The sequence below is a fragment of the Dendrobates tinctorius genome, unplaced genomic scaffold, assembly GCF_039654945.1.
Source record: "Dendrobates tinctorius isolate UK_male_01 unplaced genomic scaffold, ASM3965494v1 ptg000196l, whole genome shotgun sequence".
NCBI lineage: Eukaryota > Metazoa > Chordata > Amphibia > Anura > Dendrobatidae > Dendrobates > Dendrobates tinctorius.
In genome coordinates this window covers 14,694,404-14,969,295 of record NW_027361863.1, presented here as the reverse complement: position 1 = coordinate 14,969,295, position 274,892 = coordinate 14,694,404, and the positions used below count along the sequence as shown (strand labels likewise).

The following is a 274,892-nucleotide window of genomic DNA, read 5'->3' as shown; positions in this document are numbered from 1 at the left end:
CAGCATTTTGTGGAAGGTTGGTCACACACAAGTACTTCTTTGCTGTTGAACCTTTTTGTGAGTTTGAATGGAAACCGGGGTCGCATTAAGGTAGTACTATGATGTTCTGGTGGAGGGGGTAGCAGAAGTGCTAATTAGGAACCTTACTTAGTAATAAGCCAGTTTGGTATGAGCCCTCACACGGATCAATTAATTGGAGTAATGTAGCAGGCAAAAGTCAACTGTTGGAGTCGAGCACAAAGCAGCAAAACACTTAGGAAAGCATGGATCAGAGAGGAAGAGACACAAAAATGGACCTAATGGAGACTGTAATCTGTCTCAGTTGCAAACCTTTCCAAGAGAATTATCACCAAAGCCAGAAAAAAATAAAATGAGTAAATGAGAGGGAATTTGAGATTCAGATGACTACTTTTAACTAGTGATGAACGAGTAAGCTCATTGCTCGGGTTTTCCAGAGCATGCTCGGGTGGTCTCCAAGTATTTCAGCATGCTCGGAGATTTAGTTTGTGTTGATGCAGCTGCATGATTTGCGGCTGCTAGACAGCCTGAATACATGCAGAGATTGACTGTTTGCTAGGCAATCCCCACATGTATTCAGGCTGTCTAGCAGCCGCAAATCATGCAGCTGTGTTGACAAAAACTAAATCTCCGAGCACGCCGAGATACTTGGAGACCACCCGAGCATGCTCGGGGAAAACCCGAGCAATGAGCATACTCGCTCATCACTAGTTTTAACCCTTTCACCACCCAGCGTGTCTTCACCTTCCTGACCAGGCCAAATTTTACATTTCTGACCATTGTCACTTGTAATAATTCTGGAATGCTTCAACAGATTACAGTGATTCTGAAAAGTTTTTTTCATGGCACATTGTATTTTATGTTAGCGGTAAATTTAGGATGGTATTTTGCATTTATTTGTGAAAATATTGGAAATTTAGCGAAAATGTTGCAATTTTCCAACTTTGAATTTTTATGCTCTTAAAACAGTTATATCACCCAAAATAGCATAATTTTGAAAACATATTTTTGTGTTATGAAGTTAGAAGGGTTAAAAGTTTATCAGCAGTTTCTCATTTTTCCAACAAAATTTGCAAGACCATTTTTAACCTCCCATTTTAAGTGACTTTGAGGGCCCTATGTGACAGAAAATACTCAAGACTGACACCATTTTAAAAACTTGACCCCTCCAAGTGCTCAAAACCACATTCAAGAAGTTTATAAAGCCTTTGTTAGGTGTCAGGATTCTCCCTCTGCACAAGGCAGATCCCAAGCCTTATCTCTCTCTGCGGTCCCCCATTCAGCTTCAACCAAAGTGAGTGCTGCTCAACAAAGATGTCGATCTCGGTGTCTTGTTCAGACTCATGATGTGTGCTTTGTTACTGCTGGCTCTCCAGCTACAGCTATAGTATCTAGCAATAGGCTGTGGCGAACAGACATTCCTGAGGTTAAGTCCGGGAATCACCCTACTGGGCATGCTTGTGAGGTACGACCTCTCATTGGTGGTCGGTCGTCAGCTGCTCCAGTGATGTGGCAGTCCCTGATTAGTCCACGAGCAAGGACCTTTCAGACTGGACTTAAGCTCAGTCTATAAAAGGGTCTTTGGGGTGCCCGTTGGCACGCTAAGATCACTTGACATGTGTGTGTGTGTGTGAAACATTACGGCAGCGTGGACTGGTCAACCTGTGCTCAGGGCTGGCTTAGTGCCATAGGAACTCTGGCTTATCCGGAGAGGAGCTTGCTTGTCTGGATTGAGGGCTGGCTTAGAGCCATAGGAATTCTGGCTTATCCGGAGAGGAGTTTGTTTGTGTGCATACGCTGCGTTAGTGTCCACTGCCTGTTTCCTTGCCCTGAGTGAAGGTTGCAGTCACCTGTGAAATAAACAGGGGATCGCACTTAGCACCATACTCTTCAGCATGGGCTTATAGCTGCACCACTCTGTCTAGGGGCAACTTTATCTTTTAGTATTCATTAACAGAGTTGGGTATTTAGCATCTGATCACACTAGGTGACTTTTAACCTTTTGTGTGTTTTCAAGATCGTTTGCCGCATGCCTCCGCCATTGTTTACTAGCTGTGGTTCCTCCATCACGACAAGGTGGACCCCAGGTCGTGATTGCACCTTCTGATAATTTATATTTGGTGCAATCTGCAGCCCCTAACAGTATCTTAGCGCCAGGGTCTGGTTAGCAATGGCGGACGAGCAGCAGCTTCTGCGGAGTATCCAGCAGCTGGAGAGCAGGTTGTCCGCATTAGAGCGAGCAACTTCAGCTGCAGATCGACCCGCAGCAGCGGCGCAGGCAACCAGTGAAGCCGCTACTAGGGTTTCAGCTGCGACTCCTGTTCCATTTTTCCCACACTTCCCACTCCCTAATAAGTTTTCTGGGGATAGCAAGGCTTGCAGGGGATTTGTGATCCAGTGCTCGATCCAGCTGGAGCTACTGAGTTCACATTTCTCGTCTGAACAGGCCAAAGTGGGATTTGTGGTGTCCCTTTTGATGGACAGGGCATTGAAGTGGGCTACGCCGTTAAGGGAACGCAAGGACCTGGTGGTCCGGAGCGCCTCTCATTTTTGAGCGCCCTGAAACAGGTCTTTCTAGGACCCCAGGTTACCCATGACGCTGCGCTCCAACTCCTGGCCCTGTCTCAGGGCTCGTTTCCGACCAGCCAGTTTGCTATTCGGTTTTGGACGTTAGCTTCCGAGATGGAGTGGCCAGATAAGATCTTGGTCCTGGTGTTTTCGAAGGGCCTTGCAGACCACGTTAAGGGCACTTTGGCCACTAGGGAGATTCCATCTACACTGAAGGATTTAATAACCATATCCACTTGTATTGACCTTTGGTATGCCGAATGAAGGTTGGAATGAGCCCAGTGCAGGCAAAGGATTCGGTTAGCACCCAACTTTACCAATCCTTTGTGGTCTCCGACTTGGACTAATGTATGAGGGGAGCCTCTGGTGGGCCATCGGGCGGAGGCCAAATACCATCCTGTATGTCCTCCGACTTGTCTTGCCTGTGGGCAGGCTGGTCATGTCACCAACAGGTGTTCTAGGCGTCAGGGAGAACGTCCGTCTTTCGTGGCTATTGGAGAGGGAATTCCAGATTTGTCGGACTTGTACTCCAAGCTAATGTTTAAGGTGACACTGTTCTATGGGTCAACCTCACTCCCTTCAGAGGCTTGCGTCGATTCTGGGGCAGAGGGTAACTTTGTGTCCTCCTCCTTTGCCCAACGGCATGCAATACCCCTAGTGATGCTCTCTAAGACCGTTACCATCCGAGTGGTTAATGGTTCTCTGCTACCTTATCAAATCACCCATCACACCATTCCACTTATCCTCAAGTTTTCTCCAAAACACCTGGAGATAATCTCTTTACTGATTATCCACGAAGGTATTGATGAGGTATTGCTAGATATGCCTTTGTTGCATCACCATTCACTCCATATTGATTGGGCTACTGGGAGTATATGGGGATGGAGTAGGTCATGTGAGGGAAAGTGTCTCAAGGCCCAAGTTATGGTTGTGTCATCCAAGGTTTCCGAAGATCTAACCTCACTTCCCAAACACTGCTGGCAGTATGCGGACATGTTCTCTAAGAAGGCCGCGGAGACTCTTCCTCCCCATTGTCTCTATGATTGCCCGATAGACCTCATACCGGGGGCAGAGCCTCCTCATGGGCATCTTTACCCTTAGTCCCTTCTGGAGACTGAGGCGATGTTGGAGTATGTCAAGGAGAATCTGATGAGGGGATTTATTAGGAAGTCTGTGTCTCCTGCTGGAGCCGGTTTCTTCTTTGTCCAAAAGAAGAGCGGGGAACTCCGTCCTTGCATAGATTATAGTTGTTTGAATTCCATCACCGTTAAAAATAAATATCCTCTGCCATTTATCTCTCAGTTGTTTGACAGGCTGCGGGGTGCGAGGATATTTACCAAATTAGATCTGCATGGCACCTATAATCTAATACACATTCGAGAGGGTGACGAATGGAAGACGGCGTTTAACACTCGGGACGGGCATTATGAATACTTGGTAATGCCATTTGGTCTCTGTAACGCCCCACCGCCTTCCAGGACTTTGTCAATGACATCTTTTGGGAGATGTTATCCACTTTGATAGTCGTCTACTTGGATGTCATTTTTATTTTCTCTCCCGATCTGGATGCTCATCATAGAGATGTTGCCAGAGTTTTTGAACTCTTGAGTGCCAACTCTCTCTACGCCAAACTTGAGAAGTGTGTCTTTGAGCAGGAGTCGTTATAATTCCTTGGCTGTATCATCTCAGTCAAGGGTTTGGTTATGGATCCTGCTAAGGTGGAATCAATTCTGAACTGGCAGGAGCCACATTCCCTTAAAGTGGTGCAGCGCTTTATGGGATTTATTAATTACTACCGCCAGTTAATTCCTCACTTCTATACCCTGGAGGCTCCCTTGGTAGCTCTTACCAAGAAGGGAGATAACCCTATGCCATGGTCTGAGGTTTCTGAGGCCATCATCTCCTTAAAGTCCCATTTTGCTAGGGCTCCTGTGTTACATTGGCCATATGTGGATAAGCCCTTCATCCTGGAGGTGGATGCCTCTTCCGTCGGTGCGGGAGCTGTGCAGGAGCGGGGAGAAGAATTTAAGGACTGATGCCTTATCCCGTTCTGTAGTCTCTTCAGAGGAAGGGGATGAGTCACGGCTAATTGTCCCTTTGGAGAGTCTGCAAACAGTGGCTCTCGTATCACCAAACCTGCAGCCGGAGGTCTTCTCTTGGGCTTACAAGTCCAAGCTGGGTGGGCACTTCGGTACCAAGAGGACTACTGAGCTTCTGGTGAGGTCTTATTGGTGGCTGCAGATGGCGTGTGACATTAGGGGCTACGTCCAAGCATGTGTCTCCTGTGCCAAGAATCGGCCTTCCCGGCTGAGACCCGTGGGTTTGCTTCATCCTCTGCCGGAGGCAGATAGGTCCTGGGAAATGGTCAGGATGGACTTCATTGTGAGTTTGACCAAGTCCCGTAACAACACTGTCATTTGGGTAGTCACCGACCATTTCTGTAAGATGGCACATTTGGTCTCCCTTCCGTGCGTACCGTCAGCACTGGCTTTGGCCATGCTTCTTGTGAAGCACATCTTCCATCTTCATGGGATACCTGACAAAATTGTCAGGCCCCCAGTTCGCTTCTCAGTTCTGGGGAGAGCTCTGTCGGTTGCTCAGTATTGAGCTTAATCTCTCTTCGACATATCATCCCGAGACGAACGGGTTGGTGTTGAGTGCCAACAAGACTCTGGTCACGTAGCTATGGCACTTTGTCTCTGCCAGACATGATGACTGGGCATCCTTACTGCCATTGGCAGAGTTTTCTCTTAATGCTGTCGCCGATTCTACAGGGCAGACACAGCAGAATCCTCATCAATTATGGACAGCATCCGCGAGTTCCCATGCCCATGCCCTTTTCATCTTCTGACTCTAGCGTGGTGGATTGGACTGTGAAGGCTCGTGACATCTGGGACTGCACACAGGATGGCATCAAGGCCTCTAAGGAGAGAATGAGGGTCTCCGCTGACGTGCCTCGCCGCCCTGCTCCTGTCTTCATGCCAGGCAATTTAGTGTGGCTCTCAGCTCATAATATCAAGCTGCACATAGAGTCCATTAAATTTGCTTCTCACTATTTAGGTCCTTTTAAAGTCCTTGAGCAGGTAAATCCTGTAGTGTATCACCTGTGCCTTCTGCCGCACCTAAATAGTACCGTCACCTTCCACGTCTCCCTCTTGAAACCCGTTCACATGTCTCAGTTTCCTGAGTCTTCTGTTGGGACTTCGGGTACGTCTTCAGGCAATTTAGAGATGAATGCGATTGCCAGGTCCAAGGTGGTGCGTGGCAAAAAATTTTTTGGGGTCGACTGGAAGGGTCATGGACCAGAGGATATGACCTGGGAGCCTGTTGAGCACATCCGTGCACCCCAGCTTATTGCAGCCTTCAAGCGTAGCATGGCTCGCCAGAGGGGTAATGTTAGGCGCCGGGATTCTCTCTCTCCACAAGGCAGATCCTAAGCCTTACCTCCATCTACAGTCCCCCATTCAGCTTCGACCACAGTGGGTGCTGCTCAGCAAAGACGTCAGTCTCAGAATCTTGCTCAGACTCGTGTTGTGTGCTTTGTTACTGCTGGCTCTCCAGCTACAGCTATAGTCAGGGCTTTTTTTGTAAAAAAATATTTGCCGGTTCACATTTCTGATTAATTTCTCATTATTCAGTACTGTAGCCTGTACTCTAATTTCAATCAAAAACTATGTAATTCATATTGCAAAAGAAAAATAAAAAATGACTAATACTGTCTAAATGTTTTTTTTCACTTGCAAAATATGGTTTTCATATTCGTTAACCAATTTACCTAGGCTGTATTCTATAAGAAATGCCAAATTTCAACCAAATTTTCATCAGCCACAACGTCTCGAGAGTCAATGTACTTTGTTGGATCAAACAGCTTCAAAGGTGGCCCAACAGAAATAGTGCGTTATTTTATCCATCTAAGACAAGTTTCACGAAACAAAACTCAATAAACTCGTACAAAACTTCATAAAACACTAATATAAACGACGAGTTAAACGAATCAAACCAAAACAGACCGGCCCCCCATCAGTGGCATTCAGCCACCCCATCAGTGGTATATAGCACCCCATCACAGGTTACAGCCCCCCATGCTGCCGCACACCTTAAAATAATGAACCATTCATTCTTACCCTCCGCCACCGCTGCCAGTCCCTGCTTCTTCCTGCTTTCGCCGGTGTCATGTGACAGGCGCAGCAGCGATGACGTCATTGCTGCTGCGCCGGTCATAGCCGGATACAAGCAGGAAGAAGAAGGGACTGGAGGATGGCAGCAGTGACAGAGCAATGGAGGGTAAGAATGAATGCTTTATTACTTTAAGGTGTGCGGCAGCACCTTCAGATTTTCCGGTACGCCGTACCGGCGCAAAAAAAGCACTGGCTATAGTAACTAGCAATAGGCAGCTGCGAACAGATGTTCCTGAGGCTAAGTCCAGGAATTACCCTACTCGGCATGCTTGTGAAGTGGCGACCTCTCATTGGTGGTCAGCCGTCAGCTGCTCCGGTGATGAAAAAATGCGGTGGAAAACTACTATTTGGGTAGGGCTCGGAAGGAATGAGCACCATTTGACTTTTGTAGTGCAAAATTGTCTGGAGTTGATAGTGGATGCCATGTCGCATTTCAAAAGCCTTTGATGTGACTACAGTGCAAGTCCTCCACAAATTACCGCAATTTTGAAACTACACCCCTGATGGACCTTATGTAGAGCTGTGGTGAGAGCCTTGAACCAATAGGTGTTTCATACATTATTATAACGTTGAGCCGTGAAAATGATATATATTTCCCTCAAAAATGTTGCTTCAGCCCAAAATTTTTCATTTTCAAAAGGCTAACAGGAGAAAATGAACTGTACAATTTGTTGTGCAATTTCTTCTGAGTGCACTGATACCTCATATGTGGTAAGAAGGAGCACCAATTGACTACTGAAGCTCAATTTTCACTGGAATAGATTGCAGATGCCATGTCACATTTAAAGAGTCCCCTATATGCTAAAACAGCAGAAACCCCCACAAGTGACTCCATTTTGGAAATTCTTGAGGGATTCATCTAAAGGTGTTGTGGGCATTTTTAACCTATTCACAAAATTGTGTAACATTTAATTGAGTCAAAGGAAAATTGCAATTTTTCCACTAAAATGTTGCTTTAGCCCTAAGGAGAAAATGGATCATACAATTTATTACGCAGTTTCTTCTGAGTAAGCCAATACCTCATATGTGGTCAAAAACCACTTTTGAGGCACAGTAAATTAAGCAGGCTGTCATAGCTACAGAAATTCCAAACATGTGGAGGCTAAATGTGGTTTATACACACTCTGGAGCTCAGAAGGGAGGGGGCATTTGATTTTGGGAGGGCAGAATTTGCTGGATTTCTTTTGGGGGGTGAGGAGCCTCCTATATTTCCATTGACAGATGATGGACCTGAGGGTTACTTGCTTTTTTGTGGATTGAGTTGAAGCTTTTGCTATGAACATTTTACATAATATTTACGATTATGTCAATGCTGTGCTCTACACTGAGCACTTACATCACGGGTTCCATCTAAATCTCTGCATGATGTGATTCAGATGAAACCGCTGAGGGATCTATTCGCTATAATGAGGCAGCAGAGTTACTCTGAACTCAATCTGGCCTCTGTTCAGCAATCTCCTTCTTTTCAGAGGTGGGCAAAACTGTGGTCGACCCCACTTTCATACACACTTAAAAAAAGACACCACCGTATCACGTCAGACTACAAAGCCTCTATCTGCCTTACTATAGGGAATCTTCCATCGTGGGTTCATTCTGAATGATATACTTAAGAGATTTACATGAAACCCTGACAGTGTAGAGTGCAGGATAATTATGACCAATCCTTACTGCAATCTTTTGGAGATAGAATAAACAAATCAACAGCAGTTGAAGAATTGGTTTTGTTTATTTTTTACATCATTCCTCGTGCAGCATAAATGATTGTAGAACTTTATTCTTTGGGTCAGTATGATTACAGCGATACCAGATTTATATTAGGTTTTTATGTTTGGCTGCAGTAACACAATAAACAACTCTTTTTATTGCTAAAACAAATTTTTGCTTCACCATACTATAATTTTTCCATATTTCAGCCAACAGAATCATGAGATGGCTTGTTTTTTGTGAGACGAGTTGACATTTTTTATTGGTACCATTTTTGGGCTAAGGCCTGTTTCACACATCAGTTTTTGTGTTCAGTCGAAATCAGCTAAAATGGCGGAAAACGGATCCGCAGGCAGATTGAAAAAAATGAGTGGCACCGGACCGTTGTTTTGACGGATCTGTGTAAGGTAGAATTTTAAAGGAACCGTGTCTGGAATAAAGAGAGAGAGAGAAAGAGAGATGTTTTTGCATTGCTTTATGCTGAAAGCTATAACTTTTTTAATTCTCTGCTGACAAAGCTGTGTGGCAGCTTGCATTTTGCGGGACAAAATGACGTTTTCAGCAATACCATTTTTTATTTCCGTTTGATTTTTTTTATCACATTTTATTCCACTTTTTGTTTGGTATGATGAAAAAGCATGTTTTTTGCCAAGTTTCTTATTTAATTTTTTACCGTGTTTACTGAAGGGGCTAATTAGTGAGACAGTTTTACGGTTCGGGTCGTTCCTGGATATGGCGATACCAAATACAGGTGCTTCTCACAAAATTAGAGTATCATCAAAAAGTTAATTTATTTCAGTTCTACAATACAAAAAGTGAAACTCACATATTATATAGAGTCATTACAAACAAAGTGATTTATTTCAAGTGTTTAATTCTCTTAATGTTGATGATTATGGCTTACAGCCTGATTGTGAAAACTTCACACTATACCTTGGAAATCAAGGTCCCAGAGTCTGGAGGAAAAGTGAAGAGGTACGCAATCCAAGCTGCTTGAGGTCTAGTGTGAAATTTCCACAATCAGTGATGGTTTGGGGAGCCATGCTATCTGCTGGTTAGGGTCCACAGTGTTTTATCAAGACCAAAGTCAGTGCAGTCGTTTTGGAGTTGGAAATGTCCTCCAGCAGGACTTGGCACCTGTCCACACTGCCAAAAGTACCAATATCTGGTATACAAACAACAGTATCACTGTGCTTGATTGGCCAGCAAACTCGCCTGACCTTAACCCCATAGAGAATCTATGGGGTATTGTCAAGAGGAAGATGAGAGACACCAGGCCCAACAATGCAGTCAAACTGAAGGCTCCTATTAAAGCAACCTGGGCTTACATAACCCCTCAGCAGTGCCACAGGTTGATTGCCTCCATGCCACGCTGCATTGATGCAATAATTGACGCAAAAGGAGCTCCGACCAAGTATTGAGTGCATTTACTGAATATACATTTCAGTTGGACAACATTTCGGATTTTAAAATCATTTCTCAAGCTGGTGTTACAAAGTATTCTAATTTACTGAGATAATGACTTTTGGGTTTTCATTGGCTGTATGCGCCAATTGGCCGTCATGACATGGGCGCCGATTGGTTGTCATGACAGCCGTCAGAAGACCCCCATGTAAGTTACTACAAATCTCCTATGAACGCCGGCATTCATAGGAGATCATGATTTATGCTACACGTAGCAGGGCCAGGCGATCAGATGATTACAGCTTCAAGTCTCCCAAAGAGACTATTGAAACCAGTAAACAAAAAAAAAAAAAAAATTTAAAAAAATGTATAAAACATAAAAGTTATAATCAACACCTTTTGTCCCATTCAAAATAATACAATTAAAAAAATATACTATTTGGTATCGTTGCTTTCAGAAATGTCTGATCTATCAAAATACAAAGTATATTAAACAGTGTAATGAGAAAAAAAATCAAAGCTCCAGAATTACCGTATATACTTGTGTATAAGCCAAGTTTTTCAGCAAATTTTTTTGTGCTGAAAATGGGTCACCCTCCCAGGGCTGTGGGGTACTCAGTACCGGGCTGGTCTCTCAGAGGGGATTGTCACAGCAGCGGTGACCCGGTTCGTGGCCCTGGGCGCCCATGTAAAAGGGGTTGAGTTGGGAATAAAGTTTATAAGTGATTCGTGACGCCACCTGTGGTGTTCGGCAAGGGAGGTGTTAAGCCGACGCTGCATGCAGATCATCTGGTACTGATGGTATGGTGCAGCAAAGATGTTATAGCTCCCCACAGGTGAAGCTGTAGTCCCAGGGCAGTGTAGAGAAGCGTTGCAGGAATGGCGCAGTATAGGCACCGCGATGTAGCAGTGCCAGGTGTGTGGCGCAGGAATGAGTGGAGGACACCAAGGCATGTAGTTCCAAAGCTTTACTCACAGTCTGTTGTACAAACAGGTGCCTGCCTCTGTGCCGTGTCTTTCGGGTTAGGGACTCAGTCAACCTCCAGGCAAGATGGAATACTCCTTTCCAACACTCCGCCAACATGTGCCTTTTCTGAACGTCTCCTCTTATAGAGCCCTTAAATGAAGTACTCCCAGTACTGAGTTACACTGGAGTTCCTCCTGTCTGATGTTCTTATGAACTCTACTTGTATGGCAGACAGCTGTAGCCTGCTTCGGGGACTCCTTGCTACTAAGGCCTGGCTCACCATTCAGTTGCTGTTGTGACCCCAAGTCTTGTGTGGGAATAAAGCGATCACTACTTCTATTCCTCCGGTGTCTGCTGCAGGACCATTAGTATCCATACAACCTCGCGGACCGGGCCCCGGCCTTGCGCTTAGAACTTCTAGGAAGGGTTCTCTTCTAACCCACGTCCTCTGTTCTCTTCTACTCCTCACGTTCCGTACTAATCTTTCTTTCTATGGAAAATCAGGCTTTCAGTCTATGTCGCTCTCCCTCTCTTCCTTTCCTGTGCCAGCAGACCCAGGTCACTGGGATCTGCTGCAGCACTTCCATTCATCTATCCCTCTCTCTGGGGATCTTCTTCTCTCTCTCCCTCTGAACAACTGACCACAACTGACTCCTAAACTCTTCCCGCTCTATTTAATGTAAACTAAGCTCCACCCACCACCCAGCACATTTCATGTTCCAAGCAGGGAGCCATCAATGGGTGCTTTGCTATACTCCAAGCACGGAGCCGCCGAAGGTGCTTTGCTACACTACTTTGTGGTGTGGGGTGCAGGTGTTGGAGTGTGGTCAGGAGTCTCCACCTTACCTGTATATTGGGGCACCACACCTCAGGAGGAGGTGCAGTACCTCTGTGGTGACTGAGCCTCAGGGGTGCCACAAAAACACTCCCTTTGGCTTATACACGAGTCAATGGTCCAGAAAGCCGGCGGGGGAGGGGGAGCGGCGAAGCAGCGGGCAACAGAGGCAGGAGCCAGCAGCTGTGGCACAGTGACAGCTTCCAGAAGACATCATACTCACCCTCCTCCAGCGTGCCCTCGCAGAATCTCGATGGTGCCAGCTTCCAGCAGCTCTTCCTGTGCTGAGCGGTCACGTGCCACCGCTCATTCAGGTAATGAATATGCTTGCGTCTCCACTCCCATAGGCGTGGAGGGAATATTCATTACCTTAATGAGCGGTGCCACGTTATCGCTAAGCACAGGAAGAGCTGCTGGAATCTGGAACGAGATGCAGCAAGGGCTCCCTGGAGGAGGGCGAGTAGGATTTTTCTTTTGTAATAGGAAGCACGTATACCAGGACGGGAGGGGGAAAACCACGCATACCAGGACAGCTACAGGGGGATCCACGCATACCAGGACAGGACGAGGAGCCACTCATACCAGGACAACGACGTGGGGAGCCACGCATACCAGGGCGGGGACGGGGGAGCCATGCATACCAGGACAGCGAAGGGGGAGCCACGCATACCAGGACAGCTACGGGGGAGCCACGCACACCAGGACAGGACGGGGAGGCACGCATACCAGGACAGCGATGTGAGGAGCCACGCATACCAGGGCGGGGACAGGGGGAGCCACGCATACCAGGACAGCGACGGGCGAGTCACGCATACCAGGACAGCTACAGGGGTAGCCACGCATACCAGGACAGGACGGGGAGCAACGCATACCAGGACAGCGATGTGGGGAGCCACGCATACCAGGGCGGGGACGGGGGAGCCACGCATACCAGGACAGCAACGGGGGAGTCACGCATACCAGGACAGCGACGGGGGGAGCCACGCATACCAGGACCGGGATGAGGGGACAATACATACCTGGCTTATACTCGAGTCAATAAGTTGAGCCAGATTTTTGTAGCAAAATTAGGTGCCTCAGCTTATACTCGGGTCGGCTTATACTCGAGTATATACATTGATATTTTTTTTTTGGCTGCCACAACATGGCAAGAAAATGCTAAAACAGGCGATTAACACATTGTATCAACCCCAAAATGGTATCAATTAAAACATCAGCTCGGTATGCAAAAAATAAGTCTTCACTCAGCCCCAGATCCTGAAAAATGGAGACACTATGGGTCTCAGAAAATGGTGACATTTCTTTTTACTTACAAATTTTGGATTTTTTTCCACTACTTAAATAAATAAAAAAATACTATACATGTTTGATATATTGAAAATCATATTGCAAAGTCAGTTTTAGCATTTAGTGAATATGGTAAATAAAAAAAACATTTTTGGAATGGCACTTTTTTGCAATTTCACCGCACTTGGGTTTTTTTCCCCATTTTCCAGTACACTATGTGGTTGAATCAATTATGTCATTCAAAAGTACAACTCATCCTGCAAAAAACAAGCCCCCATACGGCTATAATAATGGAAAATAAAAAAAGTTATGGCTCTGGGGGGAGTGTAAAAATAGAAAATCACAAAGTGGTGAAGGGGTTAAGGTGGTACAGATGCACAGCATTACATTTGTACATGTGAATGTTCTAGCACAAAAATACAAAGTGTAACATGAGAATATGTACCACTGACCACACACCACCTACTCCAGAGTTCTGCTAAACATGAAAATAGCAACTGATCCATTTATTCAATGACACCTTCACCAAAAAGAGTTTCATTATGTTCATATTTATGCAGAGGTGACGAAGTTCTGTTAAAAATGTCACAGGAAAAAAAACACATTTTTAGTCGTATTATCTTTAGGTGGCAACTGAGACATTTCTTTATACTTCCTTTCTCTTTAAGTCCTCAGCTATGACCCCTATAACCATTAACTTAATTATAATTATAATTTTATTTCTATAGCGCCAACATATTCTGCAGCACTTTACATTTTAGATTATATATACAGTTGTGGCCAACAGTATTGACACCCTTGCAATTCTGGCAGATAATACTCAGTTTCTTCCTGAAAATTATTGCAAACACAAATTCTTTGTTATTATTATCTTCATTTAATTTGTCTTAAATGAAAAAACACAAAAAGAATTGTCCTAAAGCCAAATTGGATATAATTCCACACCAAACATAAAAAAAGAGGGTGGACAAAAGTATTGGCACTGTTTGAAAAATCATGTGATGCTTCTCTAATTTGTGTGATTAACAGCACCTGTAACTCACCTGTGGCACCTAACAGGTGTTGGCAATAAGTAAATCACACTTGCAGCCAGTTAACATGGATTAAAGTTGACTCAACCTCTGTCCTGTGTCCTTGTGTGTGCCACATTGAGCATGGAGAAAAGAAAGAAGACCAAAGAACTGTCTGAGGACTTGAGAAACCAAATTGTGAGGAAGCATGAGCAAACTCAAGGCTACAAGTCCATCTCCAAAGACCTGAATGTTCCTGTGTCTACCGTGTGCAGTGTCATCAAGAAGTTTAAAGCCCATGGCACTGTGGCTAACCTCCCTAGATGTGGACGGAAAAGAAAAATTGACAAGAGATTTCAATGCAAGATTGTGCGGATATTGGATAAAGAACTTCGACTAACATCCAAACAAGTTCAAGCTTCCCTGCTGTCCGAGGGTACAAGTGTCAACCCGTACTATCTGTCGACGTCTGAATTAAAAGGGGACTGTATGGTAGGAGACCCAGGAAGACCCCACTTTTTACCCCGAGACATAAAAAAGCCAGGCTGGAGTTTGCCAAAACTTACCTGAAAAAGCCTAAAACGTTTTGGAAGAATGTTCTCTGGTCAGATGAGACAAAAGTAGAGCTTTTTGGGCAAAGGCATCAACATAGAGTTTACAGGAGAAAAAAAGAGGCATTCAAAGAAAAAAACACGGTCCCTACAGTCAAACATGGCGGAGGTTCCCAGATGTTTTGGGGTTGCTTTGCTGCCTCTGGACTGCTTGACCGTGTGCATGGCATTATGAAATCTGAAGTGTTGTGAGTTCATTTTCCCTTCTGTCACTGAGGCCTGGTGAACTCCCTATTCTAGTGAAGGAAGGTAGTGAGCCTGATTATCAGACACCTGGGACTAATGAAGACGATTGGCTGAGTGGAGTCACTGACTGGATTTAAGGCAGCCTACGTCCTTTCTGCCCTGCGAGTGATTTCTCTGTGGACTCTTGGACACCAGTCTGATTCCTGCTCTCCTAAAGCTAAGTTTTCTGTTTTGCCTTTTTGCATCTAAGATTTGTTTTTGTTTTTCTTGCTTTTTGGATTCTGCCACTCCCTGCTGGAGTGTGCAGTGTTCCGTGAGCTCTGTCTTCTGAAGGTACCTGAGTGCTGATTTAGTTTTTGAAGCTTAGTTGCTTCAGGGCCATTTTTATATCAGCTTGTTGGCTTTTGTCTCTGATAGGGTTTTGGCAGATTGCAGACAGCAGCCTTCCTATCCGTTCCTATCTAGGTAGTTTTTGGACCCCGTCTTTGCTCAGCCTGTCTTTCTGTCTGTGTAAGTGTTTTCATCTTGCTTCACCATCATTATATGTGGGGGCTGCCTATTGCTTTGGGGTCTCCACTGGGGCAGTTAGTTTTCCCCTTTCCTTCTTTAGGCCTATGTATCTCTCCGACTGTGATCGAGGGGTCTAGGTCATCGTAGGAACCCCCCACGGCTACTGCTAGTTGTGTTGATAGGTTCAGGGGTCTGCAATCTGATAGTTGCCAACTTCTCTGGTTTTCAGGACTTAGCTAGCATTTCTGTTTTTGCCTCCTACGGTGACTCGATCATAACACTGAAGACTACCAACAAATTTTGCAGCATAATGTAGGGCCCAGTGTGAGAAAGCTGGGCCTTCCTCAGAGGTCATGGGTCTTCCAGCAGGACAATGACCCAAAACACACTTCAAAAAGCACTAGAAAATGGTTTGAGAGAAAGCACTGGAGACTTCTAAGATGGCCAGCAATGAGTCCAGACCTGAATCCCATAGAACACCTGTGGAGACATCTAAAAATGGCAGTTTGGAGAAGGCACCCTTCTAATATCAGGGACCTGGAGCAGTTTGCCAAAGAAGAATGGACAAAAATTCCAGCAGAGCATTGTAAGAAACTCATTGATTGTTACCGGAAGCGGTTGGTCGCAGTTATTTTGGCTAAAGGTTGTGCAACCAAGTTGTAGGCTGAGGGTGCAAATACTTTTGTCTGGCCCATTTTTGGAGTTTTGTGTGAAATGATCAATGTTTTGCTTTTTGCTTCATTCTCTTTTGTGTTTTTTCATTTAAGACAAATTAAATGAAGATAATAATTCCAATGAATTTGTGTTTGCAGTCATTTTCAGGAAGAAACTGAGTATTATCTGACAAAATTGCAGGGGTGTCAATACTTTTGGCCACAACTGTATCTTCAAACTTTTGAAGTGAAAATTCAGGACTGACATGTAGAGTTGAGCGAAACGGGTCGAAGAATTTCAAAAGTCGCCGACTTTTGGCAAAGTCGCCGACTTTTGGCAAAGTCGGGTTTCATGAAACGAAACCCGACCCTAGGATGAGGTCGGCCACGAGGTCGGCGACTTACGCGCCAAAGTCGCGTTTCAAAAGTTTGTTTAGCGCTCTTTTTCAGCCAATCAGGATCCACGGACACTGTGGGCAACGTGATGACATAGGCAGGGGTCGCCACCATCTTTCAGAAGGGCATGCAAGTGATTGGCTTGCTTTGGTGGGCGTCACAGGGGTTATAAAAGGGCGTGCACGCCGACCGCCATCTTACTTCTGCCGATCTTAGCATAGGGAGAGGTTGCTGATTCTGTAGGGAGAGCGTTAGGCAGGGAAGAAGACAAAAACACTGCTTCTGCTGCTAGCGATTTTGCCTGTGCAACACACCCATCACTGTGTGTGCAGTGCAAGGGGAGGCTATATTGTGGTGGATCAGCGGTGTTGGTTGTTAGGCTGCCTTCTAAGGCTTCCTGACAGCTGCATTGCTGTTTCCCCACTGCTCTGCAAACTGCTTTTTTAAAAGCAATCCCAATTTTTTTTTTGTCCTGCTAAGGTACTGAGCGTGCATTTATTCACACCATACAGCGGTGTACGCTCCTCACACAGTACCGTGTAACGGCTGTTATCACAGCCACAGTGAAGCTATCTGTGTGTCACTGTGGAAGGATAAGTGGAGGACTTGTTCCGTTCTTACAGACCTACACTCTAGGGAGATTCCTATTCTGCCCAATTCTACAATTCACTTTTTTCACACCTGTGCCATCGAGCCTGTGACATAGCGCTCTGATATTCAGTGGGCCTCACACAATCCAAAAGTGTCCAGTGTCCACAAGTGTCTGCAGAAATCCAAAATCTCCCTTATCCTGTAGTCACTTTTTTCACACCTGCTGCATCGAGCCTGTGACATAGCGCTCTGATATTCATTGGGCCTCACACAATCCAAAAGTGTCCAGTGTCTGCAGAAATTCAAAATCTCCCTTATCCTGTAGTCACTTTTTTCACACCTGCTGCATCGAGCCTGTGACATAGCGCTCTGATATTCATTGGGCCTCACACAATCCAAAAGTGTCCAGTGTCCACAAGTGTCTGCAGAAATTCAAAATCTCCCTTATCCTGTAGTCACTTTTTTCACACCTGTGCCATCGAGCCTGTGACATAGCGCTGTGATATTCAGTGGGCCTCACACAATCCAAGTGTCCAGTGTCCACAAGTGTCTGCAGAAATTTAAAATCTCCCTTATCCTGTAGTCACTTTTTTCACACCTGTGCCATCGAGCCTGTGACATAGCGCTGTGATATTCAGTGGGCCTCACACAATCCAAGTGTCCAGTGTCCACAAGTGTCTGCAGAAATTCAAAATCTCCCAGAAATTCAAAATCTCCCTTATCCTGTAGTCACTTTTTTCACACCTGTGCCATCGAGCCTGTGACATAGCGCTCTGATATTCATTGGGCCTCACACAATCCAAAAGTGTCCAGTGTCCACAAGTGTCTGCAGAAATTCAAAATCTCCCTTATCCTGTAGTCACTTTTTTCACACCTGCTGCATCGAGCCTGTGACATAGCGCTCTGATATTCATTGGGCCTCACACAATCCAAAAGTGTCCAGTGTCCACAAGTGTCTGCAGAAATTCAAAATCTCCCTTATCCTGTAGTCACTTTTTTCACACCTGTGCCATCGAGCCTGTGACATAGCGCTGTGATATTCAGTGGGCCTCACACAATCCAAGTGTCCAGTGTCCACAAGTGTCTGCAGAAATTCAAAATCTCCCAGAAATTCAAAATCTCCCTTATCCTGTAGTCACTTTTTTCACACCTGTGCCATCGAGCCTGTGACATAGCGCTGTGATATTCAGTGGGCCTCACACAATCCAAGTGTCCAGTGTCCACAAGTGTCTGCAGAAATTCAAAATCTCCCAGAAATTCAAAATCTCCCTTATCCTGTAGTCACTTTTTTCACACCTGTGCCATCGAGCCTGTGACATAGCGCTGTGATATTCAGTGGGCCTCACACAATCCAAGTGTCCAGTGTCCACAAGTGTCTGCAGAAATTCAAAATCTCCCAGAAATTCAAAATCTCCCTTATCCTGTAGTCACTTTTTTCACACCTGTGTCATCGAGCCTGTGACATAGCACTGTGATATTCAGTGGGCCTCACACAATCCAAGTGTCCACAAGTGTCTGCAGAAATTCAAAATCTCCCTTATCCTGTAGTCACTTTTTTCACACCTGTGCCATCGAGCCTGTGACATAGCACTGTGATATTCAGTGGGCCTCACACAATCCAAGTGTCCAGTGTCCACAAGTGTCTGCAGAAATTCAAAATCTCCCTTATCCTGTAGTCACTTTTTTCACACCTGTGCCATCGAGCCTGTGACATAGCACTGTGATATTCAGTGGGCCTCACACAATCCAAGTGTCCAGTGTCCACAAGAGTCTGCAGAAAATCTAAATCTCCCCTGTCCTATAGACACCTTGTACCTTGTTTTACATTACTATATAGTTTGTAGGATTTTGTCTACATTTCTACCAAAAATGAGGAAGGCTGGTGGAAGAGGCCGTGGAATTGGGCGGGGGTTGGCAGCTGGTAATGATGGTGTTGGTGGTGGATCTGATGGTAGTGGCAAAAGCAAAATAGGACCGAATGCAGGAGGTGTTGTAAAATAATGCTTATCTTGTAAAATACTCAGGACTAGTTACCAGATAAAAATGTAGTGGTTTATTTGGATTCTTCCATCAAAGTAAAAGATTATTACAGAAAAACATAAAAATAGATGAAAGAGAGATTGTCCATTAGTTCATAGCAAAGCAACATGTATTCTTCTTCTCTCCGGGATCCTGAATAGCAAATGGCTGCTGTCTCTCAGTTCCGCTTCTCACATAGCCGTCAAGTAATATCCCAGCTGTCTGTCCATTCAATGCTATATCCGTGCCGAGATGTCATCCTCGCGTCTGTGTCTCATGATGGGGAGGGAGCAAGAGCGACCTCTACAGTTAGCCATGAATTATATACGTCTCCTAAAGCACATGGTCTCTACATATATGGAGCTGTCTTTCTACCATGAGCCAAGCTTAAAAATAGCCTATGTCATTTCAGCTAGCAATGTACAGAACTGGGTGTAATAAGAAATATTTAACGGATTATTAATATTTAACAGGTGTTGAGTCTGCGTCATCGTCTGGCTCCATAAGGCTTCGAAGGCTTAGTTTTCTAGGAGTTGGCACACCGCTTTTAACGCCAGAGCATCAGGAAAAAGTTTTGTCTTACATTGCTGACTCAGCCTCCAGCTCTATCGCCTCCTCTTCTGAAGTTGTAAAAAGTAAAAGCACTGAGTCGTCATTGGAGGCTCATGTTCATGAACCACACCTTTCCTTGTGTCCTTCACCACAACCAAGATTGAAGGATGACGCAGGCCATACTACTGATTACTCCATGGAGCTGTTTTCACATACCATGCCTGGATTATCAAGTGAAATGGTGAATTACCCAGGCCAAGATGAATCTGACATGGAGTGCACTGATGCACAGCTGCTGATAGATGATTCTGCTGGTACATTCACTCAGAGCACTACATTGTCCTCGTAGTGTACAGAGCCAGATTCTGACCCTGATGAGACTCAGGTGCCCCTTCCCGCACACTATACCACCATACACGGTGACACAGAGGAAGGTGCACATGACATTGAAGAGGAGGTGATGGATGACCCAGTTGTTGACCAAGAATGGCATCCATTGGGGGAAGAGGGTGCTGCTTCCAATAGCTCAGATGAGGAGCATCCACAGCAGACATCAACATCGCAACAGCTGTTATCTGGCAGGCCCGGAGCACTCCAAAGACAGGTTCCAAAAATCAAAAGAGTTGCTGGACAGCTTGTCCAGAGGGTCAAAACATCACAGCGTGCTAGGCCGCCAAATGTCTGCCAAAGTAGGAAGAGTGCAGTGTGGCACTTTTTTGAACAAAATCCTCATGATCAGGCCAAGGTTATCTGTAAGAAGTGCGCAAAGACCTTTAGCCGAGGGAAAAATCTGAAAAATTTGAATACCAGTTGCATGCTTAGACATTTAACCAGCATGCACTTGCAAGCGTGGACACAACACCAAACCTCAAGTGCCACATGTGCAACTGATCACAAAGAAGGTAGTCAACAACGCTACATTGTTTTCCCCACTGTAAGCCCACCGGTTAGCACAGCAGCAAATGTTGAGATGTCGTTGCAAGGCCACAGCAGTCAGGGAATCCCATTGTTATATCAACGAAATACTGAATCTAGGCCATCAGAAAGAACACCAACTCCATCACCATCATCAACCCTCTTTCAGTCCGCCCTGTCCACCACTACTTCCACCATATGCAGCTCTCAAGTCCAGCTCACCCTCCCAGACACTATGAGTAGGTCAAGAAAGTACTCAGTCTCTCATCCGCGTACACTGGGTTTGAACGCCCACATTGCCAAACTAATCTCGTTTGAGATGATGCCCTATCGGTTGGTGGAAAGCGCAGCTTTCCGCGAACTCATGGCCTATGCAGTACCACGCTATGACCTACCCAGTCGCCACTTCTTCTCTCGCAAAGCCATCCCAGCCCTCCACCATCATGTGAAAGACCGCATTGTCCATGCACTCAAGCAGTCAGTGAGTGGAAAGGTGCACCTCACAACTGATGCATGGTCCAGTCGGCATGGCCAGGGCCATTACGTGTCCATCACTGCGCACTGGGTTAATGTGGTGGATGCAGGGTCCACAGGGGACAGCGGTGGTGAGACAGTGCTGCCTAGCCCACGGTATAGGAAACAGTTGGCTGTAGGCGTTCCACCCTCCTCCTCCTCCTCCAGAAGCGAAAGCTCGTCCACAGAGCGCAGTCGTACGAGCACTCCATCCGCAGCTGCCACTGTTGCACACGAGGTGTCCCCCTATCGAGCAGCTAGTGGAAAGCGTCAGCAGGCTGTGTTGCAGATGATGTGTTTGGGCGACAGACACACCGCCGAGGTGCTGGCCGAGTACTTGAAGCGACAAACTGAGTCATGGCTGGGCAGTGTACATCTTGAGGCAGGCAAGGTAGTTAGTGATAACGGCCGTAATTTTGTGGCAGCCATAGCCCTTTCAAAACTCAGCCACATACCTTGCTTGGCTCACACCTTGAACCTGGTGGTGCAGTGCTTCCTCAAAAATTATCCGGAGTTAACAGCCCTGCTCCATAAGGTGCGAAGACTGTGCGCGCACATCCGCCGGTCGCCTGTACACTCCGTTCGTATGCAGAAGCTGCAGCGATTGCTCCACCTTCCCAACCACCGCCTCATTATCGACTTTGCAACAAGGTGGAACTCCACCCTGCACATGGTGGAGCGGCTGTGCGAGCAGAGGCAGGCCATTATGCATTTGTGGGAGGATACACGGCCAGGCACTTTGAGAGCAGACATGGAGTTGACAGGTGTGCAGTGGTCGAAGCTGAAAGACCTCTGTAAAGTCCTTCAGTGTTTTGAGGAATGCACACGGCTGGTAAGCGCAGACGACGCCATCCTAAGCATGAGAATCCCACTTATGCGTCTGCTCATGCAAACTTTGACGCACCTTAAGGAGCAGGCGTCTGCAGCCAATGTTGACGAGGAGGAAGAGGTGGAGGGAATCCTTGATGACATTCAGCCATTGTCTGCTCAGGGACCTCTCCTGGACGAGTTGGAGGAAGAAGAGGAGGATGATGATGGGGATGATTACTTAGGGGAGGAGGATGCATCTCGTGGGGCAAGTGAAAATGTTGGCGTGGCAAGGTCTGGTACAGGGTTTGTGCGTGACTGGAGGGATGTGGATTTGCCAGAAAGTGCTCCTCCAACCAGCACTCGCAGTGCATCACTGACACCGGGAACATTGGCCCACATGTCAGATTATGCCTTGCGGATCCTGAAAAGGTACCCCCGCATTGCCAAAATGATGAACGATGACGACTACTGGTTGGCCAGCATCCTGGATCCACGCTATAAAGGCACATTGCAAAACATCATGCCACAGGAGATCCTTGACCTAATATTGGCTAATAAACAAGCAACTCTGGTAAATCGGTTGCTTGAGGCATTCCCAGCACACAGCAGCGGTGATGGTTCTCACACGAGCCGTACGGGCCGGGGGCAGCTTGGCAGAGGTGTTCATGGTGCACACAGCAGAAGTGGCGTTGGAAACAGGGGTTTCATGACAATGTTGTGGACTGATTTTTCAAGTACCGCTCACACAACTGGTAATACAGCATCGATGGAAAGTAACAGGAGACAGCAGTTGTCAACTATGGTTACAAACTACTTTTCCTCCCATATCGATGTTCTCCCACACAGGTCATTTCCCTTTGACTATTGGGCTGCTAAACTGGACACCTGGCCTGAATTGGCCCAACATGCCTTACAGGAGCTCGCTTGCCCAGCTGCAAGTGTGCTATCGGAAAGAGTCTTCAGTGCAGCTGGATCAATCCTGACAGAAAAAAGGACCCGTCTGTCAACCCAAAATGTGGATGATCTAACCTTCATTAAAATTAACCATGCATGGGTTTCCAAGGATTTTGTCCCACCTTCCCCTGATGACACATAGGGTGACAGAAAAATGGCTTGCTTTGGTCTTCCTGGGACTTGACCTATTTCGCCTTTTGCATCAGCTGAATGTCCAACATCAACATATGCCACTTTCTAAAACTCCCTAACTGTGCTGCCTCCCCCCCCATGGCCGGGGTCACCACCTAGCGCACGACACCGTGCGAGTGCCGTTGCCCTGGACAGGTGGGTAGGCCGACTCTTGGGCGCGGGCACTGGCACAGGGTCCCTCATAGTGCAATCAAGTGTCTCTGACGGTGGTGGTGCACACCCGCCGTCAGACACACCGCCGTACTATGAGGGGCCCAGTGCCAGTACCGACGCCCAAGAGTGGGCAACCCTTGCTTGGGCAGGGCCCCAGCATTTGCAATCTTTACCTCTCCCTGCTCCTCCGCTGTGTAGTCTGGGCCGTCAAATCCATACTGTGCCTGACACCGTCTGAGCCTGCCTCCTGATGTATAGACATATCTTTTGAATGTGTACGCTATCCATACATGTTATCCGGGGATACGGTACTCTTTCTCACCTTTGTGCAATCACTTGCAAGCCATACTGTGCCTGACACCGTCTGAGCCTGCCTCCTGATGTATAGACATATCTTTTGAATGTGTACGCTATCCATACATGTTATCCGGGGATACGGTACCCTTTCTCACCTTTGTGCACTCACTTGCAAGCCATACTGGGCCTTACACCGTCTGAGCCTGCCTCCTGATGTATAGACATATCTTTTGAATGTGTACGCTATCCATACATGTTATCCGGGGATATGGTACCCTTTCTCACCTTTGTGCAATCACTTGCAAGCCATACTGTGCCTGACACCGTCTGAGCCTGCCTCCTGATGTATAGACATATCTTTTGAATGTGTACGCTATCCATACATGTTATCCGGGGATACGGTACCCTTTCTCACCTTTGTGCAATCACTTGCAAGCCATACTGGGCCTTACACCGTCTGAGCCTGCCTCCTGATGTATAGACATATCTTTTGAATGTGTACGCTATCCATACATGTTATCCGGGGATACGGTACCCTTTCTCACCTTTGTGCAATCAAGTGCAAGCCATACTGGGCCTAACACCGTCTGAGCCTGCCTCCTGATGTATAGACATATCTTTTGAATGTGTACGCTATCCATACATGTTATCCGGGGATACGGTACCCTTTCTCACCTTTGTGCAATCACGTGCAAGCCATACTGGGCCTAACACCGTCTGAGCCTGCCTCCTGATGTATAGACATATCTTTTGAATGTGTACGCTATCCATACATGTTATCCGGGGATACGGTACCCTTTCTCACCTTTGTGCAATCACGTGTAACCCATACTGGGCATGAGAACGGCTGGCGAGCTGTTAAGCAAGCTACAGCACCTGTGGTTTGCACACGTAAGTTTTTCATTTTTTTCAGGAATGACGGTTAGGCCTAATTCCGGAACTGCGGTTGACCTGCACTTACTGGGAAATCATCGTTCGCGAGTAATATTTGTAATCAGTGATCCCCATCACTAACGTTGTTCAGCGGGTTATCTGCACCTGTAAGCGACAAACGCTGGCCTTTTCATTGTAGCGCACATGCAGCCACGGACATGTAAGGGCATGATACACCAGTTATTGGCCAATCTCATGTGCCAGAGCCTCACATGTCCCTCTAGTAAGCCGGACTCGGACTGCGGGGCATGACGGAGTCTCGTTCGTTAACGGAATTAAGCTTGCAATGTGTGCATCTGTTCTGTAGCTGGCATGGTTGAGGTTGCCCATGTTGAGTCAAATTACGCCGTAGGCTCCACTCCTGGTGGTGTCCTTCTGGACATTCCTTTAAGGTTCAGCTTTGCAACCATACTGCCCACGTAAAACAAACACTTTGCCTTCATGAACGCTGTTTGGAGGGTCATGACTCGTGGGAATAACGCCGCCCAATCAGTTAACCTGCTAGAGAGATCCTTCGTTGCTCCCAAGCATGACATTACACTCCCTAGGAGGAAGGTAATGCCACTGTGGCGACAGTACTCCTGGGGGAGACACAAGTGCACTGATGCCTAGTCACTGCTCGATGAATCTGCTGGTACATTGACCCAGACCACTACATTGCCCTCGCACGCTACCCGGCCTGAATCTGACCCTGATGAAACTCAGGTTACAATTCCCATATACAGTTCCATCTTACACGGTGACAAAGAGGAAGCTGCAGATAAAAGTGCAGGTTCGGCCCACCCGCCATCAGACACACCACCGTACTATCAGGGGCCCTGTGCCAGTGCCGTCGCCAACGAGTGAGCCCCCCCTGCTTGCTCAGGATCACAGCACTTGCAAGGTTGAAATACTGTGCAGTGAGATGGAAGATGGGGACGACAAGGAGTCCAGACTAGTACAGGGATTCCCTAGCGAGGAGACTTATTTGTTTGTTTTCAATGTTGGGACAGCAATTTTTGGGGAGCACTATACTCTGGAGAATGATAGATGGGGCCCACCATACACTGGAACATTCCAAAGGTGGACATCAGACACTGGAGCAGCATTTACAGGGCCCATTATACACTAGAGCATTAGAAATGGGGCCCATTATGTTTGGAGCATTATTTGGGCCCATAAGACAGTGGAGCTTCATCCATGGGGACCAACATATACTGTAGCATTATGTGGAGCTCATCATATACTGTTTCAAACATTATATGGGACCAATGATTCTGTATGGAGAAATAGATGGGCCTCGTCATGAGATGTAAAAAGTGAAGTATTTTTCATTGTACTATACCGCTATTTCTCTGCCGCATCGGAGCATGATGAGTTGTGGTATTATGTGTTAAAGGGGCGCTCTTTCGCCCAGGGCACATGAAAACCTGGAGCCAGCCCTACCCCCCCACAACTTTAGCCAAATAACCCCCATTTTTCAGTGCGTAACTTGTATTATGAAGTTAATTAAGGTTGACCAGCTTAAGTAAGAAGAATTGATGCTTTTGGCATTCAAATGAGCACTGTAGGTGTGTTTCCTGTTCTCCTCTCACTGCCGACTTTTATTCCCCATTGACTTACATTGGGTTTCGTGTTTCGGGACGACCCCGACTTTTCCCTATAATCGGCCGATCTTGCTCGACCCGACTTTTGGAAAAGTCGGGTTTCACGAAACGAAACTCGACCATAAAAAAACAAAAGTCGCTCAACTCTACTGACATGTATTCCGAAATTGTTTTTTTTACACAAAGTCCACCGAGATGATCGGAAATGTTTAGCTCCCCGAAATTCTGAAAGATGGCAGAACTGGAAGCATGAGGAAGTGACACTGACTGACATAGATAAATTGAAAAAGGGAAAGTTAATATAATAAATGCCCAATACATATCTCACATACATAAAGATTTCTTAAAACATTCTCTCTCTCTCATTATTCCATTTGGCAAATATTAATAATTATGGTAATCCTAACTGACCTAAAACGGGAAAGGTTTATTCTGATTTCATGTCAGATACTGAGAAAAACCTGCAGATGTGTCTTTATATATATAGTGGATGGAAACTTCAGGTTTCAATAGTATATGACATTAAAAGAGAGATGTATTATAGGGATGGGCGAATCTACTCGTTAGGACTCGTTACTCTGCGAGTAGTAGGGGACTCGCAGGAGTCGGTACTCTGCGAGTTTCCAAGCAATTACTCGCACAGTAACGAGTCCAATACAAATCAATGGCAATCCTAGTTTTTGCAGAGTTTCTTAGCGATTTTGTGTCAGCAGCTGGACACAAAATCGCTAAGAAACTAGGATTGCTTGTATTAAACTGTGAAAAAACTAGCTAGGAGTTCGTTCTCTCTCTCTCTCTCTCTCTCTCTCTCTCTCCTCGCATCCCCATTCTCCTCCTCCCCAGCACAGGAATCACTGCAAAACAGAGAGAGAGAACTCCTAGCTAGTTTTTTAACAGTTTAATACAAGCAATCCTAGTTTCTTAGCAATTTTGTGTCCAGCTGCTGACACAAAATCGCTAAGAAACTCTGCAAAAAAAAAATCTGCATCCCCATTCTCCTCCTCCCCAGCACAGGAATCGCTGCAAAACTCGCATCCCCATTCATTAACATTGGACTCGCTAGACTTGCAACGAATAGCGAGTTTCCAAGTCGGACTCGTTACAGCCTAGCGATTCCGAATATTTCAGGATTCGCCCATCCCTAATGTATTACAATACAGGAGATGTCAAATCAATGGGGTTGTATTCAGAATCAACACAATAGAAAGTTGATTGTTTAGTAATAGACCTCATATTCTCTGTTTAGGCCCAATGGAGACAAGGTTTGTAAAACGTATATCCAATAGGACTCACATTCCTTCAATTTCTTCACTCTCCTTCTCGTCCTCATTCCCCTCCTTTTTTTTCCACACCCTTTTTTCCTTTATTCCTTCTTACACACTATTATTATCCTTATGTATATTATCAGCATTATTTATTCCTTTTGCTTTTCCCTCATTTTTTTCCCCTTTTTCCTTTTGTTATATTGCACCAATCACCCAATCCGCTACTAATCCCCCCACTGTGTGCTGTATCTGCACATATACGAGTAGTTTGCCGCATTAGTGCGAGTCATCTCCTGCTTTCCTTATTGTGACATGATTAGTACATGCACACTTTTTCCTTTAGACGCCGATATGATATCTTCGGCCTTTTTTCGCTGATTTTCAGCCGACGCATGCATTTTCAATATTTTGAGATGACTACCATATTGACTCTGGAAATGCCCAGTATCGGTTCATCCCGTAGCAAATGAAGCACCGCACTACGGCACTTTGGAGACCCTATTCTTGCACCCTACTCTTCTCAGGTAAACAATCACAGTTCTCAGTTCTTATTTATTGGTTGGTTTTCTATTAGTGATGAACGAGTGTGCTTGTTACTCGAGTTTTCCGGGTGTTCTACGAGAATCTTGGGCGTGCTCGTAAATGAAGTTTGAGTCCCCGCAGCTGCATGATTTGCGGCTACTAGACAGCCTGAATACATGTGGGGATTTCCAAACAGGTAATCCCCACATGTATTCAGGTTGCCTAGTAGCCGCAAATCATGCAGCTGCGGGGCCTCAAACTTAATTTATGAGCACGCCCAAGATACTCGGGAAACTTGACCAACGATCACACTCGCTCAGCGCTATTTTCTATAGACATTATACATACCGGACTTCTTCTAATTTCTCCCTACATAAATCTTGTCCTTGTCCCCCCCCAATTTGCACCTTAGCAACTACACCTCTGATATACAGGGTGGGCCATTTATATGGATACACCTAAACAAAATGGGAATGGTTGGTGATATCAACTTCCTTTTTGTGGCACATTAGTATATGGAAGGGGGGAAACTTTTCAAGATGGGTGGAGACCAAGGCGGCCATTTTGAAGTTGGCCATTTTGGATCCAACTTTATTTTTTCCAACTGGAAGAGGGTCATGTGACACATCAGACTTATTGATAATCTCACAAGAAAAGCAATGGTGTGCTTGGTTTTAACGTAACTTTATTCTTTCATGAGTTATTTACAATTATATGACCACTTAGAAAATGTGTTCAAAATGCTGCCCATTGTGTTGGATTGTCAATGCAACCCTCTTCTCCCACTCTTGACACACTGATAGCAACACCGCAGAAGAAATGCTAGTCTAAAGGGGTTAGATTCCTTGTAGGAATGCTCGGACCTGACACCCATAATATGGTGGTGCACCATTTTGCAGGAAAAACTCAGGGAATGTGCCATCTTCAGTGCATAAAGAGGGCAACACATCATCACGGAGCAATTTCAGATATCCAGTGGCATTGAGGTTTCCATTGATGAAGAATGGCCCTACTATCTTTGTACCCCATATGCCACACCATACCATCAATTATGGGTGTCAGGTCCGAGCATTCCTACATGAACAATTTCCTGGAAAGTGGATTGGTCTTCGTGGGCCAGTTATCTGATCCCCTTAGACTTTTATCTTTGGGATCATCTGAAGGTAATTGTCTATGCTGTGAGGATACGAAATGTACAGCATCTGAAGCAACGGATACTGGAAGCAGTATAAATATTTTTCCAATAAACACATTTCTTTATGTAAATAATAAAAACAATAAAAGTACACATTTAGTATTGCCGCATCCGTAACGACCCGACCTATAAAACTGTCCCACTAATTAACCGCTTCAGTGAACACCGTAAAAAAAAATAAAAAACGAGGCAAAAAACAATGCTTTATCATCATACTGTCAAACATAAAGTGGAATAACACGCGATCAAAAAGACGGATATAAATAAACATGGTACTGCTGAAAATGTCATCTTGTCCCGCAAAAAACGAGCCACCAAACAGCATCATCAGCAAAAAACTTAAAAAGTTACAGCTCTCAGAATAAAGCAATGCAAAAAGAATTATTTTTTATATAAAATAGTTTTTATTGTATAAAAGTGCCAAAACATAAAAAATGATATAAATGAGGTATCGCTGTAATTGTACTGACCCGAAGAATAAAACTACTTTTTCAATTTTACCACGCACGTAACGGTGTAAATGCACCCCCCAAAAGAAATTCATGAATTGCTGGTTTTTGTTCATTCTGCATCCCAAAAATTGGAATAAAAAGCAATCAAAAAATGTCATATGCCCGAAAATGATACCAATAAAAACATCAACTCGTCCTGCAAAAAAAAAAGACCTCACATGACTCGTGGGTCATAATATGGAAAAATTATAGCTCTCAAAATGTAGTGATGCAAAAACAATTTTTTGCAATAAAAAGCGTATTTGAAGTGTGATAGCTGCCAAACATAAAAACCCGCTATAAATAGTAAATCAAACCCCCCTTTATCATAGATAGGGAAAAATAATAAAATAAAAAAATGTATTACTTTCCATTTTCACAATAGGGTTATTGTTAGGGTTAGGGCTTGGATTAGAGTTAGGGGAGTGTTGGGGTTAGGATTGGAGTTAGAATTGGGGGGTTTCCACTGTTTCCACTGTTTAGGCACATCAGGAGCTCTCCAAACATGACATGGCGTCCAATCTCAATTCCAGCCAATTCTGCGTTGAAAAAGACAAATGGCCCTCCTTCCCTTCCTCTGCCATGCGCCCAAACAGTGGTTTACCCCCACATATGGGGTATCAGCATACTCAGGACAAATTGTACAACTTGCGGGGTCCAATTTCTCCTGTTACCTTTGGTAAAATAAAAAAAACTGGACCTGAAGTAATTTTTTTGTGGAAAAAAAGTAAAATGTTCATTTTTTGAAAAACATTCTAAAAATTCCTGTGAGGCACCTGAAGGGTTAATAAACCTCTTGAATTTGGTTTTGAGCACCTTCAGGGGTGCAGTTTTTAGAATGATGTCACTTTTGGGTATTTTCTATCATATAGATCCCTCAAAGTGACTTCAAATGTGATGTGGTCCCAAAAAAAAATTGGTGTTGCAAAAATGAGAAATCACTGGTCAAATTTTAACCCTTGTAACGTCCTAACAAAAAAATTTGGTTCCAAAATTGTGCTGATGTAAAGTAAACATGTGGAAAATTTTATTTATTAACTATTTTGTGCGATATGACTCACTGATTTAAAGGAACAAAAAAATCAAAGTTGGAAAATTGCGAAATTTTCTAAATTTTCACCAAATTTCCACTTTTTCACAAATAAACGCAAGTGATATCAAAGAAATTTTACCACTATCATGAAGTAAAATATGTCAGAATCACGAGGATCCATGGAAGCATTCCAGAGTTATTACCTCATAAAGAGACAGAGGTCAGAATTGTAAAAATTGTCCCGGTCATTAACGTGCAAACCACCCTTGGGGCTTAAGAGGTTAATGTCACCTTTGTATTGTAAGGTGACATTAAGCCCAGTTAGCAATGGAGATGCATCAATAAGACACCTATCCATTACTAATCCTATAGTAGTGAAAGAGGTAAATAAAGACACAGCCAGAAAAAAGTATTCTAATTTCACCATACTTACAACCACACCTAATTCCTCGAAGCCATTGATCACCTGCAAAAAATTAAAAAATAATAAACCAATAGTATACTCCCTGTTCTGCCGTAGTCCAATTAATAATGAGTGTCCCACGACGATCTCCCCTATAGAACAGTGACATCGGGTGATGTCACTGCTCTACAGGCCTCCCACGATGCACTGACAGGAGATAATGGCTCCTGCATTGCATCACTGAAGAGTTTAACTGAGTTTAGGCTCTCACTTTATGGCAATGCTGCATGGGAATTTTCTCACACAGCGCTGCCGGTGAGACAATGAACTCAGATGACCTCTCTCCCGGCAGCGGCGGAGGGATATATCGTGGAGGATTAACCTCCGTCTGTCAGTTCATCGCGGGATCCCTCGTAGAGCACTGACATCACCCGATGTCAGTGTTTTACATGGGAGATCATCGTGGGATACTCGTTATTAACTGGACTATTGCGGAAAAGTAATGTATAGGTTGGTTTATTATTTTTATTACAGGAGATCGAGGGCTTCAGGGACTAGGTGATTGGTGAGTATGTACTCTATGTTATATGTACTGTCTTTACCATATGTTATATGGATGTACTGTATGTTCTGTTTTTGTTTTGTTTTTTACTACAGAACACATGCATTGTCTGATGAGACTACTTTCCCATCATCAGCAATGCTGTCACTGTGAGCATTCATAGTCGGATGGGAGCAGTAGTCCCATCAGACAATGGCTGCCTACACAGACACACACACAGGGACACATGCACACACATGCACACACACAGGGACACACAGACATGCACACACAGAGAGACACATACAGACCCGCGCACACACATACACGCAGTCCCCCGCACACAGACACACACACAGTCTCCTCCCACACTCTGCCCACACACTCTTCCTCCTCCCGATCTGCAGTGTTTCTCGAACCCATATCCGCAGTAAATCCGCAGATCTTTTCTACTCCTGTGGTTTTGCTGCGGATGTGCCTGACTCATTTGAAGTCAATGGGTGCAGAAACGCTGCAGAGCCGCAAAAAGAATTGACATGCTGCGGAAAAAAAACGCTGCAAATCTGCATGTGCACAGCAATTCTTAAATTCACATTGAATAACATTGGCTGTGCACTACACTGCGGATTTGATGCAATTTCGCACATCCAAAAATGCTGTGGAAACGCATCTAAATCCGCAATGTGTGCACACAGCCTTAGACTGAAAAATTAACCAAGCAAGACGACAATGAAAAGAAAAATAGGTTGAAGTGGACCCCTCGGGGAGTAGAAATATAAGTAGGAGGGGGAAGAGGGATGAAAAGATGGAGTAGGAGGAAAGATGAAAGAGGGAAAGGAAGGAAACAAAGACAAATTAAGATAGTAAGACTAAAAAGGAAGGGCTAAAGCAATATTAATAAATTGCAAATAGAGTAGACTTAAAGGGGTGATCCAAAACTAACATTTATTTTAATACTAAAAGTTTATCTATTTAATGTTATAATTTAATCTTTTTTAATACACTTTAATTAAAAATTGCCTACTGTTCCCTCTCTATGCTATCTAACTGCTTTAGTTTCTTGCCTACTTCATATTTGATGACACTATGTTTGAGAACCCCCTATGCATGCTGGGATACTCAAATGAGTTGTCATCAGGGGCAGAGGCTGTGGTCACTACCGGAAGCAAAGTTAGGAAGTGGGAACAGACAGGAGAATAGACAGTGGGAATAGACAGGAGGTGTCTATCAGCACTCTTCCTAACTCTTGCTGCAGCTATAGCTAAATTGTCTTGCAAAATCAGTCCAGATGTTATGGATGTCCTGAAAGATGTCGTTTATAGCAGGAAATAGGTTTTAGATTGAATACACAAGGGAAGTCGATGCAGTCTGAGTTCAAACACAGTTCCTCATTACACACACAGGGATGTGTCCAAACGGGTCTTAAAAGACCTTGGAAGATGATGTCATGAAGATATGCTTGGCCTCTTCTAAAACTCATTGTGGAGCACAGCAAAGTGCATCAGCCATACGGGAAGGAAGCGGAGCCCGACTCAGTCAAGACTGAAGCGTAACACCTAGTTTGTGATTCAGCTACTCTCAGCATATCCTTAATATTATTATCATTGGAAACATTGGGATCATCAGATTCACATAGAACAATATTTTATATCATGTTTTAATGAAAACAATTGGTTTATTTCAGGGTATTTTAGGGTAAACATAATTTTGTGTTACACTGTAGACAGTTCCACACGCGAAGTAGAAAGCCTGTTATTAATATGGTTGAAGCCATGCATAGTGAGTAGTGATGTGTAGTGTTCTCTGCATAAAGGTAGATGATTTTTCTATAACGCATTATAGAATTGTTTTGTGGTCATGTCTAGTTTCAGGCTTTCATTTCTTCAGAAAAGAGAAGTTGTTGCGGCTGGAAACATTTGTGGTATTCAGGACGTTTACTTTTATGATTCACACTGACCACCACAATTCTGTGGACATGAGTTTCATGTCAGACACTGCAGTAATAGGAAAAACACTACTACAATGTGTGAACTTGAGTTGATATCAACGAGGAAAAAATGCAGTTTAAAAATGTTGTAATTATACATTATAAACAGTAAATCTTAATCACGAAGCGGAAGAACAAAAGTACACCCATGGCTGTGATCCAATTTATATTAAAAAGTCCTCACTGTTCTAATGGAATCTGCCAACAAGCTGCTGTTATCTGAGAACTGGCTTTTATTGACTTTTTTCACCTTTAGGCTCGCTCACATTTGCATATAAAGAAATCCGATTGTACTTGGACTTTAATGAGGCAATGTTCATCTGCAAATTTTTCCTCAGCTGGAATTGGGATGAGGAAATAAAAAATGCAGCATGCTTTGTATGACCATGTACAGTCATGGCCAAAAGTATTGACACCCCTGCAATTCTGTCAGATAATATTCAGTTTCTTCCTGAAAATGATTGCAAACACAAATTCTTTGGTATTATTATCTTCATTTAATTTGTCTTAAATGAAAAAACACAAAAGAGAATGAAGCAAAAAGCAAAACATTGATCATTTCACACAAAACTCCAAAAATGGGCCGGACAAAAGTATTGGCACCCTCAGCCTAATACTTGGTTGCACAACCTTTAGCCAAAATAACTGCGACCAACCGCTTCTGGTAACCATCAATGAGTTTCTTACAATGCTCTGCTGGAATTTTAGACCATTCTTCTTTGGCAAACTACTCCAGGTCCCTGATATTTGAAGGGTGCCTTCTCCAAACTGCCATTTTTAGATCTCTCCACAGGTGTTCTATGGAATTCAGGTCTGGACTCATTGCTGGCCACCTTAGATGTCTCCAGTGCTTTCTCTCAAACCATTTTCTAGTGCTTTTTGAAGTGTGTTTTGGGTCATTGTCCTGCTGGAAGACCCATGACCTCTGAGGGAGACCCAGCTTTCTCACACTGGACCCTACATTATGCTGCAAAATTTGTTGGTAGTCTTCAGACTTCATAATGCCATGCACACGGTCAAGCAGTCCAGTGCCAGAGGAAGCAAAGGAACCCCAAAACATCAGGGAACCTCCGCCATGTTTGACTGTAGGGACCTTGTACTTTTCTTTGAATGCCTCTTTTTTCTCCTGTAAACTCTATGTTGATGCTTTTGCCCTAAAAGCTCTACTTTTGTCTCATCTGACCAGAGAACATTCTTCCAAAATGTTTTAGGCTTTTTCAGGTAAGTTTTGGCAAACTCCAGCCTGGCTTTTTTATGTCTCGGGGTAAGAAGTGGAGTCTTCCTGGGTCTCCTACCATACAGTCCCTTTTCATTCAGACGCCGACGGATTGTACGGGTTGACACTGTTGTACCCTCGGACTGCAGAGCAGCTTGAACTTGTTTGGATGTTAGTGGAGGTTCTTTATCCAACATCCGCACAATCTTGCGTTGAAATCTCTTGTCAATTTTTCTTTTCCGGCCACATCTAGGGAGGTTAGCCACAGTGCCATGGGCTTTAAACTTCTTGATGACACTGTGCACGGTAGACACAGGAACATTCAGGTCTTTGGAGATGGACTTGTAGCCTTGAAATTGCTCATGCTTCCTCACAATTTGGTTTCTCAAGTCCTCAGACAGTTCTTTGGTCTTCTTTCTTTTCTCCATGCTCAATGTGGTACACACAAGGACACAGGACAGAGGTTGAGTCAACTTTAATCCATGTTAACTGGCTGCAAGTGTGATTTAGTTATTTCCAACACCTGTTAGGTGCCACAGGTAAGTTACAGGTGCTGTTAATTACATAAATTAGAGAAGCATCACATGATTTTTCAAACAGTGCCAATACTTTTGTCCACCCTCTTTGTTATGTTCGGTGTGGAATTATATCCAATTTGGCTTTAGGACAATTCTTTTTGTGTTTTTTCATTTAAGACAAATTAAATGAAGATAATAATACCAAAGAATTTGTGTTTGCAATCATTTTCAGGAAGAAACTGAGTATTATCTGACAGAATTGCAGGGGTGTCAATACTTTTGGCCATGACTGTATATGTCACAATGTGCAGGCTTGATGTAATGGAGAGGGGTCTACAACTGTACCTAAAACTGGAACCCTAACTATCTCTGTCCCAGGGGTACTCTTGATGATAGAGAGGCCTGGGTCTCCGACTTTAATATTCTCCTATTAAACCCTAGTCTGTATCCTTCCCCCCATAAATCTTGGTGTTATCATTCATATTCTCTGAAAAAGGCCAAGAAATCAAATATTCTGCTGGGGTATGTAAACTTTTGAGCACAACTGTATATAATTTTACAAGTCTCCCACATGTTATAAACTGAGAGCTGATATTATCAGGATGGGAAGGTCCATGGCTATTGAACCCGTCCCCCTTATAAATACCAGCCAGCAGCCGTCCCAGAATTAAATTAGATGTACCAATTATGGCACTTTGTCTTCACTCTTCCTGATTGCAGTGATGTATTGGCAAAACTATAAAGAATAGTAAATTAAAGTAAAAAGATTTTGACCACATTAAGTAAGAATCTCTATGGGTTGTAATTTAGAAAATGCGTAGGGGAGACGTGTTGCTTTGCTACAAAGTTTGTGTGCTTATCTTAAGTTTAGATTGAGCATATATACCCTCAACATACTCTCTGTTGTAAGGAGGAACTAGACAAGGGTGTATCTTTATCTCTTGCCTTGCACTGTCTTTCTTCCAGGCAGAATCACTGCAGTTTCCTAACTAATAGAGATAAGCTAACTTTTCATGGTTCGGTTTGGTTCAGTTCGGTGAACGTCCCGCTGTTCGCCGAACGGTTTGACAAACATACCCAATCCCCATTGACTTCAGTGGGAGGCAGAACAAAATGCATAGACAACACCTTCGGGGGGGCAAAAACTGCTAAAATTAAGGAGAGATACCAGGAAAAGTGGCATCAAGTGGGAAGAGCTAGGCAATGTGCCCGAATTGGCACATCCAATTGATGCACCATTTCTGGGGTGGCTGTGGGCTGCTATTTTTAGGCTGGGGGGCCAATATCCATATGAATACAGCTTGGGGACTCCTCTATTCATGATAACCAGCCTTGCTGAAGCTGACAGCTGATGGTTGCAGCCCGCAGCTGTCAGTTTCCCTTGGCTGGTTATCAAAAACACAAGGGAAACCCATGTCATTTTTTAATTTATTTATAGCGCAGCCAGTGGCTGATGAATATTCCCATCAGCCACCGACTGCTCTTGCTGTTAACAGTTGAATACAACTCTCAAGAGTGTCCCCTACTTATGCTGATTGCAGTTCTGCTGACCTAGTTCAGAGAAATTATCATGGAACAACATGAAGTGTAATTACAAGTGGAATAGTTCACATTGAATCTCTCAGTCATAAATGTAGTTTTCATCTCGGTTTAAGATTTGCAGTCCAATCAACAGTTTTCTTTCCATCTCAAGCCTGTCTCTGGCCACACCACCACACAGTGTTTAAGGCCACAGTTTCTATCACTGTATCTGTCTACGTCACCACATTTCTTTCTTGGCTTCAGTCTGTGTTGCTGTTCTTGCTAACTCGCCACAGATGGCAGTGTGGGCTGGCTGGTGTGGTCAGTCAATGCGTCACTTTATGGTGTCAATAATTGGAGAAAAGGGTTCCAAAGCTGCTGAGGTTGCCTCACGGATTGTCATCAGTTGACTCACTGTTTCTATAGCCATTAGCACAATTATCACATATCTTACTTTGCAGGTTCTGTGATTTCAGCATCCCTCAGCACATCTTGACAACTTTCATTGCACCTACAGGCATATTCAGTTTAGCTAACACCTCTCTGTCACACACCTTCCTTAAGTAACATCTATACATTCTAACCCCTAATCACAGTCCTTCTCTCATTAAATGCTCTGGATATCCTTTTGGCAACCTGCAATTGTGACCCCATTCCGCCTACGTACCCATCACTCACATGAAGCATCAAAGAACAGTGTCTTCTTCATATACATTTCCCAGTAATAAAACATTTATACCACATATAAACCATAAGGAATGGTTTATCTGGTTTACTATCTGCAGGCATTTCCTACCAGGCACCTGGTTGCTTAAAAATAACCAGTACCTTTATTGTTATATCACGTTGGATGAAAAGACAAAAATTGTCCAAAAATGTTACTGTTTAACATAACATTTTATGTTTGTAAGTCATTAAAAGTTACACTATTTAACAAAAACTATTATAATAATAATAATAAATTTTATTTCTATAGCGCCGACATATTCCGCAGCACTTTCATTATTTATGTTACTGAGAGCAGTAATACAGGGAACCAAACTCCTTTTTTTTCCTTAAAAAATCCACAACTGCTTCAGTGCTGATGCTCTGTTGGTTCCATAGCAATTCTTTTTCATTCCACCAGCTGTGCCTGCTGCAGGCAATGTCGTCTGTGGTTGCGTTCAAAACTTACTGGCACAACAGCTGGAATTAGAGGCATGTGGAGGTACACTGGAACAGTAGATGACTTTAGATGAATCAAACATCTACTTGGAACAACAATCCGATTCCTCTAGCACCTCTTGCAGTTAGGCATCCTTGAGATTGATCGACGAAATTTGATATCATTGTCAGATGATCAATCGAGATGCCCAACTAGATGGTCTTCATTCAAAACCATTTTAATTGAATAAAGCATTATCAATATCTGTTAGTCCATTATACTTCTTCAGGTATCCTCCAGCGTTGGAATTAAGAAAACAAACAAGTAGATCCTCTGGACTACTTTAGAATGGTGGACTTCATGAAGAGCTTGTTTCAGCAGAAGTTTTCCTAGTTATTTCTCTAAAAAAAAATCAGTTTTACAGGAAATCCTATATAGGGCATAACTACGAATCTGTTGCTTGGACATCTGTTAAATCTTATCCAATCTTATCCTATAGCCCACTCAAAAAATATCAAGAATCTAAGACTCTTTGCCTGCAGCTTACCATCAGGACAAGATCAAATGCAGACAACTCGCTTCTGGAAGGCTTTTGACATTAGACGTCATTCCCCTTGTTTCATTAAAGGGTTTCTTCTATCTGGATCTTTGGTAGAGTCATTACTGGAAAAGGAGATTATGGTGGACCTCCTGGGAATTTGAGGAAGAGACTATCCTTTTTTGTCACAAAACCTCTCTATCAATTCATCCAACTATTGGTTGATTTTTAAAACTATGTTGGAGAACCAAGGTATAAGTCGTATGACTTGTCTGCCTGAGGTAGAGCTATACTTTTTTTTACTTTCGGTATAGACTTTTTGACCCTTTTGACCACCAAATCCATAAATAAAGGGGTTGCCCCACAAACAAAAGAACAAATGTAATCAATAGATCATGGAAAACCAAGCAGTCTCGTAATTGGAAGTGTTTAAAAAAATATGTTGCTGAGCAGAGACAAACCTAGAAATGCCTCCTGATGTAACCTATGTAATTAGCTGTATCCTACCATGCAGAGATGTTGCAGCTGATGGTCAGGCATACACAGTTCCTGGCAGGGGGAAGCAAACATAAGCTAATATACTGATGTCACCAGCATAGGCTTATGTAGCTGTTGCTTTACGCAAGTTTTCTCCTTTTTCTGCCCATTTATTTAATCTAAGGAGAAAATATATCTGCTGTTTCACTGCTTCTTTCAGCTCCTCATAAGTCAAACTAGTGAAGTACAAAAAGTAAACAGAACACACAGCTTATAATTACAATAAAAGCTGAGAAGTCACCCAGATACATTTATCATAAGATCACAAACTGTGTACCTTTTCTGTTTTTTTTCCTAAAGTATATCCTTAATATCCTTTATTGAAGACTGATCAAATGGTTTTATCCAAGACATCATCATCATCGATACAGGTGCATGAGCATCACTAGAATCTTTGTACACTCCTTGTACTATGTAATCTGGAAGTGAGATGTCACAGTGTTTCCACACCAAATGTTTCCTCCTCACCAATTCATCCAATTGTTGACAACACAGCACAAGTTGACATTGTTGGAGAACCAAGAAAATTTGCTGGGGGTCATTAAAATCCAGATTGCGAATCTGTAATCTGTACAAGAAAACAAATTAGCCAAGCAACAAGACTGGAAATGAAGAATGACTGTAGGCCCGATCAATTAGCAGTTGCGCCAGTTTTTTTTTTAATTTTGGAGTTTTTGGTGTTTTATGTCTTTTTTTTAGCATCAATTTTTTTTTCCATTTGCACCTTTTTCCAAATCTATTTTATATGAGTTTGCCTTTTTTTTAGGTCGCCACTGTGGGCAAAGTTTAGAGTTTCCAGATGTTTTTGTCTGATTCTTCTTTTGCTACTTTTGAAAAAGACGCAAGTGCATCAGTGAAAGTTGCGACTTTTTACTCAAAAAGTCTCATTAATAGTTAGGAACAGAAATAAGACAAATTTTGACGAACTTCATTGACATTTTGATGAATTTGATACACTGATATCTGAATGAGGCCTTATCAGCACAGAAAGAGAATGTCTTAAAATACTCAGATTGGGCCAGGGTTACTAGTGGGGTACCACAGGGTTCTGTATTGGGCCCCCTACTATTTAACCCCTTCACTACCAAGGGTGGTTTGCACGTTAACTCCCGGGCCAATTTTTACAAATCTGACCACTGTCCTTTTATGAGGTAATAACTCTGGAACGCTTCCATGGATTCCGGTGATTCTGACATTGTTTTCTCGTGACATATTGTACTTCATGTTAGTGGTAAAATTTCATTCATATAACTTGCGTTTATTTGTGAAAAAAATGGAAATTTGGCGAAAATTTTGAAAATTTCGCAATTTTCCACCTTTGAATTTTTATGCCCTTAAATCACAGAGATACGGCACACAAAAAACTTAATAAGTAACATTTCCCACATATTTACTTTACATCAGCACAATTTTGGAACCAAAATTTTTTTTTGTTAAGAAGTTATAAGGGTTAAAAGTTGACCAGCGATTTCTCATTTTTGCAACACCATTTTATTTTAACGGACCGCATCACATTTGAAGCCACTTTGAGGTGTCTATATAATAGAAAATACCCAAAAGTGACACCATTCTAAAAACTGCACCCTTTAAGGTGCACAAAACCACATTCAAGGAGTTTATTAACCCTTCAAGTGCTTCACAGGAATTTTTTGAATATTTAAAAAAAAATTAACATTTAACTTTTTTTCACAAAAAAAATACTTCAGGTTGAATTTTTTTTATTTTACCAAGGGTAACAGGAGAAATTGGACTGCAAGAATTATTGTGCAATTTATCCTGAGTACGCTGATACCTGATATGTGGGGGGAACCACTGTTTCGGCGCATGGCAGAGCTCAGAAGGGAAGGAGCACCGTTTGACTTTTACAATGCAAAATTGGCTGGAATTCAGATCGGACGCCATGTCACGTTTGGAGAGCCCCTGATGTACCTAAACAGTGGAAACTCCCCACAAGTGACCCCATTTTGGAAACTAGACCCCCCAAGGAACTTATCTAGATATGTGGTGAGAACTGTGAACCCACAAGGGCTTCACTGAAGTTTATAGCGTACAGCGATACAATTAAAAAATCAAATTTTTTCCACAAAATGATCTTTTCACCCCCAATTTTTATTTTCCCAAGGGTAACAGGACCCTAAAAGTTATTGTGCAATTTGTCCTGAGTACGCTGATTCCCCATATGTGGGGGTAGACCACTATTTGGGCGCATGGCAGAGCTCGGAAGGGAAGCAGCGCCATTTGACGATTTTGGCTGGAATTGAGATCGGACACCATGTCGCGTTTGGAAAGCCCCTGATGTACCAAAACAGTGGAATCCCCCCACAAATGACCCCATTTTGGAAACTAGACCCCCCAAGGAACTTATCTAGATGTGTGGTGAGCACTTTGAACCCCCAAGGGCTTCACAGAAGTTTATAACGCCCAGGCGTGAAAATAAAAAAATCATTTTTTTTTCCACAAAAATTATATTTTTGCCCCCAATTTTTTATTTTCCTCAGGGCAACAGGAGAAATTGGACCCCAAAAGTTGTTTTGCAAATTGTCCTGAGTAGGCTAATACCCCATATGTGGGGGTAAAGCACTGTTTGGGCGTATGGTAGAGCTTGGAAGGGAAGGACCAACACAGAATTGGCTGGAATTGAGATCAGACGCCATGTTGCGTTTGGAGAGCACCTGATGTGTGCAAATAGTGGAAACCCCCAATTCTAACTCCAACCCTAACCCCAACACACCCCTAACCCTAGCCCTAAACCCTAACCCTAGCCCTAACCCTAACCCTAGCCCTAGCCCTAACCCTAATGGGAAAATGGAAATACATTTTTTAAATTTTATTATTTTTCCCTAACTAAGGGGGGTGATAACGGGGGGGGTTTGATTTACTATTTATGGCGGTATTTATATTTGGCAGCTGTCACACGCTAAAATACGCTTTTTATTGTAAAAATAGTTTTTGCATCACCACATATTGAGAGCTATAATTTTTCCGTATTTTGACCCACCGAGTCATGTAAGGTCTTATTTTTTGCGGGACGAGTTGACGTTTTTATTGGTACCATTTTCGGGCACGTGACATTTTTTGATCAATTTTTATTTTGTTTTTTGGGTCACAGAATTGACAAAAACCAGCGTTTCATGAATTTCTTTTGGGTGGTGTGTTTACGCCGTTCCGCGTGCGATAAAATTGATAAAGCTGTTTTCTTCTTCGGGTCAGTACGGTTACAGCGATACCTCATTTAGGTCTTTTAATATGTTTTGGTGCTTTTATGCAATGAAAACTATTTTACATAAAAAAATAATTATTTTTGCATCGCTTTATTCTGCGAGCTATAACATTTTTATTTTTTTGCTGATGATGCTGTGTGGTAGCTTGTTTTTTGCGGGACAAGATGACGTTTTCAAAAAATGAATTTATTGGGGAATATTTTTTTTTTCTTGAATTTATTTAGCGTTTTTTTAAAATTATTTTTACACTTTTTTTCTTTTTTTTTTTACTTTATTACAATGTCCCAGAGGGGACATAACTGTCCTGTGACAGATCGCTGATCTGTCACATCACAGATCGCTGTGACAGATCAGCAATCTGTCACAGGCAGTGTGCAGGTTTCCTTCTTGCCTGCGCTTTGCAGGCACTGAGGAAGCCAGCTTCCTGCAGGTCCCCGCCGCCATATTGGATCCGGGGACCTGCAGGAAAGGAGACCCCCGCAGCAGCGCTGCACATTGCGCTGCCGTGGGGGGCTCAGGGAAGCACAGAGGGAGCCCCCTCCCTGCTGATGCTTCCCTTTAACCCCTCGGTACACCGCAATCGTGTTTGATCGCGGTGTACAAGGGGTTAACGTGTCGGGGGCGGTCCGTGACCGCCCCTGACACATTGTGCCAGGTGTCAGCTATGATAATTAGCTGACACCCAGCCGCGATAAGCGGCGCTCACCACGTGGGTGCCGCTTATCGCTATGACGTAATATTCCGTCCATGGTAACTAGGGCCCAGGGCACATGGACGGAATATTACGTCCAATGAAGGAAAGGGGTTAATATATTTATTAATGATCTAGTGGATGGCTTACACAGTAAAATATCAGTATTTGCAGATGATATAAAACTATGTAAGGCTGGTTTCACACTTGCGTTTTTTTGCGCTGTATTTTAGCGCTAAAAAACGCATGCGCTTTTTTTCCCTATATTTTGCATGGGATGCGCTTATGTGCGCATACACATGCGTTTTTACACGCATGCGTTTTTTTGTGCGCTCGGGCGCACAAAATGCATCCTGTTGCATTTTTTGGGCGTCCGACTTGCCTCAAAAAAACGTATGCGCGCAATGCGTTTTTTTACAGCAAGACACCCATTATAAGTCTATGGGTGCACATATGTGCGCATTGGCATGCTCATGTATGCGTTTGTTTGTGCATGCGTTTTTTGTTGACCATTGGTTAGACAATGGAAATTAGGGGTTTGGGTTAGAGATAGGGTTAGTTAAGGGGGTTTAGGGTTAGGGTTAGTATGGTTTGGTTAAGGGTTAGGGTTTAGGGTTAGTTAGGGTTTAGGGTTAGGGTTTGGGTTAGGGTTAGTAGGGTTTGGTTAAGGGTTAGGGTTAGGGTTTGGGTTAGTATGGTTTGGTTAAGGGTTAGGGTTTAGAGTTAGTTAGGGTTTGGGTTAGGGTTAGTAGGGTTTGGTTAAAGGTTAGGGTTAGTATGGTTTGGTTAAGGGTTAGGGTTAGGGTCAGGGTTAGGGATAGGGTATGGTTTGGTTACGGGTTAGGGTTAGGGTTAGTAAAGTCATGGTTTGGGTTAGTGTGAGGGGCCAACTAATGTTGGAAAAAACCGCAAAGCGGTAAAAACGCACTAAAAATGCATACAAACGCATAAAAACGCTGCGTTTTTTTCATGAATGCTCATAAAAATGCTTGAAAAAAACGCAGCATTTGTATGCATTTGTATGCGTTTTTTCCATGCTTTTTTTGCGGGAAAAACGCGCTGCAAAACAAAGCAAGTCTGAAAGTAGCCTAAGGTAGTTAACACAAAGGAGGACAGTTTGCAACTACAGACAGATTTGAGTAAATTGGGGAAATGGGCTGAAAATGGCAAATGAGGTTTAACACAGATAAGTGTAAGGTTATGCACATGGGAAGGAGAAACAGATGCTGCAATTACTTACTAAATGGGAAACTGCTGGGGAAATCAGACATGGAAAAAGACTTAGGCATCTTAGTCAATAAGAAGCTAAATTGGAGTGCCCAGTGTCAGGCAGCTGCCACCAAAGCAAATAGGGTCATGGGATGCATTAGAAAAGGTCTGGGGACACGAGATGAAAACATAATTCTCCCTCTGTACAAATTACTCGTCAGACCACACTTGGAGTATTGTGTGCAATTTTGGACGCCGGTGCTCAAGAAAGACATTACTGAACTTGAAAGGGTTCAAAGGCGGGCTACTAAAATGATAAATGGAGTTGGTTCACTACAATACCCAGAAAGGTTATCAAAATTATGTCTATTTACTCTAGAAAAGAGAAGACTTAGGGGAGACTTAATATATATGTACAAGTATATCAGAGGGCAATACTGAGATCTCTCCAATGAACTGTTTGTACCAAGGACTGTGACAAGAACAAGGGGGCATTCTCTTCGATTGGAGGAAAGACAATTTCTGCACCGGCATAGAAGAGGGTTCTTCACGGTAAGAGCAGTGAGGCTCTGGAATTCTCTTCCTGAGGAAGTGGTGATGGCCAACTCACTGAATGAATTTAAGAAAGGAATGGATGCTTTTCTTGTGAGTAACAGTATAGAAGGTTACGAATAACAGAATATTATAGGTAGATGGGTGACGCAGCTTAGGGGAAGGAATTATTTTCCCTATGGAGAAAATTGGCTTTACTCTGTGGGTTTTTTGCCTTCCCCAGGATCAACAATGCAGAACAACTGCACTAAAAATAGGCTGAACTAGATGGACATAAGGTCTTCCTTCAGCCTTCAAAACTATGTAAAATCATTAGATACTTTCAAACTTTATTTAGTGCCACACCAAAAAGAAGAAAGGATGGTGTGATTTGTATTTTCAGCCTCTGCTTCATAAAGTACTCAGGAGGATGAGTGCCACCCCAACATCAGAGCTCTCAGCTCCTATTAATTAAAGAGTCCTTGGCTTGCAAAACAAACTGAGGGAGCTTCCTGGAGGTGGGCCTATTGCACTCGGCGAGGATACTATGACGATAAAATACACACCTCATAAGGAGAGAAAAAAACTGCAATATAGCCAACTGTCACCTGCCACATGGGCATAACATTCAGTCATCCATTCAGTCAGCCCAACATAGGCTACAAAACACAAGGGAGTATAGGGGGTTCAAATATAGAAAAAATGTATCAAGTGCTAACTATTTCAGTGGGTGCGTCTTAGGCCCAATTAAATATGTTGATTCCAGATGTAAAGGGAAAACAGAACCACATCGAATTCACATGTAATTTTAGGAAGTTTTCTGGGCTATGCTTGTTTTCGATTCATGGAAATCACCAAAAAATATTGGTACACAATAATTTACACCAAGTAGAAGATTGTATCCCCCATAGAAGGCTCATATGACCTCACATGCAAACCACCCAACCTTTGCCATAATACACTGCAGCAATCACATCGCATGGTATAGCAGAGCCAATAAAAAGGGACTATCATTGCCTGTATAAAAGTAGAGGCAGGGAATGCAGCAGACGCTTTGTGGTGAATCTGAAAATTAAGAGGAGGTGACAGCTCAGGGCTTAGCAAAAGACATAGGGAGAGAAAGCCATAAAATACAGAACAAAAATTACAGTTTGTGAGTGGCAGCACAGCAATGAAGAACAGTTACCATCGATTTACCCATAGCCATAGATGTGAGGTCACTTTGACATTACTTAGCCTGTGTTTGGGTTGAAGGGCTCGAAAATGGTTCAATAAAGTCCTACGAAAATGTAAGATCCGGGCAGACCAGGGGGAATGTTGTAGTCGGGCCCGAATATTTAAAGCGACAATACTCCACTAGAGTTCACTGGGTGACGTTCAATGAGTCCTCTCCTTGGGTCTCCCGGCTTACAGACAAAAATGGGTATAGCAAAATCCTGTAATTCTAGATTACCCTCTATCCATGCCACAGTGATTCAGAAGCAGGATCCAGGAGGCAGCTACATTCCAACAGGAACAAAACAAACTTTTAATTTACAAGTCATGAATACCGTACTGATATTCATGGCTGTCACTAGCGCATACTCCGGCCGCACCCACAGCGAATGAAGCAGGTAAGTCCAGGTGAATCCCACACACCGGGCGGAGCCCTACAGAAGTGGGGGCCCTTCGAAGATCCTGGGGCCTGTACTGTAATTCCTGACCTACTTGCAGCCACAGTCCTTCTTTTCTATAGAGCAGCAGCGCCTTCCACTTAAGGAGGCCTTCTTACAGGGCAACAGCACCTTCCACTCAAGGAGGCCCTGGCAGTGCTCTGTCCAACATACATCTGCCTTCTTCCCAGCTCCAGTCAGAACTCCCTCCAAAACCACAGTTTCCTGTAGCCTTACTGTAGCTGGCCCTGCCCCCTATTATTTATCGCTGTCCCTGAGCTAGTAACAGTAACATTTAAAGGGAAACATCACATCTGTACAAAGGTTCATTACAGATATCAGGAGACCATCACATACATTATGGCTTCACCACATAACCAAACATAGACATTGTACATCAATACCCATGTTACCAGATACAGTAAGACAAACATAAACAGTGTCATAACATATTTATTCTAAGTGCATGGGAGGTCACAAAGAAGGAGGAGAGGGTGCAACCGAAGGAGCCTGCCACTCCCTTACAAGACAATTGGATGCTTTGAAGTACTTACGATATGCTGGAAATCAATTTGTTGTAAATAAAATTTCTGGGAAAAATTAGACAAACCTGGATAATTAAAATTTCAAAATATTTGCACATCCATCAAAATCACTTCTACAACAGAATGTAGAAGTTCATAAAATACAATCGGCTTTGATAAGACCCTGCATAATATATAAAACATTGGCCTAAACATAATGCATCTCTGGTCTTGATCCAAAGTCTACTCTCTTCTTACGATAGCCATTTTTCTTCCCTGCTTTGTGTGGATGATGCGTCCTATGTTATCCACACAGTGTCTCCAATCACGCTCCTGCCCAGGCGCACTTCTCTCAGCTCTGCTGCGAGAAGCGCAAAGCACTGTGGTGTACATGCATTGGCTTTACCTACAGGTCATTGGTGCTCTTTGGCCTTTCCTGCTGCATGTGCACTACGGTACTTTGCCTCTCCCGCAGCAGGAATGAGAGCAATGGAGGACACTGTATGGGTGATGTAAGACAAATCATCCACACAAAGCAGAGTAGGAGAGTGATCACAAGAAGAGAGGAGACCAGAAGAAGAGATCAAGACCAGAGACGCCAATCGAACCGGACCATGTTGTCTGTGAGTATATTAAATGGTCTTTTTTTGTTCCTTGCCTAGGGCAGACTAGTATGCAGTAAAATAGGGCTTAAAGATGCTGGCCGCACTTTATGGGGGAAAACCTAGTGACAGGGTCCCTTCAACAAAGCAAAAGCCATTAAATTTGTATAGTTAGCTGGGAAGTTATCTTTGACATTTTAAGAAAGGCTCCACTTGTGTTAGTATTTTTTGGGCTCCATGTCACAAAACATCTACCAAACTAGTCTTTGGAATGAAGGGGGCTCCTTTAGGATCTATAAGCCTTATTACTAATACCTGCTGCGAGATGTAACTCCACAACAGCTCGAGAGACATGGGCTGCAGATCGTTGTCCACATTCAACAAACATCTGAAGAGAAAGATTAAGCTTACCTTAGTGTAATAAAATATTGGCCTAAGTAATTTTGGCACTGTGGTTGTTGGAAAACAAAAGTTTATAACTACAAGGAAATGGATATAAGAAGTGCAGAAGTTAAAGAACACGCCAATTACAGTAGATAAAGATTTATTTATTTACAGTAAGGCTCTTTGTTGAAAATCATCATTTCTGTGGTCAAGAGTCTGTTGTGATCTTCGGTACCTTAAGTAAGCTTAGCTAAGAGCTTAAAAGAGTTACAGGAGTTAATTAATATTTAACCAGTAAACAATAATAAATGAAGATAGATTCACCCATGGGCACTTACTGGGATACAGTGCAGGTTGCTCCATCGCCTTCATTTACACTGGAAAAAAATCCTCATCATTCAAAGTGACCCCTGGGACCTTGTTTGGCCACCATGGTCATCTCTCTTCAGCATCATGGTCTCGCTGATGTCACCGTTGATGTGCTAATGAAGTCACTTCACCACGACTGGAACTTTAAATGGTATCGACTTCCTTCCAGTGCAAACATAGATCATGAGTGCTGGATCCCAATAGGTGCCGGTGGGTGAATGTAGCTTCGTTTATTTTTTTTATATACACTAAGCCATTTTTTCTTCGACAAACCCTTTGATATTTGTACATCATTAACAATTGTAAATGTGGACAAATAAACATCAAGATACTATACAGATCTGAAGTTTTGTTATAGAATTACTTGTCCACTCATCTTGTCAGGAAACATGATGAAACATGATGAAACCACACAATTGGGGTTTAGTTAAATGCATCTCCAATGCCATAATATTATGTGTTATGTGCTAGCTTGATGCTAGTAACGGCGAGATTCAAGACAAATCCTATGGACGTGTCATAAATGTTGAACATGATAACAACCTTTTACGGCTTCATTCACACCGGTTTCTGAAGGGGTACTTTGAGTGGTTGAGGCCACTTTGCACTAGCTTAGATCAATCCTTGCAGCCTTCTTTAGACATAGTGTTCCGTATTTTCTATTGCAATCATCCTGATAATAACCGGATTTAGTCATTAATGTGCAACGTTCTGGTGACTGCACCTTGAACTTGAACCTGAATAGAAAGAAAATACACAAATAAAAATTAAAGTTGTCCATCGCCTCATGTCCCCATGAAGAGAATGTGCTGCCAGCACTGCATCTATGGCTACTGGCCAGGTCACATGGATGGATGGCTGGTATTGTACCTGTGTCTTAATTAAATTAATAGATCAGGTGAACAAAACCTGCTGATACCTTGCAGGAGACTGTCAGTGCCATGTCAGCAGCGCCTCTCACCTCCTGATACAAAATGCATATTTTTTATGCACACTTAATGCTATTTCACAAAACATGTCTCTTATTTTTAAATGTCCTTTTAAACAATTGTATTCCGAAGTGCACGAGTTTATTACCTGGACTCTTTTGGAAGTGCTGATCATTAAGACCAAAGATACACTGCCATATGCATCATGTAAATGGAAGAGAACGGTCACATTGTAACATTACGCCTAATGATTGCCTATGAAGTCGCATTGTGACCCAGGGCTGCAATTCAAAATGCGTAAAACATCCAAGGATAATAGAAAAAATTGGAGTCTGGTTCAATAGGACTGGATTTTCCTTTTCTTTATATTTTTCAAAATAAATTATAGTGCATACAAAAGAAAATTTTCATGGTCGACATGACCCAGTCGACGCGTTTCGACGGCACTAAGCAGTCTTGCTCATGACTCGTCAGCCATGAAAATTTTCTTTTGTATGTACTATAATTTCTCTTGAAAAATATAAAGAGAAGGAAAATCCAGTCCTACTGAGCTGGACTCCAATTTTTTTCTATTATCCTTGATGTGAGGCCAAGGTGAGGCCGGTGTCTGAGCCCCAGGTGGATGAGCATAGAGCAACTGGGTGAGCTGGAATTAAGTTGTTGTAAAAGATCCAAGCTGGATTTTTGGGCCGAGGTCAGACATGGTTTTGTCATCATGGTGGACTCAAATATATCTCGCATGTGGCTACAACCTGTCTAAAATTTGACAATCTGTTTTATTTAGTTGCCAAATTGCAGAATTGCAAATATAAGAATAGACTTTCACATAAGTCGATGTGAAAGACAGAACAAACAAATGCCAGTTTGTAAAGGAAACTGCTAAAGGGGCAGAAAGCAAAAAATAGTTTGAGTGGTTATTTTGTTTAAACCCTTTGAAGACCAATCTATATTGTACGTTCAGGACCAAGCAATATATTTTTCTTTAACTTCATTCTATGGCTGGTTTATTCTATCGACATAACCAACTATGTATTTTTTTATGGTTAACTTTATTTTAAAAAATATTTTTTTTATTAATTAATTTAATAGGTACCGTATATTTTGAGGTTAGTTTGTACTTTTATAAAGTAAGCTTTTACTTTCTTACTTCCCAACGGACCTTGGAGCAATGATCCCTTGGTTGTTCACATTATGCTTTAAGATACACAGTAGAGTTGAGCGACTTTTGGTTTTTTAGGGTCGCGTTTCGTTTCGTGAAACCCGACTTTTCCAAAAGTCGGGTCGAGCAAGATCGTCCGATTATAGGGAAAAGTCGGGGTCGTCCCGAAACACGAAACTCAATGTAAGTCAATGGGGAATAAAAGTCGGCAGTGAGAGGAGGACAGGAAACACACCTACAGTGCCCATTTGAATGCCAAAAGCATCAATTCTTCTTACTTAAGCTTGTCAACCTTAATTAACTTCATAATACAAGTTACGCACTGAAAAATGGGGGTTATTTGGCTAAAGTTGTGGGGGGGAGGGCTGGCTCCAGGTTTTCATGTGCCCTGGGCGAAAGAGCGCCCCTTTAACACATACCACAACTCATCATGCTCCGATACGGCAGAGAAATAGCGGTATAGTACAATGAAAAATACCTCACTTTTTACATCTCATGACGAGGCCCATCTATTTCTCCATACAGAATCATTGGTCCCATATAATGTTTGAAACAGTATATGATGAGCTCCAAATAATGCTACAGTATATGTTGGTCCCCATGGATGAAGCTCCACTGTCTTATGGGCCCAAATAATGCTCCAAACATAATGGGCCCCATTTCTAATGCTCTAGTGTATAATGGGCCCTGTAAATGCTGCTCCAGTGTCTGATGTCCACCTTTGGAATGTTCCAGTGTATGGTGGGCCCCATCTATCATTCTCCAGAGTATAGTGCTCCCCAAAAATTGCTGTCCCAACATTGAAAACAATCAAATAAGTCTCCTCGCTAGGGAATCCCTGTACTTGTCTGGATTCCTCGTCGTCCCCATCTTCCATCTCACTGCACAGTATTTCAACTTTGCAAGTGCTGTGATCCTGGGCAAGCAAGGGGGCCCACTCGTTGGCGATGGCACTGGCACAGGGCCCCTGATAGTACGGTGGTGTGTCTGATGGCGGGTGGGCCGAACCTGCACTTTCATCTGCAGCTTCCTCTTTGTCACTGTGTAAGATGGAACTGTATATGGGAAGGGTAACCTGAGTTTCATCAGGGTCAGATTCAGGTCGTGCAGCGTGCGAGGGGAATGTAGTGGTCTGGGTCAATGTACCAGCAGATTCATCGAGCAGTGGCTGGGCATCAGTGCACTTGTGTCGCCCCCAGGAGTACGGTCACCACAGTGGCATTACCTTCTTCCTAGGGAGTGTGATGTCATGCTTGGGAGCAACGAAGGATCTCTCTAGCAGGTTAACTGATTGGGCAGCGTTATTCCCACGAGTCATGACCCTCCAAACAGCGTTCATGAAGGCAAAGTGTTTGTTTTACGTGGGCAGTATGGTTGCAAAGCTGAACCTTAAAGGAATGTACGAACGAGACTCCGTCATGCCCCGCGGTCCGAGTCCGGCTTACTAGAGGGACACGTGAGGCTCTGACACATGAGATTGGCCAATAACTGGTGTGTCATGCCCTTACATGTCCGTGGCTGCATGTGCGCTACACTGAAAAGGCCAGCGTTTGTCGCTTACAGGTGCAGATAACCCGCTGAACAATGTTAGTGATGGGGATCACTGATTACAATTATTACCCGCGAACAATGATTTCCCAGTAAGTGCAGGTCAACCACAGTTCCGGAATTAGGCCTAACCGTCATTCCTGAAAAAATGAAAAACTTACGTGTGCAAACCACAGGTGCTGTAGCTTGCTTAACAGCTCGCCAGCCGTTCTCACGCCCAGTATGGATTACACGTGATTGCACAAAGGTGAGAAAGGGTACCGTATCCCCAGATAACATGTATGGATAGCGAACACGTTCAAAATATATGTCTCAGGAGGCAGGCTCAGACGGTGTTAGGCCCAGTATGGATTGCACGTGATTGCACAAAGGTTAGAAAGGGTACCGTTTCCCCGGATAACATGTATGGATAGCGTACACATTTAAAATATATGTCTATACATCAGGAGGCAGGCTCAGACGGTGTCAGGCACAGTATGGATTTGACGGCCCAGACTACACAGCGGAGGAGCAGGGAGAGGTAAAGATTGCAAATGCTGGGGCCCTGCCCAAGCAAGGGGGGCCCACTCGTGGGCGTCGGTACTGGCACTGGGCCCCTCATAGTACGGCGGTGTGTCTGACGGCGGGTGTGCACCACCACCGTCAGAGACACTTGATTGCACTATGAAGGACCCTGTACCAGTGCCCGTGCCCAAGAGTCGGCCTACCCACCTGTCCAGGGCAACGGCACTCGCACGGTGTCGTGCGCTAGGTGGTGACCCCGGCCATGCGGGGGGGAGGCAGCACAGTTAGGTAGTTTTAGAAAGTGGCATATGTTGATGTTGGACATTCAGCTGATGCAAAAGGTTAAATAGGTCAATTCCCAGGAAGAGGTGTACCAAAGCAAGCCATTTTTCTGTCACCCTATGTGTCATCAGAGGAAGGTGGGACAAAATCCTTGGAAACCCATGCGTGGTTCATTTTAATGAAGGTTAGATCATCCACATTTTGGGTTGACAGACGGGTCCTTTTTTCTGTCAGGATTGATCCAGCTGCACTGAAGACTCTTTCCGATAGCACACTTGCAGCTGGGCAAGCGAGCTCCTGTAAGGCATATTGTGGCAATTCAGGCCAGGTGTCCAGTTTAGCGGCCCAATAGTCAAAGGGGAATGACCTGTGTGGGAGAACATCGATATGGGAGGAAAAGTAGTTTGTAACCATAGTTGACAACTGCTGTCTCCTGTCACTTTCCATCGATGCAGTATTACCAGTTGTGTGAGCGGTACTTGAAAAATCAGTCCACAACATTGTCATGAAACCCCTGTCTCCAACGCCACTTCTGCTGTGTGCACCACGAACACCTCTGCCAAGCTGCCCCCGGCCCGTACGGCTCGTGTGAGAACCATCACCGCTGCTGTGTGCTGGGAATGCCTCAAGCAACCGATTTACCAGAGTTGCTTGTTTATTAGCCAATATTAGGTCAAGGTTCTCCTGTGGCATGATGTTTTGTAATTTGCCTTTATAGCGTGGATCCAGGATGCTGGCCAACCAGTAGTTGTCATCGTTCATCATTTTGGCAATGCGTGGGTCCCTTTTTAGGATCTGCAAGGCATAATCTGACATGTGGGCCAATATTCCCGGTGTCAATGATGCACTGCGAGTGCTGGTTGGAGGAGCACTTTCTGGCAAATCCACATCTCTCCAGTCACGCACAAACCCTGTACCAGACCTTGCCACGCCAACATTTTCACTTGCCCCACGAGATGCATCCTCCTCCCCTAAGTAATCATCCCCATCATCCTCCTCCTCCTCCTCTTCTTCCTCCACCTCGTCCAGGAGAGGTCCCTGAGCAGACAATGGCTGAATGTCATCAAGGATTCCCTCCTCCTCTTCCTCCTCATCAACATTGGCTGCAGACGCCTGCTCCTTAAGGTGCGTCAAAATTTGCATGAGCAGACGCATAAGTGGGATGCTCATGCTTAGGATGGCGTCGTCTGCGCTTACCAGCCGTGTGCATTCCTCAAAACACTGAAGGACTTTACAGAGGTCTTTCAGCTTCGACCACTGCACACCTGTCAACTCCATGTCTGCTCTCAAAGTGCCTGGCCGTGTATCCTCCCACAAATGCATTATGGCCTGCCTCTGCTCGCACAGCCGCTCCACCATGTGCAGGGTGGAGTTCCACCTTGTTGCAATGTCGATAATGAGGCGGTGGTTGGGAAGGTGGAGCAATCGCTGCAGCTTCTGCATACGAACGGAGTGTACAGGCGGCCGGCGGATGTGCGCGCACAGTCTTCGCACCTTCTGGAGCAGGGCTGTTAACTCTGGATAATTTTTGAGGAAGCACTGCACCACCGGGTTCAAGGTGTGAGCCAAGCAAGGTATATGGCTGAGTTTTGAAAGGGCTATGGCTGCCACAAAATTACGGCCGTTATCACTAACTACCTTGCCTGCCTCAAGATGTACACTGCCCAGCCATGACTCAGTTTGTCGCTTCAAGTACTCGGCCAGCACCTCGGCGGTGTGTCTGTTGCCCAAACACATCATCTGCAACACAGCCTGCTGACGCTTTCCACTAGCTGCTCGATAGGGGGACACATCGTGTGCAACAGTGGCAGCTGCAGATGGAGTGCTCGTACGACTGCGCTCTGTGGACGAGCTTTCGCTTCTGGAGGAGGAGGAGGAGGGTCGAACGCCTACAGCCAACTGTTTCCTATACCGTGGGCTAGGCAGCACTGTCCCACCACCGCTGTCCCCTGTGGACCCTGCATCCACCACATTAACCCAGTGCGCAGTGATGGACACGTAACGGCCCTGGCCATGCCGACTGGACCATGCATCAGTTGTGAGGTGCACCTTTCCGCTCACTGACTGCTTGAGTGCATGGACAATGCGGTCTTTCACATGATGGTGGAGGGCTGGGATGGCTTTGCAAGAGAAGAAGTGGCGACTGGGTAGGTCATAGCGTGGTACTGCATAGGCCATGAGTTCGCGGAAAGCTGTGCTTTCCACCAACCGAAAGAGCATCATCTCAAACGAGATTAGTTTGGCAATGTGGGCGTTCAAACCCAGTGTACGCGGATGAGAGACTGAGTACTTTCTTGACCTACTCATAGCGTCTGGGAGGGTGAGCTGGACTTGAGAGCTGCATATGGTGGAAGTAGCGGTGTATAGGGCGGACTGAGAGAGGGTTGATGATGGTGATGGAGTTGGTGTTCTTTCTGATGGCCTAGAATCAGTCTTTCGTTGATATAACAGTGGGATTCCCTGACTGCTGTGGCCTTGCAATGACACCTCAACATTTGCTGCTGTGCTAACCGGTGGGCTTACAGTGGGGGAAACAATGTAGCGTTGCTGACTACCTTCGTTGTGATCAGTTGCACATGTGGCACTTGAGGTTTGGTGTTGTGTCCACGCTTGCAAGTGCATGCTGGTTAAATGTCTAAGCATGCAACTGGTATTCAAATTTTTCAGATTTTTCCCTCGGCTAAAGGTCTTTGCGCACTTCTTACAGATAACCTTGGCCTGATCATGAGGATTTTGTTCAAAAAAGTGCCACACTGCACTCTTCCTACTTTGGCAGACATTTTGCGGCCTAGCACGCTGTGATGTTTTGACCCTCTGGACAAGCTGTCCAGCAACTCTTTTGATGTTTGGAACCTGTCTTTGGAGTGCTCCGGGCCTGCCAGATAACAGCTGTTGCGATGTCGATGTCTGCTGTGGATGCTCCTCATCTGAGCTATTGGAAGCAGCACCCTCTTCCCCCAATGGATGCCAATCTGGGTCAACAACTGGGTCATCCATCACCTCCTCTTCTATGTCATGTGCACCTTCCTCTGTGTCACCGCACCGTGTATGGTGGTATAGTGTGCGGGAAGGGGCACCTGAGTCTCATCAGGGTCAGAATCTGGCTCTGTACACTGCGAGGACAATGTAGTGCTCTGAGTGAATGTACCAGCAGAATCATCCATCAGCGGCTGTGCATCAGTGCACTCCATGTCAGATTCATCATGGCCTGGGTAATTCACCATTTCACTTGATAATCCAGGCATGGTATGTGAAAACAGCTCCATGGAGTAATCAGTAGTATGGCCTGCGTCATCCTTCAATCTTGGTTGGGGTGAAGGACACAAGGAAAGGTGTGGTTCATGAACATGAGCCTCCAATGACGACTCAGTGCTTTTACTTTTTACAACTGAAGAAGAGGAGGCGATAGAGCTGGAGGCTGAGTCAGCAATGTAAGACAAAACTTTTTCCTGATGCTCTGGCTTTAAAAGCGGTTTGCCAACTCCTAGAAAACTAAGCGTTCGAGGCCTTATGTAGCCAGACGATGACGCAGGCTCAACACCTCCTGCATTCGGTCCTATTTTGCTCTTGCCACTACCATCAGATCCACCACCAACACCATCATTACCAGCTGCCAACCCCCGCCCAATTCCACGGCCTCTTCCACCAGCCTTCCTCATTTTTGGTAGAAATGTAGACAAAATCCAAAAAACTAAATAGTAATGTAAAACAAGGTACAAGGTGTCTATAGGACAGGGGAGATTTTGAATTTCTGCAGACACTTGTGGACACTGGACACTTTTGGATTGTGTGAGGCCCACTGATATCTGAGCGCTATGTGACAGGCTCGATGGCACAGCTGTGACCAAAGTGACTAGAGGATAAGGGAGATTTTGAATCTCTGCACACACTTTTGGACACTGGACACTTTTGGATTGTGTGAGGCCCAATGAATATCTGAGCGCTATGTGACAGGCTCGATGGCACAGCTGTGACCAAAGTGACTAGAGGATAAGGGAGATTTTGAATCTCTGCACACACTTTTGGACACTGGACACTTTTGGATTGTGTGAGGCCCAATGAATATCTGAGCGCTATGTAACAGGCTCGATGGCACAGCTGTGACCAAAGTGACTAGAGGATAAGGGAGATTTTGAATCTCTGCACACACTTTTGGACACTGGACACTTTTGGATTGTGTGAGGCCCAATGAATATCTGAGCGCTATGTGACAGGCTCGATGGCACAGCTGTGACCAAAGTGACTAGAGGATAAGGGAGATTTTGAATCTCTGCACACACTTTTGGACACTGGACACTTTTGGATTGTGTGAGGCCCAATGAATATCTGAGCGCTATGTGACAGGCTCGATGGCACAGCTGTGACCAAAGTGACTAGAGGATAAGGGAGATTTTGAATCTCTGCACACACTTTTGGACACTGGACACTTTTGGATTGTGTGAGGCCCAATGAATATCTGAGCGCTATGTGACAGGCTCGATGGCACAGCTGTGACCAAAGTGACTAGAGGATAAGGGAGATTGGATTGCTTTTAAAAAAGCAGTTTGCAGAGCAGTGGGTAAACAGCAATGCCAGCCTGTCAGGAAGCCTTAAAAGGCAGCCCAACAACCAACACCACTGATACACCACAATATAGCCTCCCCTTGCACTGCACACACAGTGACTGGTGTGTTGTGCAGGCCAAATTGCTAGCAGCAGAAGCAGTTTTTTTTTCTTCTCAGCAGGACAAAAAAAAAAAATTGGGATTGCTTTTAAAAAAGCAGTTTGCGGAGCAGTGGGTAAACAGCAATGCAGGAATGTCAGGAAGCCTTAGAAGGCAGCCCAACAACCAACACCACTGATACACCACTATATAGCTTCCCCTTGCACTGCACACACAGTGACTGGTGTGTTGTGCAGGCCAAATCGCTAGCAGCAGAAGCAGTTTTTTTGTCTTCTTCCCTGCCTAACGCTCTCCCTACAGAATCAGCAGCATCCTCTCCCTATACTGAGATCGGCAGAAGTAAGATGGCGGTCGGCGTGCACGCCCTTTTATACCCCCTGTGACGCCCACCAAAGCAAGCCAATCACTTGCATGCCCTTCTGAAAGATGGTGGTGACCCCTGCCTATGTCATCACGTTGCCCACTGTGTCCGTGGATCCTGATTGGCTGAAAAAGAGCGCAAAACAAAGTTTTGAAACGCGACTTTGGCGCGTAAGTCGCCGACCTCGTGGCCGATCTCATCCTAGGGTCGGGTTTCGTTTCATGAAACCCGACTTTGCCAAAAGTAGGCGACTTTTGAAATTTTTCGACCCGTTTCGCTCAACTCTAATACATAGTATTGCGATCCAATTGGCTTTCATAGAATTTTCAAGTTTTATTTAATTAAACCCCTGACTGAAATGTCAAAGAGGATCTTTCACCAGTTTTAGCATGTCAAACTAGCCATAACATGGAATAGTGGCTGCAGAGCTGAATAACACTTAAAAAAATTCCTCATCTCTGTTGCAAAGATATCCTCTTGTAAAATGGGTTATAATTTATAATCTCTTGGGCCGTGTACTGTGACCAATCATAAGCAGCTGTCATGCAGGGGAAAGTGGAGCATGCTCCCACTAGCTCAGAAGAACATGTCTCTTCCTGAGAGATGTGACTCACAACCCTGATCACAGCCCTGATTTGTGTATTTACTTTGCAATATAGAGCAGAGTTGAGTGTCATTACAGCTTCATCTCGCAGCAGTTAGTGTGGGTGGTGTGGGATACAGCTGAGCTGACAGAGCTGTGAGAGGAGAGCTGAAGCTGCAGAGGTGATTATAATCACATTCAGCTCAGCTGTTCTCAATCTCCCCCCACACTGACTGCCATGTGATGAATCACATTCAGTTCTGTTGAGCACCTCCCCCCGCACTGACTGCAATGACAAAAACTGAAAGTGTTTGTAATCAAACTGAGCTATGCACTATACTACAGAGTAACTGTAGAGATAAGGGCTATATGTCATTACGTTTCATTGGAGAAGGCATGTTCTTTTGATCTTCTGGGAGTGCGTTCTTCTTTCTAAAGGCCCCGTCACACACAGCGAACTTGCTAGCAAGATCGCTGATTTTGTGACGCCACAGCGAGATCGCTGTGTGTGATGGGGATCAGCGACCGCCCCCCCCGCCGGGTATCGCTGATCATGCAGCATCGTCCTGGGCCATTTTTCCATCATTGCTCTCCCGCTGGCCAGCGTGCATCGCTGCGTGTGGCAGCGGGAGCCAACAATCAGCGAGGCTCCCAGCACTCTAAGCAGGCACTGGGAGCTGGTATCTAAGGTAAATATCGGGTTACTAAGAGGCGCGCGTCACTTAGTTACCCGATGTGTACCTTAGAAACCTGCGTGCTGGCAGCTCCTGGCGCGAGCACGCAGGTTTCTAACGTACACATCGGGTAACTAAGTGACGCGCGCCACTTAGTAACCCAATATTAACCTTAGAGACCAGCGTCCTCGCTGGTGCTGATCGCTGGTGAAGCTGAGCTGCCTGTTTGGCAGCTCACCAGCGATCATGTAGTGATGCACCAGCAATCCTGACAAGGTCGTATCGTTGTCGGGATCGCTGGTGCATCTTTATGTGTGACGGGGCCTTTAGGCATGATGCCTCCTGCTTATAATTGGTAAATATCATGCAGGGGAAAATAGGGAAAATGCATATGCTCCCAGATAGATATCTGGTAATGCCCCATTGGGCTTATCATAAATTATAACCTGAACTTTCCAAGCCTATATCTCCACAATTAAAAGCATAAATTAGATAATAAAAACTGTTTTATTCAGCCTGCAGTCACTATTTCATAATGTGGCCAGACTGGTGAAAGATCCTCTTTAGTCCACTGACACTCAATGACCACTTTGTCAAGTATCTAAGTGTTGGCAGGGAGAGACCCCCCACCCCGTCAAGCAATGTAGGTGTTGCAATTGGTATTGGTACTGGCATCTAAGGGTTGGTTTAAGAGGTTTCTTTGGCTGCGTCGGGGCACATGAAGTTTGTAAAAGTGTGTATTGTGAATTTTGTGTGTTATTGTGAGAGAGACACTTACAAGCTGCTGTTATAATATTCTTCATCCACCCATCTCCATACATCTCCATCACGGTGAAGTCCTATCCAATATGTGTCATTTACTCGCTGTTGCAACGTTCTCTCTATGAAACCCTGTAACAAATAAAGAACATCTTTTATAGTGTACACATGCATTACACAGTACACACATATATATTTAAATATATATACTGTACACCACACACACACACAGACATACAGACACATCAGTATATGACAGACACAAACACACACACCACACACAACATCAGTATACTACATACACATACCAGTATCTAGCATACACAAGACACACACATACTATATAATACAGCAAAGTGATGCTGGTTTTCTAGCTTTACAGTACCTTTATATATAGACATAATACCTTTTCTTCCTGGTTCTTTATGACAAGTAGATCAGCTCCCATCATCTTACAATCATCCCGACTCTGGTTCCATGTTCTGTTTGTTTCAATTGAATAGTAATAGCAGTGATCTCCATGCGGCAGCCAATTATAAGGACATAGCTGACATCCTGCAAGTTTTTAATTATAGACATTTTTTAACTATCGTTCTTTAAATTTTTCAATATTCTTAAAAAAAATGTCATTGTGAGACTGCTAAAATAATGAAGAGTTAGGATGCTACAAAAACGATGGAAATATAAATAATACTAAAAAGTTACAAAAAGGTTGAAAGCCTAAATTTAGAAATAAAAAAGGTATTTGTGGACTGCACTTTTTAGCCATCTAGGCAACATACCTTCAGACTTGACACATGTATCCTATTAGATGTTTCCTATTTTTTGAAGATTTTGCAACTGTAAAACTCTCCTTAATCTGAAGTATAGCATAATAATTCAAATATAAATGCACTCCTTTATTCATAGACCCCATATCCCACTATAAATAGCAAGATCTTGTGAGGATCATGGGGGAGTTGTGGAAATCTGATGCTGTCAATCCTGGTCATGAGTGACCCAGACTGAGAAATGCCCATGCAGACTCCAGATTTGCGTAATAGGTCTACTATGCCAAATACACTTTTTTTTTTTACAATTTATCATTAGTTATATTTAGATTATAATCTTTTTTATTGGGGCTCTTTATCAATTAAAAAGTGGCCTTCTCTTGCTGGCAGATCCTGTTTAACCTCATTCCGACCCTTCCAAGTGTCATAACTTTTTTATTTTTCAGTTGGCAAAGCTGTATGAGGTCTTGTAATTTGTGAGATAAGTTGTAAATTTAAAAGACACCATTTACTTTACCATTTAGTGTATTTAAAAATAAAAAAATTCCAAATGAGTTGAAATAGTAAAAAAAAAATCATAATTCTGCCGTTGTCTTTTTGCGTTTCACATTTTTATGGAGTTCATTTCAATAACAGTAAACACAAGAGAACTACCAACAACCAGAAGGAGCACAGTGGCGGACCAAGAATAAGGATGTGTTATAATACTATCTTCCCTTTAGCCCATTTGTATTCCTTCTTTAAAAATTAATATTTACTAAATGGTAGAAGCATTGGTGTCCTCAATTTCCAAGGAACACTCATCATAAAACCATCATTTCTTTTTGTTTTTTTACGTGGACCAGCACTCCTCCCATATTGCACAGGTGTTTTTAATTAGCACGAGACTACAAGAGGGGCTCTGCCTATTTTTGCTCTCAGTTCACAGTCTGAGAGCTTGTGGAAGGAGAGTTTTATGCTCTTTTCACTTGGGTTTCTTGCTGTGTTTCGACCATTGTTGCTGTGATTTTGTGCTTTTGTGGCCTAGAGTAATAGAGACTCAGTTTTGCAATATGGGTGCTGTGAGGCACCAGGCCGTCCGCCCTGCTGGTGCACAGCGCTGCTCTTTCAATGCTATAAAAAATTAGAAATCCACTTGAGGCTGTGTGCCCACGTAGCGATTTTTAAGCATTTTTTTGCCGCGATTTTCGGTGCGAAAACGCTGCAAAAACGTTTTAAAATCGTGTACAGAACGCTCCCCATGCATTCCTATGGCATTCCGCACATGCTGTGCTAATGCTGTGCTTTTTTCCGCGGCGGAATCGCATCGCGGAAAAAATCGCAGCATGCTCATTCTTTTTGCGGAATCGCAAAGAATTGCCGCGATTCCGCACCCATAGGAATGCATGAGAATCGCTTACTTCCCGCATGTGGCTATGCCCACCATGCGCGAAGTTAAGCGTCTCATGTGCGGTTGGTACCCACGGTGTGGAGGACAGGAGACTGTCCTCCAGGCCCTGGGTACCATACCCCTGTAAAAAAAAGCAGGTTTTGTTCACCAGCCAATAACAAATTTGGCTGGGGATTCAGTAAAAGATTAACTTCTAAAGTTAAGACTGAGGAGGGGGTGAGCTGATAGACCTCTTTGTAAAGTAGAAAACAAGGTCTGTTGCCTCTGCAGTTTCTCTATGTAAGAGATCAGTTGTACAATGATGGAGGAAGTGTGGTAGGTAGGACTTCACCATTAATCAATGCAATGAACAGTGGTTTCCATTGTTGCATACATTTTATTAAGATTTATTAAGAACTCGTATAGGACAAGTTTACTGGAAAGCACACTTCATGAGCCGCAAAGATGATGAGCATAATGAATCTTGGAAAAAAACATTTCTACCTAAAGTTGCCTTTCCTACTTTTCCCAGGAACTACAGTTTCTTGGCTTCATACTACAATCCCTGTGGTACAGGAACTTATATCCATTTTAAAGACACATGATACTGTATTACATCAGCGCCATTGGTACTTTTCTTCAGCTGTATAGATTTGACAAGGGTTGGAGACTGAATGGAAGGTGCCAATACGATCAATCTCTCGTTGCCTTTTTAAAAACATGATTTCTTATCTGGTTGGCTCAAGAAACCAGATGAGTTAGCGACTGTCACAGGTTAACCACAATAGAGAGGGGCCAGAAGATCGCGTTGTCTGATTTTTCCTACTCCTGCACTGACTAGAAGCACTTTACCTTCATATTAAATGGTGCAGGTTTCTTATAGCAGTGCAGAGGTAAATGTGTTCAGTTGAGAGCTCTTGGAAGCTTACCTGCATTAAGGCTCTCAGCTGTTCACTGTTGACCACTCCCTTCTCCTATATATACTGGACTCTGGCAAGCAGGTGTAGTACGTGGGCCGACAGAGGGGTGGGCCCTTTCGACTATGAGACGGACTGACGACAGACACAGAAACTCATTCAACCAGGTCCAACTTTATTGGGTGTCCTCCTGACATCCACAGCAAACACGACAGCTTCTGCTTCCAGACCCGGGTACTCGTCACCTCCTCCTACTTCTGTTGGCGATAACCCTCCTGATTCTCTCACCATGGCCGCCGTTAGGCCCACAGCCACAGCGCTTCCCCCTGATTGAGTCTGTCTGCTGTGACACTTACTGCTCCTTCAGTGTCCAGCCATCTGGTACCCCAGGCCTCCTTTAGTCAGAGTCCTTCTGACCTGCAGCTGTCCTCTCAGGGCCACCCCTCTCCGAGTATCCGTCTCTCTTCTCTGTCTCTCCTGAGCTCATCCTGCCTCCGTCCTCTCCTGAGCTCTTCTCCCTTCTGTCTCCTCCTGGGTGTCTGCCCTGCCCCTGGGACTCTCCTTCCTTTTATTTTCTCATTCTGGAAATCCCCTTCCCAGTCCCTTAACTCCGCCCACCATGACTCTGCGGTTTCCCTAGCCTAAAGCTGCTGTTGAGTCCTTTTCTCACTACTCTATGTCTCCATCTTGTGGCAAAAACCCGGTACTACACTGTCTTTTCCCAATTCTAGCTGTTGTCCTACACATATAAATTTAAGTCCGAATAAAGCATTGTACACATCAACTTTTACATTTTCCTTCTTTGTCAGACAGGTCCATAGGTCAGTCCACCCCCCTACACAGGCATTGCCAGAGTTAGCTTTATTGCTGCATGATTCAGGAGTTGGTGGAGTTTTGTTATTTGAGAAGGTGTTTTGGTTGTGTGCAAATTCTCCTTCCCCTACTTTGTTTTTTTTCCTCATCCTTCACTCTCCAGTGTTTTCCTCAGTTGTTTGTGAGTGCATATTTGTATGATTGTTATTTTTTTATCCCTGTTCATATTACCTTGTTAGTCTGGTTAGTGTATTGCCATACACTACTACTTCCCTCTTCACTGGGTGGGGGGATGGAATAGAATGAGGGCGAATTCAGGAGCTCAGCAAAGTATGTGGCCCGGCGTCTTCACCATTAGAAGTAATCCAAGGAACAGGGATAGCTAGGGCGCCCCAAGCATTAGGGACAGATTTGTGACAGTGATGCTGGCAGATCATATCCATCTAACTCATCCTTAATAAACTCGACCAGTCCTCTTCACAAGGTAGCCACTAACACTTTATTATTGCACTTCAATTCAGGAGCTAAGGTAAAAAATTGGATGGTATTGGAGGTTCTCCAATGTAATCAAAGTAGAGATAGCAGGAAGCTTCATAAGCGAGAAGAGCAGGTTCATAAAATAGTTTCTTGAAGGATGGCAGGAAATTTTTCATACTAAATCAACACATGAGCTAATAAAATAATTTATCTTTTACTATATGTCATTTTATTGCAGCAGTACCATCTTACTATATCAAACTCCTAAGATGCTACAGATACTACAGTCTGCAACATCTTAGAGGTGAAATGTCAGAAAGATGCCAGAATGCGTACGTCACTGACTTGACTCATGAGTTCACGGGACTGGAGACAATGCAGAGACACTTGCTCCTTTGATAAAACAGGTTAAGAAATGTGTTACCTCACTCAAAAAAGCAGCTGAAAATCCCTGTCATGTTATCAGTATATGCACTTATGCTTCCTCCTACGTCCAAAAGCTGTAGTGACAGCATGTGTTTCTATGCAGCCTTCATGCTCGTGGAGAGCCGCCGGCCAGTCTGAGCATTCCAGAGCAACAAGTTATATGACAAGGGAGAGAATTTTTTCCCCGGAATTCGTATTAGGTAACAAGGAAACAATCCATCTTGACAATGGAATGGTATAAATGCAGTAAATGCAGAAGGCACTGGAGATTGAATCCTCATGTACTCCAGTAAATACTGACAGAATTTAGCCATACTAGTAAAAGACATATTAGCCATGGATGAGGCACAACCTGACAAAACATTGTCATGGCGCCCTGTAATTTATTTAACTTTTATTCCATCATGGTTAAAATAAGGTGTGTTTTACAGGAACATCTCCGCATTGTTTGACTTTGTTATGTTTGGAAGTAAAAGATGTGTGGTATGCTCCCAGTTTAGATAGAGGTCTGTTATTTCTAAACAAATGACAGATAACAGCTATAGGACTCACTGTAAAATTCCATGGCAAAGAGTGTGCTATTCTGGATAAAAGCTTATCATAGCCTATCAACCCAGTACAGTAATGGAACAGATGAGAATCTGATCAAATGGACAGCATTCAGCTCTCTTGACACGCTACTGGTAATGTGTGGCACGCTGTCAGAGCATATTTAAACCATGACATTTACATAAAGCAGTGGCTTATACACCATTAATTACTTGAATCACACATGTGGGTTTTTCATTAAATCTGTTGCCCATCGCTACCGGTGCACAGAAGATAAAACATATCACATCCCATCACATATAGTATCACATATTTGCAATAATATAACATTTGCAGAATAATACAACAACTTTAAAGGAACCTGTCACCAGTTTTGACGGATATAAGTTATGGCCATCACCTTTCAGGGCTGATATACAACATTTTATAATGTTGTATATCTGCCCCCAACCCAACCTGTAAGAGAAAAAATTAACTTGTCCTTTCCTGTTGAGGGCAGAGCAAAGTCCTGCAGTGCGCAGGTATCGGGAAAGGTCAGAGAGGCCCAGCGCCTGCGCACTGCAGGTCCTTGCTCTGGAGACTGCGTGGATGATGGAGGGACGTGTCATCCACACAAAGCAAGCAGGAGGGCGGCATCGCATGAACATGGGAAGGACCAGGACCACCGACCCCCTATGTACTAGACTTCCCCACAGATGAGTATAATAAAAGTTGTTTTTCTTGGGGGCAGATATACAGTATTATAGAATGCTGTATATCAGCCCTGAAAGGTAATGGCCGTATCTCTTAGGCTGGATTCACACTAGCGTTTTTTAGCGCAGCGCATCGTGCGCATACATGCGCATGCGCAATGTGCCCCTAAGTTTAACATGGGTGCGCATGGTCTAGCGTTTGTAAGCGTTTGTGCACATGCGTTTTTTTGCAGTGTGCGCCCAGGCGCGCCGGAAGCACCCTGTTGCATGTTCTGTGCGCTCAACCTGCCTCAAAAAACGCATGCACACAAAAACGCACGGAATGTGCAAAAAAAAAATCACATTACAGTCTATGGGAATGCTGGCGTGCGCATGTCCATGCGCACGTCAGCGTTTAAAATCGCATGCGTTTTAACAGTTTACATGGCTACAAAATGGTTAAAATGCTTGCGCATAAAATAAGCAAAGACATGCAAAACGCTTAATGCGTTTTTTGTATGTGTTTGCACTGCGCATGCAGTGCAGCACAAAAAAGCGCAAGTGTGAAAGTAGCCTTATTGGCCAAACCCGGTGACAGGTTCCTTTTAAGTAACCAGATCGTACAATATTATGGATGTGGATTTTTGAGTTTCGCAGGTTTATATTGACACCTTGTGGCCTTTCTTGTTAGATCATTAGAGGCAGCTTATTGTTCTCCTTTCAGTTTTGAATCTTTCTACGCTTGTTTTCTTCTACATTGGATATACATAATTAACCATGTCTGTACACCCTGTAAATACTCGTACAGTATACTGAGAACAGGACGTGTGAATTTGATGGCGAAGAAAGTAAAACTTGCTGACATCTTTCTTCCCCTCTCTATGAGTAAGGATATAGTTATTACACTGATGAAATATTTAGGCTTTCTGTGTAAATCATGGCCATGCTGTAACAGCTGCTCTTTGTGGTGGTTTTTAATTTCCTTATTTACATGAGTTAACCCTCCTGCCCATTAATTGATATAACTCATTGTATTAATTTCTATAACTTTTTATTGGTCCTCTTACCTGCAGGGCTGCTGTTGGAATTCAGACAGAACTGTTTCATGCTGTCACACCACAAGATCTTGTCACAATTGGAAAGTTCCCTGAGATAAACTAGAGGAGACAGAACCATATTAAGACTCCAAAATGAAAAGAAAAAAAAGATCACTCGGCCGCTTACTTGCGGCTGATGCATTGTGGGGTGTGTGGATGCATCACAATGTCAGGTGTCTATGCAGATGTCATTTCTTCCTGAACACTGTCACTGAGCTTGTGTCATACTGCCTCTTCCAGAAAACAAAATTTCTTGAGGTATTGTTTATCCATTATCCTTGACAGGAAATGAGGCAATGTTAGCAAGAAAAATATGGCACGATTATTAGTCAATACTGCTTATTTTGGCTTGCATTGAATACAATAACTAAAAATAGGTATCCACTAGAGATGAGCGAATGTATTCTATATTCATGTGCAATTGAGTTCTATTTGAGTATTTCAAAAATTCCTTTTCGCCAAAATGAGGATTATTAATAAATTGCTTCTACAGGAATTCAGCAAAATGGTGACTACTGACCACAAAGATACTAATCTGCAAATTTACTAATGCTCAAAGGGCCATCAAAAGGAAATGAGAAAAAAGTTATTTATACTCACCTCTCTGGCCTCTCCGCTCCTCACAGCAACTCGTCTCATCCTCATTGCATCTTCTTTTTACCACCAACACCATAATCTTATGCGCGAATAATGTCATGGCTTTCTGATCAGAAAGTCATGACGTCATGATGAAGTCAGGATCTTACGTACGTTTGTGCCAAACCATCCTGAACATCATTAGAGCTAGAGGTCCCAGCCCAGTGCAAAAAAACCTAGTGAATCAGTGCAAGTGGCGATGATAAGGAGATGCGATGACCAGGCGGGTGATGGTGAGGAGCAGAGGGGCTGGTGAGGGTAAGTATAAGTATTTTTTTTATTTTTTATATCTTATGTTTGTCATGCCCTGGGGTCTGTAGGGCATAATTAAGGACATTCAATTCACAAAGAATAACGTCTCTGCAAATTACATTTCCAAGAATTTGAATTTTATCTGGCACAACTCTTTTAACCATTTTCGTTAATCTATGAGCTGTTTTCGGCACATTGTCAATTGTGATCTGCAGGTGATGCAATGTACATCCAGAAAACTGCTTTCTACAAGCAGGAGGTGTGATAAGAATATATAAACCAAGAATAGGAATACCAATGAAGGCTCCATGCTGAAACACTGGATGACATACTTGGTATTACACTTACTTTTATTAGTTTAGAAAAGCAACAGCTGGATAAAAGAAATCATAAACTGAGATACAACTTTCATTATGAGGACCTATTACACCAGGGATTGGCAGAAAGTAACTGCTACCACCAACAAGCAGGGAAACATGGAGGGAGACAGGTACAATCATTCATATGCAGTTATAGGAGTTATATACAGCATAGTACCATAATAGACTCTGCTGTTGGGTCCAGACCGTACAACATATTTCCAGCTCTTGGCCAATTTATTTATTTGCTTTTAAATCCAGGAAAATCTCTTTAAATCCACTTTTTTAAGCAGAATAACTTTAAAGTTCATCAACTTTCTGGGTACTTTAGTCCCCCCTTATGCTGATTGCCTTTTAACCTTCTCAAGATCTAGTCTGTCTTTCCTATATAATAATAATAATAATATTTTTTATTTCTATAGTGACAACATATTACACAGCACTTTACATTTAAGAGGGGACTTGTACATACAATGAAGACATTGCAGCATAACACAAAACTCAACAGAAACCAAAAGAAGGGAGGGCCCAGTTCGCAAGCTTAACCCCTTAATGTCCAATGACAGGCATAGCATCAAAGCCTGGACATGTCAGCTGTTTTGAATAGCTGACATGTGCCCTTAATAGGCACAGGTGGAATTGCGATCCACCCATGCCTATTAACTAGTGTTGAGCGATACCACCCGATACTGAAAAATATCGTATCGGAATGGATCGGCCGATCTAAAAAAAGTATCGGGTATCGCCGATTCCGATCCCGGAAGTCCCATTCAAGTCAATGGGACAGAAATATTGGAATTAAAAAAAACCCTTTCTTGCCTTGTACAGCCTGTTCGGGAGGGGGGAAGAGTGTGGGCGGTGTGTGGGAAGACACTGTGCGTGTCTGTGTGTCCGGGCGGGGTCTCTACGGGCCTCTCGGTGGTCTGTATGGGCCTCTCGGGGGCCTGTGCCGACTGTCGGTGGTCTTTACTGGCCTCTCGGGGGTCTGTACAGGCCTGTCGGGGGCCTGTGCGGCTGTCGGTGGTCTGTATGGGCCATTCGGGGGCCTGTGCCGGCCTGCCGGGGGCCTGTGCCGGCTGCCGGTGGTCTGTATGGGCCAGCCGGGTGCCTGTGCCGGCTGTCGGTGGTCTGTGCCAGCTGCCGGAGGCCTGTGCCGGCTGTCGGTGGTCTGTGCGGGCCTGCCGGGGGTCTTGTGTGTGTGCAGGCATCGTCCGATGGGACTACAAGTCCCATCGGACGATGCCTGCTACACTGACAGTGATTGACACATTAGCCAATGATGGGACAGTAGTAGTCCCATCATCCGGCTAATGTGTTGAATGTAAAAAAAAAAAAAAAAAACACACTACATACATACTACATACATACTACATATATACATACAACATACATGCTACATATATACTACATACATGCTACATACATACTACATTCATACAACATACATACATGCTACATACACTCACTGGCCACTTTATTAGGTACACCTGTCCAACTGTGTGTTAAGACTTAATTTCTAATCAGCCAATCACATGGCGGCAACTCAGTGCATTTAGGCATGTAGACATGGTCAAGACAATCTCCTGCAGTTCAAACCGAGCATCAGTATGGGGAAGAAAGGTGATTTGAGTGCCTTTGAACGTGGCATGATTGTTGGTGCCAGAAGGGCTGGTCTGAGTATTTCAGAAACTGCTGATCTCCTTGGATTTTCACGCACAACCATCTCTAGGGTTTACAGAGAATGGTCCGAAAAAGAAAAAAAAACCAGTGAGCGGCAGTTCTGTGGCCGGAAATGCCTTGTTGATGCCAGAGGTCAGAGGAGAATGGGCAGACTGGTTCGAGCTGATAGAAAGGCAACAGTGACTCAAATTGCCACCCGTTACAACCAAGGTAGGCAGAAGAGCATCTCTGAACGCACAGTGCGTCGAACTTTGAGGCAGATGGGCTACAGCAGCAGAAGACCACACTGGGTACCACTCCTCTCAGCTATGAACAGGAAACTGAGGCTACAATTTGCACAAGCTCATCGAAATTGGACAGTAGAAGATTGGAAAAACGTTGCCTGGTCTGATGAGTCTCGATTTCTGCTGCGACATTCGGATGGTAGGGTCAGAATTTGGCGTAAACAACATGAAAGCATGGATCCATCCTGCCTTGTATCAACGGTTCAGGCTGGTGGTGGTGGTGTCATGGTGTGGGGAATTTTTTCTTGGCACTCTTTGGGCCCCTTGGTACCAATTGAGCATCGTTGCAACGCCACAGCCTACCTGAGTATTGTTGCTGACCATGTCCATCCCTTTATGACCACAATGTACCCAACATCTGATGGCTACTTTCAGCAGGATAATGCGCCATGTCATAAAGCTCGAATCATCTCAGATTGGTTTCTTGAACATGACAATGAGTTCACTGTACTCAAATGGCCTCCTCAGTCACCAGATCTCAATCCAATAGAGCATCTTTGGGATGTGGTGGAACGGGAGATTCGCATCAGGGATGTGCAGCCGACAAATCTGCGCCAACTGTGTGATGCCATCATGTCAATATGGTCCAAAATCTCTGAGGAATGCTTCCAGCACCTTGTTGAATCTCTGCCACGAAGAATTGAGGCAGTTCTGAAGGCAAAAGGGGGTCCAACCCGTTACTAGCATGGTGTACCTAATAAAGTGGCCAGTGAGTGTATATACTACATTCATACAACATACATATATACTACATACTACATATATACTACATACATACATACTACATACATGCTTCATATATACTACATTCATACAACATACATATATACTACATACATGCTACATATATACAACATACATATATACTACATTCATACAACATACATACATACTACATACATGCTACATATATACTACATTCACACAACATACATATATACTACATACATACATGTATACTACATTCATACAACATACATACATACTACATACATGCTACATATATACTACATTCATACAACATACATACATACTACATACATGCTACATATATACTACATTCATACAGCATACATATATACTACATACATGCTACATATATACAACATACATATATACTACATTCATACAACATACATACATACTACATACATGCTACATATATACTACATTCATACAACATACATATATACTACATACATACATGTATACTACATTCATACAACATACATACATACTACATACTACATACATGCTACATATATACTACATTCATACAACATACATACATACTACATACATGCTACATATATACTACATTCATACAGCATACATATATACTACATACATACATGTATACTACATTCATACAACATACATACATGCTACATATATACTACATTCATACAACATACATATATACTACATACATACATGTATACTACATTCATACTACATACATACTACATATATACTACATTCATGCAACATACATAGATACTACATACATACATACAGCATGCTACAGACATGCAACATACATACTACATACAATACATTCATACAATACATACATACTACATACATACTACATACAATACATTCATACAATACATACATAGACATACAGTACATATAACATAGAGTACATACTCACCAATACTTGTCACTTTGATCCCTGAAGCCAGTGTCATCTAAGGAAAAATATGAAAATAACAAACAAGCCATATACTCCCTGATCCGCAGAAATCCACGCGTGTCCCACGCCGATATCCCGTAGAGAGCAGCAGCATCAGCTGATGCGACCGCTCTCTATGGGGCTCAAGGAATCCAGTGACGGGAGGTAGGTATCCTTCCGCACTGTATTCCTCCGCCACTGTAAAAAAATAGTCCCTGGTCTCACTTTATGGCAAATGCTGCGTGGGAACTTTTTCACACAGCATTGCCAAAAGTCGGCACAGACCGCTCATCATGATGCGCACAGACCGCGCATCATGATGACGTCATTTCAGCAGCCAATCACAACCATGCCAGTAGTTAACATGCCTAACAGGATGTGCCCACACTTCTGAGGATTCCCATTGGCTGAATCAAATCGAGCGGGCTCATAGCATTATGGGAACTTCCGATTCCGGTATTCGATATGAAAAAAGTATCGGAAGTAAGTATCAGAATTCCGGTACAGCTAATATCGGCCGATACCCGATACTTGCGGTATCGGAATGCTCAACACTACTATTAACCCGTTAAACGCCGCTGTCAAACGCTGACAGGGGCATTTAACCGGCGCTTCTGGCCGCGCGGCCGGAAGTGCGCGCATCGCTGACCCCGTCACGTGATCGGTGGTCAGCGACGCATTGGCATAACAATCAGAGGTCGGCGCTCCTAGCAATGCACCAATTCTGATTCATATAGGCAATCTGGTCATCGCCCATATGTAGCAGAGCCATGTTCTGTTATGTATTTCCGGTCAAGGATCACACTCCTTGGAAATCTCCAGGCTTGTTTATTACATGAGACTTGTGATACATTCCTCCATTACAAGATGTCTGCTATCAACAACTAACCAACAAGTTCTTACACTCTATAGTACACACATCAAAGTAGTGAGACCCCTAGAGGCCACATCAACATATAACATATTGCAACATCCTTTCTCTTTTAACTGAAAGAACAATAAAATTAATAAACAATGTATACCATGACCAAGTTAGAGCTATAACATAATAAGTCCAGTGTCACTGCCTACATTTGGTAGTTCTTCTGATTCTGGTAATATGCCTTCTGATATTGTCTGTCTTTGGCCAGAATCCTCACCCTGATGGTCAGCTGTCACTGTTGGTACTTGTCTTGTACTTGCTACCTCGTTGTCAGGATACTGCTCAAAAGGCCATGAAAATGAATTATGTCTTTCTTGTGATTTCCTCAGATATCTCCGATTTCTCCTTAGTCTTCTTCCTTCCTCTGTTAGATTTTCGTAGGACCGAGGTCCTAGTTTCTGGACAACTTTTGCCTTTTGCCAGTGTTTGTCAAACGTGCTGCTTGGCTGCAGTCGAATGTTGTCATTTCTCTGGAGCTCAGTCAGATCCTTTGCAGATTTATTGTAATAGAAAGCTTGCCTATCTTGATTCTTCTGTAATTTAGCTTTGATGTTTCCCAGCAACTTTGGCTTTAACAGATGACTAGCAGTTGGTAAGAGTGTCTTTGTACGCCTAATCATGAGCCTCTGTGCCGGACTGCTGTCTAGGCCTTGAGTGGGTGTGTTTCTATGATCCAGTATAGACAGATATACATCAGTACCTGCTTGTTTTGCTTTCTGCATGAGTCTGTTTATCACTGCAGGATGCACATATTTCACATTGTGCTATTTAATTTTTAATGTGGTCATTCATACCTGGCCAATAAACATATTCTCGTGCTCGATGTAGATAACCTTCCATGCCTAAGTGGGAAGAGTGCAATGTTTTCAGTATGTCTCTTCTGAGAACTTCTGGTATAACCGCCCTGTCTCCTTTAAAGATGATTCCTTGCTGCACTGACAATTCATCTCTTATGTGGAAGAATGGTGAAACTTCCCTTGGAGCATGTTGCTTGTATTTTCGCCAGCTCTGCAAGATGACAGTCTGTAAACTCTGGAGAATTTTATCCTTCTCTGTTAAAGTCTGAATTTTCTTCAACTTTTCTTTTGACACTGCAAGATAGTTACACATATTGATGGTTTCAATGTCTTTCTCCTCATCATTTGTGATAGGAAGGTAAGCTCTGCTTAGCGTATCTGCAATCAGTAAGTCTCTTCCTGGACAGTACCCGATGTCAAAATCATATTTCTGAAGTCGTAACAGCATGCGCTGTAGTCTCTTTGGGGCATTCAGTAGTGGTTTCTTTGTAATGCTCTCGAAAGGTTTGTGATCTGACTGTACTCTTACCCGTCGACCATAGGTGTATTGGTGCAACTTCTCCAACCCAAATACCACAGCCAGTGGTTCCTTCTCAATCTGAGCATATCCCTGCTCTGTTGTTGTAAGGGCGCTGCTTGCAAATGTGAGTGGCTGTTTGTTCTGCATTAATGTAGCTCCAAGGCCTTTTTCTGAAGCATCATATTGTACAACTACTTCTTGATCTGGATCGAAATACTTTAGGATTGCTGCCTCTGCAATAGCTTTCTTTACTGATTGGAAAGCAGTCTCCTGGCTTTCCGTCCATTCCCAGAGCACATCTTTGTGGGTTAGCTGTCTCAGTGTCTCACACATGTCTGACAGATGACTGCAAAATTTGGAGAGATAATTTACCATGCCCAAAAATTGTAGTACTCCACAAACATCAGTAGGGGTAGGCAAATCTTGTATTGCTCTCACCTTTTCAGGATCCACTTTTACACCGTTTGAAGTCAGACGATGTCCAATATAGGCCACTTCTGTCATTTTCCGTTTGAATTTGTCCAAGTTCAGCTTTATGTGTTTTGCTCTGCATCTGTCCAAAAATTGTATCATCTTCATATCGTGATCCTTGATTGCAGATTCCATATCTTCACCTTCTCCCACTATTAGTATATGTAAAATAATGCGTAACCTTGTAAAATACTCAGGACTAGATACCAGATAAAAATGTAGTGGTTTATTTGGATTCTTCCATCAAAGAAAAAATTATTACAGAAAAACATAAAAATAGGAGAAAGAGAGATTGTCCATTAGTTCATAGCAAAAGCTTGTCACCTTCTTTCTCTGGGATTCCACATGGCAAATGGCCTCTGTCTCTCTTAGGCTTCTTCGTAGTAAAGTTACATATCAGCTGTTCAGTTATGTCCGTGCAGAGATGACATCTTGCGTCTGTGTCTCATGATGGTGAGGGAAGGAGTGAGCGACCTCTACAGTTAGCCATGAATTATATACGTCTCTTGAAGCACGTGATCCCGGTATATATGGAGTTGTCCTGTACCATGAGCCAAGCTTACAAAAATAGCCTATGTCGTGTCAGCTAAAGCAATGTACAGAACTGAGTCTTAATAAGAAATTAAACTCCATAACTAATAAATCCATAACTAATAATATTTAACAATTCCCCCTTTTGAGGGAGACAGACATTAATTGGAACCCTCAAAATATAATGAGATCTTTTTTCTTCTTTTCTTCTTCTTTGACAAAATAATTTAATATCAATAATAATAATAATAATAATAATAATATCAGATTACCGTTATACGTACTCAATGACATAATTGATGTGAATTCATGTTATGGTAAGCCGTGAACAATATTCATATGCAATATGTATAATTATACTTCCCTAAATCTAAATTGAAGCATCTCTGGTCCAGTCATCATCATCTGATGTCATCTGGTAGTCATTTTGATGTCTTCTGTCTATAGCATATAGATGTTGTAGAAATTGTGTTCTGTATAAAATCAAAGTCCATAAATTCAAATGTTGATAGGAAAACAAAGTCTATAGATGAAATGCAGCTTTAATATCTGTGCAGTGTCACCTTTAAAAACCTGGGCTTACATTGGCTCGCCTTGGATATTCTGGAATCCTCCATCGGCACTGGTCTTTGAACAGGTGTCACGTCTTTGGTCAGCAAAGCAAGGGTTAAAATGACTTTTCCTTGCTAAACATAGCACCATAACCAGTCCTTGTCCTAATGTACAGGACATATGTCAGGGTTGTAGCTTCCTGACAATTACCTTCATTGTTCACCAGCTTTACATTGAAGCTTTTCAGGTGATTGGAAACCTCTGGAACTTGATAAGAGCGTGATAACACAGTTCATCTCAGCATCATAGGATCATCGTCCTCTGGTTGTCAGGTTAGACACTTTAATTGTGACTGTGAGTGGTGGATACTGCACTTGTGACTGTCAGTGGTGGATACTGCACTTGTAATTGACTCAGTCTATTACTCAGAAGTCATAGCTTTGTTACCTTCTGGGACTTCTGGATAGCGGCATTCTTCTTCTTGCAACTGATAAGAATCAATAAAGTTTAGAAATATGAAAAGTCATTATTAACGTAATTTCAGTATCTTGCTTGAAGTCTTCATTCCCTATTCTATACCAAATCTGGTAATTTTCCTATCCTATAATATCACAGCGTACCATAGCAATCAGTAATATCCATATAATTATTATCAGAATTTGTACCGTATATGGATTTCAATGATTGAAATAATAAACCAATAATAAGTGATAATACATTATTATCCATATTCTTCATGTGATAGAACATTTTTTATGTCATAGGTGTAATTACCTTTTTCAACCCATAGGTGTCAGTGTGTTTTATGTAACCAGTGTTTTCATCTTTATTAATAAGGAATATATTTATTATACTAATAATATGTAGGAGTGTATAGCCATGAACCAAAATAAGAATATTTGAGTGAGCGAATGAATGAATAAAATAATCGTTGCATATAACTCAGAAGTGAAACATTTTCCTTTGTAATAGAACCATATCATCGATATATTTAATGAAGCAATATTCTATAGTTATAGTAGATATTACTTTACTAAATATTGATGAAACAAAAAAATAAAAAATTTAAGAATTAAAATAAAAATAGATTAAAAAATTGAAAATTAAAAATAAGAATAAGAATAAAAATAAAAATAAGGCCTTTATGTTGATGCAGAGTAGTTATGTCTTCAGTAACATATACCCTTAATATTTCCATGATCTGGATTATTTCATAATTGTCATAAACTTGTGTTACCAAAATATTCAAATTATGCAACTTTGCATGTAATACTCTTCTTAGTGTAAAGAAATGACTCTTTATAATACTTAATGTTACTATACCCAATACTTATATCATTGTACCTTATTAATATTTGTTTTTTATTAAAATGTGTGAAGAAGAGGTATTAATCAAATGTGATGATGTAGTCAGGATCAAAAACATATTTTTTCCCCCTTAATGCCAAAAAATATTGTTTTATGAAATAATTCATTTATCAAAACCAAAATTAAAAATAATTAATTTATAAATTGTGTGAATTTATACTTGCTTTACCATTATTTGTCTGAAGATGTGTGACCATTAAAATTAATTTGAATATCATAAAATTGTCCTTTGGAAAATTAATTTAAATGTAGATTTTCTTCATAAACCATTTTGATGTGCGATTGCACTTATCCACAATTAACTAAATCAAGAAATAATAATTACATATATATATGTTGTGTAGATAACATTTCATTATATATCCTAATATTCTAATAATTTAACTGATCTGCATATTTCTTCTAAAGATAAAGGTTTTTTGTTTTTTTTTTCCTCTCATTGCATTCAGAATCCTGAGGCCTCACACACATCAAATGTATCACATTACTCGCTCAGCAGCTGCTCCTACACTCAGTCACTGTCACTCAGACTGTGTCACATATTATCCCACATACAGAGGTGTGATGAATACACATATTTTAACCCAAATTATCCTAATTATCAATGCATTGTAAACTATTTAAATTTAGTCTTAATATTTCTTTGAATATTCCCCAAATACACATGACATAAATATATATTGTATATGTATAGCTATACTTGACATTCAGGCCTGGAAAAAATTCCATTGGTTTGCAAAAGTTGAGACCCCCTTAAAAATTATTTTCCTAAAGAACAGGGACATAGCATACTGGTATACTTATTATTAGAACAAAGTTCAAATTTCACATGCTGTGGTTGTCATTCATGCCATGCAGTAAAGGCACACACAGAACACATTTAAAATGCAGTTAGTTATTTCCTTTTAAGGGTTAGATATATAAAATCATGCAATTATTGCAACTTCCTATGTAAATAAAGGCATAAATCCTTGTAAGAGAATTTTTCCCGATAAAGTCCTGCTTTGAAATGAAAATACTAAGGAAACATAAAAGATAACGCTAATATCATATTCATAATTCTAAATATTATTACTGAAGTAGATTTTAATTTTCACTAAAAAATACAGTTCTACAATCTCTACTTCTACAAACACTCTATATATACTGTATGAATATGTATATACAAAACTATAGAACTACAGGATTATACTCTATATCATAATTACATATAACTAACTAATACATTGTATAACACTTTTACTCATATATATATATATAATTACTTTTTCTAGCCAATTCCTACACCCACTCTTTCCCTGTAAAAGATGTCTTTAAATATTCTTGCTACTTTGAAGTTAACAGATTTTCTGAGCTGCTCAGATGGACCCTTCAGCTCAAAGTCAATGATGTCACTCACCACCTGCTTCTGTCTGTCAAATTCGGCCATCTTTTTTACAGAAAGAAGATCAAAACTCATCATTTTTCTTAATTCAATCTGTGTCTTTTCGGTGATCCTTTGCATCATTCCATATGGCTTATAACAAACATGTGATTTTCTTCGTTCTTCATAGATTTGATTTTGGGGAAAACTCATTTTAGAAGGCTTTGCTAATACAGGCTTCTGATAAGATTTTACTCTGCCTGTCTTCACAAAATTGGCACAATTTCCTTTCCTTTCACGATTCTTGTGTTTTCTGGCAAAATCAAGAGATTGTGCACATTCAAATAAAGAATCTTTTTGTGACGCAATAACACGAGATGCAGGATTTAAAAACCAAAATTTGCTTACAAAACTCCTTATGAGGGACTGTGTTTTGACATTCTCACTCAGCATTTTGTACAGACGTTCATATATGGACATAAACGTAAAAGTACATTCCTTCCGACCAATCCTTAATTTTTGAACAAAAAATAAGAATTTGTAATCTGTCTTTATCACTTAAATTCTCATGTGTTTCACCAGATAACTTTAAAGTCAATCTCCTAGCAAAGTTTACAGGGATCCACATTTTGAACAACTGATTCTTCTCCTCGTTAGATAAATCAAATTTGTCAACACAGCTTTCAAAAACCTCAGAGTTTCTACAAACATGGATTTTGTTATCATATGCAGGAATGATTTTGCATATTTTTAGCAATCTTTTCCTTACTTTACTTCGGAGTTGGGCCTGTGAGTCGTCTATTTTTAGTGGTCCTTCTTTCCCTTGTACGTCCTCTACGTCAGTTCTGAAATCCCCTCCTACTTCTCCATCTTGTTCCACATCTGCAAGGTCACCTTGAATGGCTGCTGCTACTATTTGCCTTTCATCTTGTAACTGCTTTTCTACATTACAATGTATCTCGGGAACATCACTATTTTCCTTTGCACAGTCATTTTTGAATTTCTCTGTTACAAGTTTATGGAATACATCTACCATTTGAAAAATATTTTTACATTTCTCTCTTTCTCTAGTAAAGGATAACAACTTAGAATCTAACTTTAGATTTTCTTTTTCACACTCTGCATATAAGCTAAGCCATAATACTTCTGAATTAGTCTTGTCTACAGACTTAAATTTCAATTTACTCTGCTTAGCATAAGAATTAATGAAATCCATTTCTTACCTTGAAATGTCTCAGCTTGTTCCTTTGATGGACAATGCTGGGCTCCGGTCTTCACACGTCTGGCTTCAGCACATCTTGCACTTTTAGTACTTCTCAATCCATCTGGCAATTCCTAGTCCTCAATTCTAGGTTCTGTCTGATTCTTGTGAGCAGTGGAGTTCCTGATAACTTGCACATATGACTGACGTTAGCAAAGTTCAATCCCCTTTTGGGCAAGTTGAGGGAAATCCGCAAAAAAAATACAAAAATTCAGATCTAGCTGGCTCTCCAATGTAAAATAATGCGTAACCTTGTAAAATACTCAGGACTAGATACCAGATAAAAATGTAGTGGTTTATTTGGATTCTTCCATCAAAGAAAAAATTATTACAGAAAAACATAAAAATAGGAGAAAGAGAGATTGTCCATTAGTTCATAGCAAAAGCTTGTCACCTTCTTTCTCTGGGATTCCACATGGCAAATGGCCTCTGTCTCTCTTAGGCTTCTTCGTAGTAAAGTTACATATCAGCTGTTCAGTTATGTCCGTGCAGAGATGACATCTTGCGTCTGTGTCTCATGATGGTGAGGGAAGGAGCGAGCGACCTCTACAGTTAGCCATGAATTATATACGTCTCTTGAAGCACGTGATCCAGGTATATATGGAGTTGTCCTGTACCATGAGCCAAGCTTACAAAAATAGCCTATGTCATGTCAGCTAAAGCAATGTACAGAACTGAGTCTTAATAAGAAATTAAACTCCATAACTAATAAATCCATAACTAATAATATTTAACAGTATATCATCTGCTATTGTCTTCACTCCAGGAAGTCCTTCCAAAGCCTGCATTAACATCTGCTGGAACACCTCTGGAGCAGGTTTTAGTCCCATGGGCATTCTCAGCCATTTAAAACGTCCAAATGGTGAAGAAAATGTTGTCAATAAACTTGATTCTTCAGTCAGTGCCACATGCCAAAATCCATTTTTCACATCACATATAGAAAATATTTTAGCTTTTGATAGATCTGGTAGAACATGATCTAATGTCAGCATGGGGTAATGATTTCTTTTCATCGCCTTGTTGAGTGGCTTAGGATCAATGCATATTCTTAACTTGCCAGATGGTTTCTGCACTATGACCAAACTGCTGATCCAATCTGTGCTCTTATGAACTGGTGCTATCATGCCTCTTCTCTGTAAATCTTGCAGTTCTACTTTCAGCGGTTGCTTTAAAGCTACAGGCACTCTCCTTGTAGGTAATCTGGCAGGCTGCACAGTGTTGTCAATTTCTAGCCTATATTTAACTTCAAAGCTCCCATCACCTTCAAATAAATCAGCGTACTTCATTTTTATTTTCTGAATATCCAAGTTGTGCTCTGCATTTAGTTTGGGATTTGGTATATCCTGGGAAACTTCAACAGACATAATATTCTGTGACTGTACTTTTATTAAGTCCATTGCCTGAACAGCTTTTACTCCCAATAATGGTACATGGTTACCACCACGCAGCACGGTAAATTCAACTCTATAACTATTTCTGTTACATGGGTTCCGTATTTTGAGCTTACATGTCCCCACCGGTTTCAGAACACTTTTGTTGTACATCACCAGTACCTTGTCAGTTGACTCAATAGAAACCTATTTGTTCAGCAGAGCAGATGGAATTACATTGCAGCTTGCTCCACAATCCACCTGAAATCTAATGGGCTTCTCATCCAACAAGAATGTTGCATAAAGCTGCTTGGCATCCTTGCCTACTGACTGCCTGACTACATTGACTTTCTCTGCTGCAGGCTGCAGTTGTAGCTGTGTAATGTCCTCTGCACTGTCAGTGCCTGGTGTCACAGTGTGGAGCTGTCTGTACTGTTTGCCTGTTCCTTGCCTGCAGACAGCTGAGAAATGATTCTTCTTTCCACACAATCTGCAGGTGTCACCATATGCTGAACACTTGGTTTTGTCTCTCTCATGTCTTTTCCCACAATACTTGCAGTGGACAGTGCTTATAGGGGAGCTTGGTCTTGTCTTTCCTTTCATAGATACTGCATGTACCTTAGCATCATCATTATCACTGGTGCCTGCCATCATCTTCAGGTTGTGTTTTGTCAGTTCAGCAGCCCTGCAGATTTGCATGCATTTCTCTAAAATCATGTCTTCCTCTCTCAGTAATCTTTCTTTGAGATGACTGTCTCTTATGCCACACACCATTCTGTCTTTGATTAAACTGTCCCTGATCTCTCCAAAACCACGTTGTTGCCAGCCTCCTCAGCTCTGTCAGATATCTGTCCACATTTTCACCATCCTCCTTATGTCTTGTGAAAAAGTTATATCTTTCCACTGTCTCATTCTTCTTTGGGTCACAGTGTTTATCAAATGCATGCACAATATCTGCTAGAAGGACGTTGTCTGTGTGTGGGAGTAAGGTGTGGGCTAATTATCTGCCATTTTCCCCAATAAGGTGATAAGCTTCACTTTTCGATTGTCATCAGTGGGGGGCCACTGTGAGATCCACATACAGTGTAAACTCTTCCTTCCAATGTCTCCAAGTCTGGGACAGATTACATGAAGTCACATCCAGTCCCTGAGGGGGCTTCAGACCAGTCTCCATTTTGCAGTATTGTCAGGGAGTCTGTACTTACAGGTGCTGTGATTCTCTGTGATCCTCTGTACAGTCCCAGCTTCACACAAGCTCTGAGGATTTGCAGGTTCTGTGCCCAGCTGCCACCATGTTCTGTTATGTATTTCCAGTCAAGGATCACACTCCTTGGATAGCTCCAGGCTTGTTTATTACATGAGAATTGTGATACATTCCTCCATTACAAGATGTCTGCTAACAACAACTAACCAACATGTTCTTACACTCTATAGTACACACATCAAAGTAGTGAGACCCCTAGAGGCCACATCAACATATAACATATTGCTACAAGCCAATCAAGTTGTGGATGCTTCTAGCCTCCCACTGAGGCTACTGAAGCATGCCAAAATGTAAAAAAAAGTTTAAAAAATATGAAAAAAATAAAAAAATATAAAAGTTTAAATCATCCCCCTTTCACCCCATTCAAAATAAAACAATTAAAAAATATCCCATATATACATATTAGGTATAGCCACATTCAGAGTTGCCAGATCTATCAATAAAAAAAAGGTTTAACCTGATCGCTAAACGGCGTAGCGAGAAAAAAAAATCAAAACGCCAGAATTACGTTTTTTGGTTGCTGTGACATTGCATTAAAATGCAATAATGGGCGATCAAAAGATCACATCTGCACAAATGTGATATCATTAAAAACGTCAGCTCGGTGCGCAAAAAATAAGCCCTAACCCAACCCCAGATCACGAAAAATGGAGACGCTACGGGTCTCGGAAGATGGCGCAATGTTTTTTTTTTTTTAACAAACTTTTGAATTTTTTTTCACCACTTAGATAAAAAGAACCTAGACATGTTTGGTGTCTATGAACTCGTAATGACCTGGAGAATTATAATGGCAGGTCAGTTTTAGCATTTAATTCAGAGAAAATCACTGCACACGTACAAGAAAAATAATGTTTCAGGTGAGTATTTATTTGATGCTGATAGGTGAAGCGACAATTTAAGCAACGTTTCGGCCAATCATTGGTCTTTATCATATAGTCGCCTTTTCAAAAAAGCATCATGGGAAAACCAGGTAAGTAGTGTCACCACAATGAAATATGACACAGAGCCTATTGGGTCCCGTTTAAAGTCAATGCCCAGTGTAAGCAATGAGTTCAGGAGGAGCCAGTCTCCAGGGAGTATGGGTTTGATTCAATGGTGGCGCAGTGGAGGATGCAGACACTTCTGTGTCCCTGCAGTCATATTTCATTGCGGTGACACTACTTACCTGGTTTTCCCATGATGCTTTTTTGAAAGGGCGACTATATGATAAAGGCCAATGATTGGCCGAAACGTCGTTTAAATTGTCGCTTCACCTATCAGCATCAAATAATTACTCACCTGAAGCACTATTTTTCTTGTACGTGTGCAGTGATTTTCTCTGAACTTATGGGACCTCAGGTTCCTTTCACTAGCACCGTTTCGCAAAAAGTCCAGTGCTATCCATTTTTTTTCTTCCTACTTTTAGCATTTAGTGAACCTAGCAAAAAAGCCAAGCAAAAGACAAGTGTGGGATTGCACTATTTTTGCAATTTCACCGCACTTGGAATTTTTTTCCCGTTTTGTAGTACACGATATGGTAAAACCAATGGTGTTTTTGAAAAGTACAACTCGTCCCACAAAAAACAAATCCTCACAAGGTTATATTGACGGAAAAATAAAAAAGTCATGGCTCTTGAAAGAAGGGGAGGGAAAAATGAAAATGCAAAACCAAAATACCCCTGGTCGTTAAAGGGTTAAAATCTATGAGGAAATGGAAGGGCAAGAAAGGTAAATGGTAAAAAATATTTGTATTGTACGGTCCAGGCATCAACATAATAAATAGGGTGTTCACATAATGCTACATGAACCGGTCACCAATCAGTATGTGTATAGTACACGTACAGAGGGCTATTAAATGCATGGACGGTGTGTACAGATGCTACAAGGGTCCTGATTTTGAAGTAAATTTTGTATATGCAAAATGGGGATAGTTATGTAAGCGAGGTAAGGCAGAAGGCCAGTCTAAAGAAGTGCATTTATAGGCCACACTTACAACTGTGGGTATTGGGAATTAATCAAATTGTCCTGGGTAATGCATTCCTAAGAATTGGCGCAGCTCGGAAGAAGTCCTGGGAGATCGGAATGTAAGGTTAGTATTATTGAGGATGTTAGTCTTAGATTAGTTGCAGAATGAAGGGTAGGGTTAGGGTGATAGACAGAGATGAGGAGGAGATGTAGGGTGGTGCTGAAGCGTGGAAAGGTTTGTGGGTGAGATTTAACTCTGTATCGGATGGGCAACCAGTGCAATGACTGGCACAGGGTAGAGGCATTGGTGTAGCGGATGAAAAGGAATATAATACTGGCTGCTGCTTGCAGGACAGATTGGAGAGGGGAGAGTTTAATAGAGGGAGACCAATTAGTAGAGAGTTGCAATTGTCTAGATGAGAATGAATAAGATCAACAGTAAGTTTGTCGAGTCAAAGGTAAGAAAAGGTCAAATTCTAGAGATGTTTTTGAGGTGTAGATGACATGAGCGAGTGATCAGATGTGGGGCGGGAAGGAAAGCTCTAACTCAAATATGACCCCAAGACAGCGGGAATGTTGCTGTGGAGTATTGGTGGAACCACACATGGAAATGGCAATACTGGGCATAAGTAGGATAGTGGAAGGAGGTTTCTTGTACACTGATGCTCAAAGCTATATTTTATGTGCGGCTTAACTAGTGAATTGGAAATTGGAGTGTTGTTCTCATCATGTGCATTATTTGGTCTTGTTTGCCTTGGCACCAGCTCCACTACCTGTTGTAAAAATCATCTCCCAATCAGTTCCATATTTAAGACAATCCCAATTATCTTAACAATTAGTTATTCATAATCCACAGTCCTCAGGTACAATAACTGGTTAGAATGCAATTTAGACATTGTAAAATCAAAAGAGTATTTGATAAGTAGCTACCCATATATCCAAGAAGACAGCAAAGCAGCACAATGATGACGATGAGGACTCTGTTGACTATTTTGCCACTGAACAGCCTTACATTTGTTTTCTGAACTTCTGCACAAAAATAAAAAAAGTTGTTAAAATACCACTGCAGGCAGCTCTCTAAACCATAGGGCAGTAGTGTTTTTTCCACTAAAGAGTAAGAAAATCTGTTAAAATGGATAATAAAAAATAAATTATTCTAAACCCTTGCCCAAAAATAACAGGACCAATGCCTGTTCCACTAAGTCGCTAGGTCACACTTAAGGGCACCAAATCTCCAAATTAGCATATGTGAATAAACCTCACATTCTGCAGAACAGAGGCAGGGATTTGAATAGAAAATATGCCACTTTTATGGGTCATATATGCCATACTATGCTAAGTTTTACATCCCTCCCAATAATCAGGCTCTTCAGAGAGATACAGAGTGGGGGACCCATCTGTTACATCTATTATCCCCAAATGGGCAAATGCATAGAAGTAAGAAAGCAGAGTTTATTATTAATATAACATTCATTTAGAACAAATTACACTTGGGAATTCTATTATTAATAACTTATGATGCCAGGAAATGAACCATCAGTGCTGATGTGCCATAATTAGTAAAAAGATGAACATTATCCAGTCTAAGTAATAAATGGCATTTCTTTTTATTTTCATGCAATAGAAAAGGAAAAATTATATTTATATAATAAGTAAGTTACAATATGTACCAGAGGAGTTCACCAATTATCTAGTGTTACTCAACAATTCCTTACATGATGTGTACTCCTGTACATAGACCTTCCTGTTTGAACATAGACATTGACATTTCTGAAAAGACTCCATGCTGAGTCATGTTGCCAGGCTCATTAGGGTATGTGCACACTTTGCGGTTTCTGCTGCGTTTCCGCAGCGTTTTTGGCTCTGCAGAAACGCAGCAGATTTTGCTGCGTTGTACAGTACCTTTATTTCCTATGGAAATCAAAAAAAGCTGTGCACATGCTGCGCTTTTTTCCGCGCGGTTTGGCTGCGGTTTACAATCCGCAGCATGTCAATTGTTTGGTGCAGAAACGCTGCGGTTTTACACCTCATCCATTATGAGGTGTAAAACCGCAGGGCAAAACCGCAGAAAAAACGCAGATAATCCGCAGATAAACCGCAGAAAAACCGCAGCACTTTGTCCTGCGGATTTCCTGCGGTTTTCTCTACAAAATCCGCAGAGACAAAAAACTATGTGTGCACATACCCTTAAACAGTTGGACATTGCCATCTTCCTCCACTAGATGGCAGTAGCAAGATAATTTTCTTTCCTTCCAGCTGAGAGCTAATTTACATGTTTCCCTATAGAGCATTGCCAGTAAAGCTCCATACTCATCTTGTCTCCTTAGGGAAATAAAGGCTTCTGCCCAAAGCTATAGAATACATAAAAATATATAAATTTACCCTGTACTGGATCTTCTCTTGGCAAATGGCTCTGTGATTCATCTGTCCTTACGACAGCATAAACAACAGCGTGTGCATCTGTGAAATAAAATAATAGATAATAATTGTTACATCATTATTTTATCAAGTGTGGGTTACATAGGATCATGTGAGGTACTGTAAGACAAAATACCTTCTTTCCATTAAAGGGATTCTCAAAAAATGTAATAAAATGGACCCTGTCACATAATTAAAACGGCAGCACATCTCATAATAATCTTTAATTTTATATAGCGCTAACATATTCCGCAGTGCTTTACAGTTTGCACACATTATCATTACTGTCCCCGATGGGGCTCACAATCTAAATTCCCTATCAGTATGTCTTTGGAATGTGGGAGGAAACCAGAGAACCCGGAGGAAACCCACGCCAACACAGGGAGAACATACAAACTCCTTGCAGATGTTGTCCTTGGTGGGATTCAAACCCAGGACTCCAGCGCTGCAAGGCTGCAGCACTATCCACTGAGCCACCATGCAGCCCAGAGTCAGGTCACTGGGTCACATCTAAGTCATGTGTTAGGAGGGCTGTAATCTGAAACAAAACACATCCCATGAGACATGTGTCTCAATGACAGAAGACCAGTATCGAAGGCACACTACCAGAGCAGCTATAGGAGGGCTGTGACATTAGAAGAAATAAGTCTCTTCGGCTGACTGCGCACAAAGTATTTTTTAACCAGCCTTAGTCCTTTGAGATGAGGAGAATATTTATTCCTTTTAATATAATAGCCCTTCTACAGCAGCTCTGGTATGTATGCTTATGATACAGATCTTCTGTCAGTTGAGACACAGGTCTCGGGAACTGTGTTTCTTCAGACCGCAGCTCATCCTGACTTGTTTTTTTATAAGCCTGACATGTGACAGACAGGCTACCATTTGAAATACGTGACATGGGCCATTTTATTAAAATCTTGAACAACCCTTTTAAGAAAATGTCCTTATTCTTTACAGAGAGATTTGGCCTTAAATACTGTTATCATACTGTTTGAGATTTGTGAAATATTTTATATTTTGGTGTCCTCATTGGCTTTGGAAATTTGGGGTTAGCTGCTGTCAGCTGTGTCAGTAATCTTTTTTTCTTTTCTTACATCTCACCAGAATGCATCTTGGGTGAATGTCTTGGACTTTTCTGGAAGTATAGTTGGGAATAAGTAACCTGCTCCATATTTTTCACAAGTGAAAATATGATCTCCTAAAAAGCAAAACAAATAGTATTAATTATAATAGGATTACAAGCAAATGCGTGAAGTTAGAGAACAGAAATATATCTAATGATTGATAAACCTTTCCATTCCAATCTTTTCTTCTATTGGTTATCAAGGTTCTGCAGCTTTTCATATATTATAGGGCATATCTATCTGGGACAGACTTCTGGCATACTGAAATATGAACTGGAGTAAAATATATTGCAAATTTATTAAGAGGTACAGGCTTATTCAATTTATTGCATCCTTGCTTGCCCAAATTTACATCCCTAATGGGTCCTCATGCGAGTAAATCTGTCTGGCAACGGAATCCAGAGGTAGCACCTTCAGGTACATAAAAGTGTAAGCAGGTTGCGGGATGCAGTGACACGCAGGAAGCAGAGCAAGGGTTAACAAAATGTAACAATTTAATAGAACAGGGTTTTCACTCCTCGCAGGGAGATAAATGGTTAAAGAGGGAATGGTAGGAATAATAAAAGTAAAAGAAGGGTTGTCCAATGAAAGAACTTAACGTGTCCTGTATGATTCTCTGTAGACGATGATCCCGCAGGGGTTGCAGCTCCGGCAGAGTCCGGAAGTGATGTCCTCAGATGGGGTCCTTTAAAAGGGGGTCCATCTTCTGGCGGCAGCAATGGGTCTCCGGAACCTTCTACTGAGCCCCTAGTCCATAAACATGTGCGGCTGGAACAGACAAAGCTGCAGTTCTTTTAGAGTCCAATGGGAACGGGCATGGAGCAAGTGACAGGGAAAGCCGCAGGAGTCCGCCCAGTACTCGGCTCTCCCTCCTCCGCACATGCGCAGTACTCCCAGTCACGGAGCGCATGGCACCTCTCAGCGCTGCGGTCCCACTGCAGACGGCAGAGCCCAACCAATGCGGCCTGTCGCGGTGCCTGTACTCGACTGCGCGCTGCTACGAGTTGGCACCAAACTGCCTGCTGCTGTGTACGCTTACCTTTTTATTTTACCCCACCTCCCCAGGTCATGTGGTTGGTCTGGCTCCTTATTTCTTCCCCCAGGCAACAGGGGAGGCAGCCTCAACAGTTCTGGACCCGGCTCGGCACAGGTTCCCGCAGCCCGGTCCTCCTCCTTACATAACTCAATTCTGCAAAATCTGGCATTGTTTTTTGGGGATTCTTACACCATTTACCAAAGTATATATTACTGTCAAAAAGTATATTTTTTACTTTACTGGTAAATTATAAGTAGATTTTTAAAAAGGTTTTATGCTACCAGTACCAGCTGAATCTCCGTCACAGCTTTGGCTTATATCAAATCAAGAAAAAAAATATTGATACTTTTAAATGCCCTCACACTACCCCATGGTCTTTTAAGACCTTATGGGTGGCACAGTGTATAAAATAAATGAAAATAAATAAATAGATGAAAGTGGCAAAAATAAAATAGAAAATAAAGCATAAATTAAAGAAAATATACTAAAAATAACATTACCAGTCTAAATTACTGCTTCTATCACCACCCCTGAAAAAAATATGCCCATTGTATAAAAATAATTTTTATAGAAAAAAGTAACACCATTTATAATGTTAACAGTCCTTTGCGGTTGTAAAAAAATAAATAAAAGTTAAAAATAACGGCATGTTTCCTGTTTTCTCTACATTTTGACCTACTAACATAATCACCTACTAACCGCCAAGAGCAAGCGACACTACTCTGTACTCCTTCTTCTGGACATGTCTTCTGCCTTTGACACTGTGGACCATTCCCTCTTGTTACAGATTCTCTCATCTCTTGGCATCACAGATTTGGCCTTATCTTGGATCTTGTCATATCTAACAGACCGGACATTCAGTATCTCCCTCTCCCACACCACCTCGTCACCTCACCCACTATCTGTCGGTGTTCCCAAAGGCTCATTTCTAGGACCCCTACTCTTCTCCATCTACACCTTTGACCTGGGACAGCTCATAGAATCCCACGGTTTGCAGTATCATCTCTACGCCGATGACACGCAGATCTACCTATCTGGTCCTGACATTACCTCCTTACTGACCAAAATCCCACAATGTCTGTCCGCTATTTCATCTTTCTTTTCTGCTCGCTTTCTAAAACTGAACATGGACAAAACAGAATTCATCATCTTTCCACCATCTCACTCTACCCCTCCACCAGACCTATCCATCAATGTCAGTGGCTGCTCACTTTCCCCAGTCCCGCATGCTTGGTGCCTCGGGGTGATCCTCGACTCTGCCCTCTTTTTCAAGCTACATATCCAAGCCCTTTCCTCCTCACGCTGACTCCAACTCAAAAACATTTCCCTGATCTGTACATTCCTTGACCAAGAAAATGCAAAAACGCTTGTGCACACCCTCATCATCTCCCACCTTGACTATTGCAACCTCCTACTCTCTGGCCTCCCCTCTAGCACTCTTGCACCACTCCAATCTATTGCAAACTCTGCTGCCCTACTAATCTCCATGTTATTCCCCAATGTCTCCTCTCTACCAAGCCCTTCACTGGCTTCCTATCGTCTAGAGGCTCCAGTTCAAAACCCTAACTATGACATACAGAGCCATCCACAACCTGTCTCCTCCATACATCTCTGACATGGTCTCCCGGTATTTACCTACACACTACCTTCGATCCTCTCAAGATCTTCTTCTCTACTCCCCTCTTATCTCTTCTTCCCACAACCGCATACGAGACTTCTCCCGCGCTTCCCCCATACTCTGGAACTCTCTACCCCAACACATCAGACTTTCGCCTACCATGGAAACCTTCAAAAAGAACATGAAGACCCACCTCTTCTGACAAGCCTACAACCTGCAGTGATCATCAGTCTACTGAACTGCCACACAACCAGCTCTACCCTCTCCTAGTGTATCCTCACCCATGCCCTGTACAATGTAAGCCCTCGCGGGCAGGGTCCTCTCTCCTTCTGTACTTGTGTGTGCCTTGTATTGCTCATGTTTATTGTACTTGTCTATGTATGCCCTTTTTTTCACAAGTAAAGCACCATGGAATAAATGGCGCTATAAAAATGAATAACAATAATATTTTCACCCAATATCAGCAAAAAAGACATAAAAATAGCATACAAATTCAGCCCCATGAAAAAAGTGGCAAAAATTATTTGAATATCCACATCAGAAAAAAGTATAGCGACATTAATAGTGCATGTACGATAAAACCAAAAAATGTACCTGGTTTGGAAGGGAAGTAAATGGCCTGGTCATAAATTTGTTAAAAATTCTTTTAGAAAATTTTTGGTGGCACCGTTCAGGACTCACTTCTTAATAGCTAAAGCAGAGACCAGCTAGAAATGACAGCTTTAGAAAGCCCAACGGTTATCTATCATTTTTACCAAAAAGTTAGCAAACTTTAATATGTGAATGTAACTCATATAATTCACATATAATGTATTTTAATAATCAGATTTCCTTCTAATACATCATATTGCAAAAAAACACACATTTGTTCACATATAAAATGTAGGGCAGACGGGATGACTTTCTGCTTACATACATTGTACAGTATTTGGTGTGTTTTTCCTGTCTTAGGGTATGTTCCTACGGTCAGTAAACGCTGCGGGTTTGACGCTGCATACATCCGCAGTGTCAAACCCACAGCGGACAGATGTTACAGCATAGTGGATATGGGATTTCATGAAATCCCATCTCCACTATGCATGCACAGCCGCATCCGGCAGCCCTGTGTATACGCAAATGCGGCGCGTCTTTCTAGACCGCAGCATGTCAATTTATCTTGCGGAGATGCTCCGTCTCTGCAAGATAAATGTCCCCTACAATGTATTGGATGTGGCGATTCCGCATGGTTCAATGAACACATGCGGAATCACCGGCATTCAAAAGCCGCCAGCACTTTGGACGGAGCGAGCATGTGCTGCGTCCAAAGCACTGCCGATTCCTGACCATTTCTTTTTCATTAATGTACACTAGGGTGACCGCAAAAAATCGATGTCGGAATTTTGTCCATCTGGACCCCACAAAACGATTCCCCTTTCCAGATATTGAGATAGCCAAAATTTGAGCTCGATCAAACGACGTTAACCCGTGCCGCTCGTCGCTCAAAGTTTGAAAAAATCCAAATTGAGGTATTTTAAGATTTAGGTATTTTGCATAGTCTGTTAGACTATAAAGAATGTGACAACAACATTGCAGAAATAGCCCTGACCAAATTTTCGAACCATTTGTGGTATTTGAATGCAGAGTTGGTGGGATTATCGTTTTTTGATCCCACCATTACAGACAATGAAAAGTTGTTAATGTCTAATAAATTGCTCAGTAGCACAGATGAACCATCAGAGCACGCTGGGGTTGTAAATCCAAAAGTTAGGAAAGAAAAATTAAAAGAGGTAGGAAGTAACCGACTTTAACGACCTTCTGACAAAAGATGAAGAACAAAAGCAATATGTCCTGCAAGTTGCAAGCAAATGCCGAGCATGACATTGGAGTTGGCGATGTGCGGTTGTATTACCTCTTCCAACCCCTAACCCCCTGGGAAACTCCCCCACCCACTTAAACTCCCAATAATAACAAGACACCCAAATGGAATATAATGGCCACAGCAGCCTTTTATTTAAATAACATACAGTAATTTGTAAATATATCGCAACCTTGGGGAGGGTCCTTGAAGCTCCAAATCTGGTGACCAAAACGTAAATAATACTTTCTGTGGACAAAAACATACCATAAATTACTCCCAGCCGTTACCTCACTGGCTCGGGAGCACCAAAACCCCCATCGGGGTTACCCTGTCCACTTAATCCCTGGGGATCCGACCAACCACTGCCGGAAGTCCCCCCAACTCACCAGACCCAAACCACGGATAAACATTGAGGAATCCATATAACCACAGATCCCCCAAAACCAATTTAGCACCAACTTCAAGGACCCCCTCCCCCCACACGCCACAACGAAGGCAATTGAAGACCTCGATTGCCTGAGACCCCCCCATTCCGAAAAGCCATGGCCCTCTCAATCCCATCCTGCAGCCCCAAAGCCCAAAGATCCATTCCCACATCATTTAAATGAACGCCGTCAGCCCGCCAAAACTCCCCCCTCCCTCCTTCCAAATCAAAATGCCAAACCACCACCCCCCCGTTCCTAACCACGAACGCAGACACTGCCCGATTGACCTTTATCCGTGCCTTATTTAACTTGATCACCAACCTCGCATGCCGCCAAGTCTTCCTCAGCACCATCTCCGACCACACCACAGTTAGCCCTTTAAACGATAACCACAACCGCAGAAGATCGTGCTTAATGTCCTTGACCAATTCACGGAAAGGACGGACCCCCAAATCATTTCCCCCGGCATGCAGAACTAGAATACCAGGATCCCTGTCAAGCCTAGCGCTATTATGGACTTCCTGCAAAACCCTGTTCCAACCCATCCCCCTGAAACCCAACCATCTTACCACCGCCAAACTGCGCCCAAAACCCAATTGCCGCCCCTCCCGCCGAACATCCGCATGCCGAGCTCCCCAATACACAAAGGAATGGCCTAGGATCCACACCAGCAAAGGAGTGCAACCTGTAATGACAAAAAACCACTATTAGCCACCGTGCAAACAACTCACACCACGCCCTCCCCCTCACGCAATTCCGCATTCAAAGCCCCAACTCGAACGTACGACCTGTAACGACTCGATTCCCACCGACCAATCCGCTGTATCACCTTCGAACCCAAACCACCAGCAGCTGCCTCTGTGGCCGCCCCGATCCGAAAGAGTGAGAAGCGAACCGAGACCCATCAATATCCAACCTGTCCAGGCCTTTATGCAAAACCGCCACGAACTGGAACCTTGACAAGAAGGAACCATCAACATGCCGCAGCAATGGCCCATCGCCCCTCTGCTGCTCTGACCTGTAAACCCGCAAGCATCGCACCGGGCACATCAGGGATCCAGGCACAGCGCCCAACACCACCCTTTTTCCCTACCCTCCTGATCCGTTTTCGATCTCCGAATCCAAAACTCCAAGCCCTCGTCACCCACTAACACGTCCCTGTCCAACAAACCCCCACCCGAATACCGCCCTGGAGAGACCAACTCCCCCACCCTCAATGCCCCGAAAAAGGCAAGCGAAAAAGCTGCCCGAAAAAGAGAACACTCAAACCGTGACACACAAACCTCGTCCAACACAGTCCCCAACCGTTCAAGTATGCCAAATGACAGCGGACGCCGGCAATCCCCCCTACCGCCCCGACATCGGAAACCCTTCATAGCCTGGCTGACCAAGAAACACTTAGTCAAATCAACCTGCCCCCGCAATTTAAATCCAAAGGCTAAACCAGCCCTAATCTGCCCCACCCTGGAGACCGACCACCCCTCTTCCGCCCCAAACCCCAACCATGCTAGCAATGCCCCCAAATGATCCTCCCTCGAGTTGCCACACAAACGTGCCCCCAACCAATTTTCCCAAGCGTTCCAAACCGCCTCGTAGGTCGACCAAGTACCAGCAGACAAAGAAGCCCGAATCAAAGGTTCTGCAGCCCTGAGACCACCTTCCAAAGCCCGGCAGGACACTCGAGACCCTTTTCCTCCGCCTCTGGGGCCAAAGTCCGAAAGCGCTCCCACTGCAAACGAGACAAAGAATCAGCAATGGAATTCCTAACACCAGGCACATGAGAAGCCGTTACATGAGCATTGAGCGATAAACAAGTCAACACCAGTTGCCGCAGAACTCGAATCACCGGAGGAGAAGACGCCGTCAGGCTGTTAATGGAGCACACCACTCCCATGTTATCACAATGAAAACAAACTTTTTTATTCCGAAACTCCTCCCTCCACAAGTTCACCGCCACCAATATGGGAAAAATCTCCAACAAAGCAATGTTCTTAACGAGGCCCAACTGGACCCACTCATCAGGCCATGCAGCTGCGCACCATTGGCCCTTAAAATACGCCCCAAAACCCACTCCACCTGACGCATCCGTAAACAGGTCCAACTCCCCGTTTGAAACTCCTTCATCCATGAGCAATGATCTTCCGTTATATTGCTCCAAAAACTTGTCCCACACCTCCAAATCTGCCTTATGATCACTGGTCAGTCGAACAAAATGATGTGGAGCCTTCACTCCCGCTGTCGCACTTGCCAGACGCTGCGAAGAGACCCTTCCCATCGGAATGAGGCGACAAGCAAAATTCAATTTACCAAGTAGCGACTGCACCTCTCTCAACGCCAATTTCTTCACCCGCCTAGCTCGAGCCACCTCCACCCGCAACGCCTCAACCTTCTCATCCGGCAATCGGAACTCCCAAGCCACTGAATCACTCACAATTCCCAAAAAGGACAGGCACGTACAAGGCCCCTCCGTTTTCCCCGGCGCAAGCGGCACGCCAAAACGCTCAGACACCCAGACCACGGCACTAAGCAACCTCTCACAACAACCCGAGTCCCCCGGGCCAATACATAAAAAATCATCAAAGTAATGAATCACCGACTCAAGACCCGAAACGTCACGGATGACCCATTCAAGAAAAGAGCTGAACGCCTCAAAAAACGCACAAGAGACCGAGCAACCCATTGGCAAACATCTATCAACAAAAAATTTCCCCTCCCAAAAACAGCCCAACAACCTAACACTGTCAGGATGAACCGGAAGCAATCAAAACGCCGACTCGATATCCGTTTTCGCCAACAGTGCCCCCCTACCACACCTCCGTACCAAATTTGCCGCCTCATCAAACGACGTATACACAACCGAGCACAGCTCCGGATCAATCCCATCATTCACCGACCTACCACGAGGGAAAGATAGGTGATGAATAAGCGGAAACTTATTCGGCTCTTTCCTCGGCACCACCCCCAAGGGTGAAACAACCAGATCCTCAAACGGAGGATCTTTAAACGGCCCCGCCATCCGTCCCAAACGCACTTCCTTGGCCAACTTTTCCGACACCACCGCCCCATAAAGGTCGGCAGACCTGAGATTCTTCCGCCCCCGAGGTATTTCAAAAGGAGGGTCAGGAATTCTAAAACCATCCGTAAAACCGGACACCAACAATGCCGCCTTTTCACCATCTGGGAACCTATTTAGATAAGGGGCCATCGCGGCCATTCTCACTGGCGTCTCCCCCTTTGGAATTACCACTCTCCCCCTTTCCTTTTTGCTTTATAAAGCATTTTGAAGCCCCGTGCGAGGATCCGCTGCAATGGGAACACAGGTGCTTGAATCTACAGTTTGAACCGAACCTGCATTGCCCATCGTTAAACTGCCAGCAGAGACCCTGCCTCTGGACGGCCGCCTGACCACCTGCCCCCTGACCCCCACTTTGCCCATTGGATGAGCTAACCCCTCCGACCCCCCCTCCTCCAAGAAAGGAATGGCCAAATTTAGACTGCGTCATAACCCGTAACCACAAACTTATGTCCTTCTGATCCCACCGAATCGCCGGACGAATCGCCTTCCTTTGTCTAAATTGCTCGTCATAGCGAAGCCAAGCCTGACCCCCATAAACCCTATATGCCTCCCCAATTGAATCCAGATAACAAAAAAGAGGAGAACAATTTTCCGGTGCCTTTTCCCCGATCACGCTGGCCAGGATTGCAAACGCCTGGAGCCAATTAGCAAACGTCTGCGGGATCAAACGCCATCTCCGTTTTTCCTCATCCTCTTTTTTGCTGTCGTCCTTCCTGCCCTTATCCAAATTGAACTTCGCCAGCGGCAACAGGGAAGAGATCTCTACATATTCATCCTTCCAGATCTTTTCCCGCACATCTTTTTTCAAATGAGCCCCCAAAGGGCCCTCAAAACACACGTACACCTCCCCGTGGGCCCTATCGTCTAAATGGACCCGACATTCCTTCTCCTTTTCCGTCTGAACCGACACAGATACAGGGACCTCCCGACCCCCCGAAACCCCGACAGCCGCCCCCGACGAGCCCGGCCCCCGCTCAGCTGGCCCTACCCATGCTGCCAGATGCGCCGATGGCTCTCTAACTCCCTCCATCCTTGCCAGCAAATCCTGTACGGATGACAACATGTCCCCAATCCCCCGATCAGCGACGGGCCCCCTCCTCCCATAACGTGCCCCACCGCCCCGGTCCGGCCCTCCCCTTCGTACCCTACCGCAGGGGACCTCACTAAGGGTGATGACAGACAGGACATAGACGCATACTCACCGGGCTGCGAGGACGCTGTGTCTCCTCCAGCCGCCAATCCTGAATCCCGCTGTTCATCATGTCTGGAGCTGCGCAGAAGACCCTCCGACCCCAGAGGTCTGAAACTGGCTGAGACCGGCACTCTTGATCCCGACGCACTCCCAGGCCGTTCTCTTCCTGCATCCTCCCTGCCGAGGCCAGCAGGTTGCACCGGCCCAGGGGATGCAGCCTGTTGCCGCCCACTGCCCGCTGCGCTCCGGAGGCCTGACCCGCCTCCTCGTCCGGGGTGAATCCACCGGAGCCGATGGACCGCTGCTCTCACCAACAATGCTGGCCACCTGCCGCTCCAGCCACCCGACCGGCTGCGCCTCTGCTGCCGCCCGCAGCCTCTCCAGGACCGCATCCACAGACGCCATGGCACTGGATGGTCTTCTTCCGGACAATTCCTCGTGGCTCCAGGGTGGGAAGTAAGGTAACCGCCCCTGAAGCCCCTTAATATACCCCCCCACCCCCCTCCTTCACCCTCTTGAAAACATTAACCCCTTCCCTCCAACCCACCGTCATGCAGGGCCTCCACTTAGCCGCTGTGGGGTGGGGGTTCCGCGGCTTGCTCCAGCCCTTGTCTTTATATTCTGATGTTTCAAAAACTACTTTAACAAAAGCTCTAGAATAGATTAGATAACTATGTAAAATTATCAACTCATGTAGGTTAGCGTGCTCTGATGGTTCATCTGTGCTACTGAGCAATTTATTAGCCATTAACAACTTTTCATTGTCTGTAATGGTGGGATCAAAAAACGATAATCCCACCAACTCTGCATTCAAATACCACAAATGGTTCGAAAATTTGGTCAGGGCTATTTCTGCAATGTTGTTGTCACATTCTTTATAGTCTAACAGACTATGCAAAATACCTAAATCTTAAAATACCTCAATTTGGATTTTTTTAAACTTTGAACGACGAGCGGCACGGGTTAACCTCGTTTGATCGAGCTCAAATTTTGGCTCTCTCAATATCTGGAAAGGGGAATCGTTTTGTGGGGTCCAGACGAACAAGATTCTGACATTTTTTTCCCCCCATATGAGATCCGGTCACCCTAATGTACACTCTGCACCCCATCTGATAATAAAAATAACCAGAAATGTAGACATTTTTGCAAATTTATTAAAAAGAGAAAATAAAGTCATCTTCATGTGATTCAACTAAATGTGTTTGATTTTCATAGAATCGTAGAGTTGGAAAGGACCTCCTGGGCCATCTGGTCCAACCCCCTGCTCAAAGCAAGATTCGCTAAATCATCCCAGTCAGATGTCTGTCCAGCCTCTGTTTGAAGACTTCCACTGAAGGAGAACTCACCACTTCTTGTGGCAGCTTGTTCCACTCATTGATCACTCTAACTGTCAAAAGTTTTTTCTAATATCTAATCTGTGTCTCCTCCCATTCAGTTTCATCCCATTGCTTCTAGTCTTTCCTTGTGCAAATGAGAATAAAGTTGATCCTTCTACAATGTGACAGCCCTTTAGATATTTGTAGACAGCTATTAAGTCTCCTCTCAGTCTTCTCTTTTTCAAACTAAACATTCCCAAATCCTGCAACCTTTCCTCATAAGACAGGGTTTGCAGACCGGTCACCATTCTGGTCGCTCTTTTCTGAACTTGCTCCAGTTTGTTGATGTCTTTTTTAAAATGTGGTGCCCAAAACTGGACACAATATTCCAGATGAGGTCTGACCAAAGAGGAGTAGAGGGCAATAATGACTTCACGTGATCTAGACTGTATGCTTCTGTTAATACATCCTAGAATTGCATTTGCCTTTTTTGCTGCTGCATCACACTGTTGACTCATATTCAGTCTGTGATCTATTAGTATACCCAAGTCTTTTTCACATGTGCTGTTGCTTAGCCCTATTCCTCCCATTCTGTATATGCTTTTTTCATTTTTATTGCCCAGATGTAGTACTTTGCATTTTTTCGTTAAAAACCTGTTATGATTCCACCACACGGCGGGGAAGGTAGGTGCCACTGAGCTCCACCCCCCCGCTGACCCTACCTACTTGCCGGTCCCACCCTAGCCGGTGGGCGACAACTGGGCGGCGGTCCCTTCCTCGGCGTAAGTGCAGGGAGCTACAGTGAGGGTAAACCGAGGGTGGAATTAATGCTGGACAACCTAAGGGAGACAAGCAGCAGCAAGGAGGACTACAAGAGTGATACTAAAGAGAGAACGAACCTGAAGGGTTAATCCACGAAACCCAAAACTAACACACAAAACAGTACTAAACTTTCAGCAAAGACAAGCGGAAAGCTAGAGACCAGAGGTACTCAGACGAGAGAGAGACCGGGAGGCTGTCAGAGGTTGTACCGGGCAGCGCAGTGGAGAAGGCAGGAATCCGTACCACAAAAGAATCACCGGCAAGGAGTGAAAGCCCTGAGGAGTGCTAAATAGGAAGAGGGCGGGACATACGAACAGGAAACAGTGAAGCAGCCAATCACCAGAACGGGGAAGAATGATGAACGAAAAAGAACTAGTTGATCAGAAACTGAATATTCCGACTGGCTGTGTGGCACAGCCAGTAAGGCAGCGAAACTTGCTGTGGAACCCAGACTGGACCCTGGTACGAATCCTGACATTACCCCCTCCTTTATGAGGGGCCTCCGGACCCTCACCCGGGGAAGGCTTCTCAGGAAAATCGACATGGAACCTCCTACACAACCTGGGGGCATGAACCTCGGAATGAGACACCCACGACCTCCCCTCAGGGCCATACCCCTTCCAGGTACTGCAGGACCCCACAAACTTTCCTGGAGTCCAAGATCTTTCTTACCTCAAACTCAGGGTGACCAAGTACAACAACAGGAGCAGGAGGTGTGTCAGCAGGACAAACTGGAGGTACATAAGGTTTTAGGAGAGAAACATGGAATACCCTATGCACTCTCATCGCCTGGGGGAGGTCCAATTTGACAGAAACAGAGTTGATTATCTGAGATATTTTAAAGGGCCCAATGTACCGGGGAGCCAGTTTACCAGAGGGGACTCTCAGTTTCAGATTTCTAGTAGAAAGCCACACTTTCTGCCCAACTTCAAAGGAAGGACTTCTCCTCCGCTTCCTATTAGCAAAGCGGCACTGTGACTCATGAGCCTTTTTGATGTTGCTTTGGACCTGCTCCCAAACTGACCGCAGATCAGAGGAAACAATCTCTACCTCCGGACTGTCCGAGGGGTCCTCAGAGAAAGAGCTGGATTTAGGGTGAAATCCCATGTTGCAGAAGAAGGGAGACATCCCTGTGGAAGAGTTCACCCTATTATTTATGGCAAACTCTGCCAAGGCAATAAAAGATGCCCAGGTCTCTTGCTTATCAGCCACATAGCAACGTAAGAATTGTTCAAGGGCTTGATTGGCCCGTTCTGTCTGCCCATTGGTCTCCGGGTGAAAGGCCGATGAGAAAGCAAGGGAAACGCCAATTTTACTACAGAAAGCTCTCCAGAATTTGGAGACAAATTGGGTACCCCTATCTGAGACAATATTAGAAGGAATTCCATGCAGCCGCACCACATGATTTAGAAACAAGGGGACCAATTGCTTGGCGGATGGTAATTTGGGTAAAGGAATAAAGTGCGCCATCTTACTAAAGCGATCTACCACAACCCACAAGGTAGTCATTCCCAGGGAGGGAGGTAAATCAGTAACAAAGTCCATGGACAGATGGGTCCATGGCTTGGAGGGAACAGGTAGAGGACATAGTTCTCCCAAAGGCCGTGAGCGGTTAACCTTAGACCGGGCACAAATGTCACACGCCTTGACATAGGCAGTGGCATCCCGGCGTAAAGTCGGCCACCAAAAATTTCTGGAGATTGACTCCATAGTACCCGAAATACCAGGGTGACCTGAAAGAGGAGAGTTGTGGTATTCATTCAGCAGTCTCAAACGCAAATGACAGGGAACGAACCATTTATTATCAGGAGAGCCGGACGGAGACAAATGTTGAAACTGTTTAACTTCAGCAAACAAATCAGATGTATTAGCAGCCAAAAACACTTTCTCAGGTAAAATGGGAACAGGTGGGATGTTTGACGGTTGTTCAGGCAAGAAGCTTCTAGATAGCGCGTCTGCTCTGGCGTTTTTGCAGCCGGGTCTGAAAGAAATCACAAAATTAAAGCGTGAAAAGAACAACGCCCACCTTGCCTGTCTTGGATTTAGCCGTTTGGCCGTCTTGAGATATTCAAGATTCTTATGGTCGGTGAGGACAGTAACAGGATGTTTGGCCCCCTCCAGGAAATGCCGCCATTCCTCAAAGGCCAACTTTATAGCGAGCAGTTCCCTGTTCCCAATATCATAGTTTTTTTCCGCTGGGGAAAACTTCTTTGAGAAGAATGCACAGGGTTTCAAATGAGTCAAAGACGAAGTCCCCTGTGAAAGTACTGCCCCCACCCCCGCTTCCGAGGCGTCAACCTCAACAACAAAGGGTCTCTCCTGATCGGGCTGGGTAAGAACAGGAGCAGTGGCAAAGCTCTCCTTAAGAAACGTGAAGGCGTCCACTGCATCCTTACTCCAGTTTACCAAGTCGGAACCTTTCACAGTAAGATCTGTGAGAGGTTTCACCACAATAGAGAAGTTTTTTATAAACTTGCGGTAAAAGTTGGCAAACCCCAGAAATCTTTGAAGAGCTTTCAAAGATGCAGGACGAGCCCAATTAAGAACCGCTTTTACTTTCTCCGGCTCCATTGTGATGGCCTGGGGTGTTAAAATATGACCCAAAAAAGATAGACTTTGGACCCCGAAAATACACTTTTCTTGCTTGGCGAAAAGTTGGTTATTGCGGAGTACATCCCTTACATGATTCAAATGTGAGTCCCAGTCAGGAGAGAACACCAAAATATCATCCAGATAGACAATTACATAGCGGCAAATAGCATGTTGGAAAATATCATTGGTGAAATTTTGAAAAATCGCCGGAGCATTGCACAGCCCAAAGGGCATAACCAGACACTCGAAGTGGCCCTCGGGGGTATTGAAGGCGGTCTTCCACTCGTCGCCAGCCTTTACACGAATGAGATTATACGCCCCTCTCAGGTCCAACTTCGAGAACCATCGAGCCCCCTGAACCTGGTTAAACAGGTCCGGAATCAACGGTAGTGGATATTGGTTACGGACAGTTATCTCATTAAGACCTTGGTAATCTACACACGGCCTGAGTCCTCCATCCTTTTTACTGACAAAAAAGAAACCTGCGGCCAGGGGTGAGGTGGACGGACGAATATGCCCCTTTCTTAGAGCCTATTGTACATACTCACGTAAAGCTTCTCTTTCAGGAGGGGATAAATTGTATAAGCGTCCCTTAGGGAATTTACAATTGGGAACCAAATTGATAGTACAGTCATAAGAGCGATGAGGTGGCAACCGCTCAGACTCCTTCATAGAAAAGACATCTGCGAATTGGCCCAAAAGACTCTGAAGAGAAGCTTGTACGGAGATGATACCACAAACGTGTGTTAACAGGCATTTCTGTGAACAATCTGCACCCCACTTCTCTAATTCACCAGAAACCCAGTTAATGCTGGGATTATGGAGCTGGAGCCATGGGAGCCCCAGTATGACACTAGTTGGGAGGTCATGCATAACCAAAAATGACAGTTGTTCCACATGCAGTACACCAACCTGAAATGATAGTAATGGAGTACAGAGACTAATCTCCCCATTAGCTAGTGGGGTGTTATCAATACCAACTAATTTAGTGGGGTGAGCGAGTGGAATTAAAGAAATACCCAAAGAGACAGCAAACTCATAACACATAAAATTAGCAGTAGCCCCTGAATCAATCATGGCCACTCCTTCTCCCTTAGAGGAGGAGAAAGCGATAGAAATTGGCACCAAGAGTCTCTTAGAACTTAAAGGAATTACCTGTCCACCCACAGGCCTAGGTGGTGTATTCCGAGAAGATTCTTGTGGAGTGCAAGGGCGCCGCGGGCAATCCTTTATCCAGTGCCGAGGATCCCCGCAGTAAAAACAGGTTCCAAGTGCGTGGCGTGGACGGCAAGGGCTAGGTTCTGTGGTAGTTTGCATGGCTCCCACTTCCATGGGTTCGGCAGCTGGCAGACTCGGAACAGCCGGAGTGACCCTAGAGAAAACGGAAACCTGCGCTGCTGCCTGCTCCGATCTCCTCGCCCTTAACCTGCGATCAATTCTGACCATTAAGGCCATCAGCTCCTCTAGAGACTGGGGCAGGGTGTAATGTACCAGTTCATCCTTTAGGGCTGGAGAAAGGCCCCGCTGAAATTGATTCCGTAGGGCGGGATCATTCCAACGGGTAGCTAAGCTCCATCTACGAAACTGGGTGCAATAAATCTCTACCTCCTGATCACCCTGGAACAGGGAGGTGAGATTTGCCTCGGCCAGAGCTACTTGGTCAGGCTCATCATAAATATTTCCTAAGGCTTGAAAGAAGTCGTCTACTGAAACACAGAGATTTGAATCTGGCGGCAGAGAGAAGGCCCACTCTTGGGGCCCCTCCCGTAAGCGAGAGATTATGATACGGACTCTTTGAGCTGGAGGACCAGAAGAAAGAGGTCGTAATTGAAAATATAATTTACAATTTTCTCTAAAAGAAACGAATTGGCTTCTATCTCCGAAAAATGGCTCGGGTAAGTTAACTCTAGGCTCAGAATTAGTTGTCCCTGCCACGGCAGCTGCTTGAACTTGCTCCTGACGCTGGACCTGCGCAGCAAGATCTTGCACCAGCTGAGTAAGACCCTGCATCTGATTGACTAAGGAGGTCATAGCGTCCATTTGGGAGGCCGGTGATTATGTTATGATTCCACCACACGGCGGGGAAGGTAGGTGCCACTGAGCTCCACCCCCCCGCTGACCCTACCTACTTGCCGGTCCCACCCTAGCCGGTGGGCAACAACTGGGCGGCGGTCCCTTCCTCGGCGTAAGTGCAGGGAGCTACAGTGAGGGTAAACCGAGGGTGGAATTAATGCTGGACAACCTAAGGGAGACAAGCAGCAGCAAGGAGGACTACAAGAGTGATACAAAAGAGAGAACGAACCTGAAGGGTTAATCCACGAAACCCAAAACTAACACACAAAACAGTACTAAACTTTCAGCAAAGACAAGCGGAAAGCTAGAGACCAGAGGTACTCAGACGAGAGAGAGACCGGGAGGCTGTCAGAGGTTGTACCGGGCAGCGCAGTGGAGAAGGCAGGAATCCGTACCACAAAAGAATCACCGGCAAGGAGTGAAAGCCCTGAGGAGTGCTAAATAGGAAGAGGGCGGGACATACGAACAGGAAACAGTGAAGCAGCCAATCACCAGAACGGGGAAGAATGATGAACGAAAAAGAACTAGTTGATCAGAAACTGAATATTCCGACTGGCTGTGTGGCACAGCCAGTAAGGCAGCCAAACTTGCTGTGGAACCCAGACTAGACCCCGGTACGAATCCTGACAAAACCATTCTGTTAGTTGCTGCCCACTTCTCCAGTTTATTTATATCTTTTTGAATCCTCTCTCTCTCTTCTGTAGTATTAGCTATCCCTCCTAGCTTTGTGTCATCAGCAAATTTAATCAGTTTACCCTTAATTCCTTCATCTAAATCATTGATAAAGATGTTGAACAATACAGGGCCCAGGACAGAGCCCTGTGGTACCCCACTTGAGACATTCTTTCAACTGGATGTGCAGCCATTTACGACCACTCTTTGGGTCCGATCACTATGCCAGTTATGAATCCACCTAACAGTTGCCTTGTCCATTCCATACTTAGTCATTTTTTCAATAAGGATTGTATGATATACTTTGTCAAATGCTTTGGTGAAGTCAAGATATACTATATCTACGGCATTTCCTTGATCCACCCAATCAGTGATTCCGTCATAGAAGGAAATTAAGTTAGTCTGACATGACTTATTAGTTACAAACCCATGCTGACTGTTTAATCACTTCATTCTTATCCAGGTACTGACATACATGTTGTTTAATAATCTGTTCAAAGATCTTTCCTGGTATAGAAGTCAGACTCACCGGCCTATAGTTGCCTGGGTCCACCTTCTTCCCCTTTTTGAAGATAGGAGCAACATTTGCTCTTCTCCAGTCTTCTGGGACTTCTCCTGTTCTCCAAGAATTTTCAAAGATTATGGAGAGGGGTTCAAAAATTTCTTCTGCTATCTCCTTCAGTACTCTGGCGTGTAATTCATCTGGACCTGGAGACTTGAATTCATTTAGGTTAGCTAAGTGTTTCCTCACTATCTTTCTGTTTATAGATATCCTGGATTCTTCTATTCCCTTAATAGGACAGTGAAGAACAGTTGATGTTACATTTCCTTTCTGAGAGAAAACAGATGCAAAATAGGAATTTAAAAGTTCGGCCTTCTCAACATCCTGTCTTAATTTCATCATTTTCATCCTGTAAAAATCCTATAGCATCTTTGACTTTTCTTTTACTTTTGACATATCCCCAAAATCCTTTATTATTGCTTTTGACATCTCTTGCAAGCCTCAATTCATTGTCAGCTTTAGATAATCTGATTTGTGCCCTGCAGGTTCTGCAGACAGCATTATATTCTTCTTTAGATATGCCTCCCTCTTTCCATTTTATAAACATTTTTTTCTTCCTTTTTAGCATGTGCTTAAGTTCTGTGTTCATCCATCCTGGTTTCCTTAAATGCTTCCTATTCTTCCCTCTTTTCGGAATTGTTAACAATTGTGCTTTGAGAATTTCACTTTTCAAGATTTCCCATCCTTCCTGGACATTTTTGTCTTTAAGGATATCCAGCCATTGGATCCCTCCAATTCTCTTTCTGAATCCCTTAAAATCTGCCTTTCTGAAATCTAACCTTGACGTCTGAGTCTTCACAGGTCTTCCTCCTCTAGTTATCCAAAATTCTAAAATAGCATGGTCGCTACCTCCTAGGGTCCCAGCCACTTTTACCTCCTCAACCATTTCCTCCCTGTTTATAAGGATTAGATCCAAGGTAGCAGTTCCCCTTGTTTTCTCCCCTACCTTTTGGAAGATAAAGTTGTCAGCAAGAGAGGATAAGAATTTCCATGACCTGTTAGTTTTGCCTGAGAGAGATTCCCAACAAATGTCTGGATAGTTGAAATCTCCCATGACAACTATGTCATATTTTTTGGAGAACTTGGCCATGTGATGCATAAAGAGTTCATCCATATCTTCAGCTTGCACAGGCGGCCTGTAGTAAATGCCTACAATGGTGTCCTTTCCATTGTTCTGTCCTTGTATTCTTACCCAAACAGTTTCCACAGAACTCCCAGTCTCTGAAGCTTCAATCTCTGTGCAGATATACGCGTTTCTAACATACAATGCAACACTTCCTCCTCGTTTATCAAGTCTGTTTCTTGCAAATAAGTTGTATCCTTCTAGTCTTGTATTCCAATCATGTGTATCGTCCCACCAAGTTTCAGTGATTCCAATGACATCATATTTCTTTTCCTGTGTTAGTAGTTCCAATTCTCCTTGTTTGTTGCCCATGCTTTGTGCATTAGTATAGAAACATTTTAGTTTGTGATAGGTTTCTCTTTCTCCAATTTTTTTTATTAATTAGATTCTTTTGTCTTTGTTCTTCCTTTCCACTTCTAATAGCAGAGTTCTCAATAGCATTTGTCAGGTGTATGGCATTTTCTGGTCTTTTGCTTCCCTTCCCATGTTGTTCTAGTTTAAAGCTCTCCTTACAAGTGTAGCAAGGCGACTTCCAAATACATGTTTTCCAGTCTTCGTAAGGTGCACCCCATCTCTAGCAAGTAGTCCATCGTAAAGGTAATTCATTCCGTGATCCATAAATCCAAATCGTTGCTGACGGCACCATCGACGTAGCCAGTTGTTCACCTGCAGAATCTTATTCCACCTCCTTGTTCCATGGCCATCCACTGGGAGGATGGAAGAGAAGACCACCTGCGCTCCCAGTTCTTTCACTTTCTTGCCTAAGTCTTCAAAGTCTCTGCAGATGGTTTCCAGGTCATTTCTTGCGGTGTCATTTGTCCCCACATGTAGTAGCAGGAATGGGTAGTCATCTGTAGGTCTGAAGAGTCCTGATATCCTGTCAGACACATCTTTAATTTTTGCACCTGGAAGACAGCACATTGATGCAACTTGCACAAATAAAAACGTTGTACAACAAAAATTAATAAATATGTACCGATAACTGATAATATTACTAACACTAATACAATATTTTATCTTGTACTGTTAAATACCAGGTAATGAGATGTAATTTTACAATACCAGTGGTATTCTACATTGAAAATTAATGAGAGTCTTTTTCAAATAAAAAACTTGTAAAGCTTGTATACAATAAAATTAGAGAAAAAAGTCTAGCTTGTTGCAGCTGTATGGGAGTAAAATGGACATGTCCTCAAATCTCACTATATTGGTTTGGGAAGAAGAAGAAAGGGCATATAAAAGTCAGACACTATTTTATCCAGCCATCAATCTTAGAAAATATTACTATGATACACAACTGGAAAAATCTTCTAATACATGTATTAAAATATAAAAGATTGGTTTACAAACTGATAAAAGAAAATCAAGAATTTATTAAATATATTTATTAGCTTTAATGACATGTCCTATTTTGGACTTCAAATCACAGAATTTTTATATATATATTTTTTCATCCCAAATTTTTGAAAGACAAAACATTTTTATTCATCAAGTTTTCAACCCTTTAACAACCAGGGTTGTTAGGCGCCGGGATTGTTCTGCTGCGCGGGAGAGATCCCAGGTATTGTCTGACCCTGCGGTCTCCCATTTGGATCCAGCCACTGAGACTACTGCATTTGGTTACTGCTGGCTTTCCAGCCAAGTCTATGGTAACCAGTGATACACAGGTGCAGCCTTGCGCTCTGGAGTCTAAGTCCAGAGATCACCATACTGAGCATAGATAAATAGATAGTTAGATAATACCAAGCCCGATGTTTAGCAATGAACATAATAAAATGGTACATAAAGAGTTAAACAAAAACACACACGCACAATCTACGTTAAACGCAATATCCGTTTAATTTATTTAAAAAAAAATGGCATGGGCTCCCGTGCAATTTTCAAAACCAGAACAGGGAAAGCCAGAGACTGGGGGCAGATATTTATAGCCTAGGAAGGGGGTAATACCCATGGATCTTCCCAGGCTATTAATATCAGCTCACAGCTTTATATTTAGCCTTTACTGGCTATTAAAATAGGGGGACCCCCAAAAAATGACGTGCTTCAGCAAAGCATTTGACAAAGTATCTCATACAATCCTTATTGAAAAAATGACTAAGTATGGAATGGACAAGGCAACTGTTAGGTGGATTCATAACTGGCTTAGTGATCGGACCCAAAGAGTGGTCGTAAATGGCTGCACATCCAGTTGGAAGAATGTCTCAAGTGGGGTACCACAGGGCTCTGTCCTGGGCCCTGTATTGTTCAACATCTTTATCAACGATTTAGATGAAGGAATTGAGGGTAAACTGATTAAATTTGCTGATGACACAAAGCTAGGAGGGATAGGTAATACTAGAGAAGAGAGAGAGGATTCAAAAAGATTTAAATAAACTGGAGCAGTGGGCAGCAACTAACAGAATGGTTTTTAACAGGGAGAAATGCAAAGTACTACATCTGGGCAATAAAAATGAAAAAAGCATATATAGAATGGGAGGAATAGGGCTAAGTGACAGCACATGTGAAAAAGACTTGGGTATACTAATAGATCACAGACTGAATATGAGTCAACAGTGTGATGCAGCAGCAAAAAAGGCAAATGCAATTCTAGGATGTATTAACAGAAGCATACAGTCTAGATCACGTGAAGTCATTATTTCCCTCTACTCCTCTTTGGTCAGACCTCATCTGGAATATTGTGTCCAGTTTTGGGCACCACATTTTAAAAAAGACATCAACAAACTGGAGCAAGTTCAGAAAAGAGCGACCAGAATGGTGACCGGTCTGCAAACCCTGTCTTATGAGGAAAGGTTGCAGGATTTGGGAATGGTTAGTTTGCAAAAGAGAAGACTGAGAGGAGACTTAATAGCTGTCTACAAATATCTAAAGGGCTGTCACATTGTAGAAGGATCAACTTTATTCTCATTTGCACAAGGAAAGACTAGAAGCAATGGGATGAAACTGAATGGGAGGAGACACAGATTAGATATTAGAAAAAACTTTTTGACAGTTAGAGTGATCAATGAGTGGAACAGGCTGCCACGAGAAGTGGTGAGTTCCCCTTCAATGGAAGTCTTCAAACAGAGGCTGGACAGACATCTGACTGGGATGATTTAGCGAATCCTGCTTTGAGCAGGGGGTTGGACCAGATGGCCCAGGAGGTCCCTTCCAACTCTACGATTCTATGATTCTATGATTCTATGAATTAATAGCCAGAAAAGGCTGATATTAATAGCCTAGGAAGGGACCATGGATATTGGCCCCTTCCTGGCTAAAAACACCAGCTCCAGAAATGGTGCATCTCTAAGATGTGGATCTCTATACACATTTTTAAATATTTGAGGGAAAACTCTTAGTCTTAACCTGAAAATGTATAGATAAATAATCTTTTAGGTTTAGCATTCCATGCGGGCATGACACTGGCAGGGAGGAAGTGACTGGGGAAAAAGGGGAAAAAAGAAGAAAGGGGGAAGTGACATAGGCAGAGGAGGGGTCAGGGCAACCAAAAAGGATACAGGAGGGCCTGCAGCCCTCTTTGACCGAGGACGTCCGGACAACAAGACTCAACAAGTAGGTGGGGTGAAAGTCACGGGAACTCGACCTTTCCAGAGTCATGATTGCACAGGTCTAGAAAAAAAATTCTGGTGCCAAGATTTTTGAAATGCATTTAGAGTATTTTGAAGGTGCTGAATACAAACATCCCATTACTTTTCTGAATTGGTCTAGTTTTTGAGATAATTCATCCTTGAAAATAATGCATTCCCCCAATGCGACTTGTGTGTGATAACAAATGCAATAGCTTTTTTCTTTTGACTCTTTCACAGAGTCTTAGATAATGAATTATACCATACAATTATTTTGTATTTCAATTTGTAGTGCTACTATTCTATAAAGCGACTTTTTGAAGTCAGAATTCTACTGTAATTAATTAACTATTAAATATTACAGAAACTAGACCCAATCTGGCAAAACCAAAGCCATATTTTTAATCAGCACCGCAAACTGTATAAAACTGTTCAGACATTGTTGTCACCAAAGTCACAGTATACCAGTGTTACATATTCAAATTGAATTATTTATTCTCAGATCTAGTCCCATTAATAAGGGTAATAAAATATAGATTAATAAATCCCAAATAACTAAAATTAGTTTTGCAGCTCAGTTTTTAAATATTGGAATCATAAGTGCCTCCCTGTTTTTCTAACAACATGATTACTAACTATTTCCAATTTTTAACTTCATAAAATGATCCAAAGTCTAGAAAAAAGATCCAATTAATAGCAAGATTTTTTTTAGAAAGTTCACGATGCTGTTGCACAGATGAAGGATTAACCCCTTTACCCCGAGGGTTGTTTGCATGTAAATGACCAGGCCAATTTTTACAATTCTGACCACTGTCCATTTATGAGGTTATAACTCTGGAACGCTTCAACGGATCTTGGCGATTCTGACCTTGTTTTCTCGTGACTAGAGATGAGCGACTTTGCCTTTTTTAGGGTTGAGTCGGGTTTCATGAAACCAGACTTTCTCAAAAGTCGAATCTAACGAAATTGGCCGATTATAGGGAAAAGCCGGGGGTCCGACTGAAACACAAAACCCAATGCAAGTCAACGGGGAAGCAAAGTCGACAGGGAGTGGAGGACAATAAACACACCTACAGTGCCCATTTTCATGCCAACAACAACAATTCTTATTACTTAAGCTTTTCAACCTTAATTTACTTTATAATAATAGTTCCGCATTGAAACTGGGGGTTATTTAGCTAAAGTTGTGGGGGGGTAGGGCTGGCTCCAGGTTTTCGTGTGCCCCGGGCCAAAGAGTGTCAGTGGGCTCCTTTAACACATAACTAGTGTTGAGCGATACCATCCGATACCCTAAAATATCGGATCGGATGGTATCGGCCCGATACGAAAAAAGTATCGGGTATCGCCGATTCCGATACCGGAAGTCCCATTCAAGTCTATGGGACTTCCGGTATCGGAATAAGAAAAACCCTTTTCTCTCCTTGTACAGCCTCTCGGGGGGGTGTACGGACCTTCCGGAGGTCTGTGCCGACTACCCGGGGGTCAGTGCGGACTGGCAGGGCTCTGTACCGACTGCCCGGGTGTCTGTGCGGACTGCCGGGGGGCTGTGCCGGCCTGACGGTGGTCTGTACCGACTGTCCGGGGGTCTGAGCAGACTGCGGGGGTCTGTGCAGGATCGTCCGATGGAACTACAAGTCCCATCGGGCGATGCCTGCTACCATGACGGTGATTGACACATTAGCCAATGATGGGACAGTAGTAGTCCCATCATCCGGCTAATGTGTTGAATGTACAAAAAAAATAAAATAAATACATACTACATACATGCTACATACATACTACATACATACTACATGCTACATACATACTACATACATACTACATGCTACATACATACTACATACATACTACATGCTACATACATACATGCAACATATATACCACATGCATGCAACATGCATACTACATATATACCACATATACTACATGCATGCAACATGCATACTACATATATACCACATATACCGGGGGTCTGTGCCGGCCTGCCGGGGGGCTGTGCCGGCCTGCCGGGGGGCTGTGCCGGCCTGCGGGTGGTCTGTACCGACTGTCCGGGGGTCTGAGCAGACTGCGGGGGTCTGTGCAGGATCGTCCGATGGGACTACAAGTCCCATTGGGCGATGCCTGCTACCATGACGGTGATTGACACATTAGCTAATGATGGGACAGTAGTAGTCCCATCATCCGGCTAATGTGTTGAATGTACAAAAAAAAAAAAAAAATACATACTACATACATACTACATACATACTACATGCTACATACATACTACATGCTACATACATACTACATACATACTACATACATACATGCAACATACATACTACATGCTACATACATACTACATACATACTACAAGCTACATACATACATGCAACATATATACCACATGCATGCAACATGCATACTACATATATACCACATATATACTACATGCATGCAACATGCATACTACATATATACCACATATACCGGGGGGCTGTGCCGACTGTCTGGGGGTCTGTGCCGGCCTGCCGGGGGGCTGTGCCGGCCTGCCGGTGGTCTGAGCGGACTGCCGGGGGTCTGTGCCGGCCTGCCGGGGGTCTGTGCGGACTGCCAGGGGTCTGTACCGGCCTGCCGGGGGTCTGTGCCGGCCTGCCAGTGGTCTGTACCGACTGTCCGGGGGTCTGTGCGGACTGCCGGTGGTCTGTACCGACTGTGCGGGGGTCTGTGCAGGCTGCGGGGGTCTGTACGGGCCTGCCGGGGGGGCTGTGCCGGCCTGCCGGTGGTCTGTACCGACTGTCCGGGGCTCTGAGCGGACTGCCGGGGTCTGTACCGGCCTGCCGGGGGCCTGTGCCGACTGTCCAGGGGTCTGTGCCGACTGCCCGGGGGGCGATGCCTGCTACCATGACGGTGATTGACACATTAGCCAATGATGGCACAGTAGTAGTCCCATCATCCGGCCTATGTGTTGAATGTAAGAAAAAAAAAAAAAAACATACTACATGCTACATACATACTACATACATGCAACATATATACTACATGCATTCAACATGCATACTACATATATACCACATATATACTACATGCATGCATACTACATATATACCACATATACCGGGGGTCTGTGCCGACTGCCCGGGGGTCTGTTCCGGCCTGCCGGGGGGCTGTGCCGGCCTGCCGGTGGTCTGTACCGACTGTCCGGGGGTCCGTGCAGGCTGCGGGGGTCTGTACCGGCCTGCCGGTAGTCTGTACCGACTGCCCGGGGGTCTGTGCGGACTGCCGGGAGGCTGTGCCGGCCTGCCGGTGGTCTGTACCGACTGCCCGGGTGTCTGTGCAGGCTGCGGGGGGATGTGCCGGCCTGCCGGGGGGCTGTGCCGGCCTGCCGGTGGTCTGTACCGACTGTCAGGGGGTCTGAGCGGACTGCCGGTGGTCTGTACCGACTGTCCGGGGGTCTGTGCAAGCTGCGGGGGGCTGTGCCGGCCTGCCAGTAGTCTGTACCGACTGCCTGGGTGTCTGTGTGGACTGCCGGGGGGCTGTGCCGGCCTGCGGGTGGTCTGTACCGACTGCCCGGGTGTCTGTGCAGACTGCGGGGGGCTGTGCCGGCCTGCCGGTGGTCTGTACCGACTGTCCGGGGGTCTGAGCAGACTGCGGGGGTCTGTGCAGGATCGTCCGATGGGACTACAAGTCCCATCGGGCGATGCCTGCTACCATGACGGTGATTGACACATTAGCCAATGATGGGACAGTAGTAGTCCCATTATCCGGCTAATGTGTTGAATGTACAAAAAAAAAATACATACTACATACATGCTACATACATACTACATACATACTACATGCTACATACATACTACATACATACTACATGCTACATACATACATGCAACATATATACCACATGCATGCAACATGCATACTACATATATACCACATATATACTACATGCATGCAACATGCATGCTACATATATACCACATATACCGGGGGGCTGTCCCGACTGTCCGGGGGTCTGTGCCGGCCTGCCGGGGGGCTGTGCCGGCCTGCCGGTGGTCTGAGCGGACTGCCGGGGGTCTGTACCGGCCTGCCGGGGGTCTGTGCCGGCCTGCCGGGGGTCTGTGCGGACTGCCCGGGGGTCTGTGCGGACTGCCGGGGGTCTGTACCGGCCTGCAGGGGGTCTGTGCCGGCCTGCTGGTGGTCTGTACCGACTGTCCGGGGGTCTGAGCGGACTGCCGGGGGTCTGTGCAGGATCGTCCGATGGGACTACAAGTCCCATCAGGCGATGCCTGCTACCATGATGGTGATTGACACATTAGCCAATGATGGGACAGTAGTAGTCCCATCATCCGGCCTATGTGTTGAATGTAAAAGAAAAAAAAAAACATACTACATACATACTACATGCTACATACATACATGCTACATACATACTACATGCATGCAACATACATACATGCAAAATGCATACTACATGCATGCAACATACATATATACTACATATATTCTACATGCATGCAACATGCATTCTACATATATACCACATATATACTACATGCATGCAACATACATACATACATACAACATATATACTACATGCATGCAACAAGCATACTACATATATACCACATATATACTACATGCATGCAACATACATATACACTACATGCAAAATGCATACTACATATATACTACATGCATGCAACATACATAGTACATATATACCACATGCATGCAACATGCATACTACATATATACCACATATATACTACATGCATGCAACATACATATGTACTACATGCAACATGCATACTACATATATACTACATGCATGCAACATACATACTACATATATACCACATATATACTACATGCATGCAACATACATACAACATATATACTACATGCATGCAACATACATATATACTACATGCAACATGCTTACTACATATATACTACAGGCATGCAACATACATACTACATATATACAACATGCATGCAACATGCATACTATATATATATACCACATATATACTACATGCATGCAACATACATATATACTACATATATACTACATGCATGCAACATACATATATACTATATGCATGCAACATACATATATACTACATGCAACATGCTTACTACATATATACTACATGCATGCAACATACATACTACATATATACCACATGCATGCAACATGCATACTATAAATATACCACATATATACTACATGCATGCAACATACATATATACCACATATATACTACATGCATGCAACATATATATAATACATATATACTACATGCAACATACATACTACATACAAACTACATATATACCACATGCATGCAACATGCATACTACATATATACTACATGCGTGCAACATATATATAATACATATATACTACATGCAACATACATACATACTACATATATACCACATGCATGCAACATGCATACTATATATATACCACATATATACTACATGCATGCAACATACATATATACTACATATATACCACATGCATACAACATGCATACTATATATATACCACATATATACTACATGCATGCAACATACATATATACTACATATATACCACATATACACTACATGCATGCAACATATATATATATATAATACATATATACTACATGCAACAAACATACTACATACATACTACATATATACCACATGCATGCAACATGCATACTACATATATACTACATATATACTACATGCATGCAACATACATAATACTACATATATACCACATGCATGCAACATGCATACTACATATATACTACATATATACTACATGCATGCAACATACATATATACTACATACAATACATTCATACAATACATACATATAGACATACAGTACATATAACATAGAGTACATACTCACCATCACTTGTCACTTTGATCCCCGAAGCCATTGTCGTCTATGGAATAAAGATTAAAGTAACAAAGCACAAATATACTCACCCCTGATCCGCAGAAATCCACGAGAGTCCCACGACGATCTTGCGTGGAGAACTGCAGCATCAGCTGATGCTACCGTTCTCTACGGGGCCCAGGAAACCAGTGTCGGGAGGTAGGTATCCTTCCGCCCTGTATTCCTCTGCCAGTGTAAAAAAAAAAAAAAAAAGTCCCTAGTCTCACTTTATGGCAAAAGCTACATGGGAAATTTTTCACACAGCAATGCCATGAAATGAGACTAGGGACTTTTTTTTTCTTTACAGTGGCGGAGGAATACAGGGAGGAAGGATACCTACCTCCCGACACTGGTTTCCTGGAGCCCGTAGAGAATGGTAGCATCAGCTGATGCTGCTGTTCTCCACGCAAGATCGTTGTGGGACACCCGTGGACTTCTGCGGATCAGGGGTGAGTATATTTGTGCTTTGTTATTTTAATCTTTATTCCATAGACGACAATGGCTTCGGGGATCAAAGTGACAAGTGATGGTGAGTATGTACTCTATGTTATATGTACTGTATGTCTATATGTATGTATTGTATGAATGTATTGTATGTAGTATATATGTATGCTGCATGCATGTAGTATATATGTAGTATTTATGTAGTATGCATGTTGCATGCATGTGGTATATATGTAGTATGTATGTATGTTGCATGCATGTAGTATATATGTAGTATATATGTAGTATGCATGTTGCATGCATGTGGTATATATGTAGTATGTATGTTGCATGTAGTATATATGTATTATATATATGTTGCATGCATGTAGTGTATATGTGGTATATATGCAGTATATATGTATGTTGCATGCATGTAGTATATATGTGGTATATATATAGTATGCATGTTGTATGCATGTGGTATATATGTAGTATATATGTATGTTGCATGCATGTAGTATATATGTGGTATATACACTCACTGGCCACTTTATTAGGTACACCTGTCCAACTGTGTGTTAAGACTTAATTTCTAATCAGCCAATCACATGGCGGCAACTCAGTGCATTTAGGCATGTAGACATGGTCAAGACAATCTCCTGCAGTTCAAACCGAGCATCAGTATGGGGAAGAAAGGTGATTTGAGTGCCTTTGAACGTGGCATGATTGTTGGTGCCAGAAGGGCTGGTCTGAGAATTTCAGAAACTGCTGATCTACTGGGATTTTCACGCACAACCATCTCTAGGGTTTACAGAGAATGGTCCGAAAAAGAAAAAAAATCCAGTGAGCGGCAGTTCTGTGGCCGGAAATGCCATGTTGATGCCAGAGGTCAGAGGAGAATGGGCAGACTGGTTCGAGCTGATAGAAAGGCAACAGTGACTCAAATTGCCACCCGTTACAACCAAGGTAGGCAGAAGAGCATCTCTGAACGCACAGTGCGTCGAACTTTGAGGCAGATGGGCTACAGCAGCAGAAGACCACACTGGGTACCACTCCTCTCAGCTAAGAACAGGAAACTGAGGCTACAATTTGCACAAGCTCATCGAAATTGGACAGTAGAAGATTGGAAAAACGTTGCCTGGTCTGATGAGTCTCGATTTCTGCTGCGACATTCGGATGGTAGGGTCAGAATTTGGCGTAAACAACATGAAAGCATGGATCCATCCTGCCTTGTATCAACGGTTCAGGCTGGTGGTGGTGGTGTCATGGTGTGGGGAATTTTTTCTGGGCACTCTTTGGGCCCCTTGGTACCAATTGAGCATCGTTGCAACGCCACAGCCTACCTGAGTATTGTTGCTGACCATGTCCATCCCTTTATGACCACAATGTACCCAACATCTGATGGCTACTTTCAGCAGGATAATGCGCCATGTCATAAAGCTCGAATCATCTCAGATTGGTTTCTTGAACATGACAATGAGTTTACTGTACTCAAATGGCCTCCTCAGTCACCAGATCTCAATCCAATAGAGCATCTTTGGGATGTGGTGGAACGGGAGATTCGCATCAGGGATGTGCAGCCGACAAATCTGCGCCAACTGTGTGATGCCATCATGTCAATATGGTCCAAAATCTCTGAGGAATGCTTCCAGCACCTTGTTGAATCTCTGCCACGAAGAATTGAGGCAGTTCTGAAGGCAAAAGGGGGTCCAACTCCTTACTAGCATGGTGTACCTAATAAAGTGGCCAGTGAGTGTATATAGTATGCATGTTGCATGCATGTGGTATATATGTAGTATGTATGTTGCATGCATGTAGTATGCATGTTGCATGTAGTATTTATGTATGTTGCATGCATGAAGTATATATGTGGTATATATGTAGTATGAATGTTGCATGCATGTAGTATATATGTATGTTGCATGCATGTAGTATATACTGTATGTAGTATGCATGTTGCATGTAGTATATATGTATGTTGCATGCATGTAGTATATATGTGGTATATATGTAGCATGCATGTTGCATGCATGTGGTAAATATGTAGTATGTATGTATGTTGCATGCATGTAGTATATATGTAGTATATATGTAGTATGCATGTTGCATACATGTGGTATATATGTAGTATGTATGTTGCATGTAGTATATATGTATTATATATATGTTGCATGCATGTAGTATATATGTAGTATATATGTATGTTGCATGCATGTAGTATATATGTGGTATATATATATAGTATGCATGTTGCATGCATGTGGTATATATGTAGTATGTATGTTGCATGCATGTAGTATGAATGTTGCATGTAGTATATATGTATGTTGCATGCATGTAGTATATATGTGGTATATATGTAGTATGCATGTTGCATGCATGTAGTATATATGTTGTATGTATGTATGTTGCATGCATGTAGTATATATGTGGTATATATGTAGTATGCATGTTGCATGCATGTAGTATATATGTATGTTGCATGCATGTAGTATGCATGTTGCATGTAGTATGTATGTTGCATGCATGTAGTATGTATGTAGCATGTATGTAGTATGTATGTAGCATGTAGTATGTATGTAGTATGTATTTTTATTTTTTTTTACATTCAACACATAGGCCGGATGATGGGACTACTACTGTCCCATCATTGGCTAATGTGTCAATCACCGTCATGGTAGCAGGCATCGCCCGATGAGACTTGTAGTCCCATCGGACGATCCTGCACAGACCCCCGCAGCCTGCTCAGACCCCCGGACAGTCGGTATAGACCACCGGCAGGCCAGCACAGCCCCCCGGCAGGCCGGTACAGAACCCCGGCAGGCCAGTACAGACCCCCAGCAGGCCGCTCAGACCCCTGGACAGTCGGTACAGACCACCGGCAGGCCAGCACAGCCCCCCGGCAGGCCAGTACAGACCCACGGCAGTCGGCACAGACCACCGGCAGGCCGGCACAGCCCCCCGGAAGGCCGGTACAGACCCCCGGGCAGTCGGCACAGCCCCCCGGCAGGCCAGCACAGCCCCCTGGCAGGCCAGTACAGCCCCCCGGCAGGCCGGTACAGACCCACGGCAGTCCGCACAGACCCCCGGGCGGTCGGTACAAACCCCCGGCAGGCCGGTACAGACCCCCGCAGCCTGCACAGACCCCCGGACAGTCGGTACAGACCACCGGCAGGCTGGCACAGCCCCCCGGCAGGCCGGTACAGACACCCGGCAGTCGGCTCAGACCCCCGGACAGTCGGTACAGACCACCGGCAGGCCGGCACAGCCCCCCGGCAGGCCGGCACAAACCCCCGCAGCCTGCACAGACCCCCGGACAGTCGGTACAGACCACCGGCAGGCCAGCACAGCCCCCCGGCAGGCCGGTACAGACCCCCGGGCAGTCGGCACAGACCCCCGGACAGTCGGCACAGCCCCCCGGTATATGTGGTATATATGTAGTATGCATGTTGCATGCATGTAGTATATATGTAATATGCATGTTGCATGCATGTGGTATATATGCAGTATGTATGTATGTTGCATGCATGTAGTATATATGTTGCATGTATGTAGTATGTATGTAGTATGTATGTAGTATGTATTTTTTTTTTCTTATATTCAACACATAGGCCGGATGATGGGACTACTACTGTCCCATCATTGCCTAATGTGTCAATCACCGTCATGGTAGCAGGCATCGCCCGATGGGACTTGTAGTCCCATCGGACGATCCAGCACAGACCCCCGGACAGTCGGCACAGCCCCCCTGGCAGGCCGGTACAGACCACCGGCAGGCCGGTACAGACCCACGGCAGTCCGCACAGACCCCCAGGCTGTCAGCACAGACCACCGGCAGGCCGGCACAGCCCCCTGGAAGGCCGGTACAGACCCCCGGGCAGTCGGCACAGACCACCGGGAGGCCGGTACAGACCCCCGGCAGTCCGCTCAGACCCCCGGGCAGTCGGCGCAGACTGCGCATCATGATGACGTCATTTCGGCAGCCAATCAGAGCCACAGCAGTGGCTCTTTGCATTATGGGAACTTCCGATTCCGATATCCGATATTGTAAAAATCAGAATTCCAATACAGCGAATATCGGCCGATACCCGATATTTGCAGTATCGGAATGCTCAACACTACACATAACACAATTCATGCTGCTCCGATACGGCACAGAAATGTAGGTATAGTACAAAATACTTCACTTCTTACATGACATGACTGATATCTATTTTAAATTCTACAATAGCTCAAAAACCGGACAGTATATTACTCCATACAGTATTATGGCCACCACATAGTGCGCCATACAGAATAATGAGGCTCATATATTTCTCCATACAGAATAATTGGTCACATATAATGTTCCATACAGTATATGATGAGCTCCACATAATGCTACAGTATATGATGGTCCCCATGGATGATGCTCCAGTGTTTTATGGGCCCAAATAATGCTCCATATATAATCTGCCCCATTTAGTATGCTCCAGTTTATGATGGGCCCCATGGATGATGCTCCAGTGTCTTATGGGCCCAAATAATGCTCCATATATAATGGGCCCCATTTCTAATGCTCAAGTGTATAATGGACCACATAGATGCTGCTCCAGTGTCTGATCTGCCCCATTTAGAATGCTCCAGTATATGATGGGCCCCATGCATGATGCTCCAGTGTTTTATGGGCCCAAATAATGCTCAATATATAATGGGCCCCATTTCTAATGCTCCAGTGTATAATGGGCCCCATAGATGCTTCTCCAGTGTCTGATCAGCCCCATTTAGAATTCTCCAGTAGAGTTGAGCGACTTTTGTTTTTTTAGGGTCGAGTTTTGTTTCGTGAAACCCGACTTTTCCAAAAGTCGGGTAGAGCAAGATCGGCCGATTATAGGGAAAAGTCGGGGTCGTCCCGAAATACGAAACCCAATGTAAGTCAATGGGGAATAAAAGTCGGCAGTGAGAGGAGGACAGGAAACACACCTATAGTGCGCATTTGAATGCCAAAAGCATCAATTCTTCTTACTTAAGCTTGTCAACCTTAATTAACTTCATAATACAAATTACGCACTGAAAAATGGGGGTTATTTTGCTAAAGTAGTGGGGGGGTAGGGCTGGCTCCAGGTTTTCATGTGCCCTGGGCGAAAGAGCGCCCCTTTAACACATACCACAACTCATCATGCTCCGATACGGCAGAGAAATAGCGGTATAGTACAATGAAAAATACTTCACTTTTTACATCTCATGACGAGGCCCATCTATTTCTCCATACAGAATCACTGGTCCCATATAATGTTTGAAACAGTATATGATGAGCTCCACATAATGCTACAGTATATGTTGGTCCCCATGGATGAAGCTCCACTGTCTTATGGGCCCAAATAATGCTCCAAACATAATGGGCCCCATTTCTAATGCTCTAGTGTATAATGGGCCCTGTAAATGCTGCTCCAGTGTCTGATGTCCACCTTTGGAATGTTCCAGTGTATGGTGGGCCCCATCTATCATTCTCCAGAGTATAGTGCTCCCCAAAAATTGCTGTCCCAACATTGAAAACAATCAAATAAGTCTCCTCGCTTGGGAATCCCTGTACTAGTCTGGACTCCTCGTCGTCCCCATCTTCCATTTCACTGCACAGTATTTCAACCTTGCAAGTGCTGTGATCCTGAGCAAGCAGGGGGGGCCCACTCGTTGGCGACGGCACTGGCACAGGGCCCCTGATAGTACGGTGGTGTGTCTGATGGCGGGTGGGCCGAACCTGCACTTTCATCTGCAGCTTCCTCTTTGTCACCATGTAAGATGGAACTGTATATGGGAAGGGTAACCTGAGTTTCATCAGGGTCAGATTCAGGCCGTGTAGCGTGCGAGGGGAATGTAGTGGTCTGGGTCAATGTACCAGCAGATTCATCGAGCAGTGGCTGGACATCAGTGCACTTGTGTCGCCCCCAGGAGTACGGTCGCCACAGTGGCATTACCTTCCTCCTAGGGAGTGTGATGTCATTCTTGGGAGCAACGAAGGATCTCTCTAGCAGGTTAACTCATTGGGCGGCGTTATTCCCACGAGTCATGACTAGAGTTGAGCGAAACAGGTCGAACAATTTCAAAAGTCGCCGACTTTTGGCAAAGTCGGGTTTCATGAAACGAAACCCGACCCTAGGATGAGGTCGGCCACGAGGTCGGCGACTTACGCGCCAAAGTCGCGTTTCAAAAGTTTGTTTAGCGCTCTTTTTCAGCCAATCAGGATCCACGGACACTGTGGGCAACGTGATGACATAGGCAGGGGTCACCACCATCTTTCAGAAGGGCATGCAAGTGATTGGCTTGCTTTGGTGGGCGTCACAGGGGTTATAAAAGGGCGTGCACGCCGACCGCCATCTTACTTCTGCCGATCTTAGCATAGGGAGAGGTTGCTGATTCTGTAGGGAGAGCGTTAGGCAGGGAAGAAGACAAAAAACTGCTTCTGCTGCTAGCGATTTTGCCTGTGCAACACACCAGTCACTGTGTGTGCAGTGCAAGGGGAGGCTATATTGTGGTGGATCAGCGGTGTTGGTTGTTAGGCTGCCTTCTAAGGCTTCCTGACAGCTGCATTGCTGTTTCCCCACTGCTCTGCAAACTGCTTTTTTAAAAGCAATGCCAATTTTTTTTTGTCCTGCTGAGGTACTGATCGTACATTTATTCACACCATACAGCGGTGTACGCTCCTCACACAGTACCGTGTAACGGCTGTTATCACAGCCACAGTGAAGCTATCTGTGTGTCACTGTGGAAGGATAAGTGGAGGACTTGTTCCATTCTTACAGACCTACACTCTAGGGAGATTCCTATTCTGCCCAATTCTACAATTCACTTTTTTCACACCTGTGCCATCGAGCCTGTGACATAGTGCTCTGATATTCAGTGGGCCTCACACAATCCAAAAGTGTCCAGTGTCCACAAGTGTCTGCAGAAATTCAAAATCTCCCTTATCCTGTAGTCACTTTTTTCACACCTGCTGCATCGAGCCTGTGACATAGCGCTCTGATATTCATTGGGCCTCACACAATCCAAAAGTGTCCAGTGTCTGCAGAAATTCAAAATCTCCCTTATCCTGTAGTCACTTTTTTCACACCTGCTGCATCGAGCCTGTGACATAGCGCTCTGATATTCATTGGGCCTCACACAATCCAAAAGTGTCCAGTGTCCACAAGTGTCTGCAGAAATTCAAAATCTCCCTTATCCTGTAGTCACTTTTTTCACACCTGTGCCATCGAGCCTGTGACATAGCGCTGTGATATTCAGTGGGCCTCACACAATCCAAGTGTCCACTGTCCACAAGTGTCTGCAGAAATTCAAAATCTCCCAGAAATTCAAAATCTCCCTTATCCTGTAGTCACTTTTTTCACACCTGTGCCATCGAGCCTGTGACATAGCGCTGTGATATACAGTGGGCCTCACACAATCCAAGTGTCCAGTGTCCACAAGTGTCTGCAGAAATTCAAAATCTCCCAGAAATTCAAAATCTCCCTTATCCTGTAGTCACTTTTTTCACACCTGTGCCATCGAGCCTGTGACATAGCACTGTGATATTCAGTGGGCCTCACACAATCCAAGTGTCCAGTGTCCACAAGTGTCTGCAGAAATTAAAAAATCTCCCTTATCCTGTAGTCACTTTTTTCACACCTGTGCCATCGAGCCTGTGACATAGCACTGTGATATTCAGTGGGCCTCACACAATCCAAGTGTCCAGTGTCCACAAGTGTCTGCAGAAATTCAAAATCTCCCTTATCCTGTAGTCACTTTTTTCACACCTGTGCCATCGAGCCTGTGACATAGCACTGTGATATTCAGTGGGCCTCACACAATCCAAGTGTCCAGTGTCCACAAGTGTCTGCAGAAAATCTAAATCTCCCCTGTCCTATAGACACCTTGTACCTTGTTTTACATTACTATATAGTTTGTAGGATTTTGTCTACATTTCTACCAAAAATGAGAAAGGCTGGTGGAAGAGGCCGTGGAATTGGGCGGGGGTTGGCAGCTGGTAATGATGGTGTTGGTGGTGGATCTGATGGTAGTGGCAAAAGCAAAATAGGATCGAATGCAGGAGGTGTTGAGCCTGTGTCATCGTCTGGCTCCATAAGGCTTCGAAGGCTTAGTTTTCTAGGAGTTGGCAAACCGCTTTTAACGCCAGAGCATCAGGAAAAAGTTTTGTCTTACATTGCTGACTCAGCCTCCAGCTCTATCGCCTCCTCTTCTGAAGTTGTAAAAAGTAAAAGCACTGAGTCGTCATTGGAGGCTCATGTTCATGAACCACACCTTTCCTTGTGTCCTTCACCACAACCAAGATTGAAGGATGACGCAGGCCATACTACTGATTACTCCATGGTGCTGTTTTCACATACCATGCCTGGATTATCAAGTGAAATGGTGAATTACCCAGGCCAAGATGAATCTGACATGGAGTGCACTGATGCACAGCCGCTGATAGATGATTCTGCTGGTACATTCACTCAGAGCACTACATTGTCCTCGCAGTGTACAGAGCCAGATTCTGACCCTGATGAGACTCAGGTGCCCCTTCCCGCACACTATACCACCATACACGGTGACACAGAGGAAGGTGCACATGACATTGAAGAGGAGGTGATGGATGACCCAGTTGTTGACCCAGATTGGCATCCATTGGGGGAAGAGGGTGCTGCTTCCAATAGCTCAGATGAGGAGCATCCACAGCAGACATCGACATCGCAACAGCTGTTATCTGGCAGGCCCGGAGCACTCCAAAGACAGGTTCCAAAAATCAAAAGAGTTGCTGGACAGCTTGTCCAGAGGGTCAAAACATCACAGCGTGCTAGGCCGCAAAATGTCTGCCAAAGTAGGAAGAGTGCAGTGTGGCACTTTTTTGAACAAAATCCTCATGATCAGGCCAAGGTTATCTGTAAGAAGTGCGCAAAGACCTTTAGCCGAGGGAAAAATCTGAAAAATTTGAATACCAGTTGCATGCTTAGACATTTACCCAGCATGCACTTGCAAGCATGGACACAACACCAAACCTCAAGTGCCACATGTGCAACTGATCACAAAGAAGGTAGTCAGCAACGCTACATTGTTTCCCCCACTGTAAGCCCACCGGTTAGCACAGCAGCAAATGTTGAGGTGTCGTGGCAAGGCCACAGCAGTCAGGGAATCCCACTGTTATATCAACGAAATACTGAATCTAGGCCATCAGAAACAACACCAACTCCATCACCATCATCAACCCTCTCTCAGTCCGCCCTGTCCACCGCTACTTCCACCATATGCAGCTCTCAAGTCCAGCTCACCCTCCCAGACACTATGAGTAGGTCAAGAAAGTACTCAGTCTCTCATCCGCGTACACTGGGTTTGAACGCCCACATTGCCAAACTAATCTCGTTTGAGATGATGCCCTATCGGTTGGTGGAAAGCGCAGCTTTCCGCGAACTCATGGCCTATGTAGTACCACGCTATGACCTACCCAGTCGCCACTTCTTCTCTCGCAAAGCCATCCCAGCAGGCAAGGTAGTTACGGCCGTAATCTTGTGGCAGCCATAGCCCTTTCAAAACTCAGCCACATACCTTGCTTGGCTCACACCTTGAACCTGGTGGTGCAGTGCTTCCTCAAAAATTATCCGGAGTTAACAGCCCTGCTCCATAAGGTGCGAAGACTGTGCGCGCACATCCGCCGGTCGCCTGTACACTCCGTTCGTATGCAGAAGCTGCAGCGATTGCTCCACCTTCCCAACCACCGCCTCATTATCGACATTGCAACAAGGTGGAACTCCACCTTGCACATGGTGGAGCGGCTGTGCGAGCAGAGGCAGGCCATAATGCATTTGTGGGAGGATACACGGCCAGGCACTTTGAGAGCAGACATGGAGTTGACAGGTGTGCAGTGGTCGAAGCTGAAAGACCTCTGTAAAGTCCTTCAGTGTTTTGAGGAATGCACATGGCTGGTAAGCGCAGACGACGCCATCCTAAGCATGAGCATCCCACTTATGCGTCTGCTCATGCAAACTTTGACGCACCTTAAGGAGCAGGCGTCTGCAGCCAATGTTGACGAGGAGGAAGAGGTGGAGGGAATCCTTGATGACATTCAGCCATTGTCTGCTCAGGGACCTCTCCTGGATGAGTTGGAGGAAGAAGAGGAGGAGGAGGATGATGATGGGGATGATTACTTAGGGGAGGAGGATGCATCTCGTGGGGCAAGTGAAAATGTGAAAATGTTGGCGTGGCAAGGTCTGTTACAGGGTTTGTGCGTGACTGGAGGGATGTGGATTTGCCAGAAAGTGCTCCTCCAACCAGCACTCGCAGTGCATCATTGACACCGGGAACATTGGCCCACATGTCAGATTATGCCTTGCGGATCCTAAAAAGGGACCCCCGCATTGCCAAAATGATGAACGATGACGACTACTGGTTGGCCAGCATCCTGGATCCACGCTATAAAGGCAAATTACAAAACATCATGCCACAGGAGAACCTTGACCTAATATTGGCTAATAAACAAGCAACTCTGGTAAATCGGTTGCTTGAGGCATTCCCAGCACACAGCAGCGGTGATGGTTCTCACACGAGCCGTACGGGCCGGGGGCAGCTTGGCAGAGGTGTTCATGGTGCACACAGCAGAAGTGGCGTTGGAGACAGGGGTTTCATGACAATGTTGTGGACTGATTTTTCAAATACCGCTCACACAACTGGTAATACAGCATCGATGGAAAGTGACAGGAGACAGCAGTTGTCAACTATGGTTACAAACTACTTTTCCTCCCATATCGATGTTCTCCCACACAGGTCATTCCCCTTTGACTATTGGGCTGCTAAACTGGACACCTGGCCTGAATTGGCACAATATGCCTTACAGGAGCTCGCTTGCCCAGCTGCAAGTGTGCTATCGGAAAGAGTCTTCAGTGCAGCTGGATCAATCCTGACAGAAAAAAGGACCCGTCTGTCAACCCAAAATGTGGATGATCTAACCTTCATTAAAATGAACCATGCATGGGTTTCCAAGGATTTTGTCCCACCTTCCCCTGATGACACATAGGGTGACAGAAAAATGGCTTGCTTTGGTCCACCTCTTCCTGGGACTTGACCTATTTCGCCTTTTGCATCAGCTGAATGTCCAACCTCAACATTTGCCACTTTCTAAAACTCCCTAATTGTGCTGCCTCATCCCCCCATGGCTGGGGTCACCACCTAGCACACGACACCGTGCGAGTGCCGTTGCCCTGGACAGGTGGGTAGGCCGACTCTTGGGCGCGGGCACTGGCACAGGGTCCCTCATAGTGCAATCAAGTGTCTCTGACGGTGGTGGTGCACACCCGCCGTCAGACACACCGCCGTACTATGAGGGGCCCAGTGCCAGTACCGACGCCCACGAGTGGGCCCCCCTTGCTTGGGCAGGGCCCCAGCATTTGCAATCTTTACCTCTCCCTGCTCCTCCGCTGTGTAGTCTGGGCCGTCAAATCCATACTGTGCCTGACACCGTCTGAGCCTGCCTCCTGATGTATAGACATATCTTTTGAATGTGTACGCTATCCATACATGTTATCCGGGGATACGGTACCCTTTCTCACCTTTGTGCAATCACTTGCAAGCCATACTGGGCCTAACACCGTCTGAGCCTGCCTCCTGATGTATAGACATCTTTTGAATGTGTACGCTATCCATACTTGTTATCCGGGGATACTGTACCCTTTCTCACCTTTGTGCAATCACTTGCAAGCCATACTGGGCCTTACACCATCTGAGCCTGCCTCCTGATGTATAGACATATCTTTTGAATGTGTACGCTATCCATACATGTTATCCGGGGATACGGTACCCTTTCTCACCTTTGTGCAATCACTTGCAAGCCATACTGGGCCTTACACCGTCTGAGCCTGCCTCCTGATGTATAGACATATCTTTTGAATGTGTACGCTATCCATACATGTTATCCGGGGATACGGTACCCTTTCTCACCTTTGTGCAATCACTTGCAAGCCATACTGGGCCTAACACCGTCTGAGCCTACCTCCTGATGTATAGACATATATTTTGAATGTGTACGCTATCCATACATGTTATCCGGGGATACGGTACCCTTTCTCACCTTTGTGCAATCACGTGTAACCCATACTGGGCGTGAGAACGGCTGGCGAGCTGTTAAGCAAGCTACAGCACCTGTGGTTTGCACACGTAAGTTTTTCATTTTTTCAGGAATGACAGATAGGCCTAATTCCGGAACTGCGGTTGACCTGCACTTACTGGGAAATCATCGTTCGCGAGTAATAATTGTAATCAGTGATCCCCATCACTAACGTTGTTCAGCGGGTTATCTGCACCTGTAAGCGACAAACGCTGGCCTTTTCAGTGTAGCGCACATGCAGCCACGGACATGTAAGGGCATGACACACCAGTTATTGGCCAATCTCATGTGCCAGAGCCTCACGTGTCCCTCTAGTAAGCCGGACTCGGACCGCGGGGCATGACGGAGTCTCGTTCGTTAACGGAATTAAGCTTGCAATGTGTGCATCTGTTCTGTAGCTGGCATGGTTGAGGTTGCCCGTGTTGAGTCAAATTACGCCGTAGGCTCCACTCCTGGTGGTGCCCTTCTGGACATTCCTTTAAGGTTCAGCTTTGCAACCATACTGCCCACGTAAAACAAACACTTTGCCTTCATGAACGCTGTTTGGAGGGTCATGACTCGTGGGAATAACGCCGCCCAATCAGTTAACCTGCTAGAGAGATCCTTCGTTGCTCCAAAGCATGACATCACACTCCCTAGGAGGAAGGTAATGCCACTGTGGCGACCGTACTCCTGGGGGCGACACAAGTGCACTGATGCCCAGCCACTGCTCGATGAATCTGCTGGTACATTGACCCAGACCACTACATTCCCCTCGCACGCTACCCGGCCTGAATCTGACCCTGATGAAACTCAGGTTACCCTTCCCATATACAGTTCCATCTTACACGGTGACAAAGAGGAAGCTGCAGATGAAAGTGCAGGTTCGGCCCACCCGCCATCAGACACACCACCGTACTATCAGGGGCCCTGTGCCAGTGCCGTCGCCAACGAGTGGGCCCCCCCTGCTTGCTCAGGATCACAGCACTTGCAAGGTTGAAATACTGTGCAGTGAGATGGAAGATGGGGACGACGAGGAGTCCAGACTAGTACAGGGATTCCCTAGCGAGGAGACTTATTTGATTGTTTTCAATGTTGGGACAGCAATTTTTGGGGAGCACTATACTCTGGAGAATGATAGATGGGGCCCACCATACACTGGAACATTCCAAAGGTGGACATCAGACACTGGAACAGCATTTACAGGGCCCATTATACACTAGAGCATTAGAAATGGGGCCCACTATGTTTGGAGCATTATTTGGGCCCATAAGACAGTGGAGCTTCATCCATGGGGACCAACATATACTGTAGCATTATGTGGAGCTCATCATATACTGTTTCAAACATTATATGGGACCAATGATTCTGTATGGAGAAATAGATGGGCCTCGTCATGAGATGTAAAAAGTGAAGTATTTTTCATTGTACTATACCGCTATTTCTCTGCCGTATCGGAGCATGATGAGTTGTGGTATTATGTGTTAAAGGGGCGCTCTTTCGCCCAGGGCACATGAAAACCTGGAGCCAGCCCTACCCCCCCACAACTTTAGCCAAATAACCCCCATTTTTCAGTGCGTAACTTGTATTATGAAGTTAATTAAGGTTGACCAGCTTAAGTAAGAAGAATTGATGCTTTTGGCATTCAAATGAGCACTGTAGGTGTGTTTCCTGTCCTCCTCTCACTGCCGACTTTTATTTCCCATTGACTTACATTGGGTTTCATGTTTCGGGACGACCCCGACTTTTCCCTATAATCGGCCGATCTTGCTCGACCCGACTTTTGGAAAAGTCGGGTTTCACGAAACGAAACTCGACCATAAAAAAACAAAAGTCGCTCAACTCTAGTCATGACCTTCCAAACAGCGTTCATGAAGGCAAAGTGTTTGTTTTACGTGGGCAGTATGGTTGCAAAGCTGAACCTTAAAGGAATGTCCAGAAGGGCACCACCAGGAGTGGAGCCTACGGTTAAATTCGACTCCACCTGGGAAACCTCAACCATGCCAGCTACAGAACAGATGCACACATTGCAAGCTTAATTCCGTTAACGAACGAGACTCCGTCATGCCCCGCGGTCCGAGTCCGGCCAATAACTGGTGTGTCATGCCCTTACATGTCCGTGGCTGCATGTGCGCTACACTGAAAAGGCCAGCGTTTGTCGCTTACAGGTGCAGATAACCCGCTGAACAACGTTAGTGATGGGGATCACTGATTATTACAATTATTACCCGCGAACGATGATTTCCCAGTAAGTGCAGGTCAACTGCAGTTCCGGAATTAGGCCTAACCGTCATTCCTGAAAAAATGAAAAACTTACGTGTGCAAACCACAGGTGCTGTAGCTTGCTTAACAGCTCGCCAGCTGTTCTCACGCCCAGTATGGATTACACGTGATTGCACAAAGGTGAGAAAGGGTACCGTATCCCCGGATAACATGTATGGATAGCGTACACATTCAAAATATATGTCTATGCATCAGGAGGCAGGCTCAGACGGTGTTAGGCCCAGTATGGCTTGCACGTGATTGCACAAAGGTGAGAAAGGGTACCGTATCCCCGGATAACATGTATGGATAGCGTACACATTCAAAAGATATGTCTATATACATCAGGAGGCAGGCTCAGACGGTGTTAGGCCCAGTATGGCTTGCCCGTGATTGCACAAAGGTGAGAAAGGGTACCGTATCCCCGGATAACATGTATGGATAGCGTACACATTCAAAATATATGTCTATACATCAGGAGGCAGGCTCAGACGGTGTTAGGCCCAGTATGGCTTGCACGTGATTGCACAAAGGTGAGAAAGGGTACCGTATCCCCGGATAACATGTATGGATAGCGTACACATTCAAAATATATGTCTATATACATCAGGAGGCAGGCTCAGATGGTGTTAGGCCCAGTATGGCTTGCACGTGATTGCACAAAGGTGAGAAAGGGTACCGTATCCCCGGATAACATGTATGCATAGTGTAAACATTCAAAATATATGTCTATACATCAGGAGGCAGGCTCAGACGGTGTCAGGCCCAGTATGGATTTGACGGCCCAGACTACACAGCGGAGGAGCAGGGAGAGGTAAAGATTGCAAATGCTGGGGCCCTGCCCAAGCAAGGGGGGCCCACTCGTGGGCGTCGGTACTGGCACTGGGCCCCTCATAGTACGGCGGTGTGTCTGACGGCGGGTGTGCACCACCACCGTCAGAGACACTTGATTGCACTATGAGGGACCCTGTGCCAATGCCCACGCCCAAGAGTCGGCCTACCCACTTTTCCAGGGCAACGGCACTCGCACGGTGTCGTGCGCTAGGTGGTGACCCCGGCCATGGGAGGGGGAGGCAGCACAGTTAGGGAGTTTTAGAAAGTGGCATATGTTGATGTTGGACATTCAGCTGATGCAAAAGGCGAAATAGGTCAAGTCCCAGGAAGAGGTGGACCAAAGCAAGCCATATTTCTGTCACCCTATGTGTCATCAGGGGAAGGTGGGACAAAATCCTTGGAAACCCATGCATGGTTCATTTTAATGAAGGTTAGATCATCCACATTTTGGGTTGACAGACGGGTCCTTTTTTCTGTCAGGATTGATCCAGCTGCACTGAAGACTCTTTCCTGTTATGATTGAGTCACCGCAGGAGGCAAAAACAGAAATGCTAGCTAAGTCCAGAAAACCGGAGAAGTTGGCAACTATCAGATTGCAGACCCCTGAACCTAACAACACAACTAGCAGTAGCCGTGGGGGTTCCTACGATGACCTAGACCCCTCGATCACAGCCGGAGAGATAAATAGGCCTAAAGAAGGAAAGGGGAAATCTGACTGCCCCAGAGCAGACCCCAAAGCAATAGGCAGCCCCCCACATATAATGACGGTGAAGCAAGATGGAAACACTTACACAGACAGAAGGACAGAGTGAGCAAAGATGGGGCCCAAAAACTACCTGGATAGGAACGGATAGGAAAGCTGCTGTCTGCAATCTGCAAAAACCCTATCAAAGACAAAGCCAACCAGCTGATATAAAAATGGCCCTGAAGCAACTAAGCTTCAAAACTAAATCAGCACTCAGGTATTTTCAGAGGACAGAGCTACAGGACTACTGCACACTCCAGCAGGGAGTGGCAGAATCCAAAAAGCAAGAAAAACAAAAACAAATCTTAAATGCAAATGGCAAAGCACAAAACTTAGCTTTAGGAGAGCAGGAATCAGACTGGAGTCCAAGAGTCCACAGAGAAATCACCCGCAGGGCAGAAAGGGCGTAGGCAGCCTTATATCCAGTCAGAGACTCCACTCAGCCAATCGTCTTCATCAGTCCCAGGTGCCTGATAATCAGGCTCACTACCTTCCTTCACTAGGATAGGGAGTTCACCAGGCCTCAGAGACGGAGGGGAAAATGAACTCACAACAGTACCCCCCCCTTGAGGAGGGGTCACCGAACCCTCAGCAACGCTACCAGGGCGATCAGGGTGAGCCCGATGAAAGGCATGCACCAATCTTTTGGCATGAATATCAGAGGCAGAGACCCAGGAATTATCCTCCTGACCATAACCCTTCCACTTAACCAAATACTGGAGTCTCCGTCTAGCCAGACGGGAATCCAGAATTTTCTCTACCTCATATTCCAAGTTACCTTCAACTAATACAGGGTCCGGAGGTGCCACCTCAGGCACAACTGGCTCAACAAACCTCTTCATCAAGGACTTATGGAACACATTATGGATCTTAAATGTGACAGGAAGGGCCAAACGAAAAGAGACCGGATTAATAATCTCCAAAATCTTGTAAGGTCCAATAAATCTAGGCTTAAACTTAGGAGAAGCCACCTTCATAGCAATTTTTTTTGATGATAACCACACCATATCACCAATCTTAAACTGGGGACCAATGGTCCTATGTCGATTGGAAAACCGCTGGGCCTTTTCCTGGGAGAGAGATAACTTATCCACCACTTGGTCCCAGATCTGGTGCATTCTCTCCACCACAGTGTCAACCCCTGGGCAGGCAGAAGGCTCCATCTGCCCTGAAGAAAATCGGGGATGAAACCCAAAGTTACAAAAAAAAGGTGACATCAAAGTGGCAGAGCTAGCTCTATTATTTAAAGCAAATTCGGCCAAGGGCAAAAATGAAACCCAATCATCCTGATCAGCGGAAATAAAACATCTCAAATACGACTCCAAGGTCTGGTTTGTTCTCTCTGTCTGCCCATTGGTCTGAGGGTGAAAAGCAGAGGAGAAGGACAACTGAATTCCCAACTTGGAACAGAACGTCCTCCAAAATTTAGACACAAACTGAACTCCTCTGTCAGATACAATGTTCTCAGGAATCCCGTGCAAGCGAACCACCTGTTGCAAAAACAGGGGTACCAACTCAGGGGAAGATGGCAACTTAGGGAGTGGTACAAGATGAACCATCTTAGAGAACCTATCACAAATCACCCAAATAACAGTCATTCTTTGAGAGACCGGCATATCAGAGATTAAATCCATTGAAATATGGGTCCATGGCCTCCTGGGGACCGGCAAAGGCATCAACAACCCACTAGAGCGAGAACAAGATTTAGACCGGGAGCAAGTCCCACAGGACTGCACAAAATTCCTGACATCATGAGACAAGGTGGGCCACCAAAAAGAGCGACTCACCAGATCTCTAGTACCAAAAATACCAGGATGACCAGCCAATGCAGAGCAATGAACCTCAGACATCACTCTCTTCTTCCACTGGTCAGGAACATACAACTTTCCACTGGGACAACGCTCAGGTTTGTCCTCCTGGAACTCTTGCAGAGCAAGTCTCAAATCGGGCGAGATGGCAGAAAGAACTACCCCTTCGCCTAAGATGGTAGCAGGCTTGGTCACCACAGGAGAGTCAGCAAAGAAACTCCTAGAGAGGGTGTCAGCCTTGACATTCTTAGTTCCAGGAAGAAAAGAGACCACAAAATCAAAACGTGTAAAAAACAAGGCCCACCTAGCCTGTCTAGGGTTCAAGCGTTTAGCCGACTCTAGGTAAATCAAATTTTTGTGGTCAGTGAGGACCACAACTTGATGTTTGGCTCCCTCCAACCAATGTCTCCACTCCTCAAATGCCCATTTCATGGCCAACAGTTCCCGATTCCCCACATCATAGTTACGTTCAGATGGAGAGAACTTTCGGGAAAAGAACGCACAGGGGTTCATTTTAGATGTTACCGGATCCTTTTGGGACAAAACCGCTCCTGCACCAATCTCAGAAGCATCCACCTCTACCTGGAATGGGAGTGAGACATCAGGCTGCCGCAAAACCGGGGCGGAGGTAAATCTACGCTTCAGCTCCTGAAAGGAGGCAACAGCCTCCGGAGACCAATTCAACACATCCGCACCCTTCCTGGTCAGGTCAGTCAATGGTTTGGCAATACTAGAGAATTTTGCTATAAATTTCCGATAAAAATTAGCAAAACCCAAAAACTTCTGGAGGGCCTTCAAAGAAGTGGGCTGAACCCAATCATAAATGGCCTGTACCTTGGCCGGGTCCATTTCAATAGTTGACGGAGACAAAATAAATCCCAAAAAAGAAATCCTCTGTACTCCAAAAAGGCATTTCGATCCTTTGACATACAGGGAATTCTCTCTCAAGATCCGGAACACAGTCCGAATATGTTCCACATGAGAATCCCAATCCTTGGAGAAGATCAAAATATCATCCAGATAAATAATCAAAAATTTATCGACAAAGTCTCGGAAAATATCGTTCATGAAGCACTGGAAGACAGAAGGGGCATTAGTGAGCCCAAAAGGCATCACCAGGTACTCAAAATGTCCCTCCGGAGTATTAAACGCCGTCTTCCATTCATCCCCCTGTTTAATGCGGATAAGATTATACACCCCTCTGAGGTCAAGCTTGGTAAACCAGCAAGCACCTCTAACTCTAGAGAATAGATCCGAGATCAGGGGTAACGGATACTGATATTTAATAGTAATTTTATTGAGGGCACGATAATCAATACAAGGCCTTAAAGAACCATCCTTCTTGGCCACAAAAAAAAAAACGGCACCTAAGGGTGAAGAGGATGGTCTAATATGACCTTTCTCCAACGCCTCCTTAATATAGGACCGCATAGCCTCGTGCTCGGGTACAGATAAATTGAAGAGCCGACCTTTAGGAAATTTACACCCCGGACTTAGTTCAATCGCACAGTCATAACTCCTATGAGGAGGCAAGGACGCAGACTCATTCTCACTAAATACATCAAAAAAGTCCGCCAAATAGTCAGGAACCTCATGCGACTAAGGAGAGGTGGAAAAAACCGGAGCCTCACTAAAGGCACACCGGCAACCCCAACTCACCACAGACACAGACTTCCAATCCAAAACTGGATTATGAATTTGCAACCAGGGAAACCCCAGAACAACGGCATCATGCAGACCATGCAACACCAAGAATCTGCAATTTTCTTGGTGATCTGGGGCGACCCGCATGACCACTTGGGTCCAAACCTGAGGTTTATTTTTAGCAAAAGGGGTAGCATCAATCCCCCTCAAAGGGATAGGCGTCTGCAGAGGTGTCAACGGAAATCCACAACGTTTAGCAAAATCCAAGTCCATTAGGTTTAGCACTGCTCCCGAATCCACAAAAGCCTTGGCGGAAAATGTGGACAGGGAACAGATCAGAGTAATCGCCAAAAGAAACTTGGGCTGAACCACACCAACAGAAAACGTGTGTGCAAAGCGTTTCTCACGTTTAGGACAAACAGAAATAATATGTGAGGCATCTCCACAGAAAAAACACAGCTTATTACGCCTTCTGAATTCCTGACGTTGCGTCTTAGACAAAACTCTATCACATTGCATAGGTTCAGACGTCTGTTCAACCGGCGGCAACACCTCTCGTGTAATCCTGCGTTCACGTAAACGCCGATCAACCTGAATGGCTAAAGACATAGAATCGTCCAGACCAGAGGGAACAGGAAATCCCACCATAGTATCTTTTACGGCTTCTGACAAACCCTTCCGAAAGAGAGCAGCCAAGGCACTATCATTCCAGGTAGTAAGGACTGCCCACTTTCGGAACTTTTGACAGTACAACTCTGCAGATTCTCGACCCTGGTTCAATGCTAACAGGGTCTTTTCAGCCTGATCAATAGCATTGGGTTCGTCGTACAGCAACCCCAAGGCTTGAAAAAATGCGTTCACATTAGTCAGAATAGGGTCATCTGGTTTCAAAGAAAACGCCCAATCCTGGGGATCGCCACGCAGCAAAAAGATGACAATTTTAACCTGCTGCGCGGAGCTCCCTGACGAGTTAGGCTTCAAAGCAAAAAATAATTTACAATTATTTTTGAAACTCAAAAATTTAGATCGATCCCCAAAAAATACATCAGGTGCGGGGATCTTTGGTTCAAAAGCATGTGAACGAGCAAGATAGGCGGAAATTCCTCGCACCTCAGCAGCGAGCTGCTCCACACGATCAGACACTTGTTTTATCTCCATGGAGAGAAAAAAAAAATTCCCCCTACGGCCTCAGAGATATAGAGGAAAGAATACACAATTTATTTTTTTTTTTAAACAAAATTCTTTCCTGCTATAGAGTACCCTAGAATCTGCGGTATTGCGGGTGATTCTGTTATGATTGAGTCACCGCAGGAGGCAAAAACAGAAATGCTAGCTAAGTCCAGAAAACCGGAGAAGTTGGCAACTATCAGATTGCAGACCCCTGAACCTAACAACACAACTAGCAGTAGCCGTGGGGGGTTCCTACGATGACCTAGACCCCTCGATCACAGTCGGAGAGATAAATAGGCCTAAAGAAGGAAAGGGGAAATCTGACTGCCCCAGAGCAGACCCCAAAGCAATAGGCAGCCCCCCACATATAATGACGGTGAAGCAAGATGGAAACACTTACACAGACAGAAGGACAGAGTGAGCAAAGATGGGGCCCAAAAACTACCTGGATAGGAACGGATAGGAAAGCTGCTGTCTGCAATCTGCAAAAACCCTATCAAAGACAAAGCCAACCAGCTGATATAAAAATGGCCCTGAAGCAACTAAGCTTCAAAACTAAATCAGCACTCAGGTATTTTCAGAGGACAGAGCTACAGGAATACTGCACACTCCAGCAGGGAGTGGCAGAATCCAAAAAGCAAGAAAAACAAAAACAAATCTTAAATGCAAATGGCAAAGCACAAAACTTAGCTTTAGGAGAGCAGGAATCAGACTGGAGTCCAAGAGTCCACAGAGAAATCACCCGCAGGGCGTAGGCAGCCTTATATCCAGTCAGACACTCCACTCAGCCAATCGTCTTCATCAGTCCCAGGTGCCTGATAATCAGGCTCACTACCTTCCTTCACTAGGATAGGAAGTTCACCAGGCCTCAGAGACGGAGGGGAAAATGAACTCACAACACTTTCCGATAGCACACTTGCAGCTGGGCAAGCGAGCTCCTGTAAGGCATATTGTGCCAATTCAGGCCAGGTGTCCAGTTTTGCGGCCCAATAGTCAAAGGGGAATGACCTGTGTGGGAGAACATCGATATGGGAAGAAAAGTAGTTTGTAACCATAGTTGACAACTGCTGTCTCCTGTCACTTTCCATCGATGCAGTATTACCAGTTGTGTGAGCGGTACTTGAAAAATCAGTCCACAACATTGTCATGAAACCCCTGTCTCCAACGCCACTTCTGCTGTGTGCACCATGAACACCTCTGCCAAGCTGCCCCCGGCCCGTACGGCTCGTGTGAGAACCATCACCGCTGCTGTGTGCTGGGAATGCCTCAAGCAACCGATTTACCAGAGTTGCTTGTTTATTAGCCAATATTAGGTCAAGGTTCTCCTGTGGCATGATGTTTTGTAATTTGCCTTTATAGCGTGGATCCAGGATGCTGGCCAACCAGTAGTCTTCATCGTTCATCATTTTGGCAATGCGGGGGTCCCTTTTTAGGATCTGCAAGGCATAATCTGACATGTGGGCCAATGTTCCCGGTGTCAATGATGCACTGCGTATGCTGGGTGGAGGAGCACTTTCTGGCAAATCCACATCCCTCCAGTCATGCACAAACCCTGTACCAGACCTTGCCACGCCAACATTTTCACTTGCCCCACGAGATGCATCCTCCTCCCCTAAGTAATCATCCCCATCATCATCCTCCTCCTCCTCTTCTTCCTCCAACTCGTCCAGGAGAGGTCCCTGAGCAGACAATGGCTGAATGTCATCAAGGATTCCCTCCTCCTCTTCCTCCTCGTCAACATTGGCTGCAGACGCCTGCTCCTTAAGGTGCGTCAAAGTTTGCATGAGCAGACGCATAAGTGGGATGCTCATGCTTAGGATGGCGTCGTCTGCACTTACCAGCCGTGTGCATTCCTCAAAACACTGAAGGACTTTACAGAGGTCTTTCAGCATCGACCACTGCACACCTGTCAACTCCATGTCTGCTCTCAAAGTGCCTGGCCGTGTATCCTCCCACAAATGCATTATGGCCTGCCTCTGCTCGCACAGCCGCTCCACCATGTGCAGGGTGGAGTTCCACCTTGTTGCAATGTCGATAATGAGGCGGTGGTTGGGAAGGTGGAGCAATCGCTGCAGCTTCTGCATACGAACAGAGTGTACAGGCGACCGGCGGATGTGCGCGCACAGTCTTCGCACCTTATGGAGCAGGGCTGTTAACTCCGGATAATTTTTGAGGAAGCACTGCACCACCAGATTCAAGGTGTGAGCCAAGCAAGGTATGTGGCTGAGTTTTGAAAGGGCTATGGCTGCCACAAAATTATGGCCGTTATCACAAACTACCTTGCCTGCCTCAAGATGTACACTGCCCAGCCATGACTCAGTTTGTCGCTTCAAGTACTCGGCCAGCACCTCAGCGGTGTGTCTGTCGCCCAAACACATCATCTGCAACACAGCCTGCTGACGCTTTCCACTAGCTGCTCGATAGGAAGACACCTCGTGTGCAACAGTGGCAGCTGCAGATGGAGTGCTCTTATGACTGTGCTCTGTGGACGAGCTTTCGCTTCTGGAGGTGGAGGAGGAGGAGGAGGGTCGAACGTCTACAGCCAACTGTTTCCTATACCGTGGGCTAGGCAGCACTGTCCCACCACCGCTGTCCCCTGTGGACCCTGCATCCACCACATTAACCCAGTGCGCAGTGATGGACACGTAACGGCCCTGGCAATGCCGACTGGACCATGCATCAGTTGTGAGGTGCACCTTTCCACTCACTGACTGCTTGAGTGCATGGACAATGCGGTCTTTTACATGATGGTGGAGGGCTGGGATGGCTTTGCGAGAGAAGAAGTGGCGACTGGGTAGGTCATAGCGTGGTACTGCATAGGCCATGAGTTCGCGGAAAGCTGCGCTTTCCACCAACCGATAGGGCATCATCTCAAACGAGATTAGTTTGGCAATGTGGGCGTTCAAACCCAGTGTACGCGGATGAGAGACTGAGTACTTTCTTGACCTACTCATAGTGTCTGGGAGGGTGAGCTGGACTTGAGAGCTGCATATGGTGGAAGTAGCGGTGGACAGGGCGGACTGAGAGAGGGTTGATGATGGTGATGGAGTTGGTGTTCTTTCTGATGGCCTAGATTCAGTATTTCGTTGATATAACAATGGGATTCCCTGACTGCTGTGGCCTTGCAACGACATCTCAACATTTGCTGCTGTGCTAACCGGTGGGCTTACAGTGGGGAAAACAATGTAGCGTTGTTGACTACCTTCTTTGTGATCAGTTGCACATGTGGCACTTGAGGTTTGGTGTTGTGTCCACGCTTGCAAGTGCATGCTGGTTAAATGTCTAAGCATGCAACTGGTATTCAAATTTTTCAGATTTTTCCCTCGGCTAAAGGTCTTTGCACACTTCTTACAGATAACCTTGGCCTGATCATGAGGATTTTGTTCAAAAAAGTGCCACACTGCACTCTTCCTACTTTGGCAGACATTTTGCGGCCTAGCACGCTGTGATCTTTTGACCGTCTGGACAAGCTGTCCAGCAACTCTTTTGATTTTCGGAACCTGTCTTTGGAGTGCTCCGGGCCTGCCAGATAACAGCTGTTGCGATGTCGATGTCTGCTGTGGATGCTCCTCCTCATCTGAGCTATTGGATGCAGCACCCTCTTCCCCCAATGGATGCCAATCTGGGTCAACAACTGGGTCATCCATCACCTCCTCTTCAATGTCATGTGCACCTTCCTCTGTGTCACCGTGTATGGTGGTATAGTGTGCGGGAAGGGGCACCTGAGTCTCATCAAGGTCAGAATCTGGCTCTGTACACTGCAAGGACAATGTAGTGCTCTGAGTGAATGTACCAGCAGAATCATCTATCAGCGGCTGTGCATCAGTGCACTCCATGTCAGATTCATCTTGGCCTGGGTAATTCACCATTTCACTTGATAATCCAGGCATGGTATGTGAAAACAGCTCCATGGAGTAATCAGTAGTATGGCCTGCGTCATCCTTCAATCTTGGTTGGGGTGAAGGACACAAGGAAAGGTGTGGTTCATGAACATGAGCCTCCAATGACGACTCAGTGCTTTTACTTTTTACAACTTCAGAAGAGGAGGCGATAGAGCTGGAGGCTGAGTCAGCAATGTAAGACAAAACTTTTTCCTGATGCTCTGGCTTTAAAAGCGGTTTGCCAACTCCTAGAAAACTAAGCCTTCGAAGCCTTATGGAGCCAGACGATGATGCAGGCTCAACACCTCCTGCATTTGGTCCTATTTTGCTCTTGCCACTACCATCAGATCCACCACCAACACCATCATTACCAGCTGCCAACCCCCGCCCAATTCCACGGCCTCTTCCACCAGCCTTCCTCATTTTTTGTAGAAATGTAGACAAAATCCAACAAACTATATAGTAATGTAAAACAAGGTACAAGGTGTCTATAGCACAGGGGAGATTTTGAATTTCTGCAGACACTAGTGGACACTGGACACTTTTGGATTGTGTGAGGCCCACTGAATATCAGAGCGCTATGTCACAGGCTCGATGGCACAGGTGTGAAAACAGTGACTACAGGATAAGGGAGATTTTGAATTTCTGCAGACACTAGTGGACACTGGACACTTTTGGATTGTGTGAGGCCCACTGAATATCAGAGCGCTATGTCACAGGCTCGATGGCATAGGTGTGAAAAAAGGACTACAGGATAAGGGAGATTTTGAATTTCTGCAGACACTAGTGGACACTGGACACTTTTGGATTGTGTGAGGCCCACTGAATATCAGAGCGCTATGTCACAGGCTCGATGGCACAGGTGTGAAAACAGTGACTACAGGATAAGGGAGATTTTGAATTTCTGCAGACACTAGTGGACACTGGACACTTTTGGATTGTGTGAGGCCCACTGAATATCAGAGCGCTATGTCACAGGCTCGATGGCATAGGTGTGAAAAAAGGACTACAGGATAAGGGAGATTTTGAATTTCTGCAGACACTAGTGGACACTGGACACTTTTGGATTGTGTGAGGCCCACTGAATATCAGAGCGCTATGTCACAGGCTCGATGGCACAGGTGTGAAAAAAGGGACTACAGGATAAGGGAGATTTTGAATTTCTACAGACACTAGTAGACACTGGACACTTTTGGATTGTGTGAGGCCCACTGAATATCAGAGCGCTATGTCACAGGCCCGATGGCACAGGTGTGAAAACAGTGACTACAGGATAAGGGAGATTTTGAATTTCTGCAGACACTAGTGGACACTGGACACTTTTGGATTGTGTGAGGCCCACTGAATATCAGAGCTCTATGTCACAGGCTCGATGGCACAGGTGTGAAAACAGTGACTACAGGATAAGGGAGAATTTGAATTTCTGCAGACACTAGTGGACACTGGACACTTTTGGATTGTGTGAGGCCCACTGAATATCAGAGCGCTAAGGCTGGTTTCACACTTGCGTTTTTTTTTCGCGGTATTTTAGCGCTAAAAAACGCATGCGCTTTTTTTTCCTATACTTTGCATGGGATGCGCTTATGTGCGCATACACATGCGTTTGTATGCGTTTTTCCGCGCATGCGTTTTTTGCGGTATGCGCTCGGGCGCACAAAATGCATCCTGTTGCATTTTTTGGGCGTCCGAGTTGCCTAAAAAAAACGCATGCGTACGCAATTCTTTTTTTTTACAGCAAGACACCCATTATAAGTCTATGGGTGCGCATATGTGCGCATTGGCATGCTTATGTATGCGTTTTTTTGCGCATGCGTTTTTTTTTTACCATTAGTTGGACAATGGAATTTAGGGGTTTGTGTTAGAGTTAGGGTTAGTTAAGGGGGTTTAGGGCTAGGGTTAGGGTTAGCTAGGGTTTAGGGTTAGGGTTAGGGTGGTTTGGTTAAGGGTTAGGGTCAGGGTCATGGTTAGGGTTAGTATGGTTTGGTTAAGGGTTAGGGTTAGGGTCAGGGTTAGGGTTAGGGTCAGGGTTAGGGTCAGGGTTAGGGTCAGGGTCAGGGTCAGGGTCAGGGTTAGGGTCAGGGTCAGGTTTAGGGTTAGGGTCAGGGTTAGGGTTAGGGTTAGTAAAGTCATGGTTTGGGTTAGTGTGAGGGGCCACCTAATGTTGGAAAAAAACGCAAACGCGGTAAAAACGCACTAAAAACGCATACAAACGCATAAAAACGCTGCATTTTTTTCATGCATGCTCATAAAAATGCTTGAAAAAAACGCAGCATTTGTATGCGTTTGTATGCGTTTTTTCAATGCGTTTTTTTGCGGGAAAAATGCGCTGCAAAAAAAAGCAAGTGTGAAATTAGCCTATGTCACAGGCTCGATGGCACAGGTGTGAAAACAGTGACTACAGGATAAGGGAGATTTTGAATTTCTGCAGACACTAGTGGACACTGGACACTTTTGGATTGTGTGAGGCCCACTGAATATCAGAGCGCTATGTCACAGGCTCGATGGCACAGGTGTGAAAAAAGGGACTACAGGATAAGGGAGATTTTGAATTTCTACAGACACTAGTGGACACTGGACACTTTTGGATTGTGTGAGGCCCACTGAATATCAGAGCGCTATGTCACAGGCCCGATGGCACAGGTGTGAAAACAGTGACTACAGGATAAGGGAGATTTTGAATTTCTGCAGACACTAGTGGACACTGGACACTTTTGGATTGTGTGAGGCCCACTGAATATCAGAGCTCTATGTCACAGGCTCGATGGCACAGGTGTGAAAACAGTGACTACAGGATAAGGGAGAATTTGAATTTCTGCAGACACTAGTGGACACTGGACACTTTTGGATTGTGTGAGGCCCACTGAATATCAGAGCGCTAAGGCTGGTTTCACACTTGCGTTTTTTTTCGCGGTATTTTAGCGCTAAAAAACGCATGCGCTTTTTTTCCCTATACTTTGCATGGGATGCGCTTATGTGCGCATACACATGCGTTTGTATGCGTTTTTCCGCGCATGCGTTTTTTGCGGTATGCGCTCGGGCGCACAAAATGCATCCTGTTGCATTTTTTGGGCGTCCGAGTTGCCTAAAAAAAACGCATGCGTACGCAATTCTTTTTTTTTACAGCAAGACACCCATTATAAGTCTATGGGTGCGCATATGTGCACATTGGCATGCTTATGTATGCGTTTTTTTGCGCATGCGTTTTTTTTTTACCATTAGTTGGACAATGGAATTTAGGGGTTTGTGTTAGAGTTAGGGTTAGTTAAGGGGGTTTAGGGCTAGGGTTAGGGTTAGCTAGGGTTTAGGGTTAGGGTTAGGGTGGTTTGGTTAAGGGTTAGGGTCAGGGTCATGGTTAGGGTTAGTATGGTTTGGTTAAGGGTTAGGGTTAGGGTGAGGGTTAGGGTCAGGGTTAGGGTTAGGGTCAGGGTTAGGGTCAGGGTTAGGGTCAGGGTTAGAGTCAGGGTCAGGGTCAGGGTCAGGGTTAGGGTCAGGGTCAGGTTTAGGGTTAGGGTCAGGGTTAGGGTTAGGGTTAGTAAAGTCATGGTTTGGGTTAGTGTGAGGGGCCACCTAATGTTGGAAAAAAACGCAAACGCGGTAAAAACGCACTAAAAACGCATACAAACGCATAAAAACGCTGCATTTTTTTCATGCATGCTCATAAAAATGCTTGAAAAAAACGCAGCATTTGTATGCGTTTGTATGCGTTTTTTCAATGCGTTTTTTTGCGGGAAAAATGCGCTGCAAAAAAAAAGCAAGTGTGAAATTAGCCTATGTCACAGGCTCGATGGCACAGGTGTGAAAACAGTGACTACAGGATAAGGGAGATTTTGAATTTCTGCAGACACTAGTGGACACTGGACACTTTTGGATTGTGTGAGGGCCACTGACGCTGTATGGTGTGAAAAAATGCACGCTCAGTACCTCAGCAGGACAAAAAAAAAAATTGGTATTGCTTTTAAAAAAGCAGTTTGCAGAGCAGTGGGTAAACAGCAATGCAGCTGTCAGGAAGCCTTAGAAGGCAGCCTAACAACCAACACCGCTGATCCACCACAATATAGCCTCCCCTTGCACTGCACACACAGTGACTGGTGTGTTGTACAGGCAAAATCGCTAGCAGCAGAAGCAATTTTTTTTTCTTCTTCCCTGCCTAACGCTCTCCCTACAGAATCAGCAACCTCTCCCTATGCTAAGATCGGCAGAAGTAAGATGGCGGTCGGCGTGCACGCCCTTTTATAACCCCTGTGACGCCCACCAAAGCAAGCCAATCACTTGCATGCCCTTCTGAAAGATGGTGGTGACCCCTGCCTATGTCATCACGTTGCCCACAGTGTCCGTGGATCCTGATTGGCTGAAAAAGAGCGCAAAACAAACTTTTGAAACGCGACTTTGGCGCATAAGTCGCCGACCTCGTGGCCGACCTCATCCTAGGGTCGGGTTTCGTTTCATGAAACCCGACTTTGCCAAAAGTCGGCGACTTTTGAAATTTTTCGACCCGTTTCGCTCAACTCTATTCTCCAGTATATAATGGACCCCATGGATGATGCTCCAGTGTCTTATGGGCCCAAATAATGCTCCATATATAATGGGCCCCATTTATAATGCTCTAGTGTATAATGGGCCCCATAGATGCTGCTCCAGTGTCTGATCTGCCCCATTTAGAATGCTCCAGTATATGATGTGCCCCATGGATGATGCTGCAGTGTTTTATGGGCCCAAATAATGCTCCATATATAATCTGCTCCATTTAGAATGTTCCAGTTTATGATGGGCCCCATGGATGATGCTCCAGTGTCTTATGGGCCCAAATAATGCTCCATATATAATGGGCCCCATTTCTAATGCTCAAGTGTATAATGGGCCCCATAGATGCTGCTCCAGTGTCTGATCTGCCCCATTTATAATGCTCCTGTATATGATGGGCCCCATGGATGATGCTCCAGTGTTTTATGGGCCCAAATAATGCTCCATATATAATGGGCCCCATTTCTAATGCTCCAGTGTATAATGGGTCCCATAGATGCTGCTCCAGTGTCTGATCTGCCCCATTTAGAATTCTCCAGTATATGATGGACCCCATGGATGATGCTCCAGTGTCTTATAGGCCCAAATAATGCTCCATAATTATAATGGGCCCCATTTCTAATGCTCCAGTGTATAATGGGCCCCATAAATGCTGCTCCAGTGTCTGATGTCCCCCATTTGGAATGCTCCAGTGTATGATGGGCCTAAATAATGCTCCATATATAATCTGCCCCATTTAGAATTCTCCAGGATATGATGGGCCCCATGGATGATGCTCCAGTGTTTTATGGGCCCAAATAATCCTCCAAATATAATGGGCCCCATTTATAATGCTCCAGTGTATAATGGGCCCCGTAAATGCTGCTCCAGTGTCTGATGTCCCCCATTTGGAATGCTCCAGTATAAGATGGGCCTTATGGATGATGCTCCAGTGTATGATGGGCCCCATATATCATTCTCCAGTGTACAGTGCTCCCCAAAAATTGCTCCCAACCTTTAGAAAAATTAAATACCTCTCCTTGCTGGGCACTGCTCTACTCTGGACTCCTCAGCGTCACCATCTTCCAGCTCTCTGCACTTGGACTGTTTAGGCAGAGGACGTACAGATGTGATGTCATCGCGCTCTCTGACCTGAATGTCACTGTCAGGAAACGCGGAAGACGTCACGGCGGTGGAGCAGGGAGAGGTAAGTATTGCAAGTGCTGTGGCCCTGAGCAAGCAGGGGGGCCCACTCGGCAACGGCACTGGCACAGGGCCCCTGATAGTACGCTGGTGTGTCTGATGGCGAGTGTGCCCTCCCACTAACAGAGACACTTTTGCGTACTATGAGGGGACCTGTGCCAGTGCTGTCGCCCACGAGTCTGCCCCCCCACCTGCTCAGGGAACCGGCACTTTCATCTGCACCTTCCTCTGTGTCACCATGTAAGGTGGTATAGTACGCGGGAAGGGGCACCTGAGTTTAATCAGGGTCATATTCTGGCTCAGTAAACTGCGAGGGGAATGTAGTGCTGTGGGTGAATGTATCAGCAGAATCATCTAGCAGTGGCTGTGCATCAGTGCACTCCATGTCTGATTCATGTTGGACTGGGGAATTCAGGATTTAACTTGATAACCCTGGCAGTGCTTGCATTTTTTGAAACTTCAGAAGAGGTGGCGATAGAGCTGGAGGCTGTTTTGGCAATGTAAGCCAAAACCTGTTCCTGATGCTCCGGCTTTAAAAGCGGTTTACCTACTCCCAGAAAAGGGAGCCTTACAGGCCTTCCGGAGCCAGACCATGACGCATGCTCAACATCTCGTGCCTTAGGTGCTATCATGCTTTTGGCACTACCAGCAGATGCACCACCACCACCTTCAGTACCAGCTGGCCCCCCATGCCCACGTCTGCGGCCTCTTCCACCATACTTCCAAATTTTTGTGAAAATGGACCCAAAATACCAGCAGATATATGGTACTGTATCAGAAGCCTACAGCTGTATACAGTCTAGGGATAATTGTAAATCTCCGTATATATTTCATGAGTCACAGACGCTCACAGGCTCAGTATGGATTAGACAATATAAAAAGTTGAAAAAGGGTATAGTATCACCAGATACCAGGTATATATAGTATAGGTTAAACATTCTAAATCTCCGTGTATATTTCAGGAGGCAGACACAGACGCTCTCAGGCCAAGTATGGATTTGACAAGAATATAGAAAGTTGAAAAGGGTACAGTATTACCAGATACCAGGTATATATAGTATAGTTTAAACATTCTAAATCTCCGAATATATTAATGGAGGCAGACACACACTCTCAGGCCCAATATGGATTAGACAAGAATATTAAAAGTTGAAAAAGGGTACAGTATCACCAGATACCAGGCATATATAGTGTAGTTTAAACATTCTTAATCTCTGTATATATTTTAGGAGGCAGACACAGACACTCACAGGCTCAGTTTCGATTAGACAAGAATATACAAAGTTGAAAAAGGGTACTGTATCATCCAGATAGCAGGTAGATATAGTATAGTGAAAATATTGTAAATCTCCGTATATATTTCAGGAGTCAGACACAGATGCCCTCAGTATGGATTAGACCACAATATAAAAAGCAGTAAAAGGGTAATGGATCAGAAGCGCACAGCTGTATACAGTGTAGGGGTAATTGCAAATCTCCATATATATTTCCAGAGTCAGAAACAGACTCTCACTGGCTCAGTATGGATTAGACCAGAATATAAAAAGCATTAAATGGGTAATGTAACAGAAGCGTACAGCTGTATACAGTGTTGGGATCATTTTAAATCTCGGTATATATTTCCGGAGTCACCCTCAGACGCTCACTCAGTATGGATTTAACTGTAATACAAAATGTCGAACAAAGGTACTGTATCACAAGATAGAAGGTGTATATAGTATATGGTAAAATTTTTATCTCTGTATATATTGAAGGAGTAAACCACACACGCTCAATCAGTATGGATTATACCATAATAAAAAATTTAGAACAAAGGTACTGTATCAGCAGATACCAGGTGTATATAGTATAAGTGAAAATGTAAATCTCCCTATATATTTCCAGAGTCACATACAGAGAGTCAGCATGTATTTGTCCGTGAAACCAGCAGGTACATGGTAGTGTGTGAGGAGCGTACAGCTCTATACGGTGTGAGAAATAATGAACGTTCGTTCACTGTGCAGAAAAAAAGAACAAAAGTATTAGTGCTGTGTAAAAAGCAGTCTGCACAGCAGTGTACACACAGCAATACTGCTATAAGGCAGGCTAATAATCAGCACTGCTGCACACAAGAAAATCCTCCCTGTCACTGGCAGGCAGCCTAATAACTAGCGCTGCTGCACATAAGAAAATCCTCCCCTGTCACTGCACACTAACTGTACACAACAACTGCACTCAGCACAAGCACATAAGAACTTGTGTTTACAGGCCTAACTGTCTCCCTAATGATAAACAGCGTCAGCAACCTCTCCCTACTGTAAAGATGGGCAGAAGTAAAATGGCGGTTGGCAGTGAGGGATTTTATACACACTCCGTATATATTTCAGGTGTCACCCTCAGACGCTCACTCAGTATGGGAAAATGTTGAAAAAAGGTACTGTATCAGCAGATACCAGGTGTACACAGTCTAGGGGTAATTGTAAATCTCAGTCTATATTTCCGGAGTCACACAAAGACACTCAAAGCCTCAGTATGGATTAGACAAGAAAATAAAAAGTCAAAAAAAGGTAATGTATTAGAAGTGTACAGCTGCATACAGTGTTGGGGTCATTTTAAATCTCTGTATTTTAACAGAGTCAGACACAAGCTCTCACAGGCTCAGTATGGATTACACCAGAATATAAAAAGTAGAAAAAGGGAAACGTATTTGAAGTGTACACCAGTAATACAGTGTTGGGGTACTTTTAAATTTTCGTATATATTTCAGTCTCAGTAAGCCAGTCCAGACTCTCCGCTACAGGAAACTAGATGGATACAAGTACAGACGGAAAGTCGAGTGATTGCAGAAATTTGGGAATTACTAATCACGGGAAAACCTCCCGGGATAATTCGCAGAGGTGATGCTAACCCTCTATTACTTTGTCTGTGGAGACATTGAAAACGGTTCTTTGCGATGAAAGGGTTGCTGTATCGCAGTAGCGTGGTTCCCATCACCGTTACTCGTCTCCATCAAATTGTGATCCCAGGGAGAGATGTTGATATGGTCCTCACTGCCTATCATGATCAGCCTGGTCACTTTGGAGTGCAAAAGACAGAAGCCACAGGCCATAGGTGATTCTATTAGATTGGCATGAGAGGAGACATTGAAAAATGGTGGCAGGAATGTCACACGTCTGTGACTAGGAAAACTGTGTTTGCTGATCATAAAGCACCACTGCATCCGATTGTTAGTCGCTATCCATTACAAATGGTAGCCATTGATCATCTGAAGGTAGAGCCCAGCAGGGTAGGCCATAGCTACGTCGTAACCATCATCGATCAGTTTACCAAATTTGTAGTGGTCATCTCTGTGAAGGATTTAACTTCCCAGACTACACAGCGGTGGAGCAGGGAGAGGTAAGTATTGCAAGTGCTGGGGCCCAGAGCAAGCAGGGGGCACTGGTACTGGCACAGGGCACCTCATAGTACGCCGGTGTGTCTGATGGCGAGTGGGCCCCCTACCATCAGAGACACTTTATTGTACTACGAGGGGCCCTGTGCCAGGGCCGTCGCCCAAGAGTGGCCCATCCACCTGTTCACGGCAATGGCACTTACCATGGTGCGCCAGGTGGTGACCCCGGCCCTGGGGGGGGGGACAGCCCAATTAGGGAGGTTGAAAAAATGGCATATGTTGATGTGTAGGCTGGACATTCAGCAGCTGCAAATGGAGGAATTGGAGAAGTCTGAGGAAGAGGAGGACAAAAGCGAGCCATATTTCTGGCAACCTATGTGTCATCAGAGGAAGGTGGGACAAAATCCTTTGAAACCCATGCATGGTTCATTTTAATGAAGGTTATATCATCAACATTTTGGGTCGACAGACAGGTCCTTTTTTCTGTCAGGATTGATCCAGCAAAACTGAAGACTCTTTCAGATAGCACACAACCAGCAGGGCAAGCGAGTTCCTGTAAGGCATATTGTGCCAATTCAGGCCTGGTGTCCAGTTTACAGGCCCAATAGTCAAAGGGGATTGACCTGTGAGGGAGAACATCGATATGGGAGGAGTAGTTTGTAACCATAGTTGAAAACTGCTGTCTCCTGTCACTTGCAATCGATTCAGTATTACCAGTCGTGTGAGCGGTACTTGAGAAATCAGTCCACAACATGGTCATGAAAACCCTGTCTCCAACGCAACTTTGGCTGTGTGCACCACGAACACCTCTTCCATTTTGCCCACTACGGCTCGTGGGAGAACCAGCACCATTGCTGTGTGCTGGGAATGCCTCAAACAAACGGTTTACCAGAGTTGCTTGTTTGTTAGCCAATATTAGCTCTAGGTTCTCCTGTGGCATGATGTTCTGTAATTTGCCTTTATAGCATGGATCAAGGATGCTGGTCAACCAGTAGTCGTCATCCTTCATCATTTTGGCAATGCGGGGGTCCCTTTTTAGGATCCGCAATACATAATCACACATGTGGGCCAATGTTCCAGGTGTCAATGATGCACTGACAGTGGTGGGTGGAGGAGCACTTTCGGCCAAAACCACTGGCAAGCCATTTTTTTCTCTTGCCCCCCCGAGAAGCATCCTCATTCCCAAAATAATCATCCCCCTCATCCTCCTCCTCTTCCTCTTCTTCCTCCACCTCATCTAGGACAGTTCCCTGAGCAGACAATTGCTCACTGTCATCAAGGCTTCACTCCTTCTCTTCCTCCTCTGCTGCAGACGCCTGATCCTTAATGTGCATCAAAATTTGCATGAGCAGATGCATAAGTGGGACGCTCATGCTTATGATGGCATCGTCTGCGCTTACCAGCCATGTGCATTCCTCAAAACACTGAAGGACTTTACAGTGGTCTTTCAGCTTTGACCACTGCACACCCGACAACTCCATGTCTGCCCTCAAACTGCCTGCCCATGTATCCTCCCACAGATGCATTACAGCCTGCCTCTGTTCGCACAGCCTCTCAACCATGTGTATGGTGGAGTTCAACATTGTTGCTACGTCTATGACGAAGGACGAGCTTCCGAAACGCGCGTCGGGGTACACGCATGGTCTCCCCTGAGACTCCTCTCTCACCATCATTTATTTTGGTAATAATTACCGATTTTTTTGCTGCCTCCATTTTGAGTATGGTAGCAATCGTCACCACACAATGGTTATAGAGGGTGAGGGTTTGAGAGATTTTCTCTCAAACGTTTTTTGTATTTCCCTGCTAAGGCTTTTATACAATATATATAATGGTTATAATGAGGATGTTACACCACCATTTGGTGTTATATGTTGATAGTGATATCCTTTAGCCGTTATTATAGCGGCCTTTTTGACAACATGTTCATGTTACACCATTGCCTTATTCAGCGTTTATGTATATACACATACATGTTTTGCTTATATCTATTTATTGACTTTATATAGATATGTGTATATATTATATTATTAGGACTGGTTGACCAATGAATCAGTTAGAGGGAATAGAGTGCCCCTATGGTATATTTATTTTGGTGAGGAGAGTTTTATGTCCTTATTGGGCTATATCATCTGTATGCTCTAGGGAGGCCTGCGGTATTTTCCATGGTGCGTGGATTTAATCTGTGCACTTAGCACTGTTTTGTCTAGGATCTGTTTGTATGTCCCAATAAAGATATATATTTTTCTATATCGGATCTGTGGTCGTTTCTGAGTGGTTTCCACTCCCCCCCTTTTTCATAGTTGCTGGTAGCGACTGATCTATATTTAGGTCCAACACTTCAGTGGAGGCATCTAGGTGTAATTTATTATGCCAGGAATATGTTCTCCCGTCTGAGTGTGTTTATGAGTATTTTATTTTACGTCTATGATTAGGCAGTGCTTGGGGAGGTGGAGTGATCGCTGGAGCATCTGAATACGACTGGAGTGTATGGGCGAGTGACGGATGTGCGAGCACTGTCTTCGCACCTTATGGAGCAGGGCTGTTAACTCCGAAAAATTATTCAGGAAGCACTACACCACCAGGTTCAAGGTGTGAGCCAGGCAAGGTATGTGTCTGAGTTTTGCAAGGGCTATGGCCGCCACAAAATTCTGGCTGTTATCACTGACTACCTTGCCTGGCTCAAGATGTAGACTGCCCAGCCATGACTCAGTTTGTTACTGCAAGTAGACAGCCAGTACCTCCGCGGTGTGTCTGTTGTCGCCCAAAAACATCATCTTTAAAACAGCCTGCTGACGCTTACCACTAGCTGTTCGATAGTGGGACACCTCGTGTGCAACACTGGCAGCTGCAGATGGAGTGCTAGTGCGACTGCGCTGTCAACGAGCTTTCGCTTCTTGAGGAGGAGGAGGGTCGAACACCTACAGAAAACTGTTTCCTATACCGTGGGCTAGGCAGCACTGTCCCACCGTCGCTGTCCCCTGTGGAGCCTGTATCCACCACATTAACCCAGTGTGCAGTGATGGACACGTAACGGCCCTGGCCATGCCTACTGGCCCATGCATCTATTGTGAGGTGCACCTTTCCACTCACTGATTGTTTCAGTGCATGGACAATACGGTCTTTCACATGCAGGTGGAGGGCAGGGATGGCTTTTCTCGAAAAGAAGTGCGGCCTGGGTAGGTCATAGCGTGGGACAGCGTAGGCCATGAGCTCTTGGAACGCTTCGCTTTCAATCAAACGGAAGGGCATCATCTCTAATGAGATCAGTTTGGCAAGGTAGGCGTTCAATGCCAGTGTACGCGGATGAGAGGATGAGTACTTTCTTGTCCTACTCAGAGTGTCTGGTAGGGTGAGCTGGACTTGAGAGCTGCATATGGAGGAACTACCGTTGGACCTGATGGACTGACAGGGGGTTGGTGATGGTGGTGATGGTCTACATTCAGTCTTTCTTTGCAAAAACATTGTGATTCCCTGACTGCTTTGGCCTTGCGACGACACCTCACCATATCTTGCTGCTGGTGTGCTTACCGGTGGGCTTACAGTGGGGGAAGCAATGGAGCGTTGCTGGCTACCTTCAGTCGGAGCAGGGGCACATGTGCTACCTGACGTTTTATAGTCCATCCTCGCTTGAAAGTGCATGGTAGTTAAATGTCTAAGCATGCAACTGGTATTCAAATTTCGGAGATGTTTCCCTCGGCTAAAGGTCCTTCCGCACTTCTTACAGATAACCTTTGCCTCATCAATAGGATTTTGGTCAAAAAACTGCCACACTGCACTCTTCCCACTATGGTATAAATTTTCAGGGCTAGCACGCTGTTCTAATTTGACCGTCTGGCCAAGCTGTCCTTCAACTCTTTTTGTTTTTTTACCATGTTTTTGGACAGCTACGGGCCTGCCAGATAACCGCTGCTGCGATGACGATGCCTGCTGTGGCTCCTTCTCCTCTTCTGACCTGTTGCCAGGGGCACCCTCTTCTCCAAGTCGATGCCAATCCGGGTCAACAACTGGGTCATCCATCACCTCCTCTTCAATTTCATCTGCACCTTCCTCTGTGTCACCGTGTAAGGTGGTATAGTATGCGGGAAGGGGCACCTGAGTTTCATCAAGGTCAGATTCTGGCTCAGTAGACTGCAAGGCCAATGTAGTGCTCGGGGTCAATGTACCAGCAGAATCATCTAGCAGTGGCTGTGCATCAGTGTACTCCATATCAGATTCATCTTGGACTGGGGTATTCAGGATTTGACTTGATAACCCAAGCATAGTATGTGAAAAGAGCTCCATGGAGTAATCTGAAGTGTGGCCTGCCGCATCCTTCACTTTTGGTGGGGGTGAAGGACACAAGGAAAGGTGTTGTTCCTGACCAGATGCCTGCACTGAAGACTCAGTGCTTGCAGCTTTTGAAACTTCTGAAGAGGAGGCGATAGAGCTGGAGGATGTTTTGGCAGTGTAAGCCAAAACCTGTTCCTGATGCTTTGGCTTTAAAAGCGGTTTACCTACTCCCAGAAAAAAAGGGAACCTTACAGGCCTTATTGAGCCAGACGATGACGCTGGCTCAACATCTCCTTCCTTAGCTGCTATTTTGCTTTTGACATAACCAGCAGATGCACCACACCACCATCAGTACCAGCTGCCCCCCCGCCCACGTCTTCTTCCACCATACTTCCTTATGTTTGGGAAAATGTACCAAAAATACCAGCAGATATATGGTACTATATGAGGAGCGTACAGCTGTATAAGGTGTAGTGAAAATTTTAAATGTCCGTATATATTTCCTTATTCACAGACGCTCTCCCAGTATGTATTTGAGCGTAATCCAACCAGCAGATATACAGTACTGTATCAGAAGCGGACAACTCTATATGGTGTATCGAAAAATGTAACTCTCCGTCTATTTTTTTCCGGAGTCACACACACACGCTGTCTCAGTATGGATTTGACCGTAATCCAAACAGCAGACATACATACGGTACTGTATCAGAAGAGGACAGCTCTATACGGTGTATGGAAAAATGTAAATGTATGCATATTTTTTTCCGGAGTCACACACACACGCTGTCTCAGTATGGATTTGACCATTATCAAAACAGCAGATATACGGTACTGTATCAGAAGCGAACATCTCTATACGGTGTATGTATGGAAAAATATAACTCTCAGTCTTTTTTTTCCGGAGTCACACACACACGTTGTCTCAGTATGGACCGACCCGTTTCGCTCAACTCTTCTTGTGACATATTCTACTTCATGATAGTGGTAAAAAAATTTCAATATAACTTGCGTTTATTTATGAAAAAAATGGAAATATGGTGAAAATTTTGAAAATTTTTATGCCCTTAAATCAGACAGTTATATTACACAAAATAGTTAATAAATAACATTTCCCACAAGTCTACTTTACATCAGCACAATTTTGATACCAAAATTTTTTTTGTTAGGAAGTTATAAGGGTTAAAAGTTGACCAGTGATTTCTCATTTTTACAAAAATAGGACCACAAATGTTGTTGTGCAGTTTGTCCTGGGTACGCTGATAACCCATATGTGGGGAGAACTACTGTTTGGGCGCACGGCAGAGCTCGAAGGGAAGGAGCGCCGTTTGACTTTTTCAGCGCAAAATTGGCTGGAATTGAGATCGGACGCCATGTCGCATTTGGAGAGCCCCTGATGCGCCTAAACAGTGGAAACCCCCCACAAGTGACACCCTTTTTTGAAAGTAGACCCCCTAAGGAACTTATCTAGATGTGTGGTGAGCACTTTGAACCCCCAAGTGCTTTATAGAAGTTTATAACGTTGAGTCGTAAAAATAAAAATCATACTTTTTACACAAAAATGATCTTCTCGCCCTCAATTTTTTATTTTCCCAAGGGTAACATAAGAAATTGGACCTAAAAGTTGTTGTTCAATTTGTCCTGAGTACGCTGATGCCCCATATGTGGGGGTAAACCACTGTTTGGGCACACGGCAGATGCTTTTTGCTGCAAAAAAGTTTTTGCATCACCAAATTTTGAGAGCTATTATTTTTGTATATTATGGCCCACAGAGTCATGTGAGATCTTATTTTTTGTGGGACCATTTGACGTTTTTATTGGTACCATTTTTGGGCACATCACATTTTTTGATAACTTTTTATTCCGGTTTTTGGGAGGCAGAATGAACAAAAAAACAGCAATTCGTGAATTTCTTTTTTTTGGGGGGCGGCGTTTATAACGTTCCGCGTGTGGTAAAATTGATAAGGCAGTTTTATTCGTTGGGTTAGTACGATTGCAGCAATGCCTTTTTTTTAAATATTTTTTAATGCTTTGGCGCTTTTATACAATAAAAACTATTTTATATAAAAAATAATTATTTTTGCATCGATTTATTCTGAGAGCTATAACTTTTTGTTTTTTCGCTGATGATGCTGTATGGTGGCTAGTTTTTTGCGGGACCATGTTTATTTATATTGCGTGTTAATACACTTTTTATTCAGCGGTATGATGATAAAGCATTGTTTTATTGTTTTTTTATGGGGTTCACTAAAGGGGTTAACTAGTGGGACAGTTTTATAGGGCGGGTCGTTATGGACACGTTGATACTAAGTATGTGTAGTTTTATTGTTTTCCTTTTAATTTACATAATAATAATTTATTTATTCGGGAAATATTTTTTTATTTATTTATTTAGGGATTTTTTAAAAATATTTTTACACAATATTATTTTTTTTTGCTTTGTCACAGGGTGGGACATCACTATTTTGTGTCAGAGCAGTGCAGAGCACTGTGTCAGATCGGCTATTGGACAGGCAGTGCCGGAGGCTTTCCGGTGCCTGCTCTCAGCAGGCACTGACAAGCCACCTCCCTGCTGGACCCAGAAGGACCCAGCGGCCATCTTGGATCGGGGGCCTGCAGGGAGAAGACCCTCGGAACAACGTGATCACATCGCGTTGTTCTGAGGGTCTCAGGGAAGCACGCAGTGAGCTCCCTCCCTGCGAGATGCTTTCCTATGCCACCGGAACGCTGAGATCATGTTTGATCGCAGTGTACTGGGGGTTAAAGTGCCGTGAGAATCAGCTGACACCCGGCCGCAATCGGCCATGCTCCCCCCGTGAGAGCGGCCGATCGCATGTGACATATTATTCCGTCCCTAGGAATTAAATACCAGGTCACATGGACGGAAAAGTACTTCAGATGGAAGATGACACGTGTGTCTGGACGCAGCGAGTACCGCAAGGCAAACCCATATGACACACGTGACCGTGGATACACCGCCTCCAGTGGGGTGAATTTAAATAATAAGATGTGCAGCTGGATACGCCGCCTCCAACAGGCAAATTTAGGTATTACACGTAAATCTGGAAACCTCGCCTCCAGTAAGGCGAATATAAATAATAAAGGGGGAACCTGGGTAACATTAACAATGCTGGGCCCTGCGATAGGGAATAGGGAAGTGGAGACCTCCTGGACTCCCCTGAGCCAGTGTCCCTGCACTCCTAACGTTCCCTATGCCGGTTCCGCACCGGGCGACGCACAGGAACCTAAAAACCCTAGCTCGCCCTGACCCTAAACCCTCACTAGGGAATTGGTTGGTGCGGAAACTAATCACACCACTGCACTAAACACACATGAGGGAAAATGACAATACAGGGGAAACACCACTTAGCTTTGCTCTGTTGCGTACGCTCCTAGCAACAGAGCCCACCACCTGTGTGCATCTTCTCCTCCACCCGGATCCATCACCATAACTGGATCCTTCACCATAGTGCAGCCTTGGAGCAGAGTCCACCACCAGTTGCAGCTGCCCAGTAAACAGAGTCCCAAAGATGAGTCTAGCTTCTGCCAAAAAGTCCAGCATGCTTGAGTCCAGTTTTCAGCAACCAAGTCCAGCATACTGAGTGCAACTCTCAACATCGTTGCCACTCCACCAAGCCATGCAAGCACCTCCTGCTGACACTAATCTGCGACTCCACCACGCCATGCCAGCCCTTCCTGCAGACCACATAGCTGCCACTTGTCCCCTCTGGCTGGGCTGCGCAGGACTAATGTTCAGCTCCTTCTTTCACCCAGGCTTCCTTGTGAATGACTAACACACAATATCACCAACAGTCATCAAACCCACATGAACTCTTTTAAAGAGCCTCACACCTGATTTATAATTACGTGCACTAAACCAAAGAAACTAAAGTGCACTACCACTCACCACAACCGAGGAAACTTAGAATGAACGACACCACGTGTAATAATTCTAATGACCACCGGGGGCAATCACGCCACTTTGGCACCAAGCTAAAGGGAAAAAGTTCACTTTGTGCATTTAAACTGTCAGATCCACCTTGGATCATGACAGAAGAAAGGGGTTAATAGCACTCTTCTACAACCAAATTGTTTCAGATACAAAAACAGTTGAACTCAACTAATTTTGTAGAGCTGAAAACGAATATGATGTTTAAATTTGCTGATTGGCTCTAATTTTCAATATCCAGAAGAGGTTACAATTACTTATGACACCCTTAATGCAGGTTTATAGAAAAATGCTGTATTTATTATTTCCTCATTATTGCAATATTAGTAACTCGTCTATTACATCATCTATTTAGTCTATTGAGCCTTCAGTATTCTATCATTTCGGGGTGACCAATGAGATAGCGTCAACTCAGCTCCGATGATGTAATCCTAATTACAGTTGCATCACCTACTTTTATAAATAAATCACATATGTCCACAAAAGAAAAAATAAGGTGCTAGACACTTTAAATTCAATGAAAAAATATACTTTCCTTGACAGCTGGTCTTCCTGAAGATCCTGACTTTAGTGATCTCCTCGGGTGATGTACACCTCCCTGGTCCTCGTGACTTTATAATTTTGATGGCATTTTAGCTATGTAGCATTGTGTCTTTAAATATAGGACAGTTTTCTGTGTTGGTAGCACTTTGAGCGATCACATGCTGCCTGTGTACCTCCAGAACTATATACCAGCAGTGTCTGTTCCAATTGATTTCTTTATCACTGAGCAGTTTATATTGAAAGCATAACAGCCAGATCCCCTTATAACATTAACGATCATACATGTTCATATATATCCATTTCGTTTTTATGCGCAATCTGTTTTCAATATATGACAGTCCCTTTTGTGACCTTTAGCTGACCCAGCCTTGTATTCTTGCACATCCCCACACACACATGATACACCATTTAAAAGATAAACTTGTTCCCTTCAGCAAGAAAAGAGCCAAACAAACCACACATCCACAATTGTATCACTAAATACAGTTTAAACATTCATATTCATAAACCTGAAGAAAGACACAATGACCTGCAGGTTGCACCTCAACCAGAAGACATTTTTTGGCCTCTACTTATCAAACCAATTTATTGTATTACCAATCTACATATATAAATACCTGTCTGTGTTTATCAGCTCATGAAATACATTTACATTTGACCAGCTTGCTTTTTTTTTAAATTGCCTGCGACCCCGTCGACCAATGTGCGTAAATGTCACATGGGCCAACCAAATCATGGTTTTTACTATTACTGCTGGAATCACTTTGTGTCTTTTGGCAGCAATTTCCAGTTTTCAAGGATATTGTATTTTTTTCTACTTTTATAAATGCTCTCTGTGTAAGGTGTACAGATTTCTTAGCTCAGTTACTTAGCATATTGACATATTTCTATGTATTTTTCAGACATGCCTTGTTCTTGCATTAAAAAGACGGATTATTTTTGCTACATATGCGTTGAAGTCACTTTTTGTGTCACAAAGTCAAAATTTGACTACCATGATTAAGCAAGCCTGCAATCTGTATTTTGACTGCAGAATAGGAGATCAGGAAAGAGTTGGGCTTCACACCTATGCTGCAATAGATGTGCATCACATTTTACCCAGTGGTTGAATGGGAATGCTTTTTACAGTACCAATGATCTGGAGAGAGCCAACCTATCACACTACCGATTGCTATTTTTTCATGGTGTCTCCCATTAGAAAAGGAGTTTCAAGAACGAAGAAGTGAACTTTGCAGTATCCAAACATTCCACCTGCAATACGTCCAGTACCATATACAGAACAACTACAGGTTCCAAAAGCACCAGAAACATTTTCAGTCAAGTCTAGCAAGGAAGAAAAGGGAGCTTGGTATCATGAAGCATCTTCTTCTCATGGCCAATACCTTCTGTCAGCAACCTCAACTGAACCACACCTTATAACACAAAGGGAACTGAATTATTTTGTTAGAGATTCACTTTAGCCAGGGATTGAAAATGTCCTACATCCAGCACTTGTTGACCTACATAAGATTTTGTTTCCATCATTGCATATCAGGTTGGGTCTAATGAAGAACTTTGTAAAGGCAATGGATAAAAATGCAACATTATTCAAGTATCTCATTGATACATTCACAAGGTTGAGTGAAGCAAAGATAAAGAACGGAGTCTTTATTGGACCTCACATTCGTAAGATTCTTCAAGATGAAGAGTTTCTCTGTTTGTTACAGGGCAAGGAAAAGGCTGCATGGGTAGCATTCGCATTAGTGGGAACTAAATTTTTGGGAAACTATGAAGAGTTGGTAGAAAATCTCAAAACATATAAGAAACTTAGTTGCAACAAGTCCTTAAAGATTAATTTTTTACAGTTGCAGCTAGACTTTTTTCCACCAAACTGTGGAACAGTGAGCGATGAGCACGGTGATATATTTCACCAAGATATTGCGGCTATGGAGAAAAGGTATCAAGGAAAATAGAATCCATCAATGCTTGCAGATTACTGTTAGACAATTGTAGTAGATGATCCGATGCAGGAGTATAAAGCACAAAAAGTTGTTAATGAATGAGGATCATTTTTTGCAATTTCTGTAACTGTTTATAATTCGCAATAGTGTTTAGACATGTTTTAGTTATTTGAATTGTTGCTAAGTTTCCTCTAAATAATTAACAGAAAAACTAGCATAACAAAATGTTCAGCATCTTTATATTTGTAAAAATAATAATTAGGGATGAGCGAATACCTTCAGATAACAAACAACAAATAGGCTCTCCGTGCATGTTCTGTGACTGTCACACAGCCGCAGCACAAGCAGCTGCGGTGCCGAACAGCTGATTATCGGGAGCGCTCCAGGTATCCTGGTTCCCGATGCAGCTATTCGGTAACTGCTATAGCTATTCCGATAAGTAGTTATCCAAAGCTATTCGCTCATCCCTAATAATAATGTTTCAAAGTACTGAAACATTTATGCATTAATTATATGTAGCAGTAAAAGGAATACTATTTCAAATCACAGAAACAAGAAAAAACTGCAAATATTAATTCTCAGATTTTAATTCATGAGGTCAAACTCTTTGAGAAATGCTCATTTCATAACTGAACCTGACAACTTAGGAAAATATGTAGAACACTGAAATTAGTGGAAAAAAAAGGTCGTAAAAAATACAGGCAATGAAAATCAATCATTATTTTATTGTGCAGTTGGATTTGTATAGTTTTGTACAACTGTGTAAGTATATATAATTGCATTCACTTAATAATTTGGGTACTGAATACAAGTTTTTCTCAAGTCGTCCACAGCAACTTTCACTCAACTCATTCAGAAGCTTTAGAAGCCTCTAAATGCTGATCTCTGGGGATAACAAACCACATCACTTAAAATATTTGAGTTTAGGGTTTTTAATGCCCTTTAAAGTTTTTTTTTAGCTATAACCTTAGAGAAGATATTACTATATAACATTTAGAATTGAAATTAGCCAAAAAAAAATCATTACGGTAAGTCATTTTAACTTCTAAAATCTAAATTTTTGCCAGGGAAACTAAAGAAAAATTCTATCGATTTTAAATTCCTTCATTTAAAACTAAATTGTTGACATAAATTTTTCAATTTTTTGTTTTCCCTATAGGTAATTGTACATAATTAAGTAACCAGCAAGATTTCTGTTTTTAAAACTGCCTACCCAGAAAAATATAAAGCTTACACAATAAGGCTTTGGAATCAGATATTTCAAAAACATTTAAAGATTTTGCCATTTGTATACTTCTTATAGTTCCAAGTAATATTTCCTTACGTTAAGTACTTAAATTTTTCTATTTTTCCATTTTTTTATGTTTTCTATGTTTTATGCCAATGTACAATAAAAAATGTTAAATACTATATACAAGTAACATAGAATACCTTGATGTGATGGTGGATGCTGAAATGCTTCTTATGACAGAGTATTTATGTCACCAGGTAAAATGTGATTGCTGCCCAAGAGTGTCTGCAGATTAGAAAAAAATAGGTCTATAAGATTACAACTGTGACATATATACCTGCTTGTGCGCAATTTGTTTTGTCATGATATCACTAGACTACTTCCTATGTGGTTTTTAACATTAGAAATAGGGGTGGACTCATTGTTACTCTACTGTTGCAAACAGTCATTAATGATGTTTCTTTAAAAAAAAATTGAAATAATTGTAGTGGAACTATTTAAAGCTTTACATGTTGAAGTAGGAAAATAAACCTAAGAAAGTAACCGTCACTTTAATTTTATAAATTAAACATACGCCTGAAAATAAGGAATTTTATAATATATCTTATCAGAGAAATCCATTTTTTCTCCTCCAGGGCTTTACCCATAAATTTTTAAATCTGTCATTTCAGAGGTAAAATCTGTATTCAGGGAAGACAGATTTTTATATTACTGTGGAATGAGATGATGGTTGCGACTGATAAGATTCTATGTAGCCGTGAGAGGGCAAAAGGTGAGATAGGAGATGATAGTTGGTACTGATGAGACTACATAGCAGAACCTAACACAGTAATGTAACAATCTATCGTCACTGAATACGAATTTTAGCTATGAATTGAACATTTCAAAAGCAAAGGCTCAGTCCACAAAGATATAGAAGCTTTCTCTCATAAAATATATTAGACATGTTCCTATTTTCACATGTAGTTTTGATTTTCAAACTAAAAATTAAAATGACGGTTACTCTTTAACCCCTTCCCGACCTTGGACGTACTCAGTACTTCCTGTTCAGGAAGTACTTTCCCACCTTGGACGTACAGAGTACGTCCAAGCGAGTTTGTGTGCACAGAGGCTAATTCTGACAGCTGACACCCGGCACTCTGCCAGGAGTATTGCCCACACCGCTCCCGGCACTTTAAACCCCTAAATGCTGTGATTGCTAGCGATCTCAGGATTTCTAAGGAAGTCAGAGGGAGGGAGGCCTCTCTGCCTTCTGATCAGCCCCTGTGATGTCATCGCGGGGGCCTGATAGTTGCCATAGTGGCCTGATGTCATCACTAGGCTCTAGGCTTTGTGTAGGCTTTGTGTGAGAGCAGACTGTCAGTTCTAATACACTGCAATTCTGGTGCAGTGCAATGCATTAGAACTGTGATCAGACTGTTGAAGTCCCATAGTGGTACTAATTAAAAAAAAAGTTTTTAAAAAAAAAAAGTAAAAAAAAAAAAAAGAAAATTGTAAAAATATTTTTTTAAAGTAAAAACCAAAAAAGTGTACATATTTGATATTATCAAGTCCAGAACAACCCACCTATAAAAACTGTCCTACCAGTTATCCCTTCAGTGAACACCTTAAGCAAATATGACACTGGGGCTAAAACAACATTTTGGTGGTAGAAATGTAATTATTTTTTTCTTCACTGCCCAATGGTATAAAATTCTGTGACACACCTGTTGTGTCAATATTATCACTGCACCCCTTGATGAATTCATTGGGGGTGTACTTTGTAAAATGAGGTCACTTGCGGGTTTTTTTTTTGCTGTTCTAGCACCACAAGGGGCTCTGTCAATGTGAAAAGATACCCTCAAACCAGTCCAGCAAAATATGAACTCCAGCATGGAGCTTCTTCCCTTTTCAGCTTTGTTCTGTGCCTTAAAAGTAGCTTTTGACCACATATGGGGTATATGCATACTCATGAGAAATTACACAACAAATTTTGGGGTTCATTTTCTCATGCTATTCTTGTGAAAATGAAAAAAAAATTGGGTTAAAATAAAAATTTTTGGGGAAAAATATTTTCACAGATCAACATTGTACAATTCTGTGAAGCGCCTGTGGGTTTAAGGTGCTCACCACACATATAAATTCCTTTAGGGGTCTAGTTTACAAAATGGAGTCACGTGTGGGGGTTTTCCACTGGAAGAGACAACAAGGGTTCTCCAAACGCAACATACCACCCGCAGGTCATTCCATCAAAGTCTGAGTTCCAAAACGTCACTCTTTCTTTTCTGAGCCTTGCCCGATGCCCAAACAGTAGTTTACCCCAACATTTGGGGTTTGAGTGCACTTAAGAGAAATTGCACAACAAATTTTGGGTTCCATGTTTTCCTGTTACCCTTGTGAAAATAAAAGGTTTGGGACTAAAACAATATTTTGCGCAAAAAATTTGATATTTTTTATTTTCACTGCTTTACGTTAAAAACTTCTGTGAAGCACCTGGGGGTTCAAGGTGCTCACCATACATCTAGAAAAGTTCCATGAGGGGTCTAGTTTTAAAAATGATGCTACTTGTGGGGGGTTTCCACTGTTTAAGTACATCAGGGGCTCTCCAAATGCAACATGGCATCCGCTAATTATTCCAGCAAATTTTGCATTCAAAAAGTCAAATGGCACTCTTTCCCTTCCAAACCCTGGTGTGCGCCCAAACAGTAGTTTTTCTCCAAATATTAGACAACAGCATACTGAGGAGAAATTATCACAACATGTTTTATGGTGCAATTTCTCCTGTTACCCTTATGAAAATGCAAAATTTGTTTCTAAAAACATTTTTGTGGTAAAAATGTGATTGTTTTCACAGTTCAATGTTGCAAACTTCTGTGAAGCACATGGAGATTCAAGGTATTCATCATACATGTAGATAAGTTCTCTGAGGGGTCTAGTGTCTAAAATGGTATAACTTTTGGGGCATTTCCACTGTGTAGGCACATCAGAAACACTCCAAAAGTGACATGGCATCCGATAATTATACCAACAAGCATTCAAAAAGTGAAATGGCGGTCGTTCCCTTCTAAGCCCTGCTGCCAAACAGTAATTTTCCTCTACATATTGGGTATCGGCGTACACAGGCAAAATTGCACAATAAATTGTATGGTGCAATTTCCCTGCTACCCTTATCAATATGCAAAATGTGGGTCAAAAAATATTTTTTGTGGGAAAAATGGGATTTTTTTTATTTTAGCGGCTCAATGTTATAAACTCCTGTGGAGCACCTGGGGGTTCAAAGTGTTCACCAGACATGTAGATAAGTTTCTTGAGTCTAGTTTCCAAAATTGTGTCACTTGTGGGGGGGTATCCACTGTTAGGCACATGAAGGGCTCTCCAAACGCAACATGACATTTGCTAATTATTCGCTCACAAACAGTAGTTTTCCTTCACATATTGGGTATTGGCGTACTCAGGAGAAATTGCATAACCAATTGTCTGGTGCAATTTCTCCTGTTACCCTTGTGAAAATGCAAACTTTAGGGCTAAAACTACATTTTTGTGGGAAAAATGTGCTTTTTTATTGTTACTGTTCAACATTAGAAACTTCTGTGGAGCAAATGGGGTTCAAGGTCCTCACAAAACATCTAGTTAAGTTTCCTGATGGGTCTAGATTCCAAAATGTTGTCACTTGTGGACGATTGCCACAGTTTAGGCACATCAGGGGCTCTCCAAACGTGAAGCACTTGAAGGGTTAACAAACTTCTTGAATGTTTTTTTGAGCATCTTGAGGGATAGCTTCTTGGTATTTTCTGTCATATAGACCCCTCAAAATCACTTCAAATGTCATGTGGTCACTAAACAAAATTATTTTCTAAATTTTGTTGGGAAAATGAGTAATCGCTGGTCAGCGTTTAACCCTTCCAACTTACTAACAAAAAAATTATGTTTCAAAAATTATGCAGATGTAAAATAGATATGTGGGAAATGTTATATATTAACTATTTTGTGTGACATTTCACTCTGAGATAAGGGCATAAAAGTTAAAAGCTTAAAAATTGCAAAATTCTCAAAATTTTAGTTTTTTTCACAATTAAACGCAATTTATATCAAAGAAATTTTACCACTCATATTATGAAGTACACCATGTCACAAAGTTTATTGGGTGCAGCTGTTCTGACTCAACCAGAGTTTTTAGATTTAGCAACACAGCCAAGCTGAGAAAAGCCGCCTCCACCCACACTAGGCTCTTAATATATAATTTCCATAGACATTGAGGTGCTCATCACAGGAGGAGGCATTGCTCAACCAGGAGGCATTTGCTGCTGTGTTTAGCAATAGTAAGCTCCTGGTGCTATACTAATCATTGCAAGCAAAGAGAGGCATTGCTGAAATCTGTGTTTTAACCCAGAAGTAACTACTCAATGCAGGTCTATGAGAGCCATAACGAGCATCTCCAAGACTGAGGCTATGTGCCCACGTAGCGTTTTTGTTGCATAATATTCCTAAGTGGAAACGCACATCCTCTTCCCTGGAAAACGTATGCGTTTTGTGAAGTGCTTTTGTAAGCGTTTTTGACGTTTTTGTTAAGCGTTTTCGAATGCGTTTTTGCAACACAATTGAATGTATGCGGAAACACGTGCGTTTCCGCAAAATTAATGAACATGCTGCGTTTTTTCCACTTAGCATTTCCGCAGTGGAAAAAAACGCACCATTAGCAAAATATGCCCATTTTCCATTAAATTACATTGGATGCTTTTCTTAAGCGTTTCCTCAGCAGAAACGCTTGTCTAATGTAAAAGGGCTGCGGAAAAGCTTAAAAAACGCAACGTGGGCGCACAGCCTTACAGTGAGAGTATGTGACTGTTACCCCTGATTTCCAGTCAGTAGTTTCAGTAACAAGGTATTATTATTATTAGAAAATATTTACATTATGATTTATTGTATTTACATATTATATGAATTTTTGCTGTGTTTTCCCCATTTTATAATGTACTAACTGAAAAGCCCGGTGTGCCCGGGCATAGTAACTAATTGTGGTTAGTTTTAACAAATTATAATGATTATATCTATATATACAAAGCTGAGTGTATAGCCCCGCCCACACCGCATAGCCACATTAACTATAATATCTCACATCATCCCGTCAGCCAGAGCTACCGGACTACTACCCCTAATATCTCACATCATCCCGTCAGCCAGAGCCACCGGACTACTACCCCTAATATCCCACATCATCCCGTCAGCCAGAGCCACCAAACTACTACCCCTAATATCCCACAGCATCCCATCAGAGCCACATGTCATGGTCACGGCATCAGCCAGAGCCACCAGACAACTACCACTAATATCCCACATCATCCCATCAGAGCCACCTGTCATGGTCACGTGTGTCTGGACGCAGCGAGTACCGCAAGGCGAACCCATGACACGTGTGACCCTGGATACACCGCCTCCAGTAGGGTGAATTTAAATAATAAAACGTGCAGCTGGATACACCGCCTCCAACTGGCGAATTTAGGTAATACACGTTATATATACAGTAGTCTGGAAACCCCGCCTCCAGTAAGGCAAATTTAAATAATAAAGGGGAAACCTGGGTAACAATAACAATGGTGGGCCCTGCGATAGGGAATAGGGACATGGAGACCTCCTGTACTCCCCTGAGCCAGTGTCCCTGCACTCCTAACGTTCCCTATGCCGTTTCCGCACCGGGCGACGCACACGTACCTCAAACCCTGACTCGCCCTGCACCTAAACCCTCAATAGGGAATTGGTCGGTGCGGAAACTAATACCACCACTGCACTAAACACACATAAGGGAAAATGACAATACAGGGGGAACACCACTTAGCTTTGCTCTGTTGCGTACGCTCCTAGCAACAGAGCCCAACACCTGTGTGCATCTTCTCCTCCAACCGGATCCATCACCATAGCCGGATCCATCACCCTAGTGCAGCCTTGGAGCAGAGTCCACCACCAGTTGCAGCTGCCCAGTAAACAGAGTCCCAAAGATGAGTCCAGCTTCTGCCAAAAAGTCCAGCATGCTTGAGTCCAACTTTTCTGCCAATAAGTCCAGCATGTTTGAGTCCAGTTTTCAGCAACCATGTTCAGCATGCTGAGTGCAACTCTCACCATAGTCACCACTCCACCAAGCCATGCAAGCACCTCCTGCTGACACCATAAGATGCTACTCCACCACGCCATGCCAGCCCTTCTTGCAGACCACAACGTTGGACTCCACCAATCCATGCCAGCACTCCTTACAGACTCCAAAGCTGCCACTCGTCCCCTCTGGCTGGGCTGCCCAGGACTCTAGCTCAGCTCCATCTTTCACACAGGCTTTCTTGTAAATGATTAACTATCAATATCACCAAACGATCATCAAACACACCTGAAACTCTTTTATAGAGCCTCACACCTGCTTTGTAATACGTGCACATTAAAACTAAAGTGTAATACCACTCACCATCACCGGGGCAACTTAGAACAAATGACACCACGTGTAATAATTCTAATGGCCACCAGGGGCAATCAACCCACTTTGGCCCCAAGCCAAAGGGAAAAAAGTTCACTTTGTCCATTTACCTGTCAGATCCACCTTGGATCATGACAGTACCCCCTCCTTAATGAGGGGCCTCTGGACCCCCAAGACCACTCCTCATAAGGGAAACACCTACAGCGGGGACGCCCAGATCCTGGGTTCACCCCACCACCACCTGAAACTTCAGGTTTATGATAAACGCACTGCTGGTATTGGCAATACATGTTCTGGAGGGACCACTCATCTCCACAGCGCCGACCTGGGGAATGAGTTTATGTATGTGTATGTTTGCTATGAGCTGATCAGACTCCACAACACACTTCCACAAGATGCTTTTTGGTGGCCACCCATATATGCTCATTCACACACAGATCCGGACCTGAACGTTTATTGCCACACATTCGTGTCATATTTTGGTGAACTCATTCTGGAATCGACAACAGAGGCGTCCCCCTGTGTCACCACACTCACACCCCCGCTATTCACCAAGGGACACCACCCTCCAACCCTTTCACCATGAGGTCTGCACCTCCCAGGGTCCCTACTCCCCTGCAGCACACCTGCCGCTCACACCTGGAGGTGGAGGGCACAGGAATATGGAGGAAATATACACTCTCTGGTCGCCTTCCTCCAAACGACCAGGAGGGGGCAGCCTCTACGGTGGTATAGAAGATTTGGCGTCAGCCCCGCGGACTATAACACCAGTCTGCTCACTACAGGGACGTACCCCTTCACCTCGGGGGACCCCAGACAGCACCAAGGGGATCACCAACTCCACCCACCTGTCTGGGTGCGTCCGCCTGTATGAACAAGTCCCGCTCCCCAGCAGCGACTCTAGGGGGCTTTTTGCCAGAGCCGCAGGGATATGGAGGAGAAATACACTCGATGGTCGCCTACCTTCATGTGACCAGGAGGGGGCGGCTTCTTCGGTGGTATTGAAGATTTGGCGTAAGCCCCGCGGACTATACACCAGTCTGCTCACTACAGGGACGTACCCCTTCACCTTGCGGAACCCCAGACAGCACCATGGGGATCACCAACTCCACCCACCTGTCTGGTTACGTCCGCCTGTATGAACAAGTCCCGCTCCCCAGCAGCGACTCTAGGGGCTTTTTGCCAGACCGCAGTCGCTATTTGATTTTCTGGTTGAGCCCAAGGAAAGGCCCCATACCCTGAATACTGCTGCTGGAACTGCTTCACACCATGCAGCTTCTCACACACCTCAGTGAGGTCCAGCAGCAATTACTCACAGGTCTCCACATGGCCAAGGCTGACCAGAAAAAAAAAGTAAGGTTGGTGATAATGTCACGGTCACGTGTGTCTGGACGCAGCGAGTACCACAAGGCGAACCCATATGTCACACATGACCCTGGATACACCGCCTCCAGTTGGGTGAATTTAAATAATAAAACGTGCAGCTGGATACCACCGCCTCCAACTGGCGAATTTAGGTAATACATGTGATATATACAGTAGTCTGGAAACCCCGCCTCCAGTAAGGTGAATTTAAATAATAAAGGGGAAACCTGGATGACAATAACAATGGTGGGCCCTGTGATAGGGAATAGGGACATGGAGACCTCCTGTACTCCTCTGAGCCAGTGTCCCTGCACTCCTAACATTCTCTATGCCGGTTCCACACCGGGCGATGCACGTGTACCTCAAACCCTGACTCGCCCTGCACCTAAACCCTCAATAGGGAATTGGTCGGTGCGGATACTAATCCCACCACTGCACTAAACACACATAAGGGAAAATGACAATACAGGGGGAACACTACTTAGCGTTGCTCTGTTACGTACGCTCCTAGCAACAGAGCCCTCCACCTGCGTGCATCTTCTCCAACTGGATCCATCACCATAACCGGATCCATCACCCTAGTGTAGCCTTGGAGTAGAGTCCACCACCAGCTGGAGCTGCCCAGCAAACAGAGTCCCAAAGATGAGTCCAGCTTCTGCCAAAAAGTCCAGCATGCTTGAGTACTGTCACGTCCCCTACCGGCGCCGTCACCTACCCACGCAGGCCTGGGCGCACCTCTCACCGCGCTCCCACTCCACGGCGCGCCCCCACTCCCGATATGCGGCCTCCTAGACGTCGGTCCTGCGTGCATGCGCCCGATGTTTCACCCGGCGCTCAGACTGATGGGACCTCTGACACGCTGGCTCCTCCCCCAACATGGCGGCGCCCACCGGCCATATCTTCCCGGCGTCTTCCCAGGTAAGACGCCTGTTAACCCTGCGGTGTCGCTGTCCGTTCGGCCAGCGTTCGCCCACTCTTCAGGCCCTATATTCCCTTTGTGTGTGCCCTGTCGGTCCTGTGTTTAGCAGCCACTGTGTCCTTCTCTTGTACTCCTCCTGTGCCCCTGTCTCCCTGGCTCCTGTGTCTCACTTCCCCTGCTCCTATCCCCGCTAGGTTCTCTGGGCTTCCCTAGCCTATGTGTGCTTTGCTTCCATGAGCTCTGTGTCCTTTTATTACCTTATACCTCCCTCTCTTGCAGCCCCCGTACCTCATCAGAACTGGCTACTCCCTGCCTCTGGATCTGCAGCCATTGTTAGCTCCTCCGTTGTAGCCCTCGGATTCTCTACTTCAGATTCCCTACTTCCTACCCAGTCGTCCCTTTGGCTCCGGCTGTCACGGTTTCATCCCTTGTGGGCCTGCCCCTAACACTCCCTGTATAGGGGGTGGCTCCACCTGGCCAGCTCGCCCGCAGGGGCTCTGGAGCCGTGACCCAGAGGGTCCACTCCGGGTTGTACCTCTCCATAGCACAACCGTAACAGATTAACAGGCCATGGACCCCGCTGGAGTCTCGGCTACGCAAAAAGAGTTAGTTTTCTTACGGGAAAACCAAACGCGTATTATGTCCTTCATGAAGTCTATGGACGCACGCCTTTCCGCCCTCCAATCGTCGGACCCTAGTAATGCGGCCCAGGTGGCCAGCTTACAACAGGAGCTAGCGCAGCAGCGCGATACTCAGACCCGCATTCTCAGCTACATGGCTTCGGTCGATAGTCGGTTACTTTCGCTGCAAGCAGCGGCGGCTGCTCCCCCCCAGTCACTAGCACCTACCCCCAACCGCGGTTGGCCAAACCGCCCCGGTATAACGGGGACGCAAAACTATGCCGGGGCTTCCTGAACCAATGCCGTCTCCATTTCGAATTACTACCCCAGCAATACCCCACGGACCGGTCCAAGGTGGCCTTCATAATCTCCCATCTGGAGGGGGACGCTCTGGCATGGGTGAATCCCCTCTGGGAATGGGACGACCCCCTGGTTACTCATTTGTCGTTTTTTTGGATACTTTTCGGCGGGTATTTGACGAGCCAGGCCATCTTGCCTCTACTACTGAGTCTTTATTCAGTCTGTGCCAGGGTTCTCAAACTGTGGGTCAATACGCCACACAGTTTCGAACACTCTCGTCCGATCTAGGCTGGAATAATGAGGCACTGGTGGGAGCCTTTTGGCGAGGTCTGTCTGGTCGAATAAAGGACGAACTCGCGGGCCGCGATACTCCCACTGCCCTTGAGGATCTAATTTCCCTGGCCACTAGAATCGATCTTCGGTTCCAGGAGCGAGCCCGTGAGAGAAGACTTACGCGCCCAGTGCCACCTGCTCGCAGACCGCCCAGTCCTCGACCCAGAGCTCTAACTTCTGTTTCTATACCCGAACCGATGCAAGTAGACCGCTTGAAGCTCTCCGACCAGCGACGTAAGGAGAGAAGCACCCACGGTCTCTGTTTCTATTGTGGCAGTGGGTCTCATTTGCTCCGAACCTGTCCGGAACGTCCGGAAAACTTCTCCGCCTAGGTCAGGTAAGAGAGGCCTCCCTAGGTGTACATGATTCCTCTCAACCCCTTTCCTTGTCTGTCCTCTTGCATGTTGGTGAAAAGCGGGTTTCTTTGGCGGCCTATGTGGACTCTGGCGCTGCTGGTAATTTTATTAGGTATGATGTAGTCACCAAATTTTCGGTCCCTGTGAGGACTCTAGACAATCCCCAAGTACTTGCTTCAGTGGATGGTAACCCTTTGCAAGAGACCGTTACCCTAATTACTCATGTGATCGAGCTGCAGATTGGGGCCCTGCACAAAGAGAGAATTACGTTCTACGTTTTAGCTAATATCTCGCATCCCATCCTCCTCGGTCTTCCCTGGTTGCGGCTTCATGAGCCCACTTTAGATTGGCATAGCGGTAATGTTTTGCGCTGGGGGGGTCCTGTCAGGTTCGGTGTCTGCTGCCGGTGCGACCTGTAGGTGCCCTCCATCCTTGCCCTGCCCTCTCCGGATTGCCGCCAGCGTATAGTGCCTACTCGGATGTCTTTGACAAGAGAGAAGCTGAGATGCTACCGCCACACCGACCCTATGACTGCTCCATTGAGCTCATTCCAGGTAACACTCCTCCTCGCGGGAGGATTTACCCTCTCTCCCTAGCTGAGACGCAAGCCATGTCTGAGTACATCCAAGACAACCTGGCCAGAGGTTTTATTCGGAAGTCGTCTTCACCTGTGGGAGCGGGGTTCTTTTTTGTGAAAAAGAAGGATGGGTCCCTTCGGCCGTGTATTGATTATCGAGGTCTCAACCGCATCATGGTGAAGAATAAGTACCCGCTTCCGCTCATCTCTGAGCTCTTTGATCGCCTAAGGGGAGCACGAGTGTTCACCAAGCTTGACCTACGTGGAGCTTACAACCTTGTTCGCATACGGTCCGGGGATGAGTGGAAGACCGCGTTCAACACACGAGACGGTCATTATGAGTATTTAGTCATGCCATTCGGACTCTGCAATGCTCCTGCAGTGTTCCAAGAACTCGTCAATGACATCTTTTGTGATCTCCTCTATGTCTGTGTGGTGGTCTACTTAGATGACATCTTGATCTTCTCTCCCGACTTGTCTACCCACCGTCGCGACGTCCGTCAAGTCCTCCACCGCCTCAGAGAGAATCACCTTTTCGCGAAGTTGGAGAAATGCCTCTTTGAGCAGACTTCGCTACCATTCCTTGGTTACATCGTTTCGAGCGCTGGCTTAGAGATGGATCCTGAAAAGGTCTCGGCCGTCCTCAAGTGGCCGCGCCCCCTGGGTGTGAAAGCCATCCAGCGCTTTTTAGGCTTCGCCAACTATTACCGGCAATTTATTCCCCATTTTTCCTCGTTGGCCAAGCCCATTTCATCTCTCGTACGCAAAGGGATCAAACCCAACACTTGGTCTGCTGACGCTGAAATTGCCTTTGAGGCTCTGAAACAAGAATTCACCAAAGCTCCAGTACTACACCGCCCTGATGCCAATAGGCCCTTCATCCTGGAAGTTGATGCTTCGTCCGTGGGTGCAGGAGCAGTCCTTCTACAAATATCCGCCTCTGGACGCATGGTCACCTGCGGGTTCTTCTCAAAAGCTTTCTCCGCCCCGGAGCTAAACTACTCTATTGGAGACCGGGAACTTTTAGCCATCAAGTTGGCCCTCGAGGAGTGGCGCCATCTACTTGAAGGGGCTATCCATCCTATAATCATATTCACCGATCACAAGAATCTGGCCTACGTTCAGTCCGCCCAAAGGCTCAATCCACGTCAAGCTAGATGGTCGCTGTTTTTGGGCGCTTTGATTTTGAACTACACTTTCGACCAGGAGATAAGAACGTCAAGGCTGACGCCCTCTCTCGTTCTTTCTTGTCGGTGGACAATGACGAGGGTCCTACGCACATCATTAATCCGGCCAAAATCCTTACCGTGGCCCCGCTAAGCGTACTGACCCCACCTCCGGGTAAAGCCTTCGTTCAGAGTGGAGACAGGTCATAGGTCTTGCGTTGGGGACATTCCTCTAAATTTTCCGGACATGCTGGAGTCAAGAAGACTCTCTCTCTCGTCTCCCGCCACTATTGGTGGGCGTCCCTCCGCCAAGATGTCGTGGACTTCATCGCTTCTTGTCCTTCGTGTGCCAGGAACAAAGTCCCCCGACATCGTCCTCCAGGGCTTCTACATCCGTTGCCCGTGCCCACGACCCCGTGGACCCACATCGCTATTGACTTTGTCACCGATCTACCGCCATCCTCCAGATGTACCGTTATCTTAGTGATCGTAGATCGATTTTCCAAGATGGCTCACTTTGTTCCATTGTCCAATCTGCCTTCTGCCCCTGAACTGGCGAATATTTTTTTGCTCCATGACTTCCGACTCCATGGCTTCCCTCAGCACATCGTCTCGGACCGAGGCGTTCAGTTTACCTCCCGATTTTGGCGAGCTCTCTGCGGACTGATGAAGATAACCCTGGATTTTTCTTCAGCTTATCATCCACAGTCAAACGGACAAGTGGAACGGGTCAACCAAGTCCTAACTTCCTACCTCCGGCATTTTTCCAATGCCCACCAGGATGACTGGGTCTCCCTCCTTCCGTGGGCCGAATTCGCATACAATAACCATCCAGGTGAAGCTTCTTCCAAATCTCCCTTTTTTATAGTTTTTGGGCAACATCCCGGCATCCCCCTTCCCGTTTTCCCCACCTCGGGTGTACCAGCGGCAGACTCCGTGTCTGTGGACTTCTCTCAGACTTGGAGGGACACCAAAGAGGCTCTTGAGAGAGCCAGTCTCAGAATGAAGCGTTATGCCGACAAAAAATGTTTGGACGCTCCTCCGTATATCCCAGGGGAAAGAGTCTGGCTATCCTCGTGGTACATCCGGCTAAAGATCCCCTCCTATAAATTAGGCCCACGTTACATTGGTCCCTTTGAAGTCTTAAAATGCATCAATGACGTGGCCTACAAGTTGAAATTACCCGCCTCGCTAAGAATTCCCAGTGTTTTCCATGTATCACTCCTCAAACCTGCGATCTTTAACCGCTTCCACGCGGCCTCTTCTCGAGATCCCCAACCTTGCAGTTCAGATAATACCTTTGAGGTCAAAGATATACTCACCAGGAAAACGGTCAGGGGAAAAACTTTACTTTTGGTTGACTGGAGGGGTTTCGGACCTGAGGAGAGGTCCTGGGAGCCGCGAGAAAATATTGATGCCCCTCTTATCATGAAACGATTTCTCAACAGCATTAAAAAGGGAGGGGTAGAGGAGGGGGTACTGTCACGTCCCCTACCGGCGCCGTCACCTACCCACGCAGGCCCGGGTGCACCTCTCGCTGCGCTCCCACTCCACGGCGCGCCCCCGCTCCCGATATGCGGCCTCCTAGACGTCGCTCCTGCGTGCATGCGCCCGACGTTTCACCCGGCACGCAGACTGATGGGACCTCTGACGCGCTGGCTCTGCCCCCAACATGGCGGCGCCCACCGGCCATATCTTCCCGGCGTCTTCCCAGGTAAGACGCCTGTTAACCCTGCGGTGTCGCTGTCCGTTCGGCCAGCGTTCGCCCACTCTTCAGGCCCTATATTCCCTTTGTGTGTGCACTGTCGGTCCTGTGTTTAGCAGCCACTGTGTCCTTCTCTTGTACTCCTCCTGTGCCCCTGTCTCCCTGGCTCCTGTGTCTCGCTTCCCCTGCTCCTATCTCCGCTAGGTTCTCTGGGCTTCCCTAGCCTATGTGTGCTTTGCTTTGCTTCCCTGAGCTCTGTGTCCTTTTATTACCTTATACCTCCCTCTCTTGCAGCCCCCGTACCTCGTCAGAACCGGCTACTCCCTGCCTCTGGATCTGCAGCCACTGTTAGCTCCTCCGTTGTAGCCCTCGGATTCTCTACTTCAGATTCCCTACTTCCTACCCAGTCGTCCCTTTGGCTCCGGCTGTCACGGTTTCATCCCTTGTGGGCCTGCCCCTAACACTCCCTGTATAGGGGGTGGCTCCACCTGGCCAGCTCGCCCACAGGGGCTCTGGAGCCGTGACCCAGAGGGTCCACTCCGGGTTGTACCTCTCCATAGCACAACCGTAACAGATTAACAGGCTCTGGAGCCATGACCCAGAGGGTCCACTCCGGGTTGTACCTCTCCATAGCACAACCGTAACAAGTACAACTTTTCTGCCAATAAGTCCAGCATGCTTGAGTCCAGTTTTCAGCAACCAAGTTCAGCATGCTAAGTGCAACTCTCACCATAGTCGCCACTCCACCAAACCATGCAAGCACCTCCTGCTGACACCATAAACTGCGACTCCACCATGCCATGTCAGCCCTTCTTGCAGACCACATCATTGGACTCCACCAATCCATGCCAGCACTACTTGCAGACTCCAAAGCTGCCACTCGTCCCTCTGGCTGGGCTGCCCAGGACTCTAGCTCAGCTCAATCTTTCACCCAGGCTTCCTTGTAAATGACTAACTATCAATATCACCAAACGATCATCAAACACACCTGAAACTCTTTTATAGAGCCTCACACCTGATTTGTAATACGTGCACATTAAAACTAAAGTGTAATACCACTCACCACCACCGGGGCAACTTAGAACAAACGACACCACGTGTAATAATTCTAATGGCCACCAGGGGCAATCAACCCACTTTGGCCCCAAGCCAAAGGAAAAAAAGTTCACTTTGTCCATTTACCTGTCAGATCCACCTTGGATCACGACACCACCGCACTACTACCTGTAATATCCTACATCATCCCATCAGAGCCACCTGACTACTACCCATAATATCCCACATCATCCCATCAGCCAGGGCCACCCGACTACTACTTCTAATATCCCACATCATCCCATCAGCCAGAGCTACCGGACTACTACCCCTAATATCCCACATCATCCCATCAGCCTGACCCACCGGACTACTACCACTAATATCCCACATCATCCCATCAGAGCCACCGGACTACTACCCCTAATATCTTACATCATCCCGTCAGAGCCATCCGACTACTACTCCTAATATCACACATCATCCCATCAGCCTGACCCACCGGACTACTACCACTAATATCCCACATCATCCCATCAGAGCCACTGGACTACTAGCCCTAATATCTTATATCATCCCGTCAGAGCCATCCGACTACTACTCCTAATATCCCACATCATCCCATCAGCCAGAGTCACAGGACTACCACCCCTAATATCCCACATCATCCCGTCAGAGTCACCGGACTACTACCCCTAATATCTTACATCATCCCGTCAGAGCCATCTGACTACTACTCCTAATATCCCACATCATCCCGTCAGCCAGAGTCACTGGACTACCACCCCTAATATCCCACATCATCCCTTCCGAGCCACCAGACTACTGCCACTAATATCCCACATCATCCTGTCAGCCAGAGCTACCAGACTACTGCCACTAATATCCCACATCATCCCGTCAGAGCCACCGGACTACTACCCCTAATATGCCACATCATCCCGTCAGCCTGGAGCGGTCCTAACTTCCATACCAGGGATCCCTTTAAGAGGGGCCTGGGGTCAAAATTAGAGCACTGAGGGATTTGCCCTGACTTCCATACTGGAGATCCCTTTAAAAGGGAAGATGTGCCTATCAGACTATGGGATGAAGGATGTGTGATGGGTATATGGATACGAGAAGGGGTGATTCAATTCTGTCATGTGCTCTCTGCTCCTTCTGGGGGGCAGACAATGGCTGGGAGCTTATGTTCCCAGGAATTCTAGATTTCTCCCACTGGGTCAGTGTCTGCTGAGGTGTTGTGGAGTGGGAAAACTGTTGCTCATAGCAACCAATCACAGCTCAGCTTCTTTTAAACAGCTCTGGTGAAATGAAAGATGCTTAGTGATTGGGTGGGGCTTTGTGGAGTGGTCGTGGCCGATACACACATACATACACACATACATTCATTTTTATATACAGTATATATAGATTTTAATTGGGCTTGTATGTGGTCGTACAATATTGGTTCCCAATTGAACTGTGGGTGGGTACTATTAAATGGAATGACATGTTCTTAACTATTTAAAGTGAACCTGTCATCAGTTTTGGCCAATATAAGTTACAACCATCACCTTTAATGGCTGATATACAGCATACTATAATGCTGTATATCTGCCCCCAACATGACCTGTAAGAGTAGAAAAATAACTTTTATTTTACTCACCTGCAGGTTGGTCCAGTCCAAGTGGTGTCGCTCTTCTTGGTCCGGCGCCTCCCATCTTCATGCGATTCTGTCCTCCTGCTTGCTTCGTGTCGCGCTCCTGTGCAGGCATACTTCTCTGCCCTATTGAGGGCAGAGCAAAGTACTGCAGTGCACAGGTGCCTGGAAAGGAGAGTGGCGATCGTAAGAAGATGGGAGGTGCCAGACCAGGTCCAGCGACACCCATCGGACTGGACCGCCCCGCAGGTGAGTATAATAAAACTTATTTTTCTTCTCTTCCAGGTCAGGTTGTGGGCATATACTGTATACAGCACAGTAGAATGCTGTATATCAGCCCTGAAAGGTGATGGGAATAATTAATATTGGCCAAAACTGATGACAGGTTCCCTTTAAACCATTCATTCCTATATTTTTGTGCTATGACTAAGATCGTGGAAATGCTTGAAATGCGTCGCCTAGTGTTAAAATGATTTCTGTTTTTAGAGCATCTCAATAAATTATGTTGTAATATTTGTTACATAGAATACTATTTTTGATTTTGGCCATAGCTGGTAGTCCTTTGTTTTCATGTTATACACACCTGAAACTGGAGTCAGGATCTCTCCATGCACCTCAACCTGCGTGGATAATTGCCCGCACCGGTGAGCTGATTTTTCTTTTCCTTTAGCTATTTTAAATCAGATCAAGCTTTTGGGACATTATATTATGAAAAAAGGCAAGCAACGCATTTAACTAGAAGGTTTATGTAGTTTGGAAATATAAGTGTCATAGGAAATGCTCATTTCAGGTCAAGTGGAATCTTTAGTTGACCACAGACACGTTTCTTAAGTCTTACAATTTTGCTGTTCAAAAAGGCATCTCTATTTCCATTCCCTATCTGTATCAACTGAAAGAGTCACACATGCTGTAAAATTTTCTCTTAGAAAGAGTACCTTTCACTAAACTTTTCATATTGAGCTGCATTCACAATTAGTTTTTGGTGCGTTTTTGAATCTGCATGCAAAAAACGTCAAAAACGCAGCGTTGTAGGGTATGTTTCCACATGGCGCATTTCATCTGGATTTGCTGCGGATTGAACGCTGTGTACTGCCGCAGCGTCCAATCCGCAGTGGCCAGAGGTTACAGCATAGTGGAGGGGATTTTATGAAATCCTGTCTCCACTATGCGTGCCGGGACGCGAGTGACACACCCGAAATTACGGACATGCGGTGCATCTTATTAGACCGCAGCATGTCTATTTATCTTGCGGAGACGCTCAGTCTATGTATATGATGCGGTGATACCGCATGTGTTCAATGCTTTGGAAGGAGCAGGGAATCCGCTGCGTCCAAAGCGCAGTCTTTCCTGAACGTGGAAACGTACCCTTACAGTTCTAGCAAAGTGGACAGGATTCATAGAAATCTCATGCCCACTGTACCTCTTTTTAATGCTGCATAAACTGACCTGAGGTGCATTTTTTAATTCCACAGCATGTCAATTTCTTTTGTAGAGATGGGGAGTTTTCTGTGTGGTTATTCCCATAGACTTACAATAAATGCAAAAAATCGGCAGCAAAAAAACTGTACATGTGTATTTAGAGCACTTCTGGGAAAAGAATAGCATTAAAGTTTTGTCAAAGCAAAAAAACTGAAAGTATCAAAAATAAAATAGCTTTACTTAAAGGATAACTCACCAGACAAAAAATTCGATAAAAACGCATGTTAAAAAACGCACACAAAATTGCAATGAAAAAATGCAAGTAACCTAATTTTAATATGTGCAGAAATGGTAAAGAAATTCTGCAACATAAATAACGATCAATTGCTCATCGTGGAAATGTAGCCTAAAAGCCATAATGTAATGGCTTTGGCAGCACAGGACACACGAAATGGCCAGGTGAAGACTGCATCGGTTACTAGACCGAAAAAGATGACTGGGCTGGAACACAGCTGTGTGGCGGGCCTGGTGGGTATAATTTTCTTTTTAGTTTAACCCTTTAGTAGTCTTTAATTATCCAGTAAAATGGCAGCTGATCATTGATGAATTTGCACAAAGCAAATCCCCCAAAATTTGGAATCCGGATTTTTTTTGAAAAATTCAAGATCAATTTGATATGCCTTGAATTCATTTGCACATCTTTACATTGTAGCAATGTCCAGTGCTCATTTCAGAATTCTCAAATAAATCGCTTTGAAAAGTCGCAAAATTTGTGTGCAATGCAATGTCGCATAAAAATGTGACTTCTGCCGTTTTCACAACAGCTTTTGCCTAACTTCATCAAACTGGATGGAGTTGGGGTGGGACGGGGGTAAGCTAATTCATGACAAATTGTGATGTATCTTACGCGAGAAATCTTACTTCTAGTACACAACTAAATCGCGCCGTAGTGTTCTATGTGCGCACGATATAATAGCTTAGTATTTTGACCATGTTTTGTGGTCAGTTCATATTCGGTAGAGTAGTGTTCAATGTACAGAATAAAACAGAATTGTATTGTTGTCATGTTTAGTAGTCAGTTCATGTTGTTTATTGTGGTCTTCTATTTTATGTATTGAGTATAATAGAGTAGTACTACAATTAAATCCAGTAGTTCATATTGGGGATTGTAATCTTTTATACGGAGAGTAACTTTATACAACTGTATTTAGGGTCAAGTCCAATGGTCGGTATATTATGGACCTTTTAGTGTCCTGTTTACCTAGTATAATAGAATTGCATCATAGTCATGTCCAGTGGTTGGTTTATGTTGGAAGGTAGAGTGTTTGGTAATCGGGTTTCAAGTATTGTTTAAATCTTATGAGAACAAAAGAAAAAATATCCAGCTCAAGGCGAAGCGGCTAAAATATAACAATATTTCATTGGACAATTACAAAAATAGAGGAAACATTCCTTTTAAAAATCTTGATACAGCAGATACCTATGTACACCAGAATAGCTGATCAACGCGTTTCAACTTCAGAAAGTCTTAAACATGATCATAATAAAGACTTTGTGAAGTTGAAACGCGTTGATCAGCTCCTCTGGTGTGCAGGTATCTGCTGTATCAAGATTTTTAAATGGATTGTTTCCTCTATTTTTGTAATTGTCCAATAAAATATTGTTATATTTTAGCCGCTTCGCCTTGAGCTGGATATTTTCTCTTTTGTTCTCATAAGTTCAGTGGCGACTCATCATTATCCGTGCTGGGTGTTAGCTGGCTTGGGGAATTCAAGCAGACGGGTAAGCTGACTTTGTTTTTTCTTTCATCTATATGATTGTTTAAATTTTTGTTTTTAGTTTTACTTTCTCTAGAGTAACTGCTATGGTTGGAAAGCCTTGTGGTATACAGGACATATACAAGTGTATATTATTCTGACCACATAATACTAAGGAGATAAGCTTCATTTCAGAAAACATAGAGGTAAGAAAACCACTTCTAAAATGTGTGACCTGAAGCAGAGGTAAAAATAGAACACAGGCAAGCTAAAATATATTCAAGATAGGTAGGTTTTCCGGAGATGGCAAAAACATTGTTACCTTCTGTGAAGACTTTGTCCATACTCTTTAGGGTTTCATCTACAGTGTAAGGTTATAATAAACTAGGCACTCAACTTTGAGATGAGTTTTGATGATTTTTTAATGCAGCCAAAATAAAACGTTTTGGCCACACACGGCCTTCCTCCATTGCTACATAAAAGGAATAACAAAAATATAAGTACCATTATTTGGACCATTAAAAGAGAACATAAAAATAAAAATAACAAAATAAAGTATATACATTAAAATAGTACTAATTTTGGTCAATGAATATGCAGTAACAAAGATGACTGGAGGGTCAATATACATTGCTCATAAAGGATCTGATAAGGATTACAGACCAAGATTGGGCTAGTTATTAGAATAGAATGCTAGATTCTAATGCATATTAGAGATAACTTAAAGGAAAAACTTACCAGGCTGAAAAGAAAGGAGTAGATTCATGGTTATTGTTTGTGCGTTAATTGGACACGTATCTATTGCAGAATAGATAGTAAATGCCGTTTATATATACAGTGAATGTCGTGGGGGTAAATTAGAAATTGATGCCTACCGGGAATATGCAGACTTGAGTCAAAGCTACAGACCGGTATAACCGATACTGTAAGAGGACCTGGAACGGTTAAATAATATATCATAAGGAATATACAGGGCAATATGGGTGATCCTGAGAAGGTGGTTAACTAAGGAACTTACCCAGAGGTGAGGAGTGTCATGCAGTGACGCGGTATCCACCGCTTGTCAGCTGTCTAGTTTCGCAGTATGCAGAGTTTAAATGCCCGGTGGGTGGGGACAAAATTATGTGCATGCAGCCTATCGGTGCGATGAGCAGGAGAGGGCGGAAGTGACGTGACAGGAAGCGCCCGTCTGTGCTTTGCATGCCTCTCTCCTATGCATTCCAGCGGCCGGGATTAGCGGACATGACGTGAACTGGAAGTGTACATCTCTCTTATGCGTTACAGTGGCCATTCTTAGCGTTCCATAGTGAGGACTATCAATTGGATTGGGTATATAAATGGCGTGACAAGCCCACTACCAGACAGCCTCCAGTAAGATCTGTCTTCAGATCCTCGACAGATCTCTCCACTTCGGGCTCAGAAGCAGAGAGGAGAGATCCACTACCCCCAGTAGTTTTTTAGGACAACAAAAGAAACAACCAAGAAGAAAAGGACTAGATGAGGGCACGGACACTTTTGATTTAGAGATGGATCTCCAACGTTTTTTCCGCCGTTTGAGACTTAAGGTATATTTTTCTCAGTCTTCCCCAACTGATGCTACCAAGACAGAACCAATGAGGGCAGCACGGTGGCTCAGTGGTTAGCGCTGCAGCCTTGCAGCGCTGGGGTCCTGGGTTCGAATCCCACCAAGGACAACATCTGCAAGGAGTTTGTATGTTCTCCCCGTGTTTGCGTGGGTTTCCTCCGGGTACTCCGGTTTCCTCCCACACTCTAAAGACATACTGATAGGGAATTTAGATTGTGAGCCTCATCGGGGACAGTGATGATAATGTGTGCAAACTGTAAAGCGCTGCGGAATATGTTAGCGCTATATAAAAATAAAGATTATTATTAATGAGTAACTCTAAATTACTTTCTGCTGCCAGTTTTGGTCTTAGGACCAAAAGCCTTTTCAGACCTTCACATGGTTCTCATGCCTTGGAAGCATTTATTGGTTTTGTCAATAAGTCATTCTCTATTTTAGGTTCTGATATTGACCGGGGCCGTTTACACTACCCTACTAATTTATCTGCCTCAGACCTACAGGCTCTCAGGTCATTACAACAAGATCAGGATTTAATCATCAAACCTGCGGATAAGGGTGGAGCATTGGTGGTGATGGATAAGGTTTTCTATATTACTGAAATACAAAGACAACTAAGTGATATCTCCATTTACACTGAATTATCCAGGGACCCCACAAGTAATATCCATGAGTTTATTCAGAATACTCTACTCAAAGTTACCCATTTAGGTGTCCTAGGCACCAAAATATGTGAATTCCTGACGACAAACCATCCCATCACCCTGTTTTTTTATATCCTCCCCAAGATACATAAAAACTTGGCGCATCCTTCTGGGAAGCCCATAGTAATGTCCACTGAGTCAGTTCTTTCTCCTCTCTCTATTTTCCTGTAGAAAATATTAACACCTTTGATTCAATGTACACCTTCCTTCCTACTGGACACAGGAGGTTCGTTGAACACTATCAAACAATTAGGCACGATACCGAGAGAAGCCTACATGATAATGTGGCGCCCCTGAGGGTTAAGTCGCCACAGAAGTACTGCAACTCTTCCTGAGGTGTGGTAACCCACCATTCAGGTAAGGTGGACATACCCGACCACACTCCAACACCTGCATCCCACACAACATAGTAGTGTAGCAAAGCACCCTTTGGTGGCTCCCTGCTTGGAACACGAAGCGTGCTGGGAGGCGGGTGGAATTAGTTGGCACCAAAAGAGCGGGAAGAGTTTAGGATTTAGTCACTCCGACAGAGTCAGTGGAAGAGTGAAGATCCCCGTAGTGGGATGGATGGATGAAGGAAGTGCTGCAGCCGACCTCAGTGACCTGGGTCCGCTGGCACAGGAAAGAGACATTGATGGAAAGCCTGACTCTCTCCATAAGAAGGAAGGATTAGTACGGAACGTAAAGAGAGGAGGACTAAGGATTAGGGTTAGAGCAGAACCCTTCTCAAGTTCACAGCGCAAGACCGGGGTCCGGTCCCCGAGTGTTATGATTGAGTCACCGCAGGAGGCAAAAACAGAAATGCTAGCTAAGTTCAGAAAACCGGAGAAGTTGGCAACTATCAGATTTCAGACCCCTGAACCTAACAACACAACTAGCAGTAGCCGTGGGGAGTTCCTACGATGACCTAGACCCCTCGATCACAGCCGGAGAGATAAATAGGCCTAAAGAAGGAAAGGGGAAATCTGACTGCCCCAGAGCAGACCCCAAAGCAATAGGCAGCCCCCCACATATAATGACAGTGAAGCAAGATGGAAACACTTACACAGACAGAAAGACAGAGTGAGCAAAGATGGGGCCCAAAAACTACCTGGATAGGAACGGATAGGAAAGCTGCTGTCTGCAATCTGCAAAAACCCTATCAAAGACAAAGCCAACCAGCTGATATAAAAATGGCCCTGAAGCAACAAAGCTTCAAAACTAAATCAGCACTCAGGTATTTTCAGAGGACAGAGCTACAGGAATACTGCACACTCCAGCAGGGAGTGGCAGAATCCAAAAAGCAAGAAAAACAAAAACAAATCTTAAATGCAAATGGCAAAGCAAAAAACTTAGCTTTAGGAGAGCAGGAATCAGACTGGAGTCCAAGACTCCACAGAGAAATCACCCGCAGGGCAGAAAGGGCGTAGGCAGCCTTATATCCAGTCAGAGACTCCACTCAGCCAATCGTCTTCATTAGTCCCAGGTGCCTGATAATCAGGCTCACTTCCTTCCTTCACTAGGATAGGGAGTTCACCAGGCCTCAGAGACGGAGGGGAAAATGAACTCACAACACCGAGGTTGTATGAATACTAATGGTCCTGCAGCAGACACCGGAGGAATAGAAGTTGTCACCACTTTATTCCCACACAAGACTTGGGGGCACAACAGCAACGATAGTGAGCCGGGACTTGGTAGCAAGGAGTCCCCGAAGCAGGCTAAAGCTGTCTGCCGTACAAGTAGAGTTCATAGGAACATCTGACAGGAGGAACTCCAGTGTAACTCAGTACTGAGAGTACTTCACTATAGGCACAAAAGGGAGACGTTCAGAAAAGGCACATATGTTGGCAGAGTGTTGGAAGGGAGTACTTCATCTTGCCTGGAAGTTGGCTGAGCCCCTGACCTGGAGGCACCGAGGCGGGCACCTGTATGCTCAGCAGACTGTGAGTAAAGCTTGGAACTACATGCCCTGGTGTCCTCCGCTTATTACTGCGCCAACCCACTCAGCACTGCTACATCTCGGTGCCGGACACTACACTCTTTCCCTTAACACCTATCTTCTTCATCTACTCTGCCCTGGGACTACAGCCCTACCTGTGGAAGGCTACACCATCATTGCTGCACCACACCATCTGTCCCAGAGGATCTGTCTGCAGCGTTGGCTTAACATCTTCACTGCCGAACAACACAGGTGGAGTCAAAAATCATTCACTCATAAACTTTAATCATCATACACACACTCAACATTCCCTTTTACAATGGACGCCCAGGGCCACGGACCGGGTCACAGCTACCGTGACATCTCCCATTGAAATCCACCGGGCCCGGCTCCGAGTACCCCGCTGCCCTGGGTGAGGGCGATCCAGTAACATTTGACGTTAAAGATCTCTATACCTCCATACCACACACGCAGGGTATAGAATCGGTGAGCAAGCTATTGTCAAACTCAGGAATGGACCCTGACCAGGTTAACCTTTGTTTAGAACTCTTGTCCATAGTTCTCACAAAAAACTTCTTCCTGTTCCAAGATAAATATTATTTACAGAACCATGGCACTGCTATGGGCTCAAATGTAGCTCCACTCTACACAAACTGCTATATGGCAGATTATGAGGGTACAGTCATCTACACTAGCTCCTTATACCAGAGCAACATTTTGTTATGGAAACGCTTCATTGATGATATCTTTTGCGTATGGGGAGGCACTTTGGAATCACTCAATTTCTTCTTTGATCTACTTAACTCATCTAGGCCTGGCCTATCCTTTACTATGTCCTTTGATGCCCATAAACTAAATTTCTTGGATACCTTGGTAATTAAAGATCTAAAAGGCACACCATCTACGGATCTCTACACGAAAATTACAGATCGCAATAGTTTGTTACACTTCCAGAGTTTTCACCCAAAATCAATGATAAAGTCCATCCCCAGATCACAGACGCCGAGAATTAATCAGATAGTATCCAACAACACATTACGTGAACAACATTTAAATGAATTGCATACAAAATTTCATAACAGAGGATATCCTGAATCAATTTTAAAAGATTCATGTACAATTCGCCAGGACACACGAACTAACACCAGAGACAGAATTCCTTTCGTTCATTCCTACCATCAGTTTGCTTACATATTACATAAGACTATGGCATTTACTATACGAAGCACATGCGGACATCCCTGAGTTCAGGCAACCCTTTCTCCCTTGTTTCAAACGGGCACCAAACATTAGGGATAAACTGGTTAGAGCAGACATAGGTAAAGCAACCACAAGATCCCGTCAGCTTTCCCTACACAGTCCTAGGTGCGGTACGTTTCCATTTCTGCATTGCAACCAATGTGGCAATGTACTCAGATGATAATATTCATCATCCTCATTCAGGAAAGAAATTTAAAATTAAAGACTACTTCACATGTGATACACCTTATGTGGTCTATCTCATCAAATGCCCTTGCGGCCTAGCTTACGTGGGTGAAACAACCCAGCCAGTCAAGGATCGTATTTCAAAGCACAAATCAACAATTAGGTGCAAAAATTTACTATTACCAGTTCCATATCATTTTATCACATACAATCACAAGATCTCTCTGCTCAGATTTCAAGTAATAGAACAAATATCACTCCCTAGATGCAGTGGGGATCACATCAAACTATTAAAACAGCGAGAAGCTTACTGGATTCCTAAGCTAGGCACCCTGCAACCTAGTGGTCTCAATAGGGATTATGATCTGGGGTCATTTATTTAAGTATTCATTTAAGTATTGTTCTGCACTTTATGATAATACCTGCCTCTGTAATGAAATTGATTTCAAACTCTGGGTTATTTACTTATTTCTTGCTTTTATAATACATGAGTGACTAAAGCAAATTTGCATTTACTTATTATAAGAGTTAAGAGTTGTACTATTGTGATACTTTCAACTATTTGCTACTAATACTCTTATCCTCCTCTTTCAGAGCCGACTATATTGAGTCTTCCTGTATCCAACTCTCTATCTGGATCCTCACAGAACCTCCAAACCACCCTATTCACTACCACTGTTCTCCTTTAAGTTGCTCTATAGATCTACACCAGTGAATAAGTCATATCCAGTTCCTGGAACGCACATCCCCACTGTGGAATGCTAAGAATGGCCGCTGGAATGCAAAAGAGAGTGAAAAAATGAGGATGAATGAACTCATGGAGATCAACATCCAACACTGTGGAGACACCATCACATGTTTCTCAACGCAGTGATGCTAGAGCATTGCCCCCATCCCTTATGGGAAATATGCAAAAACATGTAAATCAAGAGCTGCGGAGACACCATCACATGTTTCTCAACGCAAGCAATGACTAGCCAGGTCTTTCACCTGGAAGGAACAACCACAGGAAGGGCAGTCTCCAATGAAGGAAACCACCTATGCCAAAACATGGTATCCATCCACAGACAGCTGTTTTGGGGTATTGCCCCTCATCAGTGTGGAGTAGGAAACTGGCTAGTAGGAGCAATGCCTAGTAAAAGACTGTGAAAAAATGAGGATGAATGAACTCATGGACATCAACATCCAACACTGTGGAGACACCATCACATGTTTCTCAATGCAGTGATGCTAGAGCATTGCCCCCATCCCTTATGGGAAATATGCAAAAACATGTAAATCAAGAACCGCGGAGACACCATTACAAGTTTCTCAACGCAAGCAATGACTAGCCAGGTCTTTCACCGGGAAGGAACAACCACGGGAAGGGCAGTCTCTAGTGTTGAGCATTCCGATACCACAAGTATCGGGTATCGGCCGATATTCGCTGTATCGGAATTCCGATACTTAGTTCCGATACTTTTTTCATATCGAATACCGGAATCGGAAGTTCCCATAATGCTAGGAGCCCGCTCGATTTGATTCAGCCAATGGGGATCCTCAGAAGTGTGGGCACATCCTGTTAGGCATGTAGGCATGTTAACTACTGGCATGGCTGTGATTGGCTGCTGAAATGATGTCATGATGCACTATAAAAACCGCTGCAGCCGCCATTTCTGGTCACTCTGCTGTGAATTTAGTTAGGGACAGGCTGCTGTTGAAGACTGTGAGGGACAGTTAGAAATAGCGATCATTAAAAATATCTATTGCTCTACCCAGGCTACATAATCCATCACTGTAGCATTTTTGTAGCCCAGCAGCGCTGTTTTAATAGCTGTCTGCAAGGGCTGTGTGAGTGCAGACCCACGCTGTGTAGTGTGTCCTGCAGGCACGTCTGCTTGTAGGCCGCCTAGCGTGTGTCTCTGCCTCATACACATTTTTCTTTTATTGCTGCTTTTTTTTTCTCCTCTATAGTGTGCTTCCATACGTATCCATATACGTTGGTTGCAAACACTAAAGGAGTGGACAGCGGAGCCTTTCAGCAGCCTTTCAGTGCTATAGCCCATTTCTCTGCACTGTTTTTGGCTGTCTGATAGGTCTCTCTGTGTTTGAGTGCAGCTCACGTTGCAGTGTGTTCTACAGCCACCGCTAGCTGTAGTCCGCTCAGCGTGCGTCACTACCTCATACATAGTCCTTTTTTTGCAGCTAATTTAGCCAGATTTTTGCTCCTATAATAGTGTGCTTCCAACCGCATCCATTGTCATTGGTTGGTTGCAAACACTATATAGGATTAGATAGAGGAGCCTTTTTGCTGGCTTGTGCCCTTCAGGGCCAGCCAGACTAGTATCACCCTATTTTTTGAAGCCTCATCAATTGCATTGTAGGTTAGCTTCCTGCATTGTAATCGCTCCAAAAAGTTTGTGATACTATAGCTTTCAAACTTTGGTCACATCCTTTTCTTCCCCCCCCCCAAAAAAAAGGAAATAAAGTTCACCAAACACTCCACTTTACAGTTGTGTAGGCCACATTAGATCATATTAAAGTGTAGTACACACACTCTTAGCCAAATTAGTGTTTCTTATACTGGTTAGCAGGTGTTCAGGAATAAGAACACTAAGCCACCCCTTTTTTACTTTTCTGCCTATCTTTATCAGTCTACCAAGATGAAGAAGGCAGGGAGTAAGGCACGTGGTCGTGGCCGTGGAGTTTCAGCAGGGAGAGGACGGGGGGATTCAGCAGGGAGATGACGTGGGGATTCGGTGTCTGCTGCGGCCACCAGTGACCCGGCATCCAACACTTTTACCAGGCAACAGTCCTTCATGCGCAGCTTTGTAGGACCTCGCCGTACCCCACTGCTGCGTGACGACCAAATTGAAGCCGTTGTCGGATGGATGGCAGCTAACGCATCCACTTCAATGACTTCCGCATCCTCCCAAGGCCAGAGCACTGAAGAGCAACCATCTGTCTCTTCACCACCTGCCAAATTGCCCAGGCAGTCTGAGAGCCCTGGACAGGAGCCATCTCAATCTTTACTTCTGTTCTCAGAATCTGTTGGCTTGGAAAGAGGTGGCCAGCCAAGCAGCATTCTAGAGCGTGAAGAAGAGGGAGTTTGCAGTGATGCGCAACTGCTTTGTCCCTCTGAATCTGAAGAGGTGGGTGGGCCAGTGCCTATTGTCAGCACACCTCAGTGCTCATCTGATGATGATGAGACTCAGTTGCCAATTTCTGGTGCGTACGGTGCTGGCGAGACCACCCATTACCAGCCGGTGCTTGAAGAGGGGAGTGGAGATGATGAGGTCCTTGACCCATCATGGCGTCAGCCACAGGAAGGTGGTGGGAGCAGCTCTGAGGAAGAGATTCCCCGAACGGCCAAAAGAGGAGGGAGAGGGCGGGGGCAGACTTGGTTGCCTGTAGCCTCCACTTTGGCACCCGTGAGGAGCAATCCTCTTCCAAAACACAAAACGGGCGCTCCCAGGACTTGCAGTGCGTGGTCTTTTTTTGACACAGTTGCAGATGACATTTGCTTTGTCAAATGCAAGCTGTGTCATCAGAAAGTGAAACGAGGGAAAAATGTGAGCAACCTCAATACCACAAATATGTGGAAACATGTGCATACCAAGCACGAGGTGGAGTTACACAGACACACTGAAGATGTAGGCCAACCTTCAGCAGCACCTACCACCTCTTCAGCTCGTGTTGGGGCCTCTTCCTCCAGCTCACGCACAGCTGGTTCGGCTTCCTCACTGGAACGCCATGGAAGAACCACTGCCACTGTTGTCCAGAGACCCAGTGAAATTCCACCCACTGAACCACATTCGCAGTCATCAGCACACTCCCAGGCCACTCACCAGCAATCGGTAGCACAGGCATGGGAGAAAAAGCGGCCATACTCGGCAAACCATCCCCGAGCACAGGCTCTGAATGCCGGCATTGCCAAACTACTGGCCCTTGAGGTGCTGTCATTCAGGCTGGTGGAGACTGACACCTTCTGGAACTTTATGTCATTGGCAGTTCCACAATACAATGTGCCCAGCCGCTTTTATTTCAGCAGGCAAGCCGTCCCTGCCCTGCAAAAGCATGTGGAGGGAAAAATTAAAAATGCGCTACTAAACGCCGTCAGTAGCAAGGTCCACCTGACCACCGATGCGTGGACCAGTAGCCATGAACAGGGACGATACCTTTCCCTCACTGCCCATTGGGTCAATGTTGTGGAGCCGGGTACAGATCTGGAGAGTGGCTCTGTACGTATTCTGCCAACTCCAAGGATTGCAGGAATGCAGTCTGTACATATTGAGTCCTCCTCCTACTCTAGTTCCTCGGAATCAGCACTGCGTGAGCCTGTTAGGCCAGATATGAGCACAGGTGTGGCCAAACGTCAACAGGTCGTCCTTAAATTGGAGCCACACAGCACAGGAGCTCTGGAATGCCATCAAGCAGGAGAGCGATGTGTGGTTTGTGCCAGCGAATCTCCAGCCAGGTTTGGTAGTGAGTGACAATGGCCGAAATCTAGTGGCAGCTCTGGGCCTAGGCAACCTCACTCACATACCATGTCTGGCACACGTGCTCAATTTGGTCGTGCAGAGCTTTCTGAGGTACTATCCGGTACTATCCGGATCTTGATGCACTGCTGCACAAGGTTCACCTAGAGTGTGCTCACTTGTGGCGTTCCAGCATGGCAAGATCGCGCATTGCATCTCTGCAACGCCGATTCCGCCTGCCAGAACATCGCATCATATGTGACCTCCCCACCAAGGTGGAATTCAACGTTACATACTGTATGTTGGAGCGGTTGTGTGAGCAGCAGGCAGCAGTAATGCAGTGCCAGCTGCATCAGGCGCAAACAAGTCGCACTGTGTGCCAGACACACTTCACCACCACTGAGTGGGCCACTATGAGGGACATCTGCCAAGTTTTGCGTGCCTTCGATGACTCCACGCGGATGGCCAGTGCAGATGATGCACTAATCAGCATGACTGTCCCCCTCATCTGTCTGCTTCAAAAAACCTTACAAGCACTAAGTGAGGAGGTTTTTGAAGAGGTCGAGGATGAGCAGTCAGAAATGCCATCTGCTTCTGGCAAGTCTGCGCAACGTGCTTCCACACAAAGGCCCAGGCAGGGGACACTTAGTGAGGAGGATGACGAGGAGTCAATGGAGGAGGAGGAATACATCTCTCCAGAGGAGGGAGGTACACAAGGCTCTAGTAGTCAGTGTGTACAGTGAGGGTGGGGTGATGCTGAGCAGGCAGAGATGCTGCCTCAAGCTGGGGACAGCGTTTCCAGTCCAGTTGGCAGTCTGCAGCACATGGTTGATTTCATGCTGCAGTGCTTGTTAAATGACCACCGCATCGCCAACATTCTCCACACGGCTGATTATTGGGTGTACACCCTCCTAGATCCTCGCTACCGGGACAACTTACAAAGCCTCATACCACAGTTGAACCGGGAGCGAAAAATGCGGGTTGGAAGCCAGAAGAAATACTCGAAGACAGAGGCCTAATTGGAGTACGTTGACAGTTAGTAGTAGTGTAGAAACAATCGCAAACTGCCACCAAGTAGGCCTCGGCCTACTACCTGATTTTCCCTGGGCTCCGACACCGCCAGTTGTTGCTCAGAAGTGCTGTCCGCACAGACAAAACACTCGCTCATGTGTAAGTGGGGTTCGGTAACGTCAGCTGATCCCCTGCTGTGTGGAGGGCAAAGTGTCCTGCTCCCTCCACAGTCAAACAACCTCAGATTTACACCTGGCTCCAAGTAGGCCTCGACCTACTACCTTATTTTCCCTGGGCTCCGACACCGCCAGTTGGTGCTCGGAAGTGCTGTCCACACAGAAAAACACACTTGTTCATGTGAAAGTGGGGGTCAGTAACGTCAGCTGATCCCCTGCTGTGTGGAAGGCAAAGTGCTGCTTCCTCCAAATTCAAACAACGTCTTATCTTAAACAGCCTCCAAGTAGGCCTCAGCCTACAAAATGACTATCCCTGGGCTCCAACATCGTCAGTTGTTGCTCGGAAGTGCTGTCCACACAGAAAAAAACACTCGTTCATGTGAAAGTGGGGGTCAGTAACGTCAGCTGATCCCCTGCTGTGTGAGGGCAAAGTGCTGCTGCCTCCAAATTGTAACTACTTCAGATTTAAACATTCTCTGATTTGGCCTCTGTCTCCACTCTGTCTCTAGTATTTCCCTGACCTCCAGCACCGCCAGTTCCTGCTCACAGTTGCCGTCCGCGCATTCCACACATGTTCCTGTGTTACTGCGGTTCTGTAATGTCAGCAGATCCCCCAATGTGTGTCCGCCACTGTCTCCTGCGCTGTCCACCTTCCCACTGCAAGCGGTGGAAATGTGGACAGAGCAGGAGACAGTGGCAGACACACATCAGGGGCTCTGCTGACATTACAGAACCCCAGTAACCCAGGAACACGTGTGGATTGGGCAGACGGCTGCTGTACGCACAAACTGGCGGTGTTGGTGGTCACGTGAAATCCTGGAAACAGAGTGGAGACAGATGCCTAATTGGAGCACGTTGACAGTCTGTTGTAGCCTACAAACAATCTAAAACTGCCACCAATTAGGCCTCGGCCTGCACCCTGATTGTCCCTGGGTTCCAACAACTCTAGTTGGTGCTCGGAAGTGCTGTCCACACAGAAAAACACACTTGTTCATGTGAAAGTGGGGGTCAGTAACGTCAGCTGATCCCCTGCTGTGTGGAGGGCAAAGTGTCCTGCTCCCTCCAAAGTCAAAATACCTCAGCTTTACACCTGGCTCCTAGTAGGCCTCGGCCTGCACCCTGATTGTCCCTGGGCTCCAACAATGCTAGTTGGTGCTCGGAAGTGCTGTCCACACAGAAAAACACACTTTTTCATGTGAAAGTGGGGTTCGGTAACGTCAGCTGATCCCCTGCTGTGTGGAGGGCAAACTGCTGCTGCCTCCAAATTCAAAATACCTCAGCTTTACACCTGGCTCCTAGTAGGCCTCGGCCTGCACCCTGATTGTCCCTGGGCTCCAACAACGCTAGTTGGTGCTCGGAAGTGCTGTCCACACAGAAAAACACACTTGTTCATGTGAAAGTGGGGGTCAGTAACGTCAGCTGATCCCCTGCTGTGTGGAGGGCAAAGTGTCCTGCTCCCTCCAAAGTCAAAATACCTCAGCTTTACGCCTGGCTCCTAGTAGGCCTCGGCCTGCACCCTGATTGTCCCTGGGCTCCAACAACGCTAGTTGGTGCTCGTAAGTGCTGTCCACACAGGAAAAAACACTCGTTCATGTGAAAGTGGGGGTCAGTAACGTCAGCTGATCCTCTGCTGTGTGGAGGGCAAACTGCTGCTGATTCCAAATTGTAACTATTTCAGATTTAAACATTCTCTGTCTCCACTCTGTCTCTAGTCTTTCCCCTGACCTCCAACACCGCCAGTTCCTGCACACAGTTGCCGTCCACGCATTCCACACGTGTTCCTGTGTTACTGGGGTTCTGTAACGTCAGCAGATCCCCCAATGTGTGTTCGCCACTGTCTCCTGCGCTGTCCACCTTCCCACTGCAAGCGGTGGGAATGTGGACAGAGCAGGAGACAGTGGCAGACACAAATCAGGGGATCTTCTGACATTACAGAACCCCAGGAACACGTGTGTATTGGGCAGACGGCTGCTGTACACATAAACTGGCGGTGTTGGTGGTCACGTGAAATCCTGGAAACAGAGTGGAGACAGATGCCTAATTGGAGCACGTTGACAGTCTGTTGTAGCCTACAAACAATCTAAAACTGCCACCAAGTAGGCCTCGGCCTGCACCATGATTGTCCCTGGGCTCCAACAACGCCAGTTGGTGCTCGGCAGTGTCTTTGGCATGGGTACTCCCTGTTGCCCAGCCTGGTTCCAGCACGCCAGCTGTTTCCAGGTAGTGTCAAGGTCACTATGCCACCAATCCGTTGTCCTGTCGTCTTGCGGCTGGGTTAGCCGACTCTACGGTGCCTGCAGTTTAGGTGACTCCTATGTGGGCTGCGGGAACTGGCACTGAAGGCTGGATCCGTAGTGCCAATGGGACATGGACCCCCTGTAGAACTGTGGGTTTCGGTAACTGCGGCCGGCTTGCGGCCTGGCTACTTTGCTTTGAATGGGTACCTTCTGCTACCCACCCGGGTTCCATCACTGTCTGCTGGTTCTCGCCAGAGCCTTTGGCCTAGGTGCCTCCATCTCGGTATATGAGGTCCAGCACCGTCAGCTGGTCCTTGGTAGTGCTTTTTAGCACAGGTACCTTCTGCTTAGTAACCGTGGTCCAGCACCATCAGTTGGTCCTCGGTAGTGCCATTGGCTCTTGTTCCTTCTGCTACCCATCTGGGTGTCAGCACTGTCTGCTGGTTCTCGCCACAGCCTTTGGCCTAGGTGCCTCCATCTCGGTATCCGAGGTCCAGCACCGTCAGCTGGTCCTTGGTAGTGCTTTTTAGCACAGGTACCTTCTTCTTAGTAATCGTGGTCCAGCACCGTCAGTTGGTCCTCGGTAGTGCCATTGGCTCTTGTTCCTTCTGCTACCCATCCGGGTGCCAGCACTGTCTGCTGGTTCTCGCCACAGCCTTTGGCCTAGGTGCCTCCACCTCGGTATCTGAGGTCCAGCACCATCAGCTGGTCCTTGGTAGTGCTTTTTAGCACAGGTACCTTCTGCTTAGTAACCGTGGTCCAGCACCGTCAGTTGGTCCTCGGTAGTGCCATTGGCTCTTGTTCCTTCTGCTACCCATCCGGGTGCCAGCACTGTCTGCTGGTTCTCGCCAATTTCTCAGCCTTCTTGTATCTTCTGCTACATTTCCAAGATCAAGCTTTTTGAAATTGTCTTTGGTAATCCTTATTGATCTCCATGACGACGACCCTGATGACGACGACCCTGAAGACCACACCAAAGAAGACCAGAAATATGACCCTAAATAATAAGACCAAGAGGACAAAGAACATGAAGACAACCACCAAGATACAGAACAAAAGACAGAAGAACAAGAAGCAGAAGAAGCAAAAGCAGAAGAACAGAAATCAGAAGAACATTAAGCTTAAGACTAAAAATCAGCATAGAAGAAATCAAAATTATAAGCAGAAGAAGACTAAGCAGTAAATGGGGGTGAGTCCGTTCCTCCTTGTGGTGCCCCTGGAAAATGCCTGCTGCTGCAGGCCAAACTGAACGCGGACAAATCCTGTTGTAAATCTTTAGTGACAGGCAGGACGTAAGGTGTAATCTTATAACTTTTATAGATAAGTACTACAGGAATGCCTGTCACCATAAGAAAATGAAGACAAAGAAGAATAGGAAGAAGATGAAGAAATAGCATATTAAAATTAATAATAGCTGAATAAGAAGAATATGAAGAATGGAAAAAAAAAATTAATGGGAAGAAGATGAAGAAGAAGAAGATGAATAAGGTGAAGAAAAAGTTGATGAAAAAAATGCTACTGCTGCGGATCATGAAGGAGAAAGTGTGGGAGAAGTAAAAAAGAAGGTGAAGAGCATGGAAGTTGTGAAACATACATATCTGACATATCTGACAAAATATAAAAAAGGTTAACATAGTCAATATCTTTTTAACTCCGAACGTCTTGAAAAAAAAATTGGAATTAATGCTATGCCATGTGATTTGAATAAACCGCTATGCCTTTAATGTCTCCTCCACCTCCCACAATACATTCTACATGATTCTTATTTGTTTTCAATTATGTAGAATTAGCCAACAAGGAAATAAAGGGCTTTTTTAAATTCCGATACTGGAAGTCCCATTGACTTGAATGGGACTTCCGGTATCGGAATCGCGATACCCGATATTTTTTTCGTATCGGGCGATACCATCTCTAATATGCATTAGAATCTAGCATTCTATTCTAATAACTAGCCCAATCTTGGTCTGTAATCCTTATCAGATCCTTAATGAGCAATGTATATTGACCCTCCAGTCATCTTTGTTACTGCATATTCATTGACCAAAATTAGTACTATTTTAATGTATACACTTTATTTTTTTTTGTAGTTATTTATTTTTTTATGTTCTCTTTTAGTGGTCCAAATAATGGTACTCCTTTTATGTATCAATTGAGGAAGGCCATGTGTGGCTGCATTAAAAAATCATCAAAACCCAGCTCAAAGTTGAGTGCCAAGTTAATTAGAACTTAGTGAGAACCTACTAATGCACCTACTCTAGTAGTGCACACGGTATTCTTTCACACTCATCTACAGTGTAGTCCTCATTATTTCCCTGCTCTAAGGTAACCTGCAGGCTTGATCTTTCTCCTTGACCTTATTGTCCTGTATTATCCTCGTCACATTCTTTATTTGCTGCGAAAGGTTTGTTGTATGATAGTCCTCACTAAACTGCTGTGTTGGAGAGTAAAATGTTGTCTTTGCATCTAGGCAGCATAATTACAAATCCCAAATACAGCGAGAAGCTACAAATTCCCAGTGGGGTGACCCTGCTTATTGCTGTCAGTTTTGTTTAGGTGTTTCTGGTACCATAAAATAAATGATGGTTCATCATCCACTACCTATTTCTCAGGAAAGGTGCCATGTCACTGACCATCAGTTTTCTCATCTGCGTCAACATAAACAGGAAGGTTTGTCATTTGTAGTTTCCTTTCCAAGAATGAAGCATCAACGTTTTCACTTTTGAACCCATGTAAATCGTTGAGCCACATGCACACGTTGAGTATTTGGTAAGCCAAAACCAGGAGTGGAACAATCAGAGGAAAAGAATGGTTTTGACTTACAAATACTGATGTAAAAATCTCACCAAATACTGAATATGGGCAAGTGACCTTGTAGCCCATTCCCCTCTACATCAAAAAAGTCAAAGACTATGAGGCTACGTTTCTACGATGAGCTTTTGATGAGTATATAATGTTGCAGATTTTCTTCACCATTTCTGCACCAATTAAGTAAAATAGGTAACTTACATTTTTTCAAAAATATGCCGCTTTAAAAACTCACCATAAACTCACATTGAGAACTCAGCTGTAAGGTTGTAAGGAGGTGGGGGAGACACTCAATTACCTCCTCACTCCTTTATGGTGACATGTGTCCCCCATGTGGTACCCTGACGGTTCAGCTATAAATAACATTGTGTATCACTGTTTCATTAATGTGTTTGTATGTCTGATGTTGTCTTAATGTTTTACTACTGTGAGTGTACTGTGATATATGCCATGTTGTACTGTGATAAATGACATGTATATGATTAGTTCAGGGATAGGAAGAGTTAAGAAAAGGGGCCGGTCCAGCAGACTGAAAAGGCAGGGATTCCCTGCTTCTAGGGCAGAGAACAGGCAGGACCCCTCATCTGGGGAATAAAGGAGCTGCCGCAGACTGCTGCCAGGGACTACTGAGCAGTGGAGCAGGACACTAGGACAGTGGCAGCGGCCTCTGTAGGACTTTTGTGGCTTTTAACCCCGTATGGGAGCTGGAAGTGCTGGACTGGCTCAAGAAGAGATAGGGACAGAGCAGGAAGTATTGTTTTGTTGTCAAGTAAAGTTTCCCTGTTGGACCAGAACGTTGCCTGTGTTGCTTTCCTGGATCATAATCACCAGTGGCTGCAGTGAGCGTGAAGAGAAGGCAACTGACTGGGACCGCATCTGTCTGTTTCATGTGCAAGGGCCGGGGTGCTTGTGAACTGTTGCTTTAAATGGATTTGGTCATAACTACCACCCCGTGCCACCTTGTTACAAGGTCATGTGCACATGTTAAGTATTTGGTGAGTTTTTACCTCAGTATTTAGAATTGAGAGTCCTCAGTGGTTGATACCTTTTAATGGCTAACTGAAAAGATAGTAACAAATTGCAAGGTTTCAAGACTGCTCAGGTCTCTTCATCATCATGCCTGATGAAGAGACTTGAGTAGTCTCGAAAGCTTGCAATTTGTTACCATCGTTTCAGTTAGCCATTAAGGGTATGTGCACACGTTGTAGAATTTTATGCGGTTCCGCAGCGTTTTTGGACGTGCGCAATTGCAACAAATACGCAGTGTAGTGCACAACCAATGTTAGTTAATGGGAAATTGAGATTTGGTGTGCACATGCTGCTGAAAAATACGTGCGGATTTGCAGCGTTTTATTTTCTGCAGCATGTCAATTCTTTTTGCAGATCTGCAGTGTTTCTACACCCATTGACTTCCATTGATTCAGTCAAATCCGCAGCAAAACCGCAGGTTTAAAAAGATCTGCGGTTTTGCTGCGGAGTTGCGTGCGAGAAACGCTGCAGATCGGGAGGAGGAAGAGTGTGTGGGCGGAGTGTGGATGGAGACTATGTGCGTCTGTCTGCAGGGGTCTGCGTGTATGTGTGTGTCTGCCGGTCTGTGTGTGTGCGAGTGTCTGTGTGTTTCTTTGTGTGTCTCTGTGTGTGTGTGTCCCTGTGTGTGTGCTGGTGTGTGCGGGTCTGTGTAGCCAGGCATCGTCTGATGGGACTACTGCTCCCATCCGGCTATGAATGCTGTCACATATAAGTCACTAGTGCGACCACACTTAGAATACTGTGTACAGTTCTGGTCTCCGGTGTATAAGAAAGACATAGCTGAACTGGAGCGGGTGCAGGGAAGAGCGACCAAGGTTATTAGGGAACTAGGGGGTCTGCAATACCAAGACAGGTTATTACACCTGGGGCTATTTAGTTTGGAGAATCGAAGGCTTAGGGGTGATCTTATTACAATGTATAAATATATGTGGGGACAGTACAAAGACCTTTCTAATGATCTTTTCACTCTTAGACCTGTGACGGGGACAAGGGGGCATCCTCTACGTCTGGAGGAAAGAAGGTTTAAGCATACTCACAGACGCGGATTCTTTACTGTAAGAGCAGTGAGACTTTGGAACTCTGTGCCATATGATGTTGTAATGAGTGATTCCCTACTAAAATTTAAGAAGGGACTGGATGCCTTTCTTGAAAAGTATAATATTACAGGGTATATACACTAGTTTCCTTAATATTGCATTGATCCAGGGAGCTAGTCTGATTGCCGTATGTGGAGTCGGGAAGGAATTTTTTTCCCCAATGTGAAGCTTACTGTTTGCTACATGGGTTTTTTTTGCCTTCCTCTGGATCAACATGTTAGGGCAAGTTAGGATAGGATATGGGTTGAACTAGATGGACTTAAAGTCTCCCTTCAACCTTAATAACTATGTTACTATGTTACATATGATAGTGACAGCATTGCCGATGATGGGACACTAGTCCCATCAGACGATGCATGTGTTCAATAGTAAAAAAAAAACAAACCATAGAGTACATACTCACCAATCACCTAGACCCCGACACCCTCGTTCTCCTGTAACAAAAATAAAATAATATACCAACCTATACTTACCTTTCTGCCGTAGTCCATTTAATAACGAGTGTCCCATGACAATCTCTCTCTTCTACAAGGCCCTCTGGCATGCACTGAGTGGAGGTAATCCTCCGTGGTGTATCCCTCTGCAGCCAGCAGAGAGGTCACCTGAGTTCATGCTGTCACTGGCGTGAGAAAATTCTCACGCAGCGTTGCCATAAAGTGAGAGTCTGAACTCCGGTAACCTCTTCAGTGATGCACTGCAGGAGCCATTATCTCCTGTCAGTGCATTGTAGGAGGCCTATAGAGCGGTCACATCTCCCGATGTGACAGCTTTATCGGGGAGATCGTTGTGGGACACTCATTATTAAATGGGTTACTGTTATGAATGAGTCACGGTAGGAGGCAAAAACAGAAATACAAGCTAAGTCCCGAAAACCAGAGAAGTTGGCAACTATCAGATTGCAGACCCCTGAACCTATCAACACAACTAGCAGTAGCCATGGGGAGTTCCTACGTTGCCCTATACCCCTCGATCACAGCCGGAGAACTAAATAGGCCTAAAGAAAGAAAGGGGAAATCTAAACTGCCCCAGAGCAGACCCCAAAGCAATAGGCAGCCCCCAACATATAATGACGGTGAAGCAAGATGAAAACACTAAGACAGACAGAAAGATAGACTGAGCAAAGAGGGGCCCAAACTACCTAGATAGGAAAGGACAGGAAGGCTGCTGTCTGCAATCTGCCAAATCCCTATCAAAAACATAAGCCAACAAGCTGATATGAAAAAAGGCCCTGAAGCAGCTAGGCTTCAAAAACTAAATCAGCACTCAGGTATTTTCAGAAGACAGAGCTAAAGGAATTCAGCACACCCCAGCAGGGGATGGCAGAAATCCAGAAAAACAAAGCAAAACAAGTAAAGAACGAAAGCAAAAAGCCGAGCAGCAAACTTAGCTTGAGAGGAGCAGGAATTCAGACTGGACTCCAAGGATCCCACAGAGAAATCACCCGCAGGGCAGAAGGGCGTCGGCAGCCTTATATCCAGTCAGTAACTCCACTCAGCCAGTCATCATCATCAGCCTCAGGTGTTTGATAATCAGGCTCACTACCTTTCTTTACCAGAAGAGGGAGTTCCTCGGGCCTCAGTAATGAACTCACAACTGGTTACATCGGAACAGGGAGTATACTGTTGGTTTATTATTTAATTTTTTTTTTGCAGGTGATCAATGGCTTTGCATGGATTAGCAGTATAATAAATATGGTAAAACTGTGTTTAGTGTTTTATTTCATTAAAAGACTTTATTCTGGCAGTGTCTTTATTTAACCCTTTAACAACTATAGGATTAATAATGGACAGGTGTCTTATTGACGCCTCTCCATTACTATGCCGGGCTTTTTGTCACCTTGCAATACAAAGGTGACATCAACCCCACAAATATTACCACATATGCCATGCTACAGGGCAGTGGGAAGAGAGAGGCTAAGTGCTGGAATTGGCGCATCTTAGAGATACATCGTTTCTGGGGTGGTTGTGAGCTGGTATTTGTAGCTGGGGGGCAATTTACATGGCCCCTTCCTAGGCTATTAATATCAGCCCACAGCTGTATGTATAGCCTTTTCTGGCTATTAATTATAAGGGGACCCCACGTCGCTTTTTTTTGGGTGGTCCCCCTATTTTAATAGCAACTAAAGGCTAAATATACAGCTAATATTCATAGCCTGTGAAGATCCATGGGTATTATCCCCTTCCTAGGCTATACACATCAGCCCCCAGTCGCTGGCTTTCCCTCTCTGGCGCAGAAATTGAGCGGGAGCCCACGCCATTTTTTTTCATTATTTTTTTTAAATTAAACAGATATTGCATTTAAATTCACAAACGTGGCTGTCACGCTAATAGTGTGTGAGTGTCAGGAATCAAAAATATGCAACAAGAGTGACAAGATGGAATAATCGACACCCACTATACTGACATGTAAATAGTGGCATTTACTAATATGTGCCTGAAGATGGCAAATGTCTGTTGCTCCTGTGGAGATTCGGTTCTTGGATGCAATACAAGTTGGTAAAGGGAGCGGCCTCCCATGCTTGTGTGGTGTTTGCAGGTACGCAGGATGCAGTGACGAGTCGCGAGACAATTAGGTGCTTTCTATAATAACGTTTATAAGACTAGAGGGAACTTTCCTCAGTCCCGGCCTGATCACCAAAAGGGGTAACACGGGTTGCCCTCGCAGGGGTTCAATACAAGCACACACAAACGGGTAGAACACAACTACTTCTGGCAACAGCCGGTCACTATAGGGCCGCGGTATGGCTGACTACGGGTCCTTAATTATAAAGTCAACTTAGCCATCCAGATGTCCCTCGCCGTTCGGGTTGGTGGTCTTTCGGCGTAGTAGTTGCTGGGCCCAGTTGCTGAGATGATGATGATGAAGTCTTCACGCGGATGACACTGGAGCCCCAAAGGCTCCAACGGCGGAGTCCTTGGATGGTTGGGCCTCAGCCCCTGGCCTGGGGCAAGTGGCAGCAATGTGTGGTGGCGAATGACAGGCCACCTGCGCAGCTAACGGCTGCAACGGGGAGTCCGCGGTAAGCAGAGGCCCGGCCCCTGCTGCGGACCGGAACGGGACAGTGGTGGCTGCTGGCAGTACTGTACTTGCCGCGGCCACTGGTGAGTACAGGGCGGCTGCAGGTGGCGGGGAACAGACCGCTGCCACGGGCTGGGATGGGACAGCAGTGGCCGTGGGTGACCGCAGGTAGGTCGCAGCCGCGTACTGAGGGGAGGCAGCCGCGGCCGCGGGTCGAACTGGGGCCACAGTGGCCGTGGGCTTGAGCAGGGCAGCAAGTCCTGGATAATCGCCTCAGTACCGTCCTTCTGGAGTCCTCGGTGAGCGTCCTCTCTGGCACTGGTGAGTCGCTCTTGCTTTCAGCGGCTCCCACGGTTGCCTGCTGTCTGTGTCGGTCTGCTGACTCATCATCCCGGGAATTCCACACCTCCTTTATATTGGTTCCTCCCCCAGATGACGGCTCCCTTGGTTCCGGCCCGGACACTCAACGGGGGCAGTTCCTCCCACACTCCCCCGCCCTGTATGCTTGCCAGTCCTCGGGCGAGGGTTTTTGTAGATTCGGGTTAGTTTTTTGGGATGATAGTCCTTGTCGCCATATGAACTGGTCCTGTTTGTAACGTTCAGGGGGTTTGCCAGCTGTTGACCACTCGGAGCGTCGAAGCTCGGGTGTAGTGGAGTCTTCTGGGGTGGTGGAGGGTGGTCGAATAGTTGGTTCTGGTGGGATGCCCGGGTCTACTGTAGGGCCATTACTAGGGCGACCCGCAGATGCGACGGGGAAGTCCTCTTCGTCATCCAGGTCCCAGACCGGGGGCAGGGGTTCGGGGACCTGGAGGGTCGGTTCGAGCGGCGGGGGATCGGTAGATGTACAAGGTCGTAACATGTTACAGTGCACAACCCGAGTGAGAGGCACGTTGTTTCCTTCAGATTGTATTTCGTGCATAGGCCCGTCGGGGATTATTCAGCACAACACTCGGTACGGGTTCACTTCCCACCGTGGCTCTAACTTGTTTTGGGGGTGTTGATCAAGTACAAGTACCTGATCCACAGTCTGAAAGTCAATGGGTGGTGGCAGTGCTCCCCCTGGCGTTCTAGATCCTGGAGCTTTGTATGGACGATACAGTGGAGGGTCTGCAGCCGGTGCCAGTGGTTTCAGACCCACGAGGATACCCTGGTCCAGGGTTGGGGTTCTTCCAGGTTCAATTCCACCTCCGTAATTCCTTTGCCTTCCCATCCGAACAGCAATGAGTAGGGGGTATAACCAGTCACTCGATGCACCCAATTGTTATATACCCACATCAGCTCAGGGACATATTCAGGCCAGCGGGCCTTGTGGTCGCTCTCCAGGGTGCTCAGCATTTGGATTAGCATACGATTGAATCGTTCGCAGGCTCCGTTTCCCTGTGGGTGGTATGGCGTAGTCCGCGATTTATCGATACCGTAAAGATGGTGTAGCTCTTCCAAGACTTTTCCTAGGAAGCACGCCCTTGGTGTGAATGTATTCATTGTGGACAGCCGTATACTTGAATAAAGTTCTTACAAATCGCATAGGCGGCCGACTCCGCTGTTTGGTCTCGGGTGGGGGTGACCACGGCAAACTTGGTGAAATGGTCCACCATAATGAGACAATGTTCATACCCCTGATAGGCAGGATCTATGGTTAGATAGTCCACCGTAAGAAGCTCCAGAGGGGCTGATGTTACAATAGTTTGCAACGGGGCTCGTTGCGTGGGGGGTTTAGCGAGCTCACACGGGCGGCAGGTTCGACAAACTTCTCCTACAGCAGCGTGCAAGCGTGGGTGGTATACTATCTGATGGAGCCATTGTAAATTTTATGAGCACCAAAATGAGCCCCTTTTTCATGGGCTTCCCGGGCCAGTTGGTTGAGATGGGCTCCGGGCAAGATCACCTGCCATATCGTAGCTGACGTGGTTCGTGACATGGCTTTTTGATATAAAAGTCCCTTTTTGATGGCTAGCTTTTCCCACTGGCGCAACATCAGCAACATATCTTGGGTCAAAGTCTGTCTTTGTGAGCCCGTGGGCAATTTACTGGTGGCCACCCATCGGCGCAGAAGTCCAATTTCTGTATCTTCTTGTTGCTGCTGGATCTAGTTGTCGCGGGGCTGTTCCAGCATCCCTCCTAGGAGTCCCGGATGAGGCGCTTCTTGCGTATGGACTGTAAGACCGGCGGTGGTGAGGGCAAACGGCGTCTCGTCTGCCTCTAATTCGTCATCTCGACATCTCCCTGGGGTGGTGTGTCGGATTCTGGAGAGCGCGTCGGCGTGCACGTTTTCAGCTCCCCGTTTGTAGATGATCTTATAATTGAATTTGGCTATCTGAGCCACCCATCGCTGCTCGAGGGCCCCCAGTTTGGCATTCTCCAAATGGGCTAATGGGTTGTTATCGGTCCGCACTACTACCTCGGAGCCCGCCAGGTACTCTGCGAACCGCTTTGTCATTGCCCACACTACCGCAAGGAGCTCGAGCTTAAGGGAGCTGTAATTGTCCGGGTTGCATTCTGAGTCGTGCAGCGACCGGCTACCATAGGCAATCACTTTCTCCTGGCCATCCTGCACTTGTGACAACACAGCTCCTAGTCCCTGGAGGCTCCCGTCGGTATGCAGGATGAACGGTTGCGAGAAATCCGAATATGCCAATACCGGGGCGTCCGAGAGAGCAGCCTTGAGATCTTGAAATGCATCCTCTTGCGATTGCTGCCACTGGATCTTCCGTCCATTCGCCCAGGCAGGAGCCCCCTTCAGCAGGTCTTGCAGGGCTCGAGCTCGGCGTGCAAAATTCTTCACGAACCGACGGTAATAGCCGGCCAGCCCCAAGAAGGCCCGCACGTCCTTCACCGTCTCAGGGGTAGGCCACCCCTGGATGGCAGTGACCTTTTCCAGGGATGGTCGGACGTCCTCTGCTGAGACGGTATGCCCCAGGTACTCGATTTGGGTGCGAAACAGGTGGCATTTCTGGGGCTTTACCTTTAACCCATACTTCTGCAGCCGGCCGAGCACCTGCCCCAACCGCTTTAGGTGGTCCTCAAACGTGGCGGAGTAGATTATAATATCGTCCAGGTATATCAACGTGGCATCAAAGTTGAGGTCTCCTAGACACCGCTCTATCAACCGCTGGAAAGTTCCTGTGGCGTTGGCCAGCACAAACGGCATCCAATTGAACTCGAACAGTCCCATGGGAAGGATGAATGCCGTCTTGGCCCTGTCTTCCTCCGACATCGGCACCTGCAAGTACCGACTGGCCAGGTCAAGGGTTGAAAAGTACGTCGCGTTCCCCAGGGCGGACAGAGACTCTTCTATGCGGGGCAGTGGATACGAATACTTGATGGTGCAAGCGTTCAACTTCCGATAATCCACGCAAAAACACAAAGTGCCATCTTTTTTTCCGAACCAGGACAATAGGGGCCGCCCAAGGGCTATGGCTTTCTCGTATGAGCCCCTTCCGGAGCATTTGGGCTAACAGAGTTTTCACTTCCTGGTATAGCTGCGGTGGTATTTGCCGATATCGCTCCCGGATGGGGGCCACTCCTGCCATGGGGATCCCATGCATGATGGCCGTGGTACATCCGAAGTCATCCTCGTGGCTGGCGAAGACACTGTAAAATTGTCCAAGAAGTGTCTCTACTTGGAGAAGCTGGGCTGGTGCTAGGCCGGAAAGTTCGGCCCGCATTCTCTCCAGGATGACTCGACCTTTTTCTTGGGCCGAGGATGCGGCAGCCTGTTGGGTTCGCACCGTCACTGCCCAGGGATCTCCGGGTTGCACCCTCAACTGGACCGCGGGTCCGGCAGCATCTCCTCCAATGGCCTTACTAGTTTGGCCATTTCAGCCCGGGGCTTTAGGGCGATATCCTGATCTTCCAAGTTGACACAACATACCAAGACGGTCCCTTCCTGCACTCTGGCCAGGGAGCATGCCCCCAGAATGCCAGGGTGCAGGTTCTCCGAGTAGCATGGTTCCACCTGCACCTCCACGCCCTCCAATGGTATCGGGGTGCAGATCGACAAAGCCACCACCATCTTCCCCGGAGGAGGAAGCACAAGCGGAGGGGCCGCCGGTGCGATGACCTTGCCCAGTGCCTCACCCTCCTGACACGCCTGGAGCACTCGCGCCTCCCGCACAAACCGCTGGAAGACCTGCCCCTGGGCCGTGCGAGAACCCCACTGACTTAGGGTCTCCTGCGTGGTATCGTTGAGGAGTAGATTGCCGAACTCTCGCAGTATGTTCATGCCCAAGATGATCAGATGACGGTCGTTAGTCTCTCCTTGGGTTAGGACCACTCCCCAGCGGCCGAGGGATTTTCCACATAATGTCATGTGAAGCCACACCACTCCAGCGACAGGTACCGGCAGTTGGTTTGCGGCCAATAGCCGTATCATGGGTTCCCTTTCGGGCCTTGCCGCTTCCGGAAAATGCTGCCCGAAGTACTTGCCGGCATGGTCGTTACCTGCGACCCTGTATCCACTAGGCACCGTATAGCACGACCCTCGACTTCGGCCCATACTATTGGGCACTTAGTGACCAGTTCTTCGGGACTTCCACCACCCCTCGTTGTGGCTTCCGGCTCCGAGCGGTGTCCCCCATGCCCGGAACCCTCTAGTTTAATGTCCGCCGGGGTGGGTATTTCCCACGGCGCGGGCACTCCCGTGCGAAGTGGCCCAGTTCTCCACACTCATAACACCGGGGCGGTAAAGCTCGGCCACCCCGGGTATTGCGAGGCTCCCAGGGCCCGGAATTGTAGCCAGTTCGGCCGGGCGCGGGCTCCGTTCTTTTCTCCACTTCAGCCAGCTCGCCCCGGATACTCTTCAGTTCTTGTCTCATTTCCTCGATCCATCGAAGTTCTTCGACAACGCTTACGGAAGACTCCAGGCTCCGGGCCTTCCCCACAGGAGCCGTCATCCCCTGCTCTTGCTCTCGAACCCGGGCCTGACTCCCCACTATGGAGAAGGCTAAACCTGGGTTCACTCGGACCTGTTCCCACAATACCTGCTTGATTAGCGGGTCCTGATCAGGCTCACCGCCGTCTGTGCTCGGAGACTGCATCCTGCCGACTACCCTAAATGTGGTGTTTGCAAGTACGCAGATGCAGTGAAGAGTCGCGAGACAATTAGGTGCTTTCTATAATAACGTTTATAAGACTAGAGGGAACTTTCCTCAGTCCCGGCCTGATCACCAAAAGGGTAACACGGGTTGCCCTCGCAGGGATTCTATACAAGCACACACAAACGGGTAGAGCACGACTACTTCCGGCAACAGCCGGTCACTATAGGGCCGCGATATGGCTGACTACGGGTCCTTAATTATAAAGTCAACTTAGCCATCCAGACGTCCCTCGCCATTCGGGTTGGTGGTCTTTCAGCGTAGTAGTTGCTGGGCCCAGTTGCTGAGACGATGACGAAGTCTTCACGCACTCCGACGCGCGGATGACACTGGAGCCCCACAGGCTCCGGCGGAGTCCTTGGACGGTTGGGCCGCAGCCCCTGGCCTGGGGCAAGCGGCAGCGATGTGTGGTGGCAAATGACAGGCCACCTGCGCAGCTAACAGCTGCGACAGGGAGTCCGTGGTCAGCAGAGGCCTGGCCCCTGCTGCGGACCGGAATGGGACAGTGGTGGCCGCCGGCGGTACTGTACTTGCCGCGGCCACTGGTGAGGACAGGGCGGCTGCAGGTGGCAGGGAACAGACTGGAGAGGGACGGCAGCGGCCACGGGTGACCGCGGGTAGGCCGCAGCCGCCGCCTGAGGGGAGGCGGCAGCGGCCGCGGGTTGAACTGTGTCCGCAGTGGCCGTGGGCTGGAGCGGGGCTGCAAGTCCTGGATAATCGCCTCGTTACCGTCCTTCTGGAGTCCTCGGTGAGCATCCTCCCTGGCACTGGTGAGTCGCTCTCGCTTGCAGCCGCTCCCACGGTCGCCTGCTGTCTCTGTGTCGGTCTGCTGACTCATCGTCCTGGGAATTCCCCGTCTCTAATATATTGGTCCCTCCCCCAGCCCATCTGTCTGTAACAATCGTCCGTCCCCGAATTCTGCCCCCCGGGGACAGTTTCCCCCGGAACCCAGATGACGGCTCCCTTGGTTCCGGCCCGGACACTCGACGGGGGCCGTTCCTCCCACACTTGTAAGATCCTTACGGTCTAACAGTGTCCTCCTCGTGCTCGCAGCTTTAGACTAAAGCAATCCACTGTGAATGGCACCACCGTGAAATAGCGTAGTTAGCGGGGGGCATGGTTAGCGTGGGTAGCGGTGACGTCACCAGCTCGTAGTAACAGGCACAAACAAGGGCCAATTCCCGACGTGTTTTGAGGGACCCGTCTCTCTTTCTCAAGGTATGGCTCCTCAATTGTTGCTGTCCTAAAATAACCACCTATGTTGCTTCAGGCCATAAGATATTTGTAAGATATTGCACTTAAGGCCGGGGTCACACTTGCGAGAAACTCGCATGAGTCTCGCACCTCAATACCCGGCACTGACACCGACACTCGGGATCGGAGTGTGCGGCTGCATGTATTTCTATGCAGCTGAACGCTCCGGTCCGAGTGTCGGCGGCAGTGCTGGGTATTGAGGTGCGAGACTCGTACGAGTTTCTCGCAAGTGTGACCCCGGCCTAACGCAGATTTTTTCTATCTATAGATAGATCGATATATTCATCTATCTCTATAGATCTATCTATCTATCTATCTATCTATCTATCTATCTATCTATCTATAGATCTATTTACCTAACTATAGATCTATCTATCTATCTATAGATATATACACTCACTGGCCACTTTATTAGGTACACCATGCTAGTAACGGGTTGGACCCCCTTTTGCCTTCAGAACTGCCTCAATTCTTCGTGGCAGAGATTCAACAAGGTGCTGGAAGCATTCCTCAGAGATTTTGGACCATATTGACATGATGGCATCACACAGTTGGCGCAGATTTGTCGGCTGCACATCCCTGATGCGAATCTCCCGTTCCACCACATCCCAAAGATGCTCTATTGGATTGAGATCTGGTGACTGAGGAGGCCATTTGAGTACAGTGAACTCATTGTCATGTTCAAGAAACCAATCTGAGATGATTCGAGCTTTATGACATGGCGCATTATCCTGCTGAAAGTAGCCATCAGATGTTGGGTACATTGTGGTCATAAAGGGATGGACATGGTCAGCAACAATACTCAGGTAGGCTGTGGCGTTGCAACGATGCTCAATTGGTACCAAGGGGCCCAAAGAGTGCCAAGAAAAAATTCCCCACACCATGACACCACCACCACCAGCCTGAACCGTTGATACAAGGCAGGATGGATCCATGCTTTCATGTTGTTTACGCCAAATTCTGACCCTACCATCCGAATGTCGCAGCAGAAATCGAGACTCATCAGACCAGGCAACGTTTTTCCAATCTTCTACTGTCCAATTTCGATGAGCTTGTGCAAATTGTAGCCTCAGTTTCCTGTTCTTAGCTGAGAGGAGTGGTACCCAGTGTGGTCTTCTGCTGCTGTAGCCCATCTGCCTCAAAGTTCGACGCACTGTGCGTTCAGAGATGCTCTTCTGCCTACCTTGGTTGTAACGGGTGGCAATTTGAGTCACTGTTGCCTTTCTATCAGCTCGAACCAGTATGCCCATTCTCCTCTGACCTCTGGCATCAACAAGGCATTTCCGGCCACAGAACTGCCGCTCACTGGATTTTTTTTCTTTTTCGGACCATTCTCTGTAAACCCTAGAGATGGTTGTGCGTGAAAATCCCAGTAGATCAGCAGTTTCTGAAATACTCAGACCAGCCCTTCTGGCACCAACAATCATGCCACGTTCAAAGGCACTCAAATCACCTTTCTTCCCCATACTGATGCTCGGTTTGAACTGCAGGAGATTGTCTTGACCATGTCTACATGCCTAAATGCACTGAGTTGCCGCCATGTGATTGGCTGATTAGAAATTAAGTCTTAACACACAGTTGGACAGGTGTACCTAATAAAGTGGCCAGTGAGTGTATATATATCAATATATATCTATAGATCTATCTATATTTAGCTTACAAAAGCGAATACAAATCCGCATGAAGAAAATGCATGAAAATCTGCACCAAAAACGCATGAAAAGGCACGAAAAATGCATCAAAAGCGCACGGATTTTTACCTGCATTTTCTGCCAAGAGAGGAAGAATCTGTGCAGAAAATTACACAGGCAAATCTGCGACATGTGCACATACCCTTAGTCCTTCAAAGCAGTCACTGCCAGAAAACTCCAGTTCCATGTTCTAACATAGATGCACAATCAATTCCCTTTGATTCTTCTAATGCAATTTTCTTTCCATTGTTGTTGAATTTTAGACTGTTTAGTACAAGTTTGAAACATCTAAAAATTAGACATTATTGGTATATATGTCCGACTGAATAAATTATAAAAAAATATAGTTACATTGAAAAATGTGCTACAGATCTGAGACACCAGTATCCAGAAGCAAACTGGCCAACTGTATGTAAAAGGACAAATAGTAACTTACTAAGAGAATAAAAGTCTATGTACCCGTTAGATGGAAGCCCAGGGATATTTTCTTGGCTTATATGCTGAACAGAAGGTGTGAATAAAGGGTTATATTTTTAATCATAAGTTATGTATTAAAATCAGGAAATCAGAAAATTTTTGCCACACATTTAATGAAATGTGATTCACATACCTTTCTTATTGGGTAGTCATCCCGACTCTGACTAATGCAATGGTGTGGACCCCTCACATTCAGTTAGTATCAGGGTTAGATGACATAGTACAATAGTCTGTAGGACTAATGATAAAATTATTACTATTAATACAATTGTGATTACAGTAACAAGTACTTTACCATATGTTTCCTCTATTTTCTTGCAAAACCTAGCCAATTGTGTCGATGCGATGGCTGCCTCCCTCTAGGTGATAGTTACAAAATGGCTTCCTGTGATATGTAAAATGGCTGGTAGTCTTCAGGTAATATGACCTAGATAAATATCTATAAAATAGCTGACCTGCTCTGCATAACATATAAAATTAAGCACAAATATTTCCCAAAATAGGCATCAAAAAAGTTTTTTTGCGGAAAACTCTAAAGTAGTCAAATAACACAAAACCTTGCTAGTGTAAAAACACAAGAAGAGGTCAGAGAGTATATTTAAACAAAATTATCCAGTTTATTAATTCAAACACATATAAAATTGTATCAATTCAGAGTAGCACTAAATAAGCAGGAGCGGGACTGATAAAGCAGATATAGCTAGGAATCACAAGTCAAGGCAAACTTGCCCGTAGAAATCTATTCAATGATTATCATGTTATAACGAATTATGCATAAGGCACCATTAAAAATCCATAGAAAAATCACAATTACATTTGCGTTCCAATTATCCCATGTAAGGTCATGCTAAAGTGAGGGGGAGCCTTACAATGCAATGGCAGTGCTTTAAAAGATGCTGTGGTGCATGTTGTGCAAATGAGCAGCAAAGAAGTAATAAAGTGCTTGGGCATAAGCTATAACTCACATAGTATTATAAAGATGGATCCTGGCCTGCCGCCTCTACGCGCGTTATGCCGGACTTCATCAGGATGAATGGCCATTAGTGATGAGTAGTGTTGAGCGATACCATCGGATATTCAGAAATATCGGATCGGATTGGATCGGCCCGATACCCAAAAAAGTATCGGGTATCGCCGATTCCGATACCGGAAGTCCCATTCAAGTCAATGGGACAGAAATATCGGAATTAAAAAAAACCCTTTCTTTCCTTGTACATCCAGTTCGGGAGGGGGGAAGAGTGTGGGCGGTAAGTGGGCGGACACTGTGTGTGTCTGTGTGTGCGGGTGGGGTCTATGCCGGCTGTCGGGGGCCTGTGCCGGCTGTCGTTGGTCTGTACGGGCCTGCCGGGGGCCTGTGCCGGCTGTCGGTGGTCTGTACGGGCATGCCGGGGGCCTGTGCCGGATGTCGGTGGTCTGTACGGGCCTGCCGGGGGGTCTGTGCCGGCTGTCGGTGGTCTGTACGGGCCTGCCGGGGGCCTGTGCCGGCTGCCGGTGGTCTGTGCCGGCTGTCGGTGGTCTGTACGGGCCTGCCGGGGGCCTGTGCCAGCTGCCGGTGGTCTGTGCGGGCATGCCGGGGGTCTTGTGTGTGTGCAGGCATCGTCCGATGGGACTACAAGTCCCATCGGGCGATGCCTGCTACAATCACAGTGATTGACACATTAGCCAATGATGGGACAGTAGTAGTCCCATCATCCGGCTAATGTGTTGAATGTATAAAAAAAAAAAAACATACATACTACATATATACAACATCCATACTACATACATATATACTACATTCATACAACATACATATATGCTGCATACATACTACATATATACTACATTCATACATATTACATACATACTACATATATACTGCATTCATGCAACATACATACAGGCTACATACTACATACATGCTGCATATATACTACATTCATACAACATACATATATACTACATACATACTACATATATACTACATTCATACAACATACATACATACTACATACATGCTACATATATACTACATTCATATAACATACATATATACTACATACATACTACATATATACTACATTCATACAACATACATACAAGCAAAATTATGCTTGGTTTAAAAAAGTAACCATTACTGACTGCCACATTTTTTGTTCTTGATTTCTTTTAGTGTTTCTTAAAGCCAGAAAGTTGCCATTTGAATTAACTTTAGTTTTGTGCCATGTCTGTGATCTGCTTTTCTTCTACAAAATTAAACAACCGAATGAACATCCTCCAAGGCCGGTGATTCCATAATTTTTGCCAAGGGTTGTAGAACACATAGACAAAATCATTTTGTAAACATCATGGAGGGTAAATTCTCTCTAGGCATTTTTTTTGTTTCTGCAGCAAAACCTGGTCTCTTGGCAAGAAAGAAGCTGCAGGACAAAACAGGTTTTGCTTGTTTTTTCCTGCTTTTCTTGTGCTTTTTTTTTTTATTTTTTTGACATGCTTGGTTTGTCTCTTATAATTTTGCCAGGGGTTGTATATATATAAATGGCTGGCTGATTACCAAGGTTCCATGTAATCTACTGCTTATAATCTCACCCAACATGCCATGTATACTGCACTACAGCTCCCGCCATTCCTCAAAAACCTCTCAGGCCTCCACATAAGGACCCTGTAGATATCAGGCAAGGAGCAGCTGGAATGTTAGGCTATGTTCTTTTTTTATGCAAATTTTCAGCTGCATTTTACAGTACCAGCGAAGTCTATGAGATTTCAGAAAGGTCATGCACACAGCTTGGTTTTTTGTCCTCAGTACTTTGTGCCAAACTTTGGCTTTAGACAAATACATCATGTCACTTCTTTCATGTTTTTCTCAGCATTTTTCACCCATTAAAAGCAATGGATGGTGCAAAAAAACTGAAAAGATGCTGCAAAAATGGGAAAACTAACATGGAGGGCAGTCTGTGAGGGACAGAATAACATGGTGGACAGTCTGTGAGGGACAGAATAACATGGTGGACAGTCTGTGAGGGAGATAATAACATGGAGGACAGTCTGTGAGGGACAGAATAACATGGAGGACAGTCTGTGAGGGAGAGAATAACATGGAGGACAGTCTGTGAGGGAGATAATAACATGGAGGACAGTCTGTGAGGGACAGAATAACATGGTGGACAGTCTGTGAGGGAGATAATAACATGGCGGATAGTCTGTGAGGGACAGAATAACATGGTGGACAGTCTGTGAGGGGGAGAATAACATGGAGGACAGTCTGTGAGGGGGAGAATAACATGGAGGACAGTCTGTGAGGGAGAGAATAACATGGAGGACAGTCTGTGAGGGACAGAATAACATGGTGGACAGTCTGTGAGGGACAGAATAACATGGTGGACAGTCTGTGAGGGAGATAATAACATGGAGGACAGTCTGTGAGGGACAGAATAACATGGTGGACAGTCTGTGAGGGACAGAATAACATGGTGGACAGTCTGTGAGGGAGATAATAACATGGAGGACAGTCTGTGAGGGACAGAATAACATGGAGGACAGTCTGTGAGGGAGAGAATAACATGGAGGACAGTCTGTGAGGGAGATAATAACATGGAGGACAGTCTGTGAGGGACAGAATAACATGGTGGACAGTCTGTGAGGGAGATAATAACATGGCGGATAGTCTGTGAGGGACAGAATAACATGGTGGACAGTCTGTGAGGGGGAGAATAACATGGAGGACAGTCTGTGAGGGGGAGAATAACATGGAGGACAGTCTGTGAGGGGGAGAATAACATGGAGGACAGTCTGTGAGGGACAGAATAACATGGAGGACAGTCTGTGAGGGACAGAATAACATGGTGGACAGTCTGTGAGGGAGATAATAACATGGAGGACAGTCTGTGAGGGACAGAATAACATGGAGGACAGTCTGTGAGGGAGAGAATAACATGGAGGACAGTCTGTGAGGGAGATAATAACATGGAGGACAGTCTGTGAGGGACAGAATAACATGGAGGACAGTCTGTGAGGGACAGAATAACATGGAGGACAGTCTGTGAGGGACAGAATAACATGGTGGACAGTCTGTGAGGGAGATAATAACATGGAGGACAGTCTGTGAGGGAGAGAATAACATGGAGGACAGTCTGTGAGGGAGAGAATAACATGGAGGACAGTCTGTGAGGGAGATAATAACATGGAGGACAGTCTGTGAGGGACAGAATAACATGGAGGACAGTCTGTGAAGGAGAGAATAACATGGAGGACAGTCTGTGAGGGAGATAATAACATGGAGGACAGTCTGTGAGGGACAGAATAACATGGTGGACAGTCTGTGAGGGAGATAATAACATGGCGGATAGTCTGTGAGGGACAGAATAACATGGTGGACAGTCTGTGAGGGGAGAATAACATGGAGGACAGTCTGTGAGGGGGAGAATAACATGGAGGACAGTCTGTGAGGGGGAGAATAACATGGAGGACAGTCTGTGAGGGACAGAATAACATGGAGGACAGACTGTGAGGGAGAGAATAACATGGTGGACAGTCTGTGAGGGAGATAATAACATGGAGGACAGTCTGTGAGGGACAGAATAACATGGAGGACAGACTGTGAGGGAGATAATAACATGGAGGACAGTCTGTGAGGGAGATAATAACATGGAGGACAGTCTGTGAGGGGGAGAATAACATGGAGGACAGTCTGTGAGGGAGATAATAACATGGAGGACAGTCTGTGAGGGAGATAATAACATGGAGGACAGTCTGTGAGGGAGATAATAACATGGAGGACAGTCTGTGAGGGGGAGAATAACATGGTGGACAGTCTGTGAGGGAGATAATAACATGGCGGATAGTCTGTGAGGGACAGAATAACATGGTGGACAGTCTGTGAGGGGGAGAATAACATGGAGGACAGTCTGTGAGGGGGAGAATAACATGGAGGACAGTCTGTGAGGGAGAGAATAACATGGAGGACAGTCTGTGAGGGACAGAATAACATGGTGGACAGTCTGTGAGGGACAGAATAACATGGTGGACAGTCTGTGAGGGAGATAATAACATGGAGGACAGTCTGTGAGGGACAGAATAACATGGTGGACAGTCTGTGAGGGACAGAATAACATGGTGGACAGTCTGTGAGGGAGATAATAACATGGAGGACAGTCTGTGAGGGACAGAATAACATGGAGGACAGTCTGTGAGGGAGAGAATAACATGGAGGACAGTCTGTGAGGGAGATAATAACATGGAGGACAGTCTGTGAGGGACAGAATAACATGGTGGACAGTCTGTGAGGGAGATAATAACATGGCGGATAGTCTGTGAGGGACAGAATAACATGGTGGACAGTCTGTGAGGGGGAGAATAACATGGAGGACAGTCTGTGAGGGGGAGAATAACATGGAGGACAGTCTGTGAGGGGGAGAATAACATGGAGGACAGTCTGTGAGGGACAGAATAACATGGAGGACAGTCTGTGAGGGACAGAATAACATGGTGGACAGTCTGTGAGGGAGATAATAACATGGAGGACAGTCTGTGAGGGACAGAATAACATGGAGGACAGTCTGTGAGGGAGAGAATAACATGGAGGACAGTCTGTGAGGGAGATAATAACATGGAGGACAGTCTGTGAGGGACAGAATAACATGGAGGACAGTCTGTGAGGGACAGAATAACATGGAGGACAGTCTGTGAGGGACAGAATAACATGGTGGACAGTCTGTGAGGGAGATAATAACATGGAGGACAGTCTGTGAGGGAGAGAATAACATGGAGGACAGTCTGTGAGGGAGAGAATAACATGGAGGACAGTCTGTGAGGGAGATAATAACATGGAGGACAGTCTGTGAGGGACAGAATAACATGGAGGACAGTCTGTGAAGGAGAGAATAACATGGAGGACAGTCTGTGAGGGAGATAATAACATGGAGGACAGTCTGTGAGGGACAGAATAACATGGTGGACAGTCTGTGAGGGAGATAATAACATGGCGGATAGTCTGTGAGGGACAGAATAACATGGTGGACAGTCTGTGAGGGGAGAATAACATGGAGGACAGTCTGTGAGGGGGAGAATAACATGGAGGACAGTCTGTGAGGGGGAGAATAACATGGAGGACAGTCTGTGAGGGACAGAATAACATGGAGGACAGACTGTGAGGGAGAGAATAACATGGTGGACAGTCTGTGAGGGAGATAATAACATGGAGGACAGTCTGTGAGGGACAGAATAACATGGAGGACAGACTGTGAGGGAGATAATAACATGGAGGACAGTCTGTGAGGGAGATAATAACATGGAGGACAGTCTGTGAGGGGGAGAATAACATGGAGGACAGTCTGTGAGGGAGATAATAACATGGAGGACAGTCTGTGAGGGAGATAATAACATGGAGGACAGTCTGTGAGGGAGATAATAACATGGAGGACAGTCTGTGAGGGGGAGAATAACATGGAGGACAGTCTGTGAGGGGGAGAATAACATGGAGGACAGTCTGTGAGGGACAGAATAACATGGAGGACAGACTGTGAGGGAGAGAATAACATGGTGGACAGTCTGTGAGGGAGATAATAACATGGAGGACAGTCTGTGAGGGACAGAATAACATGGAGGACAGACTGTGAGGGAGATAATAACATGGAGGACAGTCTGTGAGGGAGATAATAACATGGAGGACAGTCTGTGAGGGAGATAATAACATGGAGGACAGTCTGTGAGGGACAGAATAACATGGAGGACAGACTGTGAGGGAGATAATAACATGGAGGACAGTCTGTGAGGGACAGAATAACATGGTGGACAGTCTGTGAGGGACAGAATAACATGGAGGACAGTCTGTGAGGGAGATAATAACATGGAGGACAGTCTGTGAGGGACAGAATAACATGGTGGACAGTCTGTGAGGGACAGAATAACATGGAGGACAGTCTGTGAGGGAGATAATAACATGGAGGACAGTCTGTGAGGGACAGAATAACATGGAGGACAGTCTGTGAGGGAGATAATAACATGGAGGACAGTCTGTGAGGGACAGAATAACATGGTGGACAGTCTGTGAGGGACAGAATAACATGGAGGACAGTCTGTGAGGGACAGAATAACATGGTGGACAGTCTGTGAGGGACAGAATAACATGTTAATTCCTTCCATACCATCCCTGTTTATTAAAGTTATTCCCCGTTGGACAACAGTTGCCTCTGTGGACTCTGTATCACCTGTACCCGTGATTTTCCTGGATTGCTGAGACACAAGGAGAAGAAGGTAACTTGTGGGAAAGAACTGTCGGTCCCATCTGTTTATGTGTAAGGGACCAGAGGATTGCTCACTGACAGGTGTCTTAGTGGACTCGATGCGTGTACTATGCCTTTAAGAACCCGACTCTGACCACAACTACCCTCCCCTGGTCGCCCTTGTTACACATGCGCAATAGACAAACCTAGCATGTCAAAAACACAACAAAAACAGCACAAAAAAAACGCTAGAAAAGAACAAAACTTCTTGCCAATAGACCAGGTTTTGCTGCAGAAAAAAATGCCTAGAGTGAACTTACCCTCAGTGATGTTTACAAAATGATTGTGTCTTTGTCTTCTATGTATATAAATGGCTGCCTGATTACCAAGGTTCCATGTAATCTACTGCTTATAATCTCACCCAACATGCCATGTATACTGCACTACAGCTCCCGCCATTCCTCAAAAACCTCTCAGGCCTCCACATAAGGCCCCTGTAGATATCAGGCAAGGAGCAGCTGGAATGTTAGGCTATGTTCTTTTTTAATGCAAATTTTCAGCTGCATTTTACAGGGCCAGCGAAGTCTATGAGATTTCAGAAATGTCATGCACACAGCTTGGTTTTTTGTCCTCAGTACTTTGTGCCATACTTTGGCTTTACACAAATGCATCATGTCACTTCTTTCATGTTTTTTCAGCATTTTTCACCCATTAAAACCAACGGATGGTGCAAAAAAAAAGTTAAAAAGACGCTGCAAAAATGCAGGTAATCATTTTTTTCTACTTTTTTGGTGCCAAAACCTGATGAAGTAGAATCAGATTTTTTTATACACTTTGTCATCATACAGAAGAGACAAATGTACCCTGACAACAACACAGGAAAATAAAAGAATAAAAACGCAGCAAAAAACGCAACGAAAGCTAAGCAAAACCTGTTTTTTTTGCAGAAAGTTCCTTACTGCCCAGAGATCAGATTTTGCCTGCAGAAACAAATGCATAAAAACTGCAACGTGTTAACATAGCCTTACATGATCCATTCCAACAAGTCCATCCCTGGGAGATGCTTGAGTGTATTGGAAATGACAAGACTGAGCTGACTGGGAATGTGTACACCATGACTGGAGCTCTACTGAGAGGAAAGAAGCCACAGGAAGAGGATGGTGAACAACCAAATAAGTGATGGAAGGCGAGAGGAGACAGAGAAACAGAAGAGGGTCTAGGGGCAATGTGTGAGGGAGGAGGGGGCATGGAGGAAAATCTGTGGGGAAAAAGCTAATCTGTGAGGTAGAGAAGTACATGGAAGGCAGTCTGTGAGGTAGAGAAGGACATATAGGACATTCTGTGTGGAAATGGAGGGCAATCTGTGAGAGAGAGGAAAACATAGACAGTCTGTGAAGGAAACAATAACATGGAGAACCGACTGTGAGGGAGAGAATAACATGGTGGACAGTCTGTGAGGGAGAGAATAACATGGTGGACAGTCTGTGAGGGAGAGAATAACATGGTGGACAATCTGTGAGGGACAGAATAACGGAAGACAGTCTGTGGGAGAGAATAACATGGAGGACAGTGTCGAGATCCCTCAGATACCTCTTTCATCCAAAGGACCGATGTTCTTGGGTGTAGGCACCATATGTCTATAATTAATTATCCCGTCGAGAAGAATAACACAGACACAAGCTGTATGATACAACTCGGGATGCCTGCCAAGACGCCTCTGGCTTATCAGTTAGGCTTCCATCTTTTATAGCAAAGAATTTAGACATTTACAGTCATGCGCAGTATAAAATGATTTCACAACTTGTTTTCTACAAAAAAAATCATATAGGCTAAAAAGCAGGAGTATTTGACCTTGGTTCACAAGGGAACAGAAAAGATAAGTTTTCAACAAGAAAATGCAACATAGACAGAACTCAATTTAACTCCTTCAGTTCCTATCATTCCCCCCTTTGACATCTTTATTCTTCACAATCTGGAACACTGGATCCTGCAACGACAGCTGATAGTGCCCTATTCACCAGGTACTATCCCAGGCCGACGGGTTGCCCGAGGGAGACAGGTATCTTCTTTTACCCTCTCCATCCCCCAGTTACTAAGGCCACGTCTGTCATTACAAGAGTACGCTCCTTCATGTCAGAAATGAGATGTCAACCTAAAACTTAAAGAAAACAATTATTAACTTTAGTATACGTTTTGTCATTAACTTATCTTTCTCATCTGTTTCTGTATTTTTTCTTACATATAGAAAAACACCAAAAAACAAGTTTCAAAAATACATATATTACAAGGAGACAAACTACAATACGTAATAGACTTAGTATAATCCCAGCTATCCAGCCTCCTATACCCTTAAACCAATTAGCTGGATTAAGAAAAGAAAAGGTGTCTGACCACCAACTGTCCTTAGTACAATCATTGTCTTTATCGTACTGATCTCTAAGTCTTTGAACATTTTCTATTTTTAATCTTAACTTTAAAGTACTGTTGGGATCTATATAATGACAGCAAGCGGGTCCGATGACTTGACACATACCTCCTTGCGCTGCAGTTAAATAATCTAGTACTATGGTATGCTGATTAGTGACTATGATAAGCTGATTTTGGACAGCAACAGTGGTGTTCAGTATATCCAGTATATCCCATATTTGGTCATCTAAGTAATCTGTAGCCCTGACCAATTTATCCCACATTTGAGTAATCATAGGATAAATAAAAATAGAACTGACAATTTTATTAGCCACACTCATCTGCACTATATGTGGTCTCCCAGAAGGACGAGGCGTATTATCTGCTGCTCTTTTGTACAATGTATGTTTGGGTATAGCCTGTGTATCCAATTGTTGGTTTAGAATGATAAAGGTAGCCAGAGTTAAACGTCCCAGAGTACAAGTACCTCTTACCCCTACTGGCAACCATTTATATGCATTGTCTCCACATACCCAGAACATATCACTAGGTAAATCCCATAAGGCTGAATGTTGTAATACCAGTCTATGGACTAAATCTATGAACGCAGATACATTCTGAAGCATACACCAATTTGGAAGTTGTCCTAAAGGGCTACAATACCCTACATCGGGATTTCCACAGGTGGGAGTTCCTTTCTCATATCCAGATGACTCGTTGCAAGGTATATTACCTGAAATATTAAAACAAGTTTCATTATTGCCCTGGGGAAATAAATTGGAATACTCCCAGGACGTATTATGCAACCTTCTTTCTAGCAGTATTGGCTTAAAGGCGTCAGTAGAGTGAGAAGTTACACTAAAACTAATTTGTAGGCCATACATTGGAATTTGCCCTAGGTAGATTAGTCGAGTTCTATTCCTGGGTACCCAAATTCCTCCTTTATATGCCAAATATTGAAGGTGTGTACTACTTCCTGAAAGGTTACCCTGCCACCAAGGGTATCCTACCCACCCCACAATGGGTATACCAACAGTCATATTCCATAACTTCACATTTTTTGTGGCATTATTAGCAAGTGTATCGGAGCAATTGGTCCAGGCAAATAATTCCTCGGGTGGCACAGGAATAGCAAGGAACGGAATACTAGTGGCTGATACTGGTGAATGTGTGCAGATCCAGCAATCTGCTGGAGATTGAGTGTCTTTTGACCAATCATTCAGTAATTTTTCATGATGTTGTATAAACTTATTATTCAAGGGCATTGGAGAATTTAAACTGTCCCACGCAGCTACTATTATTAATATAGAAGATGTAAAACCAAACCAAAGCATTATGCTCTTTTATGTGTTATTAACCCCTGTGGCTAGCTTGCAATGTGATGCGTGGATCCAGGTTGGTCGTCCTTCTAACTTGACAGAAGTAGGTGTTGTCAAGAGTACTTGATAAGGACCTTGGTATCGGGGTTCAAGCGTCTTTCTGGAGTGTTTCTTGACATATACGTAATCACCTGGTTGCAGGCAGTGTGTTCCTTCCACACTATCCGGATCTGGAATGGAAGAAAAAACTAGAGAATGCATTTGAGTTAAATGCTTTTGTAACTGGATTACGTAACTAGTCAAACCATCCACATTAAGTGTTAAAACCTGTGGGTAATACAACCCTGTGTTTGGTGGTCTTCCAAACAATATCTCGAAGGGTGACAGTTTAGTTTTCCCCGTGGGTGTGTACCTTACTGAGAATAATGCTAATGGGAGACACTCTGGCCATGGTCTATGGGTCTGTTCCATGGTTTTCTGTATTTTTAATTTTAGTGTCCCGTTCATTCTCTCTACCTTCCCTGAACTCTGTGGGTGGTAGGGTGTATGAAATGCTTGTTCTACACCTATCATTTGCATTACATTTTGCATTACCTCAGCAGTAAAGTGTGTGCCTCTGTCTGATTCAATTGTTTCAGGTACACCGAATCGTGGTACTAGTTCCATCACTAGTTTCTTTGCAGTGGTTCGAGCTGTAGCCGTTTTCACCGGGTAGGCTTCTGGCCATCCAGAGAACATGTCAACACACACCAGAACATATTCATATGGTCCACTCCTGAGAAGTTGAATGTAGTCGATTTGTAGTCTCTGGAAAGGATATAACGGCCTAGGACTGTGTTTCCGTGGAGTCTTCACTACTTGTCCGGGATTGTGTGCTAGGCATATGGGGGAGGTGGTACAGTGTAGCTGCGCCATCTTCCCAAACCCAGGAGCAATCCAAAAGTTCGTGACTAGGCGTGTCATTCCATTGGCGGACACGTGAGTTGGAAGATGAACTGCTTCTGCCATCCTTGGATATAAAACCCTAGGCAAACAGTACTTCTGATCTTTCTTCCACATTCCGTCCGTTTTTTCGGCACCCATCTTTTCCCAAGTTTCCTTGTCTGTCTGGGTGGAGTCTTCTTGGAACTTTTGTAAGTCTGTAAACAATCCTGATGCATCCTGTTGCACTATGTTTACCTTTTCTGGAGTTTCCAAAGCAGCTTGCTTTGCCGCCTGGTCTGCTTTCTCGTTGCCTTTCGCTTCCATGTTGTCTTTTCTGGTGTGTGCTGGCACCCTCATAATGGCCACCTCCTGTGTCTGGGCCACATTCTCGAGGATTTCTCTGATCAGTGTGGCATGTTTTATGGGTGTTCCTGCTGCTGTCATGAAACCCCTTGTGCGCCACAAAACCCCAAAGTCATGTGCTATCCCAAAGGCATATCTTGAGTCAGTATAGATATTTGCTGTTTTTCCTTTGGAAAGTTTTAATGCTTCATTCAGAGCTGTTAGCTCAGCTTCCTGAGCAGACATATGGGGTGGAAGTGCCTTTGCTACAATAATCTCATGTGGTGACACCACAGCATATCCTGTGTGGATTTTTCCAGTGTCATCGGCATATCTGCTGCCATCCACAAAAAGTACAAAATCTGGATTTAGTAATGGTGTGTCAGTGACATTGGGCAAGCCAACAACTTCTTGCTGCATCAGTTCTATGCAGTCATGTTCATGTTCAACTTCGTGTGGGGGTTCAAAAGAAAGTGACAATTGTTCCTCATTTACCTCATCTATCCCCCCTGCAGAATCCACAATTGGCAACAGTGTAGCCAGATTCAGATTCTGAGTTTTGGTAAATGTAACATTAGGTGGCATAAGCAAGGCACATTGTAGTCTGAGTTGTCTGGCCATAAAAATATGTTTAGCAGAAACCTGATTCAAGATACCGTATATGTCATGTGTGGTGCATACAGTTAGTGGGTTGTCCAATACAATATCAGAAACCTTGTCAAGTAATAATGCAATTGCAGAAACTACTCTGACACAGGATGGTGTTCCTTGTGCTACAGAGTCTAACTTAGCAGAATAGTATGCAAGGGGTCTATTCTTCTTGTCATGTTTCTGTGTCAAAATGCCAGTAGCATGCCCTCTGATTTCAGCGGCCATTAGTTGAAAGGATATATCATAATTGGGTATGCCTAATGCTGGAGCTGACACTATGGCCTTCTTTAAGTACTGAAATGAGGTCCGTGCAATATCAGTCAATTGGAAAGGTGTTGTGTTGATGCAATCATACAGCGGCTGCATGTGTTCACTAGCATGTATGACCCATTGGCGACAGGAAGAAACTAAGCCCAAAAATGCTCTCAACTGCTTATGAGTTTTTGGTTCTTTCATCTGTTGGACAATTATGATTCTGTCACTAGTTAGGTGTCGGGTACCATGAGATAGGCAATGTCCCAAAAATATGACTTTCAGTTGACAAAACTGTAATTTCTCTCTGTTGACCTTACATCCGTTCTCTGATAAGAACATCAATAGTGACAATGTATGGATTTTACAGTTAGTCTCATCAGGTGCACAAAGCAACAGGTCATCCACATATTGTAAGAGCACAATATCAGGTGGGTGTGGCCAGCCGGCCAACACAGACTGCAATGCTTGCGTGTACAATGTGGGTGAATGCTGCATGCCCTGTGGCAGTCTGGTTCAGGCATATTGTTTGCCCTTAAACGTGAAAGCAAATAAGTGCCAACAGTTTTTGTGAAGAGGTACTGAGAAGAATGCGTTTGACAAATCAATTACTGAAAAACATTTTGATTGACTAGGGATTTTTGCCAATAGCGTGTGTGGGTTAGGTACTACTGGTGTCAAAGGAACAAGAATTTTATTTATTTCTCTCAGATCATTAACCATGCGATATTTTGGAGCGTCACCTGATCCTCCTTTCTTTTTGACAGGAAACAATGGCGTATTAGCTTGTGATTTAATTACTACCAATGCTCCATTGTTTACAAGATCAGTGACCTGTGCTTCAATGGCAGCCTCTTGTTGGGCACTAATGGGATACTGCCGCAGCTGAGGCAATCTTGTGTCCACGGGTACCTCCACCACAACTGGGGATGCGGGAAGTAAACCAATATCCGCATTCCCTTTTGCCCATAGGGTGTCAGGCAATTTATCTAGGGCTGGATCCCACGGTTGTGATGCGGTGTCATCAGGACTTTGTGACTCGAGAGCTTGAATTATCATGCAAGCCTCAAGAGCATCCTCATCCCCATCTGGGATGGTAAGATGCACTGTACCATCTTCCGCAAATTTGATATCTGCCTGTAATTTTTTTAATACATCTACTCCTAGCAGACAAATAGGTGCTCTTTTGACAAATAAAAACTTATTCAAAAACATTTTAGGCCCTATTTTGACTGATAGGGGCTTAGAAAAAGGAATTAAAGTGGACTGTCCACTATACCCTGATACAATGGTCGCATGTTTCGAAAGAAGATCTGGGGTAAGTACCTTGCTATTAACCACTGAGGAAGTTGCTCCTGTGTCTATTAAAAAAGGTACTTTTTGTCCATTTACCTGAATTTTTACCACTGGCTCCCTAGAATCGAGTATCATTTTAGTCATGTTTAGTCAGTCCCTGGGTTCTTCCTTTTTAATTTGAGATTCCCTGTCTGCCTTTCTCTTACGGCAATCTCTCTGAAAATGACCTGGTTTCTTACAATAATGGCAAGTAAAAGTTCTTTTCCTTGATCTCCCTTCTGGTTCTTCTAAATCTAGTGTGAGACACACTTTCCCTTTTTCTCTTTTGCTTTCTCGCAAATCCATTTCAATTCCCATTGCTCTCTGCTTTAGACCATGGGCGTTGTCTGCTGACCTCCAATCGGGAGTACAATTTTTCAACTTCAATTTTATTTCTGGGGATAACCCATCTATGAAGGACTTAGCAAGCAGTCTCTGCACCCCCGGGTTGGTGAGGTCTAGTCCCTCATCGCTAAATCCCATTTCTAATGTCTGATAAAAATCAGCTACTGTTTGTCCAGGTTGTTGTGAGACAGCCGTCTGTGAACCTCGCTGTTTTTGTTTGTCTCCCATGAAGATGTCGAGAACTTCTAGGAATATTTCTGCCGATGCCTGTGTGCGAGGGTTATCTGCTGCCTCGTCTGCTGGCTTTCTAACTATCAAAGCCTGCCAGAGCTCGTGTTGGAGTGGCAAAGGTAGCTTTAGTCTAAGCATATCTTCCCCATCATTCCAAGTGCCCCTGTGTACCATCAACACCTGTCTTAGATAAGCAGCAAATCGGGCTGGATTGATAATCGGGTCAGGGGCGTTGGACAACAAAGCCATACATTCAGTTGCAGTCCAAGGCTGGTAATGATGGTACACTATCTGTCTTGTGATGTAGTCCCCATTTGGTGTAACCTCCCTGAAAGGTCTGCTTTGTGTTCTAACAGGGGCTAACATGCTGGGCGCATGATATCGGGGTGCACCACAGGCAAGGCAATTCTCCCTCCAACTAGGATTTTGTTGGCCACAATTACTACAAACCCATCCAGGTTCATTACTGCTACTAGGTGGCTCAACAGTTGTTGGTGACTCTGGGTACAGTTTAGCCGGTGGTGGAGGAGCCATAGGTACTGGTGGTGGCACTGACAACGGGGCTGGATAGGGTGGAGGCTCATGCATTTTCTCCACTGGGTCATCTGTCACTCTGACCTTCTTTGGACGTATCCATTTCCCTGTCTTCTCGTTATATGCCCACTTTTCCCTCTGAGCAACTTGTGAACGCTTTAAACATGCTTCAACCTGTTCTCCCCATCCCGCATCTGCAATTTTTCCTGATTTCGTGTCTTTTATCTCCTTCCATTTATCCTCATTCAAAGCCTCTTTCCCTTCTACCTTGAATTTCTTTATACCTTTTCTAGGTCCCTTGCTGCACTTCTTCCATATCTATCCTCAATTATGTCACATAACCAATTTCCCTCCTCAGGTGTCTTTCCCTGACTGTTCCCCATTTCTTTATCCTGTTTCTCTTGTTTCTTCCTGTTAATCCACCCTTCCTTAGGTGGTGTATTGGGTAAGTTCAAGACTAGGCTCTACTATACCTCGTTACCTTCTTCCTAAGGTGCTAACAGGCTAAATGGGGTGTCTGTTCCTCGTTGTACTACGTGTTTCGTGTACTTATATGCTATATAACATCCGAACAGAAACACTCCCACAACACACAGGATTGTGAACAAAGTATCCATCTATCGGGGTTCTTCAGTCATATCTTGTCACAGGCTCATTTCGTGGTCCTGTGCTCATTCGGTCACACTCTTATCTGTCACAAGGTTTATTCATAAAGGGTGTTGATTTAAGCTTAGGCGGTGACCTCCCTGAAAGGACGCTGTCACATAACCCAGTTAGGCAATATCACCACTCTTTGAACGAATACCTACTGTGCAGCTTATTTTCTACTTCACACAACCTTTCAAATCAAAGTAGTCACTCAACAACCTCCTCGATTCCTAACACGGAACCGTCTATTGTGAAAAACTTGTCCGTCTGGACTTTGTAGTATGAATTGTTCACCTAATCTTAAATTTTGTAACGTTTGACCTCTCAACGTGTCACTCAATGGGATATGTGTATTTAATGCTAACAATATAAACCACTGTTCTCCTCTCTTCGCATACTGAAACTTCTTTATATTTAATCCTGGAACTGTCCCTCCAAATGTCCAATCACCATATCCATTATGATTTGCATCAGTTCTTCTCCTAAAAATGGCAGTACACAGACAGAATCTGCAATAACCTCTCATTCGAGTAAAAGGTACATATGCGTGTCACACCCGATTTCCTCAGAGTTCTTATACAGACCTGATTTTACGGCCCCCTCCTCTACTAGATTCCCCTTGATACGGACCTTAGTTAAAATGATATATTATGAAGAGCAGAGAAGAGAAAAATGATCTCTTACCTGGCCAGGTGTTTAGGTCTGCTGTTCACAACTTCATCAATAACCAAAGTGGTCCGTAAGCCGGGTGGTCTTGGAGAGGTGCCTATTTCAGGTCCCTGTTCGGGCGCCAAGAAACTGTCGAGATCCCTCAGATACCTCTTTCATCCAAAGGACCGATGTTCTTGGGTGTAGGCACCATATGTCTATAATTAATTATCCCGTCGAGAAGAATAACACAGACACAAGCTGTATGATACAACTCGGGATGCCTGCCAAGACGCCTCTGGCTTATCAGTTAGGCTTCCATCTTTTATAGCAAAGAATTTAGACATTTACAGTCATGCGCAGTATAAAATGATTTCACAACTTGTTTTCTACAAAGAAAATCATATAGGCTAAAAAGCAGGAGTATTTGACCTTGGTTCACAAGGGAACAGAAAAGATAAGTTTTCAACAAGAAAATGCAACATAGACAGAACTCAATTTAACTCCTTCAGTTCCTATCAACAGTCTGTGAGGGAGAAAATAACATGGAGGACAGTCTGTGAGGGGGAGAATAACATGGATAGTCAGTGAGGGAAAGAAAAATATGGTGGATAGTCTGTGAGGGAGAGAATAACATGGAGGACAGTCTGTGAAGGAGAAAATAACAAGGAGGACAGTCTGTGAGAGAGAGAATAACATGGAGGACAGTCTGTGAGGGAGAGAATAACATGGCGGACTGTCTGTGAGGGGGAAAATAACATGGAGGACAGTTTGTGAAGGAGAGAAAAACATGGTTGATAATCTGTGAGGGAGAGAATAATATGGAAGACAGTCTGTGAGCGAGAGAATAACATGGTGGACAGTTTGTGAGGGACAGAATAACGGAAGACAGTCTGTGAGGGAGAGAATAACATGGAGGACAGTCTGTGAGGGAGAAAATAACATGGAGGACAGTCTGTGAGGGGGAGAATACAGTAACATGCCGGACAGTCAGTGAGGGAGAGAATAACATGGAGGACAGTTTGTGAGGGAGATAATAACATGGTGGATAGTCTGTGAGGGAGATAATAACATGGTAGATAGTCTGTGAGGGAGAGAATAACATGGAGGACAGTCTGTCAGGGAGAGAATAGCATGGTGGACAGTCTGTGAGGGACAGAATAACATGGAGGACAGTCTGTGAGGGAGAGAAGAACATGGAGGACAGTCTGTGAGGTAGTGAATAACATGGAGGGCAGTCTATGAGGGAGGGAATAACATGGTGAAGTCTGTGAGTGAGGGAATAACATGAAGGACAGTGTGTGAGGGAGAAAACATGGTAGATAGTCTGTGAGGGAGAAAATAACATGGTGGATAGCCTGTGAAGGAGAGAATAACATGGAGGAAAGTCTGTGAGGGAGAGAAGAACATGGAGGACAGTCTGTGAGGTAGTGAATAACATGGAGGGCAGTCTATGAGGGAGGGAATAACATGGTGAAGTCTGTGAGTGAGGGAATAACATGGAGGACAGTGTGAGGGAGAAAATAACATGGTAGATAGTCTGTGAGGGAGAAAATAACATGGTGGATAGTCTGAGAGAGAGAGAAAAACATGGTGGAGAGTCTGTGAAGGAGCGAATAACATGGAGGAACAGTCTGTGAGTGAGAGAATAACATAGAGAGTCTGTGAGAGAGAGAAAAATATGGCGGATAGTCTGTGAAGGAGAGAATAACATGGAGGACAGTCTGTGAGGGAGAGAATAACATGGAGGACAGTCAGTAAGGGAGAGAATAACATGGAGGACAGTCTGTGAGGGAGAGAATAACATGGAGGACAGTCTGTGAGGGAGAGAATAACACAGAGGACAGTCTGTGAGGGAGAGAATAACATGGAGAACAGTTTGTGAGAGAGAGAATAACATGGAGGACAGTCAGTAAGGGAGAGAATAACATGGAGGACAGTCTGTGAGGGAGAGAATAACATGGAGGACAGTCTGTGAGGGAGAGAATAGCATGGAGGACAGTGTGTGAGTGAGGGAATAACATGAAGGACAGTGTGTGTGAGAGAGAAAATAACATGGAGGACAGTCTGTGAGGGAGAAAATAACATGGAGGACAGTCTGTGAGGGAGAGAATAACATGGAGGACAGTCTCTTAGGGAGAAAATAACATGGTAGATAGTCTGTGAGGGAGAAAATAACATGGAGGATAGTCTGAGAGAGAGAGAAAAACAAAAAACATGGTGTATAGACTGTGAAGGAGCGAATAACATGAAGGAACAGTCTGTGAGGGAGAGAATAACATGGAGAGTCTGTGAGAGAGAGAAAAATATGGTGGATAGTCTGAAGGAGAGAATAAAGTGGAGGACAGTCTGTGAGGGAGAGAATAACATGGGAGACAGTCTGAAGGAGAGAATACCATAGAGGACAGTTTGTGAGGGAGAGAATAACATGGTGGATAGTCCGAGAGAGAGAAAAGCATGGTGGACAGTCTGTGAAGTAGAGAATAACATGGAGGACAGTCTGTGAGGGGGAAAATAACATGGAGGAAAGTTTGTGAAGGAGAGAATAACATTGTAGATAGTCTGTGATGAGATAATAATGTGGCGCCCCCAGGAGTATGGTCGCCACAGTGGCATTGCCTTCCTCGAGGGAGGGTGATGTCAGGCTTGGAGGCAATTAAGGGTCTCTCTACCAATTAACCATGTCATGCAACACAGTTCCCACTCCAGCTAAGCAGAGGGAACTCTGAACCAGGATAGGGGGAGGAGTGCTCTCTGAGGGCCAGGAAGGGAAATGAGGGGTTAGTGTGAGGAGGGCAACGAGTGTAGACGTGTGGAGAGAAGCTGGAGGTTGAGCTGAGGATAGAGAGCTCCCTCACAGTGAAAGCGCATGATCTGGAGTCTGGTCTCCACGGTTGTAAGGATACTGAAGGTCCTGCAACAGAAACCAGAGGAATAGGAAGCTGTAAATGCTCTATTCCCACCTAAGACTCAGAGGCACAATAGTGACAGGTGAGCCAAGAGAGATAGACGGCTACAGCTGTCTGCCATATGAGGTAGTTCTAAGAGAAGATAAGAAGGAGGAACTTCAGTGTAACACATACTGCATGTACCTCAAGCCAGCACTAGGAAGGAGACTACACAACCCATCTGATAGATTGCTGAGTTGCTTCCAGGCTAGCCTGCTCCTGTGCCATCTGTAACCAGGACCCTGGACTGCGTTTGCCAAGTAAAGGTTAAGAAACTGCACCCTGTTGTGTCCTTGCCTCCTTCCTGCAACATCCTCAGCACTGCTACATCTCTGTGCCGAACACTGCACCCTCTTCCTAAACCTTTATCTACACTGCCCTGGGACTACAGCCCTGCCTGTGGAGGGCTACTCCATCATTGCTGCACCCCACCATCTGTCCACCACAGGTGGCATCACGAATCACTTATAAGCTTTATTCCCAACTCAACCCCTTTTACATGGGCGCCCAGGGCCACGGACCGGGTCACCGCTGCTGTGACATTCCCCTGTGAGAGACGGGCTCGGTACCGAGTACCCCACAGCCTTGGGAGGGCGACCCATTTTTGGCGTCACGAACAGGATTACGGAGCCCGGTATCCCCAGGTCCTGTGTGCCAGAGACTGTTTTGTGTACTGTGGACTGTTGGCGCCATTGCAGCCATTGTCCCATTGCTTGGCGCGCGTGGGAAACCAGAGAGGCAGGCCATCGTGGGCGAAGCCTGCCAAAGAGCCCAAGGAAGTGAAGTGCCGCGCGGGAAGAGAGGACAGCGCGCGAGAAGGGAGGAGCTGAGGCCTACAGCCGATAAGCTGCTCAACCCCGAGGCCTGGCAACCGTTAACTAGGGGGAAGGAGAGTGTCCGAGGCACGCGCCGATGAAGCAGCGGACTCTCCCGCCAGCCCCTCAGCGCCGCAAGATGCAGTGCCCAACGCTGCTGTGGCTCCAATAACACCCACCGCAGCGGTCCCCATAATGCTGCTGTCTATGCCTTATATACCGGGAGCAGCATGGCTACCGCAGTACTCGGGTGAGTCTCATACCCTGAGTGAATTTAACGAGAGACTGTGCAGTTTGTTTGAGGTGTATCCTCTATCTGAAAGCCAGAAAGTGAACATCTTGATTGGACAGCTAACAGGTGCAGCACAGAGAGAAGTAAAAGCCTGGCAGGACACTGACAAAGAAACTGTTTAAAAGATTTTGGCAAAGCTAAGAAGCACCTTTGACACCAGCCCTGCAGCTGAAATCAAGATGAGGTTCTTTGGATGTAAGCAGAGAGCGCAGGACAGTAGGGACTATGCTCTTAACCTGCAGGAGGTGCTGCGAGCCGTCAAGCAGATTGACCCTGACAGTGTGAAAGATGGAGACGGACTGCTAAAGGAGCAATTTATTGAAGGACTCTTATCCAGCACCCACAGAGCACAGCTGCGCATCATAGCCCTACAGAACCCTGATCTGGACTTTGCTGATTTCAAGGACAGGGCAATTCGGGTACTGCAGGAACCAAGTGTCAGCCGTCCAGCGACCCTAGGCGCCCAGCGGTCACCTACCACCAGGAAGCAGCATCTTTCCCTTCAATCCCTGTGGAGGCTGATGCACAGACTCTGGATAAAGAACCGACAGAAGAGCTGCGTCTTCAGGTCCAGGAGTTGACCAAAGGGATGGCTGCACTTACTAAAACTGTGCAGTCCCTGCAGGTGTCCACCAAGGAAAAGATCCAGCTTGCTTCCAGTCCAGAGGATGTCTCGTGGCTCTGGAAGAGGAGAACTCCGCCACTCCGAGGGAGGAACAACGATCGCTATGACCAGAACAGACGACCCATCTGTCATCACTGCCACAAAGCAGGCCACCTCGCAAGATTCTGTCCTTTAAACGAGTAACCCCTGGGGCAGAGGGCCAACCCCCAGGAGTAGGACCACAAGGCCCAAGGAACTGGCGAGCCAAGTATGTTGGAGGGAGACCGATCCTTCCAGTGGTGATTGACGGCATCCCCATGAACGCTTTGCTGGACACTGGCTCCCAGGTGACCACTATGCCCTATATCCTCTACAAGCGGTATTGGGCTGACTCTGAACACACCCGTGGCCCAAGTGATGAACTAACAGTAGTTGCCAGTAATGGTCAGTCTTTACCACAAGTGGGATGTAAAGAAATTACTGTTAAAGTGGGGAGGGTGGAGTTAAAATCTCAAGGTCTGATAGTTGTGAATATTGATCGACAAGAATGTAATCCCATGATGACCCTTGGTACAAATGTAATTGAAAATTGCCTTTCCGAGGTTATTGTCTTATTGCAACAGGTGAACAATGAGTCCTGCAGAAGGAGATCAAGGACCTGATGCAAAGACAGCAGGTAGAGCTCTCTGGCGGAGAAATCGGCAGCGTCAGAGTGAGTGATGCTTTCCCCATTGCAATACCCCCCAGATGTGAAATGTTGATTTGGTGTCGGGCAGCCATAGGTCTCAGAGGAAAAGATTACCAGGCAATGGTAGAACCAGTATACTCTGATAGCATGCCCACTGTCCTGACAGCCAGAGGGGTAGTTGATGTACAAAAAGAGAGAGTACCTGTACGCCTTTTGAATTGTGGGGAGGAGGAGGTCACAATACCTCAGTATTCCACGGTTGCTAAGCTGCTCACTGTCAGTAACAATGCAATGCAAGCAGCAGAGCCCTTGGTCTCATCCGACCAGGTGGAGGACAATGGCTCTGTAAAGCAGCGGGAGGAGTGGTGTCAGCAACTGCAGATGGGAACTGACTCCACCCCTTCATACCAAAAGAATGGGGTTTACCGAGTGACTCAGGAGTATGAGCAGGTATTCAGTAAACACCCTCTATATTTTGGGAAGGCAAAAGGGGTTCAACATCATATCCCCACTGGAGATCATCCACCAATAAAAAAAAGGTACCGGCCTATACCCCCAACACAATACCAATGTGCCAAAGGTATGTTGAGAGAGATGAAGGAAGCAGGGGTTATCAGAGACAGTTGTAGCCCCTGGGCAGCTCCAATAGTTTTTTTAAAGAAAAAGGATGGTACCATGAGAATGTGTGTTGATTACAGAAAAATTAACAACATTACACATAAGGATGCCTACCCATTACCCAGAATTGAGGAGTCATTAGCTGCACTTAAAACTGCTAACTACTTTTCCACCTTAGATCTCACTAGTGGGTATTGGCAGGTTCCCGTGGCAGAGGCAGACAAAGAGAAAACAGCATTTACCACCCAATGGGTCTCTGTGAGTTCAACTATATGCCATTCGGGCTCTGCACCACCCCAGGAACATTTCAACGGCTGATGGAGTGCTGTCTGGGACACAAGAACTTTGAGACAGTCCTGATGTACCTTGATGATGTCATTGTTTTCTCCAAGACTTATGAGGACCATCTAAAGCACCTGGCTGAGGTGTTTGAAGCCCTGTCCAACTTTGGCCTGAAGGTGAAGCCTTCCAAATGCCACCTCCTGAAGCACAAGGTACAGTACCTCGGTCATGTAGTGAGTGCAGAAGGTGTGGCACCAGATCCGGACAAAGTCACAGTCATCCGGGACTGGCCGAAGCCCAGCAACCTCCATGAAGTACGCCAATTCCTTGGGCTGGTAGGCTACTACCGAAGGCTCATCAAGGGCTTCACTGAAATAGCCACTCCTATGCAAAATCTTCTGGTGGGGCAGTCCAAGAAAGCCAAACAGAAAAGTTCCACATTTGAATGGACTGAGGAGTTGGAGAGGTCCTTCACCCGATTGAAGATGGCTCTCACAGGGGATGAAGTTCTGGCCTACCCAGATTATGACAAACCATTTGTGTTGTATACTGATGCCAGCAACGTGGGACTTGGAGCAGTACTGTCACAGGTACAGAAAGGCAAAGAAAGGGTTATCTCCTACGCCAGCAAGAAGCGTCGTCCCACTGAAAGGAACCCTGACAACTGCAGTTCCTTCAAGCTGGAGTTCCTCGCCATAGTCTGGGCTGTGACTGAAAGATTCAAGCATTACCTAGCTTCAGCCAAGTTTACCATCTTCACGGACAACAACCCGTTGACTCACTTGGAAACTGCAAAACTAGGTGCACTGGAGCAGCGATGGATGGCTCGGCTGTCTAACTATGAGTTTACCATCAAGTACCGAGCAGGGCATAAGAATGCCAATGCTGATGCGCTGTCCAGAATGCCTAATCTGCCAGATGCAGGAGAAGACCCTGAGGCTCTTGAAGAAATAGAGTTACCTCTCTTCCACCGGCCAATTGCGGCCCAACGTGCTCAAGGAGTGAGAAACAGATGGTCTGGCTTGAAAGAGGTCACCCTAAATCCATTGACCCATGATGACTGGGCAGAAATGCAGGATAGCGATCCCGCAGTCCACCTGGTGAAGGAGCTACTGTCACAAGCTGACTCACGCCCAGAGTCGGATGCTCCGGAAGAAACCCAGCAGTTGTGGAAGGAAAAAGGCCGGCTGTTCATTTATGATGGAAAGCTGTGTCGGAGGAGTATCAATGCCTGCACTCATGAGCTGGTCTGGCAGGTGATAGTCCCAAAGAGAGAGGCATCAATGGTCTTGGAAGCATACCACAATGGAGCTGGACACTTCGGATGGAAGAAGCTGGAAGCCTTGCTCCGGGAGAGATTCTACTGGGCTGGTATGAGGAAAGCCATTGAAAAGTGGTGCCGGGAGTGTGGACAATGTAACCTGCGCAGAAAGGATCGAAACAGCCAGAGAGCTCCTCTACAGCCAATAATAACCAAACAGCCACTTGAGATGGTTGCCCTGGACCATGTGAAGCTGGTCCCAAGCCGTTCAGGCTACATCTATGCTCTTACCATCATGGACCACTACTCAAGATTCCTGGTAGTTGTGCCTGTCAAGGATCAAACGGCCAGGACAGCAGCCAGAGCGTTCCAACAGCACTTCTGTAGACCACATGGATACCCAGAGCGAGTGCTTACAGATCAAGGTCCAGCTTTTGAGGCAGAAGTGTTCCAGGAATTCTGTAACTTGTACGGTTGTAAGAAGATCAGGACAATACCGTACCATCCCAGACCAATGGCATGTGTGAAAAGATGAACCAGGTAGTGATTGACCTACTGAAGACCTTGCCTTTGGAGGAGAGGAATCTGTGGACAGAAAAGTTGCCAGATCTGGTAGACCTCTACAACCACATTCCTGTGAATTCCCCCAATTGCACTCCAGCCTACCTAATGAGAGCGAGGCCTGGTAAACTGCCTATTGATTTGGATATGGGAGTCCTGACACCTGAAGTGACATCACCAGATGCTGACTGGGATACAGAGAGGCAGCAACAGTACAGAAGAGTACAAGAGTGTGTGAAGAAGAGTCTAGCTCAGGCAAGACAAAAACAAGAAAGGCACTACAACCAACATGCACCTGCAGTTCCCTTGTCATCAGGAGAGCAAGTTCTCAAGAAAAAAAGAAGACTGCATAAATTGGATGACCAATGGGAAGCTGAACCTTACACCATTCTACCCTCAAACTTTGACAATACCAAGGTGTGCCTTATTAGTAAAGATGGAGGAGAAACCTCAGCAGCAGTATCAAGGGATCATTTGAAATTATGCCCTGACCAGCTAAGTGAAAGAATGGAAGAACAAAATAACATCCAACCCATGGAAGAATAATAATAATAATAATAAATTTTATTTCTATAGTGTCGACATATTCCGCAGCACTTTTTACATTTCAGAGGGGACTTGCACAGAAGAAGAAGAAAAGGTCAGCACTATACTTGGGGAATTCCCCGCAAATTGGACTAAAGTAAATGATGCCATAGTGGTGCCAGTGTTGACATTTCCCCAACTGGTAGTACAAGAAGAAGTGACTCATGAGAACTCTGAAAATCAGGAAGTTCAGGTAGCAGATGTTATGCCAGCAGTGGAGCCAGAGAACCCTCGCCCTGCCAGTGGTGAATCTGTCATGCCCATGGTGAGACTAAGAGTCGGTAGGAGAATACTACCTAGTTTACCTACACCAGAGTTATGCAGGTCTACCCGCAATACACAAGGAATATCGCCTATCAGATATCGTGTATAGATAAGTTTATGTGAATGTTATGTATATATGTAACTGTTCTCAAGTTTTGTGCCTACAGATAATCTGTAAGAAGCCTTTTTGAAGTTCTTGTTTCATGTTTGATGGACATTGGACCACAGGACTTGTGTGGTCACTACCCTTGTACATAGTTCACCATTTGTCCAGGAATGGACCATGGACATTGGCACATGGATTTATCATCATAGGACTCTTTTTGAGCATGTGGTTTTTGTAAATTTTTCATTTTTCTTAAATCTTGTAACCTTCCTATTGTTTACATGTTTTATGTTTTTCATGTTTTTCTTTTATCAGCCCAGGAGTACTGACTTTCACTAGGGGGGAATGTGGCGCCCCCAGGAGTATGGTCGCCACAGTGGCATTGCCTTCCTCCAGGGAGGGTGATTGCAGGCTTGGAGGCAATGAAGGGTCTCTCTAACAGTTAACCATGTCATGCTACACAGTTCCCACTCCAGGCCAGCAGAGGGAGCTCTGAACCAGGATTGGGGGAGGAGTGCTCTCTGAGGGCCAGGAAGGGAAATGATGGGTTAGTGTGAGGAGGGCAACGTGTGTAGACGTGTGGAGAGAAGCTGGATGTTGAGCTGAGGATAGAGAGCTCCCTCACAGTGAAAGAGCATGATTGTATGGATACTGAAGATCCTGCAACAGAAACCAGAGGAATAGGAAGCTGTAAATGCTCTATTCCCACCTAAGACTCGGAGGCACAACAGCGACGGGTGAAACAAGACAGATAGAGGGCTACAGCTGTCTGCCATACGAGGTAGTTCTAAGAAAAGATGAGAAGGAGGAACTTCAGTGTAACACATACTGCATGTACCTCAAGCCAGCGCTAGGAAGGAGACTACACAACCCATCTGATAGAGATTCCTGAGTTGCTTCCTGGCTAGCCTGCTCCTGTGCCATCTGTAACCAGGACCCTGGACTGCGTTTGCCAAGTAAAGGTAAAGAAACTGCACCCTGTTGTGTCCTTGCCTCCTTCCTGCAACATCCTCAGCACTGCTACATCTCTGTGCCAAACACTGCACCCTCTTCCTAAACCTTTATCTACACTGCCCTGGGACTACAGCCCTGCCTGTGGAGGGCTACACCATCATTGCTGCATTCCACCATCTGTCCCAGAGGATCTGTCTGCAGCGTCGGCTTAACACCTCCATTGCCGAACACCACAGGTGGCATCACGAATCACTTATAAACTTTATTCCAAACTCAACCCCTTTACATGGGCGCCCAGGGCCACGGACCGGGTCACCACTGCTGTGGCATTCCCCTCTGAGAGACTGGCCTGGTACCGAGTACCCCACAGCCCTGGGAGGGTGACCCAATAACATGGTAGATAGTCTGTGAGGGAGAGAATAACATGGAGGACAGTCTGTCAGGGAGAGAATAACATGGTGGACAGTCTATGAGGGACAAAATAACATGGAGGACAGTCTGTGAGGGAGAGAATAACATGGAGGACAGTCTGTAAGGCAGAGAATAACATGGAGGACAGTCTATGAGGGAAGGAATAACATGGTGAACAGTCTGTGAGGAAGAGTATAACATGGATGACAGTCAGTAAGGGAGAGAATAACATGGAGGACAGTCTGTAAGGGAGAAAATAACATGGTGGATAGTCTGAGAGAGAGAAAAACATGGTGGATAGTCTGTGAAGGAGCGAATAACATGGAGGACAGTCTGTGAGGGGGAAAATAACATGGAGGACAGTCTGTGAGGGAGAGAATAGCATGGATGACAGTGTGTGAGGGAGGGAATAACATGGAGGACAGTTTGTGAAGGAGAGAATAACATGGCGGATAGTCTGTGAGGGAGAGAATAACATGGTAGATAATACACGTCTCCCTGGAAGAAGCGACAAGTGAAACGCCCGCCGGGGCCCTCTCCTTGCCTGGTCTACATGGTAATTATGCCTCTCTGTGATGGTCAGTTATAACTAGTGTTGAGCATTCCGATACTGCAAATAGAATCATAGAATCGTAGAGTTGGAAGGGACCTCCTGGGTCATCTGGTCCAACCCCCTGCTCAAAGCAGAATTTGTTAAATCATCCCAGTCAGATGTCTGTCCAGCCTCTGTTTGAAGACTTCCATTGAAGGAGAGTTGAGCGAAACGGGTCGAAAAATTTCAAAAGTCGCCGACTTTTGGCAAAGTCGGGTTTCATGAAACGAAACCCGACCCTAGGATGAGGTCGGCCACGAGGTCGGCGACTTACGCGCCAAAGTCGCATATCAAAAGTTTGTTTTGCGCTCTTTTTCAGCCAATCAGGATCCACGGACACTGTGGGCAACGTGATGACATAGGCAGGGGTCACCAACATCTTTCAGAAGGGCATGCAAGTGATTGGCTTGCTTTGGTGGGCGTCACAGGGGGTATAAAAGGGCGTGCACGCCGACCGCCATCTTACTTCTGCCGATCTCAGTATAGGGAGAGGTTGCTGCTGATTCTGTAGGGAGAGCGTTAGGCAGGGAAGAAGACAAAAAAACTGCTTCTGCTGCTAGCGATTTGGCCTGCACAACACACCAGTCACTGTGTGTGCAGTGCAAGGGGAGGCTATATAGTGGTGTATCAGTGGTGTTGGTTGTTGGGCTGCCTTCTAAGGCTTCCTGACATTCCTGCATTGCTGTTTACCCACTGCTCTGCAAACTACTTTTTTAAAAGCAATCCCAATTTTTTTTTTTGTCCTGCTGAGAAGAAAAAAAAACTGCTTCTGCTGCTAGAAATTTGGCCTGCAAAACACACCAGTCACTGTGTGTGCAGTGCAAGGGGAGGCTATATTGTGGTGTATCAGTGGTGTTGGTTGTTGGGTTGCCTTTTAAGGCTTCCTGACAGGCTGGCATTGCTGTTTACCCACTGCTCTGCAAACTGCTTTTTAAAAAGCAATCCAATCTCCCTTATCATCTAGTCACTTTTGTCACAGCTGTGCCATCGAGCCTGTGACATAGCGCTCAGATATTCATTGGGCCTCACACAATCCAAAAGTGTCCAGTGTCCACAAGTGTCTGCAGAAATTCAAAATCTCCCTTATCCTCTAGTCACTTTGGTCACAGCTGTGCCATCGAGCCTGTCACATAGCGCTCAGAAATTCATTGGGCCTCACACAATCCAAAAGTGTCGAGTGTCCAAAAGTGTGTGCAGAGATTCAAAATCTCCCTTATCCTCTAGTCACTTTGGTCACAGTTGTGCCATCGAGCCTGTCACATAGCGCTCAGATATTCATTGGGCCTCACACAATCCAAAAGTGTCCAGTGTCCAAAAGTGTGTGCAGAGATTCAAAATCTCCCTTATCCTCTAGTCACTTTGGTCACAGCTGTGCCATCGAGCCTGTCACATAGCGCTCAGATATTCATTGGGCCTCACACAATCCAAAAGTGTCCAGTGTCCAAAAGTGTGTGCAGAGATTCAAAATCTCCCTTATCCTCTAGTCACTTTGGTCACAGCTGTGCCATCGAGCCTGTCACATAGCGCTCAGATATTCATTGGGCCTCACACAATCCAAAAGTGTCCAGTGTCCAAAAGTGTGTGCAGAGATTCAAAAACTCCCTTATCCTCTAGTCACTTTGGTCACAGCTGTGCCATCGAGCCTGTCACATAGCGCTCAGATATTCATTGGGCCTCACACAATCCAAAAGTGTCCAGTGTCCAAAAGTGTGTGCAGAGATTCAAAATCTCCCTTATCCTCTAGTCACTTTGGTCACAGCTGTGCCATCGAGCCTGTCACATAGCGCTCAGATATTCATTGGGCCTCACACAATCCAAAAGTGTCCAGTGTCCAAAAGTGTGTGCATAGATTCAAAATCTCCCTTATCCTCTAGTCACTTTGGTCACAGCTGTGCCATCGAGCCTGTCACATAGCGCTCAGATATTCATTGGGCCTCACACAATCCAAAAGTGTCCAGTGTCCAAAAGTGTGTGCAGAGATTCAAAATCTCCCTTATCCTCTAGTCACTTTGGTCACAGCTGTGCCATCGAGCCTGTCACATAGCGCTCAGATATTCATTGGGCCTCACACAATCCAAAAGTGTCCAGTGTCCAAAAGTGTGTGCAGAGATTCAAAATCTCCCTTATCCTCTAGTCACTTTGGTCACAGCTGTGCCATCGAGCCTGTCACATAGCGCTCAGATATTCATTGGGCCTCACACAATCCAAAAGTGTCCAGTGTCCAAAAGTGTGTGCAGAGATTCAAAATCTCCCTTATCCTCTAGTCACTTTGGTCACAGCTGTGCCATCGAGCCTGTCACATAGCGCTCAGATATTCATTGGGCCTCACACAATCCAAAAGTGTCCAGTGTCCAAAAGTGTGTGCAGAGATTCAAAAACTCCCTTATCCTCTAGTCACTTTGGTCACAGCTGTGCCATCGAGCCTGTCACATAGCGCTCAGATATTCATTGGGCCTCACACAATCCAAAAGTGTCCAGTGTCCAAAAGTGTGTGCAGAGATTCAAAATCTCCCTTATCCTCTAGTCACTTTGGTCACAGCTGTGCCATCGAGCCTGTCACATAGCGCTCAGATATTCATTGGGCCTCACACAATCCAAAAGTGTCCAGTGTCCAAAAGTGTGTGCATAGATTCAAAATCTCCCTTATCCTCTAGTCACTTTGGTCACAGCTGTGCCATCGAGCCTGTCACATAGCGCTCAGATATTCATTGGGCCTCACACAATCCAAAAGTGTCCAGTGTCCAAAAGTGTGTGCAGAGATTCAAAATCTCCCTTATCCTCTAGTCACTTTGGTCACAGCTGTGCCATCGAGCCTGTCACATAGCGCTCAGATATTCATTGGGCCTCACACAATCCAAAAGTGTCCAGTGTCCAAAAGTGTGTGCAGAGATTCAAAATCTCCCTTATCCTCTAGTCACTTTGGTCACAGCTGTGCCATCGAGCCTGTCACATAGCGCTCAGATATTCATTGGGCCTCACACAATCCAAAAGTGTCCAGTGTCCAAAAGTGTGTGCAGAGATTCAAAATCTCCCTTATCCTCTAGTCACTTTGGTCACAGCTGTGCCATCGAGCCTGTCACATAGCGCTCAGATATTCATTGGGCCTCACACAATCCAAAAGTGTCCAATGTCCAAAAGAGTGTGCAGAGATTCAAAATCTCCCTTATCCTCTAGTCACTTTGGTCACAGCTGTGCCATCGAGCCTGTCACATAGCGCTCAGATATTCATTGGGCCTCACACAATCCAAAAGTGTCCAGTGTCCAAAAGTGTGTGCAGAGATTCAAAATCTCCCTTATCCTCTAGTCACTTTGGTCACAGCTGTGCCATCGAGCCTGTCACATAGCGCTCAGATATTCATTGGGCCTCACACAATCCAAAAGTGTCCAGTGTCCAAAAGTGTGTGCAGAGATTCAAAATCTCCCTTATCCTCTAGTCACTTTGGTCACAGCTGTGCCATCGAGCCTGTCACATAGCGCTCAGATATTCATTGGGCCTCACACAATCCAAAAGTGTCCAGTGTCCAAAAGTGTGTGCAGAGATTCAAAATCTCCCTTATCCTCTAGTCACTTTGGTCACAGCTGTGCCATCGAGCCTGTCACATAGCGCTCAGATATTCATTGGGCCTCACACAATCCAAAAGTGTCCAATGTCCAAAAGAGTGTGCAGAGATTCAAAATCTCCCTTATCCTCTAGTCACTTTGGTCACAGCTGTGCCATCGAGCCTGTCACATAGCGCTCAGATATTCATTGGGCCTCACACAAAATCCAAAAGTGTCCAGTGTCCAAAAGTGTGTCCAGAGATTCAAAATCTCCCTTATCCTCTAGTCACTTTGGTCACAGCTGTGCCATCGAGCCTGTCACATAGCGCTCAGATATTCATTGGGCCTCACACAATCCAAAAGTGTCTAGTGTCCAAAAGTGTGTGCAGAGATTCAAAATCTCCCTTATCCTCTAGTCACTTTGGTCACAGCTGTGCCATCGAGCCTGTCACATAGCGCTCAGATATTCATTGGGCCTCACACAATCCAAAAGTGTCCAGTGTCCAAAAGTGTGTGCAGAGATTCAAAATCTCCCTTATCCTCTAGTCACTTTGGTCACAGCTGTGCCATCGAGCCTGTCACATAGCGCTCAGATATTCATTGGGCCTCACACAATCCAAAAGTGTCCAGTGTCCAAAAGTGTGTGCAGAGATTCAAAATCTCCCTTATCCTCTAGTCACTTTGGTCACAGCTGTGCCATCGAGCCTGTCACATAGCGCTCAGATATTCATTGGGCCTCACACAAAATCCAAAAGTGTCCAGTGTCCAAAAGTGTGTGCAGAGATTCAAAATCTCCCTTATCCTCTAGTCACTTTGGTCACAGCTGTGCCATCGAGCCTGTCACATAGCGCTCAGATATTCATTGGGCCTCACACAATCCAAAAGTGTCCAGTGTCCAAAAGTGTGTGCAGAGATTCAAAATCTCCCTTATCCTCTAGTCACTTTGGTCACAGCTGTGCCATCGAGCCTGTCACATAGCGCTCAGATATTCATTGGGCCTCACACAATCCAAAAGTGTCCAGTGTCCAAAAGTGTGTGCAGAGGTTCAAAATCTCCCTTATCCTCTTGTCACTTTGGTCACAGCTGTGCCATCGAGCCTGTCACATAGCGCTCAGATATTCATTGGGCTTCACACAATCCAAAAGTGTCCAGTGTCCAAAAGTGTGTGCAGAGATTCAAAATCTCCCTTATCCTCTAGTCACTTTGGTCACAGCTGTGCCATCGAGCCTGTCACATAGTGCTCAGATATTCATTGGGCCTCACACAATCCAAAAGTGTCCAGTGTCCAAAAGTGTGTGCAGAGATTCAAAATCTCCCTTATCCTCTAGTCACTTTGGTCACAGCTGTGCCATCGAGCCTGTCACATAGCGCTCAGATATTCATTGGGCCTCACACAATCCAAAAGTGTCCAGTGTCCAAAAGTGTGTGCAGAGATTCAAAATCTCCCTTATCCTCTAGTCACTTTGGTCACAGCTGTGCTATCGAGCCTGTGACATAGCGCTCAGATATTCATTGGGCCTCACACAATCCAAAAGTGTCCAGTGTCCAAAAGTGTGTGCAGAGATTCAAAATCTCCGTTATCCTCTAGTCACTTTGGTCACAGCTGTGCCATCGAGCCTGTCACATAGCGCTCAGATATTCATAGGGCCTCACACAATCCAAAAGTGTCCAGTGTCCAAAAGTGTGTGCAGAGATTCAAATTCTCCCTTATCCTCTAGTCACTTTGGTCACAGCTGTGCCATCGAGCCTGTCACATAGCGCTCAGATATTCATTGGGCCTCACACAATCCAAAAGTGTCCAGTGTCCAAAAGTGTGTGCAGAGATTCAAAATCTCCCTTATCCTCTAGTCACTTTGGTCACAGCTGTGCCATCGAGCCTGTCACATAGCGCTCAGATATTCATTGGGCCTCACACAATCCAAAAATGTCCAGTGAAAAGTGTCCAAAAGTGTCCAATGAGTGGAACAGGCTGCCACGAGAAGTGGTGAGTTCTCCTTCAATGGAAGTCTTCAAACAGAGGCTGGACAGACATCTGACTGGGATGATTTAGCGAATCCTGCTTTGAGCAGGGGGTTGGACCAGATGGCCCAGGAGGTCCCTTCCAACTCTACGATTCTATGATTCTATGATTCTATGAGTGTCCAAAAGTGTGTGCAGAGATTCAAAATCTCCCTTATCCTCTAGTCACTTTGGTCACAGCTGTGCCATCGAGCCTGTCACATAGCGCTCAGATATTCATTGGGCCTCACACAATCCAAAAGTGTCCAGTGTCCAAAAGTGTGTGCAGAGATTCAAAATCTCCCTTATCCTCTAGTCACTTTGGTCACAGCTGTGCCATCGAGCCTGTCACATAGCGCTCAGATATTCATTGGGCCTCACACAATCCAAAAGTGTCCAGTGTCCAAAAGTGTGTGCAGAGATTCAAAATCTCCCTTATCCTCTAGTCACTTTGGTCACAGCTGTGCCATCGAGCCTGTCACATAGCGCTCAGATATTCATTGGGCCTCACACAATCCAAAAGTGTCCAGTGTCCAAAAGTGTGTGCAGAGATTCAAAATCTCCCTTATCCTCTAGTCACTTTGGTCACAGCTGTGCCATCGAGCCTGTCACATAGCGCTCAGATATTCATTGGGCCTCACACAATCCAAAAGTGTCCAGTGTCCAAAAGTGTGTGCAGAGATTCAAAATCTCCCTTATCCTCTAGTCACTTTGGTCACAGCTGTGCCACCGAGCCTGTCACATAGCGCTCAGATATTCATTGGGCCTCACACAATCCAAAAGTGTCCAGTGTCCAAAAGTGTGTGCAGAGATTCAAAATCTCCCTTATCCTCTAGTCACTTTGGTCACAGCTGTGCCATCGAGCCTGTCACATAGCGCTCAGATATTCATTGGGCCTCACACAATCCAAAAGTGTCCAGTGTCCAAAAGTGTGTGCAGAGATTTAAAATCTCCCTTATCCTCTAGTCGCTTTGGTCACAGCTGTGCCATCGAGCCTGTCACATAGCGCTCAGATATTCATTGGGCCTCACACAATCCAAAAGTGTCCAGTGTCCAAAAGTGTGTGCAGAGATTCAAAATCTCCCTTATCCTCTAGTCACTTTGGTCACAGCTGTGCCATCGAGCCTGTCACATAGCGCTCAGATATTCATTGGGCCTCACACAATCCAAAAGTGTCCAGTGTCCAAAAGTGTGTGCAGAGATTCAAAATCTCCCTTATCCTCTAGTCACTTTGGTCACAGCTGTGCCATCGAGCCTGTCACATAGCGCTCAGATATTCATTGGGCCTCACACAATCCAAAAGTGTCCAGTGTCCAAAAGTGTGTGCAGAGATTCAAAATCTCCCTTATCCTCTAGTCACTTTGGTCACAGCTGTGCTATCGAGCCTGTGACATAGCGCTCAGATATTCATTGGGCCTCACACAATCCAAAAGTGTCCAGTGTCCAAAAGTGTGTGCAGAGATTCAAAATCTCCCTTATCCTCTAGTCACTTTGGTCACAGCTGTGCCATCGAGCCTGTCACATAGCGCTCAGATATTCATAGGGCCTCACACAATCCAAAAGTGTCCAGTGTCCAAAAGTGTGTGCAGAGATTCAAATTCTCCCTTATCCTCTAGTCACTTTGGTCACAGCTGTGCCATCGAGCCTGTCACATAGCGCTCAGATATTCATTGGGCCTCACACAATCCAAAAGTGTCCAGTGTCCAAAAGTGTGTGCAGAGATTCAAAATCTCCCTTATCCTCTAGTCACTTTGGTCACAGCTGTGCCATCGAGCCTGTCACATAGCGCTCAGATATTCATTGGGCCTCACACAATCCAAAAGTGTCCAGTGAAAAGTGTCCAAAAGTGTCCAATGAGTGGAACAGGCTGCCACGAGAAGTGGTGAGTTCTCCTTCAATGGAAGTCTTCAAACAGAGGCTGGACAGACATCTGACTGGGATGATTTAGCGAATCCTGCTTTGAGCAGGGGGTTGGACCAGATGGCCCAGGAGATCCCTTCCAACTCTACGATTCTATGATTCTATGATTCTATGAGTGTCCAAAAGTGTGTGCAGAGATTCAAAATCTCCCTTATCCTCTAGTCACTTTGGTCACAGCTGTGCCATCGAGCCTGTCACATAGCGCTCAGATATTCATTGGGCCTCACACAATCCAAAAGTGTCCAGTGTCCAAAAGTGTGTGCAGAGATTCAAAATCTCCCTTATCCTCTAGTCACTTTGGTCACAGCTGTGCCATCGAGCCTGTCACATAGCGCTCAGATATTCATTGGGCCTCACACAATCCAAAAGTGTCCAGTGTCCAAAAGTGTGTGCAGAGATTCAAAATCTCCCTTATCCTCTAGTCACTTTGGTCACAGCTGTGCCATCGAGCCTGTCACATAGCGCTCAGATATTCATTGGGCCTCACACAATCCAAAAGTGTCCAGTGTCCAAAAGTGTGTGCAGAGATTCAAAATCTCCCTTATCCTCTAGTCACTTTGGTCACAGCTGTGCCATCGAGCCTGTCACATAGCGCTCAGATATTCATTGGGCCTCACACAATCCAAAAGTGTCCAGTGTCCAAAAGTGTGTGCAGAGATTTAAAATCTCCCTCATCCTCTAGTCGCTTTGGTCACAGCTGTGCCATCGAGCCTGTCACATAGCGCTCAGATATTCATTGGGCCTCACACAATCCAAAAGTGTCCAGTGTCCAAAAGTGTGTGCAGAGATTCAAAATCTCCCTTATCCTCTAGTCACTTTGGTCACAGCTGTGCCATCGAGCCTGTCACATAGCGCTCAGATATTCATTGGGCCTCACACAATCCAAAAGTGTCCAGTGTCCAAAAGTGTGTGCAGAGATTCAAAATCTCCCTTATCCTCTAGTCACTTTGGTCACAGCTGTGCCATCGAGCCTGTCACATAGCGCTCAGATATTCATTGGGCCTCACACAATCCAAAAGTGTCCAGTGTCCAAAAGTGTGTGCAGAGATTCAAAATCTCCCTTATCCTCTAGTCACTTTGGTCACAGCTGTGCCATCTAGCCTGTCACATAGCGCTCAGATATTCATTGGGCCTCACACAATCCAAAAGTGTCCAGTGTCCACAAGTGTCTGCAGAAATTCAAAATCTCCCCTGTCCTATAGACACCTTGTACCTTGTTTTACATTACTATATAGTTTGTTGGATTTTGTCTACATTTCTACCAAAAATGAGGAAGGCTGGTGGAAGAGGCCGTGAAATTGGGCGGGGGTTGGCAGCTTGTAATGATGGTGTTGGTGGTGGATCTGATGGTAGTGGCAAGAGCAAAATAGGACCGAATGCAGGATGTGTTGAGCCTGCGTCATCGTCTGGCTACATAAGGCCTCGAACGCTTAGTTTTCTAGGAGTTGGCAAACCGCTTTTAAAGCCAGAGCATCAGGAAAAAGTTTTGTCTTACATTGCTGACTCAGCCTCCAGCTCTATCGCCTCCTCTTCTTCAGTTGTAAAAAGTAAAAGCACTGAGTCGTCATTGGAGGCTCATGTTCATGAACCACACCTTTCCTTGTGTCCTTCACCCCAACCAAGATTGAAGGATGACGCAGGCCATACTACTGATTACTCCATGGAGCTGTTTTCACATACCATGCCTGGATTATCAAGTGAAATGGTGAATTACCCAGGCCAAGATAAATCTGACATGGAGTGCACTGATGCACAGCCGCTGATGGATGATTCTGCTGGTACATTCACTCAGAGCACTACATTGTCCTCGCAGTGTACAGAGCCAGATTCTGACCCTGATGAGACTCAGGTGCCCCTTCCCGCACACTATACCACCATACACGGTGACACAGAGGAAGGTGCACATGACATAGAAGAGGAGGTGATGGATGACCCAGTTGTTGACCCAGATTGGCATCCATTGGGGGAAGAGGGTGCTGATTCCAATAGCTCAGATAAGGAGCATCCACAGCAGACATCGACATCGCAACAGCTGTTATCTGGCAGGCCCGAAGCACTCCAAAGACAGGTTCCAAACATCAAAAGAGTTGCTGGACAGCTTGTCCAGAGGGTCAAAAGATCACAGCGTGCTAGGCTGCAAAATGTCTGCCAAAGTAGGAAGAGTGCAGTGTGGCACTTTTTTGAACAAAATCCTCATGATCAGGCCAAGGTTATCTGTAAGAAGTGCGCAAAGACCTTTAGCCGAGGGAAAAATCTGAAAAATTTGAATACCAGTTGCATGCTTAGACATTTAACCAGCATGCACTTGCAAGCGTGGACACAACACCAAACCTCAAGTGCCACATGTGCAACTGATCACAACGAAGGTAGTCAGCAACGCTACATTGTTTCCCCCACTGTAAGCCCACCGGTTAGCACAGCAGCAAATGTTGAGGTGTCGTTGCAAGGCCACAGCAGTCAGGGAATCCCACTGTTATATCAACGAAAGACTGATTCTAGGCCATCAGAAAGAACACCAACTCCATCACCATCATCAACCCTCTCTCAGTCCGCCCTGTCCACCGCTACTTCCACCATATGCAGCTCTCAAGTCCAGCTCACCCTCCCAGACACTATGAGTAGGTCAAGAAAGTACTCAGTCTCTCATCCGCGTACACTGGGTTTGAACGCCCACATTGCCGAACTAATCTCGTTTGAGATGATGCCCTTTCGGTTGGTGGAAAGCACAGCTTTCCGCGAACTCATGGCCTATGCAGTACCACGCTATGACCTACCCAGTCGCCACTTCTTCTCTCGCAAAGCCATCCCAGCCCTCCACCATCATGTGAAAGACCGCATTGTCCATGCACTCAAGCAGTCAGTGAGCGGAAAGGTGCACCTCACAACTGATGCATGGTCCAGTCGGCATGGCCAGGGCCGTTACGTGTCCATCACTGCGCACTGGGTTAATGTGGTGGATGCAGGGTCCACAGGGGACAGCGGTGGTGGGACAGTGCTGCCTAGCCCACGGTATAGGAAACAGTTGGCTGTAGGCGTTCGACCCTCCTCCTCCTCCTCCAGAAGCAAAAGCTCGTCCACAGAGCGCAGTCGTACGAGCACTCCATCTGCAGCTGCCACTGTTGCACATGATGTGTCCCCCTATCGAGCAGCTAGTGGAAAGCGTCAGCAGGCTGTGTTGCAGATGATGTGTTTGGGCAACAGACACACCGCCGAGGTGCTGGCCGAGTACTTGAAGCGACAAACTGAGTCATGGCTGGGCAGTGTACATCTTGAGGCAGGCAAGGTAGTTAGTGATAACGGCCGTAATTTTGTGGCAGCCATAGCCCTTTCAAAACTCAGCCATATACCTTGCTTGGCTCACACCTTGAACCTGGTGGTGCAGTGCTTCCTCCAAAATTATCCGGAGTTAACAGCCCTGCTCCAGAAGGTGCGAAGACTGTGCGCGCACATCCGCCGGTCGCCTGTACACTCCGTTCGTATGCAGAAGCTGCAGCGATTGCTCCACCTTCCCAACCACCGCCTCATTATCGACATTGCAACAAGGTGGAACTCCACCCTGCACATGGTGGAGCGGCTGTGCGAGCAGAGGCAGGCCATAATGCATTTGTGGGAGGATACACGGCCAGGCACTTTGAGAGCAGACATGGAGTTGACAGGTGTGCAGTGGTCGAAGCTGAAAGACCTCTGTAAAGTCCTTCAGTGTTTTGAGGAATGCACACGGCTGGTAAGCGCAGACGACGCCATCCTAAGCATGAGCATCCCACTTATGCGTCTGCTCATGCAAACTTTGACGCACCTTAAGGAGCAGGCGTCTGCAGCCAATGTTGATGAGGAGGAAGAGGAGGAGGGAATCCTTGATGACATTCAGCCATTGTCTGCTCAGGGACCTCTCCTGGACGAGGTGGAGGAAGAAGAGGAGGAGGAGGAGGATGATGGGGATGATTACTTAGGGGAGGAGGATGCATCTCGTGGGGCAAGTGAAAATGTTGGCGTGGCAAGGTCTGGTACAGGGTTTGTGCGTGACTGGAGGGATGTGGATTTGCCAGAAAGTGCTCCTCCAACCAGCACTCGCAGTGCATCATTGACACCGGGAACATTGGCCCACATGTCAGATTATGCCTTGCAGATCCTAAAAAGGGACCCACGCATTGCCAAAATGATGAACGATGACGACTACTGGTTGGCCAGCATCCTGGATCCATGCTATAAAGGCAAATTACAAAACATCATGCCACAGGAGAACCTTGACCTAATATTGGCTAATAAACAAGCAACTCTGGTAAATCGGTTGCTTGAGGCATTCCCAGCACACAGCAGTGGTGATGGTTCTCACACGAGCCGTACGGGCCGGGGGCAGCTTGGCAGAGGTGTTCGTGGTGCACACAGCAGAAGTGGCGTTGGAGACAGGGGTTTCATGACAATGTTGTGGACTGATTTTTCAAGTACCGCTCACACAACTGGTAATACTGCATCGATGGAAAGTGACAGGAGACAGCAGTTGTCAACTATGGTTACAAACTACTTTTCCTCCCATATCGATGTTCTCCCACACAGGTCATTCCCCTTTGACTATTGGGCCGCTAAACTGGACATCTGGCCTGAATTGGCACAATATGCCTTACAGGAGCTCGCTTGCCCAGCTGCAAGTGTGCTATCGGAAAGAGTCTTCAGTGCAGCTGGATCAATCCTGACAGAAAAAAGGACCCGTCTGTCAACCCAAAATGTGGATGATCTAACCTTCATTAAAATGAACCACGCATGGGTTTCCAAGGATTTTGTCCCACCTTCCTCTGATGACACATAGGGTGACAGAAAAATGGCTTGCTTTGGTCCACCTCTTCCTGGGACTTGACCTATTTCACCTTTTGCATCAGCTGAATGTCCAACATCAACATATGCCACTTTCTAAAACTCCCTAACTGTGCTGCCTCCCCCCCCATGGCCGGGGTCACCACCTAGCGCACGACACCGTGCGAGTGCCGTTGCCCTGGACAGGTGGGTAGGCCGACTCTTGGGCGCGGGCACTGGTACAGGGTCCTTCATAGTGCAATCAAGTGTCTCTGACGGTGGTGGTGCACACCCGCCGTCAGACACACCGCCGTACTATGAGGGGCCCAGTGCCAGTACCGACGCCCACGAGCGGGCCCCCCTTGCTTGGGCAGGGCCCCAGCATTTGCAATCTTTACCTCTCCCTGCTCCTCCGCTGTGTAGTCTGGGCCGTCAAATCCATACTGTGCCTGACACTGTCTGAGCCTGCCTCCTGATGTATAGACATATATTTTGAATGTGTACGCTATCCATACATGTTATCCGGGGAAACGGTACCCTTTCTAACCTTTGTGCAATCACGTGCAATCCATACTGGGCCTAACACCGTCTGAGCCTGCCTCCTGAGACATATATTTTGAATGTGTACGCTATCCATACATGTTATCCGGAGATACGGTACCCTTTCTAACCTTTGTGCAATCACGTGCAATCCATACTGGGCCTAACACCGTCTGAGCCTGCCTCCTGAGACATATATTTTGAATGTGTACGCTATCCATACATGTTATCCGGGGAAACGGTACCCTTTCTAACCTTTGTGCAATCACGTGCAATCCATACTGGGCCTAACACCGTCTGAGCCTGCCTCCTGAGACATATATTTTGAATGTGTACGCTATCCATACATGTTATCCGGGGATACGGTACCCTTTCTAACCTTTGTGCAATCACGTGCAATCCATACTGGGCCTAACACCGTCTGAGCCTGCCTCCTGAGACATATATTTTGAATGTGTACGCTATCCATACATGTTATCCGGGTAAACGGTACCCTTTCTAACCTTTGTGCAATCACGTGCAATCCATACTGGGCCTAACACCGTCTGAGCCTGCCTCCTGATGTATAGACATATATTTTGAATGTGTACGCTATCCATACATGTTATCTGGGGATACGGTACCCTTTCTCACCTTTGTGCAATCACGTGCAATCCATACTGGGCCTAACACCGTCTGAGCCTGCCTCCTGATGTATAGACATATATTTTGAATGTGTACGCTATCTATACATGTTATCTGGGGATACGGTACCCTTTCTCACCTTTGTGCAATCACGTGTAATCCATACTGGGCGTGAGAACGGCTGGCGAGCTGTTAAGCAAGCTACAGCACCTGTGGTTTGCACACGTAAGTTTTTCATTTTTTCAGGAATGACGGTTAGGCCTAATTCCAGAACTGCGTTTGACCTGCACTTACTGGGAAATCATTGTTCGCGGGTAATAATTGTAATCAGTGATCCCCATCACTAACGTTGTTCAGCGGGTTATCTGCACCTGTAAGCAACAAACGCTGGCCTTTTCAGTGTAGCGCACATGCAGCCACGGACATGTAAGGGCATGACACACCAGTTATTGGCCAATCTCATGTGCCAGAGCCTCACGTGTCCCTCTAGTAAGCCGGACTCGGACCGCGGGGCATGACGGAGTCTCGTTCGTTAACGGAATTAAGCTTGCAATGTGGGCATCTGTTCTGTAGCTGGCATGGTTGAGGTTTCCCAGGTGGAGTCGAATTTAACTGTAGGCTCCACTCCTGGTGGTGCCCTTCTGGACATTCCTTTAAGGTTCAGCTTTGCAACCATACTGCCCACGTAAAACAAACACTTTGCCTTCATGAACGCTGTTTGGAGGGTCATGACTCGTGGGAATAACGCCGCCCAATCAGTTAACCTGCTAGAGAGATCCTTCGTTGCTTCCAAGCATGACATCACACTCCCTAGGAAGAAGGTAATGCCACTGTGGCGACCGTACTCCTGGGGGCGACACAAGTGCACTGATGCCCAGCCACTGCTCGATGAATCTGCTGGTACATTGACCCAGACCACTACATTCCCCTCGCACGCTACACGACCTGAATCTGACCCTGATGAAACTCAGGTTACCCTTCCCATATACAGTTCCATCTTACACGGTGACAAAGAGGAAGCTGCAGATGAAAGTGCAGGTACGGCCCACCCGCCATCAGACACACCACCGTACTATCAGGGGCCCTGTGCCAGTGCCGTCGCCAACGAGTGGGCCCCCCCTGCTTGCCCAGGATCACAGCACTTGCAAAGTTGAAATACTGTGCAGTGAGATGGAAGATGGGGACGACGAGGAATCCAGACAAGTACAGGGATTCCCTAGCGAGGAGACTTATTTGATTGTTTTCAATGTTGGGACAGCAATTTTTGGGGAGCACTATACTCTGGAGAATGATAGATGGGGCCCACCATACACTGGAACATTCCAAAGGTGGACATCAGACACTGGAGCAGCATTTACAGGGCCCATTATACACTAGAGCATTAGAAATGGGGCCCATTATGTTTGGAGCATTATTTGGGCCCATAAGACAGTGGAGCTTCATCCATGGGGACCAACATATACTGTAGCATTATGTGGAGCTCATCATATACTGTTTCAAACATTATATGGGACCAATGATTCTGTATGGAGAAATAGATGGGCCTCGTCATGAGATGTAAAAAGTGAGGTATTTTTCATTGTACTATACCGCTATTTCTCTGCAGTATCGGAGCATGATGAGTTGTGGTATGTGTTAAAGGGGCGCTCTTTCGCCCAGGGCACATGAAAACCTGGAGCCAGCCCTACCCCCCCACAACTTTAGCCAAATAACCCCCATTTTTCAGTGCGTAACTTGTATTATGAAGTTAATTAAGGTTGACAAGCTTAAGTAAGAAGAATTGATGCTTTTGGCATTCAAATGGGCACTGTAGGTGTGTTTCCTGTCCTCCTCTCACTGCCGACTTTTATTCCCCATTGACTTACATTGGGTTTCGTGTTTCGGGACGACCCCGACTTTTCCCTATAATCGGACGATCTTGCTCGACCCGACTTTTGGAAAAGTCGGGTTTCACGAAACGAAACGCGACCCTAAAAAAACAAAAGTCGCTCAACTCTACTCACCACTTCTCGTGGCAGCCTGTTCCACTCATTGATCACTCTAACTGTCAAAAAGTTTTTTCTAATATCTAATCTGTGTCTTCTCCCATTCAGTTTCATCCCATTGCTTCTAGTCTTTCCTTGTGCAAATGAAAATAAAGATGATCCTTCTACAGTGTGACAGCCCTTTAGATATTTGTAAACAGCTATTAAGTCTCCTCTCAGTCTTCTCTTTTGCAAACTAAACATTCCCATATCCTGCAACCTTTCCTCATAAGACAGGGTTTGCAAACCGGTCACCATTCTGGTCGCTCTTTTCTGAACTTGCTCCAGTTTGTTGATGTCTTTTTTAAAATGTGGTGCCCAAAACTATCGGGTATCGGCCGATATTCGCGGTATCGGAATTCCGATACTGAGTTCCGATACATTTGCATATCGAATACCGGAATCGGAAGTTCCCATAATGCTATGAGACAGTTTGATTTGTTTCAGCCAATGAGGAATCCTAAGAAGTGTGGGCACATCCTGTTAGGCATGTTAACTAATGGCATGGCTGTGATTGGCTGCTGAAATGATGTCATGATGCACTATAAAAGCCGCCACCGCCATTTTGGGTTCACTCTGCTGTGAATTCAGTTAGGGACAGGACGCTGCTGTTCAAGACTCTGAGGGACAGTTAGAGACATCGATTAGCTATATTGTGCTTTACCCAGGATAATTGAGCAACCACTGTCTGAAGCTTTCTTTTGCCTTGCAGCGCTGTTCACAGCTGTCTGCAAGGTCTGTGTGTGTGAGGGCAGCTCACGCTGTAGTGTTCTGCAGCCACCTCTGGTTGTAGTCCGCTCAGTGTGCGTCACTGCCTCATACATAGTCCTTTTTTGTTTTATTGCTGCTCATTTTTCCAGATTTTTCCTATTAGTGTGCTTCCACTCGTATTCAGCTAGATTAGTAGATAGAGGAGCCTTTCTGCAGCCTTTCAGTGCTAGTGCCCAGTTCTCTGCACTGTTCACGGCTGTCTGTGAGGTCTCTGTGTGTGAGTGCAGCTCACGCTGTAGTGTGTTCTGCAGCCACCTCTGGTTGTAGTCCGCTCAGCGTGCGTCATTGCCTCATACATTGTCCTTTTTTTGCTGTAGTGCTGCTTATTTTTCCTGAATTTCTCCTATTAGTGTGCTTCCATCCATATCCAGCTAGATTGGTTGCAAACACTATATAGGAGTAGATAGAGGAGCCTTTCTGCTGGCTTGTGCCCTGCAGCTCCAGCCAGATTAGTATTAGCCTATTTTTTGTAGCCTCATCTATTGCATTGTAGGTTACCTTAATGTATTGTAATAGCTACAAAAAGTTTGTGATTCTATCGCTTTCACAACTTTGGTCGCATCCTTTTTTTTTTTGTGAAAAAAAACACGTAAAAAAAGTTCACCAAACACTCCACTTTACAGTTGTGTAGGCCACATTAGCTCATATTAAAGTGTAGTTGGGTTGCCCTCCCAGGGCAGTGGGGTACTCGGTACCAGGCCGGTGTCAGAGGGATGTGTCACAGCAGCGGTGACCCGGTCCGTGGCCCTGGGTGCCCAAATCAATGGTGGTTTGTGATGTAGTTTATATGGATAGTTCGTGACGCCACCTGTGGTGTTTGGCAAGTAAGATGTTAAGCCAACGCTGCATGCAGATCCACTGGGACTGATGATGTGGTGCAGCAAAGATGGTGTAGCTCCCCACAGGTGGAGCTGTAGCCCCAGGGCAGTGTAGATATGGTTGGCACGGGGATGAAGCAGTGCCGGAAGGATAGGAAGCAGACAAGACACAGCGGGGTGCAATTTCTGTACCTTTACTTGATAACTGCAGTCCAGGGTCCTGATTACAGATGGCAATGGAGCAGGCTAGCCTGGAGGCAACTCTGGGATTCTCTCTCTCAGACGGGCTGTGCAGTCTCCTTCCTAGCGTTTGTGGTGTGAAGCACTCCAGTACTTAGTTACTCTGAAGTTCCTCCTTACAGATGTTCCTAGAACTCTACTTGCACGGCAGACAGCTGTAGCCTATCTCGGGGATGCTTTCCTCCCGGCTCTCTATCAGTTTTGCTGTTGTGCCTCAAGTCTTAGATGGGAGCAGGGCATTTACAGCCTCCTACTCCTCTGGTATCTGTGGCAGGACCGCTAGCATCCGTACCATCGTGGAGACCAGGCTCCAGTTCGTGCGCTCTCAAGCTGAGGGAGCTCGACTTCTGCCGCTCAACCTCCAGCTTCGTTCTCCACGTCTGCACACTTCACCCTCCGCAGACTAACTGACTCCCCTTCCTCCTGGCCCTCAGAGGGCACTCCTCCCCTTGATCCTGATTCAGATTTCCCTCTGCTGGCCTGGAGTGGAACTGTGTTGCATGTAAGGATTGACTGTGAGAGAGATCCATCATTGCCTCCAAGCCTGGCATTACCCTCCCCTGGAGGAAGGCAAAGCCAGTGTGGCGACCATACTCCTGGGGGCGCCACATTGCCCCCTAGTGAAAGTCAGCACTCTTGGGCTGAACAAAAAGAAAAACATGAATAACATACAAACAATTGAACAATAATAATTGTACAAGATTGAAAAAGGGAAAAATGTACCAAAAACAAATGTTTCCAAAAATGGTCCTATGATGACAAGTCCAACATCAATGTCCATGGTCCATTCCTGGGCAAATGGTAACTATTTATAAAGAAAGTTTTTGACCACACACAAGTCCTGTGGTTCAGTGTCCAATAAACAAAACTGGCAACTTTTAAAGGGAACTCTTACAGGTTACCTGTAGGTACAAAACTTGGAAAACAGTTGCATATTTACATTCAATTTCAATATTCACATTTACTTTATATGCAGAACCTAACTGGTAGTATTCCCTGTGTGGTACGAGTAGATCTACGTAACACTGGTGTTGTAGTGGTCCCTACCGATTGTCTGGTAACTCTTGGACTCACCAAGGGCACAACAGGTTCACCACTGGCAGGGCGAGGGTTCTCCGGCTCCACTGCTGGTGTGGCTTCTGCAACCTGATTTTTCTGATCCTCTCGAGTCACGTCCTCCTGTGCTTCCACTTGGGGGAATAACAACACTGGCACCACTATTGCATCATTAATTCTAGTCCAATTCGCAGGGAACTCTCCAAGTACTGTGCTGACCTTCTTTTCTGCCTCTACAGGTTGGATGTCCTCTGACTCTTCTGCTCTTGCTTTCAACTGGTCAGGGCATAACTTCAAATGGTCCATGGATACCGCTGCAGAGGTCTCTCCTCCATCTTTACTAACAAGGCATATTTTAGTATTATCAAAGTTTGGTATAAGGTTCAGCCTCCCATTGATCATCCAGCTTGTGCAATCTCCTCTTCCTTTTTAGGACTTGTTCTCCCGGGGAAAAAGGAACAGCAGGTGCATTCTGATTGTAAAGCTTCTCCTGCTTTTGTCTTGCCTGGGCCAGACTCTTCTCCACACACTCCTGTACTCTCCTGTACTACTGCTGCCTCTCCTTGTCCCAGTCATCATGTTACTTCAGGCGTCAGGACTCCCATCTCCAAATCCACAGGCAGCCTACCCGGTCTTGCTCTCATCAGGTATGCTGGAGTACAGTTGGTAGAGTTCACTGGAATATGGTTGTAGAGATCTACCTGGTCCGGCAACTTTTCTGGCCACAGATTCCTCTCCACCAAGGTTCATCTTCTCACAAATGCCATTGGTCTGTGGGTGATAAGGCGTCGTCTGGATCTTCTTACAACCATACAAGTTGCAGAATTCATGGAACACTTCTGCCTCGAAAGCTGGACCTTGATCTGTGAGTACTCTTTCAGGATACCCATGTGGCTTACAGAAGTGTTGTTGGAAGGCTCTGGCTGCTGTCCTTGCAGTTAGATCTTTGACAGGCACAACTACCAGGAATCTTGAGTAGTGGTCCACAATGGTAAGAGCATAGATGTAGCCTGACCTGCTTGGAACCAGCTTCACATGGTCCAGGGCTACCAACTCGAGGGGCTGTTTGGTGATGATTGGTTGCAGGGGAGCTCTCTGGCTGTCTCGATCCTTTCTGCGCAGGTTACATTGTCCACACTCTCGGCACCACCTCTCAAGGGTTTTCCTCATACCAGCCCAATAGAACCTCTCTAGGAGCAATGCTTCCAACTTCTTCCATCCGAAGTGTCCAGCTCCATTGTGGAATGCTTCCAGGACCATTGATGCCTCTATCTTTGGGACTATCACCTGCCAGACCAGCTCATGTGTGCGGGCATTGATGCTCCTCCGACACAGCTTCCCTTCATAAATGAATAGCCGACCCTTCTCCTTCCACAGCTGCTGGGTTTCTTCAGGAGCATCTGACTCTGGGCGTGAGCCAGCTTGTGTCAGCAGCTCCTTCACCAGGCGGACTGCAGGGTCACTATATTGCGCTTCTGCCCAGTCATGATGGGGCAATGGGTTCAGGGTGACCTCCTTCAAGCCAGACCATCTGTTTCTCACTCCTTGAGCACGTTGGGCCGCAAGTGGCCGGTGGAAGGGAGGTAGCTCTATTTCTTCAAGAGCCTCTGGGTCTTCTCCTGCATCTGGTAGGTTAGGCATCCTGGACAGTGCATCAGCATTGGCATTCCTGTGCCCTGCCCAGTACTTGATAGTAAACTCATAGTTAGATAGCCGAGCCATCCAGCGCTGTTCCAGTGCACCTAGCTTTGCAGTGTCCAAGTGAGTCAACGGATTGTTGTCCGTGAAGACAGTAAACTTGACGGAGGCCAGGTAATGTTTGAACCTTTCGGTGACAGCCCAGACTATGGCAAGGAACTCCAACTTGAAAAAACTGTAGTTATCAGGGTTCCTTTTGGTGGGACGCAACTTCCTGCTGGCGTAGGAGATCACTCTTTCTTTTCCATTCTGTACTTGCGACAGTACAGCTCCTAGTCCCACATTGCTGGCATCGGTGTACAGCACAAAGGGTTTCTCATAGTCTGGGTAGGTCAGAACTTCGTCACCTGTGAGAGCCATCTTCAATCTGGTGATGGACCTTTCCAACTCGACCGTCCATTCAAAGGTGGAATTCTTCTGTTTGGGCTTCTTGGACTGCCCCACCAGAAGGTTTTGCATAGGGGTGGCTATTTCAGTAAAGCCCTTGATGAATCTTCAGTAGTAGCCTACCAGTCCAAGGAATTGGCGCACCTCATGGAGGTTGCTGGGCTTCGGCCAGTCCCGGATGACTGTAACTTTGTAAGGATCTGGTGCCACACCTTCTGCACTGACCACATGACCGAGGTACTGTACCTTGGGCTTCAGGAGGTGGCATTTGGAGGGCTTCACTTCAGGCCAAAATTGGGCAAAGCTTCAAACACTTCAGCCAGGTGTTCCAGATGATCTTCATTGGTTTTGGAGAAAATAATGACATCATCCAGATACAACAGGACTGTTTCAAAGTTCATGTGTCCCAGGCAGCACTCCATCAGCCGTTGAAATGTTCCTGGGGCAGTGCAGAGCCCAAATGGCATAGAATTGAACTCACAAAGACCCATTGGAGTGGTAAATGCGGTTTACTCCTTATCTGCCTCTGCCACGGGAACCAGCCAATACACACTGGTGAGATCCAAGGTGGAAAAGTAATTAGCAGTTTTAAGTGCAGCTAAGGATTCCTCAATCCTAGGTAATGGGTAGGCATCTTTATGTGTAATGCTGTTAATTTTCCTGTAATTAACACACATTCTCATGGTACCATCCTTTTTCTTTACAAAAACTATTGGAGCTGCTCAGGGGCTACACCTGTCTCTGATAAGCCCAGCCTCCTTCATCTCCCTCAACATACTCTTAGCACACTGGTACTGTGTTGGGGGTATAGGTCTGTACCTCTCCTTTATGGGTTGGTGGTCTCCAGTGGGGATATGATGTTGCACCCCTTTTGCCTGCCCAAAATCTAGTGGGTGTTTGCTGAATACCTGCTCATACTCTTGTGTCACTCTGTAAACCCAATTTCTCTGGTATGAAGGTGTAGAGTCAGTTCCCACCTGCAGTTGCTGGCACCACTCCTCTGACTGCTTCACAGAGCCATTGTCCTCCACCTGATCGGATGAGACCAAGGGCTCTGCTGCCTGAAAAGAGTTGTTATTAACTGTGAGCAGCTTAGCAACTGTGGCGTACCGAGGTATTGTGGCCTCTTCTTCCCCACAATTCAAAAGACGTATAGGTACTCTCCCTTTTCTGACATCAACCACCCCTCTGGCTGTCAGGACAGTGGGCCTGCTTTCGGAGTATACTCGTTCTACCAATGCCTGGTAATCTCTCCCTCTAAGACCTATAGCTGCCCGACACCATACCAACATTTCACATCTGGGGGGTATTGCAATGGGGAAAGCATCACTCACTCTGACGCTGCCAATCTCTCCGCCAGAGAGTTCTACCTGTTGCCTTTGCATCAGGGCTCGGATCTCCTTCTGCAGGACTCGTTGTTCTCCGGAACCAGCAGTCTCAGCCACCTGTTGCATCAAGACAATAACCTCGGTCAGACAGTTTTCAATTACTTTTGTGCCAAGAGTCATCATGGGATTACATTCACGTCGATCAATATCAACAATTATCAGACCTTGAGACTTTAACTCCACCCTCCACACTTTAACAGTAATCTCCTTACATCCAATCTGCGGTAAGGTCTGACCATTACTAGCAACTACTGTCAGTTCATCAGTGGGACCACTGGTGAGTTCAGAATCAGCCCAATACCTCTTGTAAAGAATATAGGGCATGGTGGTAACCTGAGAGCCAGTGTCCAGCAAAGCTTTCATGGGAATACCGTCAATCACCACAGGAAGGATCGGTCTCCCTCCCACATACTTGGCTTTCCAGTTCTTTGGGCCTGGGGATCCTACTCCTGGGGGTTGGCCCTCTGCCCCAGGGGTTGCTCGTTTAAAGGACAGTACCTTGCAAGATGACCTGCCTTGTAGCAGCGCCGACAGATGGGACGCCCGTCCTGGTCATAGCGATCGTGGTTCCTTTCTCGAAGCGGCGGGGCTCTCCTCCTCCGGAGCCACGGGACATCCTCTAGACTGGAAGCAAGCTGGACCTTTTCTTTGGAGGACACCTGCAGGGACTGCACAGTTTTAGTCAGTGCAGCCATTCCTTTGGTCAATTCCTGGACCTGAAGACGCAGTTCCTCAGTGGGGTCTTTATCCAGAGTCTGGGCATCAGCCTCCACAGGGATGTAAGGAAAAGATGTTGCTTCCTGGTGGTAGGTGGTCACTGGGCGCCTAGGGTGCGCTGGACGGCTGTCAGTGGAATCCTGCAGTACCCGTATAGCCCTGTCCTTAAATTCAGCAAAGTCCAAATCAGGGTTTTGCAGGGTTATGATGCGCAACTGTCCTCTGTGGGTACTGGACAGGAGTCCTTCGATGAACTGCTCCTTTAACAGTTTATCTTCATCCTGCACACTGTCAGGATAAACTTGCTTAACTGCTCGCAGCGCCTCCTGCAGGTTGAGGGCATAGTCCCTGATACTGTCCTGTGCCCTCTGCTTACAGCCAAAGAACCTCATCTTGATTTCAGCTGCAGGCGGGTGTCAAAGGTGCTTCTCAGCTTGGCCAGGATCTTTGCAACAGTCCTGCAGCTTTCACTTCTCTCTGCGCTGCACCCGTTAGCTGTCCAAACAGGATATTCACTTTCTGGCTTTCAGACAGGGGGTACACTTTAAACCAACTGCACAGTCTCTCTTTAAATTCACTCAGGGTATGCGACTCATCCGAGTACTGCGGTAGCCAGGCCACTCCCAGTATGTAGGGCATAGACAGCGGCATTATGGGGACCACTGCAGCGGGTACTCCTCCTGGCGGTGCCACGGTGTTGGCAACGGCGTCTGCCGCTGCATCGCCACCTGGTGCGGACATTCTCTTCCCCCCCTAGTTAACGCTAGACAGGGCCGGGGGTTGTAGGAGCTCACCGGCGGCCGCTCCGTAGGCCTGATGCTCCGGCTGTAGGCCTCAGCTCCTCCTCCTCTCGCGCACAGTCCTCTCTTCCCGCGCGGCACTTCACTGCTTCGCGCTCTGTGGCAGGCTCCGCCCACGAAGCCCCGCCTCTTCCCACATGCGCCAAGCAGCGCGGCAATGGAGGCAACTGGCGCCAAATTCACACAGTCTTTTTCACATACACAGTCTATGGCACACAGGACCCGGGGATACCGGGCTCCGTAATCCTGTTTGTGACGCCAAATTGGGTCGCCCTCCCAGGGCTGTGGGGTACTCGGTACCGGGCCGGTGTCAGGGGGATGTGTCACAGCAGCAGTGACCCGGTCCGTAGCTCTGGGCGCCCAAATCAATGGTGGTTTGTGATGTAGTTTATATGGATAGTGCGTGACGCCACCTGTGGTGTTTGGCAAGTAAGATGTTAAGCCAACGCTGTGTGCAGATCCACTGGGACTGATGATTGGTGCAGCAAAGATGGTGTAGCTCCCCACAGGTGGAGCTGTAGCCCCAGGGCAGTGTAGATATGGTTGGCACGGGGATGTAGCAGTGCCGGAAGGATAGGAAGCAGGCACGACACAGCGGGGTGCAATTTCTGTACCTTTACTTGATAACTGCAGTCCAGGGTCCTGATTACAGATGGTAACGGAGCAGGCTAGCCTGGAAGCAACTCTGGGATTCTCTCTCTCAGACGGGCTGTGCAGTCTCCTTCCTAGCGCTTGTGGTGTGAAGCACTCCAGTACTTAGTTACTCTGAATTTCCTCCTTACATTTGTTTCTCTACTTGCACGGCAGACAGCTGTAGCCTATCTCGGGGACGCTTTCCTCCTGGCTCTCTATCCGTTTTGCTGTTGTGCCTCAAGTCTTAGATGGGAGCAGGGCATTTACAGCCTCCTACTCCTCTGGTATCTGTGGCAGGACTGTTAGCATCTGTACCACCGTGGAGACCAGGCTCCAGTTCGTGCGCTCTCAAGCTGAGGGAGCTCGACTTCTGCCGCTCAACCTCCAGCTTCGTTCTCCACGTCTGCACACTTCACCCTCCGCAGACTAACTGACTCCCCTTCCTCCTGGCCCTCAGAGGGCACTCCTCCCCTTGATCCTGGTTCAGAGTTCCCTCTGCTGGCCTGGAGGGAGGCTGGACAGACATCTGACTGGGATGATTTAGCGAATCCTGCTTTGAGCAGGGGGTTGGACCAGATGGCCCAGGAGGTCCCTTCCAACTCTACGATTCTATGAGTGGAACTGTGTTGCATGTAAGGATTGACTGTGAGAGAGATCCATCATTGCCTCCAAGCCTGGCATTACCCTCCTCTGAAGGAAGGCAAAGCCAGTGTGGCGACCATACTCCTGGGGGCGCCACATAGTCCACACTTTATAAAATTAGTGTTTCTTATACCTGTTAGCAGCTGTTCAGGAATAAGCACACTAAGCCCTTTGTACTTTTCTGCCTATCTTTATCAGTCTACCAAGATGAAGAAGGCAGGGAGTAAGGCACGTGGTCGTGGGCGTGGAGTTTAAGCAGAGAGAGGACGTGGGGATTCTGTGCCTGCTGAGGGCACCAGTGACTCAGCATCCCCCAGTTTTCCCAGGGAACAGTCCTTTATGCGCAGCTTTGTAGGAGCTCACCGTACCCCACTGCTGCGGGAGGAACAAATTGAAGCCGTTGTCATCGCATCGACTTCAATTACTTCCACATCCTCTCAGGTCCAGAGCACTGAAGAGCGCCCATCTGTCTCTTCACCACCTGCGAAATTGCCCAGGCAGTCAGAGAGCCCTGGACAGGAGCCATCTCTACTTCTGTTCTCTGAATATCATGGCTTGGAAACGGGGCCAGCCAAGCAGCATTCTAGAATGTGAAGAAGAGGTAGTATGCAGCGATCCGCAGCAGCTTTTTCTCTCTGAATCTGAAGAGGCGGGTGGGCCAGTGCCTATGGTCAGCACACCTCAGTACGCATCTGTTGATGAGACTCAGGTGCCACTTTCTGGTGCGTACTGTGCTGGCGAGACTACCCAGGAGAAGCAGGTGTTTGAAGACGGTAGTGTAGATGATGAGGTCATTGACCCATCATGGCGTGAGGAACAGGAAGGTGGTGGGAGCAGCTCTGAGGAAGAGATTCCCTGAACGGCCAAAACAGAAGGGAGAGGGAGGGGGCAGATTTGGTTGCCTGTAGCCTCCACTTTGGCACCCATTAGGAGCATTCCTCTTCCAAAACCCAAAACGGGCACTCCCAGGACTTGCAGTGCGTGGTCCTTTTTTGACACAGTTGCTGATGACATTTGCTTTGTCAAATGCAAGCTGTTTAATCAGAAAGTCAAAAGAGGGAAAAGTGTCAGCAACCTCAATACCACAAATATGTGGAAACATGTGTGGACCAAGCACGTGGTGGAGTTACAAAGACACACTGAAGACGTAGGCCAACCTACCACCAACGTACACCTACCACCTCTTCGGCTCGTGTTGTAGCCTCTTCCTCCAGCTCACACACAGCTGGTTCGGCTTCCTCACAGGATCGCCATGGAAGAACCTCTTGCACTGTTGTACAGAGACCCAGTGTCATTACACCCACAGCACCACGTTCCCTGTCATCCTCACACTTTCAGGCCATTCTACAGCCATCGGTAGCACAGGCATGGGAGAAAAGGCGGCCATACTCGGCAAACCATCCCCGAGCACAGGCTCTGAATTCTGGCATTGCAAAACTACTGTCCCTTCAAATGCTCTCATTCAGGCTGGTGGAGACTGACACCTTCTGTAACTTCATGGCATTGGCAGTCACACAATACAACGTGCCCAGCCGCTTTTATTTCAGCAGGCAAGCCGTCCCTGTCCTGCAAAAGCATGTGGAGGGAAAAATTAAACATGGGCTACTAAACGCCGTCAGTAGCAAGGTCCACCTGACCACCGATGCGTGAACCAGGTAAGCCGTCCCTGCCCTGCAAAAGCATGTGGAGGGAAAAATTAAACTTGCTCCAATTAGGCCTCTGGCTCCACTCTGTCTCTAGTATTTACCCTGGCCTCCAACACCGCCGGTTGCTGCTCAGAAGTGCACAATCAACACTTGCTCCTGTGTTACTGCGGTTCAGTAACGCCTGCTGCTCCCCTGCTGTGTGTCCGGCAATGTCTCCTGCTCCCTCCACATTCATACTACATCACATATTAAACTTGCTGAAATTAGGCCTCAGCCTACACACTGATTGACTCTGGGCTCCAACACCGCCAGTTGCTGCTCAGAAGTGCCGTCTGCACAGTCAACATATGCTCCAGTGTTATTGGGGTTCAGTAATGTTAGCTGATCCCCAGCTCTGTGTCCGGCAATTTCTCCTGCTCTGTCCACACTCACACAACTACAGATCGCCATGGAAGAACCTCTTGCACTGTTGTACAGAGACCCAGTGTCATTACACCCACAGCACCACGTTCCCTGTCATCCTCACACTTCCAGGCCATTCTACAGCCATCGGTAGCACAGGCATGGGAGAAAAGGCGGCCATACTCGGCAAACCATCCCCGAGCACAGGCTCTGAATTCTGGCATTGCAAAACTACTGTCCCTTCAAATGCTCTCATTCAGGCTGGTGGAGACTGACACCTTCTGTAACTTCATGGCATTGGCAGTCACACAATACAACGTGCCCAGCCGCTTTTATTTCAGCAGGCAAGCCGTCCCTGTCCTGCAAAAGCATGTGGAGGGAAAAATTAAACATGGGCTACTAAACGCCATCAGTAGCAAGGTCCACCTGACCACCGATGCGTGAACCAGTAACCATGGACAGGGACGATACCTTTCCCTCACTGCCCATTGGGTAAATGCTGTGGAGCCGGGTACAGATCTTGAGAGTGGCGCTGTACGTGTTCTGCCAACTCCAAAGATTGCAGGAATCCAGTCTGTACACATTGACTCCTCCTCATACTCCAGTTCCTCTGATTCATCGCTGCAGGAGCCGTCACAGTCTACCTCCACATGGACCCGTGAACGCTTACCTGTTACGACCGATATGAGCACAGCCGTGGCCAAACGTCAACAGGCCATACTGAAATTAATTTCTTTGGGGAATCGAAGCCACACAGTGCAGGAGCTCTGGAATGCCATCAAGCAGGAGAGCGACGTGTGGTTTGTGCCAGCGAATCTCGAGCCAGGCTTGGTAGTGTGTGACAATGGCCAAAATCTGGTGGCAGCTCTGGGCCTAGGCAACCTCACTCACATCCCAAGTCTGGCACATGGGCTCAACTTGGTCGTGCAGAGTTTTTTGAGGGACTATCCAGATCTTGATGCACTGCTGCACAAGGTCCGCATAGAGTGCGATCACTTGCGGCGTTCCAGCATGGCAAGATCGCGCATTGCAGCTCTGCAGCTCCTTCTGGAACATCGCATCATATGTGACCTACCCACCAGGTGGAATTCAATGTTACATATGTTGGAGCGGTTGTGTGAGCAGCAGGCAGCAGTAATGGAGTACCAGCTGCATTAGACGCAATCAAGTCGCACTGTGCGCCGTTCACACTTCACCACCACTGAGTGGGCCTCTATGAAGGACATCTGCCACATTTTGCGTGCCTTCGATGATTCCACGTGGATGGCGAGTGCAGATGATGCACTAGTCAACATGACTGTCCCCCTTATCTGCCTGCTTGAAAGCACACTGCAAGCACTAAGGGAGGAGGTTTTGGAAGAGGTGGAGGATGAGGAGTCACAAATGCCATCTGCTTCTGGACAGTCTGCGCAGCGTGGTTCCTCACAAAGGCCTAGGCAGGGGACACTTTGTGAGGAGGATGAGGAGGAGTCAATGGAGGAGGAAGACATCTCTCCAGAGGAGGGAGGTACACAATGCTCTACTAGTCAGTATGTAGAGAGAGGGTGGGGTGATGCAGAGTAGGCAGAGATGACACCTCAAGCAGGGGACAGCGTTTCTTGGCCAGTTGGGAGTTTGCAGTACATGGTTGATTTCATGCTGCAGTGCCTGAGAAACGACCGCCACATCGCCCACATTCTCAACATGGCTGATTATTGGGTGTACACCCTCCTAGATCCTCGCTACCGGGACAACTTACAAAGCCTCATAACACCGTTGAACGGGGAGCGTAAAATGCGGGAGTACCAAGACACACTGGTGCATTCCATCATGTTCTCCATTCCACCCAAGAGCAGTGCTGCTATTGTTTTACAAAGCAGTTTTGTGCGTCGAGTCAGTGGAGGAAGCTCTGCCCAAAGAGGGAGCAGAAGCAGCGCCTCAGCACAAGGCAAGACCAGTATGGCCCAAATATGGAAAAGTTTTGTGTCCCCGCCACAAATGTCTACACCATCACAGACGGCTCCAGTCAGCAGGAGGCAACGTTTCCGTCAGATGGTGACAGGCTACATGCCCTCTCAGAGTACTCCCAGACGGCTCTTCCCCCTTCAAGTTTTGGGTCTCTAAGCTGGATACATGGCCAGAGCTTAGCCAGTATGCATTGGAGGTGCTGGCTTGCCCTGCTGCTAGTGTATTATTGGAACGCGTCTTTAGTGCCACAGGTGGTGTACTAACAGACCGTCGCATGCGACTATCCTCCGATAACATTGACCGGCTTACCTTTCTGAAAATGAACAAGGCCTGGATCTCGCCGGAATTTGCCAGTCCTCTTCCAGATTAAATAATTGGTTGGCAACAGTATCCAGGTCTCCTGTTGTGTGCATGTTTCTACAACCAGAACTGTAATCCCTGGGCTCCAACACCACCAGTTGCTGCTCAGAAGTGCCATCTGCACAGAAAAACACTAGCTCCTGTGTTATTGGGGTTCAGTAATGTCAGCTGCTCCCCTGCTGTGTGTCCGGCAATGTCTCCTGCTCTGTCCACATTCATACTACTACAGATTTCAAACTTGCTCCAATTAGGCCTCTGGCTCCACTCTGTCTCTAGTATTTACCCTGGCCTCCAACACCGCCGGTTGCTGCTCAGAAGTGCACAATCAACACTTGCTCCTGTGTTACTGCGGTTCAGTAACGCCTGCTGCTCCCCTGCTGTGTGTCCGGCAATGTCTCCTGCTCCCTCCACATTCATACTACATCACATATTAAACTTGCTGAAATTAGGCCTCAGCCTACACACTGATTGACTCTGGGCTCCAACACCGCCAGTTGCTGCTCAGAAGTGCCGTCTGCACAGTCAACATATGCTCCAGTGTTATTGGGGTTCAGTAATGTTAGCTGATCCCCAGCTCTGTGTCCGGCAATTTCTCCTGCTCTGTCCACACTCACACAACTACAGATTTTAAACTTGCTCCAATTAGGCCTCTGTCTCCACTCTGTTTTTAGTATTTACCCTGGGTTCCAGCACCGCCGGCTGGTTCCTGGCAGTGTCTTTGGCACGGGTACTCCCTCCTGCCCAGCCTGGTTCCAGCACGCCAGCTGTTTCCGGGTAGTGTCAACGTCACTTTGCCACCAATATGTTGTCCTGTCGTGTTGCGGTCGGGTTAGCCGACTCTATGGTGCCTGCAGTTTAGGTTCTTCCTATGTGGGCTGCGGGATCTGGCAATAAAGGCTGGTTCCTTAGTGCCAATAGGACAAGCACCCCCTGTTGGACTGTGGGTTTCGGTAACTGCGGCCGGCTCGCGGCCTTGCAACTTTGTTTTTCATGGGTACCTTCTGCTATCCATCCGGGTTCCAGTACCATCAGCTTGTTCTCGGCAGTGCCTTTGGCTTAGGTGCCTCCTTCTCGGTATCCGAGTTCCAGCAACATCTGCTGGTCCTTGGTAGTGCTTTCTAGTACAGGTACCTCCTGCTTAGTAACCGAGTTCCAGTGCCAGCAGCTGGTCCTCGGTAGTGCCATTGGCTCTTGTTCCTTCTGCTGTCCCTCTGGGTTCCAGCACCGTCAGCTGGTCCTCGGTAGTTCCATTGGGTCTTGTAGCTTCTGCTACCCATCTGGGTTCCAGTACCGTCAGCTGGTTCTCGGCAGTGCCTTTGGCTTAGGTGCCTCCTTTTAGGTATCCGAGTTCCAGCAACGTCTGCTGGTCTTTGGTAGTGCTTTCTAGCACAGGTACCTCCTGCTTAGTAACCGGGTTCCAGTACCATCAGCTGGTCCTCGGTAGTGCCATTGGCTCTTGTTCCTTCTGCTACCCATCTGGGTTCCAGTACCGTCAGTTGGTTCTCGGCAGTTCCTCAGCCTTCTTGTACCTTCTGCTACATTTCCAAGTTCAAGCTTTTTGAAATGGTTTTTGGTAATCACTCTGGATCTCCCTGACGACGACCCTGAAGACTTCGATCCTGAAGACCACCCCGAAGAAGACGACGACCCCAAAGACGATGACCCTGAAGATGACGACCCGGAATACCACCCCGAAGAAGTCCAAAAAGATGACCCTGAAGATGACCAAGAGGACAGAGAACATGAAGACAACCACCAAGATACAGAACAACAAGAGACAGAAGACCAAGAAGCAGAAGAACAAAAAGCAGAAGAACAAAAAGCAGAAAAACATTAAGCATAAGACTAAAAATCAGAGCAAAAGATATCTAAATTATAAGCAAAAGAAGATTAAGCAGTGTATGGGGGTGAGTCCGTTCCTCCTCGGGGTGCCCCTGGAAAATGCCTGCTGCTGCAGGCCAAACTGAACGCAGACAAATCCTGTTGTAAATCTTTTATGACAGGCAGAACGGAAGGTGTAATCTTCAAATTTTATAGATAACAACTACAGGAATGCCTGTCACAAATAAGAATATTATGAAGAAGAAGAATAGGAAGAAGATGAAGAAGAATAATAGTTGAATAAGAAGAATATGAAGAATGTAAAAAAAAAGAATAATAGGAAGAAGGTGAAGAAGAAGAAGATGAATAAGGTGAAGAAGAAGTTGATGAAAAAGATGCTGCTGCTGAGGATGATGAAGGAGAAAGTGTGGGAGAAATGAAAAAAAAGGTGAAGAGCATGGAAGTAGTGAAACATACATATCTGACAAAATATCAAAAGTTAACATAGTCAATATCTTTGTAGCTCCGAACGTCTTAAAAAAAAACTAATTCCTGCTATTACATTTGATTGGGCTAAACCTCTATGCCTTTAATGTCTCCTCCACCTCCCCCAATACATTCTACATTATTCTTAGTTGTTTTCCTTCATGTAGAATTAACCTACAAGGAAAGAAAGGGGTTATTTTAATTCCTATATTTGTGTCCCATTGACTTGCATTGGTTTCCGGTATCGGAATCGGCGATATCAGATACTTTTTGGGTATCAGTCCGATCCAATCCGATCCGATATTTCACGATATCGGATGGTATCGCTCAACACTAGTTATAACAGATGCCTTTACGTATGGTCATATAGCTAGTTGATAGCACATTTGGCACTTGCATTATTATATGCATCACTAGGTCTATATTTCCAATCCATTGTTGCACTATTGCACTTTATATTTTACTGAGTATCACTGCAATTTACTTTTGCACTATTGCACTTTCAATTCTTTTTGCCATGTGTTTATGCCGCTATATTGTTAGCATTTGCAGTCATTGTGGTAATATTTTGCATTTCATGTTAATAGCTTACATGACCCACTTAGTTTTATTTGTTTTTTTGGCACCTTATTCCTTTTCTTTTGAAATCCCTATGTAATGTACAGTCATATGTAAAAGTTTGGGCACCCCTATTAATGTTAACCTTTTTTCTTTATAACAATTTTTGTTTTTGCAACAGCTATTTCAGTTTCATATATCTAATAACTGATGGACTCAGTTATATTTCTGGATTCAAATGAGGTTTATTGTACTAACAGAAAATGTGCAATCTGCATTTAAACAAAATTTGACCGATGCAAAAGTATGGGAACCTCAACAGAAAAGTGACATTAATATTTCGTAGATCCTCCTTTTGCAAAAATAACAGCCTCTAGTCGCTTCCTGTAGCTATTAATGAGTTCCTGGATCCTGGATGAAGGTATTTGTGAAAATTCCTGTTTACAAAACAATTCCAGTTCAGTTAAGTTTGATGGTCGCCTAGCATGGACAGCCCGCTTCAAATCATCCCACAGATGTTCAATAATATTCAGGTCTGGGGACTGGGATGGCCATTCCAGAACATTGTAATTGTTCCTCTGCATGAATGCCTGACTAGATTTGGAGCGGTGTTTTGGATCATTGTCTTGCTGAAATATCCATCCCCTGCGTAACTTCAACTTCGTCACTGATTCTTGCACATTATTGTCAAGAATCTGCTGATACTGAGTTGAATCCATGCGACCCTCAACTTTAACAAGATTCCCGGTGCCGGCATTGGCCACACAGCCCCAAAGCATCATGGAACCTCTACCAAATTTTACTGTGGGTAGCAAGTGTTTTTTAGCCTCCATGCATAACGCCTTTTTGTATGACCAAACAACTCAATCTTTGCTTCATCAGTCCACAGGACCTTCTTCCAAAATGTAACTGGCTTGTCCAAATGTGCTTTTGCATACCTCAGGCGACTCTGTTTGTGGCGTGCTTGCAGAAACGGCTTCTTTCGCATCACTCTCCCATACAGCTTCTCCTTGTGCAAAGTGCGCTGTATTGTTGACCGATGCACAGTGACACCATCTGCAGCAAGATGATGCTGCAGGTCTTTGGAGGTGGTCTGTGGATTGTCCTTGACTGTTCTCACCATTCTTCTTCTCTGCCTTTCGGATATTTTTCTTGGCCTGCCACTTCTAGGCTTAACAAGAACTGTACTTGTGTTCTTCCATTTCCTTACTATGTTCCTCACAGTGGAAACTGACAGGTTAAATCTCTGAGACAACTTTTTGTATCCTTCCCCTGAAAAGCTATGTTGAATAATCTTTGTTTTCAGATCATTTGAGAGTTGTTTTGAGGAGCCCATGATGCCACTCTTCATAGGAGAATCAAATAGGAGAACTACTTGCGAGTGACCACCTTAAATACCTTTTCTCATGATTTGATACACCTAGCTATGAAGTTCAAAGCTCATTGAGGTTACAAAACCAATTTAGTGCTTCAGGAAGTCAGTAAAAAGTAGTTAGGAGTGTTCAAATCAAGAAAATGATAAGGGTGCCCATACTTTTGCACCGGTCAAATTTTGTTTAAATGCAGATTGCACATTTTCTATTAGTACAATAAACCTCATTTGAATCCAGAAATATAACTGAGTCCATCAGGTATTAGATATATGAAACTGAAATAGCTGTTGCAAAAACCAAAATTGTTATAAAGAAAAAAGGTTAACATTAATAGGGGTGCCCAAACTTTAACATATGACTGTAGCTATTTTACTTTATATATACTACCTATCTTTTTATGTAGACCTCTTGGAGTTCATTCTATCCATTTTTTGTCCCTTTATGTAATGTGATTTTGTTTCATTTTATTTTTATTTTGTATTTAATACATTTTTCATTTTACTATATCTTGGTTTAACACTTCTGTTTTTTTGGTGTCTGACATGGAAGACAGTCTGTGAGGGAGAGAATAACATGGAGGACAGACTGTGAGGGGGAGAATAACATGGAGGACAGTCTGTGAGGGGGAGAATAACATGGAGGACAGTCTGTGAGGGAGAGAATAACATGGAGGGCAGTCTGTGAGGGAGAGAATAACATGGAGGACAGTCTGTGAGGGACAGAATAACATGGTGGACAGTCTATGAGGGAGAGAATAACATGGAGGACAGTCTATGAGGGAGAGAATAACATGGAGGGCAGTCTGTGAGGGAGAGAATAACATGGAGGGCAGTCTGTGAGGGAGAGAATAACATGGAGGACAGTCTGTGAGGGGGAGAATAACATGGAGGACAGTCTGTGAGGGGGAGAATAACATGGAGGACAGTCTGTGAGGGGGAGAATAACATGGAGGACAGTCTGTGAGGGGGGGAATAACATGGAGGACAGTCTGTGAGGGGGAGAATAACATGGAGGACAGTCTGTGAGGGAGAAAATAACATGGAGGACAGTCTATGAGGGAGAGAATAACATGGAGGACAGTCTGTGAGGGAGAGAATAACATGGAGGACAGTCTGTGAGGGAGAGAATAACATGGAGGACAGTCTGTGAGGGAGAGAATAACATGGAGGGCAGTCTGTGAGGGAGAGAATAACATGGAGGACAGTCTGTGAGGGGGATAATAACATGGAGGGCAGTCTGTGAGGGGGAGAATAACATGGAGGACAGTCTGTGAGGGGGAGAATAACATGGAGGACAGTCTGTGAGGGGGAGAATAACATGGAGGACAGTCTGTGAGGGAGAAAATAACATGGAGGACAGTCTGTGAGGGAGAAAATAACATGGAGGCCAGTCTATGAGGGAGAGAATAACATGGAGGATAGCCTGAGAGAGAGAAAAACATGGTGGACAGTCTGCGAAGGAGAGAATAACATGGAGGACAGTCTGTGGGGGAGAAAACATGGTGGATAGTCTGTGAGGGAGGGAATAACATGGACGACAGTGTGTGAGGGATAGACATGGTGGACAGTCTGTGTAGAGGTGCTGGGGCGAGCTGGGAGGTGGTCCCTATTTATACCGCGCAGAGATGTAACAGAGACAATGGAGCCAGATGTCAGGTACAACAGGTCCAAGCTTTATTCTCTGGCTGTCTATTTGACAGCCTCCGCAGTACAGCGCACTGCAAAGCAATTCACTTTACTTCGCTTCATTTGTCGGCCCTCCGTTTCCAGAGCCGTTTCCCGCACACCGTACTTTACACTGGGGACGTGTATGCATACACCGTCCCCTCTTCACTCGTTGACACTCCTGTCAGATCTGTCACTGTGGCCGCCCCAGGCCTGTAACCAACAGTACTTTTACTGAACAGTAGTCTCTCTCAGTACGGCATGCTTTACCTCGATGCCTTGTCTATTCTGCGGTACTTTCCTGTCAGGACCACCCCCCTGACGTTCTCTCTCCTCAGTCCCCCTGGTTTGGTTTTCCACAGACTGTTGCAGTCCTCCTGTCACTTGAGCTCCCCCTGGGGACTGGAACCTTCTGGAACCCTCCCTCAGTATTTATATCTCTCCCGATCCCCTGTCACTGTGGCTCCGCCCCATGACCAACGGTTTCTAAAGCCCTAAGCTGATGTCAAGTCCTTTGCTCACACTCCTCCCTGCCATCTAATGGTCAACCCAAGGTACTGCACGTCCACTACACTTTCCTAGCTGTTTTCCCACTGTAGTAACTGACACCTGTCTAAACTGTGCAAACCTATCTTTCTCTATTCTGACACGGCCGTCCGTCAGGCCACCTTCCCTACATCTGTGAGGGAGAGAATAACATTTTTTCCCGTTTTTCAGTTTATCATATGGTAAAATAAATGGTGTCTTTGAAAACTACAAGTCATCCTGCAGATATCAAGTTGTCATACGGCAATGGATGACTAATAAAGTTATGACTTTTTTATAAGGGGAGGAGAAAAAAATGTCAATGTGTCCAGTGGGTTAAAACATTTATTAGGAGAGGTCTTCAGTATCAGATTGGTGGGGTCCAACTTCCTTTCAGCTGATGCTTGGAGCCGCAGCTGCTGGAAATTCACAGAGTAGAGTCAGTATTTCACAGCGTCATACCCTATGTAGTGGCCATTCTTGGTACTGCACCTCACATCCCATCACTTCAATAACATTTCTTTATATCTGCTGTAAACCCTTCTGCAGTATCTAAGCATTTCACAGTCATACAGTAATGCATCTCATTTTACGTTGCAGGGCACAGAACAAATTGTCAATCCCAGGAGAGGAGGGTATTACAAATGTGTCCTGAATAGGTAAGTGTTGTGAGTTCATTCTCCCCTTCACCTTTGATGTCTGATGAACTCCCTCTGCTGGTGAAGAGAGGTAGTGAAATTGATTGGGATGGGAAGAACCTGTCATCTGAACAGGCGGAATGTGATTGGACATCTGGAATTTCTGAGTGGATATAAGGCAGCCGACGCCCTGCAGGGCTGCTGGTGATCCTTTCTGCTCTGAGCTCTTGCATCCAGTTTAGTTCCTGTCTACTAAAAGCTAAGTTTTTGCCCTGCTATTATTACATGAGATTTTGTCTGGTTTCCTTAGTGTTTATATTCAGCCAGTCCTGGTTGGGACTGGCTGAATTCCATTTTTGTCTCTGATCAGTTTATCTCTTTGCTCTGTTTTCAGAATATACCTGAGTGCTGATATAGTGATTTTGAAGTCTAGCGACTTCAGGGCCTTTTTCCCTATCAGACGGTTGGGACATTTTTGGTAGGGTTTTTTGCAGATTGCAGCCAGCA

General features: G+C 45.5%; 2 protein-coding genes across 2 annotated transcripts; both read right to left on the bottom strand.

Moving 5' to 3' along the window:
• Nucleotides 1-47,721: 47,721 nt before the first annotated feature.
• Nucleotides 47,722-219,398, bottom strand: LOC141056091 (uncharacterized). Its single transcript, XM_073552748.1, has 9 exons — nucleotides 219,356-219,398; nucleotides 102,351-102,994; nucleotides 87,259-87,355; nucleotides 86,122-86,199; nucleotides 84,670-84,768; nucleotides 66,458-66,547; nucleotides 59,805-59,953; nucleotides 59,418-59,530; nucleotides 47,722-48,673 (listed from the first exon to the last, which is right to left on the bottom strand). Exons 1-9 carry the CDS (start codon nucleotides 219,396-219,398, stop codon nucleotides 48,544-48,546), a joined length of 1,443 nt encoding a protein of 480 aa, XP_073408849.1. The 3' UTR covers nucleotides 47,722-48,543.
• Nucleotides 219,399-219,978: 580 nt separating this feature from the next.
• Nucleotides 219,979-221,505, bottom strand: LOC141056090 (uncharacterized). The gene has a single exon (XM_073552747.1). It carries the CDS (start codon nucleotides 221,503-221,505, stop codon nucleotides 219,979-219,981), a length of 1,527 nt encoding a protein of 508 aa, XP_073408848.1.
• Between the last annotated feature and the right edge of the window lie 53,387 nt (nucleotides 221,506-274,892).

What these genes read in the sequence shown, in the direction of transcription:
- LOC141056091 (XM_073552748.1), bottom strand. Translation starts at nt 219,398, where the DNA reads ATGGTGCCTACACCCAAGAACATCGGTCCTTTGGATGAAAGAG. An exon ending in TTCACCCAAGATGCATTCTG is followed by an intron (nt 86,200 to 87,258) that starts GTGAGATGTAAG and finishes TTTATTTCACAG; the next exon opens with ATGCACACGCTGTTGTTTAT. An exon ending in TAAAGAACCAGGAAGAAAAG is followed by an intron (nt 59,531 to 59,804) that starts GTATTATGTCTA and finishes TATTTGTTACAG; the next exon opens with GGTTTCATAGAGAGAACGTT.
- LOC141056090 (XM_073552747.1), bottom strand. Translation starts at nt 221,505, where the DNA reads ATGCTTTGGTTTGGTTTTACATCTTCTATATTAATAATAGTAGCTGCG.